We start from the raw sequence: 281,616 nt of genomic DNA on the forward strand, positions 1-281,616 counted from the left end.
ACAATAACAATGAGAGCGCGCCACTGTTGTGATGCAACTTGTATGGACATGTTTGCGTGCGAGTCGGCACGGGTTGCAGTGTTCCAAATAAGGAAAAAAAATGTTTTTGGGTGTTTTGGGCCCAAATGAATAAAACAATAACCTATGCATACATACATACATTATCATTATAGACTCTTATGCCTTTCAGCGTTCAGTCAGCAAGCCTCTGTGAATTTACTAAACGTCGCCACAATCCTCGATTTGCAACTAGTGTTGTGGCCTCATTTAGTTCTATACCTCTTATCTTTAAATCATTAGAAACCGAGTCTAACCATCGTCGTCTTGGCCTACCTCTACTTCTCTTACCCTCCATAGCAGAATCCATTATTCTGCTAGGTAACCTATCCTCCTCCATTCACCTCACATGACCCCACCACCGAAGCTGGTTTATGCGTACAGCTTCATCCATCGAGTTCATTCCTAAATTAGCCTTTATCTCCTCATTCCGAGTACCTTCCTGCCATTGTTCCCACCTGTTTGTACAGGCAATCATTCTCGCTACTTTCATGTCTGTTACTTCTAACTTATGAATAGGATATCCTGAGTCCACCCAGCTTTCGCTCCCATAAAGCAAAGTTGGTCTGAAAACAGACCGATGTAAAGATAGTTTCGTCTGGGAGCTGACTTCCTTCTTATAGAATACTGTTGATCACAACTGCGAGCTCACTGCGTTAGCTTTATGACACCTTGATTCAATCTCACTTACTATATTACCATCCTGGGAGAACACACAACCTAAATACTTGAAATTATCGACCTGTTCTAGCTTTGTATCACCAATATGACATTCAATTCTGTTGAATTTCTTACCTACTGATATTAATTTAGTCGTAATCTATAATCTTCATTTCCGTATTGACGAATTGCACAATTAAAAATAGGAGAGGATTTCCACCAATCAATACTTATTTATTGCATATATTAAACTACAGGACCGGTTTCGACCTCATATACGAGCTGAAGATGACCTCGTATATGAGGTCGAAACCGGTCCTGTAGTTTAATATATGCAATAAATAAGTATTGATTGGTGGAAATCCTCTCCTATTTTTAATTGATCAATTTAGTCTTCGAGAAGCTAATTTTCATACCATACTCATTGCACCTATCTTCAAGTTCCAAGATATTAGACTGCAGGCTTTCGGCACAATCTGCCAGTAAGACCAAGTCGTCAGCATAGGCCAGACTGCTTACTACATTTCCACCTAACTGAATCCCTCCCTGCCATTTTATACCTTTCAGCAGATGATCCATGTAAACTACAAACAGCAAAGGTGAAAGATTACAGCCTTGTCTAACCCCTGTAAGTACCCTGAACCAAGAACTCACTCTACCATCAATTCTCACTGAAGCCCAATTGTCAACATAAATGCCTTTGATTGCTTTTAATAATCTACCTTTTAATTCCATAGTCCCCCAATATGGCGAACATCTTTTCCCTCGGTACCCTGTCATTTGCTTTCTCTAGATCTACGAAACAAACACAACTGCCTATTCCTCTTGTAGCATTTTTCAATTACCTGGCGCATACTGAAAATCTGATCCTGACAGCCTCTCTGTGGTCTGAAACCACACTGGTTTTCATCCAACTTCCTCTCAACCACTGATCGCACCCTCCCTTCCAAGATGCCAGTGAATACTTTGCCTGGTATACTAATCAATGAGACACCTCGATAGTTGTTGCAATCCTTCCTGTTCCCTTGCTTATAGATAGGTGCAATTACTGCTTTTGCCCAATCTGAAGGTACGTTACCAACACTCCATGCTAATTTTACTACTCTATGAAGCCATTTCATCCCTGCCTTCCCACTATACTTCACCATTTCAGGTCTACTTTCATCTATTCCTGCTGCCTTATGACAATGGAGTTTATTTACCATCCTTTCCACTTCCTCAAGCATAATTTCACCAACATCATTTTCCTCCTCCCCATGAGCTTGGCTGTTCGCAACACCACCAGGATGATTTCTTTTTACATTGAGAAGATGTTCAAAATATTCCCTCCACCTCTCCAGTGATTCCCTGGGAACTATTATGAGTTCACCTGAATTACTCGAAACACTGTTCATTTCCTTTTTCCCTCCCTTCCTAAGATTCTTTATTACTGTCCAGAAACGTTTCCCTGCTGCCTGACCTAGCCTTTCCAGGTTATTACCAAAATCTTCCCATGACTTCTTTTTGGATTCAACAACTATTTGTTTCGCTCTGTTTCTTTCATCTACATACAAATCCTTGTCTGCCTCAGCCCTTGTTTGGAGCCATTTCTGATAAGCCTTCTTTTTACGTTTACAAGCTGCTCTCACTTCATCATTCCACCAAGATGTCGCCTTTTCCCATCTTTACACACAGTTGTTCCTAGGCATTCCCTTGCTGTTTCTGCTACAGCATCCCTGTATGCCACCCATTCACTTTCTATATCCTGAATCTGCTTACTGTCTACTGTTCGAAACTTCTCACTAATCATATCCATGTACTTCTGTCTAATTTCCTCGTCCTGGAGATTTTCCACCCTTATTCGTTTGCAGACAGATTTCACTTTCTCTACCCTAGGCCTAGAGATACTTAGTTCACTACAGATCAGATAGTGGTCTGTATCATCGAAAAATCCCCAGAAATCTTGTACATTCCTAACAGATTTCCTGAATTCGAAGTCTGTTAAGATATAGTCTATTATGGATCTGGTACCCCTAGCCTCCCATGTGTAGCGGTGAATAGCCTTATGCTTGAAGAATGTATTCGTAACAGCTAAACCTATACTAGCACAGAAGTCCAGCAAATGCTTCCCATTCCCATTAGCTTCCATATCTTCCCCACATTTACCAATCACCCTTTCGTATCCTTCAGTTCTATTCCCAACTCTTGCATTGAAATCGCCCATTAGCACTATTCTATCCTTGCAGTTGACCCTGACCATGATGTCACTCAATGCTTCATAAAACTTGTCAACTTCATCCTCATCTGCACCCTCACATGGTGAATACACGGGCACAATTCTAGTCCTAATTCCTCCAACTGACAAATTTACCCACATCATTCGCTCATTTATGTGCCTAACAGAAACTATGTTGCGTGCAATGGTATTACTGATAAAGAGATCTACCCCAGACTCTGCCCTTCCCTTTCTAACATCTGTCAAGTACACTTTATAATCTCCTATTTCTTCCTCATTATCTCCCCTTACCCGAAAATCACTTACTCCTAGCACATCCAGATGCATCCTCTTTGCTGACTCGGCCAGTTCTACTTTCTTTCTTCCATAAGCCCCATTAATATTGATAGCTCCCCATCGAATTCCATTTCGTTCACCAAGTTGTTTCCAAGGAGTTCCTCGCCTGTCAAATGGGAGTGGAACTCCGTTACTCCCATAGGTCTGAGGCTTGCTTAAAATATTCTGAGCTCGGTAAATTCACAAAGCAGAATGCTACCCTACTTGCACATAGTCCAAGTGAGGATCTCTCCTCTAACGGGTTATGGACCACCGGTGGATTGTATAGTCCTAGCCGTCTGAGGACAAGGAGGGCCAGGACTCAGAATATGTCCGAGATGCCCACTCCCATTCCATAGCAACTGGTATCCCGACTCTGAGGACCACTTACTAGGCCACTCACGAACTAGGACGTGACTACAGTAACCCACAAACATGAAACCTATGCATTGCAAAATTAAAACTTTGAAAAATAAGGGACACCCTAGTGAGCACTCTTCGTCTTTTTTTTCGGCGGGGGTCGAATATTGGAGAGTCCCAGGGCAAAAACTATGCACTTTTACTACTCTGTTTCCTAGGAATACACGATGAATTGGAAAATCTCATTCAATACACTGGCGGGAGAAGAAACTATCTAACTTAGAGGCAAATTCTTCCTCAAAGCCAGAGGAGAAAGCCCCTTTTCACTGCTAATTTGGAATAAAATGAATATAGATTTAATAAAAGTGAAGCGGAAGAAGCTTTTCTTAAGAAACAGCTCTTTTCAGGGTTGAATTTTGAATTATTTAGTGAATTGTGGTGCTATAATTTGGAGAAGGCCTAAATTGTAATTCTAGACCAGCTACTACTACTACTACTACTACTACTACTACTACTACTACTACTACTACTACTCATTCAAAACAGCCCGTCAGAGTAGGGATCGAATAGCTGGAATACTATGATGAACCAGTGTGTTACATACCAGCAGTATTAGGAAATGTATGAACCAGAGGAATGGAATGCTAAAGAGGAAAGTTTTCTAACTCCCCAGCTATATCCCACCAATATTCAGTCAGGATACTCGGTACACAGCAGTGATCCCATCTATCGGAGTTGAGTGGCAGCATAAGAGACAAAGAACATCACAACAAGCAATGGTCAATAAAATGTTATTGTTGATGAATGTTATGCGCTTTCGATATTGTAGGCCTTGATTGATAAATTTAATTTTTTATTCCGTGTTGATAGTCACCATAAGACATAAATGAAAGAAAAGTTCCACCTAATCAATACTATTTTATTATCACATGTAGGACCGGTTTCGACCTCTCAAAAGGTCATCCTCAGCTACACTAGAATTGCATTCACATATTATGCCTCATATTGAGAGCTAATGACATACTCTAGAATTCAATAATTTTAAAGTGGTTATACCCATGCATTAGTGGGACGTAAAACAAATAACATCATCATCTATACCCATGCTGAGAATTCACTATTATACAATTACAAAAATTAATTGCTCTTATTACACTCAATGTACATATGTAAGAAACTAATATGAGTTCGTCTTTTCTATAATGTGATGAGTATGTCGGAGTATTTTTTAAACATAGGCATTTGCCTAGTCAGTTGAATTGATTTCCAATCTTATGAATATTTAGTCCTGTGTGAAATGAACTTAGTTGAACAATTGTAAAATAATCAGTATTATAGTCATTTTAACAATAAATTACACTAAATGTAGAGATATACATGTTGATAGTTCAATAAAACCAAGTACCTAGCCAAAATAAAACATTAGTAAATGTAGATTTAACGTGCTAGACTGCACTGTTGATTGTCTAATGCGGCAGGTAATAGTGGTTCTTGCGTTGTACAGTTCGTGTTATATTAGAATAAGAAGAAGTTAGCACATAAACAAACACTTAAACACATTAAAACAATAAAAGTCACAATAATAATTAGCGGATATGGTTTAACTTAATTGCACTGTTGACTGTCTAAATCGGCAGATAATAGTAGTTCTTGCGTTGTTGCAGTGCATATTATGTTAGAATTATGTGAAATAACTCATAAGCAAAACTCTTAAACACATTAAAACATTAAAATCACTGTAATGTGCGTTGGATGTAAACTTCAGTTGACAGTCCAAATTAATAAGAGACAGACACTTTCTTATGTTGTTTGCAAGTTTTAAGCTTAAATTATTGTAACAATTGCCAATTTGTATTGAAATTTACTCAACCACTTTCCAATTTAGTATTTGTAACTTTTGGATAATCTATTTGTTTGACGTTGATTAATGTTCTAGAAATTGTTCACTTTTTGAATCCAAGGGCGTTAATGGTGGCTCTTTCCTTTCTTATGATGGCGAATATCTGCAAGTCGAAATGATTGAATTAGAAATTCTGATTGAAATAAATAAATAAATTAAATAAATAAATAAATAAATAAATAAAAGTTGAATACTAGTGTGAGTTCTATGAAAATTTACTTACTGCTATGGGGTGGTTGAGATGTTTGCTGTTTGGCTGTCTGTCGCGTATTGTACCTTGTATTTCTGATAATGTTGTCGGCTGTTGTGGAGGGGTTGGAGGGGTGTGTGGGGGAAGCCTTGTTGTGTGTATGGGCGGGGCCGGGCATGTTCGCTGTCTGCGCTATCCCAATTATAATATCAACGAACTAACTGAGAAAACCAACATTTTATTTAATAAAATTATCCCAATTGTAAAGAATGATTACATCAAATTAGTTAACAAACAGCGTCATACGCCAGCCATAGCGCAGACAGCTGACACGCCCGGCCCCGCCCATACACACAACAAGGCTTCCCCCACACACCCCTCCAACCCCTCCACAACAGCCGACAACATTATCAGAAATACAAGGTACAATACGCGACAGACAGCCAAACAGCAAACATCTCAACCACCCCATAGCTGTAAGTAAATTTTCATAGAACTCACACTAGTATTCAACTTTTATTCATTTATTTATTTCAATCAGAATTTCTAATTCAATCATTTCGACTTGCAGATATTCACCATCATAAGAAAGGAAAGAGCCACCATTAACGCCCTTGGATTCAAAAAGTGAACAATTTCTAGAACATTAATCAACGTCAAACAAATAATTATCCAAAAGTTACAAATACTAAATTGGAAAGTGGTTGAGTAAATTTCAATACAAATTGGCAATTGTTACAATAATTTAAGCTTAAAACTTGCAAACAACATAAGAAAGTGTCTGTCTCTTATTAATTTGGACTGTCAACTGAAGTTTACATCCAACGCACATTACAGTGATTTTAATGTTTTAATGTGTTTAAGAGTTTTGCTTATGAGTTATTTCACATAATTCTAACATAATACGCACTGCAACAAGGCAAGAACTACTATTATCTGCCGATTTAGACAGTCAACAGTGCAATTAAGTTAAACCATATCCACTAATTATTATTGTGACTTTTATTGTTTTAATGTGTTTAAGTGTTTGTTTATGTGCTAACTTCTTCTTATTCTAATATAACACGAACTGTACAACGCAAGAACCACTATTACCTGCCGCATTAGACAATCAACAGTGCAGTCTAGCACGTTAAATCTACATTTACTAATGTTTTATTTTGGCTAGGTACTTGGTTTTATTGAACTATCAACATGTATATCTCTACATTTAGTGTAATTTATTGTTAAAATGACTATAATACTGATTATTTTACAATTGTTCAACTAAGTTCATTTCACACAGGACTAAATATTCATAAGATTGGAAATCAATTCAACTGACTAGGCAAATGCCTATGTTTAAAAAATACTCCGACATACTCATCACATTATAGAAAAGACGAACTCATATTAGTTTCTTACATATGTACATTGAGTGTAATAAGAGCAATTAATTTTTGTAATTGTATAATAGTGAATTCTCAGCATGGGTATAGATGATGATGTTATTTGTTTTACGTCCCACTAATGCATGGGTATAACCACTTTAAAATTGTTGAATTCTAGAGTATGTCATTAGCTCTCAATATGAGGCATAATATGTGAATGCAATTCTAGTGTAGCTGAGGATGACCTTTTGAGAGGTCGAAACCGGTCCTACATGTGACAATAAAATAGTATTGATTAGGTGGAACTTTTCTTTCATTTATGTCTTATTGTAGGCCTTCACATTTAGTTTTCTTCCGACTCTGAAATACCACTCTTATCATAGTCGGTATGACAAAACGGAATAAAACAAAGAGGTAAGTGTGTATTTTTTCCGAAGGCAGGTCCGAACCTCCGCATTCCTAGAATGTCCTTCTTGGAACCTATTTCTGCCAGAAAGTACCTGCTTTTTTTTTTTTTTTAATATAACAAGCTGCTCTACGTCATACCGACACAGATAGGTCTTATGGCGACGATGGGATAGGAAAGGGCTAGGAGTGGGAAGGAAGCTGCTGTGGCCTTTATTAAGGTACAGCCCCAGCATTTGAAAATGGAAAACCACGGAAAGCCATCTTATGGGCTGCCGACAGTGGGGTTCAAACCCACTACCTCCCGAATGCTGGATACTGGCCACCCTTAAGCGACTGCAGCTATTGAGCTTGGTCCAGAAAATATCTATAGGACTACATAACCTACCATTTTTTTGGTAAAATTTGTATGACTGCCAACTATGCTTGCCATCATATTATCCTTAGTTGACATTTTTACTAGATTCAATTTCCTAGTATGTTTGTTCAATTTCTCCTTACTCCCACAACCATTTGTAACTCTATTTATTTCCAACCTGCATCTCCTTCTCAGTCTCTTTAGTTTTCTATTATAATATAGTGGGTCTTTATCATTCCTTACCACCTTTTAAGGTACATACATGTTTTCACATTCCTCAACAATTGCTTTAAACCCATTGCTCAGACTGTTCACACTTATATTTTTTACCAATCATAATTACTTTTTTTATACTTCCTCATGCCTGTCTTATCAACCATTTTCTACTGTCTAACAGTCTTACTTTCACAACCTTCCTTTCTGTCGCATTTATTTTTAACTATGGTGAAAACAGCTTTGTGTTCACCAATGAGAATAATTCAACTAGAACCTTATCCAACCCCACACTGTGAAAAAAATATAAGATCCACTAAGGAAATTGATGAAAGTAAGTCAGGGAAAGAAGTAGTATCAAACTTGTGTCTTAAACTGGTCATGGACTAACTGTCATGCAGCACATCTTCGTCAAATCAAATTAGTTTATGGCAATTAGGCCTACAGCACAATATGTAAATAGTGGAATTCTAGGTATTACGGACAAAATCATCTCCTGATACGTCCAAAATTATTTAGCAACTATCCACTGCAAAACAACCTGCCAAAGCTGTACTGGGTTGCCCTAAGATTGACTGGATAAGCAAACAAATCTGACATTAGAAAAAACAAAAACAACAACAGCTACTCTTACTGTTAGATATGTGAAGTATTAAGACATCATTAAGTCTCATGCTTGGCTTGAGGAATCAACATAAAAGTGGCCTCGTCTACAGTTGTTCATCTAATGTAAAAAATCACATCATCCTTATGCGTAATATCATCTCTCATCAGCCATCCAAAACTCAGCTCACTATCCAACATACTAATTGGTAATATCAGGACTCCACCAATAACTCTAATATTATATCCAGATCACAGATTCCTTACGGTTTACAATCCCTTACACTCATCCACGAATTTGCATCAAATCAATCAACAGAAAGATGATGCAAAGAACAACTTCTTGTAAACTGTGATATAATTTTGAAGATACAGCATCATAAATGATTTTCAAACAATAATTCAATTAGTATTTTGGGTTAATGTATCTATTTATTTAATATTTGATTCCCCTAGACAGGCAGCTATCCCTGAATGGAAACATTTATTTCATCTGTAATTTGTCATACTAGGCCTGTACCTGCAAATGGTGATTTACCATTTGGAGAGAGTTCCTGAGAATATTAGGGGCAATTTCTTCTACTTCCAACATACTAATTCCAAAATAAGTCACCACAAATTCAGATATAACTCCACAAGCACCAAACCTCCCAATTTCAACATGAGCCCCAAACAGCAACAGGATGTTGTATTTCTCCTCTTCCTGATAGATGAATGAATGCTGAAACAGTCAGGTAGGCCTACTATGCAATTTTTAAAAGATAGTGAAATAATCATAGTCTTGAGAATTTTGTACAGAACATGAAGGATAAAAATCAGGTAAAAGTGGAAGTAATGTCTTATGATCACCTCATCACACTGACAAGTTGCGACCCCTGAGGGAGAGACAAAGAGGAAGACCAATTAGGGAGCAATCTCAGCTGGAGTTTGCAAGTAGTACCATGGCCAAGTTTCCTTTCTGTTAATATAATATATACATTTGTGTGCTCACATATCCACTTGCTGACCTCCCTCAGTACTGCTTAACTTCCGAAGTCTCCTGAACTAGTTTTCAAAACATAAGAAACTCGAGCAGGTTAGGACGTTTATCATCATAAAACTGGTATGTACAAAGTTCAATTTAATACCAACAACCACAGCGTTATTCATGAGTCTAATAATTAAAACAAAATTTTGCAAATTACAACTTTTGATTGAACAATTATGCGAATAGTAAATGTCATCTTACCTTCATCGTGTAAATCCCACGAATCTCGGTAGTGTATCAGTCATTATTTTAGACCCACTGGTTTTATTTCACTATAACACTCTACGTAAATATTGAAGTGAAAAGCACCGCCGGCGAGATACGTCTTATTTCTTGACAACACATAAGAAATAACCATCATCTTACACTGTCCTAGCCGCCTAAAATTATGACAAACAAAGGCACATGTCTCCCCACAACAACATTCGCATATTTCTATGTTTTGACATTACCAAGGATAGCCAACATTAAAATAATATCTCTTCGTTTTCGTAGTAGGCTTGACTGAAGTTTGCAAAAGTGGAGACGACATTGAGAAGTTTCTCACCCTGAATATTTCTTAGTAAACAAATGTCACGAACTAAACACAACGCGCATCAAAATCATCCGCAATATCATCATCAGGATCATATTATTGAATTAATTTGCATATGTAAATACTGAATTATATTTATTTTTAAACGAAATTTTCATTTGGCATGCAAGTTCCCCACTTGCATGTTTTACGCTCCATACTAAACATCGCGCCAAATTTAAAATAACGTTTGTGAATAGCTTGTCAGTATGAGCGATCGGCAAAAACGTGATAAAATTAAAGGTAATGATAGGCGTTCTCAGAGACCCGGGGTCAGATCTCCTTTACCAGGTGTATATAGAAAGCCTAATGTTGTCGTAAATCCCATGAAAATCAGCAATCCGAGACAAAGAACGACTGAACCAAAATACATTCGAAGGCAGCAGCCCAGTACACTAGAAGCCCCAAGCAAACCTCAAAGAATTATACAAAGTTGTGATAAACATGAGAGAAAACGCCCGGTATATTACAGAGCACCACGACCTCCTGACCAAGAATATAAACAAGTTAAAAAAAAGAATATAACTGATAGTTCTGATAGTTACGTTTTAGACGATGAGAAACTCATCCAAGTGTATTCCCCATTATCTGATAAGCTAAAAATGTCTTCTAGTGAAGATGGACTTGTGGATGTGAACAATAAAATGGTAAATCCAAGAATGAAAACAAATATTAGTAAACTTCAGTCAGACAGATCATCAGGATCTACTACAGGTCCTAAAAGAAAAGAATATTTACCGAGTATACCCTATAAGGCACCCTCGTACTTTAGTGAAAGAAGGAAGACTTTTCCTGCAGCAAAATTTGATAAAACAACAAGATTAAATCGATCCAACAAAGAATCAAAGAACAATAGTGTAATAACTTCATACAGTTTGAAAGACAATCAAATTAGTGTCCATGAATCAGAAAAAGAGTCCAAAGAAATGCCATCGAAAGACATTAGCAATGATGTAGAAACCAAATTTGTCCATTCACAGTTACATGGAACATGTGGGAAATGTTTAAAATATTGTATGATAATTTCCAACATATTAATTCTGGTAAGCATCTCACTTATGTTCCAAATTAACCAATAACATATTCTGTTACTGCTGTCTAGATAGGAAACCAATTGAGGCGAGTCCACCTTTTCTTGCTGTTTAAGCATCTTCTTATTGTGCTGTTTCCTTAACAAAAGTTGGCAATCAGAATGTCATATAGGCTACATTCCTATCTTGGAGTTGTTCTAGATTTAGACCTGTCCTCTATAGTACATATAGAGAGCCAGGAAGTTCTTCTGTCACATTTTCCTCTACTTTCCTCAATCTTCCCTTGCACAATGCACAAGCGGAGGCAATTCATATCTTTCATGCATAATGATGTAACCAATATATGCTGTTTACCTGTTTGATCCTGCTTTGCATAGAACTTCTTGGTTAGTCATCTGTCTTGTCCAATACAATGGTAAATCCAAGAGTGAATAATAATGTTATTGTTTTTACATTCCACTAACTACTTAGACAGTTTTCAAAGACACCGAGATGCCACAATTTTGTCCTGTAGGAATTCTTTTACGCGCCAGTAAATCCAGCGACACAAGGCTGACATAACTGAGCACCTTCAAACACCACCGGACTGAGCCAGGATTGAACCTGCTAAGTTAGGGTCAGAAGGCCAGCACCTCAACTGCCTGAGCCTTTCAGCCTTTAAAATCCAAGAATGAAAACAACAAATCAGCATATGCCCATACACACGTATCTCAAAAGCTTCAAGTTATCCTTCATAGCTGCTTTGAAAGTTTATGATTCTTTCTGATTATATTAGACATGTTTGCGAAATTAATAACTGGTTCGATAGAAGGCAGTTCGGGTTTAGGAAAGGTTATTCCACTGAAGCTCAACTTGTAGGATTCCAGCAAGATATAGCAGATATCCTGGATTCAGGAGGTCAAATGGACTGTATCACGATTGACCTGTCTAAGGCATTTGATAGGGTGGATCATGGGAGACTACTGGCAAAAATGAGTGCAAATGGACTAGACAAAGGAGTGACTGAATGGGTTGCTATATTTCTAGAAAATAGATCTCAGAGAATTAGAGTAGGCGAAGCTTTATAATAATTAAGAGTGAATTCTTCAAAACAGTATTATTGGACCTTTATGTTTTCTTATATATATAAATGATATGTGTAAAGAAGTGGAATCAGAGATAAGGCTTTTTGCAGATGATCTTATTCTGTATAGAATAATAAATAAGTTACAAGACTGTGAGCAACTGCAAAATGACCCCGATAATGATGTGAGATGAACAGTACGCAATGATATGATGATAAACAGGGTTAAAAGTCAGGTTGTGAGTTCAGCTTTTATTACTGTGTTGATGGGGTAAAAGTTCCTTATGGGAATGATTGTAAGTACCGAGGAGTTAATATAAGGAAAGATCTTCATTTACCAGGTGAGTTGGCTGTGCGATTAGAGGCGCGCGGTTGTGAGCTTGCATCCGGGAGATAGTGGGTTCGAATCCCACTGTTGGCAGCCTTGAAGGTGGTTTTCCGTGGTTTCCCATTTTCACACCAGGCAAATACTGGGGCTGTACCTCAATTAAGGCCATGGCTGCTTCCTCCCAACTCCTAGGCCTTTCCTATCCCATCGTCACCATAAGACCTATCTGTGTCGGTGCGACGTAAAGCCGATAGAAAAAAAAATCTTCATTGGGGTAATCACATAAATGGGATTGTAAATAAAGGGTACATTTCTCTGTACATGGTTATGAGGGTGTTTAGGGGTTGTAGAAAGAATGTAAAGGACAGGGCATTTAAGTCTCTGGTATGACCCCAACTAGAGTATGGTTCCAGTGTATGGGATCCTCACCAGGATTACATGATTTAATGTCAATACTTTCATTTTGGTCCGTGTTGAATCGAAATTTACAATGTTGATTAAGGATAAAAGGTTTCCACCTGAGTATGAAGTGTTCTTTTAAAAAATGTTTCTTCTGTCTTTAGACACTTCCTAACTGATTTCTAGAACATTGTTCCTTTTTTTATGTGATTAGAATACCTAATCATTGTTCATATTAATGTGAAACAGTTCCTCATAATATGTAATCCTGAAATTTCTATAATACTATAATATACAGATTTTTTCTGTTAGAATGTCACAGTCTTTGTGTAGCTATTCTAAAACATCTCATTCTTGATATGTTTTAAGCATAAGCTCTGCATTTTAATGTTGTTCGAAAATTAATGTAAGGTTGAGACCGTGCGTTGATAGACGAGATCTTGAGAATTTCACTTACCAGGTGGATTTTAACAAGTTAATAGGGATCTTGAACCAACATGGACCTCTAACACGAAGTGGCCAAGTATAGTGTATGTGAGGAACTGGAATGCTATGGCTCAGCCAGCTAAAATGGAATAAAAATGTAATGTTTTTCCCCCTCCCTCCCCGTAATCGCCGCTACTCGTAAAATCACATTACATATCTCCCAGGCAAATATTTATTAGAAATTATTTTATATACAATAATCAAAGTGAAGATGTATGCTTATATTTAAGGTGGATGTTCTTTGCTGTTAAGATGTTTGATTAATTTTTACAATCTTGTTTTAGCGGACACCTCTCATAATGGACATTTTTTCCACGGAACCGACGGTGTCCGCAGAAGAGAGGTTCGACTGTAGTTCATTTTGTTTTCATTTTACTTAATATGTACTGGTAATGTAATAGTGATGTACAGTGTCAGTCACAGCACATACCACTCTGTAGTGTGGGAGTTAGGCTGCTCCTCACCATGAGTTAAAAGTGCAAAATTTGTGGAATCTGTAACTCGGTAGTTTTGACATGTACGTATACAATTGGTGATGCATTCCTTCTACTTTACGTCATGACCCACTGGACTGCATGCAGAAACTATCAAAGGGTAGAGAAAAGTCCACCTATTCAATACCAATCGATTAATGTCAGTACTAGTTTGGCATGGCGTTGGTGTAGATGTTGGGGTCCATGCCGAGTGCAAATAAACTATGAGGAGCATGGAGACATTCACTTCATACTGAATTCTAACAAAGATCATTTCATTGGATGGAAAAACCACTTATTCGAGTTGTGAATGCTCCCTTTAACACTTTATAAACTATTCTATTCCTTAAGGCATAATATGCAAATCAAATGGATCCACAACACATATAATTGATGAATTATCAGCTCCAAGATCAATTCAAGACTCAACAATACTTGTTTATTATAAGGTCATTGGCATAGTCCAACAACACCATTCCCAAGAGTTTTAATGTATTATTTTAATTCCAATTTAAAATGTGTAATCTGACATTTCATCACTGTTTTTGATTAAGACTTTACTTACCAATGAAGACACGATATCATTACCCTATTGGACTTCAGACATGTGTATAACAACATCAGTGTGGACAGGACTTATGTGTGTCCTTAACATTATGTAATACGAATTCATACATACCAATTGTAATATTTTATTGTTGATCATATATGTGTGTATGCATATGAAAAGGGACCATATGTCGGGTGTTGAGATAAAGTTACTGTCGTGTTCCATAATATGTAACTAATATCATGTAATTGAATTGCATGTCCGGCTCCATGGCTAAATGTTTAGCGTTCTGGCCTTTGGCCACAGGGGTCCCGGGTTCGATTCCTACTGCCTGACTTCAGTGACCTTCTGCAAGTCATCAAACCTCAAGGAATTAGCATCGATAGACAGATGTATCTCCATGAAAAAATTAGACCCTTCATATCAGAAGATAACGTCTTTCCCTGCTCCAATAACGCTGCCACCAACCACCTCGAGTGATAATCTTAACCATAACTGGTTAATTTCGCTGGCACGGGGGCTGGGTGTATGTGTCGTCTTCATCATCATTTCATCCTCATACGACGTGCAGGTCGCCTACGGAAGTCAAATCAAAAGACCTGCACCTGGTGAGCCAAAGTCCTCGGACACATTCTGGCACTAAAAGCCATACGCCATTTCATTTTTTCATTGAACTGAATGCCTCCAAAAGAAATTAAGGCCTTAAATTAGCATGTAATGTTACAACATTAGATTTCATAACTTTTCAGTAGAGCTGTTTAAAAATTTGGTTACTTTCTGACACAAATAACTTCTAAACTATTTGAAAGTTACGCTGACATTTACATTTTCATGTTCACCGGTATTCTGATATAGAATTTTTTTAACGAAAATCACCAACAGATATTATTTATTGTCTAATTTTTTTGTGGAGATCTGTCTATCGATGCTAAGTCTCTAAGGTTTTAAGACTTGCAGAAGGTCACTAAAGACAAACTAATTGCAACACTACTGCACTGTACATAAATTATCACATACCTTAATGATCGTTAATCACAGCCAGCATAAGACAGGAATATCAGTTATTCATGCTGAAGCCTGCATTTTGGGCATATTATATGCCCTATCACCATCTGGTCTTGATGTCCTGCCTCTCCACAGTAGCTGCAGGTGGGTTGAGATGTCTTCTTTGGGGAGAATTTTCTCAGAGTTGGTGGTTTTCTCTTCTCAGCTTTACTTGTTTTTTTAGGCGTTACACTTTTTGAAGATGATGGTGATGGTGTAATTATTGGCAGAGGAGGAGAAACAGTAGCCGGCTCCGTAAGATTTTCACTTGAGGTGGTTGGTGGTGGCGTTGTTGGAGCAGGGAAAGATGTTACAGCAGGACATAGTATATCTTTCTTATCTTCTGATATGAAGTGTCTAATTTTTTCATGGAGCTATATCTTTCTATCGATGCTAATTCCTTGAGGTTTGATAACTTGCAGAAGGTCACTGAAGTCAGGTGGTGGATCTTCTGGAAGGATGGTGTAGGGTACTTTGTCAGAAACTATGAATTTCTTTGTCAACACCACACTAGGGTGTTCTTTCATATACACAAAGTGATGTATCTGGGTTATTTGTGGAATGTTTTTCATTCCAGCACAGAACTTGTTTTGCCAGTCATAAGTAGGAATTGTTAAATTTCCAGATTCTGTGCCAATTACAGGAATAATAGAGCTAGAAACCTGACAATGTTTACGGGTGACATTAATTACATCTTCAATAACTTCACTTTCATTTTTCTGGAATTCTCTCTTGAAACAACCAGAATACAAATCGGGTTGAAATTTTGTGTGTCCCACTGGCAAAAATTGAAATTTTTCAACTGCTGTTCTTTCCTGTCATAAGTCTCAACATGAGGTATCTCATTAAGATGTTTTTATTTTGCCCAACACCGTTATCAGCATGGAATGCTAAATGCTCCTCACCTACTGAAGAATTTTCCAAGAAGTGATGTACAAGAGATAAGACAGTATTTACTCCTTTACCTGCAACACAAGCTTCTGGAATAATGTACAAAACAAATTTGTTAAGTGGTTCACACACTACACCAAAGAGACCCACTTTGTAGCCTGTAAAAAAGAAAATGAAAACTTGTTGCAGATCGTATGGTAAGTGCACCTGTTGGGCAAAATCAAAACTATAATGCATTGTGCCTATGTATGTGTTACAGCTATGTGGCCCAAGAGACAATGGAGTTTGCAGTTGTCTACAATTGTCTGTGGTGTTTTTATAAGCAGTCCACTCTGCTTGGACGTAATTAAGATGTTGTATAGCCTTCTCCATCAATTTCTTTTTTCCTCGTCATCCATAATTGACAGTTTTCCTATTACAGTTTAAATGCTTCTAAAAGTCCTACAAAGATCAGCCTTGGGTTTCTGAGCTACTATGTTACTGCAAAATGTATGCCAGATGGGATACCAGAACGAGAGTGATACAGGAATTCTCTCTAATGATTTACAACTGTCAGAGTATACTGTATGAATGTACTTCTTAGACATGCTGGTTGGGAGAAGCATGAGATCACTTCTTCGTTTTGTAGGGATCTGGCCTGGCATGATAAATGCGTTTTGTTCACTGAAATTATTCATAAAGTCGACTGCATGTTTACAATCATCAAAAGGAATAGATTTTATCTGAAAAGTCTTTAATACGTTTTGGTGAATTTTTAGGCTGCACCCGTTCTTTCTTGAATTGTTCCTTTAAATTTTTTAGCCTCTTAGAGCCACAAGCAAATACAAATTGAAAGAATGACTGGCACACCTCCTGCCCTCTGAAGTGATAAATTGTGTAAGTTTCTTTCCTGTCATAATTTTTTCTCTTAGTAGCTGTCGTCATTGGCTGGTTTCATTCTAATGCATTCATCGCACATTTCTCCACAGTATGAAATGCACTGAAAGACTGCATCGGTATCGGAAAACTTTGGAGCAGACAGGATGTTCATGAAACCTATTACCTTTATTAAAGGTGCCCAGCCAGGGTTTATTTATCATAAGATAAGATATCTGAGTCATCTTATCTTATGCTCGCGCAGCTATGAGCGCAAGTGAGTAAGTGTGTGGAGCCTCGCTTATGATGCGAAAAGTGGTCCCTTTCCTTAGTATTAAATAAACCTCATGTTTTAGCAGTGATTATTGTCAGAGGGCTTTTAAATTCATGCAGTGAATAGATGATGGTCTAAGCAATACATGTATTTGAGTGATCAGTCCACAGACTGGACTGATGTAGCTTTCCATGCCACCCTATCCTGTGCTAACCTTTTCATTTCTACATAACTACTGCATCCTACATCTGCTCGAATCTGCTTGTCATATTCATACCTTGGTCTGCCCCTACCATTCTTACCACCTACACTTCCTTCAAAAACCAACTGAACAAGTCCGTGTCCTATGATTCTATCTCTTCTTCTCGCCAAATTTAGCCAAATCGACCTCTTTTCACCAATTCGATTCAGTATCTCTTCATTCGTGATTCGATCTATCCACCTCACCTTCAGCATTCTTCTGTAACACCACATTTCAAAAGCTTCTATTCTCTTTCCTTCTGAGCTAGTTATCGTCCATGTTTCACTTCCATACAATGCCCCGCTCCACACGAAAGTCTTCAAAAACATCTTTCTAATTCCTATACCAATGTTAGAAGTGAGCAAATTTCTTTTCTTAAGAAAGCTCTTCCTTGTTTGTGCTAGTCTGCATTTTATGTCCTCCTTACTTCTGCCATCATTAGTTATTTTACTACCCAAGTAACAACATTCATCTACTTCCTTTAAGACTTCATTTCCTAATCTAATATTTCCTGCATCACCTGCGTTTGTTCGACTGCACACCGTTACTTTTGTTTTGGACTTATTTATTTTCATCTTGTACTCCTTACCCAAGACTTTGTCCATACCATTCAGCAGCTTCTCGAGATCTTCTGCAGTCTCAGATAAAATAACAATATCATCGTCAAATCTCAAGGTTTTTATTTCCTCATCAATTTCAGGTAAATCAATAAACTTCATTGTCCATATTGAACCAAGATTACAACATTTATTATAATTAGGGTTCACCTTATTCAATACATAAAAATTGATGCTTAGATATAATTACAACATATATTTCAATCAGAACTAGTTTCAATGCCCTTCTGCGTCATCATCAGCTGATATAAGTTTGTGGAAAAATCGACAATCATATAAGTTTATCTACTTCAAATTGATCACAATTTAAAACCATATTAACAAACTGAAACTGTGTTAAAATTATACTATATTTTCTACAACTGCTGTGCTTCATTGCGCTTCACATGGACGGTGATCTTTTGAGGTCCGCATTGAACTGGGAACGTTGTCCTTAATAACATCTCAAAGGACTTATGGCTCGTTTCCACCTCACTAGGATTGCTCCATTAAAGGAACACTGTAGTTTTTACTGATTCATTTCTTCTATGATTCTACGTCAAGTTTTAACAAGCGTGGTAAATTAAGCACAAAGTTACCTCAAGACTAGTTCTTTTTAAGTTGTTGTTCTTTTAAATCCATGTTATTTCATAGGTGAGCAAACCGGTTTGCATATGATTTTATCAGTTTATGGCTTAAGACTCGCAAGTCTTGGACTTGTAGAAAATATAGTATAATTTTAACACAGTTTCAATTTGTTAATATGGTTTTAAATTGTGATCAATTTGAAGTAGATAAACTTATATGATTGTAGATTTTTCCACAAACTTATAGCAGCTGATGATGACGCAGAAGGGCGTTGAAACTAGTTCTGATTGAAATATATATTGTAATTATATCTAAGCAACAATTTTATGTATTGAATAAGGTGGACCCTAATTATAATAAATGTTGTAATCAATTGCAGCTGCCTTGCTCCTATTTAGGTCACTCACCTCTTTGTCAAACTCTGACCTCAAAATTGGGTCTCCCATTTCATCAGCATCAACAGCCTCTCCTTGTTCCAGAACCAAATTATCTACATCTTTACTTTCATACAGCTGTTGGATATGTTCCTGCCATCTTTCTGCTTTGTCTTCTTTCCCTAGAAGTGGCTTTCCATCTGAGCTCTTAATATTCATACACCTAGATTTCCTTTCTCCAAAGGCTTCCTTGATTTTCCTGATGCAGCATCTACCTTTCCTAGGACCATGCAACCTTCGACATCCTTGTAATTCTCCTTCAGCCATTCTTCCTTAGCTACTTTGCACTTTCTCTCCACTTCATTCTTTAATCGCCTGTATACTTTTCTGCCTTCTTTATTTCTAGCATTCTTGTATTTTCGTCATTCATCTATCAGGTCTAGTATCTCCTGAGTTATCCACTGCTTCTTAGTTGATCTTTTCTTCCTTCCTTTCTTCAGCAGCCCTACTGACTTCATTTTTCATGACTATCCACTCTTCCTCTGTTGTGTTTCCTTCAGCCTTTTCATTTAGTTCTTGTGCAACATGTTCCTTGAAAAAATCCCTCACACTCTTTTCTTTCAACTTGTCTAGATCCCATCTTTTTGCATTCTTTTCTTTCTTCAATTTTCAGCTTCAGATGGCATTTCATGACCAACAAGTTGTGTCAGATCCACGTCTGCTCCTGGGAAAGTTTTGCAATCCAGCATTTTGTTTCTGAATCTCTGCCTAATCATAATGAAGTCTATTTGATACCTTCCAGTGTCTCCTGGTTTCGTCCACATATACAGCCATCGTTTGTGGTGTTTAAACCAAGTATTAGCAATGACTAAATTATGATTGGTACAGAATTCAACCAGCTGACTTCTTCTTTCGTTCCTTTGTCTCAATCCAAATTCTCCTACTGTATTACCTTCTCTTCCTTAGCCTACCACTGCATTCCAGTCGCCCATCACAATTAGATTCTCGTCCCCGTTTACATATTGTATTAAATCTTCTGTCTCTTCATATGTTCTATTGATTTCATCGTCATCCGCTGAACTAGTAGGCATATAGACCTGCACTATTGTGGTGGGCATTGGTCTGGTGTCTATCTTGACAACAATAATTCTTTCACTATGCTGGTCGTAGTAGCTTACCCGCTGCCCTATTTTCTTATTCATTATTAAACCAACTCCTGCATTTCTCCTGCTTGATTTTGTGTTGATAATTCGGTAGTCGCCTGACCAAAAATCCTGTTCTTCCTGCCAATGTACTTCACTTATACCAACTACATCTAACTTTAGTCTATCCATCTCCCTTTTCAGATTCTCTAATCTACCACAACGATTCAAACTTGTAACATTCCATGCTCCGACTCGCAGAATGTCAATATCCATCTTCCTGATGATCGCCCCTCTCATGTAGTCCCCACCCGGAGATCCGAATGAGGGACTAGTTTACCTCCAGAATATTTTACCCAGGAGAAAGCCATCATCAGTACATCATTCATACAGAGAGAGCTGCATGTCCTCGAGAGTTAGTTACGGCTGTAGTTTCCCGTTGCTTTCAGCTGTGTAGCAGTATCAACACAGCTAAGCCATGTTGAGTATTATTACAAGGCCATTTCAGTCAATGATCTAGACTGCCGCCCTTGCAACTTCCAAAAGTCTGCTACCCCCCTTTCGATGAACCATTCCTTAGTCTGGTCTCTAAACAGATACCGTGGCAAGGTCACATGGTTTGCAATACATAGGTATCTAAAAAGAAAATTCGACATTTTATTCCCTTGAGTGGATTTTTACAATTATTTTGTGAACTCTTGACCGAGTAGTGGTACCTTTTCTTATGCACGCACACGTATATGTATGCTATTTCCAATTCTTATCATGCTGAAGATGACCTAATATAGCAAGGTCAAAACTAGCACCAATATTAAATAAAGATAACACCATTATTAGTATTGAATAGGTGGAATTTCTCTACCCTTTGATAGCAATGAATTGTCAATACGGACCATAATGAAATTCATAACTTATGAGGCACCAGAAACACAAACACACAGCTCAACATCACACACCTCGCTATCGCTTCCACTGACGACATTCATTTTCACCACAGCAACGTACTTTATCAACAAAGTATCATCAGAAGTAAGGTCACCATCACCCGAGTCATTGTGATTGTTCTTCAAAGGAAAAGAAATACTCTCATCGGAGAACACAGCTTTCCGCCAAGACCAGTACTGTCAGTGCTAAAATTCATGACTTTCAAGTTGCTCAGAGGAAAGGAAGCAGTCGATATATCCATCAAAATGAAGAGGAAGGGAAGAAAATTTTACTTAGTTTACAATCTGTATGGCAGATGGCAGCATACTGCACGATGTGCATAAGTATGGTACTCCGCACTGTTGGGTTAATAATAATTCCCTTTAACCTTTTCCATCCCATGCCTAAGTTAACTCGGTATCAGCATGTCTCCTGCTGTCTGAAACACAAGTTAACTTGGACTTCAAGCAATGCACTCTTCTTCACTTCCGAGCTCAGTCTGATGCTGTAATTTCGTTGTTCGTCACATGCTCTGTTGAGACAAAGGACGATTCGTAAATTGTCTTACCGTACTTTGATGATAATTATGTGCCTTGTGTTTTTTCTTTCACAGCTGTCAATACACTTTTATCATTACAAAATAATTTGGACTTCATAATCACATGAAGGGAATGTATCATGCTCCCAAAATAAGTTTGAATAAATGAGAGTAATAATAAATAGAGTAATAAATAAGTTACAAGATTGTGAGCAACTGCAAAATGACCTCGATAATGTTGTGAGATGGACAGTATTCAATGGTATGATGATAAACAGGGTTAAAAGTCAGGTTGTGAGTTTCACAAGTAGGAAAAGTCCTCTCAGTTTTAATTACTGCATTGATGGGGTGAAAGTTCCTAATGAGGATCATTGTAAGTACCTAGATGTTAATATAAGGAAAGATCTTCACTGGTGAAATTACATAAGTGGGATTGTAAATAAAGGGTACAGATCTCTGCACATGATTATGAGAGTATATAAGGGTTGTAGAAAGGAGAGGGCATATAAGTCTCTGGGAAGACCCCAACTAGGGTAGGGTTCAGTATATGGGACTCTCACCAGGATTACTTGATTCAAGAACAGGAAAAAATTCAAAGAAAAGCAGCTCGATTTGTTCTGGGTGATTTCTGACAAAAGTGTAGCGTTACAAAAATATTGTAAAGTTTAGGCTGGGAAGACTTGGGAGAAAGGAGATGAGCTGCTCATCTATGTGGTATGTTTCAAGCTGTCAGTGATGAGTTGGCATGACCCATTAATAACCCATTGTGTTTATCTGTAACTCGTGTTGTACCTACAAGCTGCCGCAATTTCTCTTCAGGTGCATATATGGTGTAAGTAAATATGGTAGTTGGCACAAAAATAAAATGGATGTCATTTCTTGATAACTTGCTGTTTTTTCCAACATATGATTGTTTTAAGAGTTTTCTTTTCCAGATAGGCAGTATAATTGTTATCACTGTCGCATGTTTAAATCTTCACGACCAGTCGTTCTTGACACAGCTAATAGGAACAAACTTGTATACGAATGTGGTATACTTTCTGACAGCTGCAGCCTGTGCTACAGTGCTGCTGAGTCTTCTGGGATGTGTTGGATCAGCCAAGGAAGTTCGGTGCATCCTCATTGCTGTAAGTAACACTGTAGAACGCATGAGGCAACTTGAAGTATTAATGTTGTCAAGATTGATGTAAAAACTCCAGCCGAGACCAATGATGTGATCTTGTACATAAATGTATGGTTTTCTTTTTTTCATTTACTGAGCAACATTTACAGTAAATATATTATATATATGCCCCAGATTCTTATGTAATTATATATTCCAATCATTTACTTGTCTACAACTGAAAATGAAAACTGTTGGCGAATTGTGGTTCAGATATGGTTATACTTCTGCTTCATTTTATTTATTATTATTATTTATATTTTAGGGCCTTCATTGGACCACTCTAGCCAACTTTATACAAAGAATTTTTCAGTTTCCTGTCAGCCCAGTACTTCTTCATTCTCTCTGATCTTATCCTTCTTTCTTCATCAGAAATCATCCTTCCTATTGTCTGTTTGTTGATTCTGATTTGCAGTCTGGTTTGTTTGTCTGTGAGTTTCTTGATTTTGTCAGTTTTGTTTCTTAGGTCTTCCACTGTAATTTGTAGTTCATCCATATCTTCCTTGATTTCTGTAATCCACTTAATGTTGCACTTACTATTCCATCATTTTTCTATTATTCTCCTGATGATCCTGTTCTCTGGTGTCCTCATTAGATGTCCAAAAAATGAACTGTGTTTCTTCCTGATTGTGCTCGTTACTGGTTCTATTTCCTTGTAGACTGTTTCATTACAAGCTACTCTCCAGTGTTCATCTTTTTGGTATGATTTGTTGATGCATGTTCTAATGATTCTTCTATCTATCTTGAGTATTTTGTCTATTTGTGCAGTGTTAGTTGTTTCGAAGATGGTTTCGCTTGCGTATGTTATTTCTGGTTGAGTGTTTTGTAATGTTTTAATTTTGTTGCTATTGACAGGCCCTTTTTGTTGTAGGTGTTCTTGGTGACATTGTGCTCTGGTCAGTTTATTTATTCTGTTATGCCATGCTGGCTTTTCATTGAGGTTATATGTTATGATTTCTCCCAGATATTTAAATTTATCTACAATTTTGATTTCTTGGTTTCCTATGGCAATTTTGTTTATGAGTGGTGGGTCAGTAAACATGATTACTGTCTTTTCAAAAGATATTCCAAGACCAATTTTCTGTGCTATTTCCTGTAGTGATATAACTTGTTGTCTGGTTTCCTGAATATTGTTGGACAAGAGAGCAAGGTCATCGGCGAAACCTAGGCAATTTAAACTTATGTTGTCTTTGGGTCTTCCAATTCGGATGTTCTTTGGGTTACTCTTGTACCATTTCCTCATTATATATTCCAAGGAACAGTTGAACAGCAGTGGTGACAAGCAATCTCCTTGTCTTAAGCCTGTTTTTATGATGAATGGCTCAGAGAATTCCCCTCTGAACTTGACTTTTGATTTAGTGTTGTTTAAGGTGAGTTCAATCAATTTGATTAATTTTGGATGGAGCCCAAAATTTCTTAATATTTTCAACATTGAAGGTCTATGGATACAGTCGTAAGCTTTTTTAAAGTCCACGAAGGTTATTGCAAGAGGTTTGTTTTGCTTCTTGTAATATGCTATGGCTAATTTTAAAGTGATGATTTGTTCTGCACAGCTTCTTCAAGGTCTGAAACCTCCTTGATATTCACCTAATTCTTCCTCTAGTTGTTCTCTGATCCTCCTGTATAGGATCCTGGAGAAAATATTGTATGTGCAGTCTAAGAGAGAGATACCTCTGTAATTATCTGGATTGCTTGTATCTCCTTTTTGTGGAGTGGGTTGTTTATGGCTGTGGTCCAATGTTCAGGAACTTTTCTGTTATCCAGATTTTTGTTAGGGCCCATGTGTAAGGATGTTCGAACTGTATCACTGGCATATTTCCATACTTCTGCAAAAACTTGGTCTTCTCTGCATGCCTTATAATTTTTCAATTCTTTGAGTGCTGTTTCCACCTCTTGGATTGTTGGGGGGTTTATGATTTCAGGCGGGGTTTTGATGGGCGTGTCTGTATTAATTGCTAAAAGTTCCTGGGGTTCTTCGCAATTCCAAAGTTTAATGAATGCTTTTGCCATGATTTCGGCATTTTCCTTGTCATTATGTCATTATTTTCCATCCTCACTTTTCAGCATTAATGTGGGAGGGGCAAATTTTTGTACGGTACTTGTCTTCCAAACATTTTGTAAAAGTCTCTGGAATTGGTTTTGTGGTAGTTTTCTTCTATTGAGTTGATTAGATCTTTCTGTGATTGTTTCTTGGTTTGCCTGATAATTTGTGTGAACTTTTTCCTGATATTTTTGAGGTTAGTTGCACTTTCTTCTGTTTTGTTTGAAATTTTAACCATGCCTGATGTCTTTCTTCATGAATTTTGTCAGATTCTGAGGTCTTTTATGTGTGTTCAATGGGGCTAAATTTTCAGCTTGTTGTCTGAGAATTGGAACCAATTCTTCTAAGTTATCTGTCAGTTTTATGTTCTGTGTGACTTCTCTATATTTATCATTCCTAATTACTTGGTGTGGAAGGTTTTGTCCATAAATATGTGATCCAGCTGCCATTCCCCTTTCCTCCAATCAGGATGTTTCCAAGTTTTAAGTTTGTTGGGCCTCCTTTTGAAGTAGGTGGACTTTGAGATTAGTTTGTGTTCTCTGGAGAGTTCAACAAGTCTTTGACCATTCTTATTTGTATGTTTATGTGGAGTCCATTTCCCAATGATATCTCGGTATTTCTTTTCTCTTCCGAGTTGGGCATTGAAGTCCCCTAATAGGATCTTAATGTTGTTAATATTTATTCGGTTTACAGTGTGGTCAAAGAGATCCCAAAACTTTTCCACTTCTTCCCTAGTCTTTGTTAGAAAATTCTTTTCATTAGTAGGGCCATGGGCATTTATGATGCTATAAATTTTGTTGGATGCTTTTAAACTCAAAGTTGCAATTCTAGGTGAGATGGTCTGAAAATCGATTATCAAATCTATTATTTTCACATTGACTATAAACCCAGTTCCAAATTGGGGACATTGTTTCATAGCCCTTAGTCCAGGTTTCCCGTTGTAAATTCTGTAGCCTTGAGATTCAAATGTTTCTTCTGTAGTATTTCTCATCTCCTGGAGTCCTCCTACTAAAATTTTCTGTTTATCTAATTTGTCCGTCAAGTTCTTTAGTTTTCCTGCTTTAAGTATTTTATTTTAATTTTTTAGTCAAAGACAAAGACAGACACACCTCCGTATAGGCCATGAAGGCCCTTGGAGGAGTGGAAGGTAAAGGCTTCCACCCTTGTTAACCGCAGCACGTGATGGGGTAGAGTGGTCAGCTCTACACCCGGCCGCCTTTGCGCCCAGGAATTAACCTGGTACTCATTTTTGGTGTAGGCTGAGTGAACCTCAGGGCCATATGCACCTCCGGAAGTGGAAATCTCATTTCTTAAATTTTACGACTTCCTGGCGGGGATTCGAACCTACGTCCTTCCGGGCGAACTGAGAACGCCTTTACCGCCTCGGCCAGGCAGCTCCTAATTTTTTAGTCAACTTTAGTGAAGAAAAAAAAACCAGGCGTGTGGCCTCCGGAGAGGCTTGGTGCAGGTATTTTGATTAGACGCCCATAAGATGAGATGATGATTAAGACGGCACATACACCCAGTCTCCGTGCCACAAGAATTAACCAATTATGGTTAAAATTCCTGAACCTGCCGGGAATCGAACCCGGGACCCCTGTGACCAAAGGCCAGCATGCTAACCATTTAGCCATGGAGCCGGACACTACTTTAGTTAGGTCTATGGAGGTTTTTATTCTTTTTGTCAGTCCAGTAATGTTTCATCCTTTCTGAACAAAATTTTCTTTCTTCTTCTGGAATCACTCTTCCTATTCTCTGCTTGTTGATTTTCATCTGTAGTCTAATGTGCTTATCTTTCAATATCTTGAGTGTATTTGTTCTGTATTTTAAATCTTCTATTGTAATATGTAACTCTCTCATATCTTCTTTAAGTTCTGTGATCCATCTAATATTATTATTACTCTTACTCTTCCGTGATTTTTCTACTTATTCTGTTTTCTGGTGACCATATTAGATACCCTAAGAATGATATTTGTTTCTTTTTCATTGTGCTAGTCACAGGTTCTATTTCTTTATAAAGTGTTTTATTGGAAGCTACTCTCCAGACACTGTTTACTTGATAATTTTTATTTAAACAGGTTCTCACTATTCTCCTTTCTAACTTGAGTACTTTATCTCTTGCAACTGTGTTTGTTGTTTTGAATAATATTTCACATGCATATGTAATTTGTGGCTGGGTGGCTGTTTAGTAGTGTTTCAATTTGGTTGCTATTGTGAGACACTTTTTATTATATGTATTCTTGGTAACATGCTGTGCTGTAACCAGTTTATCTATTCTATTTTGCCATGCTGGTTTCTCGTTCAGATTAAACATGATTATTTCACTTAAATATTTAAATTTTTCTACAATTTTTATTTCTTGGTCTCCCAGCTTAATTTTGTTTGCAAGCAGAAGTTGAGTTAACATAGTTTCAATTTTTTCAAATGAAATTTTCAAACCAATATTTTGCTATTTCCCATAAAGATTTTATTTGTTATTTTGTTTCCTGAATATCATTGGCCAGAAGAGTTATATCATCAGCAAATCCTAGACAGTTCTAATGTATGTTATCCTTCTGAGTTCCAATTTTTATATTTTTCGAGTTGTTCCCTCATAACGTACTCTAGTGCACAGTTAAAAAGAAGAGGTGACAATCCGTCACCCTGTCTTAAAGCAGTTGTTACCAAGAATAGTTCAGCAAGTTCTCCTTTGAGCTTGATTTTAGAAATTGTATTAGTTAGAGTAAGTTCAATCAATTTGATTAGCTTTGGGTGAAGTCCGAAATGTCTTAAAATTTTTAATATGATGGTCTGTGGATGGAGTCGTAAGCTTTCTTGAAATCTATAAATGTAATTGAAAGGGACTTGTTTCATTTTCTGTAATATGCCATGCCTCCCAGTGATGACCTGGGAGGGAGGATCCCTGGCACTAGCGTGTGACATGGGGACCTGGGATAAGTATCCATGGGTACCTTGGCATTTTCCCATGGGGCCTGAAAGGGGATGGAGGGGTGCGTTTGAAACACCAGAAGGGTGAAACACACTTGGCAGACCGACCAAATTGGCAACCCGTTGCCTGAGTCGTGACAGGGCTAGTTTTTTAAGCGGTTAACGCCACAGACAAGTCACAAACACAGGACACCGGGCCGCCATGGCAAATTGCCATTACAGCGTACTTGGTGCTGGAACTCGCGATGTTGGTAACGTGTCAGTTGAGTTGACGTTGAGCCTGGACTTGGGGTCTCCACGCTGATAGTACTTGACTTGGCGGGGTTTGGTAGCAATGTAGAGTCTTGGTTTAGGCCTCTCACCGAGCTCAATAGCTGCAGTCGCTTAAGTGCGGCCTGTATCTAGTATTCGGGAGATAGTGGGTTCAAACCCCACTGTCGGCAGCCCTGAAGATGGTTTTCCATGGTTTCCCATTTTCACACCAGGCAAATGCTGGGGCTGTACCTTAATTAAGGCCACGGCTGCTTCCTTCCCACTCCCAGCCCTTTCCTGTCTCATCTTCGCCATAAGACCTACCTGTGTGACAGCTCAACAAAGTCCGCACATCTGTTTTGACTGCATTCACGGCCATTGTGGAATATCTGGAAACGAGAAAGCTGATCTTCTGGCAAAAGCAGTGATTACATCTAATTTGGAAATTACTTATGACAAAACGTTACCTAGCTACGCTAAAAGCATCATAAAGAAGCAACTAATCCATCAATGGAACAACATTTGGACTTCATCCACTAGACTTTGTTGAGCTGTCATTCTAATAGCTACAGCTATTGAATTCATATTATATTTGTTATTTATCGCATTCAACGCAGCTTGCGAGTCACTTAATAACCAAGATTTCTTGTTGTTAGATTTGCACCATTTGATCGCAGATTTGATTGTCCACAGTTCAGCCTGGAAAATAGAGCAAGTGGAAGAGAGTTTGTACTGGAATGAGGACACCTCACCGGGCGAGTTGGCCGTGCGGTTAAATGCGTGCAGCTGTGAGCTTGCATCCAGGAGATAGTGGGTTCGAATCCCACTGTCGGCAGCCCTGAAGATGGTTTTCCGTGTTTTCCCATTTTTCACACCAGGCAAATGCTGGGGCTGTACCTCAATTAAGGCCATGGCCGCTTCCTTCCAACTCCTAGGCCTTTCCTATTCCATTGTTGCCATAAGACCTATCTGTGTCGGTGCGACGTAAAGCCACTAGCAGAAAAAAAAAAAAAAGAGAGAGAGAATGCCTCAAAATCGTTTTCATGAACAACGAAGGAGTATCCAACTTTGTTCTGTTTATCTGTGCTTGGTATGCAAGATCCATCTGTGTAAATAAAGCAGTCATGGGTAATTGAAGAATTTTCATAAATTAAATTTTTGAAGAGACTTGGGTGATCAGACTGTAGAAAATGACAAGGTTGCTCTAGAGCGGTATTCAGAATGGGCATTGGTGATACTTAGTTTTTCTTTAAAAAAGTGAGTTCAGCTTTTGCTATCGCCATCAGAAATAGTGGCTCAGTCCCTGCAATAAGAAGAGCTGCATCAGTAGAGGAGGTGCGGTAAGCACAGGAAATACGAAGAGCAAATCCTCTTTGTATTAGCATTTTTTAATGCTGAGCCCATTTCTTCTCAAGTGTCATTCAAAAAGAGGAAGCACAATACAATATCAGAGGTACAAATGCAGTATCATAAATAATTCTTAGTACCTCTAAATTTAGTCCCCAAGAAGGTCTGCAGGCAATAGCTAAACGTTGCATAAACTTACTGCCTTTCTGTTGTAGTTTGTTGAAATGGGCCCTGAAGGTTAACTTCTTGTCAAGCACAACTTTCAGGTAAAGAATATGATTTTCCATACTGATATTTTGTCCATTCATTGTAATTTTAGGCTTTCTCAGTTTCCTTCTCCTTGTAACAAGCATGAGGATTAAATTGTAATTTATTATCACAACCCCAAGTAAATAAAATGTCAAGAGACAAATTTGCTCTTACTCCCAGGTCCTGCACATTGTCTGCTTTAATAAAAAAAAGGGCGTCATCAGCATAGGCCACAACTTTACAACCAACAGGAAGACGTAAAGTTAGAAGGTCATCGTATAGAATGTTCCAGAAACCAGGGCTACAACTAGATCCTTGTGGGCAACCCCTGTTCAGGAGCTTTGAAGAGACTGCTGATCTGACCTGAAGTTTAACTTTCCAAGTTTGAAAATAAGATTGTATTAATTTATATACATTTTTAGGACAGAGCTTCTTTTTCAACTGAGTCAGAACTTTTGGCCACCAGGCATTATCGAATGCACTGGAGCTATCCAGTGATATTAGGATAGCTACTTCATGCATGGAGAAAACAATCTCAGTCCATTCTACTACACTAAGAACAGCGTCTTCTGTCGATTTTTGTAAAGTAAATCCGTACTGGCATTGACTTAAATGATTGTTGCTATATAAGTGGTACATGACCTGATCAATTATTAATTTTTCAAAAATTTTCCCCAGAACTGGAAGAAGGCAAATAGGCCTAAAAGATTTGGCAGTAAGCCTTCTTGAAATAATGCCTTTAGGGATTATTTTAACAATTGCAATTTTTCAAGATGTGCGGAAGAGGCTGAACACCAGGCACTTATTAAAAAGGGTGACAAACAGGGAAGGAAAACACAAGTGGATATTTTTGATCATGTTTGCTGATAGCCCATCCCAACCTGGAGCTTTGCTGTCATTTTGTGAGAGTATTATTCGTTCAACTTCTCGGCGGATGAAAAGCACATCATCCCTTCTTACTAACCGTGTCGTAAAATAGCTATATAAATCGCAAAAAGCCGGTCTCAAAACTCGTGATGCACACTTTACGGAACACGATAGCATCTCACATCTTGTAAAAAACTAGCAGGGAGATAATACAACTCCGTTCCTGGATTCGCCTTTTAGCCAGACCTAAAAGTGTCGTTTACTGCCGTCTGTTGAGTTTATTGATTACTACTTGCTGTGATAACACTGGAACTCTCAACGTTTAATATATTAAATTCCGCTCACGGGCAATATATTAAATTCCGGTCTCTAAGAGTTAATCTTATTATCTGACTTTTTGGACTGAAGTCCCTTTAGCATCAACTGATCCAATTGCTTGTAGCATTTGTCTAATCCTCTGTACATGCCTCAGTTGCCTTGTGTGATAGCCACATAATGCGACTTACTGATGTTAATAATGTTTTTCTCTTCCTAGTATTTTGTTGCTCTGTGCATCCTGTTTGTGTGCATAATGGTGGGAGCTCTGAGTGGCTACCTTTTTCGAGGACATTTATACAACGCCATGGAGAAAAGTATGATGGCTTCAATTGAAGATTACTCGGACAATGAAAAGATGAAAGAAGCTTGGAATTTCATACAGAAATATGTAAGTATTTTATAAACTCAGTAAATCACATCATTATCATCATCAACTACAACTTTGTCTTTCAATTCCAACATGGAGGTGGGGGCAGTAGAATACATCCGCGATATCACCTGCCTGTCGTAAGAGTTGCAGAGAAATGGGCAAAGGGCTTTCAGCTTGGGAGTGTGGGTTGATGACCATGGGGCCCTTCGCTGAGTCCTGGCATTGCTTACACTTACTTTGGCCAGGATCCTCACTTCCTTCTATCCTACCTGACCTCCATATCACGTGACATGCTTGATTAGTTGTCTCCATTGCATCTGATCTTTTACTTCACGGCTTGATTCATACAGGGCCGATTGCAGAAATGATGACTAGTTTCAAGCCTTAGACAACGTCTACCGAAACAACATCTATAAATCAAACATGATCTTCCATTGCATAAACAATGTTTAGCCGATGTTTAACTGGACATCATTGAAAGTTTCAATATTGGTTTGAAAATGGAGATAGAAGTAACTTTCATGCAACTCTTTGCTCGTTGCAACCAATGAAATTCGTCGGTGAAGTCCCTTATGTTGACAGAGAGGTGACTGTTCACCTCGGCTGCTTGTGAAGGTCTGGCAGTCGTTATCAACACACGACATTATTGCGATTTATTCTACATCTAAGGTTTAGTTGAACTCCCCATATGGAATTCAAGTACAACAGTTTATGGCTTTGCTCACCACCAGGAGGAAAGTTGGACAAAATTCCACACATTCACGCCCTTTCTGGCGTAATTCAACTCAATTAACTTTCGTTTTTCAACCAACTATTCTGTGAATTCCTTTTACTTGACTTCCGTTTTTCAATAATATTGGAATGAAATTTTAACCAATGATTTTTATCTATCTATAAATCATTTAATCTGAAGGTTTAGAATGATTGAAGAACACAGCTATGAACTAATTATATTATTAAGATTGTAATGACTTTGATTACTTCACACATGGTCAAATTATAATTTTGACATCATATTTTCACATTATTCCCCTTTATATGATATAGATAATACTAATCATTCACTGAATAATTTTAATTGTGTACAATTTATTGACTAGTTTTATGGTTGATTCAGATTTTACCATTGTGAACTAGTGGATCTTAGTGAACAATTATATCATATGAAACCATTTAAGGGCCCTGACCTAACTTTGGGGTTATGTTTCTTCTGGCTGATGATGCTTACTATGTTTAAGAGAAACATGTCCCAATTTTTAGCATCTGTATAATGTTTGTATCCTAAATATAAGGACTGTGGCATATTGGACAGGTGGTATAATTCATCTGTTCGTAAACTTTGATATGTGGCATGTTCCGAGCTGTCAGTGGAAGGATGGCGGGGAATGACGTTAGTAGACGAATAAGCTTGAGTGCAGCTTTTAAAAGTAGGAAAGTCATAATACGAAGATAAAGTTGGAGTTCAAGGGAACAAATTGGGGCAAATATTAATTTGTAGGATGAGGAGTAAGGGACTGGAATACATGATCAATGAAAACGTTTGATAAATTTCCAAATCTTTGAAACTGTTTAAGAAAAGGCTAGGTAAAAAATTGGTAAGGAATCTGCCACCTGAGCAACAGCCCTAAATGCAGATCATTGATGACTGTTAGATCCCAGTTAACCCTCTACTGCATACTGTTGCCATTAGGCAACAAATAACTTTTCACCTGTGTAAATGGATAAATATTATAGACAGAGGTAGTTTTACGGCACACCTTCAACTGTACAGTCAATTAAACATCGTATTACCACAGGCTTCAGGAGTACCTCTGGCTCAACCTCAAAGACATTACCGACCTACGGTCGTGCAAGTATACTTGCACCTTGCAATACGTACCCATGGCCAGTAGGCAGTAATGTTCGGTCTTTGAATGTTAAAAGCTTAGCGTAAAATCGTGAAAAATCGTATATATATTCAACTATGGCAATCCACATCACATACGAGTGTTAAGCTATTAGGCCCAGTTAAGAATTGCTGGTATATCTAAAACACTGACCGTATGTTGAAAATTAAAGCTTGACATTTTCTTCACCAAAAGGAAACGAAAAATAATTCATGCAGTAGAGGGTAAATTGAGATCACCCACTACAATCACATTTCTTTATGCGTCGTACCCCACATAGCTGATTATCTTATGAAATAATTCTGCACCATTGTCACCCGTTCCCGGTCTGTACGCCCCAAAAACATCAAGTTGCCTATTATCTTTGGTGATGAGCCTCACACCTAGAATCTCATGTCTCTCATCCTTACCTTTTTCATAGGTTACAAATTCTTCTATCACACGTATGAATACTGCCTCTCCCTTCAGTTCTCTTCTGTTTCTATGATAGACAACCCAGTTCCAGGAGAAAATTTCCACTTTCATAATATCACTTTTTAGCCATGATTCAACTCCTATTACAATATCTTCTCCTTCTTTAGCATTTGTCCCGCCTGATGGCAGGGTCCACTTAGTTCAGTCTCGGGCCATGTCTGGATGGAGATTTACAGCCTTCAGATCATTGTGCACTGTATCGGCCGATCCTTGTCTTTGTTGTCCCTTGTACCTCTTTCCGTCAACTTCCAATATATTCGCTGACTGCCAATGTATCAACCTCAGCATGCAACGTATGCCCAGATTAGCATTTTCTTCTGGATCAGTGCAACGCAAAATGTTTTCTAATAATATCGTTTGAAATGTGATCTAGTCTAGAGACACCAGCTGTCCACCTACGTCGTAGTTGGCAATCTACAGTACCTCCATTGTATCTGGACAACACTCAATGCCATAGAGAGTGACAGAACAGATAACAGTCCGGTAGATCTTAGACTGCAGATGGTCCTTCATCTGAGAGTTGCAGGTGACACCTGTTGTCAATTGCCACTTCAGCCAGGCTGCATGTATCATTATGTTAACCTCATCAGTAAGTCGCCCATCATCAGAGATTGTGGAGAGAAAATACTGAAATTCCACTATTTGTGCTAGATCTTCACCGTCAACTTCCATTTTCTCGAGGATCTAATGTCGTGTACTCTGTCGTCTTCTTTTTTGTTGAGGCCCAGGCCATATTGTGCTAGTCCATTGTTTCACTCTTCTGTTTGGCGCTAGAGATCAAGCTTATTTTCTGCAGCCGACATGATATCATCAACATAGAGAAGTGTCCATGGTATTAACTTGTGCAGGTCTGATGTAACGGTGTCCATCACAAGAATGAACAGCAGAGCCTTGGTGGACTGCCACTGTGATGCGGAAGTCATTGGATGCTCCTGCGGCAGCTTGAACGTAGCTCCTTGGCTCTACAATATCTGGTAAATATATATCAGTTAAATTAATTCTTTTCCTTTACTTAAAATACTCCTACAGTTTAACACTAACAGCCGGCCCCACGGTGTAGGGGTAGCATGCATGCCTCTTATGCAGAGGCCCCGGGTTCGGTTCCCGGCCAGGTCAGGGATTTTTACCTGCATCTGAGGGCTGGTTCGAGGACCACTCAGCCTACGTGATTACAACTGAGGAGCTATCTGATGGTGAGATGGCGGCCCCAGTCTAGAAAGCCAAGAATAACGGCCGAGAGGATCCGTTGTGCTGACCACATGGCACCTTGTAATCTGCAGGCCTTTGGGCTGAACAGTGGTCGCTTGGTAGGCTATGGCCCTTTGGGGCTATATATTGATCTATATATTGGGTTGTCAGACATCCAAATTTTGTATGAACAGCTTGTATTTTAAGGGCAGTGTCCATGTCCATATTGTACTTTTCTTTAAATGTCAAAATGTCCATATTTTCTTGTTTGGATACATCAGGATGCAGGAAAGAAATCAAAAGATTACTTAGTTTCAATTTCAGTTACTAGATGGCATCAACTATATGCACTATAAAGCTGGTCATAATATTTCACAATATTTTTAACATCAAAGTTCATAATTCTTTCATTTTGTTCTACTTTGACAAATATTTAGATATTTTCTAGAACAGTATTCTAATAACTTTGCAAAGTGTTCATTATGCTCCTTGCCTTCACTTCGTTATGCAAACTACACCAAGCCAAAGTCTATTTATAATAATAGTCTGGTGTGTGTGTGTGTGTGTGTGCACGCGCGCGCGCGTGCGTGCATGTGCGTGTGCATGTGCGTGTGCATGTGCATGTGCATGTGAGTGAGTGAGTGAGTGAGTGAGTGAGTGAGTGAGTGAAAGCTTACAGTGTAATTAAAAGTTTTTTTATGTTGTTGGTTATTAAATTAGTTTAACAAGTTAACAAATTCTTTTTAAAATGTAGAAGAGGAAACGTGTCTTTTCAATTGAGTTAGAAAAGGAATATCAATTTCTAAAGAGAAATAATGAAAATGGGAATGAAGGTGAGGTTATGCGCTGTTTGAATTCACAATTTGCAATTATATCTGGTGGCTGTAGAGACATAAATAAGCACATGGGAACTCAGAAGCACTGCAAAGCTGTTACAGCTTCTACCTAGGTAGTGTAAGCAAGGCAGTGAATGTACTGTCTGGCTCCATGGCTAAATGGTTAGCGTGCTGGCCTTTGGTCACAGGGGTCCCGGGTTTGATTCCCGGCAGGGTCAGGAATTTTAACCTTAATTGGTTAATTTTTGCTGGCACGGGGGCTGGGTGTATGTGTCGTCTTCATCATCATTTCATCATCACCACCACCACCACCACCACCACCACCACCACCACCACCACGCGCAGGTCGCCTATGGCCGTCAAATCAAAAGACCTTGCATCTGGCAAATCAAACTTGTCCTCGGACACTCCCGGCACTAAAAGCCATACGCCATTTCATTTTTCAGTGAATGTATTTTTTAAGAACAAAGGTTAACAGTGAAAATTCGTGCCATAAACATTGACAAACTATTTGATAAAGTAGGAATTGTGAATCTTGTGCTTAAAGAAATGAAAGGAAATGTTGAAGATCCAAAACTTGAGGGTCTGTGGGTTGAACTTAAAAAAAAAAAAAAAGCATGAGGCTATGAAACATAATTAATTTAGAGAGAATTTTGGAATTTATTTACTGTCTTCCTGGTTCCGGTACTTCTGCTCCTGTAGAGAGAGTGTTTTCTTCGATGCAAAGTATTTGAACGCCTGAGAGAAATAGGTCCAAGTGAATAACGTAAGGCCTTGCTATAAATTAAGGTGAATTCAGAATACTCATGTGCAGATTTCTATGATTTTGTCAAAGAAAACTCTTCCTTTTTAAAGCAGAGAAATATGCTGATGATGTAAAAGTAAAACTTGAATCTCAGTTGATACCATGTGTTATAAAATAAGTTCATCAGATTAGTCTATCAATTTAAAATATATTATTATTGTTATGAAATTAGTTTTAAATTCACTGGTTGACTTTTCATGTATAGTGTTGTTACAATGTTAAGTAGGCAGTAATAATCCATTTTTATGAGATTAAAAAAAAAATTGCCTGAATTTGGAAAAATAAAAATATCCATATATTTAGGTTGAGAATTCTGGCAACCCTATCTATATATATATATATATTTTCTCAGGCGTCTGACATATGAGGGGGTACCAAAAAATAATTGGAATAACATTGCCGTGGACGAAGCTTGTGTAGTACGCATTTCTGCCGCTAGGCGTGTATAGCGCAACTCTTTGCCAGTCCAGTGCCGCCTGTGTTGTCGACCTGGCTTGTTCTGTTCATCTGCAGTGGTTATTTTTGCTAGCCCTGTTTTGTTCTTGTTTCGTTTTTTATGATGCCAAGTTTAAGTGAACAACGTGCAAACCTTTTGTTGGGAAGTTTTAAGAAGATTGCACAACAGTGTTCGTAAAAAAAGATCCGATTTCTGGCAGACAGGAGACTGGTTCATCCACCATGACAACGCACCTGCACATACACAGCCATCTCTGTTAGTTTTTGGCTAAAAATGGCATGGTTCCGCTGCCCCACGCCTAACCTGGCTCTGTGCGACTTTTTCTTATGGGAGACATGTATTAGTTTTAATGGAGAGCATTTTGAAGCGGATAAGGTTGTTTTATTTTTTAAAAATTGAAAATATATAGCTTTTCAAAAATAATTCAGTTTTTTCGGTACCCCCATGTAAGTAAGTGGAAGCAATGTCAGACTCAGCTAGCGGAACTGTGGTTACCAATGATCCCAAGTTGAGAGTTACCTTTTATGACAGGAAGGGGATACCATGGATGTTATTCTACAAACCCCACCCACAGGGGTTACGTGGTCGGGAACGGAGCTGGAATAAACAAGTGGCGGCAAAGGGGTTAAGGAATTTCCATTTCCCTATTTGAATAAATATTTTGAATTAGTTATGCTGAAAGTCCTGGGGGCTGGTTCGAGGTCCAGTCAGCCTATGTGATTAGAACTGAGGAGCTATCTGACGGTGAGATGGTGGCCCCGGTCTCTAAAGTACAGAATAATGGCCGAGAGGATATGTCGTGCTGACCACATGACCCCTCGTAATCTGCAGGCCTTCGGGCTGAGCAGCAGTTGCCGGGCAGGCCAAGGCCTTTTCAAGGGTGTTAAGTGCCGTTGGAGTTTGGTTTGGTTATGCTGAAAGTAATCAAAACGCAAATTTTTGCTTAGTCTTCAAGATAAAGTTGACTTGAAGAATAAAATAAAAATACGAATATTGTAAAGATGGTGGAGTTTTCGATTGAGAATCTCACTAGAAGGAAGAGCATTCATTCAGTACTCCGTATCAGTCTGTAGTTTCTGTTTGCTTGTTAGGTAGGCTGCTGCAAGCAAGGCTATACCGAGCTCAATGTTCGCGTAACTTAGCATGAAATATGGTAAGTGAACAATCTCGGCAGTGTCATTTCACAAACTTAAACCCTTCACGGCATGTAACACTCAAAGTGTTCAATTAATTTCCAAGTCAATACTTGAGGATTTAAACTATTTCCATGTGGAAGACTTAATATTCTTCATGTTAAGCACTTGTAATAATCTTATCTTGAGGACTTATTCATCTTGGAGACTTGTCAATTTCTCCCGGTTGAGGACTTGTAATAATCTTCGTGTGAAGGACCTATAAATATTTTCTACTACAACTGTTAGTGAATCACCAAGGTTATATTTGGTAATATTTCTGTGCTGTGATTCTGATTTATTTTGCAGTGTGGAAATCAAGCTCAGATTATTTTTCACACTGAATGCTTATTAACCCTTAATTAGTCGCTCACGGAGATTTCCTCCGGGCCGATTACATTTTGCACGGTACTGAACTTCTCAGTTGAACTGTTGGTCTCCGCACCCCTACACCTTTCTCCTTGTTCGTTTGGACTCATCCTGTCAGCATTTCCGCGCGATCGTGCATCCTGTGTGCGAGTGTGGGATCATTGTTGTGACGAGTGACATCGCCTGGACGTTTCCTCCGTGTGCAAATAAGCAAATTACCTTATATTTTAGTGCATATCATTTATTTTCTAGGTCGATGACTTTGTTGTTCTGTTCTTCTAAACGTATTTTAGAAAAATATTATTTCATATTTCATATGATGTGATTGTCTTAGGTAATATCATAAGACCATTCGTCACAGTTAAGGTCTACAATATTCTGATTTTAGATCAAACAAACTGTGTAAGAATAACCTACTAATACTTAAAAGGGTTTATTTTAATTATACCAAAGAATACTGCAAATGAACATGCCAAAACAACATCTCAAAGGACGAATTACGCGCATTTTTAACCCCGGAGGTTACCTCTGTGCACGACTAGTAACGTAATAATTTTCGTGCGACTAGACAATGTTTAATTGGTCAAGGCAACATTTGGAACTTTGCATTTATTTTGTTATGTCACATCGTTTAATATTAATTTCTGTAGCATCAACGGACTTATGTTTTTTTCTATGGCTAGTTACCTACTGACCTGACATTTGTTTATAAAATATGCTCACTTGGACACGAAACAAAATATTCAAGGCTGGCACACATCGGATAACACAGTTCCAAGGTTACAGAAAAGACCTTTTATAAGGAAATTAGCACCCAAAACTGAGAAGTTTAAACCTCAGAGATGTTGTATTGTGTGTTCGAAGCATGGTGAAAGAAAGACATCCGTATACTGCTGGCGAGAATGTCTCGAAGAGTGGTCCGAATTCTATTACACCAAACTAAATTACTGTTGGCCCCATGGTGTAGGGGTAGTCTGCCTTCCTCTCACCCTGAGGCCCCAGGTTCGATTCTCAGCCAGGTCAGGGATTTTTACCTGGATCTGAGGGCTGGTTTGAGGTACACTCAGCCTATGTGATTACAAATAAGGAGCTATCTGATGGTAAGATAGCAGATCCAGTCTAGAAAGCCAAGAATAACGGCTGCATTATCTGCATGTATATAGTTTTATCAAAAGGAATTCCAGATTTCGTCAATATCGGGCTACTCATATGCTTGTAGTAATGTTTTAAGTGAATCAATGTATTTCAGTAGTGTGAAGCTGATATCTCCTCTGGCTGCAGTGTAGTAAGCTCTCTAAATGACTGCGACTCTAAGGGGCTAAACAGTGAAACATTCATCGAGTGTACTTTGTACTTTGGTGGAACTGGGTGTGACAGCATATTGATTTGGATATAGTGCAATAAAATATGAGGACCACACCTCCTCAATTCTTTACTTGAGTTCAATGGGCATTATGACATGGCAAAATCAAATTTTCTTCTTAGTAAAACCAAAGATAAGAATGTGTAGAGCAATAAATTGATAATGATAATACTTTCCTTGAGTTAACATTTCTTTCAAATTTTTACAGACCTCCAACATTTTTTTCATTTTTTTGTTTTCAGTTGCAGTGCTGTGGTGTTCATTCAGTGAATGACTGGCCTGAGGAGGATATTCCAGGTTCATGCTGTCCTGGTGTCAACATGGTAATACAACTGGTTATATTATAAAGTAAAGGCTTGAAATATACTAGTTCTCAAATGTCTCTTTGTCTTCTCTTTCTGTTTCTCCCTTTTGCAACACTGATCTATGACTTGATTTGACTCTTGTTTGTTGTTCATTTCAATACTGCCTTTCCTGATCAAAAGTATTGTATACTATACAGTTCATTTTTGGGTCTGTATTGACAGGATATTACTTGGAAAAAATTATAGATATGATACGGGCTTTTGGGCTTATACCGTGTCAAGAAAACAGGGTGAAACACTTCAAGTTTTGCAGAGAACTTTATTCTGCATCTTCAGAATAAAATCTCCACTGTTCATGAGGAAATCTTCTACAGTAATGAGGGTTTGAATTTAAGAATGCTTTACCGTTGGAGCTGTAGTGGTGCGCTCATTCATCACCAGGTGGCTCGCTGTATGCTGTTACAGCGCTCCAATTGGAGCTAAGATTAAAATACAATTCTAGACTGGCTATTGAGAGTGTTCTTATTATACATTTAATATTTGTTTTCAATCTTCCTTGTAGAGTTTTTCTCTGTGGACAATGTCCTCTTCATGTACTAGCACCTTAAAATTAATGTATACATTTTAATCTAAAATATGTATGAAAACACACTTAGTTCGTCTTGTTAAAAACTGGACTTGAGTTTATGTAAAGTAGCACATGGTTTAATAAACAACCCTTCAATATTTGCTGAATGTACACCTGATGTTTTTGTTGTAGTCTTATTGCAAGCTGTAGGGAAGAGGGGACTTCTCAAGCTGTATTGTGAACCAACATGGACCTAATACTAGGTGCTAGTAAGTGAGAAGAACTTTTCCCACAGAGAAAAACTCTACAAGGAAGATTGAAAACAAATATTAAATGTATAATAAGAACACCCTCAATGGCCAGTCTAGAATTGTATTTTAATACTAACAATTTTTTACGGTTGAGGATGTCTTGTATAAAGTAAAGGGTGATAGACATAAAGCTGAAATTCACAGGTCAGTCAGTTTGACATTCATTGCATGTAAGCTTCGGTAAAACATTCTTTCTGATTATATTAGACATGTTTGCGAAATTAATAACTGGTTTAATAGAAGGCAGTTTGGGTTTAGGAAAGGTTATTCCAATGAAACTCAACTTGTAGGATTCCAGCAAGATACAGCAGATATCTTGGATTCTGGAGGTCAAATGGACTGTATTGTGATTTATCTATCTAAGGCATTTGATAGGGTGCATCATGAGAGGCTACTGGCAAAAATGAGTGCTATTGGACTAGAAAAAAGAATGACTGAATGGGTGCCTATATTTCTAAAAAATAGACAATGCTTTATCTGACCCTGTAATAATTGAGAGGGGTATTCCTCAAGGCAGTATTATTGGACCTTTATGTCTTCTTATATATATATAAATGATATGATTACGAAGTGGAATCAGAGATAAGGCCTTTTGCGGATGATGTTATTCTGTACAGAGTAATAAATAAGTTACAAGAGTGTGAGAAACTGCAAAATGACCTTGATAATGTTGTGATATGGACAGTAGGCAATGGTATAATGATAAACGGGGTTAAAAGTCAGGTTGTGAGTTTTACAAATAGAAAAAAATCCTCTCAGTTTTAATTACTGAGTTGATGGGGTGAAAGTTCCTAATGGGGATCACTGTAAGTATCTAGGTGTTAATATAAGGAAAGAATTTTGCTTTCTCTGCTAGTGGCTTTACATCCCACCGACACAGATTTGTCTTATGGCGACAATGGGATAGGAAAGGCCTAGGAGTTGGAAGGATGCGGCCGTAGCCTTAATTAAGGTACAGCCCCAGTGGACCAAAACCTAACATTAACATATTAAATATTTAATTAAAGAGTTTTTCACTAGTAAAGTGATGTGTATTGATTGGGTGGACCAAAACCTAACATTATTTCTTAGTTTTAACTGTATCAATACGGATCTATACGATGAAGTTCGTAAATTATGCTAAGTGGTATGTTCCGAGCTGTGAGTGGAGAGATGGCGTGGAATGACATTAATAGACGAATAAGTTTGAATGGTGTCTTTAAAGGTAGGAAAGATCACAATATGAAGATAAAGTTGGAATTCAAGAGGACAAATTGGGGCAAATACGGTATTCATTTATAGGAAGGAGAGTTAGGGATTGGGATAACTTACCAAGGGAGATGTTCAATAAATTTACAATTTCTTTGAAATCATTTAAGAAAAAGCTAGGAAAGCTACAGATAAGGAATCTGCCACCTGGGCGATGGCTCTAAATGCAGATCAGTATTGACTGATTGAACAATTTTTTCCATGTGATCAAAAGTATCCAGACAACCCTATGTAAGGCGCAATTGAACCCTAGATGCCACAAGAGGCAGATCCGCTAGTATAAAAGGAGGGGGGCGTGGAGTATTGTGTTTTCAGTAGAAAAGTAGTAACAGCAGAATGGGTTGTTTCGAGAGCTCAGTGACTTCGAACGTGAACTAGTCATTCGATGTCACCTCAGTAAGAAATCCGTAAGGGACATTTCACCCCTTCTAAAGTTGCCCATGTCGACTGTTGGTGATGTGATAGTGAAGTGGAAACGCAAAAAAACAGCTGCAGGTAAATCAAGACCACGCAGACCTCATTCAATGACAGACAGGGACTGTCGAGTATTATGGAGGGTGGTTGTAAAATATCACAAGAAATCAGCAGAAGGAATCACTCATGAGTTCCAAAGTGCTACCAGCAGTCCAGCCCGCACAATGACGTGCGTCGGGAGTTAAAAATAAAGGGGTACAATGGTCAAGCTGCTGTTCATAAGCCAAACATTTGTGTAGCCGATGCTAAGTGACGCTTGAAGTGGTGTGAAGAGCAATGCCACTGAACAGTGGATGTCTGGAAATGAGTGATTTAGAGTGATGTGGCAATCCGATGGAAAGGTCTGGGTTTGGCAAATGCCTGGAGAACTTTACCTGCAACAGTGAAGTATGAAGGTGGTGGTGTTATGGTATGGGGGTGTGTTTTTTTTTGTGGTTAGGGTGGTGGTCCCCTTACTGCGCTTAAGAAGCTTTAAATGCGGAGGATATGAACACATCTTAAACCATTGTGTTCTGCGTATACTAGAGGACCAGTTCGGAGACCATGATTGTTTGTATAGGCATGACAATGCAACCTGTCAAAATGCTGCATCTGTGAGGCAATGGTTTGTGGACAATAACATCCCTGAAATATACCGGCCTACCCAGAGTCCTGACTTGAACCCACTGGAACACCTTAGAGATGATTTAGAACGTCGACTTCCCTCCAGAATCCAACATCACTACCTTCTATGGTTTCAGCTCTTGAGGAAGAATAGGCTGGCATTCCTCCACAGACATTCAGACACCTCAGGACATCCTTGGAACAGCAGGAGTATATCGCTTGCTATGCGCTCAGCTGGGAAATTTCAACTGCTGTTCTGCAACTTTGGCGCTCCTGTGTTTCGTGGTCTGTCTGTCCTTTATACCCTTGATGGGGTGCGGTGAAATGTCAACAGCATAACTCCAATATAATTTGGTCCATTGTTGGAAACAATAAATAATAAATTTTCCACCTAACTCATTCTTAGTTGCTATCATTTCACCCCAATGAGCCAATTTGGGCTCATCAAGATCATTTCCAATAATGGACCAATTATATTGGAGTTATGAAATTACTCATTCAGGACAAATATTTCAAGTTCCCTGTGGGAATTGAAATCTATACGTCAGCAGCAATTTATTATTTCTCACTATGCTCTCTGATTGTGTGCCAGGTGCAAAGATTCATACATGGATTTCCAAACAAGAAATCATCTGGTTAATCCATCTTGTAGGTGTTCATCTCTGGGGACTTTTGCCTGAAACATGTTCCTTCTACTACTAACTTTTCCATGGCTTGTGTTATTCTTAAAATGTGGCTGAAGTATCTCAGGATTGATCTTCATTATGAGCCTGACCTTCACTCCAAGCTCCCAAGAACTACATTGTTGGTCTGATGTTCCGTCGAAGATATTCATAGAACTGGACAGCAGACTCACATTTCAAACACTTCTATTTTTTTATTATTTTTTTTTGTCAGATGACCGAACAGCCCATGTCCCAATGACACACGAGTTTTGTACTCTTTGTGATAGTCCTATCCTTCCATATCTTGGTGGCTTTATAGTCGCTGTGCAGGCCATTGTTAGGTGCCTCTATATCTCACCTGAACTGCTCCCTTTACTTGAGATCAAGTCTCCAAGGTAGACAAATGTCTCTACAATCTCAAATCCAGCTTCAAAATCAGCATTTCTTAGATGCCTATTATATACAAATGACCAGTATGCAGGTCAGACCATGAAAACACAGGAGATATAGAAGAATATCTTAAATTGTCCAGGTGACTGCTAACAGAGAGATATGATCCAGTGAGGTTCTTCGGGCAAATCTTAGCCTGGGATAAAGAAATGATATAAGGCATAGTCAATCGTACCTGCCTGGGGAGATGGATTACCTCGGATCCAGTACGAGTACATCAGTCACCTATAAAGAATACTGCAATATTTGAAACAATGGCAGCATATACACAAAGTATTCTTCTTCTTGTTCTTCTCAACCTGACTGTGGATGGGTAGCATGATTGTCTTCCAATGGCTTTCGTTCCTGTTTGAACTAGTCGTGTGGCCATCATCCTTTAATTTCATCTTACTCACACTCTTTCTTTTTTTCCTCTCCTACCCAGTTTCCTTCAAGCAAGGTGGTACACCGTGATGAATGATGTAGTAAGCAACTAATCCAACTTTAAACCTATTAAAAACTATTTAAAATAGCATATGCTTGAATCCACCTTGTCAATTCACTGTTATCACTGAAAACAATCTTTCCTTGATGGTTTCTTCTGCTCTCTGGAGGACTTTGCCATTAGTTACCGTAATGTGGGGGAAAAAGAGTAAAAGCAAAGTCATCTCCGTACAGGCCATGAAGGACCTTGGAGAGGTGGAAGGTAAAGGCTTCCACTATCCGTAACCTCAGCACTCGATGGGATAGTGGTTAGCTCTACGTCCGGCCACCTTTGCCCCCAGAAATGAACCTGGTACTCATTTTTGGTATAGGCTGAGTGAACCTCAGGGCCATGCGCACCTCCAGAAGTGGAAATCTTGTTTCTTAAATTTTACGACTTCCTGACGGGGATTCGAACCCACGTCATTTCGGGCGAACCGAGCACGCCTTTACCTCCTTGGCCAGGCAGCCCCTGTAATGTGGGGGGAATACCGATCAATTTTCCTGGTTTTTTAGTGTTACTTTCTCAGGAATTATAATTCTGAACTGCAAAAAATTAAATTATGTTTAATTATAACTTGCCATTATTTTGGCAATGAATTAAATTTTTTCAGCTTTCCATAAAATACGGTAGATAAAAAGTATGTTTTATGATTGATATTACCCTGTACCATGGTGTAACACCAATTTGTTTTGCATTCTAAACAGTATAACACCATTATTGAGGTTAAACCAATCTATATTTTAAGTAAAAAAATTACTGATGGCTTCAGATGGGATGCAACAGCAGAATTTACTTAATTAATAAATCAATTAATTAATTTAAGAACATAATTATAGTCTAATACAGAAAACATAATGAATAACCGTAATAATAAGTCAATGCATAACAATCTTAATTTCCTTATATCTAATGGAACAAAAATTAAACAAAAACAAGTTTTCAGATTATGGATATAAATAACTGACAATCACTATTAAGATGCTCTCTATTCGAGCTGAAGTCCTTTTGTATTTGTGAAGGAAAATCCTCCGAGATAGCAAGATATCTTAGTCAATTTCCTCACTATTTGCTCCTTTTCCACTTCTACAATATCAAGGTTGTCTGGAAACACAAAAGTGATCATGCCTCATAAAACTGACTTCATACTCCAATCCTCTGAGTTCATCTTCAGTTTTTCCTATAAAATATCAAACTGCCCTTTTAGATGGAAATCATTGAAAAATACAACTAAATTCATTTTATGCATCAAGAGCGATCCTATCACATTTTTAACATCACTTACCTTCTGAATGCAGCAGGTCTTGCTTTGCAAATGAAGTTATTCTTGTAACGTTAATAATACAGATTCCCGTCTTTCACTATTGGATTTCTTATTTTCATTAAACAATGATGAACGCACATGGTTGGTATTCATTGTTGACAGCGAGTAGTTTACCTTTGTAGAATGCCTATGCTTGGACTAGGTAAAAACCAGGGGTGTTCAGTAGAATTACATTTTTGAAAAATAACACAAACAATCGGTGTTTACATCACTGTATAGGTGTTACCCCAGTCCTTGCTGATCTGGGATATTTGTAAGGTATGACACCAAACCTACATTTCAAATGCATTTTCTTCTCTGCCTTCAGCACAGTTCAGGTTTCAAAATTGTTGATTCCAGTGCTCCAAACAAAGCTTTTAATGAAATGGTTTCTCACTGGTAGTGATGTGGCCTTGGATGTCAGTAGACTCCTCTTCTTATAGAAAGCCATTCTTCTTACATCTCTCTTCAAATTAAATGATGTTTCCGAAGTTCTTGAACTGATTTACCCAGGCCAGTCTTTCTCCTTCCACAAAGATATTGGAATTCTGGTTACTATCTCGTGTACATTTTATCATCTTGGTTTTTATCTTATTTATGTTCATGTTGTACATTTCCCTTAAAAGATCACTCATTTTATTTAACGAGGTCACAAGCTTTTTCTTGATCTTTGCTATCAGAACAATGTCACCAGCAAACACTGGGCTGAGTGGCTCAGACGGTTGAGGTGCTGGCCTTCTGAGCACAACTTGGTAGGTTCGAACCTGGCTCAGTCCAGTGGTATTTGCTCAGATATGCCAGCCTCATGTTGGTAGATTTACTGGCATGTAAAAGAACTCCTGTGGGACTAAATCCCAGCACCTTGGCATCTTCTAAAACTGTGTAAGTAGTTAGTGGGACATTAAAACCAATAACATTATTATTGACATAATACAGGCTTTTGGGCTTATATGGCTTATACAGCATGTCTACAATTACGGGCTTCTTCTTCTTCTTCTTCTTCTTCTATGTATGTATTAAATAGCAGAGCTGGTAGACCACATCCGTGCCAAACCTCTTTTATTTTTGCTTTTGTTTGGCCCTTTCTGATTAGTGCCGTCTGGTTCTTGAACTGTTCTTATATGATTTCCGTTCTCCGTTTTCCATGTTCAAAATATGATTGCACTCGGACATCCCAGGAACTACTATGGGTGGAACAGTTTATTATGACATCGCTTTCAAATGACATATTGGATGTAGCGGTGAAATCTAGCGGTTCCGTCTACATCCTATATAAACACCGTATTAAAAAAATCGCTTAGTACAATATATTGTATAAAACGATATATTTTTGTCACATTTTTGGATAAATGTTTTGACTGTAACGTCCAATGTTTACTGGCAGTCCCTTTGGAGTCTTATAACTGGTTTCAACTGTACTTGTTTGCATTGCAGTGCTTTGTCGTCACGTCCAGTAGTGCCCAGATATTCAGTCGGACCAGCACTACCCCTGAATGAACAATGAACATTCCATTCTGAATTTCTCTTATTGTTTTTCAATTCGTAGCAGTCACAAATTCTTCTCTGAAATTCAGCTTGTTCTGTCATTAAGGTGAGACTCATGTGATGACTGTACTTGGTCCACTGACATGCCTGTGGCTTGTCCTGCTGTCATCAGTCAACTAAAACAAACAAACAAACAAACAAACAAACAAACAAACAAACAAACAAACAAACAAACAAACAAACAAACAAACAAACACTAGTGCCACTTTGCCCAAGTGCAATAATATTTTGAATAAGTAAATCATAATCCAACTCAGAAAATGAACTCAACAGTAATTTACAGACCATGAAGCTATTTATCTATCTGTCTATCTATCTATCTATCTATCTATATATAAAATAAGAATTTTGTCTTTACATTGCTCAGAATTAAAAAATAATGTGTCCACAGTAACAAGGAAATGCACTTTTTAATTTTCTGTCATCTCCGAAATCAAGGAAATATGGCTGAAGAGAATTTAAAATGAAAATTGACATGTTAAGTCGAGGAATAAGGCACTACAATTTAGGTTATAAATAATTTTATTCACGCTGAGTGAAAAGGTAATTTAGGGGAAAGCCTAAAATTCACTACTAAAATATCTACCTAGGTATGTCATTAGTGATCCCATTGATAAATACTACATAACTGAAGTTATATAGAATTAAATTTCCGGTCATTTATGTCTTAAACATTTTTTTTTTGCTATTTGCTTCACGTTGCACCGACACAGGTGTCTTATGGCGACAATGGGGTAGGAAAGGCCTACGAATGGGAAGGAAGCGACCGTGGCCTTAATTAAGGTACAGCCCCATCATTTGCCTAGTGTGAAAATGGGAAACCACAGAAAACCATCTTCAAGGCTGCTGACAGTGGGGTTCGAACCCACTACCTCCCGATTACTGGATACTGGTATACTTTTTTAATGTACTGTCTATGATAACAGAGATATTCATGAATTTCTATTTTTGTTGCTAAGTCCATATCAGTGCCAAGCCACGAGAAAATGGGTGGGAACATCTGGCAGGTCCAGTCATGGCTGTGACCTCCATATCTCTCGATCTTGTGCCCTTTTCTTCATTTCTGCATAATCTTCCTTTCTTTTTCTAATGCTGTCTAATAACTGGTATCGTCTCCTTCCCCTTCCTCTTTTTCCTTTTATCATCCCTTGAATTGCTACTCGTAGTAAAGTGTTGTGGGAACAGAATTTAATGAAAATCAGTAGTTGGGGAATAAAGCACCACAGTCTAGACTATAAATAACTTTATTGACACTGGATGAAATAGTAGTTTAAGGGAAGGTGCCTAAAATGTAATTTTTAAATACCAATATTATTATGCAATTTAATAAAATCTTATTCACAACATGCACAAGACTTCATTTAGAATTTTGTATACAGTGTAGAATTTGGTAGTGAGGCACGGGTACACCAGCTAGTCTGAGATATGTCAGAAGCATTCCGACATACGAGAACAATAAGTTATTGTGATGTCCGAACATATGTGCAAAGGAATAAAGTTTCATTTTCAGTTCAAAACAGACAGTATATGCCTACTGAAGTCTCCTGGACTCACCTTAATTCTGTCTTTCTTTCTTTCTCTCCAGGTCCAACCATGTAATAAGAAGCAATCGTATGAACCAGGCTGCCTCGAGAAAAGTTACACCTATCTACAAAATAATGCATCTACGATTGCTGTAGCATATGTGATGATGATATTTGTTATAGTAAGTTTGAAATATTATCCTGATAGGATAAAACATAGAAATCTAGGAATAAGGATAGGAACAAAGACAAAGGGAAAACCTATAACAGATAGGAGGGAATACGTATAGAGAAACAGAAAGGAGAGATACGTACTGTCAAAAGTGTGGCATTCTACTGCAAGACAAGCTTGTTCTCCTGATCTCATCCCACTGGACATTTTTGAGTTGGGGTACTTGAAGAACTTGGTGTATACTCCCTGGCATGTTAGTCTATACTCTAAAGATACAACCTTACTCTTTCTCTCTTGTTAATACTGAAGGCAGACATTTTTAGTTATTTTCTAACTGTTAGGTTCAATTCAGTGTCGCCAACCACACAGTTTAGGGACCCTACTTGCCGATACGTCGTCTTACAGTTATTGTTAATCTCGCACGTTGGCAGTGTACAGTTACGGTTTATTTCGTGATTTGCAAGAATTATGTATTGCCACTGCCGTATTGTTAAAATCACTAGCGTGTTACATTTGTGGATATAATTAAACTGTATTCTTCTTTTTTCTGTGGGATTGTAAATCTATTTGAGTAATACCAGGTAAGAAGAATTGTGGCATGTTTGAATAATGCATTTAATAACGTAGTATATGTAAAATGATGAACGCTGAATTTTATTAATCACTGTCTTTTTTCGTCCAACCCTTACATATAGAATTTGATTACAATGACTAAGAAGCAAGAAAATTCTGCAAGAACTCGTCCAAAAAGGAAAACAACATTACCTCCTCTATAAAGATCAGTTCTGTTCAAATGGTGGGAAATTTCATTATCAACCTAACTTTGTCTTGTCACGACTTTGGTACGGTTTGCAGACTTAGCCTTTGTGTATTCTTATCGACTTTCGGTATATGCACATGTAATATATTTGCTCGTGTGTATTATTACAGCACGGTTTCTCTTCATTTCCACAAATAATAGCAAATTTCAAGAAGGGAGCTAAATTGTTTACACAAAGCAAACACCGAAGAGCACGGTTATTAGTAATGCGTATATTAAGATAAAGGCAAAAATATATAACATTCAATTGAGTGAGGGTGAGAGAGAGTGTGTGTATTTCTTGAATTCCTCATTAAGCTTGAAAACCGACTTAATTATGAATACCTGGATAATTTATTATCATTTACTTTGGTAAAGGAACCTCCATTATTGATACTTACATTGAAGTTAGTTTGTTGACAGTTATGTTTCGCAGTTTGAGTTTATAACTAGTCAAGTTGTAGCAGTGATGAGCCATTAAAAAAGAAAAAGAAAAGAGAATATGGTGGTGGTATTTCCTTTTAGTGTATGGCCAGCCTTAAGTGACGAGTACTATAGACGACTCCAGTTGAATCAGAGGAAGAGCTCATTACACAGATGTTTACGGTTGCTTACTGTCTACAGCACATGCCTAGCATCAGTGAACACCGAGCAAGCTGGCTGTGCAGTTAGGGTCGCATAGCTCTGAGCTTAAATTCAGGACATGGTGGATTGGACAGCTTTGAAGATCGTTTTCTGTAGTTTACCATTTTCACACCAGGCAAATGCTGGGGCTGTACCTTAATTAAGGCCATGGCTGCACTACTTTCCCAATCCTAGTCCTTTCCCATCCTTCTGTCGCCGAAAACCTTCGATGTGTTACTGTGACTTTAAACCATTAGCAAAATATTAAACAATGTCTTTGAACAAGTATGACAGACAAAGGCATGTTGTTGCAGAGCTTATGTTGGGGTAGGAGGCCACATTTTTGAACAGTTTGTGTAAAGGATTATAATTAAATTAAAATGTGATAGTTTAATTTGATACTTAACTGTAGAAAGGTGCAAAGTGGCAAATTTATGAACAGAAGTTATTACAGAGAAAAACCTGTCTGTAGTGCAGTGTTTTAATTATTTACTCTTCAAACATTTCAAATTTACAAATGAGAGTTTCTATCATACATTACTGGCAGTTTCTTGACAAAGTTTGAATGTTTTGGTGCTGAAGGAAATTCAAACTTAGATATTTATGAAAGGTGCGAAGTCCCATCAATTATTCTAGGTGCTGTGTTCTCAATCACTCTCCACAGAACGGCAAATAATATTCTTTATGCTCAATGGAGAAATTTTAGAACGCTGGAAGGAACATTTCTCTGTGCTTCTAAATTGTGTAGTCTCCGAAGACCGTAAAAGTAGTTAGTGGGACGTAAATCAAATAGCATTATTATTATTATTAATAAATTGTGTTTCCAATGTTGCTGAGAACTTTCTTCGTAATGTCCCTCAGCAGCCTCAACAACCATGGATGGCAGTTCCACCTACATACAGAGACTTCACCAAAGCAATCAACTAAAACCAAGAAAGGCTCCTGGTCCTGATAACATCCTCTGGAACTAATACAAAATGGAGGTATACCCCTGAAGACTAGACTTTTCACACTCATCCTCTTGATTTGGGAACTCGAGAAGTACCTGATGACTCGAAGAATGCTACCATCATCACTATCTTCAAGAAAGGCGATCGTAGTATATGTCGGAACTACCATGGTATATTGCTTTTGTCAATTGCAGGTAAAATTCTCGCAAGAATTCTATTAAACCGGCTCCGAGTTATCTCAGAGAGGATTTTGCCAGAGTCTCACAGTGGTATCCAAACCTCCAGAGGCACAACAGATATGATCTTCTGTGCTAGACAACTCCAGGAAAAATGCAGAGAACAACAGCAGCCTCTGTATTTAGTTTTCTATGATCTGAAAAAAAGCCTTTGGTTCAATACCAAGATCTGCTATGTGGAAAGTATTGAGACATTTTGGATGTCCTGAACGTTATGTGGAATTGGTTCAAGCTCTTCACGATGGCATGTCTGGACAGGTTCTTCATGGTAACTCAGTATCAGATTCGTTCCTAATCACTCATGAATTGAAACAAGGCTGTGTGCTTGCTCCTACACTCTTTGCACTGTACATGGTTTCCATGCTGCATGCATCATCTGCAAACAACTTAGACATGGAGATTAAATTTCGTTTTGATGGAGGCCTTTTCAATCTGGCAAGACGTAGCTCACAAAAATGCACTATGGTTACCCGGGTGACAGAACTGCAGTATACCGATGACATCGCATCTCCTGCTCTAAACACCTGTAGAACAAAAACAGTCAGTCAACTGCTTTAAAACCGCATGCGATTGCTTTGGACTTGCCATTAATGCAAAAAAAGAACGAAGGTACTTGCACAACCTGCCCCAGGATTAAGTCATCCTGAGTTCAGTATCTCCATCTTAGATACAATACTGGAACAGGTCGATCACTTTTCATGTCTTGGAAGCATCTTGCCTAAACGGTGTACCTGTGAACAAGATGTTGATACAAGAATTGGGGCTGCTCATGCAGCATTTGGACAGTTAATGCACAGAGTCTTCATGAATAACAACCTAAAACGGCATACCAAACTCATGGTGTACAAAGCTGTTGTCATTTCCACGCTGCTGTATGGCTGTGAAACTTGGATACTCTATTGCTGCGATATCAAAAATCTTAAGCGCTTCCACCAATAGAAAATTTGATTCATCTTGAATATTAACTGGGAGGACTATGTGACCAACATGGCAGTTCTCGACAAAGTGCAGCTAAATAGCATTGAGGCAACAATCATCGCTCATCAACTGAGATGGTTAGGCCATGTTCACCGCATGGGTGATACCAGGCTTTCCTGCCATATTCTTTATGGTGAACTTTGCTCCGGCAGTAGACCTCATGGAGCCCTTCTTAAGCATTTTAAGGACCAGCTGAAACACATCATGACGACAGCTGGTATAGATATACAGACATGGGAAGAATGTGCTGTGGATCGCTCACTACATCCACCGCTGTCAACTTGTTTGAAAGAAAAAAAAAATGCTGCAGACATCAAGAGGCCAAGTGACAAGCAAGAAAACTCCTTAAATTATAACCCCGCCCTCCTCTATCCATTCAGTGTGATTTGTGTAGGCGTATGTTTTATGCCAGGAGTGGTCTGTTTAGTCATAGTAAACACATCCATAAATTGAGTTGAACTGGTCAATGTATGCAGGAAGAAGTTATATATAGGCCCTACTTGGATCGAGTTACAGCCGACGATGTTTCTTTATGTTCATTCTTTTTCAGGTAAGGGATCATAGCTTTTAAATCCTCCGTTTTTTTCAACTGTAATTAAATTCATCAAGGAACAGATTAAAGATATTAGATTGAATGTTTCTTGTATGTTTCCCTTTTTTCCCTTTCTTGAGGATTTTCACCTTACGTAAACTTTCTATGTCGGTGTAACATTCTTTTAATGTTACACTTTCTACATCTGATGAATTGTATGTGATGGTGACAGTTTTTAAAATGTTCAAATTTTTCGTATATTATCTCATCTGCCACAGCTCTCCATCAAAATTACTTTGAAAGGTTTAATAACCTGTGCTTCCTTGACCTTTTTGCAAAAGTCACTGGGTACAAATGCCTTCGTCACTGACCTCCTCCTCTCTATCAAGCCAAACTTAGATTCACATGGAATATTTATGCACATACTTTATAATTTAAAGAGCAATTATTCACAAAGTAGGACAGAATGAAAGTCTATGCATACACTTATCATGCTAGAAAAAAAAAAAAAAAACCAACTGAATGGCAATTGCACCATTCTTAAGAAATCATCAGGCAACTTAGCACTAGTGCCATCTAGCAGCGGCATTTATAACCGCTTGGAATTCTCAGCGGACATAGTCCTTTTCACACGTAATCCTCCTCTGTATCCTGCACCTTTTAAAGCACTTATCACATTTTTCATGAATTTGGCACTTTGCACCTTTCTATGGTTAAGTATCCAATTCTCAGCCACATCAAAAAGTAGCTCAGTTATCAATTTCCACGGTATTGTTATTTAATAAAACATATTTGTTTTGAACTCTCCTATTATCCCTTGAAGTCTGAATATTGAATTTCATTATACCTGATATACAGAACAGGATTATTCTGAACGAGTTACCTGAAAATAACATTAAATAACTCCGTATACATAATTAACTTACATAGTTTATTTCCAGTGCATAAATTGACCTAACATCAAGATTTGTTTGCAATGTTTTACAGATTTTCAATATTGCTCCTTTTCTCACTCAGCAGATATCCCATCTGTATGAAGGTTCATCCCAGATGAGCATGTTCGCATCTACCTGAGCAAATGCAGCATTGATACGTTGAAGAAGCTCATAAAGATCTTACATTGTGGCAGTTTACTATACCACTAAGGAACATGATTGAACTTATTAAGAAAACTATCGTCATCTTCCATTCCGTTCATCACGCCCACACAAAACCTCGTACCTTTTCTGCTTGTCACAAGCGCACTGAACCTCTGACCCAGTTGCAAACTGTACACCTTACACTGCAGCCATCATCGTAAATTCTCCACACTGTAGTTTGTGGAACGGCCAGCTCCATATGTGTTGTAGGTGTAGACTTCTTTGAACTTCGTGCCTGTGCTCCTCTTGCAGTTTCCACAACATGGTCTGCTACACGAGGGCATCTCTATCTTCTCTCTTAGTGTGCCACACAACCTGTTTCCATGAATTGATCATACCATACCATGCTTTGATAGTTTTCACTTGTAGTGGAGCTTTCTGATATTCTGATCTGAAACGTATTTGTATGGTAATTTACGATTTCGTTTCATGAAACCACAGACAACACTGCGTGCGCTGCACACCGCTGTACACCTCAATCATAATTAATGATTTACATTCCGTACTCATATAGACAATATCTTAAGTAAATTGGGGTAGATGCTCCACCAATTCAACACTTCAATATAAAGGTAGAAATGTTTATTCCATATTGCTATACCAGTTTTGATACCTATGATACCATCTTCAGTAACAGTTGTGAGAAAATTTTAAAGAAAAATTAGCACATAAGAAAAAACAACTTAAAACAACCTAAATGTACAAAAAACATTAAACAGTCCAATTTATCCAAAAAGTGGATAAAAACTTAACACAATTATAGTTCGTACAAGAACATTTGTCGGCCACTCTTTGTTGCCGAGAATACGTTTTTCTCCTGCAGTTCTTATTAAAGTCTGTTACTCAATACACAACAATTGAGCAAGATTTAAAGATCTTACACTATGAACAGAAAGGTCCCTTACTTAATATACTAGAGAACATTTATATAGATATCGACCAATATAACAATCCCGTGTACAACTTAAATGAAATCAATGAAAAGAAAAATATATTATTGGAAACCTTCGTTCTGCTTATCTGTGAACAATTTATTAATAAAAACGAGTTTCACTACTGACATTCCAGAACAAGACCCGCCCTTCCTTCAGCACCCTCCTCCCGTAACTCACCTCGTCCCTCTCTCTCAATTCCCCCTACCCAACTGCATTGGCACAGATATACAGTAAGCCACACACAAGTTCAGTTGTCAATGTGACTTGAGACTGACAAGGTCATTTCCATTCAAGACGGCAACTTTTATTTACATGTAAGTTAATTGAGTTTTCTTTTCTTACATTATTTTTTAACTCTTTTTCATCCACTCATAATTCCTTTTCTCATTACAGATGTTACACATGTTTTAATCCATTGTATTGATGGTCTCACTAAACTGCTTAGCACATTGTTTTTCATTTTAACAATCAGCAAGTTTTATTTGTCAATCATGAACGACCCATCAGACGAGAGGACTTTGCACCTCAATATGTTTTTAATTCAATAATCATGATCACTGTCATTTATTCATCAAGATTTTTAATTTGTTTGTGTTATGTAATAATTGTTCTGCTACTGAAGATGGCCTTGAGAATAGGCTGAAACATGTACAGACTTTGTCCCATCTAACAGATGAGTTGATTTGTATTGATAAGGAGGATTTTATAAATACTTTTAATTTGTAAAGTGTGCTATCAATTGTACGCTGGATGTGACCAACCCATCTAAGCTGATGAGTGATGATGAAGGCTTCTATTATGTTCATGTGCACCATATCAAGAACTACCACATTGCTTATGCATGTAGTCATCCCATTTGATGTTCGTGATGGATTTAAGTTCCATCTGATGGAAGCATTCCAGTTTCTTTATGTCACGACGAGAAAATGTCCAGTTTTAACATCCATTAGGTAACAATTTAAAGCAGTGTTATGACTACAGCTCGGTACACCATTAGTTTGGTAACAAGAACATTAGATGTACAATATATGTGTGTTATGTAATGGAACCATAGAGTTGTAATACACTTGTTTAATGAAGTTCACAAATCCCATGCCGTGGAAAGTGTTGAGGTAACACTTAAAATAAATGTCACAATCACTATCAGCCATATTCAATCGTTTTTGTTATGTGGCCTTTTAAGCCCGAAGCAAGGTAGTTTTTCGTGAGGTCTCTCCATCTGTGACGGTCTTGAGCGATGTTCTGCCAATTGATCCCAGTAATCTTCCAGATGTCTTTATCCCATCTGTCCGGTGGTCTTCCCTTAGGTCTCAGATGATCTTTCGGACTCCACTCAAGCAAAAGCTTTGTCCACCTACCATCAGTTCTCCGAGCAACATGGCCTGCCCACTGCCATTTTAGGGTAAACACCCTTTCTAAAATGTCACTGACCTGATGTAATCTGCTCTCTTCCTGTCTTTCTTTGTGAAACCTAGCATAAACCATTCCATAGCTCTTTGGGTTGTTCTGAAGTTTTTGCTTAACAAACTTGCTCAATGTCCAGGTTTCACAACCGTAAGTCAGTATAGGGAGAACACTCTGGTCAAAGACTATCTTCTTTAGGTGGGTTGGCATGTTGGATTTGAAGATTGAAGAATTTCTTCCGTGAAAATAAATGTGTAACTCTAAAAGTGCCACATGTTATTTTACTGACTTAAAAAGGCTGAAGTGGTATACAATGATTTGAAAAATTTTTCTCGCACCTGTTACTGAAGATGGTATCACAGGTACTGAAACTGGTGTAACAATATGGAATAAATATTTCTACCTGTATATTGAAGTGTTGATTAGATGGAGCATCTACCCCATGATGACTGTGTCACGTTTCCCGCCAGGCGAGCGAGGAGAGTGCATGGATTTATTAAGCAACTATTTAAAATAGTTTGTGTTGGGTCCACGTTGTCAATACTTTTAATAATTGAAAATTATTTATTCATTCATACATGTTTCAGGAACATTACGCATTCCCTTCATCAGTGAAGTCCAATCAAAGAATAAAAACAATATAACACTATCTCTGGTTTAGCCCACAATTTAAAGCGGTATTGTATCCTATTTCACCATATCAATGAATAAGCAAACATTAGTGAAATATTAAAATTATCATTATATAAAATTTTAATATTTTGATGATGTTGAATGAGAACACCTGAATAAATTTAAGATCTTCAAGTTTTCTTCCTTAAATAATTAAATACTAGTTTATACAATGGGTTCTCATCTGTACTTCTTTCATTTAAACTTGATTCAAAGTAATTCTTTTGAGCAAGATAAATTTCTAAACTTTCTGAAACATTCATGAATTTTCACTTTTTGGCCAAATGTATGAATTCCATGTCATTAGAAATGTCTGTAAATTTATGATTCTTTTCAACCATATGCTCTCCCATTGCTGAATATCTTTTATGTTTGACTGCATTAACATGTTCTTTCTACCTTATAGCCAAACTTCTTCCAGACTGTCCTATGTATCGCTGCCTACATGTCAGGCATGTCAATTTGTAAATTCTTGACTTATTAAATATACTTTATTCTCAATTTTATCTGAATCAAAAATTATTTTATTAGTATGATTATCAGTTTTGTACACGACATTGATGTTCCTTTTTCTGAAAATTTTAACCGGTTGATAAGAGTGTTTATTTCGAAAAGTTAGAGCTACAAATTTCTTTTTCTCCTTTTGATCTTTAATTAATGTTGTTTTTGGTTCATTTTTCTTTTGATTTATCATTCTATTAATACATTTTCTGGAGTATCCTCAAAATATTATACACTGAAGTTTCTATGTTCTTCTGTAACCAGTTCCACTCTATTTTTGATGCTGTTTTGGCTAACATTAGATGCAACTCATATAACTCATTATTAAGTCTGGATTTTTTAAGAAAAAGAAATTTAATTTCATTCCTGAGCCATACTTGAGTAACCTTATTCTGTTTTTTTATCTCATTAGGATGTAAGCTTCCTCTTTTTTGCAAGGATATCAAATGTTTTGACACCAGTTTATAGTATAAACATTTTTGAGAAAACTATGTCTTTAGAGATTTTGGAAATTTTAATTTTTAAGTTCTTAAATCCGTTAAACAATTTGTAGTCTGATTGGCATACTCACTGTTGATTTAGACAAGTCAATACAGGATGAAATCAAAAACCTCTTATGGTTAAGTGCAGGGAGCGAAGTCTGTCGGCTAGGCCTAAAACTTGATGATATGGCCTGAGGTTTGACAAACATCTAAATAAATTTCGAAGAATAGTTTGGAAATTATTCACTGATACTTTCAGGTAACTAATTTAGGATAATCCTGTATATCAAGTTATGTACTTATCGTTATAATGAAACCCAACATTTTGTCATGTATTTCAAAACAGTTTAAGGTCTGGTTATAAGCATAATCTTAAGAATATACAAATCAAACTGTTGTAATGGCAGGCACTTCATGATTTCTTACAGGTGCTCGGAATGGTTATGTCATGCTCCCTCTGGAGAATGGTAGATGTTCGTAAACGTAGGTTTAAAGCTCTATCTTCTACATAATACCAATTATGTCTATGAATAAATATTCTGACGAAGACTTTGTTATTTCTCTATTCTGTATTTTATACTAACGGTACAGATGTTCACTGGACACAGCTACTGTTACATTCATTCCATGCAAAATTGGACGGCAAAGAAAAAGAAAGTGTGTTTCCAATATTTTGAAGTAATATCCTTGAAAAATAGATTGCAGTGCAATATCGGCTCTCCTCTTCAATGGTCTTCATTATATGAAATGCTGAATACAGTATGTGTATTTTCCCAACAGTCAACTTTTCAAAGAAAAAAAATTGCACTCGTTCATTTTGTCCACTACACGGAAAAACATAGAATCATGGGTTTGTTTTTGGGTTTAGAAGACGAGAGAGCGAGTACAGATTCTTTGGTTGTTCCCCTCTTAGTAGCCTCTTACATCATGCAGTGGGTAGAGATAATGAATCATTTGACTCCACCCACAGGAGAGATGAAGAGTTCCAATGGAACGCTATTAGTGCCTGATTAATTATCGGTCCGATATTTCTTCCCGACACGATTATTTCCGACCGTTATATTTACATCATTCTCGAACAATTTTTTGCTGAACTGACTGAAGAAGAAAACAGAGTATGGCTATTTCGAGCAGCATGGTGCTACAGCGATGGTTGCAGGAAGTGTTCAATGATGATCAGATCATCAGTAAAAGCCTACATCCCCCTCGTTTGCCTTCATTTAAGCATATGCGACTTTTATCTATGGGGATATCTCAAAGGAAAAGTTTTCACGAATAATTCTCGAACTGCAGAAGAATTAAAAATCTAAATTAGGCTCACTGTGCCTCCATCAGTGTCATGAACTGCAAAGTTTGTTTCGGAACCTCATTACAAGATGTGAAGCTTGCATCCCAGCTCAAGAGCACTTTTGACATCTTCTGTAAATACGGGTGAGTTCAGTTTCATTTACTAAGAGGGTCTCTCTTATAAACCCAGACCGAGCGCTACGGCAGCTGCTAAACCCAACTTACGTTGCACACAGTCGCCCTGCTTTTAGCGTGCATATGAAATCTTACCTTATTGAAGATGCTGGAAATGTCACCCTTCATAATGAGGGACTTCATAAACACCAACAGCGAGAGTTACGACTGTTCACAAGACCATTAAGATGAAACCAGGCCTCATCCAATAAGAACACAAACTGTGGATCGCATAAACAATCATTCAACAATGCCAAGATACCACTCACAATATCTCACTCTTGCGGCTGGATCAGCAGGTTTTAACCTTTTAAGTGCTGAGTTACCAGTTGACTGTTTGGTACCTCAGCGCTGAGTTCTTTCATTCGTATGTAAAAAATTTGTAGAAGCCTCAATTTTTAACTTATCAGTAGGGTGTTTAGCTTAAAATGTTTATAAATGTTGCTTGTTTATAAATCTAAATGCAAATGGAAAATCCTACACTTATGTTCATTATTATTTTGAGAGATAACAAAATTACACTTATGTGCCCATGCGTGCATTATCTTTATACAAAGTAAAGAGCCCAAAGTAATATTATTTCCTAAAATCTGTATATATAAGTTGACATTTTAAAATACTCTCCAAATGTGGAATGTGGTGATAGTTAAATGTTTTGTACTGGTTGTTTGTGATGCCGATTTGTTCAACTATCTGCACCAACTCCACTGGCACAAAAGTTTCTAAAAAATCAATGATTTTTGGGTTGTCATCAAATACTACTTGGCCCTCAGAGCCTTTCACAGTTACCTGAAACTCTGGTGAAGAAAAGTAATCCATCCTCCACGAAATTAGTGATAAAATAGCTTTTGTACTCACCGTGTTTTTCTTCTTTCGCTTAGAAGGAGACTATGTTTCTCTCTCACATACAATATTTTCGGCTCTCTCTCTATCACTCTCACTTTCAAAATTGCTTAACAATTCCTTAAAATGATTATCTCCATCATCACTTTCCGCTGTGGTTAATAACTGAAAGATTCTGTGATCCGAAATAACATCGCTGCAAGAGCAAAGAGATTGTTGATCCGCCATGTTTGTTTACATCACAGATGAACTCCACAGATGTCTACAAAAATCTCTGTAAGTTACTTCCCAAAGCTATAATCTCTGATCAGTTAATTCTACATAATGCCTAACAGATGGCAGAACATGTCACAGATCAAATTCGCACTCGAAAGTGAACCGGAAAACTCAAAAAAATTAAAATTCTCACGCAGTCTATAGACGGGCGTAGCACTGGTGGACCGGCCGCGTCAGCCCGTCTATAGGCGGGCATAGCAATCATCAGGTTAAACAAGGGACCCGTGTAAACCTGTATGGTTTGATGTGTAACAGCTTTGTAGCTCTGAGTGCAGAAGAAACCGAAACCCCTACTTGGTGTGCTAATTTTGTGAGTGATTTATTTGGTGAATATTCAAGACTGGCACCAATGTCATCTGGGTTTTACTCTGTTAAAACCGTTTGTGTGTGCGCATGTTTCTTATTGAGCACTGAGCCAGTACTTTCAGATTCACATTCGAACACACAGCACTTTCACAATATCCCCACTTTTCATCATATCTTCATTTGTGGAAATAGTCACACATGGTAGCTGGCTCCCCTGTAAGTGTGCCAAATCCGTACTCTGAATAATTAAAGCTAGATCGTCTGCAAACTGTATCTTCTTTGAAGTTGTTCTTGGCAGGTCATGGATGTAAAGATTGAATAGATTGGGAGATAATACTGACCATTGAGGTAAACCATTATTTAGAGATCTCCACCTGCTTCTTTCACTGTTCAGAAATACAGCAAGCGGGTGGTTGGATAACATGTTGTTTAGAAAACATGCTAGCTTCTGACAAGGGATGACTCGAACAAACTTAAGCAACAGTCCCTCTCTCAGACTGTGACATAGGCTGACGTAAGGTCGACAAAAGCTGCAGCAGTCTTCAGTGTTGCCGGTGTGATAGCCGCACAGGACGCCTCAGTGGTTTCTTGTAGCTCGTTCAGTGTAGCTGGCTTCTGTCGATAAATTTTTCAAGGTCCCCCATAGGTAGAAATCAAGAGATGTAAGGTCCGGAGACTGTGGTTGGTACTCAACAGCTCCTCTTTGACCTATCTATTGTCCAGGTAGATTTTCATCCCAGTAGGCTCTGACATATCTGTGGTAATGAGGTGGAGCGCCATCTTGTTGTAGGTAAAATCTTTCATTTCCAAACACCTCTGGCATGGCAGGTAAAATCGATGTTTGCAGCATATGAAGATACATCGCACCAGTTATGCTACCTTCAAAGAAGAATGGGCCAATCAAACTGTGTGATGAGAGACCACGCCACATATTAACACAGGGTAGATCAACATATTTGTCCATGTGAACGTGAGGATTTTCAGGAGCCCAGTACACGCAGATGTGGTGGTTTTCAGTACCGTTCAGTTTGAATTGTACCTCATCAGATCAGATAACCATCCCTGCAAACCGTTCATCCTCGCAAAGTATGCCTTCAAACTACTTGCAGTACTTCATCCTTCGATCTGGGTCGTCCTCATTCATAGTGTGCAGCTATCTTGGAATGTTTCCAGCCTTCAGAATTCGTTGTACCCTGCTTTCATGTGCAGTCTGATTCACAGATTTTTTAGGTGACCTAGTGAAATGTTGCAACACAGCAGCGCTGGAAGCTGGACTTCTTCATGTTTTTGTTCGGCCAGACCTTTCCTTATGGACATCCTGAACAGTACCGTTGGCTTCAAATTTATCCTGAATACGATAAATTGTTGTACATGTTGGTGGCTGAGTTCCGTACACATTACACCATTGCTGTTGTACCTCCATGTGTTTTCGTACTTCTAGTACCACTTCAATACGGCCTTGCGTTGCTCAAACGACAATCTTACTTCGTTCACTGCTGCAATGTCATCTGCTAGAAAACACGCGCCAAGTTTGTCATGCCTTCACGTGACCATCATCTGTTGAGAACACAATGGACTTCATTTACTTGATATAGTGTATTGAAAAGGTGGACCCCCTTGTCAATTTATTTCTTATGATTGCACTTCAATATAAAACAAAAATGAAATTTATAGCTCATAAAACACAATGGACTACGCTACTGTGCAAGAATTGCAACGATATGTCATTTTGTTCCACAGATATTAACTATCAAAGAGTGTCTACATTTTTCTGAACCCCTCTGTGTATTACTGACACAGTATAACAAATATAAAGGTTACACATTCTGGCATTGTATGCAGTGATAAGAACACTAATGAGTAGGCTAAGTACGGAAGCTGACGGCTACTGTAGGTGTACATTGTTATCACTCATAATTTATCAGACCCTACATTCAATATCCATATGACCAGTGCTTGTCTTTACCAACATTATGGTGATGGAAATAATTCCCTACAACATTACAGAGTTGAACCGTCAATACGGAAAATTAAATTTATAGTCTATAATCATAATTAGGTACTTACATATACGATGGTGCAATGTGTAATTGTGTCTAACTGTATGCAACAACTTTAAGACGATATCTGAAACGCAATGCAATTCGTGGTTGTGGGATTATTTTGAAGAGATGTCACACAGCTCATTCCTCTGTGTTGTTTGTTCAAAAGAAGTCAAATACTTTTAGGGTGATCCAGCACTTATAAACACATAATATCGCCGAAGGGGAATCGTCACAGAGAACACCTTCAGCCTGGTTTGCATCACAAGAAGCTACCCTGCAGACAATTGCGATGTATCCAGGTAGGTGTACATTCTACCTACAGTTATTAACAAATTATACAGGGTTATTCAGCTAAAATGTCCACCTCAAATAACTCTTGAACAGTTGAAGATACTGACATTCTGTTTTCACTGTTAGCTCCGTACTGACGGTTGAACTTCGTTCAAAATTATACACAATTTTGTAAGAAATGCAGTACTCTTGCAGGTTTTTGACAAAATGTATCGGAATAGACTTTTCTATATGAAAATGTTATTTCACGCAATAATTGCTGATGATCTACTACCAAGCTTCTGCTTGTAGTTACTGTGACGTCGCACAGACCGCAGCACAGGAGAATCTATCTCGAGATTCTCGCAAGAGTTTCGAGATCTACGATGTCAGTTTCGAGAGTCTCGAGTGAGAGCGTTGCCCATCACTAAGTTTAACACCAGTCGAGCCATGGCCCTGTTATTTCAATGGCTGGTCATCAGTTTGTATGCTGAGACTGAGAAGCGTAAGCGGCAAGACTGGAGGAAGAAGACCGCTCAGCTTGTGGGAGGCATGTACTTGCAAAATATATACCAGTCTCTGTGCTAATTATTTTTGCTTACATAACTGAATAGTGATGAGGGAAACCAATTTAAATTAACAGTGATTACGCTTGCAGGAAAATAATGGAAAGTGCTGCAGCGCTTGAGTTTTGAGTATAACCATCACATATGTGCTACAGGCATAAATAAAAAGGGCAGTTGCAGTGTGTCAAGATGATAGCCTTATCATTTCAGGGACCAAAATCAGGCCAGTATGCTGAAACTGAAGAAAAGAACTGTTAAATAATTTAGCTAGATTACAAAACAATGGCTATTCAGTTTAGCACAAAATGATACAGTTCAAGGTGGTGGAGATGCACGAAAGATCAACACAGCAATCTCACAGTCTTAAAATATTTCAAAGACCTCTCACACAACAAGACAACAGTCCAACAATATTAAAAAGCTTGTATACATTGGACAGCTTAACATTAATAACTTATACCACAGTTTGACAGCCCCTTTCAATTAGTAAACCAACATCTGAACACTCTAACAACAGAAGCACACCACCAACAAAGAATACTGTTCAACAGAAGAAGATAATCAATGACACTTCAGCAGTCCTCATTAAGTTGTTAATTAACTATTCAACATAGGTTCTCGAGGAGAATTACGACACGAAAGTAACGTCTTTCTGCGCTAGGCACACTATTAACACAGAATATTGCTCAACGGAAGAAGATGGTCTAATGACATTTCAACAGCCTCATTAATTTGGTCTCTTAATAAATTGTTCAACAAGTGCTCAAGTAGGACTACGACATAAATACGTCTTTCTGGGCTAGTTACAAACTAAAAAAAAATAGAACTTATTCGCTATCTTGCGAATAGGACTATATCAAGTACACATGCCAAGGTCCAATATTACAAAAAATGGCATAGTGTTGGAATGCCTTATTATTTTGTATATAATCATTTGCATTGTTCTATACTCACTTTCATCATTTTGTAACATATTTTTTAACTTTCATTCATATTCAACACTGACCATGGCTCAAGGCCATCAATATTGTTAATTTTCACTTGCACCTAAATCAAGTTACTCATATAATGACGGCTTTTTTAAGTGAAGTTTTTAAATGTATTCAATTTTGTAGTAGATTTTAGATCAATTTTAACCAGGTACTTGATACGGTTTGAGGTAATGATATGGCTGATGATGGCCCATAGGAAAGCGCAAAACATCCCAATTATCATTTTAATGAGGATTTAACTCTAACTTTAACATACTGATTTGTATTGAACAGGTGGAAGAGAAATAAATTTCTTACATTTATCACAAGATTACTTTCAATATGGATTTGCAATGATTTTCATTGCTTGTAACATATCTTCCAAGTCTTCCCAGCCTAAACTTTGCAACATTTTCATAATGCTACTTTTTTTAATGTCAAAAACTTCATTTTTGGTCTGTATTGAATCCAGATTTACATTAAGGAGTGAGGGTAATTGTTTCCACCTATTCAATACTACAACAGTGTGAAGTCGTTAATACATCACATATTTATTAGATTTCAACATAGGGACCAACGACCTGTACTACAATGGACCTCCACACCAAACACAAAAGTGTTTAATGTTTCAAAATTACATCAGCCAAATTTATTTTAATGTATGTCAATAACTAAAATGTATAATTGGCCAAGAAACACTGAATGCCCTTAATGTCTAAGCAGCTGTAAAATTTTAAGAGATTGATTTTAACCAAACTAGATGCTTAATCAGCATTTTGCAACAACTACAATGAATTGACAACATTTTAACTATTTAAATCCAAAAGATTGTACAGGATTAACAAATTATAATATATCGCATAAGAAGTATTCTAGTAATTTCAATGAAAAAGGTTTATGCTGTACAACTAATACACAAAATAGTTTAAGAATATGGTTCGATTTGACATCCATATTTTAAAATTATATTAATATAGATTTGTATAACCCCTTGTAACAATTTTTCCTTAGGCTGATGATGGCAAATACAGTTGCCGAAACCAGTCCCTATGTTGAAATCTAATAAATATATGATGTATTAACGACTTCACACTGTTGTAGTATTGAATAGGTGGAAACGATTACCCTCACTCCTTAATGTAACACTACTCTTTTGTCGGAAATCACCCAGAACAAATCGAGCTGCTTTTCTTTGGATATTTTCCAGTTCTTGCATCAAGTTATCCTGGTGAGGGTCCCATACACTGGAACCATACTCTAGTTGGGGTCTTACCAGAGACTTATATGCTCTCTCCTTTACATCCTTACTAAAACCCCTAAACACCCTCATAACCATGTGCAGAGATCTGTACCCTTTATTTAAAATCCCATTTATGTGATTAGCCCAATGAAGATCTTTCCTTACATTAAGATCTAGGTACTTACAATGATCCCCAAAAGGAACTTTCCCACCATCAATGCAGTAATTAAAGCTGAGAGAACTTTTCCTATATGTGAAAATGACAACCTGACTTTTAACCACGTTTATATCATACCATTGCCTACTGTCCATCTCACAACATTATCGAGATCATTAATTTATTACTCTATACAGAATAACATCATCTGCTGAAAGCCTTATCTCTGATTCACTTCTTTACACATATGTAAATATATATATAAGAAAACATAAAAGCCCAATTCTGTCTTTCCTATCATACTACTTCTTTTTTTTTTTTTGTTGCTATTTGCTTTACGCCGCACCGACACAGATATGTCTTACGGCGACGATGGGATAGGAAAGGCCTAGGAATTGGAAGGAAGCGGCCGTGACCTTAATTAAGGTACAGCCCCGGCATTTGCCTGGTGTGAAAATGGGAAACCACGGAAAACCATCTTCAGGGCTGCTGACAGTGGGACTCGAACCCACTATCTCCCGATTACTGGATACTGGCCGCACTTAAGCGACTGCAGCTATCGAGCTCGGTATCATACTTCTTAGGTATTTCATTTTGCTGGCTTGAATTCTACTCTCCTCCCAATTTGTCACTGTCCACGTCTCGGCCACATAAGTCAGTATGGGTACATAACACAGTTTATACATTACGTTCTTACACTTCCTTGGTACTTCCATATTCCAGACAAGGTTTCTTACACTCTGGTAGAATGCATTGCCCTGTTGCACCCTCACGCTAATCTCCATGTCCAGCCTTGTATTCTGCATTAATTCACTCACTAGGTATTTGAAACCGTCCACAATTTCAGAGTACTGACCACCAATTTTCACAATGGGTTTTCCTTGTCTCCTGATGTGGTTATATTCACTTCCCCAAGCTGTAGTGAACTGAAAGACTTGAACTAGGAAAATTTACTGCTAATTCTAAGACTCAAAGTGAATGAGAGATAACGACAAGGGAAATAACAAACACAGGGGTAGGACAGCCACATTCCTTAGCTATTCATAGTACCTCAAACATTGGAGGGTTAACTAAACTACAAGTTGAAATGTTAAAGACTGATCTCGACAGGCAAGATCCGTCATCTGAGTTGACAGATGTTGAAATGTGGCAGACCTGCCTCATCATCAAAGGTGAATGACTTAACATGCAAACATTTGACTTGTACCATGTTCCTTGCAAAGGTGCATCATTATGTCAACAATAATTCTTTCACAAATTTCTTTTATTCAACAAACAATTTTATTACAAATCATGGACAGAATTTTTTCCTCTGGAAAAAGGCTGTAGTCCAAAATATACCTCATCATCACACCTCAAGGCAGCTTTTGCTTAACTGAGTATACTCCTTAATATGGACGGAATCATATTTGTACTTTGCGTATAATATCACTTGTTACATGGTGTCTGTGTTAACCTGAAGGCCAATATACAATATAACAGTGCTCATACACTGATAAGACTAAGGCACAACACCAATATCTACAAACACTTGATTACATGTCACTACTAAGCTAAAACAAGGGTTGCATTATATGAGATGATATCCACTGATGGATATGAACATGTTAAGCACCCAGAAGGAAGTATTTAGTGGCATAAAACGTATGTTGTTGTTACTGTTCCTGGGAAAAAACCCACTAATAATAATAATAATAATAATAATAATAATAATAATAATAATAATAATAATAATAATAATAATAATAACAACAACAATAACAACAACAACAACAACAACAATAACAAACCGAGCAAGTGGCTGTACAGTTTGGGTCACGTAGCTGCCATATCCTTTCCACTTCCTAATAAAGCAAAGCCGCTCTAGCCTTGGACTTATGTTATATTGTCGCTATCTCATCCCATCTCATGCCAACTGCCGGGCTGAGTGGCTCAGATGGTTGAGGCGCTGGCCCTCTGACTCCAAATTGGCAGGTTCGATCCTGGCTCAGTGCGGTGATATTTGAAGGTGTTCAAATATGTCAGTCTTGTGTCGGTAGAATTACTGGCATGTAAAAGTAATCCTGCGGGACTAAATTCTGGCATCTCGGTGTCTCCGCAAACCGTAAAAAAGTAGTTAGTGGGACATTATTATTATCATCATCCCAACCCTCAAACCCTTTTAAGTTGCTTCCAGTCTGCTCAGTTATTGCCATATTTCCATTTAGAAAAATGTATTAGTTTGCAGAGTGAGAGAGAACAGTATAGAATTGGCAACATCTGTTTCTTGGTTGGGCGGCCCTCCTTCTATTGTATTCAAGTACCGACCACCTTCCGTGTACTCTCACATCAAAGCGCACCGACTGGAACCTCATGGCTAAAGTGACTTTAACAGCTTGCATTTGGGAGACAGTGGGTTCGGACCCCAATGTCGGCAGCCCTAAAAGTGGCTTTCCATGGTTTCCAATTTTTACACCTAAATTAAGGTCACGGTCACTTCCTTCCCACTCCTAGGTCTTTCCTATCCCATCATCACCATAAGACCTATCTGTGTCGGTGCGATGTAAAGAACTTGTAAAATAAAACCAAACCAAACCCCATGGAGCAACAGCCCCGAAGGGCCATGGCCTACCAAGCGACCGCTGCTCAGCCCGAAGGCCTGCAGGTTACAAGGTGTTGTGTGGTCAGCACGACAGACCCTCTCGGTTGTTGTTCTTGGCTTTCCAGACCGGTGTAAAATAAAATAAATTTAAAAATCTTAATTTAAAAAATCTTCTCATCTTTTCTAGGTCTAAGTATTTTTCTTTATGACTAAACATTCTGCTCATAAGGAAGGAGTTCCGGTTTGATGACAGTTTTGTAATGTTGGAATTTTGTGTTAAGTGGGAGTGATTTTTTACTGTAAATGCCTTTTGTTAATTGAAAAGCCAATTCTAATTTCTGAGCTCTGTATTTGTTTACGTCTTTATCACTCTACTGAATCTGCCGTACCCTGTGTTTAGGGATCTTGAAGCATTATTAATGTTTGTTACAAATTCTGTCTTCTCAAGAGAAATTTGTAGCCCTGCCTTTTCTGCTGTCGCTTTCATTATTATTTTACAATCTACTTTACGTTGAATCAACACAGATAGGTTTAATTACCGTACTATCATTATTATTCTTCTTTCCACGTTATGCCCTTCAAAGAGCGTGTCTGATCTTGTTTCTTGACCTGATGGTTTTCACCTTCTTATCCTCCCAAAATCTCTTCATGAATGCACTGTATTGCATCTTGCATTCAGTGGACCACTTCCTACTAGTTTTCTTTTTAGGTTTCTCCACAAATTTGACCCTGGCGACTATTGTACTAAAGGCTTCACGATCTTCTATGATGTCGTCCATAATATTAATTTCTTGGAGGTCTGCCTTAGTTGCTTCTAGCCAGTTTATTTTGACCTTCTTTGAGTTGATTACTTTAAATAATCTTTTGGTGAGCCGCCCATTCTATAGATATGTCCATAGAATTCCAGGCGTCTCTTGCGTACGGCATCAGAGAACCTGTCAGTTAATGAGTAGAGGTTCGTTGTTCTCCTCTTAATCCACATTCCATTTTCTCTTTTGGGACTGTAAATTTATTATCGTTATTACTAATATATAACCATACTTCCTAATAGGTGCTTAAAATTTTATGTCCATTATTGTACTGTACAAGACATATGAAGAAGCAGAAGACCACTTCCACCTGTAAGTAAAATATTTACATTAGTTTACAAAGTGTCAATAAGATTTAAAGGCATTTCATGGAAACTGTGTGACTTCTTGTAGAAATCAGAGCTGCAAAATGTAATTACAGTATTTACTTGCATATAAGACCCTCTCCCATTTTATTTTTTTGGTCAGGAAATGGAAAAAAATAATTTTTGCCTCACACATTAGACCTGAATTACAGGTAACTAACAATGCGTGTTTACTACAGAGTTCCTTTTACTATGCACTGTCCAGTATAATGGGAAATGATAAGGTTATTGCAAATTTCGATACGGTATTACATGGACGTTCTTGCATTAAATATCAGACTATAGGCTTTAAATGACAATATTGAGAAATATGGTATGAAAATCAGTTTGGAAAAGAGCAAAACAGTGGCGATGACAAGAGGAGAAAGAGAAGGAAAAGGAATCGTGAGTATCAGGGAACAAAACCTTCAAATATTTGGGAAGTGAAATAATGCAAGATGCACAGTCGGACAAGATCAGCAGAAGGGTACAAGTGGGAAATATGATCTACCAGAATGTAAGGAACCTCGTGTGGAACAGAGAAGTTCCTATGAAATGTAAAGAGATAATGTACAAGATGTACTATACCCATACATTAAAGTATCCACCAGGCACTTGAATTTTGACAGCAAGAAATGAGAGTAAAATTCAGGCCAGTGAGATGAAGTTCCTGAGGGAAGACAAGGAGAGACAGAATGAGAAATGCTGACGTCAGAAAAGAAATAGGGGTAGAAAAACTGAGTGATAGGATGGAGAAGAATAAATTGAGATGGTTTGGACATGTTATGAAGATGGAGGAGGGAAGGATACCAAAAAAGTGTTGGAGGCTAAGATAGAAGGAAAGAGGGCAAGAGGGATGGACTCTGTCAAAAACATTATAAGAAAAAGATGGCTGGACTGGAATACAATTACTGAAGAGGAGCAGTGGAAGGAGAGGCAACGGTGGACAAGTGCCATCAACACCCTGACCTGGCAGAAGCTGGACAAGGGGAAATGAAAAAGATGATGATGACTGCTCTACTCGCTATCAATGAGGAAGAGCTTACTATCCTGTTGGAATGTTACGGTAGAAAGTCAGACTCTTAGTCTGAAGACAAACCTGAACAAGACAAAGCTGCTGGTAGTTGACCATTCCAAGCATCTTCGGCTCATAGGTCTCTTGATGGATCTTGAAGTTGTACATGAATATACCGTATTTACGCGAATAATACCCGCAATTTTTTTTTTTTTTAAATTTGGGGCACGAAATTGGGATGCATTTTTTTGCTTCAAAGTTGGCATTTCTTTTTTTGAAAATAAGCCTACCTAAAGTTAGGGTGTGGGGATTATTCGGTATAATAATTTCGTGTGGCTATTACTAGCCGAGTGCAGCCCTTGTAAGGCAGACCCTCCGACGAGGGTGGGCGGCATCTGCCATGTGTAGGTAACTGCGTGTTATTGTGGTGGAGGATAGTGTTATGTGTGGTGTGTGAGTTGCAGGGATGTTGGAGACAGCACAAACACCCAGCCCCCGGGCCATTGGAATTAACCAATTAAGGTTAAAATCCCCGACCCGGCCGGGAATCGAACCCGGGACCCTCTGAACCGAAGGCCAGTACGCTGACCATTCAGCCAACGAGTCGGACGGGATTATTCGGTGGCGGGGATTATTCGCGTAAATACGGTATTTGTCCTAGGCTCAATTATCAAACAATGACAGCTCAGGTTCTTTGGCCACATAGTTTGAAGACTCAGCGCTTTGGAAAAGATGATCACTGAAGGGAAAGAAGCTGAACGAAGGCCCAGAGGACGTGCTCCATGGAGATGGGTAGATCAACTCAGGAGCCTAACTGTAGAGAAGTTGCAACAAGCAATTCACCACGCCCAGGACAAAAGTTCATGGAGACAGGTCGTCAAGGGCTAGCTACGTGATGTCACTATACCCTGACACAGGGTGATAAGGGTGGCTGTGAAAAGGAAATTACTATCAAAGGAAGAGAATATCAGCATATTGACACCTTTGAAATGAGGTGCACCGAGCGAGTTGGCCATGCGGTTAGGAGTGCACTGCTGTGAGTTTGCACTCAGGAGATAGTGGGTTCGAAACCCATCGTCGGAAGCCCTGAAGATTGTTTTCCGTGGTTTCAAAAAAAAACAAAAAAGATGATGCTGGTGAAGAATGCTAAGGATATCATGGACACAGATTGAACAAATGTGTCAATAAGGAATGAGTTAAGCATGAGAAGACCTCTTACTTTACTATGTTACCTGAAGATATTCCTGTTTTCACAAGGTGACAGGGGACATATACAGGGGAAGGGCGCGAACCGGAGAATCACGTATCTTACGTAAATTTTGCATACATGTTAAATGAGCCAAGAATATCACTATGGCCAAAACATTTCTTTCGGAAATTAACTCATGCGACCTACAGATAACGTTGAAGTTCCCATGTTTGAATTGGTGCGCTTTGCTACGCAGGACTGCGGTTTCGCACAGCGTTCACACGCCGAGGAAACGCGTACTGATCTTCTTTTCTATTCTGTTATTAATTGCGTAGCACATCGTGAAAAAAATGGAGAGCATTAAGAGAAAAAATTTAATTCCTGCATTGACTGTGGATCAATAATGGCAATAGGACAAGATTGTTATAGTGAAAATCAAGGTACGTTACACATGAAAGAAAGTTATTCCTTATAGCTTCTGCCACAATTATACTCGTGGTAGAAATGTTGAAAGCACAAAGCAGTTCTACACCAACCACACCTAATGAAGTGAGGATAAGGGCTTACTATCACATGTTCCATAGTTTCCTTCCAGCACAAAAATAACTTTGCCTATGTTGATTATCATTATACAAACCACCACTAGTCCCATACAACGACTATAAGTGTTTGTCAGCGTGGCATCAAGTCAGCTGTTGGACAGTGCGAGTTGCGGATAGGACATGGAGTAGTCGTTGGCTGCGTGGCTGAGTGAGCTAATTCAAACTTATGAACTTAAACACTTTCTGCAGGTCTCTCAAGTTAAGTTCCGAAAGAAGTATTTTGGTCACTGTGTTAAACTTGACTCATTTAACATGTGTGCAAAATTTCCCTTGTTAGAGAAGGATACAGGACACGGAACAATCAATGGTACAAGTTCAAGAGGAAGAGTATCAAGCAGATGGTTGATCAGGTGAAGGAGGTCACCTAGATGCCTTAAAGGAAGATCATACGACAGGCAGAAAATTGACAACAGGTTAGGTCCAGAACAAATTGGCACAACATGTGTAAGGTCACAATGCTATGTGAGAGAGAGGGAGAGATTGTGTGTGTGTTGTAGTAATAGTGCTAGTGGTTTTACGGCGCACTGGCCTTAATTATGGCACAGCCCCAGCCAGCATTTGCCTGGTGTGAAAATGGGAAACCACGGAAAACCATCTTTAGGGCTGCCGACAGTGGGATTCGAACCCATTATCTTCCGGATGCAAGCTCACAGCCACGCGCCTCTAACCGCATGGCCAACTCGCCTGGTAGTAGTAGTAGTTCTGCCATTACAACTATTGAAAAAATTGAGCCTTGACATTGTTGTATGTGTCTGCATAGAGTACACTGCTTGAGCATGGAGTGTCCCTGCACGAACAAAAACAGGTCAATGATGTATAACAAGACACCGTGAGGAAGTTGGAATCTTTGAAACTGTCTCCAGTGCAGAAACTGTACCTCATCATTGGGATAGCTTCACCATACAGAGTGCGTACAACATATGAGGACGTAATTATGCGCCTGCGATTTCGTGCTAATTAATCGCTGCACTTTTATCTTTTCAGAGCTTCAATGTCAGACTATATCGTCTTTACTGTCCATTATCTAATTGCCATTATCTAATTACACTCAAACTGGTGGCGAATCAATGCCACCTACACACAACAACGTGCTCCTTGTAAACTTTCTGGAGGGACATCCCAATTTGCAACAAATGGCTTCATTATCTAATTACATGTGATTATTGTGAAACACGTAAAGCACAGCAGTATTGAAACTGTTCAGTTTTTGAAAGTCTTCAGGTCATTTGTGTACAAAGTGTGGAAAGAGTTGGAAGCTCTGTAACTAAGCGCTAAGGCATTCACAGCATTTAGATGGTATGAGTCACCAAAGTTTGTTCAGCAGGTACAGAACTTTGTTAATGAGAACCCAGAATGTCCATGAGGGGCAATATCAGAGATCTCTAGGTGTTTGAGGAAACAATCTGCGCTGTGATGCATGTGGACATTCAATATGAGTTATGGTCGGAAAAGGCAGTTCATTAGGCATAGATATCAACGTCATCTTCAATACAGAACAATAATGAGAGTTATTACTTGTAAAGGCAGTTCATGTCGGTGTACACATCGAGCAGCAAAGGACATGTCATGACACCCCTTTCTTCTACATTTCGGGTGAATTCTGCTCCCTATATTTTGATACTGGAGACAGCTATGCAGCTCTGGGTGCTCACTGTATGCAATGGAAGTCTGCACGTGTTTCAGCAGGACTTGTTTAACAAGGACCTCTTCTGGAATGCACCACAGTTTATTGTACTACTTCAGCAAGACTTTGTCCCTGTGTACAAAGCTGTTATGATACAAGATTGCTAGCCGATCTACATGACTACATCACACCAAATATGTGGCCATTTAATTCAACAGATTTAATTAGATGATTAGTATGCAGCACTGTTGAATGGAAGACCAGTCAACATTCCCACAATGCGACTAATAACCTAAAAGCCGCCCTTACACAACAAATGTCCAACGTCAATTACAACCATGTGATTCATACATGTAGCACCGTATTTAGGCATGGGCCTTATGCGCCCGGGACCAGGCCGGCAGAAATGAAAAACTCTAACAGTTTGAAAATGAATTTTTAGAATGCGCACACTTTTGTAGTATTTTAATATTATAAATACATGGCTGGACCAAGTGAAAGAGGACATAGGAACAAGAGGAATCAGCTGGGATGTCGTCTTGAGAGAAGAGTGGTACATGGATAGACAGAAGTGGAGAGTGCTCGTAAACCACACCCAGGCAACTGGAGTGGAAAACTGATGATGATGATGATGAAATACCACCACAATGTTGAAACGCAGCCCCCTCGGTTCTGAGTACGGGTATCAAGATGACTTTAGGATACAACTTACTTAAACTGGTGGCGAATCAATGCCACCTAGACACTACAACGTGCTCCTTGTAAACTTTCTGGAGGGACATCCCAATTTGCAACAAATGGCTTCAATGACTGGAAGCATGGAAATCAGCAGTTAACAGAACATGAGAATTTCCACTCTCATCGTGATTATGTGTTATTGTTTAAAATATGGCGTAGTGAATTGTGCAGAGTTGATAGGTGTTTGCTCTCTCAGTTGTATTACCGTATAATTATTATCTAATGGTATTAAGATATTTTATCTTGGAGGCATTCTGCTGTATTCATTTTTTCATTTCATAAAAATAATAGTACTTGCAATTATGTCTTATCAAGTTTAAGGAAGGGGGGTGCAAAATTATTTGGGCCCAGAGGCATTGCAGTAGTTAAATTTGTGCTGAAGCCGTCCTTGCAGTTTAAATCAGTTCCATCAAATGAACCTGTACTCCAACCAAGCTTACATCAAAATATTTCATTATTCATGCTTCTTGTTACAGTAAATACTGAAAGAACGAAACACACCCCAGCCACTGACTAGAAAAAGTTGGTACTGAATGCCTTTGGAGTGATTTCGTTTTCTCAGGCATACTTTATTTGAACATCTGTGCATCTACTTTATCAGCTGTCGATAACTAAGACTTTGAAATCAGACAACTGTTGATTCAGAAAGACTGCTCTACTGAACAGAGTACGAGGGTCACTCAAATATGAAGGAGACTTCTTCAACTCTTCATTTGATTAATGTCTATCAAAAAGGTCATGGGATTATTTTTTTTTACATAGCCTCCACTGATGTCTACAACATTTTTTGACTGCACAGGTGGTTTTTGATTACTTCTTCCTAAAAAATAAAAAAACGGACAGGTATGTAGCCAACTGCGCACCAAGTCTTCATCTTTGGAAAATGTAATGTGGGGCCTAGTGTTATCGTGAAGAAGCGGGATTCTGAAGACAGAATTCTGTCCTGCACATATCAAAATCTCTCCTGATAATAATAATGTTACTAGCTTTATGTCCCAAATAACTACTTTTTACGGTTTTCAGAGATGCCGAGGTGCCAGAATTTAGTCTTGTAGGAGTTCTTTTACGTACAAAAGACTAGTGTTACAAAACTACTGCAATCTCGGGGCTGGGAAGACTTGAGAGTAAAGAGATGAGCTGTTTGACTCAGCGGTAGGTTACATGTTATAAATTTTATGATTTTGGTCCGTATTGAACAATATATTATTCCAATGAGTGAAAGAATTCCCTTGAGGGTCCACCTACTCAATACTTCATGTAATCTTATTGATTACATTTAGTATTAAAAAGCCAATTATGAAAGAGAGGAAGTAAGGGGGTGAGTTAAACAAACTTATCTCCCTAATTTATACCTGTTTTTCAAATTTGTACATTTTCTTCGTCTTAGTTATTCTTTCCTTTTTCTTCTTTCAGACTTTTAATAAGACCATACACCGCATCTTACAATTTGCCGTGATAAAATAAGGTCCAAATTATTCTCCAAAAACAGCCTTGATAAGTACCCTATTCTAATGAATTTCTAAATATCGTAAGTTATTACAAGAGACATGTGATAAACTACATACATATTGTCGGACCTGTCTTATATATGATATTTAAAAAAAAACTGCAACCACATTGTGTCATAACTTTTATAAGAGCCAGAACATTTCTTTTATAGCCTAAGAATCTTGTTAACAATTTTAACTTCAAACTTTTATTATGCGGCTGAAGATGCCTTAAATTTAAGGCAAAACATGTAACATAATTGGATTTTTTAATAAATGTATATGTAATCAATAAGATTATATGACGTATTGTATAGGTGGACCCTGAAGGGAATTCTTTTGCTCATTGGAATAAGCGGTAGGGTCCAAGCTGCCAGTAGAGAGGCGGCATGGAATGACATTAGTAGATGAATACGCTTCAGTGGAGCTTGTACTGGTATAGCTAGGAAAGATCATAATATGAAGATAGAATGGGAATTCTAACTAACATTACCAACTAATCCCATGGCACTACAGCCCTGAAGGGCCTTGGACTACCAAGCGACTGCTGGTCAGCTCGAAGGCCTGCAGATTACGGGGTGTCGTGTGGTCAGCACAACAAATCCTCTTGGCCGTTATTCTTGGCTCTCTAGACTGGAGAATGGGAATTCGAGAGGACAAATTGAGGCACTAGGGATTGGAATAATTTATTACAGGAAATGTTCGATAAATTTCCAAGTTCTTTGACATCATTTAAGAAAAGACTAGGTAAACAACTGATAGGGAACCTGCTACCTGGCTGACAGCCCTAAATACAAACAAAGGGCTGATTGATTGATTGATTGATTGATTGATGTTATTGGCTACAAACCCACCATGCCAGGATGGCTACACCACTATTCGCTTATAGTGTACACTTAGCGCTGCATTGCAACATTATCTAGTATGTTGCAAAATTTCGGGAGAGATTTCGACCTGTCCAGGTTAACATTTCCCTTGTGAGCCTGGACCACTTTACCATCTGAGCAACTCAACTTGGCCTTCACGAAAGTATTTGTGCCACTTATATACTTGAGACTCTGAAAGTACGTTCCTACTGAACTCTACTCACAATTTTTGCAAGATTTCTGCAGGTTCAAGATCTTCATGAACTAAAAACTGAATATTTATGTGTTGCAACTTCCGTTAACTCACTGAAATAATAACAAGGGACTGTAGAAGCAAGCGTTGATTGTCCAGCATGCCTAAAGAGTGAACTGTTGCCTCACTGACAACCACTGAGAGGATACTGTGCCTGTTTCAGAAGCTCATTCATATTTAATCCACCTTCGTATGTGAAATACAAGAGTATGTTAATACTGACTCTGAGACTCATGCCACTATTTAATATCCAAATGAGTTGGTATAAGAACTCTTCTGTTTACAAGAGATGGCAGGCAAAAGATAACATGACGACTATGGATGAACTGCCTTATGTCGGTTGTATATATGAGCAAGTGTATGCTCTTTTAAACAGAAATGGAAATGAAGACACTATGGGCTTCTGCTCCACAACAATATTAAGATGCACGCAAGCATGCACGCAAGCAAACATGCAGGAGGACATCTGCAAACTTGAGTCTTAGTGTTCTACCACCATATTCACACAACCTGGCTCCATTCAATTATAACAGTTGTTCGATTGAAACATCAAGCTCCATCTTCGGAGCAGTGGTAGAGTGTCAGGCTTGCAGGCTGGGATTCCCAAGATCATGAGCTCAATCCAGGTGGAGGTAGTCAGATTTTTGAAAGGTGGAAGATAGTCCATTAAGCGATTCATGTCGTACGCTGCCGGCATATAAAACATCTCTGGTGACACATTTAATCGTTTCACCTGACAAAAAATAAAAACTCACTCAACAGAGGTCCATTTCTCTACTGCCATCTGGAGAGTAAAATAAAACATTGAAAATGATGCCTGTCTGTTAGGTCATCAGCCCAGAGGCGGGTTGGATCCTCAAAAGGCCACATGAGAAAGTATAACGGATCATTTATATTGGTATTGTAATGTTGCTCTTACGGTTCCATAGTTTTTTCATAATTTTCCTTGTGAACCTGTTTTTTGGAGTCCTGACTACATGTTCAAAGAATGAGATTCATTTTTTCCTGATTGTGCTTATTACTGGTTCTGATTCTTCTTCTTTCAATCTTGAGGAATCTGTCTATTTCTGCAGTGTTAGTTGTTTTGAAAAAGGTTTCACTTGCACATGTAATAATAATAATAATAATAATAATAATAATAATAATAATAATAATAATAATAATAATAATAATAATAATAATACCAAGCTCGATAATAGCTGCAGTCACTCAAGTGTGGCCAGTATCCAGTATGCGGAAGATAGTGGGTTCGAACCCCATTTTCACACCAGCCAAATATTGGGGCCCGCTTCCTTCCTTCCCTCCCCACCTTTCCTATCTTATCGTCGCCATAAGACTATCTGTGTCGGTGCGACGTACTAAAAAAAAAAAAAAAAAAAGGAGCTGAAGCAACATTCATGTTTAATGGTCATGTCCAAACGAATAAAACGTGGCACGATTCAATTCTTGTGTAAAGGAGCTGCTTTGATTGGAAATTAAGCAGGCATGGACTCCAAAGTAATGTACGTTCACATGCTGCTAACGCAACAATGAACACTCAGTGCCGTTCTCACCGTGGTCTTAAGGATCACATGCTTAACAGCCAAGCTCTCTCCCCTTGTGATAGTCGCATCTTTGGTGCACTGATAAATGCCCTGAAGGATAAGCGTTTCACTGCCAATAAAGTGGTTCATGATTCTGTGAAACAATTGTTCAACAAGCAATCAACGTCTTTCATTGTAAAGTGTACAGAGAAACTTTCTCAGTGTACGGACAGCTGCATGAACGGTGTGTTGATTATCTCCATCATCAATATGCTGTCATTGTGATATAGTGCACATTGTCCAATACATATAGTGTTCATTTCTACATGCAAGTCTACGTTTCAACTGAACAATCATTACAAATTATCTTTAAAAAACAAGACGTAACTTATCTGCGGACAAAAATGTTCAGTATATGATGAACTCTAAACTGTTGCCTCCAGGTGTCTTCGAGTTAACTGCAAACAATGGTTTAGATTGCTGTGAATAGTCTATGAGCTACACAGCAAGTCTCAATCAATACTGACTGACCCAAGCAGAATGTTCTAAGCATTTCATTCTACGCAAGACATAGTCTTATAAATAAAATACTAAGAGTCTTACAAAGTTTTTGCACCCTTCATTATAAGACAGCACAGCTGTCAAAACCTTAAAGGAGAATAAAACTGGGATTTAAGACGAAAATCTTAATCTTCACCCGTAGGATGGAGATATGGTCTTGCGTCTTCTATCCGGACTATGTTCTTGATGTCTATGTTTTCCGAGCACATTGGGCATGGATCTCCCCCCTCCACAATGCTGTAATATAAACACACATCATGATATATGTAATACAAGTAAATGGTATTGTCATTATGGAATAAAAAGTAGTGCATATTCTGCTGCAGCATCATATACTAAATTGCCAACTGACTTAAGGAGCATTAAAAAACATTTCACTAAGAAGTCTGATTTTAGTTATTTTTTCTACAAAAATATATATAGAAATGTATGCCAACATTGCTGTGATCAACGTATATTATATTAAGAATATTAAACATTTTCAAAATAAATAAATAAATAAATAAATAAATAAATAAATAAATAAATAAATAAATAAAAGAAAGAAAGAAAGGTGGAGTAAGAAGAGGGCTATAGAGCAGTTTTTGGCTCTGCGATCCTAGCCATTGGAGAAAATAAGGGTGGAATAGTGCCTGGGGTAAGGAGACTGCCGTTATTCTAGTGACAGGGAAATTATTCTTTGCTTGATCGCAGAGCTGGGAACTGCACAGAATATTTGAGGTGTACTCACAGACGGAATTCAACTATGATGGCCGGAAAATCACAGTTTGGGCACGATGTCAGCTCTTCCTTCACAATATGACGACCCTGGAAGAAGAAGAATCACCAATAAAATTACAATAACTTAAGAAAAATATATAGTTTTAACCACCTAATCAATGACAGGACACTATAATCTGAAAAGATTATTTATGAAATAAAAGTGGACATGTTTGGGCTCTTGGAGCCATCATCAGCACATAAACACTACAAACACTTTATTATTATTATTAACCACATTGGACCACTTGAGTCTTCCATGTACACTTTTTCTTTAAAGGTTTTACTGTTTGATTCTTCTTTTCTGCCCAGTACTTCTTCATTCGTTCTGATCACAGTGTTCTTAATTAGTCTGAAATCTCTATAGGCTTCTGTGCATCATTTCAATTGAAAATTAGTGATTCTTAAGAAGAGTGGTAATTTTATTCTTGTTCTCTGCATCTGTAAATTCAAGACCAACTGTTTTGAGATCCTCTTGAATTTCTTTGATCCAATGCCCTCCTGTCATTTTTCTCAGATTTTTCATCACTAGTTGTCGTAAAATCCTATTTTCTCGTAATTGTAAGATGTGAAAGAAATAAGAGATTCTTTTCTTCTTCATCATGCTGGTAACTGGATCATTCTCTCGATAGACAGTTTCATTGGGAAGAATTCTCCAGACTCCTTCAATCTGGTACTTTTTATTTTACGCAAGTTCTAATAATTTTTCTTTCAGTTTTGAGGAGTTGATCAGTTCTTGTTTCATTTTAAATTTGGAATAAGGTTTTGCAAGCATAAGTGGCTTTGGGCAAAGTTACAGGTCTTTTTTTTTTTTTTTTTTTTGCTATTGGCTTTACGCCGCACCGACACAGATATGTCTTATGGCAACAATGGGGCAGGAAAGGGCTAGGACTGGGAAGGAAGCGGCCGTGGCCTTAATTAAGATACAGCCCCAGCATTTGCCTGGTGTGAAAATGGGAAACCATGGAAAACCATCTTCAGGGCTGCCGAGAGTGGGGTTCGAACCTACTATCTCCCGAATACTGGATACTGGCCGCACTTAAGCGACTGCAGCTATCGAGCTCGGTAAGTTACAGTTTTGCAGTGTTGGATCTTAGTGTCTATTGACAAGCATTTCTTGTTATAGGTTGACTAGGTTAGAAGTTGTGCTTTTTTCATTTTGTTGGTTCTATTTATCCATATTGCTTTCTCGCTTTAGTTGTGCATAACGATTTCTCCAACGTATTTAAATTGTAGGACTATGTTAATTTTTTGATCATTTATGATGGCTTCTTTATGTCAAGGGGTTTCATTGGCATTTTCTGAGATTTCTCAAAGGATATCTGTAATATTATTTTTAATGCAATTTTCTGGAGACTGGTGATCTGAGCATGGACTTATTCCATGTCAAGGGCTAACAGAGCTAAACCATCTGCAAACCCTAGGCAGTTTGTCCTTACTGAGGGTTTTGCTCTAATTTTGATTTGATTTTAGGTGGGTTTCCCTTTTTGCCGAATTTTCATTATGTAATCGAGAGCTACAATGAAAAGCAATTTACAAGAACATTAAAATACAGATGTGATGAATGATTTTAACATTAATACAACTGAGAGAAATATGTATGGAAGCATTAATGATATTTAACCTCTCAGCGTGAGACTACTTTCACTACCTGGCTACCCTGTGCTGCGGGAGGAGTAAAGCACCAAGCATACTATGAGCGCAGGCTTTTAGTTAATTGGGCGTAAATGATAAGCGGTCCAATGAGTTTTACCAAAATGTTCAGTTTGTTATTAGTGCATAAACACACAAACAGCATAATTTACTAGAAGTACCTAAGATCAGTGATGTGGAGGGATTTTCTGGCGCATTCAAATCGAACAAGAGATATGGCTGAACCAAATATAGGAGTAGCTTGTGCCCGTTTTTATTTTTATTTTTTATTTTTATAGAAATAACACCTCAGTACAGGTTTCTGTACTATGCTCATTAACATACACAATGCAAGAACTACATACATTTCCTCCACAGTAACCGGTACACATTCGTTTACCCTCGATCAGAACGGAAATAACATACCGTGTGATCACATGTGATGTTGAGCATAAATATCTGCCTATTCTACTATTATCTTTACCAAATCAACAGTAGAAAACAACTGAAAATTTTTCACATAGGATATAAGCAGCACTTCAGAATTATGAGACCCATAATCTGCTGTAAACATTTCCCTTTGCCCTCTGTAATTATTCATGTCTTCTCACACAAACCCACCATCAACAACATTGCAGCCGATATTTTCCTGTGTATCAATTCTATAATGATAGTCCTTGTTTAATGAAACTAAACTTTCTGTATCATCATACGATAAAACATCGTTAATTTTCAAATTCGCAATCACAAGAAAACATTTAGCTCCAAAGATGTCAACAACGGAACTTGTTGGTTTTCCAGACGCGATATATCATATTTAATCGATAAAAACTCGATAGATATACGCATCAAATGAAAGATTGATGCTTCGTCTATAGATATATCTTATTACATTTGTAATAGTTCAAGAAATATTCGTTAGATAAAAGCACAAAGCAGAAGCTGCTATGCACGTGCAATGTACGTCACTCCGCGACAGAGAGTGTTGAAGAGTCTGCGTGCAGTGTACGGCACTCCACGTTGAGCGGTTAAGAAAAATCAAAACAAAATATAAGAGTTCACTGATGAAAAGTTTGTAGAATCATTACAAGATGGCCAAATATATATTAGAAAGTTTAAAGACATCGATATAAGGATAACTTCACACTTGAAGGTTGTATGATGCTGCCAAGAAGAATGCAGATGGTAGGTGTAAAGTTGTTGTATCAAATGTGGCATCCTTTTGTCAAATAAATGTTGACTTCATCTCTTCCATCATATCATTTGCTTCTAGGTAAAATATTAAAAGGCTTAAAGATATTTCTCATAAAACAATAGTGGATCGATATTAAATGATTGGGTTGGAACTTGGTTGAAAGAAGTTGGGGAGGAGGAGGGGTAAATATTTGATAGGTAGGGGATACGAAATTGTTATGGATGGGATATTTTTGGTTTGAAGTTGTATTAGAAAAATAATTCTAGAAGGGTGTTAGCTGAGATTTCATTTAGATTAAGGGTTGGGTTTTGTTTTTGGTTAATGTCCATAATAAGATACAGCCTCAGCGTTTGCCTGGTGTGAAAATGGGAAAGCATCTTTAGGGCTGCAGACAGTGGGGTTCGAACCCACTATCTCCCGAATGCAAGTTGATAGCTACATGACTCAAACCACAAAGCCACTCACTCGGTAAATAAATAAATAAAATGAATAACTAAATATTAACGTATTCTGATACAGTGACGTGTTTTTAAGTGTCTAATGAACCAGTAAAACCAAGTAGCCAATTTTTATTTATTCCGTTGATGTTTGATGTATTTTCATTTGTCTACTGTGAATAAATAGATAAAATGAAAATCCACAGCCTGTTTCCAGTCTATAGACCGGGTCAGGAATTGAATGAATGAAGCTCCCATCTAGCGGCGAGGATAGGAATTGTGCTGGCTGCCGAAGCCTGTCGCACTCCTCTGGGGCAATGATTAATGACTGATAGATGAAATGAAATGAAATGATATGACAGGGAAAACCGGAATATCCCGAGAAAAACCTGTCCCACCTTTGCTTTGTCCAGCACAAATCTCACATGGAGTGACCAGGATTTGAACCACGGAAACCAGCGGTGAGGGGCCGGTGTGCTGCCGCCTGAGCCACAGAGGCTTTGAATAAATAGATAACATACACTATTTTCTAGTTCACCTTTATAAAATGGAAACTGCCTTTAGCGGAAGCTTTACCTGGCCCTTTTCAATTCCATGCGGTTCTTACTATACTTACAGTGGCGATGCAGAAGGGGAGAGTGTTTTTACACTGAGCACAGTTCAGTTCAGTCTCGATGACGGGCGCACTGCAGTATGGACAGGGCGTCTCCGGCTCGTCCTCAGTCATGCCATTATCTGGGAGACGGTTCGGCCTGCGGACCACAGTCTCTATTTTCTTGGCGTACTTTGGATCAATCTGCGACCGATACTCTGGCCGCATCAACATTGCGGCGTAGGTGAAAGCAGCCGTTCTCAGCCCAGCTCGAGAACATTCTATCACCGTCGAGGTCAGGATAGGAACAATATCTAGGGAATACGAGAGATTTATTTTTCTCAACAGCCAAATACAGTAAAACTTCAGTACAATGACTCTATACAATGAAATTCAACCTAATAACATTTAAAACTTATACTAGAGAGATAATCTGGGAATGCCTTGAAGGTATAGGTGTGCCAAACTTCCTGATCAATATAGTAAAGATGTTCTATCAAAAGTGCTCAAGCTGTGTCCAAGTAGGGGATATTGATTTGAAACCAAAAGAGGAGTCCAGCAGGGAAGTGCCTTCTTACCACTCCATTTCATCATCGTTATGTGGTCAAAGAACATTTCAAAGAGCCTAACACACTAATATTTGCAGATGGTGTTCTGATCATCATCATCATCATCATCATCATCATCACCACCACCACCATCATCATCATCATCATCATCATCATCATCATCATCATCATCATCATCATCATCATCAATGTCCCACTCCAGTTACCTGGGTGTGGTTATGATGTTCTGATCTGGGGAGAAAATGAAGCAGAAATACAGGAAGAATTAAATCTATGGAATGGCCAGTTTAAAGAATATGGACTAAACATCAGTAAAACAAAAACTGTTAAAATGACTACCAACAGGAAGGGCACAGATTTAAACATTTACTGGAGGGAACTCTATTGCAGTCTGTTTCTAACTTCAACTACCATAGAAGTACCACTTCAAAAGATAACACAGTAAACCAGGAAATACTTAATAGGACTCAGAAAGCTTCTCAATTTTATTTTCAAGTGAAAAATCTACTCTGGGATGATAAAATACCCCAGAAGGTAAAATTGACCATGTTTTATACCTACTTCATTCCAATTCTCACATATGGACTCGAAACATGTGAGCCCTTATTGACATGCTCATTTAATTAATCAGTTTTATCTGAATGGACAGAAAAACCAAACCAAAAACAAACCCCATGGCACTACAGCCCTTGGAGGGCCTTGGCCTACCAAGCGACCGCTGCTCAGCCCGAAGGCCTGCAGAGTATACTTCATTTTTATTGGTCTTGGTAACTGGCAAGGAACATCAACATTCATCAGTACAAGTCGCAATTTCTACAGGAAGCTTGGAGCCCAGGTCTATTTGCTCGCCAGCTATGTTTAGAAGGAGGGATTTCAATATGATGTACACAAAGCAGAACAAGGAAACAATGGAACTCCAACAGCCAGGACCAATGGAAAACATTTTGGAAGCCCTGCAAGAGGCTAGAGAAGCTAGCAAGATACGTCTGAAGTAAGCGTCAGGTACGCGATGTGTTGTACCAATGATATGATAGCGTCACAGTCATTTTGACTAGGCATTGGTCTATGTAAGTGATGGTCCTAATTGAGCATACAATGGCGCCTGAGAGGACAAATTGATAAAAGCAACTAGCAAGTGGCCTAGCTACTCTTTATTTGGCAAGATTCTGCACAGCTAACATCGTGAGAGGAAGTATTATTTACACGAGTACGGGTCAGGACTTATGTATCTTGATCGTGTGGGGACTTAAACTTTTGTTTAAGATGCTCAGTCTACATTTAATCTATTCAAGATTTTAAAATTTGGGAGAATGGCATTTATCTTTCCATTTCCGGAGGGAAAGAACAATTTCAGATAATAATTTCAATGCATAGTAGTCTGCTTGTTTAAGTAGATTTTTTCGAGGACATAAACTTCACAATTTCCAGTCCAGCATCTAAGTATAAATGCATGGGAAATATTTGACCTAATTACGGGTTTAGATAAGAAGAGTTGTCCCGTGGCTGAATGGGAACTGATTTTTCACGGTTAGTGGAAATTACCCCGGCGGTAGTATTCTGGCAGGTTAATCTTGACCCAGTTTTCTACACCGTGAATGAGGGGATGTTTTAGACAACCTCTAGAAGCAGAAGCAGCGACGAAGACTACGAGAACACATTTCGATGTCAGGATGGAGACCCAAGGACTGACCCAGTTCTATTCTGATGGCATCATGTTCGATATGGCTGGGTAACACAATGAGGAGCCAGCTGTATGCAGGCAGGCATGTAAAAGTCGACGAAATAGACGAGTATTAGATTTTCAATGTAATTACGTATGTGTGCATGTGGTTTAATGTACCAAAAGGGGTTAGGTTAGTTTTGATATTTAATTTCAGTAGATTTAGCTTTTGTTTGGAAGGACTACATCCTATTACAGTAAATGTTAGGAAGCTTGCAAATGTAAATATTATTGTAATGTAAATGTGGACCGATTGCATGAAGTCACAGCTTGCTTTCTTTTAATTTTATTCAGAGTTTTAGCTGAGTGGTTAACGTCATTCTTATTACGAGTCAATGTCTTGTTTTAGCCTCATATATTTTTGATTTGTTTTTCTTTGATATTTGAGACGCAGTGTACGTCTCGGGGCTTAAATGTAAATAAGGATTTAAATTAAAGTCAGGAAGGACTATATTAAAGTATTATTATTAATGGGAGCTGAAAGTAAACATGCTGTCACGTTTTCTGGGATTTATTGCATGATGTGTGAATGAGAATGTGTGAGATGGTGGAGTTTGGATCCACAAATTTTGGTAGCGTCATATTCATGATTATTTGAATGTCAAGATGAGTGTAAAGTAGTGAATGATTCAAGAGTTCCTTGAACGCAGTTTCATATCTCAAGTTCCGAATATTTAGAATCAATTTTCTGCAAATTTTATTATTATTATTATTAATAATGCGAGTTTCCTAAATCTCAGATGTTCAGACAAGATCGATTGTCTATGTGACATTTTCTTGGTTTCAAGTTATGGTATTATTACAGAGTTGGCCACTTTATCATCAAGTTTAGCTTTACGAGCGTGAGTGCTTTGATTTGTGACCAGCGCGGTTTTGTTTATTTTCATTCGAGCAAATGTTAGACAACGTCATTTATATTTGTATCAGTTTTGGCAACTTTAGGACATGTGATATTTGTTGTGATTATAAGTAAGAGGACGCGTTCCTCATTTGAAAGGCCTACATTTTCATGTTTGTGTGACTTGCCTCGGGTAGCAGCGTGTGTTAGGGTTGGACCTTGTGTGTTATGATATTTGCTGCATTATCTGGGGAGACTGAATCTCCGCTTTTGAGTCATTCCACCGTGTTGTTGGAGAGGGTGATATGTGTGTCTACCGAGGAGAGTTTTATTTTGATGCTGATGATGCTTGTTGTTTTAAGGGGCCTAACATCGAAGGTCATCGGCCCGAGTTTTATTTTAGCGGCCTATACTTCGTGATGATTTTATTGGTTTTTGTCCATGTCACTACAGTTGCTGCAGTAGACAAGATTTTTATATCACGACGTTTGTTTGGATTTTCCTTTATGATATAACTGCGCTGAAGAATATTTCAGGGACCAACATTGAATTATGTGTTGAAAGTTAAAGCCTACTATGGTATTTTTATGAATTTGTGTCATGTAATTTATTTCAGGAATCCACGTTAATCTGTGCGTGTCATTATAAAGTCCACCAGGGGATTGATTTTGTGCCACATAGTTTATTTCAGGAACCTACGTTGAATAGGAAACGTTGCTTAAAGTGTAGATTTTATTTCCTTATATTTTCCATCGAGACTTTGAGTGACTGAGCGTTGCATGAATGCAGCATGCTTTTCTTGGCACTTTGTCAATATATGAATTTTTTATCTAAACAGTGTTTTGTGGCTGAAGATGTTAATAATATACAAAACATGTACCACTTTTAACCAATAAGTTGCCTTAAGCTACTAATGTATCAACAAGGTGGAAATAAAAAAGTACTTAGTTGTGAATCTGTTAAAGTGCGATACGGACCACGAAGCTGATTTCATGTTCCGGAAGACGCATTGTACCATGACGCGGAGAATTTTTAATTCAAATTACACCGTAATATATTATTTTTAATAAAATGAAGGACAGTTTAAAATTAAAAGTCTGAATTGCAATACTGGGGCCGACGTTCTTCGAATTACGAATTATCCGTATTTCGAATTAAACAATTTAAATAACATGAAAAACCATACCTAGTGTTTCCAGGAACGAGAGATACTTCGAATTAGGCGGCATTTTGAATTAACCGATTTTGAATTATTGACGTTCTATTGTAGAAGCTTTAAATGACATTATTGAGAAATATAGTATGACAATCAGCGTGGAGAAGAGCAAAACAGTAGCAATGACAAGAGGAGAAAGAGAAGGAAAAGGAACTGTTATAATCAGGGGACAAAACCTTGAGGTTGTTGAATACCGTACTTCAAATATTTGAGAAGTGAAATAATGCAAGATGTACAGCCGGACAAGGAAATCAGCAGAAGGGAACAAGCGAGGAAATATGTTCTACCACAATGTAAGGAACTTGGTGTGGAACAGAGAAGTTCCTATGAAATGTTAAGAGATAATGTACAAGATGTACTATACCCATACATTAAAGTATGCATCAGAGACTTGGACTTTGACAGAAGGAAATGAGAGTAAAATTCAGGCCAGTGAGATGAAGTTCCTGAGGAGTATGGTAGGGAAGACAAGGAGAGACAGAATAAGAAATGTTGAGGTCAGAAAAGAGATAAGGGTAGAAAAACTGAGTGATAGGATGGAGAAGAACAAATTGAGATGGTTTGGACACATTATGAGGATGGAAGGTTACCAAAACAAGTGTTGGAGGCTAAGATAGAAGGAAAGAGGGCGAGAGGGAGGTCCAGAGAAAGATGAATGGACTCTGTCAAGGACAATATAAGAAAAAGAAGATTGAACTGGGATACAATTACTGAAGAGGAGTGGTGGAAGGAGAGGCAACAGTGGAGAAGTGCCAACAATCTGGCAGGAGCTGGACATGGGGAAATTAAAATGATGAAGACTGAATAAAACAATCAACTTAATCTGATATGAGCTAAGATCTCAGGATCTTATATTTTATTTAAATTAATTAAACCAACATAAACTTTAGAGCAATGTTAAATAATGACTATGCAGTGTTACTGAAATTTAGACACTATTATTAAGAAGGAATAACAGTCATATGAAAATAGGAAACCCCAAAAGAGATCAAGTAGATCAATTTTATAGCTCAGAAAATGTAATTGCTAACAAGAATAAGCACAATTCAAGAGTGAAAATGGAAAAGGGTGAAAGTGTCATAATGGTAAATGTTCTTTTTTTTTTTTTGCTTGGAATTGGCTGATGTGGTAAAGACTGGAAGTCTGGAAATGCACAATATGAACTTCCAAAAAGTGACTACATTTTCGAAACTTATCAATAAGATTTAATATGGCTTTAAAACATTCCATACTTACGTGAGGGAAACTTGGAGATGTTGTTGGCGACCCTGATGAGCATACGGGCTCCCAATATATGTTTCCCTCTCTTCACGTGAAGTCGCACAAGTATGTAGGAATGTAGCAACATCAAGTTGTTTTGCATCTCTGTAGGTATCTTGATGTTATTCCTCTGCAGCTCTTGATACATACCAAACAGCACATCATGTGCATTACGATAGTTCCCTGAATGACAGAAACAACCAAGTAAATTAACTAATACGCAAGATCTAGCAAACTTATCACTACGGTTTGGATATTTGTGATGTCATATTTTGTTTTCTGCCTTGATTTGCATGTTGAATTTAATTTTAATATAAAGTCGGTGATTTCCATCAGCAATAAGTGGTCTTTGTCATATAAATGCATATTTTGGTCTCATCTTAATATTAGGTCACATTTTGAACATTTTTAGTAAAATCACCATATTTTAGTCATTTTTGGTCAATTTGGTGGCTGCTCTAGCAGTGCATTTAAAATGGTATAGGAAAAGACAAAAATCTGTCACTTTAGCATTTTGCTTTAACATAAATAGGTGTCCTTTAACATTATTTAATATATCCTCACCCGAAAAATAAGTTCTTTATTCACAATGTGATGACCAATGTATAAGGGGGGGGGGGGGGGGGTCAAATATTCAAATATAAACAGGATTTTATTTTTCATTAAAATTAATTGATTGAAAAACACAAGGCAATTACAATTTTTTTTTTTTTTCCACATAGTTTCCTGCTTTGGAAATGCATGTGTTCCAGTGTATGGGCAGCTTTTTGATGACTTAATCATAAAAAGAACAGGCTCGTATCACCAGCCAGTTGCGCACGAAGTCTTCCTCACTCTCGTCATCTTCAAATCGTAGCCCTCCTATAGCTTCTTTAAGGGGTCCGAACAAATGGAAATCGCAGGGCGATAAGTCCAGGCTGTAAGAAGGATGATCAAGTGTAGTCCAGTGCATTTCCTGTAGCTTGGAGATAGAGATGCAGTATGGGGCCGCGCACTGTCCGAATCAGTTGGTCTCGCCTTTTGCGGCGATATGCAACCCTCGCCTTGTTCAACAGCTCGCAGTAGTAAGCAGCATTGATTGTGCATCGCTCATGCAAAAAATCAATCAGCAAAATGCCTCGCCGATCGAAAAAAACGGTAGCAAGAACCTTACCAGCCGACAGTCGAGCTTTCACTGGTGCTGCCTCTCCTTTCCTCCGCCACTCCTTACTGGCTTGTTTAGATTCGGGAGTGTAGTAGTGGTGGACCCATGTTTCCTCGCAGCAGACGATCCGACTCAAAAATGTGTCACTTCTTCCGCAAACTTTGCTGCAAGTCTCTGACAGACCTCCAAACGTCTCAACTTCAAGATTTTTGGTCAAAAGGTGAGGAACCCATCTGGAACACACCTTATGGAACTGTAGCTCGTTTGTGATGATTGCTTGACAGCTCCCATAACTGATTCCAACTTGTTCTGCAATTTCTGATACTCTCGCCCGTTGATCGTCGTGAATAATGTTAACCGTACAAATGTTTTCGTCTGTAATGCTGGTCCGAGGACGGCAATCTTGTTGTTGATTTTCCACACGTTCTTGTCCTTCCTTGAACTTTTTATGCCAGGCAAACACACGCGTTATTGACAATGTTTGATCACCGAACTGTGCAGTCAACCTCTGGCAAATTTCTGCCGCTGTAACTCCTTCACGAGCAAGAAATGTTATAATTATGCATTGCGCAGTGGAGGGGTGAACCTGTTGCTCCGACATCGTGAACGTCACTGACGAATTGGCGGGAAATATCTAACAGCACGCTTTCCCCACTCCTAACGGTCCCACCTAAGCATAGCAGAAGCGCGGGGCCAGTCCTACCAATTGTTGATGTTCAGAAACAAAAACCCTGTTTATATTTGATTGACCTTCATAACATACTTCTAGAAGTATAAGGGAAGACATCTGTAAAAGATGTATTTGATATCTACACAGAAACCATATTTCATAACGTAGTGAATAACACTCGTGCCTATCATTTGGAGGATTATAGTATAGCCGGAAGGAACATATTTGTAGAAACTGTATAGTACATCAACGTAAGGTCTTACAGAACTTACTTTAAGGGTAGGCCTAACGTACGCAGTTTCAGATAACAATCTTGTTGATAACTGAGCCAAGGGAAATAGACACATATTTAAACGTGTATTATAATAATTAATAATAACAACAACAACAACAATAACAATAATAATAAAAAATAATAATGATGCAAAAATTTGTCATATCAGATTTTGCAGTTGTGATTTTTTTAATTTAAAAAGGGCTTTAATTAGTCAATTTTTGGGTCTATTTAGTTATTTTTGAGTCATATTTTGCCATTATTATGGTGATATTCGATTGCATATTAGCTTTGCATTTTGCATTTTTAGGTCTTAAACATCCGAACCCTACTTGTCATTAATATCAATTTTACTGTCTCTATTAATGGATATCTACAAAAAGAAATGTCTAAAAATAAATGCAAAAATAAAACACTACAATACAGTTATAAAACCAGAATCTACATATGCAGCAGAAACACTTTTTCACCTGAATAAACAATCAAAGACTGACAGACTTCAGAAAATTGAAAGGAGGATTGGAAGAACCTGCATCAACAAAAAATACCAGAAAGATGGACAGTGGCGGATAATACCTAACAAAGTCGTGTACAAAGAGCTAGAACCCATTACAGATACTATGTGTAAGAGGAGACTGGGATTCTTTGGACATATCACGAGGTTGTAGGATTCGAGACTTCTGAAACAACTAGTACAACACAATCTCATCTCAAAAAATACCACACAACAGGATGTAAATGGATCAGAGAAGTAAGAGAGGATCTGAAGGAAATAGGCCTTAAAACAGAAGACACCACAAACAAGATAAAACTGAACACAAAACTCAAGAATACAAACCTCTGCTTTACCCTTACATGAAACAAACCAACACACGCATATTTTCAGCCAAGGTAAGGGCACGAAGATCGGAGCGTCTGAAGAAGCCCAAACAATTCCTTCAAAGAGACCTGAACGAAGGACTGACTAAAGTGATCCTATGCGGTCATAAAAGAAGAAGAAGAAGAAGAAGAAGAAGAAGAAGAAGAAGAAGAAGAAGAAGGAGTAGTGGTCTATCGAAGTGTATTTCAGTTATAAGTATCCTAAAACATGTTACTGATCTAAACTGGCACAGTTTGTAGCTCCTCTTATCTGAGTAAATACATCAACTTAAGTTATCTTTATTCTTATACATTAAAGTTGTCGATTAGTATCTTAAGGGGCAGAATGACAGGATATCAGCCACATGTGAGTAGGTAATTCACAAATCATATTTTGTCTCATTGTAAGTAAACTGTAGAAGTAAACATCAACTGGATTGTGCAAACATGTGTAAGGTTACGGTTTCTACAGGGAGAGTGGTGGTGATTATTGTTTTAAGAGGAAGTACAACTGGACAACCATCCTCTATTAACAGTAATCAGAGGGGAAAATGACACTTCCAAAAATGAAGGTATCAGCCAAAGAAAGACAAAGGCCACGAAGGGTGTGAAAATGAAAGACTCCCTAGGTCTCGAATGATCTAATACTCACAAGGTTATGAGATTAATAGATTATGATCTAACACTGTCGGGGTCGGAAGGACTCAGCTGAGGGCCCCATGGTCGCAACTCATACTATCAAGGGCCTCTTATGACAGGCAGGGAATACACAGGGTTTATATGTGGGGATACTTGGGAGTATTATTGTATTCTTTTATAACAGAGTTATGGCATTCTTTAAATGGGACACAGAATGTTACTTATAATGTAATGAGCTCATTGTATGGTTTACAACTCAGTTTTAATCACACATTTATATATTTTAATGGCTGCTATGGAATATTGAAACTTCAGGAGCAGGTGAAGCCTGCTTTACACGTGAGCTGCATATTCATATGTAGACTAGTGGTGAGTAACTCTGTCTCATTCTCCCTCCATGGATCAGTGGCAGAGTGCAGGCCTCTGGGTCCCAAGACAGCGGATACAAACCCGGCAGAGGTAGTCGGAATTTTGAAGGGCGGACAAAAGTCGATTCGACACTCCATGTCATATGATGTCGGCATGTAAAAGATCTCTAGTGACATATTTGTTATTTACCCAATAAAATTTGTGACATTATTAAGGAACTTGGACACTTGGCAAGTGATTTGAAATTCGCATCACAAAATGGATTTAAGCTACTGTGCATCGCAACGCCGCCTGTTGGCGTAGCTCATTAATAAAGCCTCATCCAGTTGGTGGTGCTCCTGGCGGCTGCCAGTCTGAACTGCAACAATGGAGCTAATAATACAGATGTTGATTCCCATAGGGAACTTAAAATATTTGTCCTGAATGAGTAAATTTATAATACCAATATAATGGTCCGTTATTGGACATTATAAACTGGAGACATCAATGTTCTAGAGTGGGTTAAAGAAGCAAGAGACAACGGCAATGCTGTAAATCAGCTTAAAAAGTGCGTGAAATTGCACAACTTTATGGTATTGCAGGGAAGGATTTTAAAGCAGTAGAGGTTGGTCAGAATGGTTTATGCGCCAAAATGGGCTAAGTTTGTAGAGAAGGACATCACTGTGCCAGTGGATTCCATACAATTATACCAAGAAAGTGATAGAATCTCAACGCTTTGTCGCAAGACTTTGGACACTGCAACGCTGCACAATCTTGAACTCCAAGCGGCACTGTGCTGTAATGTGATTAGTCAGCTACAGTAATGAAGGAAGGACCTGATTCAAAACTGTTTAAATTTCCAAATATCACTTTTTGTGTGAATAAAAGCACAGATTTAAATAACTATTCTGTATGCTATCGTTCCTTTTTCCACCTTTAAACCATGCCAACCGAATATCAATCATCATTACGTAGACTAACATATATTATGTGAAATTTTATCCTATTACACACTCCGCTATTTTTTAAAGTATAAAATTAGGAGGGGGGGGGGAGGAGGGGGTAAGGGATGTTATATGCAAGTGAATATGCATTGAAACTCTTTATCCATTCACATCTCTGCACAACCTAGGTCTTGCAAACTTCACTATATTACATTTAACAAGACGAGATATGATTTGTGAATCACTTGATGTGTATGAAATATGAATTCTATTTGGCACATAATTTATCCGATAAAAATCCTAAAGCTAAAATAATAGGTAAACGGTCAGTCTTACAAATAAAAGATGCATACATACAGGATTTAAAATTTAATATCCTATGCAAATAATGCCTTTGCTGGCGGGACCTAGTATTTACAGTGCACTATATCTTCTGGTTTGGGCTAGAGCAATTTTGTTACTTTCATAGATCTGTCTCTGTCTTATCCTCAGCTTTGACAATGTGAAAGTGACCGAGGTATGAGTGATGCTAGTAATATCATTCCTTATGCAGCCAATCCCTGCTATGAAAGTGTGTGAAAATGTTTCTCATAGTGTTGGTTGGTGCGAGCATTTCAGTGGGCCTGGCAGCTTCTGGCTCAGTGAGGCAAGCAACGGAAAACTACCTCGCTCCTTATTTTCCTAGTATGCCTCTTCATGTGACGCCTGGGTCACCTATAATGGCTGATGGCGGAGATGTTGAGGTATAAACCACCCTCCGGCCTGAGCACTCACCATACATACACATGCAAATATGTAAGCTAAGTTTTTGAGAATACAATAAGACAGGTCTGAAAACCCATTCCCATCCCAAATCAAATATGTCTAGAAAAATCCCTGTTTGACACCTTAAAAACAGCAAATAACAGACTGTCTACTTCACATTTCTGCTTCATGAGCAATTGTATAAGGAATGTTGTAGTTGTGTGCAAACACAAGTTGGCAGGACAAGTTGGTTCAAAATAACTAGTGGGCTGAGACAGGGAAGTGTTTACACCAATCCTGTTTACAATAGTAATGGATGACATCATGAGAACAGCATATGGAGGAAGAGAAATGAACATGATGTTATTTGCAGATGATATTGTGATTTGGGGAGAAGACGACAGGAAGGTTCAAGAACAGTTGAATGTGGTGAATGGGAAGATTGAAGAATGTGGATTGCAAATAAGTGTAAAAAAGAGTAAAACTCTTGTTATGACTAGAGGGGAGAAAGAAGGGAAAGGTCAGATTAGACTTGCAGACAAGCCCCTGGAAGTAGTGGAAACGTTTAAATACCTGGGGAGTGAATTAATGGAGAATGCTCGACTGAATGCTGAGATTAGTAAAAGGATTCAAGCTGGAAGTTGTTTCTATCATAGTGTAAGAAACATGTTATGGAACAAAGATGTGCCAAAGGAAGCAAAGGATACTATGTACAAGATGTATTACGTACCCATAACAACTTACGGAGCAGAAACTTGGACAATGACAAAGAAGGATGAGAGTCGAATACAGGCAGCCGAAATGAAATTCTTGAGGAGTATGATACAGAAGAATAGAAGAGACAAAATAAGGAATGAGAAAATCCGGGAAGAAATTGGAGTGGAAAAAATGAATGATAGAATAGAGAAGAGCCGACTAAGATGGTTTGGGCACATAAAGCAAATGAGCGACGAAAGAATGCCAAAAAAGCTGATGGAAATTCAAATCCAAGGAAGGAGAGGCCGTGGACGACCACGATTGAGATGGAAGGATACCATCCAACGCAGCATTATAGAAAGAAACCTGGACTGGGACACAGTGTTGGAGGAGGAGTGGTGGAAAGACCAAAGAAAGTGGAGAGGAACCATATTTGCCCCTACCCGGCTACAGCTGGATAAAGGGAAATGATGATGATGATGATGATGAGCAATAGAACATTTACTGTTTCAAACTGCTCACTTGGCTTTATAGGAACTATGTCCTCTGCATGCATGCTAAGAATATTCACAAAAAATCAATTTCATAATATGACTAGGATTTTGGTGCCCTAACTGTTTCCACCAAAAACTTATGACATATACAAACTGGTGAATATCACAAACTCTCATAACTTACCGTTGATCTGTTCCTCGTTGGCAATAATGATTGCAGTCTTTGCAGCTTCCCTGTATTGCTTGCGGGCCATATACAGACGAAACAAGTATTTGGCATCCTGGGAAAAAAGAAGTTACAAAATAGTAGAGGAAAGAGTGATCTTTCTAAATATTCCAAAAGTTTTTACAATCATTGCTTTCCCTAGCACTGAAAAAATTTAAAATCCCTTTAAATATCCTGCAATTTCTGGAGGGTAGCACATTCAAATATGGCCATCTCTAGCTGTTAAACATCGCTATTCATTCAAGTACCCCCGTAGAGCTTCTTTTAAGCAAATGCAAAGATGTAATTTGGTTTGGTGGTGATAATTTTTAGAAGTATATGCAAAAATATTTGAAATGTTAGAACTAAAATAAAATTATGGGGGGAAAAATCATTTTGAAAGTTAGTCTCATTTAGTGATGAAAGGCACTTAATATCTCTATGCTAAAAAAAGTTTTTTTTTTCTCTACGGACTTTTGTAACATCCCAGACCCATGTGAAAAAATATCAGAGATTATTACTTGTTAAAAAACTAATTTGTAATTGTAATTGAATAAAATATTTTTCAGGTAACTGTAATTAAGCCCAATTATTTTTGACATAATTATTTCTTATAAAATGGCTAGGGGTTATCTGAAAAACTGCCATCACAAAATCAGAAGTGTAACCTAGCAACCGTGCAGGCTTTGATGTAAAGTACGGATGGATGGTCAGACAATGTTACCTAGCAACCACTGATGGATGGCCATGAACTAGAGACATATTAATGTTTGTGTTGTTTGAGTCATCACTCCATAGACTGGTTTGATGCAGCTCTCCATGTCACCCTATCCTGTGCTAACCTCTTCATTTCTACATAACTATTGCATCCTACATCTGCTCTAATCTGCTTGTCATATTCATACCTTGGTCTACCCCTACCGTTCTTACCACCTACACTTCCTTCAAAAACCAACTGAACAAGTCCTGGGTGTCTTAAGATGTGTCCTATCATTCTATCTCTTCTTCTCGTCAAATTTAGCCAAATCGATCTCCTTTCACCAATTCGATTCAGTATCTCTTCATTCGTGATTCGATCTATCCATCTCACCTTCAGCACTCTTCTGTAACACCACATTTCAAAAGTTTCTATTCTCTTTCTTTCTGAGCTAGTTATCGTCCATGTTTCACTTCCATACAATACCACGCTCCACACGAAAGTCTTCAAAAACATCTTTCTAATTCCAATGTGATATTCCTATGGGGAAATATGACACCATTTTTTTCTTGTACATTTCCCATCATTGCTTATCACTAGAGCTAGGAATTTTATGTACAAAATTTGGCTGAAGAAGGTGCAAATTTAAAATGTAAATATTCATTACAAACTGTACCAATTACATGTAATAAATATCATTTTTGGTCCGTATTGATGATATTAGATTGAAATAATAACATTAAGTTATTTATTAGACCACCTAATCAATACAAAATCGTCTTGGATGATTTACATAAATTTGTTAGCTAATAGTGGGACATGTTTCGCCTTCCCTGAAGGCATCATCAGCCATAGTCTTAACCTTAAATTAAAAATAAGCGTCTAAATAACATGTAGTGATGAAATGAATTTTAAAATCTTGAAGAGATTTGAAGTAAAATAACATTAAAAATAACAATGATGGTTTGAAAATACAATGTGATGAGATACAATAGTGGAAATATTAGCAAAATTAACATTAGAAGGCTGCTAAAATAAGTACAATGGATAAAACAACAGATTGTTATACAACCAGTAGTAAGATTGCATAAAAGTAAAGTTGATAGTCATGGCGGTTATAATTAGACGATGGCGAAAAATCTTATATAATCAAAGTAAAGAGGAGAGAAAAAAGTCATAGTTAGTCGAGAGATCCGAAGTTCATCATGATCTTGAAGATAAAAGACGAAAGTCAGATGCATATGGTGAAGTTGTAGAACACGTTTAGGATATGAAGTTGATGAATAGAAGTTGAAGAACAGTTTCAAATAGGATCACTATGGACCATCTCAAAATTTGAAGTGATGTTCAAATGTTGTAAATTGTGAGTTTGTAGATATTCTAGTTGAAAAAGTATATACAAGTGGAATCATTTGACGGTGACAAAGATAGCTTGTAATATTATGAGTTAGAAGTATTTGCAACAGTAGACACGTAGCAAGAAGTCTACTGTTGCAAATACTTCTAACTCATAATATTACAAGCTATCTTTGTCACCGTCAAATGATTCCACTTGTATATACTTTTTCAACTAGAATATCTACAAACTCACAATTTACAACATTTGAACATCACTTCAAATTTTGAGATGGTCCATAGTGATCCTATTTGAAACTGTTCTTCAACTTCTATTCATCAACTTCATATCCTAAACGTGTTCTACAACTTCACCATATGCATCTGACTTTCGTCTTTTATCTTCAAGATCATGATGAACTTCGGATCTCTCGACTAACTATGACTTTTTTCTCTCCTCTTTACTTTGATTATATAAGATTTTTCGCCATTGTCTAATTATAACCGCCATGACTATCAACTTTACTTTTATGCAATCTTACTACTGGTTGTATAACAATCTGTTGTTTTATCCATTGTACTTATTTTAGCAGCCTTCTAATGTTAATTTTGCTAATATTTCCACTATTGTATCTCATCACATTGTATTTTCAAACCATCATTGTTATTTTTAATGTTATTTTACTTCAAATCTCTTCAAGATTTTAAAATTCATTTCATCACTACATGTTATTTAGACGCTTATTTTTAATTTAAGGTTAAGACTATGGCTGATGATGCCTTCAGGGAAGGCGAAACATGTCCCACTATTAGCTAACAAATTTATGTAAATCATCCAAGACGATTTTGTATTGATTAGGTGGTCTAATAAATAACTTAATGTTATTATTTCAAACTGTACCAATACCAATATGGACACAAATTCACATGTGTGTTAAGAAGGCTACTAAAAACAGTCCCAAAGAACAATTACTTGTTTAAAATTTGCTTTACGTTGCACCAACACTGATAGCCAAACAATACAACAGTTTAAATTTGTTCCCACTACAGCATCCAGTGATACCGAGTGATACTGATTGGTGGGATTGTTAATTAGTCAATTTGACTTCATCTTCTCCCTTTTCTTCCTGAACGAAAGCTTCTGCCTACTGGGAGTTCATTGAGTGTCAAACTAATCTGAAAGGTTTCACCTAACATGCCTGCACTGAAGCAAAATTAATGGGATACCACCCTGAAAACCATAAATTCTAAGAAGAGCATATAGAAAGTAGATTAGTCCATTTATAAAAGAGTCCATGGGAGAAAAGTTTACTTTGTTTACTTTGTTGGATTTTTATGGGAATAAAATGTGGCAAAGGAGCAAACACATGAGGTGGGAGAGAGTAATAAAAAGTGCTAACATTGAGTTAAGGTGCAAAAAGACGCAACCAAAACATAGTTAATCTTGTTGATTTAATGTTTTTCTTGTAGACAAGTCAATCTGAATATTTTAATACTTAACATTTCTTCTTCTTCCTTCGTTATGCCCATTCATAGAGCGCGTTTGAACTTGATAGTTGGTTTGATGGTTTGTGCCTTCTTATCCTCCCAAAATCTCTTCATGAATGCACTGTGTTGCATCTTGCGTTCTGTCGACCACTTCCTACCAGTTGTCTTTTTTGGTTTCTCCCTAAATTTATGATTAGCTACTTTGGTTCTAAAAGCTCCACGATTTTCCATGATGTCGTCTGTAATATTTATTTCTTGGAGGTCCGCCTTAGTTTCTTCTAGCCATTTTATTTTGACCTTCTTTGAGTTGATTACTTTGAATAATCTTTTAGTTAGTCTGTCGCTGTTCATTCTGTAGATATGGCCATAGAAATTAAGGCGCCTTTTCCGTACAGCATCAGTAAACCTGTCGGTGAAGGAGTAGAGGTCCGCTGTTTTCCTCTTAATCCACATTCCATTTTCTCTCGTAGGACCATAAATTTTCCTGAGAATTTTCCGCTCCTGCTTTTCAATTTCTGTAATTTTAGAGTGACCACCTAAGCATATGGTTTCTGAGGCATATAAAGCTTCGGGCAATACAACTGTCTTGTAGTGTCGTAATTTTGCATTACGCGATATGACTCTTTTGTTGGCTTTATGTTGCATCGACAATAGGTCTTATGGCGATGATGGAATAGGAAAGGGCCGGGAGTTGGAAGGAAGCGGCCGTGGCCTTAATTAACGTACAGCCCCAGCATTTGCCTGGTGTGAAAATGGGAAACCACCGAAAACCATCTTCAGGGCTGCCGACAGTGGGGTTCAAACTCACTATCTACCAAATACAAGCTTACAGCTGAGCACCTCTAACTGCATGGCCAACTCTTCCGGTGATTATTACTTATTATTATTATTATTATTGTTATTATTATTAATAAAATTCCCAGCTCTACTTATCATTTATCACACATCGTATTTTACACATTAAATGACTGAATACAGTACTACAACTGAAATCATTCACCAAATCCCCAATAAACATAGCATTACTAAACATATTTAAACCACAGACTTTCAGTTTCCTTTATTGGATTTTTAAGAGAATAAAATACAGCAAGGGAGCAAATACAAGAGGTGGGAGAGAGTGACTAAAGGTGCTGACACTGTGTTAAGGTGCAAAAAAAGTGCAGCCAAAAAATTTTTTCAATGAGTATGCATGTTGTCGGCTACTTCAATCACGCCACCCCTTTCATTGTTGTGGGTAATTTACAACTTCCTTTACAGGTAAGCTACGGAAGAAAGGACGAGGAAGAAGGACAGTATTTATTGTAATCCATACAAGTCCAGCCCCACGGTGTAGGAGGCAACGCGTCCGCCTGTCATCTGGTGGCCCCAGGTTCGATTCCCGGCCGAGTCAGGGGTTTTTAATTGTAAATGATTAATATCCCTGGCCTGGGGACTGGATGTCTGTGTCGCCCTTAATGTTCCTTTCCTCACATTCAACACTCCACACTTCCGCAATTCCACGCAGGTTCATATCATATGGTGCAAGTAGGGGCAAAAGATCTCTATAGGTCGATCATGAAAAATCCATTTAAAAAATCCATAGAAGCAAAAATACAGTACTATTTGGATGGTCAAATGTGAAAAAGGTTGATTTTATTACTATGTGTCTCTCTCAGGTGTGAGTAAGGTATACAAACGAAGTGGTCATAACTAGTCACTTAATTCAGGTCAGTTTATGAAATGCGCCTGCTGCTGACAAAAAGGTTCTTAATACAGACCTTACGGGAAAATGAATCGGTTATTGAGATGACTGCAAAGTGAAGGTGGCTGTATAAGCAGGTTTCACTGTATAATCTTTGGATATTGATGTAATTTTTGTTTTGTTTCATATGCTTTTGTTTCATGTGTATATGGAAGCAGAAATGTGTGCCAGAAGACTGGGGAAAGGGAATAATACCACCAGTCTTTAAGGAGGGGGACAAAAAAGTGTGTGATAACTATGGAGGAATCACACACTCTTATCACAAGTGGCAAAAGTACTGGAAAGGATATTAGAGAGGAGAATGAAAAGAAAGGATAGAAGGAGAGTTGAACGAGGAACAGTATGGCTTTAGAAGTGGAAAATCTATTATACAATGAATGGAAAAGAATTTGGAATAGGGAAAGGATCTGGTCGTGATATTCATAGATATGACAAAAGCATATAATAGTGTTAAGTGTGGGAACCCACAGTACAAAAGAGACTGGGTATACAAACTGTAGAAATGGTGCAAGCAATGTACAAAAACTGTGTCAACAGTGTACAGACTATGTTTGGAAAGACAGAATGATTTAGAAATGAAACTGGACTAAGACAGGGGAGTGTGCTGTTGCCTCTTTTGTTTATAATGGTTATGGACGAAGCTGTAAAGGAGACAAAGGAAGCATATGGAAATAGGGAGACAATTTTGCGGTCTGGGGAACAGACAGCAAAGAAGTACATGAACAACTTGATGAACTGAACAAGAACCCTGAAAACTATGGTATAAAAATTAGTGCAGAGAAGAGCAAGACCACGGTGATTTCAAGAGAAGAAAGACAAAGCCAAAACATTGTGAAAAATGGTGGTCAAAGCCTTGAAATTGTTGACAGTTTCAAATACTTAGGGAGTGAATTAAAGCAAAATACAATGCTCGACGTGGAGATTACCATGAGGGTCCAACAGGGCAATGCATTCTACCAGTGTGTAAGAAACCTTGTCTGGAATAAGGAGGTGTAAAGAGATAATGTACAAAACATATTATGCACTCATATTGACTTATGAGGCTGAAACCTGGACAAGGACAGGTTGGAAGAAGAGTAAAATTCAAGCCAGCAAAATGAAATACTTAAGAAGTATGATAGGAAAGACAAAGAAAGACAAATTGCAGAACAAAGATGTGAGAAAGGAGGTCGGAATGGAAAACCTAAATGACAGAATTGATTTGAGTAAAGTAAAATGGTTTGGATGTGTTAAGAGGATGGAGGGGGAAAGAATACCGAAATAGATGATGGAGATGAAGGTCGAGGGGAAGAGAGTGAGACGGAGACATAGAACAAGGTGGATCGATTCAATAAAGAGGAGTTTGAGAAGAAGGAACCTGGACTGGGCCAGAATGATGGAGGAGAGAGGAAGGTGGAGAAGTGCCATAACATGTAAGGTGCTAGATAAGCAGAAAAGAGGAGGATGATGTGCATATATAGGCTCTGGCCTCATAAGTATCTGGATCCAGTTCTTCTCAGCGCCCAAATAGATAATTTCTGCCAGGAAAATCAGTTACCACCAGTATTTACCAGATGCCCCACCAAGTTATACAAAAGATGTCCAACCAGACACTAATTAAACATTCCTTTCAAGTTTTAATTGGTGCTTAAGAATAAGAAACACTAAGAAAAACAACAACAGAAAACTCCCACCTTGAGCATACCATCAGTTTCTCCCAGGAGGAAATCGATCACTTGACTGGCTAAATGGTCATCGTTGGCAGCACCCACGACGTCGATAGCCAGTGAAATAGCTGTGGAATCCTCAGAGTTTGCCTTCAGCACCTTCATCAAGTGTTTCAGGGCCTGTCATGAGGAAGAGAACACAGTTATACAACAAACGTAAGCATCTTTTACACTTATTTAAACAGTTTTTATTGCTTAGCAATTTATGTATTAAACGTATGGCCCCATCATGAATTTAAGTATGGTTTCAGGTTCTGGAATGGGTTTTAGTCACACTTACAATCACTACAGAGGAGTTATCTGACTCAAATATAACCGAGATACCTCCTAAAATTATTATTAACGAATACATCGCAATTGGGAAATATCCTGGTGGCAATGATCACTTACAGTAGCGTGATAATAAACTTAAAACATAATTACACTACTACTACTTTCCTTGAAGCATTTCTATGCATACTGTCTGATTCAGTCCTTCATATTCTTTGCCCTGATGAAAGCCAATGAAACTGATCTGATGTGTTCTTTCACCCTGTGCTAATAAGCCTATCTGTCATACCAATATATGAGCAACGACAACCAGATTGAACTTCATAGATGCCAGGTGTTTCAAGAGGTGGTTTTACTCTGACTGGTTGAAACAGGGATTTGAGCTTCCAGTAACATGTTATATTGAATGTCGAAAATGGCCCTAATGGATAAGAGAGTTAATCCGTTCTATATATATATAAAAAAAAAAAAAAGCAAAAAACAATCAGATTCATGCACAATGGAATCCTCAAACCAAAACTTACATCAAACGAAGAGGAAACAGAATCGTAACGGGTGATCTCATCAGATCTTGAGAATATACGTGAGAGTATTTCTTAGGTAAATGAAAGATGATTTGCTAGAATTGGACACACGGTGCAACATGGAGGCTTGTTATGGGACATACTGGAGGGAGAAAAACAGAGAAGCCCACATGACACATTCACAGAACAACTGAAACAAAACATGAAAGCTCATATAATTGAATGGATACATGCAAAATCGGTCTAACCATCAAATTTGTGAAAATTGAGTTAGATGCAACCACCTACTGTTAATGATAGATAGATAGATAGATAAGAAATGGGTGAGCCCTGTTTTTGCAGAGCTCCACACGTAGGTCTATGAAGACCCTTTGTGCCCCTTGAACGGGTTTGCCTAGTCCAGACCTAGTGCTCCTATAAAGGATACTAGTGTCCGGATTTTGGCGTTCCTGATGTCCTCCAGGCTCACAAAATGTGAGCCCAGGTATCGATGTCTAGTGCTTGCAAAAGCCTCGCACTGACATAACACATGCGCGGAGGTCTCCTCCTCCTTGCCGCATCTTCTACTCATCGGATCCTGGGTGATTTTTCATGATGTGTAGGTGTCTCTGTAAGGTATTGTGGCCTGTTAACAGTCCAACTACCATTCTCATTCTGGTCCTATTCAAATTCATTAGGACCTTTTTATAGCTTTGACTAGGCCCTTTGATAAGTTCACGTGCCTGTCTTGCTATGGTTAACCTCTTCCAAATATCTAGGTGAGACTGGTTTATCCATTGGGATATTGCCAGTCTCACACTTCGGAGTGACACTCCCAGGAAGGGCTCTGGTCCTGTGAAGGAACCCATTGAGCCCTGTTTCGCTAGTTTGTCAGCTTCATTTCCACTGATTCCTGTGTGCCCAGGAACCCATAATAAGGTACCGGTAACTGAGCTAAACTCACACAGCTGATCTAACATCCTTTGGCATTCCCATACCAGTTTTGATGTTGTTTTAACTGCACATAGTGCTTTTAACGCTGCCTGGCTATCACTACATATAGTGATGTGTCTTCTGTACTGTTAATGATATAAACTACATTTACTGGAGTGGGACACCATCAGGGAATTACATATAAAGAAATTCAAGACTGTGAATTTCTTGTGATATCTAACTCATCTTGACAGAATTGCAAAATCGGACCAATATCATATGATGGCGAGGCAGGCATCAATCTTTGAAAATGAGACAAAGTCCCTCATAGTGCACTGGCACTGCCGGTGGCTCCAAGTAGCCTACGGAGTGGCCTCTACGGTATGCACTAACCATGCGTCTTGGTAGGTGTGCTATTTACCAACTGATGAGCCCCCAAATTAGCACTCTGGGGCGAAACGCTGGCATCCAGGAATGAGTTAGCTGAAAAATGTATAATGTCCAATAATGGAGCAACTATAATGGCATTATAAATTTACTCATTCGGGACAAATATTTCAGGTTTCCTATGAGAATCAACATGTATGTCAATTGTAAATGTGAGGTTTTTCAGGCGTTTGCTCTATTTTTCGTCTTAGGTCTGACACTAGACTCATCAGAGTGGGATGTGTCAGACCCTGCCCACTGATGCTGGGGTGTATACAGGTGAACTTATCAGAAGCCCCATATAAGAGGCACAGTCTGATAACTGCATATGGGAGATAAAACTCCACAAGGGAATTATTGCCCGTCTAGCAATTCCGAATGGACATGCTCTATTGCTGGAAAAATATCTAATTCCCTCCAAGGGAACTTAGAATTTCCAACTGTAAATGTGTGCGAAAGTTAATACTATCGCTGAAAAATGGTAAAAGCATTTTTTTGTTTTCATGTTCTAGCCCAGTATTTTGTACATTCACCTCCGCGGTCAAGTGTGTTTATTCATGCTCCATGAGTAGACTGATGAGCTGCGACATTCGGTGATCCAAGGTTCGAAACCCGGTGTTCACAGCGTGGTTTTACTCTGGGTTTTTCTGCATTCTCTCCAGACAAGTGATGGGATAGTACCTTACTTCTAGTTCCCTGGCACCTACGCCATGACTACAATCAGCTATCATTTCTTCAATGGTCTCGATTATGATTAAGTGGCTGCATCAGAACATAATTTGTCCCACCCCTGTTGTGATTAACAATAAAACAGCTAAAGTTGTTTGGCAATGAAAAAAAAAAATGTTAATTTTATCCACCATAATTTAATTTTTTCCACCAGTGAGAAAGTCTCTTTTCCTCCAATATAAGAAAATTATGGTTAGCCCGATTTTGCGTGCATCCATTCAATTGGGCAATTAAAGAAGATGGTCTTCTGTCATGCAAGCTGGAGAGCTATCCTCAGAGGATCTGGATGGTTGATATGCTATGGATGATAATGATTATTATTATTATTATTATTATTATTATTATTATTATTATTGATAAATTTGTTTAATTACACAGGGAGAAGCAACATGCCTTGTGGTAGTCCCCAGCATGGTAAAAGTATTTCCCAGCAAGCAGGCTGTTCTTCTCATTCTCAAAGTGGAGTGCCAAACTGCGGAAGTCGTCGGGTCGGGCTTCCACGTCCAATGTGCTGGAAAGGACTTCTCCATACAGTTCCATCTGGGCATGTGTCCGGGCCATTTGGAACGCCTCGTCGTGACACTGTGACATCACCAGAAAATGAATGGCTGAACGATAATCATTCTGGCGTTGGAAGTACCTGTAAAAAGGAAAAAAATCTATTTATCTCTGAAATAGGACTGACTAATTTACTTATCAACAAGTACACATCTGAGTGCCTTTTAACCAGTTGAAAACATTACATTAAAATGAAAGTAAGTAAACTCTGCACAGGCCATTAAGACCTTTGGAGAAGGAGAACCATAACACCGAGGAAGTGTCTGCCTGGTTTGGGTCACGTAGCTCTCAACCTGCATTCAGGAGATAGTGGGTTCAAACCCACTATCGGCAGCACTGAAGATTGTTTTTCGTGGTTTTCCATTTTCACACCAGGCAAATGCTGGGGCTGTACCTTAATTAAGGCCACGGCCACTTCCTTTGCACTCTGAGCTCTTTCCTACCCCATCATTGCCATACGAACTATCTGCGTCTTGTAAAAAAAAAAGAGGGCACCTAATGGGACGGACTGGTCAGCTCTATGCCTTGCTGTCTTTGTCCCCAGGAATTAACGTGGTACACATTTCTGATTAGGCTGAGTGAACCGCAGGGTCATATGACTCTCCACAAATGGAAGTCCTGTTTCTAAGTTTTTCGGCTTCCTGAAAGAGAATTGAACCAACATCATTCCATATGAACTGATTACACCTTTTCCACCTAGGCTAGGCACCTCTCAGCAAAATAATATTAATTTATTAATACTTGAGTTTAGTAAAATAGTCAATTAAAACTCTCAAATAGACAAAAGGATTTTAAATACTTCTCCGGAGAGGCCTGATGAGGATGGGGCCCTACCCATGATGCAATCTAACGTTAAAGAGGAACTAACTAATGAAGGCTGAAACCCCAGACCCGACCGGGAATTGAACCTCAGACTCTCTGAACCAAAGGCCAGCATGATAACTAGTTAGACATGGGGCCAAATACTAGAAAGGAAGCCCATGACTGAATTTTTTTTTTTTTAAACCAATCTTCTCAGGTGATATGAAAACTGTCTCATATCAGTATACTGTCAGTAGAAAGAACAATACAAAAGGAGGCAGGAGAGAAGAAAGAAAACCACACATACCCCTCTTCATACATAGTCTCTGCCCTAATATTCTCTACCGATCTATTTTTCCTCAGTAGTAGTAGTAGTAGTAGTAGTAGTAGTAGTAGTAGTAGTAGTAGTAGTAGTAGTATCTAATTTAATGTAAGTTTTTTGCTATTTGCTTTACGTCGCACCGACACAAATAGGTCTTATGGCGACCTTGGGATAGGGAAGGTCTAGGAGTGGGAAGGAAGTGGCTGTGGCCTTAATTAAGGTGTGAAAATGGGAAACCACGGAAAACCATCTTCAGGGCTGCCGACAGTGGGATTCGAACCCTCTATCTCCCGGATGCAAGCTCACAGTTGCGCGACTCTAATCGCACGGCCAACTTGCCTGGTTTTTAAAAATATAAGTAAAAGAAAGGAAAACTCTAAACACAGGGTTCTGCGAGATCTCCAAAGTTAAGCAACGTTGGGTGTGGTAGCCTGCTGTTGGCTAGAGGGACAGAAAATAATCGACCACCCTGCCTCAAACAAATAGCACCTCATGGTAGCGATGATGATGTACCCCCTGTGGATGGGGGACAGTAGAATAACACCTTGCCTGACATAAGAGGTGGCTAAAAGGGGCCCCAGGGGTTCTTAACTGGGGAGCGTGGGTTCTCGACCACAGGGCCCTTAGCCGAGTCCTGGCATTGCTTCCAATTGTGCCAGGCTTCTCACTTTTATCTATCCTATCCGACCTCCCTTGGTCAACTCTTGTTCTTTTCCAACCCCAACGGTATTAGGTTCGCGAATCCTGGGGAGTCTTGACGCTCTTTGTGGCCCTTGTCTTTCTTTCGTTGCTACCTTAATTTTTTGAAGTGTCGGATCTCTTCCATTTGTTTCACCTCGATTAGTGCTAACAGGGGATGGTTGCCTAGTTGTACTTCCTCTTAAAACAATAATCACCACCACTGATGATGATGCTGCCTTAACATATTGAGTCTTGGCCCATTCTTCACCCCTCTGTTCCAAACACACAGACATTTTTAGGACTACTTCAATTCATTCTATAAAAGTACCCTTTTCTGGTAAAAGATGTATCAGAATTCTCAAGAGAAAGTGTCAGAAATTTTTAAACAACATATGTAATCTTCATGCACTACAACTTATATTTACATATTTAAAACAGTTTTTAGACTTTAGATATGCCACCGCCCTCTTCAGTTAGTTTTTGTGTTTTGCTGTCGTGTCTATCACAGAATGGTGACCATGAAGCAGCCATGTTTTAGTGTACTTAGTTGTGGATCAAACACAGTTAGAGGGAGTCCAACAACTTATTTTTTTTTTTTGCTATTTGCTTTACGTCGCACCGACACAGATAGGTCTTATGGCGACGATGGGACAGGAAAGGTCTATGAGTGGGAAGGAAGCGGCCGTGGCCTTAATTAAGGTACAGCCCTAGCATTTGCCTGGTGTGAAAATGGGAAACCACGGAAAACCATCCTCAGGGCTGCCGACAGTGGGGTTCGAACCTACTATCTCCCGAATACTGGATACTGGCCGCACTTAAGCGACTGCAGCTATCGAGCTCGGTCCAACAACTTTTATGAACAACAGTGAGGTTAATGTTTCCACTGACATGGAAGACTTTTCTGAAGTTACAATGAGGTCCATCTGGCAAGACCCATTTAACAAGCACCAGAAGAAGTAACTAAAAAACCAAAGTCGATATGTAATATCTCGCACAATTCAACACGACCCACCACATAAAGGTTCCAGAATGTTGATCCAATGTGTTCAGCAAGAAAAAATAATCCTGCATTTTGTACAGGATTATTGTGAAGATATTAAATAATCATTACTATATTCTGAAGGAATGAGAATCAAGGCTAGTTTTTAAAGGTGAGAGTTAACAGTATGTATCAATGCTACTACTTATATTTTCTAAATTTATATGAAAAATATCAAATTATCCCAAGAAAAAAATCAGCTTAACAAGCATAATAAGAATTAATGATAATTCCTTCCACAACATTCTCAATGTCATTTTTAGATCAAATGACTAAACACAGGTGAATAGCAAGAGAACATATGGAAAATAATTGCTTACACTTCAATCAAGATGGCAAGAGGAGATCTTTCCGCATGATACAGTGCGTTTTGTATTTCCAAATAACTCTCTAACTAGTCGATAGCAATACTAATAAACAGAATCACAGAGAAAAGACCAGTTAACATATCCATGGCAACCCATGGCCCAGGTATAGGTCGGACATGTGCTTTAAAGCATTAAGTGAATTTCTTTAAGATATATCAAAAGTTTTATCATCAAAGAAAGAATACTAAATAAAAGAACTTTGACATGGCAATGAAAACACATACTTTGCAACCATCTTGGCCCCTTCAATGCTCTTGGTTTCTTTAACAATGTTCACTGCATCGTGAGGGTTTCTGAGGTGATCCAGGTTGATTCGTACCACGTTATCCCAGTCTCGAGCCAGCTCGTAAGCTTCTGCAGCCTCTTTGTACTTGCCGTCAGCTTCCTTAGCCTAAAACAGAAACACCTTTCATATTATTTTAAAACAATAAGTACTCCATATAATTTTTGATAGAAAGATCTCTTGGCCATTATCTCACGCTCAGTCATAGACCTAGAACATTCAATTCCTTCCCCGGACAAGGGCATGAAAAGTTACTGAAACTGGTATCCTGGGATAAAGCACTCATAAATGCTATCCAACTGTGCGAAGATTGATTCACAAAGTTCAGCACAGAATGCAAATACCTAATCAACAGCGCCTGGACCAAATTACCGTGAATTTGTTTGGATGGTATACCAGTGTGTTCTACTAGTCATGCCAGAAACAAATTTACTTTCTAGATTCATAATAAACTCTATTTATCAGTTTATTCACATTAGCATTGCCCACCCTGAGAGTTCCTGTATTTGGCCCTAATTTTGTAAAGTCCCTCGGGCTCACATATATTGACCTATTTGGACCCTTTTTCTCCCTTAGTCTTCATTGTGTACAACAATCTTTATTTCAAACATTTAAATTTTGTAGCAGCAAAAGCAAGAACTAAGTTTTTTGTGATATTGCTTCCATTTACTCATTCATTTCTTTTCAATTACCAAACACTGAACATACATCTGAAAATGAGTAGCTATGAAGTAGTTCAGACGAGAAAAAAAAAACCCCAAAATATTTATAGACAAGATATAGGCTTTTGGGCTTACGCCGTGTCAAGAAAATAAGGCGAAATTCTTTAAGTTTCGCAGAGAACTTTGCTTTGCGTCACCACCAGAAGAAAATCTCGACTGTTCACGAGAAAGGCTTCTCAAGAATGAGGCTTGAATTTAGACTTTATAAGAGGCTGACGTATTTGAGCACCTTCAAATACCACCAGACTGAGCCAGGATTGAACCAGCCATGTTGGGGTCGGAAGGCCAGCGCCTCAACCGTCTGACCCACTCAGCCCGACACCATCAGAATCAGTCTGAGAGGGAGTCACATAACATAACATAACATAACAGTACACACATATGAAAGTATGACATAGAGACAAGCTTGGAATGAAACATCTGGTGATGAGGAACGTATGAATTTGGAAAATATCAAAACGAAATAACAATAGTGAAGGGACAGGGAAGGGAACTACCTACGTAAATCCTTAATGGTTGGCAACTACGTATTACTTAATTGATAGCCGGTGTCCCTGTTGAAATTGTTAGGATTTCTACGTATTTCCACAGCTTCCAGTATAATCCTGGAGCTGTAGTGTCTAGTGTGGGTAAGAGCTCGAGCACTTTGGAACACGGCATCATGACCTAACGATAAAGGGTGCTCAGCTATTGCTGATTTGTCTGGCTGGTTGAGACAAATATTCGTTCATGTTGCTTGATACGAGTACCAATGGACCTACATTTGTCCTTGGTTTTACCCAGACTGTGAGCAATTTTAGTGACGGTGCCAAACACGGTTATTATATTGTGTTTGCGGAGGACTTTGGCAATTCAGTCTGTGGTGTTGTGAATGTAAGGCAGGTAGGCAGTTCCGTTCACTTCTTCCTTCTGTGAGCTTTGCTTGGTCATTTCTCTGGGATGCAGAGCTGTATGAAACTGAAGTCGCTGTAACCATTACCCTTGAACGTGACTTTGAGTGTGTCCATCTCCACCTGGATATCTGATGGCTCACAAATTCGTCTCAGCCTCTTGGTGAGTGTCGTGAGAATGCCTTGTTTTTATGCTGGATGATGGTGAGAATCTGCATGAAGATAGCGATTTGTGTGGGTAGACTTACGATAGACGGTATGTCCTAAGGAGTCATCTGGTTTCTTTCTTACTAGAACATCCAAGAAAGGAAGGCATCTGTCTGACTATCTCCATAGTGAATTTAATTTAAGGATGTTGCTGATTTAGGTATAAGGTATACATATAGCATACCTCCCAACTTTTTAGAATAATTCTTGGATTTCATCGTGTGTATTGCGCAATGGTCTCGATGAAAAAAGGACAGCATAAAAGGCAACCATATCTACAGTTACAAGGTGAATTGACAATTAAATTTTAAATCTTAAAGTAAGGAAACATATTCACATTTACAAGAAAATGTAACAAACACAGAACAAAATGCATAATAGTTTTCCTTACTATCGGTAACATGAACGGAAATTCTATTTTATAGATGTCTCTGAACACTTGGAGATAGCGTTTGTTATGTTTTGTGGTCATAATGTGAAGAGAAAATACCAGAAACTGTTACGACACAGCTCTCTGAAATATACTCAACTCATTAAAATTATGAACTAAGAATGAATACAAATACACTTAAATACACAAAACTACCACATACATAACAGATCAGTACGTTTCATACATTATTAACATATGACATCGACAGGGGGAAAATCACAGAACAGCAAGAAAATGCACATGGCCTACAACCCCAATGAAACTATGCACAGAAGCACGAACCACACAATAAGAAACTCTATCTTTCGTCCTGATTAACAGATTTGCTAGCGTGCGCTAGTCTCTCTTGCTTGTAGGATGATTGCTGTCCTGAATTCTCAGGATGCTTTAGTGACTGGGAAACAGGATACACAAAGGCGACGGACGATACACTCGCAAATTAAGCATCAAATAAATATGCTTGAAAATGAGGTTGCGGAAATTACACAAGCGCACAATAATTTACCCTAGGGGAAGAGTATTGACTGTACTGGAGGTTATATTGGTCAAAAATACGAAGTAAAAATAAATTGGAAAATGAGTTAAAAAAATGAAAAGTTTGCGGGTAAATCGGAAGGGTTAGCAGGTATGATATAGGTATAAGCCCAAAAGACTGTATCATGTCTATAAGTATGGGCCGGGGCCGCGAAAGCATCAATGGCAACATTAAAATATTTATGTACATATAATCCTAAGTGGGAAGATACATACAGTATTTGTTGAAACCAGTGAAAACTAATTCATACAAAGCAAGTTTTTCAATCTGCAAGCGTGAATTTAGCTTCACACATGGCATAAGTAATGATTGTGTGCAGCACGTTCAAACAACAGATAGGCCTATTTAATAAATTTAAGAGGTCCACAAATTAATTTATCATGATGTTTAACCACTTGATATCTAAGCTTTATTTCTGGTAAAATTTTGTAGTTATGCAAGTGAACTCTTTTCAGGCCATAACAGTAATGAGAAAGACACTAAAAATTCATGTTAAGATAATTGGTTTCTTGAACTCTCCAAATACAAATTTAAACACAAAAAGCATTGAGAGTAAAGCTGTTCCCGATTTAAATTTTGGTAAGGTATGTGCTTTGTATACCTTTACTGAGTGCATGCAGAATGATTTACATACTGTTCACAACTCCAAAAATAGTGTTTTCTAGTGAAATTTTGTCGGGTCCATAATCGCCTGTATTTTTTTCAAAAAGGTTGGCAACACTAATTCACATTCTCCCATCCTAGAGAAACAAAAGCCAGGTGAGTTGGCCATGTGGTTAGGGGCGCACAGTTGTGAGCTTGCATCAGGGAGACAGTGGGTTCGAATTCCACTGTCGGCAGCCCCGAAGGTGGTTTTCCGTGGTTTCCCTTAATTAAGGCCACGCCCGGTCCCTTCCCACTCCTAGGCCTTTAATATTCCATCATCACCTTAACACCTATCTGTGTCGGAGCAAAGTAAAGAAAAAAAAAAAAAAAAACACATAAAAATTGGGTAATCACAGAGAAGAAAGAGTTACAAATAATTCGTGAGAATCTAACATGGAGTTATGTGACCAGACTAACCTTGGCATACTGGAGATGTATCTTGGGAGATGTGATGTTGGGCAGGAGTTCTCCGACCTTAGCCCAGTTCTTGAGACGGATGTAGGTGGAGGCTGCCTTGTCGAAGTACTGTCCTTTCTCGTACAGCATGGCAGCATCACTCAGCTGCTACTCAAAGGAAACAACCAAATGTCAGCTAGAGTCTAGAGTATCACCTTTAAAGCAGAGGGAGGGAAAACAAAGAAAGAAAGAAAGAAAGAAAGAGGGACTGAAGGAAGACGAATTAATAGTATTTCTATACAGGGTGGTTGGAAGCAATGTAACCCAGGTGTATGAGCGTTATGATAAATAATCTGATATCTCGCGCCATTGTCATTTTATCAGCTGCTGAAGTCAGGTAATCAGATCGCTTCACTGGCTGGAGAGCACCATCAAACACAAACACACCGTGGGTTTCAGTCTGTGTCACCGTAGCGCACTTGCTGTCGGCTCGAAGGTCTGTATTCAAATAACTCCCTTGGCAAAGATCTACAGCCGATCTTAAGCCACATGCAGATTTAGCAACGTCAAATCGCAAAGTCCATTTGAATTTGCCCACGAAGCAATCTGATTGCCTGACTTCAGCAGCTGATAAAATGACAAGAACGCAAATATCAATTTTTTATTCCCAAATTATTTATAGGTACACTCGGTTCAGGTTGTTTCCGACCACCCTCTATAAGTAATGGAAAGGCACGTAAGTGACAAATCAAGTCCTACGCAGAACACAGGAACACGAAGAAGAACACATGACAAGATATACCGGCAGACAAATGAAAACGTAACAGGGGCCAGAGAATGAAATCAACAAGATTTATTTCATAAGTAATCTCCGAAGTTATACAAGCACATGTCCCACTGTTTCACTAAGCAGTGAATAACCTGCTCATAGAACTCCTTCTACTGATATTGGAACCAGTTGCGAACATTGTCCATGTCTGATAGCTTCTAAATTGATGTTTTGGCTGATTTTGGGCCTATCTGGTGGTTGTGTGCAGAAACATACACATCCAATCAATCCTAAGCTGCCACTGATATGGATTTGTATCAGTTGAGCGTGATCTAGACACCTAGTTGCCAAATATAGTGTGTTCATTCACCACGTCGTTAAGATATTTTGCTCGGCACGTACGGTATTCAGTATGGTTCACCAACTTCTGCGTTTTCTTCAGCAATTTGTGTTTTTCATATTATCTCTAGTCTTTATCTCTCCAGCCTAGATTACAGTTTAGCACAGCATAAGTTAGTGCAATGGCCTACAGTTATTTAGAGGTTCAATAGTTCAGTGTAGGTGTAGTTTAATTTACACCCGTATGTTGGTTAGTGTATCTAGTTCGTCTGTATAAACCATGTCTCAGTGTAGTTCAGGAAAGACAAGCGGCAAGAAACTGACTCTGAGATCAGCGTAACCCGCACAAACACCCATCCCCACAGTGTCCGCACAGGTAGCAACAAGACAAGAAATATAGGTTTAAAAAGAACAAACAAGTGGAAGCAAAATTATCCAAAGGTAAACCAACACAAAAGGTACTTACCACAAATAAGACAAGCGACCAGAGGCCATGGAAAGAAAAAAGATAACGATCACTGTATGGTTTCAAATACTACAATAATAACACGTCCAGGTTCTTTTGAAGTAAATAAATATATTTAATCAGAGAAGGAAATAATTTTAAGATAACTCTGGACTCAGAACATCAACAGGAAATTTTAAAAAAAATTAAACAGAGAAATAATATCAAAACACAACTAACCTACGGTTCGAACCGGCCTAGTTCATTGGGACCCAATATGAATTTCATAACCAGCCTATCTTCTTAGTTATAAAATACAAATAAATTATGCTTCAGTTTAATTACCTTAGATTGAGTTTAAAACCTTCAGCGTCATAAATTTAGTTACTTGCATAAAATTAATTAATTAAGTTAATCTTTCTTTACTTGTAAAATACACCAACCAAAGGAGATACTAGGCGAGGAGTTTGTATAAGGTTTCTAAACCTCGAGCGAAACGAAGAAAACCAAGAAAAACCCAAAAAACTAGGGAAAAGGAAAAAATCAAGAAAATCACAACACGCGGGCGAACAGTAATACCAACCAACGGGTCAAATCACATATAGCAAATCGGCCCCAAAATAAAGACAACGGGCTTAGCATATAACTTTTCAGACATCACCGGAGCATGAAAAATACAATTTTCATTTAAATCATCAATTAAAGCAAAAGCCCACAAACGGCCAGTACATTTTCATCACAAACATCGTAATATCCATCCCAATGGCAACAACAACAATACAAGTACAGACCCGAGGGAGAGGACCAATAATAATTAAGATCACAACAATGCAATCAACAAACCGCACGAAAAGTTAAAAAAAACGAATTTCAGAGGAAAATTAAAAGCCGAAAGAAAAGGGGGAAATAACAGGCAAAAGAAGAAAATTCCCACCGGAAAACCTTACGAAAACTGCCTCCCTTAGTATCTTTCACAAAGCAACAACGTCTCCTCTAACTCGAGCTCAAGACATCACCTCTTTCCTTTTTTAAAAGGAAAATGCCAAGAGTTTCCAGAACAAATATTACAATCTTTGTACCACATTTTTAAGAGTTTCCAATTTTGAACAATTCTAAATTTTGAAATACTATACCAAACACGGGAACCGGTATCTAATCACAACATGCCGCCGAAAAAGTTATTATTATTATTAAATTCAAGTTCTGGTAAATGTTCGACGTCGTATTTCTAGGAGAGGCATAGTATGTGTCACCAACTCTTCGATGAAATAGTAGCAAAATGTCATTAGAAGAAAGGTTTCAAACTTACAGTCTTCCGGGTGGCGTTGAAGAAGAACGCTGTTACTTACATTAGGCCGAAGTTCAAAGTAATTTAATTTAGTACCAATACAACATCTGCGATGCTCTAAGGGGTTGTCCAGAGTAGAAGAAATCCATTAATTGGGCAATGCGCCCCCAAATATCCACAGGATTAGCCTGGTACGATCTTGAAGTAGCACAACATAGCAGAGCTATGTACGCACGTCTGTTCGGCTTCCATGTTTACGGCAGACAACCTCTCTCTTGCACTCACAACGGTAAGCGGAAGTTGACTTCATTCCTTGCGCAGGAGAGCTGCGCAATAAGTTACGGTCCGCCCAGAACTTTAACAACTCCTGGCAGAGAGTATTAACAAATAGTGACTTACAGCCACGACATAATTTCAAGCTGCAGAGCATAATAAGGTTTCAAATAAATAGTAACTTATCCTCTGTCGTAGGAGAAGGAAGCAGTTCATTAATTTAAGTTACTATGAGGATTAAGTCCATATCTCGCAGGGAGATAAAGTGAAATAATTTCCACGGAGATAGACTCCAACTCGAAAATGTCAAACAAGGAGACAGTGTATTAATACTGTCTCAGCCTCCCGCCCAGAAACCACACGTACACTCGTACTTTATGTTACACATACTGCGGTGGTCCAGAAGTATACTAAATTTTGGTGAAGGAGTCCATATGAGTAAACGACACACCGAGATAAGTTCACTTCCATGCACTCCCTTAACACGATTGCATTATGCCTCAGGAACTCCAACATACCAATGTATATGCCTTCCAATTGTAGTTAGTACCTTTAAACCCAATGCTTGTTTAGTTCAGATATTACAAGAATAATAACTCTGTTGTACTACACCAGCCACATAACCAAAATGTTGTTTCATAGATCACATACAGTAGATAAATGCATTATGATTACGATGAACTCCCGGAATAATCTTCTTCAAAAGAAAATTAATTTGCAAGTTCTTGGGTATTTTCTGTTACCATAATTATATCACCTCTATACCAGAATATGTTCCAGTTAACGAAAGGAAAATTCCCAAACATCAATTTTAAACCTTGAGATAGTAATAGAGATATTCTCAATCTTAATATCAGTTTTATTTATAGAGTTCCCATTTACCTACTAAGAAATGCAATCTTCTTGTTTCAATACCAAGATTAAACGAAAATTACCACCCGAAAAGAAAGGAACGCAAGGGAGCAAGGAACAGGGAACAAGAAAGGATCATAAATTGGTGTATGCAGTACTACATGATACCCAAGATCCAAGTATTAGCTTTAATTTAAATTTTTAACTTGCGCTCGATTGAACTAGGGCCCGAGTATACCACAAAATACCCCAAATAATGCATAACACAAGCAGAACCAAGGTAACCAGAACTAAACCCAACAAGTAGAACAGAACAGAGGCTGACCTTCAACACAGCAAGCTCGCAAAATTCCAAAGGTCACAACTACACCAGAAAAGATGCAAATGAATATCCAACAAATGAGGCTCAACATTCCATATACACCATGCATAACCAAGATGAACAAGAACAAGGAGAGGGAACCAATACACAGTCAATTAGCAAGGTTTCAGGTAAGCGAAAATAGGATATAAAATATGGAAAAATCCAAGGCTAAAAAGGTAAACAAATTCATAGCAAGGGAAGAGTAGGCAGGATCGGTTGGAGACCTCTTAAAGATCTTTTAGATGGAGGGTACGCGTTTCAGTTTGTCATCAACAACAGACCAACCAACAAACACCAAGCTACCAAAACTTACAGATCAAAATTAAGTACAACACAGGACCATAATTAGCTCCATGGAAGCAACGGGACAGAAATAGGGACAGGAGAAACTCAGGAGGGAACAAAATCTGGAATCAGGTAACTAACCTACTGCATGGAAACATAATCACAATTCATTCCACAAAGGGACACCCAATCAAATTAAAAGGAAATTTAAAACCTCAGATCAGAAGACCCCAAAAGGAAAATAACGAGCACTGACCAACACAGCGTACACTACCGGTTACCCAATAGGGTCTCAGCATTACCTGGTCTAAAAATATGTGACTTTCCGATCACACTGTCGCTCTACAGCCAACAGGTGCCTCCCCCTATCTCCCAGGGGAGCAGGCAAATAAAACATAAGTGGCGGAATACGAGGCAAGTCCATGGAAAATGCTCACAGAAGCATGAAGAAGGCAGTTCTCAACTAATAGACCCCATAATCTATTAGCAGGAAGATTCCAGTACCGACTAAGAGAATCCTAATCCGTCCCATACCAGAGTAGCAAACTCAAAGCACGGTAAGATGATCAACACCAATGTCAACAGACACCAAAAAACCACTGAGAGAAGAACACCATAGAGTGGCAGATAAAATTTAAAATGAGCATTACAGAAGAACCAAAAACAGATACGATGACATCAGATCAACCAGAAATGCATGGAGACAGGAAATGAAGAAACCATGAAACACGAAACCAGCAAGTTACAACAAGGCAAGATAGTTCCAAACGAGAAATAAATCCATGTGACGGGTTATTCCCAAATCTACAAAGGCACAAGGTAAAACATCAAGGCAACACATCGCCCATACCTGACATGCCATAACCACAATTACACACACTACAATAATAATAGTAAAACCATAATGACTACCCCAAGCCACGTGTTAGCCCTAAAAGGGATAAAAGGAATACACCATCCTCAACAACATGCTCAGTAATCAATATGCAAATCCCAAAATCAAACTTACGGTACCGTACACTTTCCTCCAAACACAGGATCACGACCAAACCATTACAGGCTAAAAGGAACTCAATCCTCAGGTGTTATGACCCTACTGCATCACTCAACTCCAAAACAATAAGTAGATAAGGTAAAGGGTTTCACAGAACTCACAACTCGAAATGGAACTAGGCAAATAAGGATAGGTTAAATGAATTTCGCAGAAGAAATATACCTAGACACATGATAACTTCAACAGGGTATCAAGTCAGGTATGCCGAGAACTACCAAATACAAGAACCTCCATATATCATCAAAAATTTACATCATGATGACAACAAGGTCACAAATTTCAGACAGAACGGGCTAGATTAATAATTCCACCATAGACAATTCACCAGCAGGAACACTTGAGGCAGGCCGCACGGCACAAATACTTCCAACCAGGTAACAAATACAACCGATAATAGGGTACAAAACACAATGAAACAGAGAACCACATGCAATCAATAGTTGGAAAAGGGTAAACAAGCAAAGACACTAAAATGTCCAGGCACGTGGCCAACAAGTCACCAACCCAATCACCGATTAACAGAGTTCAACTATAGCCCATAACTACCCAATAACAGATGACATAAGGTAACATGCCTCCGTCCACCACCTAACGACACACCAAACGGACACCAACAGCAAGACAAGGTAAAAATGGAAACCACTCATGCAAAAAGCACAGCCAAGTCTCGCACCTAGCACAGATCAGCAATCGCACAGGAAACAATGGAAACACATCACCACCGACTGGTTAAATAAAACATAAATGATGACTTCCAAGTAGATATAAGGCTCTACACTTTAGTCAAGTTCCCCACCGGACTAATGGTAACCAAACAAGATTAGGAAACATTTACCAGACCAAGTAAAGGTAAAGATTTTCGAGTTAACAACCGGCCCAAAATAAAGAAACATCACAGGCAGGATTAATTTCAAAGTTCAACAATCATCAAGAATTAAGTACTCGAAAGAAACAGGTACAGGCATGCACACAATCCCATTTAGGCCAAAATAGGTACCAAGGCATAATTTCAATCGCACAGAGCAAATATGAGTAACGCATACATGCCAACCACATAAACCAGGAAAGGTTTTAAACGGGTTCATAGGCACTAACGATGGGAGGATACGATGAAATGCCAAACAGTTCAGCAGTAAATCACACCCATACTGACCAGGCACAAGGTAGACATGCCAATAGTTTAAGTACATGCAAGGTTCGCACGCTGTTAGCAACGCAGTAGGTAAAATCAACAACGATAGTTTCTCGCAGAATGATTTTAGCACAGTCGAAGCATCATGTCAGGAAAAATAATTAAAATAATAGCAAACCTGGGAAGCAATATAAAACGTCAGGACAGATAATGTAATAAGTTCCCAGAGTACAGGCCAACGATCATAATCCAGTAAAACAAATAACGTCACACGCAACATATCCGAGCAAAACCAATAACTCGATTAAACACAATTAAAACCACAGATTAAATCATTTTCGCAGGTAGACCATGAAAATACTGAACAAATAACCACCAAGAAAATCACAGAGTACACGGCAAACTGTGGTACACTCGTAGCCCAAAGCCAATCGATTCGTGCTCAAGTGTCGGTCATTTCACAATTTTTAAGATAAATGATAATAAATTCAGATTTTAGAGTAGTTGATAAACTTCAAACTCACCAATTTACGAAGAAACAAAGAAGGGAATGATACAAGGCACCTGAAAGCAGTAAGGCAGGCAGGCGGGAAACACACGAACAGCAGCAGGTAGAGCAATACCAACATCACGTACACAATCCAAGAAGGTAGCACACAGCTCGACAGGGAACCGGACAAAACACCCCGAAGATATTAACATGAAACAAATTTTTGTACAGTTAAACAAGATGAATGCATTTCCTTTACATTTTTTATAGATATCTTAACATGCCTTTCATTACCCAGACACACCTTTTAAAACCATACAGTGACAACGTTAAGGGGATGCCAAGAGGGTCAGCTACGAGCCGACGAAACACAATAACACAAGGGACAACAAACAGGCGAGCAGTTCTGAAGGAACAGCTCGCATACCGCACAGAGCGAAGTGAAAACAAATGACAACCACGCTCTGCTACCACTGACTAACCCGCACAAACACCCATCCCCACAGTGTCCGCACAGGTAGCAACAAGACAAGAAATATAGGTTTAAAAAGAACAAACAAGTGGAAGCAAAATTATCCAAAGGTAAACCAACACAAAAGGTACTTACCACAAATAAGACAAGCGACCAGAGGCCATGGAAAGAAAAAAGATAACGATCACTGTATGGTTTCAAATACTACAATAATAACACGTCCAGGTTCTTTTGAAGTAAATAAATATATTTAATCAGAGAAGGAAATAATTTTAAGATAACTCTGGACTCAGAACATCAACAGGAAATTTTAAAAAAAATTAAACAGAGAAATAATATCAAAACACAACTAACCTACGGTTCGAACCGGCCTAGTTCATTGGGACCCAATATGAATTTCATAACCAGCCTATCTTCTTAGTTATAAAATACAAATAAATTATGCTTCAGTTTAATTACCTTAGATTGAGTTTAAAACCTTCAGCGTCATAAATTTAGTTACTTGCATAAAATTAATTAATTAAGTTAATCTTTCTTTACTTGTAAAATACACCAACCAAAGGAGATACTAGGCGAGGAGTTTGTATAAGGTTTCTAAACCTCGAGCGAAACGAAGAAAACCAAGAAAAACCCAAAAAACTAGGGAAAAGGAAAAAATCAAGAAAATCACAACACGCGGGCGAACAGTAATACCAACCAACGGGTCAAATCACATATAGCAAATCGGCCCCAAAATAAAGACAACGGGCTTAGCATATAACTTTTCAGACATCACCGGAGCATGAAAAATACAATTTTCATTTAAATCATCAATTAAAGCAAAAGCCCACAAACGGCCAGTACATTTTCATCACAAACATCGTAATATCCATCCCAATGGCAACAACAACAATACAAGTACAGACCCGAGGGAGAGGACCAATAATAATTAAGATCACAACAATGCAATCAACAAACCGCACGAAAAGTTAAAAAAAACGAATTTCAGAGGAAAATTAAAAGCCGAAAGAAAAGGGGGAAATAACAGGCAAAAGAAGAAAATTCCCACCGGAAAACCTTACGAAAACTGCCTCCCTTAGTATCTTTCACAAAGCAACAACGTCTCCTCTAACTCGAGCTCAAGACATCACCTCTTTCCTTTTTTAAAAGGAAAATGCCAAGAGTTTCCAGAACAAATATTACAATCTTTGTACCACATTTTTAAGAGTTTCCAATTTTGAACAATTCTAAATTTTGAAATACTATACCAAACACGGGAACCGGTATCTAATCACAACATGCCGCCGAAAAAGTTATTATTATTATTAAATTCAAGTTCTGGTAAATGTTCGACGTCGTATTTCTAGGAGAGGCATAGTATGTGTCACCAACTCTTCGATGAAATAGTAGCAAAATGTCATTAGAAGAAAGGTTTCAAACTTACAGTCTTCCGGGTGGCGTTGAAGAAGAACGCTGTTACTTACATTAGGCCGAAGTTCAAAGTAATTTAATTTAGTACCAATACAACATCTGCGATGCTCTAAGGGGTTGTCCAGAGTAGAAGAAATCCATTAATTGGGCAATGCGCCCCCAAATATCCACAGGATTAGCCTGGTACGATCTTGAAGTAGCACAACATAGCAGAGCTATGTACGCACGTCTGTTCGGCTTCCATGTTTACGGCAGACAACCTCTCTCTTGCACTCACAACGGTAAGCGGAAGTTGACTTCATTCCTTGCGCAGGAGAGCTGCGCAATAAGTTACGGTCCGCCCAGAACTTTAACAACTCCTGGCAGAGAGTATTAACAAATAGTGACTTACAGCCACGACATAATTTCAAGCTGCAGAGCATAATAAGGTTTCAAATAAATAGTAACTTATCCTCTGTCGTAGGAGAAGGAAGCAGTTCATTAATTTAAGTTACTATGAGGATTAAGTCCATATCTCGCAGGGAGATAAAGTGAAATAATTTCCACGGAGATAGACTCCAACTCGAAAATGTCAAACAAGGAGACAGTGTATTAATACTGTCTCAAGCGAAGGATTTACTTTGTAGGCCATAACCTCCTTGCCTGCCTGCTGTCATTTCTTGATGGATACAGTACTTCTGCATCCATCTCTTGGCACAGGCCAGAGTAAAGTGTAGCTTGCACCGAAGTCCCAGTCAACATCCATGGCTGTGACAATATGGAAGCTGCTGGGGTATGGGTAGTGCTGAGTAATGACATTCAGAGTATGACTAGTACATCTGAGTGTTATAAAAGGTGCTGCTCACAGGGTCAGTCGTGCTGCAATAGTACTTTCTGACCCAGTGAGGAAAGCAATGGCAAACTACCTCACTCCTCATCTTGCCTAGTACGCCTCATTTTGGTGCGGCCATTGGTTTTTGGGGTTTACTTAAAACCGCATAACCATTGGTGGTGCTATTTGAGGATCCAACCCTCCTGCCTGTGCCAGCCATTACCTGACAGTAATTTGCTACTTCCTCATTTTATTTTATTCTTAATAATGCTTTCTCGTTTTAGTGTCGGATGCTGTTAGTAAGTGCATAATGCCTCTTTGAAGGTTTTGTGAATTTATTTTTGTAAGCTGTGGTGGGATAGAGAACTGGAACTGGATGTTGTGCGTTGCAAGAAGTTAGAGTTTGGAAATGTAAAAGTTTTTTTTTAAATTTAACATATCTGAAGGATTTTATTTTGTTTATAATATTTTGAGAAATGAAGAATTAAGAACTCTGGACTTTGCTGGAATATTTGTTTATGTAGCTGAAATATGTGTGTAATAATTTTTCTTCTAGGCAAATGGCAAGAAATGTTGAACTGTATGAACATTGCGAGATGCAAGAAGTATTTTGATTCAAAAATTATGTAACTAGTAAAATGTAATTTAAGAAAACCTCAAGATTGGATTGTTAACATTGCAAGAGTGATAGTGATTTGTATATCATGATGTAATTTGGTAACATTTAAAAAATGTAAAGGGGCTTTAATTTGGAACAGCCTATATCGCACGCGCGGTTAGGGATGTTGAAATAAGTGATGTAATTTATCTAGCGTCTGTAGACAGGAAATGAGCATATATGGTCATGCGAATGTATTGGCAAACGAGAATCTAGTGGAAATTGTTTCTTATTGGTTGATTGTAATCGGGCCATATCCGGTCTTCTTGCCGGCTTTGGAAAAATGATGCGTGTGCTCGGCGTCATTTTCCATCCGACCGCCCTAGCGAGCATTCGCGCTCGAGGGCTACCCTCCGAGGTAAGTGTTATTGCAGTGCTATTTTCATGTTATCAATGTTTTCTGATTTCGTTCGATTTAATTTAACTCCTTTGCGTTTTGGTGTTTTCTTGCTTTATGTAATTTTCAAAGTTTAATATTCAACGTGTCTGAGTTTGCCCTAGATTCTCAATCTCGTAATTTAAAGTTTTTCTCCTGTCTTTTAATCAACTATCCTTTCATTTCTGTTTTGGTTTCGTAATTATTCCGTTAGTCAAATGTGTAAAGTATCTGCCGCTCTGTTATGTAACTTAGTCTCTTGTAATTTTTTTAATTTGTTATTTTTAATAGAATTGAGCTAGAGGGTGTTTCATGTAAGTCTTTTCTCCCCCATAACGTTATATGTTCCATAGACCTCGTAGGGCTTCCAGCAGCTTCCACATCCTGTCTTAGTTGTCATTTTAGGCCTGCAAGTGTTTTCTATATTTGCTTTAATTTTGCGTATTTAAAAGATACTCGTCACGCTTCTATGCTTTGATGTCAATACACCGCCACTGCGTTATTTACAACAATTCCCTTAATCATATTATTAAGTATTATATTATTTACTACCGGTATTACTATTTTATTATTATTATTTTTATGTGTAACCGTAATTGTCCCGAATACGGTTACAATTTTCATGTGTGATTCATTACCTTTTCTGAGTATGGTATTATATTTTACGAGGCCTACGTGCTGCGGTCGTATTGTGTCAGCTGTTCTTGTAGCAGTAGAGCACTGGCAACATAGGCAAAGCAATGCTCCTGTGTTCTGCAAACTGCTAATTTAGAAGTAAAGCCGTGCGGAGTGTAATTGTCCAAGTAGAATCACCTACCCTTTAATGCCTTTTTTCAACGGATAAAGATATGGAATTTGCATGGTGACAAATCAAGGTTATATGGCAGATGGTTCACTCAAAAAGGCATTGAAGGTATCGCACTTCTACTCGGACAATAAAGTCATGGAATATGTTTGCGAATGGTTCCGATCTCAGCCAAAGGAGTTCTACGACCAGGGTATTCACTGCTTGGTGAAACAGTGGGACAAGTGCTTGTATAATTTTGGAGATTACTTTTGAAATAAACTGTGGTAATTTCATTGTTGACATAATACCTTTCCAACTAATCTGCTGGAAGGGAAAATCACGGGAAAGAAAGTCCGAGGACGACCAAGGAAAAAGTTCCTTCAAGACTTGGCACAGAATCTTCATTATGGTTCCTACAATGAAATGAGATGAGGACCTGAGGACAGAGAACAATGGTTGCACAGACAAGGCACTGTTCCCTGTTCAGTTTTTATTTGATCTGCCCATATACAACAGCCGGACAGTGTGGGAGGAGAGACAAAGACAAAGAGGAGACAAGGACAAACATGAAAACAAAAGAACAAGAACAACCTTCACATCTTCATTTATTCAATTTCATTTCCCTGTGCCCAGCTCCTGCCAGGTCGTGGTGTTTACGGCACTTCTTCACAGTTGCTTCTCCTTCCACCACTCCTCTTCAGTAATTGTATTTCATTCCAGACTTCTTTTTCTTCTGATCTTGACAAAGTCTATCCATCTTGCTCTGGGACTCCCTCTTGGCCTCTTTCCATCTATCTTAGCCTATAATACTTGTTTTGCTATCTTACCTCCTCTATCCTTATAACACGTCTCCATCCTGTCACTCAGTTTTTCTACCCCAATTTCTTTTCTTTTCTCTCCTTGTCTTCCCTACCATACTCCTCAGGAACTTCATCTCACTGGCCTGAATTTTACTCTCATTTCTTGCTGTCAAAGTCCAAGTCTCTGATGCATACATCAATACAGTAAAACCTCATTAATTCGAAGTCGTTGGGACGCAAAAAAAGGACTACGAATTACGTGATTTTGAATTAACCGCCAATACGTACTTCAGAAATGTCAACCCTTGTGGCATCACAATATATTCTAAGACCCGTTACTGCATACAATTAACATTGATTCACAGCTTAAAGCTCTCAAATGCCATGGAAAACAACTATTTCCAAAATGTATCCAACAAGGTGCATTTCCAGTATTCAAATAATGCACTTAGATAACTCACCGGCAAACATAACCTCACGCAATTAAATCAAAAGAAAGAAAACATGATTCAAAGACGAGGAAAACTCTATACTGGCTCCCCTGTTGCAAGTGCTTTATTAATTGGATTACTGTACTGTATGCATTTTAGATGCCTTGTGCTTGCACAAAAGTACCCGATGCCCTTAAAACATGGCGGCTTATCGAACATTACAACAACAGTACAGTGACTATACTTGTACGATTTCCAGCCATGGCACTTCTAAGATCCATTAATGCGTGCAAACACCTTGATTCTCAGTTTAAACTTTTCAAATGCTATGGAAAACACTATTTCAGAAATTTATCCAACAATATGCATTTACATTATTCAAATAATGCACTTGTATAAAACAATGGCACAAACATAACCTCACGCAATGAAAGGAAGAAAAACACGATTCAAAGACAAGGAAAAATTATGCTGGCTCCCCTGTGCAAATGCTTTATCTTTTGGATTACTGTACTGTCTGCAATTTTAGATGCCTTGTACTGGCGAGACATGGAAAGTGCCCGATGCCCTTAAAATGTGGCTTTTCGAACTTTCCTATGACAGGGAAAGGAAGTCTTTCGCTTCTGTGTGCAATGCATAGCAAAACAGTACATTTCCCGGCTGGCAATTCTCTCCTTTAAAACCATAAGCCCATATGGACTCAGCATTAAAAAAAAAAAAAAAAAAAAAACAATGCAGTTTCATCGGCATTGACAATATTGTTTGGTGCGTACGAATTGATTATAGGCTATAAGCCATGCTTTTTCACCAACTGTCGGCATCGCCAGTGTTCGCGGATTCTACCTCTCTGCACACTTCCTGCTAGGCCTACGTGATATTGTGGTGTTCCTTAAAATGCCGAATACAAAAAATTACGATTCCGCTCGAACATAGCAGATATGAAGCACACTGTAGACTCGCGGAAGTAGGTGAAAGAGCCCAAAGTTACCCCTGCATGTTCCGGAAGACGTGTTCTTTCATGACGCGGAGAAATTTTGAATTTAAATTACTCTGTAAAGTACTATTTTTTTCAAAATGTAAAGGCAGTTTTGAATTAAAAGTCTGAATTTCGGTAATGGGACCGACATTGTTCTTTGAATTACGAATTATCCGTATTTCGAATTAAACGATTTAAATAACATGCAAAACCATACCTCATGTTTCCGGGAATGAGAGCCGTTTTGAATTAGGCGAGATTATGAATTAACCGATTTCGAATTATCGAGGTTCTACTGTATAAGGGAATAGTACAACTTGTACATTATCTCTTTGCATTTCATAAGAACTTCTCTGTTCCACAACAAGATCCTTACATGCTGGTAGAATGTATTTCCCGCTTGTACCCTTCTGCTGATCTCATTACCCAACCTTGCATTTTGCATTACAGTAGAAGTCCGCTATAGCGAGTACGGTATATAACGAGAACCCCGTTATAACGACAAGTTTTGTATGTCCCTTCAAACGTCCTACATTAAACTGTGTATTATCCTTTGGTTACAGGGAGAGCCTTATCACTGACGCATCTGTTATTACGAGCGATTTTTCCGTTACTGATATTTATGCACCCCATCGATTAAGTTGTGTGCGATCGATCACCTTCAGCATCGTTTCCTCGCTATGTCCACTAGCGAGCTCTCTCGTAGACATTCAAAGGCGATAATACCAATATATATATATTGGTATTATAAATTTACTCATTCGGAACAAATATTACAGATTCCCTATGGGAATCAACATCTGTATTATCTGATGGCCAAGCAGGCATCAATTTTTAGTAGTGAGGCAGAGTGTCTCATAGTGCATTGGCACTGCCGGTGGCTACAATTGGCCTACGCAGTGGCCTCCATGGTATGCACTAGCCATGTGTCTTGGTAGGTGTGCTGGGTACCAACTGATGAGCCCAGCCTAGCACACGAGGGCAAAACACTAGCAACCAGGAATGAGTTAGCTGGAAAATTTATAATGTCCAATAACGGACCATTTATATTGGTATTATAAATTTACTCATTTGGAACAAATATTACAGATTCCCTATGGGAATCAACATCTGTATTATTCAAAGGCGATGTCGGAGTCTACTAGTAATACCCGTCAACTCCTGTTCCATAAAGAAAATTCAAAATGAAAGATTACACGTTTTCGTAATACAGTGATACAAGTACGGTTAGAAGGAAACTGAAATGTTTGCCACGAAGCCTCTGGAGTTGTAGCGTATTTCTCCGAATCCAAGATGACGTATATTTCTCAGAATCCTGTGTAAAAAATTAAGGGTCATCTTGCATTCGCAGCCTAACAGTTATGTACATCACTGGCAACTATTGCTTCTTTTCGCATCCGCGCGCGCACTCAAAACTCGCTGACAATAAACAACGGCCTCTTTATTATACATCACATGCTGCGGCAACCGGTTGTACAATGCCTCTGTGTAACGTCACTGCATCTCGGGAAAGAATGAAAAGGGAATGACGTTCTATTAGCCTCTACAAAAATGTTTCTAAAATCTGCAGAATCGCAGCAAACATGCGAGTCTTCGAATTCTTAGAATGGTTACGGCTCAGTGGCAGAGTTATAATGCGTCTACAGTACCTAATGCTTAGTAAAATTTTTTATAGACAGCAGGGATATTTTCGTGATGGATTGTCATATTGTAAGGATACGCGGAACGGGTATTGCCGGCAAATTTTCAACGGGTTCTCGTCGATATTATGATGTCAATTTTCAGTTAATGTTTGTTAAACACTCGGAAATGTAGAATAATCATGGAGCCTCAAGTAAATAAGGCATAGGCCTAACTAAAGCTATTATTCGGCGTTAGCGTGAAGATGAAGAGAGCTAAAAAATGCGTACTATACAAAAAATGCATTCAGTGGCCCGCAACAAGGATGCTTCAATGAAGTCGAAGATGAAATTGTGAGGTATGTGCTCAAAAAACGCAAGGGCGGAATGGCCATACCCCGGCGCAGTAAAGTGGTTCGTTGACCTTCAACGCCCGCGATTAGGCCTATACATCGCTAGCCGCTGGGGTTGGCCGAATCCGGCAAGCAAGATGTGCGTGAAGCGGCCAGTTGTATCTGACGCTGAGTAAAAGTAACAGTTTTGTAGACAGCAAGAATATTTTCCTGATGGGTCGTTGCATTGTAGAGACGCGTGGAATAGATATTGCCGGCAAATTTTCAGTGGGTTCTCTTCGATAATACGATGCCAATTTTAAGTTTATGGTTATTAAACCCGGGGAAATAAAGAATAATTATGAAGCCACAAAAAATATGGCATTACTGGAGCCAGTGTTCGGCGTTGGAGGGAAGACAAAGATTTTATAAAATACTTTTTAAGCCTGATTTAAATTTTTTGAAGGAAAAAGTGGGAGTCGTATTGCTTTCAGGGTTGTCCTAGATGAAATTAAACATACACTTTCACGTAGTGTCGGATTTTGAAAAATAACAACTAAGTAAGTCGTAGTGTGGGTATCATTCACGAAAATGCAAGTTTTGAACAAACCGATTGCCATTTCATACCGATTTTAATGTGTATAGGAGTTTTCCCGACTTTTACAAAAAATCGGATATAACGACAGTCCGCTATAACGAGTACATTTTTCGCTGTTATGAATTCTCGCTATAGTGGACTTTTACTGTACTTTACTTCTCAAATATCTGAAGTATTGAACAACCTCAAGGCTTTGTCCCCAGATACCAACGATTCCTTTTCTTTCTCCTATTGTCATCACCACTGTTTTGTTCTTCTTCACACTGATTTTATAACATCTTCATACACTGCTATTTTCGAATTGGTGGGCTCTCTCCCTCCCTGTCAATCCCAGTTGTCCTGCATCCATCTCTTCTCAGCTCCAACGAGCTTGTTTCTGCTTCCCAACTTCATCAGGAGGATGGAGCTCAACACCCACTGAGGGTCCATCTTGACATATCCTCAGCCTTGATGCAGGAACTGTAGGATATGAAGAATGCTGCATGAACACAAGAAAAGGGAACTGACGAATGATCAATTACTGCACTTCAAAGATTTAAAAACATTTTTATAGGCACATTTGCAAATTTGTCTCTTAACTCTTCCTTAGAATCCAGCACGACTCTGTAGGATTAACGTAATGGCAGCCAATGATATGGAGTTGTTCCGACCTCAGGTGAGATCAAACCTCCTCTACTAACACTGTGCCACTGAAGCTGGCATATGAATTTTTATCATCCTTCCTAACATCTTGTCATTAATGTATATTGTGTCCACCCCAACTGATTTCTCATTTACCTTAATACCTTCCAGGATATCCGCACACTCCTTCTTCAGCTGGCGACTGCTGTTTGGTTCCGCTGCTATCGACACTCCTCGCCGTATATCACCACAGCGGATGGCAGTGCGTGCCACTCCTGCCCGACACTGGATGTGGTGGGACTCCAGGTCGACAGCGGCAGGTGCCTCCAAGAGGCCACGCTCGTAGTGACCAAGAGCTTCAGAAAAATTCCCTCTGATGGCAAAAACAAACACTGTTAAACCCAAGAATTATTTCTCTTCAAAAATTAGATTACTCAATTTGAACAGCCTACGAGTTAACAATCTCTCCTGCTAAAACATGCACTCTTCCATATTAATACATTTGCTGTCACTACTTCATGAATGAATGTACATTCCTATGAGTCATTCAGTTTTTAACAGACAGTCAGTATAAAATTTACTTTACAAAATCTAAACCATTAACAAAATAAATGCTATCCACCTGAAGCATTTTTTTTTTTTTTTGCTAGGCTTTCAAGGGCCAATGACAATGAAGGCAGTATTTTAGAGCCGAGTGATATGCGATGCTTAAAAGCGTAAAGAGAGATTGTTCTTTTTACTTACTATTTTCATACTTCTGTTCAACAGATCGGATGTAAGGCTTTTCGTCTTAGTTCTGACACTAGACTCATCAGGGTGGGATGTGTCAGACCCTACCCACTGATGCTGGGGTGTATGCAGGTGAACTTTTTTTTTTTTTTTAATGTGTTTCATTCCCTGCCCAAAGAGCGGGGCAGGCCCCTAGACAGTAACGCTGTCTCCCAGGCCAGAGATGTGATGAGAACTGTGAGGAGCGTTGAATGAAGGAGATGGGAAGAACGATGTGCAGAATTTAGTGAGGAGGAAATACGAGGTATCTCGGTTACGTAGATGGGGATTGTAGGGGATGTGCACTAGGAGTGGGGTTTAAATGAGTTTGCCAGGGTGGTAGGGAGAGATGCAGTGATGTTGCAAGGGAGGTGGTGAGGTTTTACCTTAGGATTTTACATGCATGTTGATTTACAATCTTACGATTTAATGTACAATACAGTGATACAAGCATATATGACGGTTAAAGTGTTGTTTAAACTCTAGGAAAGGTGTGCGGAGTAATGTGGAGTGCAAGGATATGGAATAGTGAGGAGAAGTTCATGAGTGAGGTAAACTTATCAGAAGCCCATTATAAGAGGCACAGTTTGATAACTGCATACGGGAGTTAAATCTCCACAATGGAATTATTGCCCACCTAGCAATTCCGAATGGAAATTCTAAGTTCCCATGGAGGGAATTAGATATTTTTCCACCAACAGAGCATGTCAAAAAACAGATCAGATGTAAGGCTAGGCGGGCAATAATTCCATGGTGGAGATTTAACTCCCGTATGCAGTTATCAGACTGTGCCCCTTATAATGGGCTTCTGATAAGTTCACCTGCATACACCCCAGCGTCAGTGGGTAGGGTCTGACACATCCCACTCTGATGAGTCTAGTGTCAGACCTAAGATGAAACACTGGTTGATAGGGCAAATGCCTGAAAAGCCTTACATCTGATCTGTTTTTTGACATGCTCTATTGGTGGAAAAATATCTAATTCCCTCCATGGGAACTTAGAATTTCCATTCTGTTCAACAGGTTAAATTAGAAACCACATAGCTGTAAAAACATCTACTGGTACAAATAGGGTTGGGCACTATGTCCCTGTTTTGGCACACTGCGCTGCTGCACAGTTATTTTCTCTTGTTCCGGAGCGCTGAGGGATAGCTGTTTCAAAACATTCTCAAGCAAGACCGCGACAGTGACTTGATATCCTGTCAAAAGCGCCATTAAACACTGCCTCTACCTACTAGCTGACTGTCAATACTGGCAGTGTGCCACCATATGCTGAAGTGTTCTGTCATATCCTCTTTGTTCTGTGAGTAGCGTTGCACCGGCCACTGGTATATGCGAATCATTTAAAATGTTCTGTTTTGTTTTCAACTGTACTGTAAGAGTGTCTTCATTGAAGCCTAGTAACATATTGTATTCCGTACAAAAGATGGTAAACTTTGCAGAATGTCATTCCAGAGTTTTGCTGGTGATATTTGTAGACACATCCACTGACGACGTAATTGTGACAGGTGTATTTCAGACTGAATGAAATTTTTAAAATCCTAAATGCAACATTTAATCATGAGTTTTTTGGGTGCGTATTTCAGACTACTTTTTTATGTGCGATGAAGCTTTATCCTGACCCTAACTGCTTGCAATACAGGCCGATACATTTTTAAACACCTATACTATCACTGTAACCGTGAAATTTGTATTTCATACTGACTGCAAAATCTTATTTTAAAAACAGCCTTTAAACGCTGGCCATAACAACACACAGCACGTTTGGTACAGGCACTTTCCTGCTGACGCGGAGCATGCCATGTTGCCTCACGAAGTTATCTCTTCCGTGCAGTTACAGTTCCATGTGTCGTGTGCTGGCATAGTGTACCGAAACACGCCATCTCAAGCTCGTAATATTTCGGAATAGTTGACTGTTCTGGTCTGTCCAACCCTAGTAACAAACTGTTTTCCAAACACTTCTTTTATCTTTTTGAGAAACACATAAATTTGTTAACTTTAACAAAATCGTTCCATGTCCCTTTTTTTCTTTGCTAGAGATGGATCAGGCTCAGACACTCTCCACCATTTTACTGCATACTAGTTGGTACCTGATTGCAAAACAACTGAACCACACACACTGAAATTTTGACAGTTACCCTGCCACAATGAGTGGGTAGCCAAGTTCAAACAGCAACAGATGAAAGTTAGCACAGCAAATGTTGCTCTGAAAATAAGTAGGAAAGATACTGGCTGCCAGATAAAGTCAGAAGGCGAAAACATCCAATGTGTACAGGTATTCAAATACCTAGGCAGCAAGATTTCCAGCACGGGTACTGCAGATAAAGAAATAGTAAACAGAGTGGCTAACAGTTCCAATTTTTACAACTTCATAAGACATTTACTTTGGGATAACAAGGTGCCCATGTGGACCAAGATGACTCTGTATAAGTCACATTTTGGGCCTATTTTCACATACAGTCTAGAAACATGTACACTGAAAGAAAGAGAAGTGAGTAAACTGCAAGCATGTGAAATGAAGATTTTTACAAACTACCCTCCAAAAACCACACAAGGGCCATTTAAAGAACGACATCAGAATGGAACTGGACACGATAAGAGAGAAGCTAGGGACTTTGAGACTAACATGACATGAACATATAATGATATACAGTAGATAATCATTCCCATAGGGAACCTGAAATATTTGTCCTGAATAAGTAAATTCATAATTCCAATATAATTGGTCCATGATTAGAAATTATAACTTTTCCAGCTAACTCATTCTTGGTTGTCAGCGTTTCGCCTCAGTGTGCCAATTTGGGTTCAACAATTGGTGACCAGCACACCTACCAAAACGCATGGCTAGTGCATACCATGGAGGCCACTGCTTAGGCTACTTGGAGCCACCAGCAGCACCAAACGGAAAACTGGATGGAAACCAGTTGGAAAATTTATAATGTCCAATACCGGACCAATTATATTGGAATAATGGACATGTAATGCAAACACCACGTGCATACCTAGAAAGAACGGTTGACGGAAGCCAGCCATTGGGAAGACCCAGGAATAATGTTATTGCTTTTATGTCCCACCAACTACTTTGAAGCTCTTTTTCGGAGATGCTTAAGTGCTGGAATTTATTCATGGAGGAGTTCTTTTACATGCCAGAAAATCTACCGACACAAGGCTGACGTAGTGTATTTGAGCACCTTTAAATACCACCAGCGCCTCAACCATCTGAGCCACTCAGCTCGGCGGACCTAGGAAGAGATGACTACACTAGTGAGAGATGTGGAAAAAAGAGGAGGGACTTGGTAGTAGGTGGTGAGAGAGAAGGCATTTCTGGACAGAAGAGGATGGTAAAGACTCGTTCAACATCAGCCTACCTGGCATGCTGGAGGGGTTCTATGATGATGATGACTGCAGGCAACATATAGTTAAGAGAAATGCAACACATTATGAATGGGCTAATGCCATCAAGCATATATTGAAGACACATTTACGAGCCTGAGTTTACGGCAGGAAAGGAACGGGAGGTACGACATAAGATACCAATCACATTGCCGTTCTTTTGTAAATTCTCTGCAACAGAACACTGAACTGAACCAAAGTAGGGATGAGGATAACATCTGGATGAGCAACTTACACTATATTACTCTGCTAATGCATATGAACTCACGTGAACTCGAGCTGCTGGGCGTACTCGCGGGCGATGTAGGGAATCTGGTCGGGAGCGAGTTTGCTGGCAAGTTGTAAGGCCTGATCCCACTGCAAGAGGTCGCGGCGCATATTAAGAGCGGCCACCGGCTGACTGGACAGCAAGTACCATTCCTAGCATTAAAAGAAAAAAAAAACCCAACATTATACAAATACGTACTACACAATAAATGTACAGAACAAGGGCTATCTCAATAATGAAAATAGACTGAAGATCTACAGCAGCAAAGGAAGAAGTTAACTAACACTAAAGAGAACAAATTATTTATGTTATGACCCAAACACGCACTGCGTGATAACGATGGTTATTTTCAATGATGAACAGAAGTTAACCTCTTAGCATAAAAGCCCGAGTATACTCAGGATTCTAAAACAGGAACTTTTCAGCGGCTTATATTTCATTATTAAGTTTGCAAAATTTACTTTCATTGTTACCACTGTCATTGTTTTTCAATAAAGAGTCCATTTTAACAATATAAAATTAGATAAAAAAAGAATCACGATTTTATAAATAATTGCTGTGTTAAGAGGTTAAGTATCAAAGGAATATTCACTAAACTCCGGGCCACCTTTTAAGCAGACTAAAGCAGAAATGAGGGTGCAGGTCAGGGAGAGACACGGGTGAGGTGGGGTTGCACCTATGGTGTTGTCACATGGTAGGAGAGGGGGAAGGGGGCGTGAGGGTTTCATGCCCTCTGTTAACACTAGTTATGGCAATGCTATCGCCAATGTACAGCTGCCATACTTACTCAGTAGATGTCTTGACCACATGCATGCAGTTACCATCATAGTGCGTTTAAAACAGCAATGAGAGAATTTTATCAGTGTGCTTTGCTATCAAAAAACTGTGTATGTGTGTACTGTGTGCTAATTATTAATTCTTCAAGCCTCTTGTACGTTTTTTGGTTTATTCTTACTCTTTCTTGTTATTGTGTATTATTGCAAGAAGGAATGCATGAAGTTACTTCAGAACAATGGCGCAATTATATAGAACACGTAAAACAGATGGAGAATCACATATCGGACACTGATGGCCTCATAAATCTTCTTCACAACAAAATTGTGATCAACCTCAATGATGACAGCTCCAGCTCCAATGACGATACTTCGTGTGCTGACCAAACCAGACTTGGGTGTGCAATCACTCGATGCAGATTAATTCCTTCTGCACAAGGTAAGCTGACGCTTAAATATGCTGCATAATGATATAAACATATTTTATGTCAGTCTAATAATCAGATGAGGACGACAATGATGATAGTAATAATAATAATAATAATAATAATAATAATAATAATAATAACAACAACAACAACATTCTTCAGCTTATCCCAACTGTTTCTGGGGTCACTGGACCCACCTGGGCTCATTCTTGGTTTCGGTCGGGGGTTTAAGAGTGGATGCCCTTCCTAACTCCACGTGATTCTTGAGAAGAAAATCACGACCCAGAATTGACTGGGATTTGAACACAGCCTTTCAGACCCCGCACAATCAGATAATAATAATAATAATAATAATAATAATAATAATATATTTGAAGATATCCAGGAGCGTGTCCCACTTAAGAAAAAACTCCAAGAACATCAGAGTTTCCTACCAAAGCCGAAGATGAAAACTGGAAAGGCATGGACGGAAGAACGAAAGGAGCAACACCGTATACGAATGAAGGAGTACTGGACCAACATTAAAGCTCAAGGGAAACAGTTGAAATGACGTGGTCCTCAGTTGGCCGAAACGAAACAAGAATAATAATAATAATAATAATAATAATAATATTTTTTTTATTTAGTGAAATCTTGGTGGACAAAGCGGAGGTGGGACATGTTTTCGCCTGGACCCCCCATTTCCCCTGTCAGTTTCAAATTTCATTCCATTACGGGAACTTCATTACTTCTTTCGCCCGTGAGTAGTGTGACAGACCTCTCCAGCCAGTGCAATTCAAATACTTGGAATTAAGTGGGGCATCATTCTATTCCTGTCCGACTCGTTCGCTGAATGGTCAGCGTACTGGCCTTCGGTTCCGAGGGTCCCGGGTTCGATTCCCGGCCGGGTCGGGGAATTTAACCTTCATTGGTTAATTCCAATAGCCTGGGGGCTGGGAGTTTGTGCTGTCCCCAACATCCCTGCAACTCACACACCACACATAACACTATCCTCCACCACAATAACACGCAGTTACCTACACATGGCAGATGCTGCCCACCCTCATCGGAGGGTCTGCCTTACAAAGGCTGCACTCGGCTAGAAATAGCAACACAATATTATTATTATTCTATTCCTGGCCCAGTCTTTGACTGGAATCAGGGACATCTTTTGGATAATAATAGTGATTGATAAACAATAAAATAATGTGGGCCTAATATATATTATGATAATAATAATTCAATGAATGTAATATTTATTGTGTACATCAAAAGAATTTGTCTGCAATGCTTTAAGCAGGAAATTGTAGTTAATATGTACTTTAATTTAGTACATTGAATGTTTTAAGAAAGTGGCGTTATGGTACAACACTAACTCCACCACTGTCCGGTCCCAAGTCCGGAATGGGAAAGGAGGGTTAGCTAGCTTGCCAACTAACTGTAAAAACTGCTAACAACGAGTGTCGAGCGGCGGTAAATAACTCAAACCCCCCCATAGGAGCCAACGGCTTAGGGCGGATGAGCAACTCCAGAAAGCGGAAATGAAGTTCCACCATACTATGGTTCAGAAAACCAAGAAAGACAAGATCCAGAATGAAGAGATTATGGAAGAAGTAGGAATATATGGTTCATTCCACATGAAGATGATGCCAGCAAACAGAACTGCAAAGAAGGAATTTGACAGAAAATTAAATGGAAGACGACCCATGGGTAGGCCACAAAAGAAGTGGATAGATCTAGCCAAGAACGACATAGTGCAGAAAGGTCATGATTGGGACGAGTTAATGGAAGAGAGTGGTCCAAGGACAAGATGAGAAGGAGGGGACTCCTTTACCACATCCAGGTAACTGGAGATGGTTCAAGATGATGCAGAACAAAACAGAGACATGCCGACTGCAGAGATTTTACTAATTAACTACCAATAATTAGCTGACGTTAGAAAGGAGACGAGTAACAATACAACAATTTCAAGGTAAATGTACATTTTAAAATTCAAATTTAAAATATGCACCAACAAGCATCAGTCAAATTGAGTGTGAACAGACTCTTTCAGGAAAAAGCATAGCATGAATGCATTCCTTTAAATGCATAAAAAAAGAATATGCATTTGTATGCACTAAGAAGCATCAGTCAAATTTATTGTCTGTGAAGATGTGACAGCAGAGTTTAATAGTGTAAAAAAAGAATATGCATTTCTAGTTTATAAAAGATGTACCTGAGCTTTCTCAAAGTTCTTGAGAAACATGGACACATGGCCAGCAAGTAGCCTCTGATCCTCAATGTCATGGATGGACTGCAAGGACCACACCATGCCAACATCTCCTATGTGACGGTACACACGAATGGCTGCAAATACAGGTATTGTCTTTTATAACATATAAATAATGGCAATGGAAAAGAATAGCTAGGAGAAAGAGCACGGAGAATGGAAATGGCCTTTAAACTGTACCATGATAACTACAGGTCCAGATCGAGCTCCTTCAAGGCAAAACTAAGGCACTACTACATAGGAATCAGACCAGAATGCCCCTACGCTGCAGACACACTAGCCAAAACAGACAATCCCACAATACTGAGAAAAAGGAAAGGAAGTTTCTCAGGAAAATTCTAGAACCCAAGAAAGTTTCAGAGGGTTTTACATTTCATCTGAGATCCAATACGGAGCTGTTTGAGAAAATAGAGAAGGTTACCACCACAATCAGAAAGAGGAGGCTGACCTATTACGGACACCTAAAGTGAATGAACCCAGATAGATGGGCGTATAAAAAACAGACTCTTCAGGAAAAATTGAAAACTCATCCTTGTTGGTTCAAAAAACTGTCCAAAGATCTAAAGTAAGAAGGCATAAATCTCAATGAAATTGAAGACAACCTTCTTCAGGAAGAAAATTGCAGAATTAAGGGAGAATCCAGAGAGAAATCCTAATAAACCATGCAACATCTCCTGGAAGAGCGACAGAAGATCAGCTAAGAATGAAAAACCTTTAGCTACAATGTACAGAACCCTCTGACAGAAGAATGTCATGTAGCTTGTGTAGCAGTAGCCCATGGCTGGCTGTCATCATCATCATAGAACCCTCGAGCATGCCGGGTAGGGTGGTGTCGAACGAGTTTTTGCCATCGTTGTCTGTCCAGAAATCTCTTCTCTCTCACCACCGACTCCCAATTCCCCCCCTTCTTCTCTCCACATCATCTCTCAGTTGGTGTAGCCATCTCTTCCTAGGTCTTCCCAATGGCCTTCTTCCTTCAACCCTTCTTTCAAGATATGCACATGGTGTTCTTGTGCCAGGCATTCGCTTTACATGACCATACCATTCTAGTCTCGAAGTCGTTAGCTTTTCTTCTATCGAGTCCACTTCCAGTTTCATTCTGATTTCATCATTCTTTACATGGTCCTTGCGTGTCTTTTGGAGGGTAGTTCATAGAAACTTCATTTCCCATGCCTGCAGTTTCCTACTTTTTGTTTCTTTCAGTGTACATGTTTCTAGACTGTATGTATGAGTTATATGAAGTCAGCCTGCTATACCAAAGATGATGTCTTACAAGGTTGTAGAAGTTGGAACTGCTAAGCACTCTGTTTACTATTTCTTTATCTGCAGTAACCCTGCTGGAAATCATACTCCTGAGGTATTTGAATACCTGTACACACTGATGGTGTTCACCTTCATGCTTTATAGGCCAGCCAGTATCTTTCCTACTCATTTTCAGTGCAACAGTTTTTGTACTAACTTTCATCTGATACTGTTTGAACAAGGTTACTCCAGCCTAGTTCGTACCTCTACCCCTGTCTCTCCCTAGATGGCTACATCATCAGCAAAAACCAATGAGTGTAGTTCTCCATTTTGTTCTGTATCAATGTAATAATAATATAAGCAAGCAGTGACTTAAACCAATAATATCCCCCCCCCCCCCCAAAAAAAAACCCACAACCCTCTCAGGCTAGATACCAGAAGGAAATGTCAGTTGATAATGATTCTCTATAAGCTTGTTAATAACGACATAGATAATATGGAACTATCTGGTCAACTTCTATTACATGAACCTAGAATACCAGGAGGAAAATTTAGAAACTTGTTTTTCTTGCCAAGAGTTAATACAAACAAACATTTAAATTCACCTCTATATAGAATGATGTAACTGTATAATAAATAACATAACGTAATTAATTAAGTTAGACAAGGCTCTAGAATGCAATACACTCTGTTGAAAGTTACTTCGGATAAAGGTTCTTAATGCTGATTCAGATTAACACACAGAAGTTGAATTAAGGCCGACACTTCACAAATGTTGCATTCTGTTGATACACTTGACCATAACAGGTATTATGTTTGATCCTGTATTGACTTGTCTGAATCTATTACAGAATTATTTAAAATAGTTTTACTTGAGTCCGCCTTGTCAATACACCTTATAATGATAGAAAACTATTTATTTTACCATACATGTTTCGGGAAAAACATCCATTCCCTTCATCAGTTATGTCAGTTCAAAGAATAAAACAATATAACACTATCTTTTGTTTTTTATAATTTAAAGAAGTATTGTGTCCTAATTCACCATACCAATGAATAAAGAAACTAATGAAATATTACGAAAGCGATCATTACATAAAATTTTGTAGAAATGAATGAGAATACCTATATAAATTTAAATTCTTCAAGTTTTTATTCTTTTTTCTTCCTTTATCAGAAACGACTCCAATCATCCAGGTCAACATAAAAAGGCAACATTTTACAGTTTAATTAATGGAGCTATGAACATACCTATGTCTAGGAAGAATTATAATAGAGAGATAAATATAATCCACCAAATTGCTCGTAGCAATGGATATTACAGAAAATTCCAGAAAAGGAACATCAATGTTACATACAAAACTGATAATAATACTCATAAGATAATTTTCAATTCAGATAAGATAGAGAATAAATGTATATTTACTGAGCTTGATAGCTGCAGTCACTTAAGTGTGGCCAGTATCAAGGCCAACTAGATATACAGGCCATAAGGCTCCCCCTCCACTTCGGGCGCTACGTCACACTAGTCGCCAGCCGCTTCACTTCTCGCCAGTGACTTATAAGCTGATCTGAACTTCGCAGCAGTGAGGCTATCGATGGTGTTGAATGATTTAAACGTGTGTGAACATTGTGAATTATGGCCACGTCGTGTTGTATACCTGGTTGTAGAATAAACTACAGTTCAAAACAGCCTAATATTTCAGTGTTTAAATTTCCTACTGGCGTGTTTCGGAAACAAAAGTGGATCATAGCTATCCATCGAACCGAATTCATCCCTTCAGCATGCTCAGTTGTGTGCATAAAACACTTTGACGAAGTTTCGTAATTAGGGACGATTCCGTTAAAAGACCTGATGAGTCTCTTTTAACTGCAAAACCTAACCATTTAAAACTCTCAAACGATGCTATTCCTAAGTTTTAAAATGTGCCTGCCTATCTGTATAAAAAAATCTTCCAACAACGAGCAATCCTATTCAAAGACAAGAAGAAATTGAAAAACGGGAAGAGGAAGGAAAGAAAGAAAGCTGAGGAAGAATATGACGGGATCAAGGACTTCGACGACGTTCAGGGTAATTTCAGTATTAAACGCAAATTAGATTTGGACAAAGTTTCCGTCAACTTTAACAGCCAAAGTCTGTATTTTCAAAATGTATGTGACTGAGGAAAATATTCCGAAAATTGGTACTTCCTTAACATTAAACGAGGCTCTTGATTTTAAATCCATTAAACATGATATTTTCATGAGTTATAACCCTGATATACGTGCATTAGGTGATGGGGGCAAGATATTAAAATGGTCAAATTAGAAAAGTATTTATAACTTCCTGTTTAGACCTGCTCGTACCTCAAAAGTGACTGTCCACGATAAAATAGAATCTGTACACAAAATAATGGATGAAATTGAAAGTGAAGTTAATGAGTGTATCATTACTGATAAATTATATTTTTTTAAGTAACAGTTAAATATAGCCTTTGCAAAGAAAGTATCTTACTCCTGTATTCTAATAACATGGTTCACTTCAATATTTTTCGCATTTCCTGGGGCGTAAAAGAAGATAAGACAGTCAACGTTTCTTACAATGCCCCACTTGGTTATTCAGTCTTTTACTGCAAAACTAGGCACGGGAAATTCGGGTATTGATGATTCACATTGGAATTACTTGAAAAAAGAAACTAAAATTGTTAAAGGAGCATGACATATTTTGTAACTTGTTGAATGGAGTCTACATAAAACGTGAGCTGAACTATAAAGGAGGAAAGGTTTTATTTTTGTTTTTGCTAGTGGCTTTACGTCGCACCGACACAGATAGGTCTTATGGCGACGATGGGATAGGAGAGGCATAACAGCTGGAGGGAAGCGGCCGTGGCCTTAATTAAGGTACAGCCCCAGCATTTGCCTGGTGTGAAAATGGGGAAACTACGGAAAACCTTCTTCAGGGCTGCCGACAGTGGGATTCGAACCCACTATCTCCCGATGCACGTTCACAGCCGCACGGCCAGATCGCCCGCTAGGAGGAAAGGTAGAGGGAGTTGCTTTTAGTAGTAAAAGCGGAGAAAATAACACTACATTAGCTACAACTGCACAAACTTTTATGTTGTCATCCAGTCTTTAAAAAAATAAAGACGTTGATTTGTTTCCATGTAAGAACCTAATATGACATTTCTTAGAAGAACTAACTTTGCAAGTCTTTAAAGTATTAACAGATAGTCCTATAGCTTATAAGGTAGCATGCATAATTTCTAATAATAACAGGAATATGTTTGAAAAGCTGTGCAAAAGCAATTTACAAACCACTTTTCAAAATCCATTTGACGAAACACACACACACACACACAAAATTGTTTGATACTGGTCATTTATTTAAAATCTTAATAAATAACTGGCTTAATCAAGCTGACAACTTATCCTGACTTTGACAACTCTGAGTCAGACAAAAAAATGTCTGAGTCTATCTAGTGCGGCTTTGGCTTGCTCCTGCCCTGTATAAAAAGGTGTCGTACCAGACTCTTTTAGAGCTACAAAATGTAAACCTGTATACTAATGTTTTTACATGAGGATTCTCAGAGAAAAATTCTGACTTCGCTTGTCAACAATGTTCTGGAAAACGAAAATGTTTAAACATGCTGTGATTAAATAAATAGTTTTAAACATTTCGTTGACAGATGTATATACATCTTTTGTAATATATTATTGAATAACAATAGAAACGTTACTGTAGATAAACTCATCGCTGAGAAGAAGAAATCCTCAGGAAAATAAAAATGTACAAACTGAAACCTTAGGAATTCTTAGGTAAGTTTTAAGTTGCAGCTTAATTTCTAAGAAAGGTTTCAGACTTTTGTTGTGAATTGCCATCATGCATTTTCCTAGTAACATTAAAACTTTTTGTATACGTATTATGCGTTCTAATCTTTTAAAGATACCGTGTTGAGTTACAAGTGACAGATGTCATCATAATTTTACATAAAGAAATGTACATGTACTGCCCTTCCAGTTTTCTCCCCGCATAAAACTCGTGTAGTATACAAGCCTAAGTAAAGCCACAATTGAAGGAGTGTTCAATTTTATCGTTAAGGTTGAATAAATGAACAATATCATGGTGAAAGTGAGAGCGGGCCCTACACTGCCATGATGAACGCCAGCCACTAGCGTGACGTCACGGTCCGAGCCTTGTGGCCTGTCTATCTAGTGCGGCCTTGCCAGTATCCAGTATTCGGGAGATAGTAGGTTCGAATCCGACTGTCGGCAGCCCTGAAAATGGTTTTCAGTGGTTTCCCATTTTCACACCAGGCAAATGCTGGGGCTGTACCTTAATTAAGGCCACGGCCGCTTCCTTTCCACTCCTAACCCTTCCCTATCCCGTCGTCGCCATAAGACCTACCTGTGTCGGTGCGACGTAAAGCAACTAGCAAAAAAAAAAAAAAAAAAAAAAGAAGTATATTTAATAAATGATGCCAAACATGTAAACAACAATACATAGGACAGTCTGGAAGAAGTTTGGCTACAAGGTAGAAAGAACATGTTAATGCAGTCAAACATAAAAGATATTCGGCAATGGGAAAAACATATGGTTGAAAAGAATCATAAATTTACAGACATTTCTAATGACATGGAATTAATATATTCAGCCCAAAAGGGAAAATTCATGAATGTTTTGGAAAATTTATAAATTTACCTTGAAAAAAAAAAAAAAAGAATCAAGTTTAAATGAGAGAAATACAGAAGATTACCCATTGTATAAACCAGCATTTGATCATTTAAGGAACAAAAAGAAGAAAAAAAGAAGAAAAACTTGAAGATCTTACATTTATATAGGTATCCTCATTCAGTTCAACACAATTTTATGTAATGATCATTTTCATAATATTTCATTAGTTTCTTTATTCACTGATATGGTGAATTAGGACACAATACTTCTTTAAATTGTAAAAAACAAAAGATAGTGTTATATTGTTTTATTCTTTGAACTGACATAAATGATGAAGGGAATGGATGATTTTCCCAAAACATGCATGGTAAAATAAATAGTTTTCTATCATTATAAGGTGTATTGACTAGGCAGACTCGAGTAAAACTATTTTAAATAATCCTGTAATAGTGTTACATTCTGTTAAAAATGTTCAATTGAGACGGCGTCAAGTTGTATTCACAAACACATTAAGAATAATTAAACTATGTACATCAACACGTAATCAATGTATGTAAGTGCGATGCATGCTGTTAAAAAATTGCTTCTGCTTAAAGGTCTTGAATACTGATGATTTGTTGCACACGAGTGAGTTGACCGTGTGGTTAGGGTCACACAGCCGCGAGCTCGCATTTGTGCAGACATCGGGCTCGAACCCCATTGTTGGCGGCCCTGAAGATGATTTTCTGTAGTTTCCCATTAAGGCTGTTGCAGCAAAAGATCAACCTCACGGTCCGCACTGAACTGCGAAATCCTACCACCTTCTAGAATTCAATTTATTCAGACCTTTATGCACAAAAAATCATCAGCATTCAAGACCTTTAAACAAAAGCAACTTTTTTAACAGCATGCATCGCACTTACGTGCATTGATTACGTGTTTATGTATATAGTTTAATTATTTTTAATGTCTTGAACTTGAAGTCGGCTCAATTGAACTCTTAACAGAATGCAACACTTGTAAAGTGTCAGCCTTTGTTCAACTTCTATGTATTAATCAGCATTAAGAACCTTTATCCGAAGCAACTTTTAACAGAGTGTATTACATTCTAGAGCCTTGCCTAGATGCATGTGTGGGTATGTACATAGTTTAATCATTTTTAATGTTATTGTCACTACATTAAGTCTTGAATCACTTGAACTTTTAACAGAATGCATTTGAGTAACCAGTCTTAATTTTAATTCCCATGGGTTACACACATTTTAATGACATCGTGTCTGTACACTCTTTCAGTTTATTCAATGTTAACTGTGTGATTTGTGTTATAGCTGATGATGGCCTACAGTTAGGTTGAAACTAGTCCCAAAAGGAGATGTAATGTGACATATTGCACAACTTCGTATTGAAAAGGTGGACCCATAAATAAAATATTCAACTATTGCTGTGATCACAGTTCAATACGGATCAATTATCACAAAATGTATATCTCCTTTTAGCACATCAAAGTTGAAATTTTTTAAAACTATTCACTATCGAATAGTCTTGCACGTTTAGTCTAGTTGAAGTCACAATATCAGCATGTTTGAGACACCTACCAAACTCAATATCAAGATTTCTCATTGCAGCCTCAGCAAGCAAGCTCCAGGATTCGTTCCTATTCAGTACCTGGCAAGTCTTCCAAGCCTCACTGAATCTGAAAGCAAATAATAAAGATAACACATTTTAAAAATCTGATACACACATCACAAAAGGTATGAACATGGAATGATACATATTAGCAACACTAGTATCTTTCATCTTCAGCAGGTTATGACACTGGATGTCTTTACATTTGATCCCCACATTTTGCAGAACTCTTTCCGTATCAGTGGAACAGGCCCCCTCGGTTTCGTTCTCCCAAAAGTAGGTGAAGATCTGGATGGACACCATTCCTATGTTCATTCATGTCACGTGTCCATAAAGGCAATCACGTCAGTTAGCTTTTATTTACATTTTTTATAAGTTACTGTAGGTTGCACCGACACAGAGAGGTTTTATGGCAATGCTGGGATAGGGAAGGGCTAGGATTGGGAAGGAAGCGGCCGTGGCCTTAATTAACGTACAGCCGGGCTGAGTGGCTCAGACGGTTGAAGCGTTGGCCTTCTGACCCCAACTTGGCAGGTTCGATCCTGGCTCAGTCTGGTGGTATTTGAAAGTGCTCAAATACGTCAGCCTTATGTCGGTAGATTTACTGGCATGTAAAAGAACTCCTGCAGGACTAAATTCCAGCACCTCGGCGTCTCCAAACACCGTAAAAGTAGTTAGTGGGACGTAAATCAGATAACATAAATATATATATATATAATTAAGATACAGCCTTAATGGGAAATGACAGAAAACCATCTTCAGGGTCACCAACAATGGGATTCGAACCCAATAGCTGCCCAAATGCAAGCTCACGGCTGTGTGACCCTAACCGCACAGCCAACTCACTCCGTACAAGTCTTGTTGTCACTACCATCTCCTTGAGGACATGAAAAAGACTGAATCAGTTCATTGAGTCATAGGCCTTATCGAAATTAAACAAAGGCAATACAAGTGGTTTAACACAAAGAGATCTGATTTCTACTGCTCTCCCCACTTCTGTGGAGTCGCAGGAGCGAACTGTGTCACATGGTCATTTGGCCCTGTTTTATGGTTGGATGCCCTTCCCGACGCCGATCCCATATGGAGGGATGAAATCACTATTATTTCTATGGTGGTTGGTAGTGTGGTGAGTTGTCTGAATATGAAGAGGAAACTGTTGGGACGAATACAAACACCCAGTCCCCGAGCCCCAAGAATTAATCAGAAGCAATTAAAATCCCCACACCGGCCTGGAATTGAACCCGGGACCCTCTGAACCGAAAGCCTCAGCGCTGACCATTCAGCCAAGGAGTTGGCTGATTTTAATGATACTCTTTAGTGAAAAGGTCTGTTCACTGCCAGAGCAGGTCTCACAAAAGCCAGCTTGAATTTCACCAATCTCTGGATCAACAACAGGTTCAATGCAGAATTTTCTAGGCAACTGTAGTTATTGACATCTGCTTTATTGCCTTTCTAGGCAAAGGATGTATAAGAGCTGACTGGTACTTCTGACTCCTATACATCATGAAAGAGTTCTTCCATTGTGGTAACATATTTGGGACCAGTCATTTTCAGGAGTTTGGCAACTATGGAATCCTTGCCTGATGTCTTGTTGTTGGGGAGAAATTCAATGATTTGGGTGATTTCTTCTCAATCAGAAGGAAGAGAATCAGATGAAATGAAGGATGGACCAGAAACTGTGATATTTGAAGCTGGAAGAGGGCAGTTGAGTAAGGAGTCAAAATATAGAGCTAATAGTTCATAATATTGTATAGATTATTAAAAAATGATTGCCATTCTCATTCTGGAAACGTGTAAAGGGACTTGGTAGTCAGTAAGTCTAGATTCAAAAGTATGGTAAAAATTGCAAGTGTTGTTTTTGCTGAAGGTTTCTTTAATTGGCTCAAGATGAGCACGTTTTGTTTTATGAATCACTTTAGCAGTCAGCTTCCGCTGGATGAGGAAGTTTTCCAGTCTCATTCTTTCATCTGTTCATCGATACGACCATCTCTGGGCCACATTTACACACACTGCCAGCCCTTCTGCCACGCAGAATTAACTCCTTCTCTTTGCACTCTCGCTCAAGATCCTTAAGCCTTGCGCTTCCCCTTTCTCTTTCTTCAGCCGAGATGTTCCGCAGCTAGGCCAGTGGCTTTTCGCATGAACCCCTCACTCCCACAACCTTTTCCCTAAATGTTGATCTGTCCTGTATCTCTCCTTCCTCGACATCCACTTCTGTTAGGTCTTTGTGCATCTGCATAAGCCACCCAGGATATTTTTAGACTTTTCTTGTAGAAGGAGTATTTTGTTAATTCATCCTTTTAATGTGTCCATAAAAGGTGAGTTTTCTTTTTCTCATCTTCAATGTATTTTTTTTCGGTGGTTTTAACGGTTCCTGGTTTGCTCAACTGGAAAGTATGTTGGTCATTTTACAACTTCTTTAGACCCAATATTTTTCGAAGGAACTTGGTTTCTTTTTTCCTAGGTCTGAGTCCACCACCCTTGTCAGAATTTCTGCTACATAAAGGCATTACATTCCGACCACCGTGCAGTAATGTCTTAATTTGGCTTGAATGGTGCTGGACTTGAACTTGTATGTGTCATGACATAGTCGGAAGGTCAGCTCCGTCCTCCTCACGCTCTCTTACAATGCCTCCTTTTCATTTCCTTTGGAAGTGAGAGTTTTTCACAGGTATTTAAATTTATGAACACTGCATTTTAATACGACAAAAAATACCTCAACCGATGTGTCACTCCGCCTGTGTCAAGGGCATTTTATACCTACTGCCAGGGTTTCTTGAGGCTGCCCCTAACATGGGGAACAGATGCCTTTTGCAGCCGCTCCTAACATGGAGTACAGACTCTGCAAGGTGGTTTTCAGTGGCATTTCCTCCAACTGAGAGACCCCCCCCCCCCCCAAAGGAGCTCCTCCACACAAAGCCGTTGGCACCTTCAGGGTGTTAGGTTATTTCCTGCGGCCCAACACTCGGTGTAGAGATGCTGGCTGCACGGTCTACTCTATTACTGTGGCAGGACGAAACCTGGCCAGACCAGTATGGATGAAATGGTGCCAAGTTACTGGAGTCCTGTGTGATAAGAAAATTCCAATGCATCTAAAACAGGGCTTTCCAATTTGTAGGGGCACAAGGGCCAGAACCATTATGAAATAATATGCATAGTTCAATTGAAATGAGGGTTTGATAATTTTAATTGCTTAAAACATTATTTTAAAATATATTGCATAAAAGAGTGAAGTTCGGAGCCGGGATGAGTGGCCGAGACGGTTGAGGCACTGGGATTCTGGCTCAGTCCGCTGGTATTTGGCGATGTTCAAATACGTCAGCCTCATGTAGGTAGATTTACTGGAACGTAAAATAAACCCTACGGGACAAAATTTCGACACCTTGGCGTTTCCAAAAATCATCAAAAGTAGTCAGTGGGACGCAAAAATAATAGCATTATTATTTGAAAACTGGATTTTAAATTTTAGAAAATTAAAAATAATCTATTGAGAACAAGTGAATACTTGAAAAGAGGAACTAGTATTAAAGAATAATTAGTTCTGACTTCGGTCTATAAGGTGTATAAAAATTAATACGTTTTTGAACGAGCTATGAAATATTTTTTGTGACTTTTCTTCACATTATTCCTTACAGTGCTCTCACGGGCCGCAAAAATGGCTTTGAGGGCTGCCATTTGGAAACCCCTGATCTACAATCTAAAGTCTACTGCACAGTGATCAGACCGGTGGCCCTTTATGGATTTGAATGCTGGCCTACAACATCAAAGCCTAAACAGGCACTTCATGCAATGGAAATGAAGATGCTTCGGTGGTCCAATGGCTTGACTCGACTAGACCATATCAGGAACGATGCTGTGTGAAAGAAATTCAAGATTGCCCCAATCACAGAGCAAAAGCGTGAATCACGTCTGCGATGGTATGCGCATGTACTCCGTAGCAGTGAAACCTCAGTTGACAAGACTGCCCTTCAACTGAACATGGAGGGTCGCTGACCTTGAGGGTGAGCTTAAACACGCTGGCTGGATAGTGTGAGAGATGACATGCGGCTCACCAAACTCAGCCCTCGGGATGCTATGGATCGAATAAAGTGGAGGAAACATTGCAAAAAGGCAGACCCCCACATAAATGGGAAAATGCAAAGAAGATGATGATTGAAACTGAACATGATGGATGACCCCAAACTGAGTTCCAATCCTGTTCATGTCATCTGCTTTATCCAAGTATAAGAATGCTGTTTTTTGAAAGGAAATTCTTAACCCTGTTTTGGGCACAACATTGTGTAGTACAGAGGAACCTCGATTCTCTGTTTTTGGCGGGACCACGGAAAAAAAATGTACAACACGGGAAAACGGAAAATCCGGGAACGAATGAACCATCAACAATTTGGCTAAACATCACATAAATGAAATATGTATACTTATAATCTTACAAACACCCCCAAACCAAACTCTAGCCCCCATGGGCCTTCCGCCTACCAATCGACCGCCCTCGGTCCGAAGGCCTGCAGATTAAGAGGTGACGCATGTTCAGTGTGACAAATACTCTTGGCCGTTATTCCTGTCTCTCTAGACCAGGGTCGCCATCTCACCATTAAATAGCTCCTCAATTAAAGAATGAGTGAACCTGGAACCAGCCCTGATATCCAGGTAAAAAAGCCTGACCTGGCCAGTAATCGAACCCGGGACCTCCGGGTGAGAGGCAGGCAAGTTAGACCACGGGGCCGGCTTCAAACATTAATTACTGGTACGCAACTTAAAAATCTCGAAACTTTACATTCAGTTTTACCGGGGAAACTTCATCAGTTTCCTCTGAAAACTTCTTTCAGTTCAGCAATTTTGATCAGCCAAATTCTTCGAAAAATCTAATACTCGTAACGCCAAGCCAAACAACAGTCGACCACCAATAGTTTTTATTTCTCTAATCTAATAAAATAAAAGCACATTAGATACCACATTATGGCAAAATCCCTTTTTTTATCTTCCATTGTAATTTGGTCACCGGTATACTGTTCATAGTCAGTTTACGGAAATCTTGTACCGCGTAAATTAGGCCTACATTGACTTTTAAAGGTTATGTTGACCTCGAGAATATGGTTTCGAATGTATCAATCCTCAAGTTCTCGAATGCATTATATTCGATTCTGCCCGTCACAAATCACAATCAAATTGGAATGAGAAAAAATATCATTAACACTGCCGAAATTATGATTATTCGCGACCTTGAGCTCAGCTGGAAAGCGCGCTCGCTGTATAAGTACGAGTGCGAAATTATACAAAGTTATAAATGTAACGTGCGCAAATAAAACGGCTGCAGTTTTTATAATGTTTTAACACAAAAACGAGAAATTCTCAGTCTTATATTAGGACAACAACAGTAATAGGCAATCCCAACATCTGTTCTGGTCTCGATAACATACAGTCGTATACGATAATACTAAATTTGTGTTACTTAGGAAGGAGCAGTTTCGATTCCTGTCAGAAAGCCCAGTGACTGCTCAATGCCCTGAGGGGAATGCCGAAAACTTGTTCCGTGATACACTCAAAAAAATAAGAAGATAAACATCTAACTCTGGACATAATGTAGACGTTTTGAAAGTACGAACATTTGATGAAACTTGTTCCACCTTCATGTAGAGCTGTCGAAATGCGCTGTCTCCTTCCAATTCTTGTGAACATTCTCTACTTTCGGATTTCCGAGAATTCTCTTAAGCAATACCACCCGAATGCGATGCTAAGATGGTCCCTTATGCAAGTTCATCGCCGGTCGCTTTTCCAGTACAGTACTTTCTCAAATTAGCGCAATGACTGGACGTTAACACCAAGATTCGTAAGTATGCCGTAGCCGTCCTTTCGTGAGATACAGTTTCTTGAAAAACGCATGATCGAGGATTTAGCATTGATGGGACTGAAATTTCTGGATGGTTGATCCGGGAAATCATTTCTCCAAAGAACGGATAATTCAGAATTTTTACAACGTGATTTAATTAGGATGCTCGCGGGACCACGTAATTTGAACGAATAATACGGGAAAACTTAGTTTCCAGGAACGTATAATCGAGGTTCTACTGCACTTGAACTTGCTTCTTGACTGTGTGCGGGTGTCTGTTATCAGAACGACATAATCCGCAAAGGCTAGACAGTCCAACATCTTTACCCCAGTCTGAGTTTCATTTTCAGTCATTCTAGATCTCCATTCCCTGATGACCAGTGATTATTATTATTTAGGAAGGCTCAGCTTGTGCTGGTAACATAATGGGCTGACTCAACCTAACCAAGAGTCCCCCTCCTGATTATGAAACTACACAGATATCTATAAATATTTACAACAGAAATGATTACAACATATATACACAAATGATGTCTCTAAACACTCTTCTCATCTACCCTTTTTGGGAATTGTTCTTCAGTATCACTGGAACTGCAGCCTGGATCTTCATGCTGTTTGGTTTGACTTAGAGGCAAAGTCATCCGTAGAAACTTTCTCACAATGTGGCAGACGCTCAGGAGGGTGGTTTTCTGTAGTTCAACACAGGTGTGGTGATGCAGGTTTAATGCGGACAGAGAGCTGTGCAAACTTTTCAAAATAACACCAGTACATGATATTACTATTGGAACTCAGATGACTGATTCTACTTTCCATAAGTGTTGTATTTCTAATGCCCATTCTGTGTATTTTGATATCTTTATGGCTATGGTTGTTTGCAAATTGGAGGTGTTTGGAAAAGCGATTTCTATAGGGGGATGCAGATTTTTCTGTTTTATCGAATGGAATAATATCTGGCTGAGCGTGACATCAGTCATGCCGTTTCGGTTGTATGACAAGTTTTCGAGGGGGGGGTAGATTTGTATTTCCAATATGCAGTTGATGACTGAAGAAATTCACTTACAGAAAATTTCTGGTGAATGATTAGCTACCTGATCATGCCAGTACTTATAATCAATGTATTTCTTATATTTCTATTGCCAGTTCTGTGTATTTTGATATATTTTTGGCTATGGTTGTTTGCAAATTGGAGGTGTTTGGAAAAGTGATTTCTATAGGGGATGCAGATCTATCGAATGGAATAATATCTGGCTGAGCGTGACATCAGTCATGCCGTTTCGGTTGTATGACGAGTTTTCGAGAGGGAGGGGTAGGTGTGTATTTCCAATATGCAGTTGATGACTGAAGAAATTCACTTTTAGAAAGTTTTTGGTGAATGATTAGCTACCTGATCATATCAGTACTCATAATCAATGTTGGCTAAGTGTGGGTAGGCAGAGATAATGTTTTGTATGTTCTCTATATTTCTGGAACAGCGGCGGCAGTTGTCTGAAATCGTTCTGTTTCTGGGAAAAGACCAGAGTAGGTCAGCCAAGTGTGCGATGCAGGGTTGTCGATATGAGGCTGGTCCAGTTCGTGGGGTGGGGTGGGGTTTATTCAGTGAAGAGGTTTTTGCTTCTTTGTAGGTGGGGTAGATATAGGCATTTCCGATGATGATAGATTGAGAGGTGTATACTTTATTTCAGCTCAGGAGTGGAAATATTCTCGCAGATTTTACACCTGATTATTATTTTACTTTTTTTGATTTGTTATGCCCACCTAAGGAGCGCACGTGAACTTATTTAGCACAACGTTTCTTCTTGTCTTCCAAAATCTCTTCATCCTTTCGCTGTGCTTCTTTTGCATTCTTCCATCCATCCTTGTCTTTTAGGTTGATCAGCAAATTTGTGTTTGTTTACGAGATTTCTGAATTATTTCTGTCTTGCAAGATTTCTTCATTTATGCCAATTTCCTGAAGATCTTTGTTTATTTCTGTATGCCAGTAGTTGTGATTTTAAAGAGATACCATGAGATTTAGTATTTTCTTTGTTAGCCTATTGTTATCCATCCTGATCAGGTGATCATAGAATTTTAATCTTCTTTTTCAAATGGTATCTGTGATTTTTTCCGTTACTTGATAGAGTTCCTGTGATGTCCTTTTCATTTTCCTGAGAATTTTCCTCTCTTGTTTTTCAATGTTTTCTGCTTGTAATCTGCCACCAATTATCAGAGTTTTTGATGCATAAAGGGCTCCTGGTTTGACAGCTGTGATGGAGTGTCATAATTTTGTGCTTTGGAATATAGATTTTTTGTTGTATCTGCTACAGAGAATTGTGTATGCTTTTTGTAATTTCATAATTCTTTCCTTATTTGCTTGCTGATTTATCCCGTTTGGTTGTATAATCTGGCTTAGGTATTTGAATTTATTTACTTGGGAAATTTTCCCATATCTAGTGATTAGAGGATGGCTGTTAAATCCTGATTTTGTACCTTCCATATACTTTGTCTTTTCATATGAAATTTGCAGACCTGGTCTTGCCACTATTTCATTAAGTTTTTCTACGGACTGGAGTGCTTCTTGTTTGTTGTTGGAGAAGATTGCCAACGCATCTCCAAAGGCGAGGCAATCAAGGTGAATTTTGTTTCTGAGAAGTCTATCAATATTGATCCCTTTAGTTTCATTTTTCCATTCTCAAAAGACTTTTTCCACAACTAGATTGAATAGAAGTGGCGATAGTCCATCGCCTTGTCTGACCCCTGTTGTAATTTCGAATGGCTCTGAAAATTCTCCTAAAAATTTAACTTGAAGATGGTTTTCTGTGGTTTCCCATTTTCACACCAGGCAAATGCTGGGGCTGTACCTTAGTTAAGGCCACGGCCACTTCCTTCCAATTCCTAGAACTTTCCTCTCCCGTTGTCGCCGAAAGACCTATCTGAGTCGGTGCGACGTAAAAAAACTTTTGCTGTTGTGCCTGTTAGAGTTTGCTTGATCAATTCCCTTGTTTTTCTGTAGACTTGAAATTCCTCAAGTACGTTGTATAGAGTGTGTCGGTCTATTGAATCATAAGCTTTTTTGAAGTCAACAAAGGTAATTGTTGTTTGTTTTGTTTTACGAATTTGTAAAATAGTTTTTTAAGTTTAAGAGTTGTTCTGGGCATGATCTTCCTTTTCGAAACCCTGCCTGATATTCTCCAATGAGGTGGTCGGTTTGTTTTTCAAATCTATTCAATAGGGCTTTAGAGATTATTATTATTATTATTATTATTATTATTATTATTATTATTATTATTATTATTTTTACAAGCGAATGGACCACTAAGGATCACGCTATTACTTCATTTCTTTCTCTTCATGCGAAGTTTTCTCTGTGTCCAATACTCCTTCATGCGTTCGCTGGCCTGCTTCCGTTGTTCATCTGTCCAGCTCTTCTGGTCTTCTTAGTTCTTCCTGCGGCTTGAACACCTTCCAAATTCTTCAGTGTGTTCCTAAACGTATTCCTTTCTAACAGCTGGCCTTCCAAGATGCTTAACCTTTCCATATCCCTCTTTGTTTCATTAATCCATGCTGTAGTGGTCTTTTTTCTCCAGAATTCATCAAATATCTGTTTGGTAAGTCTGTTTGCATTCATTCTGTACAGATGTCCAAGAATCGCCAGCCCACTTTTCTTCATGGTCTCTGAGATTCTTTCCACCTTCTGGTAAACTTCTTTGTTCCTCCGAAGTTTCCATCCACTTTCAGTTTGGACAGCTCCCATAATTTTTCTGAGGATTCTTCTTTCCAGGACCTCTAGCTTCTCCAGCTTATAGTTCATGGACAGGCATTCATTGGCATACAGGCATTCTGTTTTGACCACGGTGTTGTAATGTTTTAATTTGGAATTCCAGGATAAGCAATTCTTATTGTAGATGTTTTTTGTCAAGCCATATGCTTTTTCCATTATTATAATAATAATTATTATTGTTATTGAAAAGACAACATTAAGATTCTCAGCAACTCACACGTGAGACTACAAATCAAAATTAATAAAAGGGCAAAAGGTAGAGTGTTCTCAACTGAAGAAAGGCTGCTGGCATATGAGAGGAAGAAGAAATACTGGAAGCATAGAAAAGCTAAATTTCTTTGTATAATTGACTGTAGTGGTCCTATGTTGGCCATAAAATGGTACAATACAACACAACTGAAAAGTACTCACCTCCTTAAGGTCACCTGCTTGTTGAGTGCCTGCTCCAGACTCCCCAGGTGGGTGTCATGACCGCTGGAGCCAGACACCTCGTGCGTGGTCAGTGACAGAGGCATTAGTTTTCCGCTTGGAGTGTGAAGAACTACTTGGCCACCATAAAGTAACAGGGGGATCTGACCACCAGGCAGCTTGGTAGTGCCCACCAACTCTATCTTGGTACCTACAAACGAAAAAGAAACAAGAAGTTAACATCGAGACCTTCAACAAACCTGAGTGTGAGCTCATGTGATGAGAGTGACAGCGAGGGGTAGATGGGAAAGGGTAAAGTGACGGAATGCTCCAATTATCAACTAATTAGACTTCTGTGCCACAGGATGAAAATATCTGAATGGATTATTGATGCCAGGCTTCACAATACAGTGAAATGCCAGTGTAACGAACTCAAGGGGTTATCATAATTATTTTTGTATACTGTAGTGAAATTTCGTTAAACAGAAAACTATAATTTGATATAAACTTCATAATGATCTGTACCGGCAGTTGTTATACATTAAATGAGGTCAAATGGGTCCACCGATTCAATACATAAATATTACTGACAAATATACCTATATTCGGAAAAATGGTTTATATTCTCATTGAAGACATTAATTAATGACACAGGCTTCAACCATACTTGGGTCATCTTCAGCCATCACAAAGTCAAAATTGGCACAATTGAAACACTGAAACATACAAAACATCTAAAACAGATAACATTTTAAAAACGAGTGGTGAAAAATATCTTGAAGACTGACAACAATGTCCGTGAGTCATAATATGATGTACGGGAGAAAATGTTTGTTAAATTAAATTAAATTAATGACACTGTATCGTTCGTGCTGCTCATTACGGCATCAATTAATGGTAAGAGTTTAATCATACTTGGGTCGTGTTCAGCCATTACATAATGCGTCACTCCGACACTGGTGGGACCGAGCTCGATAGCTGCAGTCGCTTAATTGCGGCCAGTATCCAGTATTCGGGAGATAGTAGGTTCGAACCCCACGGTCTATGCACGTTATATGGTTGTTATTGTTGTTGCTGTGGAGATTGTGTACCGATATGTTTGGAGTCACCACCAACAGCTCTAAAATCAAACCCTAAATCGCTGTATATATAAATCTTACTGGACTACATCAACAGTTGAATTGCACAGTACTCAATTTTCAAATTTTAATGACAAGAGTTCTTATAACATACCAATACAAAGTATATCAGCCATAGAACATTCTCGATGATCACCTAATACATCTTAATCAACACAAGAACTACAAGAGGATTGAAGAATGAATGCAACGCAACATGAACTCAAATTTTAATAGACGTTTTTAAAATATACCATGTTTTAATGTGTTTAATGTGCTATATTTTTTAGTGTCTTACGATTTGGCCTATATATTTTAATGTGTTTATGTACTCATGTCCATGCTCAATCAATAGGTTTTAGTTTATTATAACCATCACCACTTTTAATCAGAGATATTTTAACGCAACATACTGCAATATATTTTACTTCCATTTTTCATTAGACATCCGGATGCTCTAACGTAACATCTTTGTAATTTTGTCTAATGACTGTAAATTTGTGTGCTAGCTGATGATGGCCAAGATAGGCCAAAACCGGTACTAGTGCAATAATTCATTCACAATAAATGTATTGATCGGTGGACCATTTTTCTTGTCTATTACAATAAACAAGAGTATCTGATAGACTGGTAATAAACAGTGAGGGCACCTGAGGCTTTTACCTCAAATATCTTCCAACTAGTTGGTGGCATTTTTCACCTGGGGGAATAATAATAAAGGGTACATTAAAGGACATGAAATACGTGTCCCCTCTTTTAATAAGCACCGAAGCAACAATGTCAAGCTGGAAAAGGAAATATATTTCTTTTTGTTGCACAACGATTTGGCCTCAGGCAGCTGCATTCAGCAGTGCAATTATTTACACAGTCAGACATGTGGCACTGGCGAAAAGAAGCTTTGAAGTGTGCACATACGGAACGCTGAAGACACGGTGAGGGTGATGTATCAGAGATAATTTCTGCGTTCTCTCTCCCCGGAGACATCAGCACGAGATACAAGTCATACGTAGCCCTTGTCTTCTCGACTTTTAGGCTACTAACTCTCAATTGGAAGCTGTATTCCAGATATTCAGTCTTCTTGATGTTCCTTTCTAGCCTGAATCTTCCCATTCTGCAGCCACGTTCGCTCTTGGAATCATTCACTTCAATAATTCACCAAGAATTTTTAGGCAACTAACTCTCAATTGGAAGCTGTATTCCAGATATTCTGTCTTCTTGACGTTCCTTTCTAGCCTGAATTTTTCCATTCTGCAGCCACGTTCGCTCTTGGAATCATTCACTTCAATAATTCACCAAGAAGAAGAAGAAGATGATAATAATAATAATAATAATAATAATAATAATAATAATAATAATAATAATTGTACCGGGAGGTACACCTCAACTCCGCTCATTCAAAATAAGCGCTTTAATGAACTCCTCTATCGACCACTCCGAAGATTCAGTGGGACAATAAAGGATATCCACGAGGCCAGTGATGAAGCTGTGAGTTGGCTAACAAAACTGGACATTCAGCTTTAGCAGCAATGCAGATATTGATGAGCTCAAATGTATAAATATTATTTGTTTATTACGTACTTGTTCTGTGTGTACAGATGAAACTGTTTTTCATGTAATTGTACATATTTGTAAATAACCAAATTGTAACAATGTATCCTCATGCCATACGGAAAAAAAAATGACCAAAAGGTGAAACTGATACTACATGAACTTGGAACTTTAATCAGAAGATGTCACTACTGAAATATTAAGTAATTGTGTTATTGTGAAGTTTCCTAAGCTGATTGAATTTCTCCTTGTTTTGTTTTGCTATACATGAAGAAGTTTAGACATTTTTCCACAGATGTCACTACCAAAAAACTCTGATCATGCACTCCGGTGCAATGTGGAAGAACTTATAACTTAAAGAAGTTTCGTATTCCTAGGTTTTCTATAACTCAATCTATGTTCATTTATTTTTGGATTGGCAACACTTCTTTTTCTTTTCGCCAGCTTTGAATCTTACCAATCATAAATTTTTGTAATTAATTTTCAACCAATCCTGCATTTCTTGTTCACTTTGAATTTGCCAATAAAAACTGAGAGGGTGTGGCCGGATTAGTCCTGAATTCTTTCGAACCTTCCCTGAGGGTATATAAACTGCGGCTTGATCCTTGTCAATTGATCGCAGTCTTTCTAAGCGTGTGTGTTAAGGCAGGAGGCCTCTTTCTTAGGCCGGCAGAACATCTACAAGGTAATGGCCACGTAAATTCTATCTTTCTTGTTGTCTCCGCAAATTTATCTGAGGGGAAGGTCCATATCTTTAACTATGTAACAAAGTTTTCTAAAATGTAAATCTTCTTTCGGCTAATGTAAATTTCATAAAGTCTTTAACTGTAAATTGGGGATAGAGAGTGAGTTACCCTCTCGAGCTCCCCTTCATCTTGGTTTGAGGTGACCACGATTTAGTAACTGTTTTTCCTGTAATGTTTTAAAGTTATTTCCATATGAGCCACCTCAGTAGTTTGGGAATAGCCCCTGTTTCATCGGCCGAGAGCCCAGTAGGTTTTAATTTTTCATTATCTGGGAGCGCGTGTATGCCTCCATTCAGTTTGTGTTCAGGCCGTTTATTTAACCTGTTCTTTTTTTTTTCGCAAAGGCCCTGTAGGTTGGGTACTAGATACCCCTGTGTAAAACTATTTCAATTTGTAAGTTGTGCCTTGAGAGGCCAGAGATTGTAAGATTTTGATTTGATGGTGCCTTGAGTAGGCTGGAAGAAACTGAGAGCCTGTTAGCTCTTTTCACAGTTTTGTAATAGTGAAGGGTGCCTCGGGAAGGCTTGACATTGTAATTTAGGGAGCAAGTGCTCTTGAATTAGGGGATTTCTGCCCTTGACTACATTATTCCTCATTTTGAATTGTAAACTTGAGCCGGTAGCTCAGAAATTGTAAAACTAGGGGCTTGAAGCCCAAAATTGTTAAAGTTCTGGAACTGTTAGACAGAACCGAAAAGACATGCCTCGCGATATCAGTAAGACGAAACTAAAATGTGGAGAGTATGAGACGTGGGCTGCCAACAGTATGTTGTGTGTGAAGTGGAAAGATAAAAAAGATGTTTGCTTTCTCACCACTAAACACAAATCAGCTGACATGACAGGGACAGGCAAACTAACACGAAAGAGAGGACAAACCCCGAGGGAAGAAGTGATAAAGCCCAAGTGTGGCCTTGAATACCAGAAGGGGATGGGTGGTGTTGACCTTCAGGATCAGGTTACAGCTCTGTTCCCCGTCATGCGACGCACAGTGAAAGGGTATAGGAAAATATTCTTTTAGGCTACCTCCTAGATATGTGCATTTTCAATTCCTTCACTGTGTATCACAAGATCGCTGCTAGCAGAAAGACGAGCTACACGGACTTCCGAACTAGCATTGCAGAGCAGCTACTACGGACTGTTTAGTTACCGGAGTACTCGGTTCGAGGTCGACCTTCAGCGACCACCACCCCAACCACATTACAAGCTAAATCATGGGCCCACTTTCCCATGCGTATTCCCCCTACAGAGAAGAAATCAAAAGTCACAAGAAGGTGTGTTGTGTGCTACAGCCGGGATAAAAGAAGCGAAAGTTGCTGGCAGTGCAAAAAGCGTGGCATAGCTCTTCACTTAGAAGATTGTTTTGAGGTGTACCACACCCAGCAGACTGGTAAGTTTATTACTTCGTTATCATGCATGCAAATTTTCAGAAAGGAATATTTACTGGTTGGTTTTGTATGATTTTCTAAATAACAGTGTGATGATGACGGCCGTAGAGCGGTATTTAAATGTGATTTCTTAGTGAACTCCTATGGTATTTAAATGTGAGGCGAATGGGTTAATGAGCCTCTTCCACTTCTTCCTGTCCATATACAACTTGTCATGGAAAACATCATCCATTGTCCATCCTCTGGGAACTAGATCAACCTTGATATGTCCATCCATCGGATTTTAGGTCTTCCTGCAGGTCTTTTCCCCTCCACCTGTCTTTCCAAATTTATTCTGGCTGTTCTTGTAGGCTCCATCCTCATCACACGCCCGTACCACCGTAGTCTGGATGTGCCGATTCTTTCTAATAGGGATGTCTTTATTCCGGCTTCTTTCCTCACCTCCTCATTTCTTAACTTGTCCATCTTGGTCTTCTGGTTGGTGGATCTAAGAAATTTCATCTCTGATGCTTGCAGTCTTGATGAATCTCTTTTTTGAAAGGGTGCACGTTTCAGTACCATAGGTCAATATTGGTATGAAATAGCTGTTAAATATGATCAGTTTGGCCGGTTTCGGAATCATGTCATCCCATAAAAGTGTTCTTACTTGTTGATAGAACTCTGTAATATTCATATATTGGATATGTTCCACTATCATTCTGATACACATGGAGGTTTCTGGAGGCTTACCATGATGTTTTATTATCCAGATACGCGTGGAAGCTTCAAGAATTAAGTGGACTACTTCATTATGGGTATCTGTATTGTAATCGAATGTACTGAGTTTAGTCTACACGGGAGTACTCCAATCGACTGGCCAGTAGATAGATTATTCTTTGAATGTTTGGGTGTGTTCCATTCAGGATGTTGCAAGAACACTTCCAGAAGTTGGAGATTTCTAAAGATATATATATCGACCTGACAGCTGGGAGTTAGTCTTGCCTTGTGATGGTGAAGTGAATGATTAGTATGGGGACTTGTTGATATCTGCACTAGTCAGAATCGACTGTGAATTGCTTCACTGTGCTTTTTTTAAAAATAGTGTTGCAGTGTTGTTAATTTAATATTTGAAGGGGTTAAAGTCAAAGTGGTGTAAGTCAATTTTCGGTAGAAGTTGACTTAGGCACAGAAAGGCGATGTAGAAATAAAAAACTGTTCATAGAAAAAGTGGAGTAAGTCAGAGCTTCACTCATTTCGTCGTTAGATGGCAGCACAAGTTAGACTGGTAATGGATCATCTGTTTTGCTGATAACTGAAGTGGTGTGAGTCAGACTTACACCAGTGTGGTTGTAATTGTTCCGCGATGTTCATCGAGTGTTGAATGCATGCGTGAATACTCAAAGAAACGATGGATTCTGAAATAAGTTTAAGTGATCCGTTGGATGAGCTGGAGTCCAGTGATGAATGGGAGCGTGAACAAGGAGAAAACACATCAGAAACAGATGATGGTAAGTACTATTCACCTTCTAACCTCTCAGTTACTCACCTACTAACCTATTTTGTTGCAACGTTTTTAGCAAGTACTTACATTAGATTATGCCTTAGGTCCTTTTGGTCTACTATTCCCTGAATAATACACCTTTGTAATCGGTTCGGAAAAAAAGAAAGGAAAAATGGAGAAAAATGCATGAAGAGTGATGTTTTTAGTGAATTTTCTGTGATTATTGAAAATGGTCGTGTTGAGTATCGTTTTTCACGTAATTTTGAATGCTGAATCGAAGCTTCCCCTGCAGTTTTTTATTTCGGTAGTAAGTGTAACAAGATGTTTGTTGTTTCAGAATCAGAAGGAGATGCAGAGGTAGACGGCGGACGCCAGCGCAACCATTCCAGCGAATTTCCTACTGCTGGAACTTCTGAGAATCGAGAAAACGCTCACCCGAGAACGAGGAGAAGACAAAAACACGAAAGTAAAGCTCAAAAGCGAAAGCGAGCACGAAATTCAGGGCTCCCGTACGTGTCCTCTAGAGGAAAAGAAGTGGCCGGTAAGCTGTATCAGAACTTTGATTGTAAATGTAAAAAAAAGTGTGTGGAGAACGTACCTGAAGTGGCGAGGCGAGAAATTTTCGACACCTTTTGGAAGCTAAGCAGTTTTTCTGAACAAAACGTATTTTTATGTGGTTTGATTGTGCAACAGAAACCTAATGTAAGACGCCCACGAAATTAAACGACAAATGCAAAGTCTGTTTCAAACAGCTTCAGATTCCAAGTCAGAGGCAATAGCGTTACTGTGTGCAAGCGTTTTTTCTTACAAACACTCCAAGTTTCGGATGGGCGAATGACAAGGGCAATACAAAAAGTACGAGAGGGTCAACAACCAGGAAGTGATGGCCGAGGACGCCATCCCCCCAAAAATAAAACACCGGAGGCTGCCATGAATGGTGTGCGTGACCACATAGCATCTTTCCCATCGTATCAATCGCACTACAGTAGATCAGAGAACCCTAACAGGAAATACCTTCCTCCTGACATGAATGTACGTACAATGTATGAACTGTACAAAGAAAAGTGCACGGAAAAAGGTGATATTCCTGTTTCTGAAGCCATCTACCGTCGAACCTTTAGCAATGAGTTCAACTTGCATTTCCACCGGCCTCTTAAAGATACGTGCACCAGATGCGATGTGCTTGACAAGAAGATTGAAGTGTGTGAAGATGAAGACGAATCTACAAAGCTGAAGGCTGAAAAAGAATTACACCTCAGAAATGCCGAAAAGGTGAGAGAGGCTAGAGATCGGGACAAAGTGAAAGCACGGGAAGACGAATCTTTCTATGGTCTGACATTCGACCTCGAAAAGGCTTTGCCATTTCCTGTTTTGACGACGTCCGTAGCTTACTATAAGCGGAATATGTATTGTTATAACCTTGGCTGCCATGAACTTGGAACAGGTTTAGGCTTCATGTTCTGCTGGGATGAAACGATCGCTTCTCGTGGGTCTCAAGAGATTGGTTCCTGTATCGTCAAACATCTTGCAGCAAGAGCGTCATCTGCTAGGCACATAGTGTTGTACAGTGACGCATGCACGGGCCAAAACCGTAATATTAAGTTTTCCTTGTACCTCATGAAGTACATACAGGGCCCTCAAAGCAATGCAGAAATTATCGATCACAAATTTATGGTAAGTGGCCACTCTTTTCTACCCAACGACGCTGAATTTGGATCAATTGAATCATACGCAAAGAACAAGTCCATTTATACTGCAGACGACTGGTACAGTATCATAATGAAGTGCCGAAGGAACAATCCATTCATGGTGACGAAAATGAGCCGAGAGGATTTCAAATCTGTTGCAAAGTTGGAAAGTTGTATCACGCGACGAAAGAAAAATGAGAACAACATTGCTGTTAATTGGTTGAAAATTCAATGGATACGAATTTTGAAAGATCAACCTTACACTCTCTTCTACAAAGAAACTGTGAATGAGGATATCCCATTTTCTAAACTAAATCTAAAGGCAGCAAAGCCCGGTAGGCGACATTCTCTGGCCAACGTTTCTCAAGATGTTTTGTACCCAAGGGGAAGGCCTGTTACCGAGGCTAAAAAGAAAGATATGCTTGATCTTCTGCCATACATTCCACCAGTGAAACATGAATTCTTCGTTTCCCTGCGAACCACTATTGAAGAAGGTGAGGAGCTTGTAGATGTTGGACCTCTGGAAATTGTGGAAACCACATATCCTGATGAAATAGACTGAATCCGTATTGCCATGTTAAAAACATTAAGACTCCATTCGTGATAAAAAATTAAATTGTTTGTATTATTCTTATACTTTGTGTAATGTTCAATAAAAATGTGTTTGAGAAGTGCAAGTCAACTTTACATCATTTTGTTGATGTCCATAGTGGTGTAAGTCTTTGGTTTTAGGTCATACAGTGGTGTATGTCACAGGCTTTGGTAAGGCACAGTGGTGCAAGTGACTTTGGTTAGTGCGTGAGGTACAACTTTTGAGCAAAAAAAATTTCAAATCAAGCCTAATCCCTAAGTTTGGACCTACGTAGTACCTCTAAAACAATACCATCACAAAAACTTGTCTACTGAATTAACTACAATACCTTTCGCATTATGCTCATTTCCTAAAAACGATGATAAAGTGACTTACACCACTATACCTTTAACCCCTTCATTTAATGGCGTGTGGCCTCCGGAGAGGCCTAGTGCAGGTCTTTGGAGTTGATGCCGTATAGGTGACCAGCGTGTCTGTGAGGATAGGGCCCTACCTAGGATGATTTCTAATGGTTAAGACAACATATACACAAAGCCCCTGAGCCATCAGAAATAACCAATTAAGGTTAAAATCCCTGACCGAGCTGGGAATCAAATCCGGGACCCCTGCAACCAAAGGCCAGCACGCTAACCATTTAACCATGGAGACAGACGCAGTGTTGTTTATAATCGTCTATAATTGTGTAGTCGTTAAGCAAACTGAGTGTGAATTGTGTGTTGTTAAGGAATAGACTCGGTGACATAAAGTGGTTTTCTGATCACGAAGTGAACGTATCTTGTGTAATATTTATTTACTCCCAGTGAGATCGCATAGAGAATGATAAGGTTACCCGAAAGGAATCAGGATACCAGTAAAATTTATGTATTGCAATACAAATGGTGTCTTAGTATTGAAAGAGAACCTTTCTGGGTTGATAAAAATACATTTTCTGTCAGTGTTGCAAGAAGGTTGAATCTCTTACAGAATTTCTCAAAAGTCTTAGGAATTGTTGCCCTTGCTCTGATTAGCAGGCCTATCACTTCTTTGTTCCGAAGTCCATATTTTCAGCAGTGGAATGGGATGGTCCAATCATATGTCCTCTTCTTCTTTTTATCATTGACCTCACTAGGTTCATTGGCATGGAATTCAAACCGCACGATTGGATCAACGATATACCCGTCATTTTGGTCTCTGAAGGGTATCATGTCTATCTTGCGGGTCTAGTGTCATACCAATATAGTTGGTCAGTTACTGGACATTATAAATTTTCCACTGATTGTACCCAGGAAACTGGAACTGTACAATGATGATGATGATGATGACAGTTTTCTACAGTTTTCGACTGAACAGATTTTGAAGTTATACAAATTTCTTATTTACAGGGAAATCATATGTTACACATACTAGCATTTTATAAAATATAATTAAAATGCATAAAACATAATAACTGAACGTTTTACAAGGGTTAGGTTAGGTGTAATATAGCGTATATATGACTATCTTCTCATTGGGGGGAAGTCTTTGTTCTAGCATAGAATCAATTTTATTATGAACTTAGGTTATGCAAAACTTGTCTTAGAATTCTTTCCTCTGCCTGATTGCAATCTCACTTGGAGTAAATAAATATTACACAAGATACGTTCACTTCTTGATCAGAAAACCACTTTATGTCACCGAGTCTATTCCTTAACAACCCACAATTCTCACTCAGTTTGCTAAAGGACTAGCAAGTTTCTACACCAGATAAGAAATCTGCCTCCAGTATCGTTCGACAACTAGTGATACAATTACATAAACTTACCTTCAACAGAATCCTTTACGTAAATGTAGGTGAAGATTTGCGAGTCATCAAACACAACAAAAACATTGCGATCCATAATCTGAGTGTCCCACAAGGCTCCAGCACACTTGGTAGAAAAATCTGGTATTTTCAGAAGTTGATCACTGGCCTATAATGGAGAAATACACAATATTAAAAATAGGTAATTTTCTATGTTTACATGCCAAGTTCATCACTGCAACTATTTTGCATAAATCTAAAAAAACTACAAAAAAGAGAGGCCTCTTGAAAATTTAGCAAACCTTCTTCCGGTGCATTATCTGTTTTGGATTTTCCGTATCATTCTAGTGATTTCAGGCTTGCTGGTTGTTTTTCAGAACATTTCTATCAGAAAATATCGATCCACCCAGCTTTGATGAAGTTAATCACGTCATTAAAGAACTGAAAAATTATTAAGCTTGTGGTGAAGACCAAACATTTGCCAAGTTGTGGAAAAATGCAGCGGAATCAATTAGAGAATCTCTTCACCAATGCTTGATTAAAATTTAGAATGATGAAAAATTACCGGACCATTGGACAACTGCAGTAATCCACCCTTTACACAAAGAAGGAGATAGAACAAATCCTGATAACTATAGAGGAATATCACTCCTGGATTGTACTTACAAAATATTCTCGAGAATAATTTACAATCGGTGCAAATATCAACTGGAAAAAGAATTAGGGGAGTACCAGGGAGGATTTTGACCATGGAGTAGTTGTCCAGATCAAATTATAACACTAAAATTATTAATGGCCATCTACAAAAGAAGACGGAAACAAATGATTATCACTTTCATAGACTTTCGGAAAGCTTATGATTGCATCCATTATTAAAAATATTACGAAATTTTGGATTACATCTTAAATTAGTTAAAATGATAAGCTTAATGTTAACAAGTTGAAGTTTAGAGGAGAATTATCCGAAGTATTCACTATCAGAACAGGACTAAGACAAGGAGATGTACTGTCACCACTTTCGTTTAATTGTACTCTGGAATACTTGATGAGAGAATGGTATAAAGACAATAACAAAAATATAAAAATTAGATACACTAAAGATGAAATTAACCTAAATTGCTTAGGATTTGCAGATGATCTGGCACTACTAGCTAATAACCTTAATGAAGCTCGGAGTCAAATCACAAGTCTCCAAACTATTGCTGGAAAAATAGGATTATCAATTTCATTTGAAAAAACTAAAATAACGGCAATAGATCCCCTTTTAATAAGCAGTGTTCTGATATGTGGGTAAGAAATAAAAATTGTAAAACAGTTTAAATACCTTGGAGAAACTATAACATACAATTTAAATGAAAACATTTCTTGGACAGAGAGAACAAATAAATTATCCCGAGCTCAAAAAGTAACCAGAAATACAAACAACAAGAAATGTTTGTCAATAAATACAAAACTGAAACATTATAAGACTGTAGTCCAACCTGAAGTAACTTATGGAAGTGAAACATTATTTAAACTAAACCAAAAGAATAACATAGACAAAATTTTAAAAATAGAAATAAGAATAGTAAGAACATGTATTAATAAGAAGTACCAAAAAGAAGGCGAATGGCGCATCATTCCAAATGCAGCAGTATATCAGGGAATAGAACCTATAACGGATTTCATGAGAAAGAAGAGAATATCATTCTTTGGTCATGTGTTGAGAACACCTCAAGACAGGTTAATAAGCAGAATTTTGGAAAAGCTTTGGAAACAAGAGCAACAACCTGTCTGGATAAAAGAAATAGAAGAAGACATGAACTAATTAGACTTAACACTGGAGGATTTAAAGAATAAATCAAACAAAGTAATTAAATTGAAGAATAGTAAAATTAGATTCCTACCAGAATGGGATAAAAGAGAAATAACTAAAAGGGTATATTCAGAAGAAGAAGGACAACGAAGATCAGACAGAATGAAGAAATACTGGAAGAACAGAAAGGAATAAATCATAAAACGTCATAGAAGACCAGACAGAAATTGAGTACAGTGGTCCAATGCGGCCGTAAAAGCACAATAATAATAAAAATAAAAGATATTCAGTTCCGGTCTCTGAGTTCCTCAACCAGGTGATCAGCTGGCGTCATTTGAGGTATTCCATATTTTTTTTTTACTGTTCATGATATGTTCAAAGCATTCCACCTTTGTTTACCTGATGTTGTTAAGTAGCTCTTCTTCATTATTCTTTCAACTCAACTTGTTATATTCTAACAGCTATTAATTAATTCACATTTCTATGGCTCCCATCTTCTTTTTAGATGCTTTGGTCAATATCAAACCTAATAACTCTGAAAATATTACTAGTATTAAAAACAGTTTTATTGATTTGAAATGACAGAAAAGAAATTATTGCCAATAATAGCTGTTTTCACTTGAAGAAAAATGGTGATTTATCTCTGTTACTGGCATCTCTACAAGCCTTCTAACTATTCTGTCATAAAAATGTAGAAGGGAAATTATACTGTTAAACATAATATATATAACCAATATCAATTTGTGTGCAGTAAATTATAATTACTGGTAATTAAACAGTAAACCTGTATCAACTTATCTAAAAACTAGGGCACAAAAGGTGTGGGAGTAGCACTTTATCCTCAAATATTTGGTTCAACAATTAGATTCTATGTATCTACAACACAGAAATAATTGAGTCAGACAGGTATTTTATAGCAGTCTCTCCAGGGCAGTAAATAACCTGACTCTCTTTGAAGCCAACAGGTGGTGGTGCTTACTGTTTTAATAGGGAATACAACTGGGCAACCATCCTCTATTAACACTAATCAGAGGGAAAAATTGGAAGGGGTGGAACACTTTGAAAAGAGAAGCTATCAGCCACAAAAGACGAGATAAAGAAGAACTCCTTATGCCTCGACAGCTAATACCATCTGAGTCAGCAAAGAACAAGAGTTGGCCAAGGGAGGTTGGACAGGATAGAGTCTGGTGCAAATAAGTGGAAGCAATGATAGGACTCAGCTGAGGGACACCGTGGTCGCCAACCCACTCTTCCAAGTTAAGAGCCCCTGGTGCTTAGGCAGAAGATACCGTTAAATTGGGTGCTAGACTGCCAGAGGAAAAGCCACTGAAATTCAGCAGGCAGTGTCTGTTCTCCAAGTCAGGGGCAGCCTAATTCAAATTTGGCAGTTTCTCCATTTCCTCATTTGAACCTGCTCCTACATCTTCTCTGATCTGTCTAGAGTATTACAGTCTACGACTTTTCTTCTTGCCTTGAATCATTCCTTCCATGAAATCAACTACAAAACTACTGAGCTTGAAGAGATAGCCAATTGACAGTTCTCTTATTTCGTTTACTATTGGTAGTAGGGATCTTTTATCATGTATTCTTCTAAGAACTTCATCTGTGAGCTTTGCTGTCAATGAGATCTTTCTGATCCTCCTCCAGTACTACATCTCACATACCTCCAAATTTCTCTTAAGCATGAATCAATAGCCGACATTTCTGAACCACACGAGGTCACACTTCAGACATAGCATAGACATAGACCAAGATAGGAGGACCAATTGGTATGATATGAAAACGGGACTTTTGGAGGGATGCGTTATGTCCCTCATACTCTTCAATACAGTCATGAATGAAATCCACAAGAGTATGAAACAGAAGAAGGAAAAAAAAACCCACAGCATATGTCCTACTGCTTACAGATGAACCGAGCTTGATAGCTGCAGTCGCTTAAGTGAGGCCAGTATCCAGTATTCGGGAGATAGTAGGTTCGAACGGGGCTGTACCTTAATTAAGGCCACGGCCGCTTCCTTCCCACTCCCAGCCCTTTCCTGTCCCATCGTCGCCATAAGACGTATCTGTGTGGGTGCGATGTAAAGCAACTAGTAGCTTACAGATGACATTGTGATGTTGAAAGAAAGTGAAATGGAATTACATGATCAAGTTAATATATGGAATTACGTGATAGAAGACTGAATTTAAGCTAATAAAAGCAAAGCAAAAAAGCAAAGTCATTTCCATACAGGCCACGAAAGCCAGTGGAAGTGTGGAACCTTGGCACATGGTGGGGTAGAGTGGGTTAGCTATACACCCAGCTGCCTTTGCCTGTAGGACTTAACCTGGTACTTATTTTTGGTGTAGGCTGAGTGAAGCTCAGGGCCATGTACACCTCCGGAAGTGGAAGGCTTGTTTCTTAAATTTATCGACTTTCTCAGGGGGAATTGAACCCACATCCTTCTGGGTGAAGTGAGCACACCTTTATCGCCTCCTATGATAAGGGAGATATATGAGTATGTTAATACTGTGGTACTGAAAAGGAATGTTACTGAGCTCGGTAGATGCCGTCGCTTAAGCGCAGCCAGTATCCACTATTCAGGAGATAGTAGGTTCAAACCCCACTGTCGGCAGCCCTGAAGATGGTTTTCCGTGGTTTCTCATTTTCACACCAGGAAAATGCTGGGGCTGTACCTTAATTAAGTCTAGGGCCACTTCCTTCCCACTCCTATTCCATCATCGCCATAAGACCTATCTGTTTCGGTGTGACGTAAAACAACTTGGAAAGCAAAAAGAATGTTGTTGATGTTTCTGGTATGAATGGTTTAAACAGCATTGTGCTGCTGCATAACGAAGGCCCGACAGCTGAAAAAGTATAATCTTCGGGAGACACCTTTTGTGTGTGGAGGGTTGTCATCATTATTGTGTGTTCCCTCAGTAGCTGGTAGTATGATCTGTTGTAACTGAATTAAATTGAAAACACAAATAAAAACACCCAGCACCCAAATAAAAAAATTTAAAAAAACTGACCAAACATGGCAAAAATCCCCAGTCCAGCTAGTAACAAAACCTGGGGCTCTCATAAGAAATAAACTGACAAGAGGGTCCACCTTTTCAATACAATATATCAAGTAAGTGATATTACACCAGTCTTGGGACTAATTTCAGCCACTTAGTGGCATCTTCAGAAAAAACAAACAAAAAAAATAAATAAATAAAATAAACAGATCATGTGATAACTAAAACATATCTATAACAGACAATGTTTCAGGAATAATTATAACATTAAAATACCGTACATATAACAACAATAATTATGGTTATGATCTTCTTGTCATAATACGATGTCTTTAAGTGGACTTAGGACCTCAGGCAAAGAAGTAAATCTGGAAATGATAGCCAGAATTAGGAATGAATAAACAAACAGAACAGAAATTAAAAAGGAGAAAATTTATTTATGAGACTCACCTCTAATGTCTGATGTAGAACAAACACTGTCTTGCTGAAGGAAGCAGGCAATGTAAACAAAGGAGTAGATAGGGTGAGGAGGGGAGGGAAAGGGAAGGGAAGGGGAAGGAGGCGAGGGGTGAGAGGCAAGGGGGAGGGAGGGGAGAAGTAGAGAATGTGTGTCTTAAGGTGGGGCTGCAGGATGAGGAAAGAAAGACTGCTGCTGAGAGGAGAATTTAAAAGATTATAAAAGAAAGATTTAATTTTATCTGAGACATGATTACAAAAGATAGGAATTAAAAGGTCAAATAAAATGTTTGATTTCTCTAAAATTGCATTTGGATTGAAGTTAGGGTTGAAAAACTGTTCCAGACAGATAAAACAATTTTCCATAATACTGAGCAACATTCCTGCAACATTGTCTTTGTCTTTTATACATATGTTTAACTTTTATTTGGCTGAAGATGTCCACTAAGTGGCTGAAACTAGTCCCAAGACTGATGTAATATCACTTCCTTGATATATTATATTGAAAAAGTCGACCCTCTTTTCAATTTATTTCTTATAATTGCATTTCAATACGGAACAAAAGTGAAATTTATAGCTTATAATTATAACCTGGAGCTCCCTGAAATGAAAATCACTACACTGAACAATCAGCTAAGGAGTCTGACTAGAGTTCCTAAACAAAACTGTGTACTGAAATTTGAAGAATACCGATTCAGATTACTGCACTCACTGGAGTGTATATGTAGCCCTCGCTCTTGTCATCCACGATCACCAGTCGACTGCCGGAGAGGTCGGGATATAGGTCTCGTAACCCGATCTCGTGACGGAAGTCCGTCACCAACTTCCAGTCTTCGATGTAGAAGTAATGGATGTGTCCCATCTGTAAAATATACATACAGAAACCTATTTTTTTTAATGAGTTAAATCAATAAAGAGAAAAATTATAGAAGCACTAGTACATAAGCCTGTCTTCGACAGTCGAAATGACCATCTATACAGTAATTGGAAATTCTAAATGGACTATTAATATATCTTATGAATAAAAGTTAGTGTCCGACTCGTTGGCTGAATGGTCAGCGTACTGGCCTTCGGTTCAGAGGGTCCCGGGTTCGATTCCCGGCCGGGTCGGGGATTTTAATCGCTTCTGATTAATTCTTCTGGCTCGGGGACTGGGTGTATATGTCCGTCCCAACACTCTCCTCATCATATTCAGACAACACACTACACTACCAACCACCACAGAAACACGCAATAGTGCTTACATCCCTCCATAGAGGGTTGGCGTCAGGAAGGGCATCCGGCCGTAAAACAGGGCCAAATCCACATGTGCGACGTAGTTCGCACCCGCGACCCCACAGGTGTGGGAAAAAGCGGCAGGAAAAGAAGAAGAAGAAGAAGATGAATAAAAGTTAGTCTTTCCAGGTTTTATACAGCATTCGAATGGAATCAAAACAGGTATTGTAGTATTTTTAGTGCAGTTGTAGCTTGGAGTTGTTCTTTGATGTGTATGGATCTGCGTACTCTTGAGAAAGCTACATACAACTGCCCAAAATGAATCACCATCACCAGTGTCAGATGCCCTCACTCCATACGAGCAATGCAGAGAGGTTTGGAATTTAATCCATCCTTTTGTACATATACATTTTTTGGAACATTAAAATATAAATTAAAATATAACGATGTTTATATATCATGATAAGAGATATGCAAGAACTCTCTTAAAGGAAGATCACACTGAGAAAATATAATTTTCTAAAGAGATTTTCTCACACAAGTATTTTTATATTTTGATGTTCCAAAAAATGAGTATGTACTGATGATGGCCCAAGGGGTCAAAACATGCCTACATTTTAGATAATAATGTATTCATTTTACAATTTGCTTTACGTCGCACCAACACATATAGGTCTTATGGCAATGATGGGATAAGAAAGGCCTAGGATTAGGAGTGTAATAATTTTAAAGTTTGTTAACATCCATACTACATGATGACAAGGGTCTTCAGAATATGATGGAAAAATATTTTGAAAAACTTTATAATAAGCAAATTATCTCTTGCAAACATTATAATAACGACTGCTCGGGGAAAAAAGGAAATAAGAAAATGGAAATAATAGATGGAGAAATAGAAGAGAACCCGATAACATGGTTGGAACTTGAAAGGGCAGTGAAACCAATGACCAAAGGTAAAGCAAGTGGAAAAGACAAATTTAATGCTGATATGAATAAGGCAGCAGGAAGCATTGGATTACAGTGGCTATACCGAAACCTCAATGCAATATGGAAGGATGAATGGATACCTGAAGATTGGCAACAAGGAAGCATTGTACCATTCTTCAAAAAAGGAAATAGGAAGAAATGTGAAAATTATAGAAGTACAAGCCTATTATCACATGGGCTAAAAGTAATGGAGAAAGTCATACACAAAAGACTGAGGGATATAATAGAAACACAGTTAGAGGAAGAACAATATAACTTTAGACTGAATAGATCAACAATAGACTTGATGTTTACAGTGCGAACGATAATGGAAAAACATCTGGAAAGGAACAAGGAAATCATCTTCGTATTTTTGGATTTGGAAAAAGCTTATGATACAGTTAAGAGAAAACATGTATGGGAATGCCTACTGAAAAGGAATGTACCAAAATCATCAATTAACAAGATAAAAATGTTTTATCATGAGAGTAAAAGCAGTGTACATGTGGGGAGTGGTGACTCTAAAACATTTTATATAAAAAAGGGTCTCAAGCAAGGAAGTGCTCTGTCGCAATTATTGTTTATTATATTGATGGATGAAATCATAAAACGTGTAAAACTGAGTATCAGAAGTGATGAACTGAATGCTTTGGTATCTGTAGATGATGTGGTGATCTGGGGAAAGGGAGAAATGGAAGTACAAAGGAGACTGGACATTTGGAATGAAAATCTGAAGGAGTTTGGAATGGTAATTAGTAAAACGAAAACTGTAGTCATGCACTGTGGAAAAGAGAGAAAGATAAACCAAGTGAACATAGACAGAGAACGGTTAGAGAATGTAGAACAGTTTACATATCTGGGTAGCATTATTAATGGAAGTAATGAAATCAACCCTGAAATTAATAACAGACTAAGTAAAGGTACAACATTTTATCATCAAGTCAGAGACTTTTATGGGCTGACAAAGTACCCAAGAGAAAGAAATTAACATTATATAAAAATGTATTTCATATCAATTGTAAGATACAGACTAGAAACACTAGTAACTAATAAGATGATGATGATAATAATAATAATAATAATAATAATAATAATAATAATAATGTTATTTGTTTTACGTCCCACTAACTACTCTTTTACGGTTTTCGGAGACGCCGAGGTGCCGGAATTTAGTCCCACAGGAGTTCTTTTACGTGCCAGTAAATCTGACACGAGGCTGATGTATTTGAGCACCTTCAAATACCACCGGACTGAGCCAAGATCGAACCTGCCAACTTGGGGCCAGAAGGCCAGCGCCTTAACCGTCTGAGCCACTCAGCCCGGCTAATTAATAAGAGACAAGATAGTAAGATCCAAGCAGTAGAAATGAAATTTTTAAGAACATCAGTTAAAAAGCCAAGAAGAGATAGAACCCAAAATATTAAAATCAGAGAAGAGCTAAGTATAGAACCGTTAGTACAGAAGATACAGAAAGAAAGACTGAGATGGTTCGGACATGTAAAAAGAATGGGAAAGGAACGGGTAGCAAGAAGGGAATTGGAAAAATAAGTTACGGAAAGAGTCCCGTTGGAAGACCGAGAAGAAGGTGGATGGATCAGATTTGGAAGGACATTAGAGAAGCTGGATTGGATGTGGCGGAAGTAATGGAACAAGAAATGTGAAGGACAGGAGTGGAGGAGGCTTGTAAACCACAACCGGGCTACTGGAGTGGGACATTGATGATGATGTTAACATTGTGTGCTGAACAAAGTGGATTAAATCCAATTTTTAACTAAACTGAAGAGCAACAGTTTCTTAGACCATGCATATGTTGATTATGCAGTTTCTATCTTGGATATCTTTCGAGTCATTAAAATTAAGATGCAACACTAGAACAGTTATCAAATGAACACATCTGAAAGAGCCATGATAGTTAAGAAGTCAAGTCTTCATGACCTGACACTGAGGTTAGCTTGTTCGAGTTCCGCCGTGGATAAAACTGTCACCATCAAAATGTCGGTCGACAGGGTAGATTGCATGCCAAAAGCCTGGGTTGAATATTTTCCACACCTCTCCACAGTGCTCATCAGGAGTTAGGGCATATGATGCTGTTGATGGTGATTCTTCCGTTGGATGGAAACGATAAGCACTGAACAGAACCTCTGGTGTTATTCGACAGGAGTAGGCTGTGGGTTTCACCAACTCCTTACCTCCTCGTCATCGTCGTCACCATCATCATTATCATCACACTACAAAACACATAACATGCAGTTATAAGGCGTGATCAAAAAGTTTCCGCTTGAGGGCGTTACTGCAGTGGACATGCAATGTAGCACAACTTTGATGCGGGAATATAAACACGGACACGTAGGCAAAGGGATTAGTGTGGCAGTCACGTAATGCTGAGGTGCATGCGTTAAATGCGGCCACGTGAACTACGGCAACATTATTACAAAATGCGTTCAAACAGGACTAATGTGTTGTTATTCTCTTCTTGGCTGCCGAAGGATAAATAACGGTGAACATCCATCGGAGAAGGAAGCCTGTGCATGTCTGTCGAAAACCACCGTTGTGGAAAAGTGCACCAAGTTTCGTGCAGGTCGCGTTTCGACACAAGATGCTGGTCGATCAAGGAGGCCAACCTCAACCATTACGGACAACAAGCGGGAGGTGGATGAGGCCGATAATACTGATCTCTCCCCATATGATTAACATGCCTTCGGTCCCCTCAAAAAGGCCTTGAAGGATTGACACTTCCTGTTGGACGAGGATGTTGCAGCAGGCGGTTACAGACTTCTTCACGGAGCAGGACACGGTGTTTTACCAAACGGGGATTTTCAACCTGGTTTGTGGGATAGATGGGTGCCTTGATGCTCATGGTGATTCTGTCTGATTGGCATCCCTATTCAGGACTGTACGGCCGTCGAACAGAAACTTTTTGATCACCCCTTTTATATATCTAGTCTTTTCCTATTACTTAATTTGAGACTTGTTTGCTCCTTTTATTTATATGTGCTGGTTTATTAATCTATAATCTGAAGGATTCCCAAGACATTCAATTTATAGGAAACTAGCTGATGAACCCGTGCTTCGCTACGGGATTCTCATAAAGGCTGACTTTGTGGTTTTCCTAACTGAAGTCATCATACGTCATTACAAAAATGTCAGTAGGAATGTAGCAATTAAAAGCAATGTTATTATATAAAATATTCGATCAAATGAAAATCCGCACATTTTCTCACTTTTAACGAACACTACTACGGTGCCGATCTAACAGCCCAAAGTTCCAGAGCTGGAATGACCATACCACAGATAGCCGTGAACACTCCTCTGCCCTTATTCCGTTAAATATGTACACTGCTCATTCCAGTCAGTACCTCAGAATAGAAAATGAATAGCTCAAATGCTATGATGAACCAATGTGTTACGTACCAGTAGTATCAGAAAATTTATGAACCTGAGGAATGGCATGCTAAAGGAGAAATCTAACTCCCCAGATACTTCTGCCAATATTCAGGCAGGCTGTTACACTCGGTACGACCAGGCGAGTTGGCCATGTGGTTAGGGATGCAAAGCTGTGAGCCTGCATCCGGGATATAGAGGATCGACCCTACTGTCGGTAGACCTGAAGATGGTATTCCACGGTTTCCCATTTTTTCACCAGAAAAAATCTGGGGCTGTACCTTCACACTCCTGGACCTTTCCTATCCCATCGTCGCCATAAGACCTATTTGTGTCGGTGCAACATAAAACAAATTTTTAAAAAATACTCGGTACGCAGCAGTAGTCCTATTATTTAGAGATGAGTGGCAACAGAAGACATAAAGCATATCACAACAAACAATGGTCAATGTAATGTTATTGTTGATCAATTTTATGAGTTTTTTATATTGTAGGCCCTCACATTTAGTTTTCTTTCAACTCTTCGATGCGTCTTATAAAATTATGTATAGCGTAGACTGTAGTTCCTTATTCTCTGACTTTACATACCGATTTTCATTCAAATCTGTTTACCCATTTTCTCGTGACTTGGCGCTGATATGGACTTAGTAACAAAAATCCAAATTCATGAATATCTCTGTGATGATAGCCGGTACGGTAAAAATTTTTACCGAGCTCGATAGCTGCAGTCACTTAAGTGTGGCCAGTATCCAGTATTCGGGAGATAGTGGGTTCAAACCCCACTGTCGGCAGCCCTGAAGATGGTTTTCCGTGGTTTCCCATTTTCACACCAGGCGAATGCTGGTGCTGTACCTCAATTAAGGCCATGGCCGGTTCCTTCCTAGTTCTAGTCCTTTGCTGTCCCATCGTCACTATGAGACATATCTGTGTCGGTGCGACGTAAAGCCAATAGCAAAAAAATAATTTATAAGACATAAATGATCGGAAATTTAATCCCGTATAACTTTCATCGATACGACTATTAATATCAAATATTTGAGAATTAAACTTCAGTCCTTCCCCTTAACTACCATTTCACTCAGCGTGAATAAAATTATTTGTGGCCTAGATTATAGCGACTTATTCCATGACTTCTCATACCGATTTTAATTAAGAAAGGGCCACTAATAACATAAATATTTGAGAATAAAATTTTAAGCCTTCCTTTAAGTACCATTATACTTAGCGTGAATAGAATTATTTATAGTCTCGATTGTGGCGACTTATTGCCCGACTTTGGCTACCGATTTGCATTAACATATGACCACTAATAACAAATATTTGAGAATGAAATTTTAGGCCTTCCCCTAAACTACCATTTCACTCAGCGTGAGTACAATTATTTATAGCCTATATTGTATTGACTTATTCCCCGACTTTGTTTTACAGATTTTCATTAAGATACGACCACTAATAATGTAAATATTTGAGAATTAAATTTTAGGCCTTCCCCTAAACTACCATTGCACTCAGCGTGAATAAAATTATTTATATCCTAGATTGTAGCGACTTATTTTCTGACTTTCCATACCAATTTTTATTAAGATAGGACCACTAATAACATAAATATTTGAAAATTAAATTTTATGCCTTCCCCTAAACTACCATTTCCGTCCGCATGAAAAAATTATTTATGGCCTAGATTGTAGCGACTTAATCCCCGGCTTTGCATACCAATTTTCATTAATTTCTCTTTAGCCGTTTTCTAGTGATGCGTGTACATACATACATACATACATACATACACACATACATACATACAGACAGACATTACGGAAAAGTAAAAAGTGCATTTTCTTGTTACTGTGGACATGACCGATACAGAAATACCATTCTTTTCAAATTCTGAGCAATGTACAGACAAAACTCTTATTTTATATATATAGATATTTGCAGCCAAATACCATTAACAGCGATCACTGACACAAGTAAATGTAGCCGACTATTCTGGGGAAAAGCAACTCAAGATATAGGCTGGTAATATGGCAGGTGAACTATCAGTTACAGAAGAGAATTAGAGATACTTACATCAGTACCATATATCAAGAAGTCTGTTGTCAGTGCATGACAAGTTATATTTAATTCCAGTGTGTTCTGGTCAGGAAATAGCTTTATTTCACGGTCTTCGTTATCACCATTGGCAGGTTCAATCTGCAAAGAGAAGAAAATGCAACATTTTGTATAATAATAATAATGACAACAATAAGAAGTTGACACTCTTTCTACTACTATCAGTCTTAACCTTCTTAGAGCCGATCTCTGACAATGTGCTGGTGGTAACTATGTCGGTGGAAAATAGCCTAATGTACAGAAATAAAGAGAAGTAAAAACAGCTTTCTCAATTTTTAAGCCATAATATTAACACGCTGTCAGCAAATGAATGTTCCTTTTATATGACAAGTGAAGAAAGAACAACACAACAGGTTACAAACTTGAAGAAAGTTCACAGCAGTGCAGCACACACATTAACACATTAGCTGCCATGGGGGACAGACTGGACCAGCCATATAGGTATTTATTAAAAGCTACGCCGGTCCAACAACAGCCATTTGCTAGGTCACGTGAAATTTAATTCTTATACTAACTGCATGCATACTAGTGCGGGTAAATTAACCATGGTATCCCAAGAGACTCTTTGGTAATACAATGATGTCATCCAATTTTGTCCGCTACACCGCACAGAACACTTACAAAATGACGCAATATGTGACGATTTTACGTAGTAGTACCAAGGTGAAATTGATCATTCAAACAAATTATTTGGCACTGAAATGTATTTCAGTAGCGAGATGTGCTGATGGATGGTGGACGGAGCTGTTGCCTGTGTAGCTGGGCGGGAGCCATGTTCGGAGGCCGAACTCAGTGGTGGCGGGCTACGATGTTCAGTTTCGGGTCTGCAGCCAGCCAGCTTCCTGGTTGCATCATTTTCACAGACACTAACACAGAACAGACTTTGACGTAGTGAAAGTAAGTAAACGTACGGTATGTGGCTTGAAGTTCTCGCACCAAATCTCCTCAAAAGGCTAAACAATTGCAAGTGCCCGATCGGGACGGCACCTGTGAGCCCCTGAATTTAACATTTTAACCTCGTTTATGGTTTATTACCAGTACACATGCACTGAAAAAAAAAATTAACAAAAGATTTTGATTGTTACTCTAAATTTATGTATAATAATGCAAGCAGATGCTAAGAACAAGAATAAAATTAAAACCATGAAAACCCTTCTTAATTCTTTCCTGCATTTAGTGCCCGTCTGTTCACCTTGCCTTCCGGTCCTTAGAGTCCGAAAGCGCCCGGCTGCATTATCTGCACACGCCTGCGATCTATGCAACATTTTTGTCAGTTTTTCAGCAGTGAAGTGTTTATAAAGCATTTATGAACATGCAGAACAATCTACAAGGCTTAGGAAATAAAAGAAAAGCGATAATCTGTCTTGACATTGCCTAGGCAACTGTCTTGAACATCCACAAGTGCGGGTCAGCTGTTTCGTTCGTAAACATGGCTGCATTGAATACTGCGGATATTGAAACTGAGCTGAATACAGGCGATGAAAGTGACACAGAATCGTTGAGTAGGGGTGGAGGTGAATTTTTAGTCAGTGAATAACATATCAACAAAGATAATTTTAGTGACAACAGTGATACAATTGAATGCAGATATCAAGAAATCGGACCTGATGGCGATGCCGCGAATATTCAGGCAACAGAAATATTTTGTTTCATTACTCCAAATGATTATTGTCTGTAGTCTAGTGTGTTTGTCTTTAAATGTGTTGAGTGTATTTGTTTTGTATTTTAAATCTTCTATTGTAATATGCAACTCTCTCATGTCTTCTTTAAGTTCTGTGATCCATCTAATATCATTCCTACTCTTACTCTTCCATAATTTTTCTATTATTTTTCTACTGATTCTATTTTCTGGTTGCCCTAAGAATGATATTCATTTCTTTTTCATTGTGCCAGTCACAGGTTCTATTTCTTTATAAACTGTTTCATTGGAAGCTAGTCTCCAGATTCCGTTTACTTGATAATTTTCAATTAAACAGGTTCTCACTATTCTCCTTTCTAACTTGAATAATCTATCTACTGCAACTGTGTTTTTTTTTTTTTTTTTTCTTTTTTTGAATGTTTCACATGCATATGTAATTTGTGGCTGGGTGACTGTCTTGTAGTGTTTCAATTAGGTTGCTATTGAGAGACACTTTCATTATATGTATTCTTGGTAACATGCTGTGTTCTAACCAGTTTATCTATTCTATTTTTCCATGCTGGTTTCTCGTTCAGGTTATATATGATTATTTCACCTAGATATTTAAATTTTTATTTCTCGGTCTCCTAGCTTAATTTTGTTTGGAAGCAGAAGTTGATTATGCATAATCTCTATTTTTTCAGATGAAATTCACAAACCAATATTTTGAGCTATTTTCTGTAAAGATTTTATTTGTTGTTTTGTTTTCTGAATATCATTGGTCAGAAGAGCTAGATCATCAGCAAATACTAGACAACTGAAATGTATATTATCCTTCTGGGTTCCAATTTTTATATTTTTCGAGTTGTTCTTGTACCATTCCCTCGTAACGCATTCTAGTGTAAAGTTAAAAAGAAGAGGTGAGAATCCGTCACCCTGTCTTAAACAAGTTGTAACAAGAATGGTTCAGAAAGTTCTCTTCTGAACTTAATTTTAAATATTGTATTAGTTTCTAAGTTCAGTCAATTTGATTAGCTATGGGTGAAGTCCGAAATGTCTTAAATTTTTTTAATAATGATGGTCTGTGGATGGAGTCGTAAGCTTTCTTGAAATCTACAAACGTTACTGAAAGGGGCTTGTTTCGTTTTCTGAAATATACCATGACTAGCTTCAAAATCATTATTTGTTCAGAGCAGCTTCAACAAGGTCTGAAGCCTCCCTGGTATTCACCTAACTCTTGATCAAGTTGTTCTTTAATCTGATTATATAGTATCTTAGAGAAAATCTTATACATGCAGTCAAAGATGGAATACCTCTATAGTTGTATGGTTCATAATAGTAAAAAAAAATTATTTTAACATCAATTTCTTATTCTCTTACCATATGTAGCTGAATCTTGCCCTCGTACAGAGCCGATGCGTAGTCTGTGTTCAGCCGAAGACTGGTGATGGTCCCAAGATACTCACGGTCTCTCAGCAGTACTGGCTGGCCGTTGGCAGGATTCTGACGAGTTAGGTCATAGTACCAGGCATGATTGTTCATACCAGCTGCACAGTGATATGGACCAAGGGCTAGAAAGCTTGGCTCTACAATCAGTTCCAGGATCATACTAGGAGGTGGCTTGTTCTACAACAAGACATAAACAAAAAATGAAATAGGAAGAATATAAACACATGACAAAGAGAAGAATAACAAGGAAAATACAAACTGTTCTCATAACAGGATTGTATCTTGAAGAAAAATCTGGGATCTCTGGGGACGGTGTTTGAAGGACAATTAGCTTATGAAAAGCCATGTCTCCACCAACAATCATGCTCAGTTGGAAAGCCAGCATTTATAGCCATAGACTGACAATGTAATTTCCAATACAGCAGACTTTTTCGCATGTCTATCTTATCCCACGCCTCCTGACAGGCTTTTCAGAGGCCACTGATAGTGTGTGGACGTCTATTTCCTAAGGCCATTTATAGGAGTCCAAATGCACAGAAGTCAATGGGTGACTTCACTGGAATTTCAGTAAAAGGGAATGCATGGATTCCAATTTCCATCTCCATTCTCTCAAAGAACAGACGAGTCGAATGAGAGGTGTGGCTGGATGCTTAATCTTGATGTACCCACACCTGATTTTTCACACCAACATACAGTGCTGGGATATCTGTGTTGTAAATGGGTGTTAAAAAACCTTTTGCTGATAGTATGCACAGTTCACCTTCACATTATTAGTGACACAGCAAATGGTTAAATTGCCATTTAAGAAGTATCCAGCGATGATCATGAAACTCCTTGGAAAACCTTCCTGGCATTCTTTATACAATATTCGATCATTCATTTTTTTAATTTGTATTTTTTTGTCTCTAGGGTGGTAGCCGTGTTGAAACACCGGATCCCGTGAGATCTCCGAAGTTAAGCAACATTGGGCGTGGTCAGGAGTTGGATGGGTTGCCACGCGCTGTTGGTGGGGGGGTAAGGGAATGGAGGAGCGGAAAGGAACTGGCCACCCTACCGCATGTAAACTCCGGCTCAGGAACACCTCTGCTGAGGTTCGGACCTGCCTTCGGGCAGAATAACCCTTACCTGCCCTTACCTAGGGTGGTAGTAAATCGAGCGGGGTTTCTTACAGTCATTAAGGTACGCATATGCTTTATCTAATGTCCCCACATTTTTCCATCTGTCCCCTACCAGACAGCCCTCATACAGCTTTCTTGCGTTAGTGCGACGTTCTGAATTGCGATAAGGCAACAGCTTGTGAATTCGGCACTTATGTCACTTTTATAATTAAGGCCCTTGTTGATTATGGTATTAACTGTTGAAACAGACATCCCCAACTTACATGCAATAGTCCTTTGTTGGGCAGGTTACTACCTGAGACAAGGGCCTTCACTTTCCTCACCACTTCTGGTGTACGGCTGCTGGCTGGTCATGGATTTGCCTGTTTTTTCCCCCTCTGGAATTAAGCCCACTCGGCCTTTGCCTTTTTTTATTCAATACAGCACTGATTCCGCTCCTTGATATCAAGAAATCAGGCTTCTTGCACATTCCTTAGATTGAAGAATAGCTACCTTTAGGATCGGAAAGGGCTGTTATCTAGCCCTCCAAGTAAGGGTCAGTCCACATCAGCATCGTTGCAGCTAATGACACGAAATTCTACCCACACGTTCTCAATTCTGACGTGAATCATCACTCTCAGTTTGACGTGCTCATGTTGATAACAGCGCCATCAGCGGCCTTCTAACTCGTCATCAGAGATCCTGAACGACCTTCTGTAAAATATGTTGAACACTTTGATAGTTCTGAAACCCCTATTATGGTTCAGTGGGAGTGTATCAACCTCTGCATGCCAATATCACAGGTTGAAATCCAGCAGAGGAAGTCGCTTTTTAAAGGGCAGTAAAAAATCCATTTAGTACTCCACGCTGTATAATGGCACCATATAAGATATCTCTGGTGACACATTGGATGTTTGCCTCAAATATTGAATTAAAATACTCAACCAATAATCACCAAATAGAGATGGCAGAGTAAGATGGAAAACCAACAGTGACACTCAGGCAGCCGAAAGGGTGTTGAATCAAAATGCTTGCACATGCTAAAAGAGGGCATTATAATACCCTATTTACGCGAATAATCCCCGCACCCTAACTTTAGGGAGGCTCATTTTGAAAAAAAAAAAAAAAAGCCAACATCGACGCAAAAAAAGTATTCCAATTTCATGCCTCAAATTTTTTTAAAAATGTGCGGGTATTATTCGCCCGTATTTACGCGAATAATACCCGCCACCGAATAATCCCGCACCCTAAATTTAGAAAGGCTGATTTTGAAAAAAAAAAATGCCAACATTGACGCAAATAAAGTATCCCAATTTCGTGCCTCAAATTTTTTTTAAAAATGTGCGGGTATTATTCACGTAAATACGGTATTATTACTACTATTATTGTTATTATTATTTCCATTTTATAGCCTTCATTGGACCACTTCAGTCAGTTTTATAAAAAGGGTGTTTTAGTTTTCTACCAGCCCACTATTTCTTCATTTTCTTGGATCTTAACTTCCTTGCTTTGTCTGAAATCATCCGTCTTATTGTTCGTCATTTGAGCTTGGTTTGTAGTCTAATTTGTTTGTCTGTGAGTATCTTGATTTTGTCTGTTTTGTGTTTTAAATCTTCTGTTGTAATTTGTAGTTCCCTCATATCCTCCTTGATTTCTGTAATCCATATAATGTTGCACTTACCATTCCATAATTTTTCTATAATTCTCTTGTTTGAACCTGTTTTCTAGTGTCCTGAGTAGATGTCCAAAATATTATTATTATCCTTTATTTCACAACTTTTACAGTTGGTAATATGGCTTGTATTTCAATACGTTAATTATACGAAACAGAACTTCATCATAATTTACATGAATTTATAATACATGCAACGAGAAATTTACAAAAAAATTTCAGTATCTCTTCATTATTTTCTTCTCTAGACAGATTTCAATCTCTTCTATTTACAGTACATATTCAGAGGCAAAAGAGAAGGAAAAGGAATTGTTAGCATCAGGGAACAAAACCTTGAGGTTGTTGAATACTTAAAATGTTTGGGAAGTGAAATAATGCAAAGTTGGACAGCAGAAGGGTACAAGCAGGAAATATAATCTACCAGAATGTGAGGAACCTGGTGTGGAACAGAAGAGTTCCTATGAAATGTAAAGAGATAATGTACACAATGTACTACACCCCTATATTTTTTTTTTTTTTTTACTGTTTGCTTTATGTCACACCGAGACAGATAGGTCTTATGGTGACGACGGGATAGGAAAGGGCTAGGACTGGGAAGGAAGCGGCCGTGGTCTTAATTAAGGTGCCTGGTGTGAAAATGGGAAACTATTTCCAGGGCTGCCAATAGTGGGGTTCGAACCCACTATCTCCCGGATGCAAGCTCACAGCTGTGCGCCCCTAACCGTACGGCCAACTTGCCCGGTACACCCCTATATTAACATATGCATCAGGGACTTGGACTTTGACAGAAAAAAATGAGAGTAAAATTCAGGCCAGTGAGATGAAGTTCCTGAGGGAAGACAAGGAGAGACAGAGTAAGAAATGTTGAGGTAAAAAAAGAGATGGGGGTAAAAACTAAGTGATAGGGTGGAGAGGAATAAATCGAGATCGTCCGGACATGTTATGAGGATGGAGGAGGGAAGGATGCCAAAACAAGTGTTGGAGGCTAAGATAGAAGGAAAGAGGGCGAGAGGGCGAGAGGGAAGCCCAAGGCAAGATGGACGGACTCTGTCAAGAACAGTATATGAAAAGGGAAAAAAAGAAAAAGAAAAAAAAGAAACATACATACATACATACATACATACATACATACATTATCATTATAGATTGTTATGCCTTTCAGCGTTCAGTCTGCAAGCCTCTGAGAATTTACTAAACGTTGCCACAATCCTCGATTTGCAACTAGTGTTGTGGCCTCATTTAGTTCTATACCTCTTATCTTTAAATCGTTAGAAACCGAGTCTAACCATCGTCGTCTTGGTCTCCCTCTACTTCTCTTACCCTCCATAACAGAGTCCATTATTCTCCTAGGTAACCTATCCTCCTCCATTCGCCTCACATGACCCCACCACCGAAGCCGGTTTATGCGTACAGCTTCATCCATCGAGTTCATTCCTAAATTAGCCTTTATCTCATCATTCCGAGTACCCTCCTGCCATTGTTCCCACCTGTTTGTACCAGCAATCATTCTTGCTACTTTCATGTCTGTTACTTCTAACTTATGAATAAGATATCTTGAGTCCACCCAGCTTTCGCTCCCGTAAAGCAAAGTTGGTCTGAAAACAGACCGATGTAAAGATAGTTTCGTCTGGGAGCTGACTTCCTTCTTACAGAATATTGCTGATCGCAACTGCGAGCTCACTGCATTAGCTTTACTACACCTTGATTCAATCTCACTTACTATATTACCATCCTGGAAGAACACACAACCTAAATACCTGAAATTATCGACCTGTTCTAGCTTTGTATCACCAATCTGGCATTCAATTCTGTTGAATTTCTTACCTACTAACATCAATTTAGTCTTCGAGAGGCTAATTTTCATACCATACTCATTGCACCTATTTTCAAGTTCCAAGATATTAGACTGCAGGCTTTCGGCACAGTCTGCCATTAAGACCAAGTCGTCAGCATAGGCCAAACTGCTTACTACATTTCCACCTAACTGAATCCCTCCCTGCCATTTTATACCTTTCAGCATATGATCCATGTAAACTACGAACAGCAAAGGTGAAAGATTACAGCCTTGTCTAACTCCGGTAAGTACCCTGAACCAAGAACTCATTCTACCATCAATTCTCACTGAAGCCCAATTGTCAACATAAATGCCTTTGATTGATTTTAATAATCTACCTTTAATTCCATAGTCCCCCAGTAAAAGAAAGGAAAAAAAAAAAAAACTAGACTGGAATACAATCAATGAAGAGTGGTGGAAGGAGAGGCAACAGTGGAGAAGTGCCATCAACACCCGACCTGGCAGGAGCTGGACAAGGGGAAATGAAAATGATGATGACGAACAATATATAACAGAATAATTTGAACTTCTAGTGTTCTACTGCTCGTTTGTAGTCATGTAACACCAGGGCTTACTACTCGGTTGCTGTGGAGTGCCATACGGGTTCGTGACAACATGCGGAATCGAATGCTCGCATGTGATTACACCCTAATCCAGACACCACTTGCGCATGACACTACATGGCAGTCAAGCTAAACATTTAAACTCTGATGTAACTGACGCAATTATGCTAACAATAAACAGTTTTACAATACTTATACAGTAGGAGTCCGCTATTGCGAGTACGGCATATAGCGAGAACTCTGTTTTTCTGTCCCTTGAAAATTCCTATATTAAACTATTATCCTTCAGTTACAGCGAGAACCCTATCACTAATATAATGGTCCGTTATTGGACATTATAAATTTTCCAGCTAACTCATTCTTGGTTGCCTGCGTTTCGCCCCTATGTGCTAAGTTGGGCTCATCAGTCAGTACTTAGCACACCCACCAAGACGCAAGGCTAGTGCATACCGTGGAGGCCATTGCATAGCCTACTTGAAGCCACCAGCAGTGCCAATGCACTATGAGAGACTGTCTCTTTTCCAAAATTGATGCCTGCCTGGCCATTTCATGTTCCCTATGGGAATCAACATCTGTATCAACACTATCACTGACACATTTGTTATTACGAGCAATTTAGCATGTGTTATTTTTTCTGTTATAGATATTTATGCACTCCAGCGATTATATTAAATGCGATCGATCATCTTTGGTATAGTTTTTGGGCTATGTGCATTAGCAAACTCTCTTGTCGACATTTGAACTCGAAGGGAATGTCACAGTCGATCACTAACATTCATCGACTGAGAGTTCGGTAAACACAATATGAAAATGAAAGAGAGCATGTTTCTGTATTTTAAATGCGTGAATAATGTGGCCAATAACAGTTGTTAACTGTTAGAAATAAAGGCTGAAGTAAATGATTGCTTAACTTACATGCTATGTACTGAAATTAAGTAAGAATGTGATACACATCAAAATACAGCGCAGAGTGGATGACTGATTTCAGAGATAAGGTTATTCAGTGAAATTTTATTGGGATGTTTCTGCACGGAACTAGGAAAGAGAATGTGTTAAGTGAGAAAATGTACTACTGAGTACATGAAACAGGACTATCAAACAGGGATATGTAAACCTTGGTATGTTTTTGCCTTTTTCCGATATGCGTGCGTTTTACAACGTGTAAAAGTGCAGGTACAGTGAAAGATATAGGCTATCTGAGTATTAAAACAATGCAGACCGGTCCCGAGAAAACTCGTGTTTGCCTGGCCGAGCGTTGCGGACCGGCCCCGAGTTATCTCGTGTTAGCAGCAGACTGAAGTTTAGTGCTATCTTTTGAGAAATACCAGAACTATTTGGAGGTCAAGGGTGAGAGAATTATGTTATGTATGGTTCTACACAATTGATAGTCACATTTCTTTTTGATTATTCTTCATATCATAGCTTTCCTTTGCATTTCCTGACAACATATTTACAAAGTTTAAAGAGGCATGCAATCTGCGAGATGACAGCACCCAGGGATTGCATGATTCGTGAATTATGTTCTGATACAGGCTCCGAATGTCCAAGTGATACTGAATATTTAGAGTTCAATGACGAAATATCTTCTAACGGAAATGTTTCAAGTGATGAGGAGGATACAGTATAGCCTTATCTTCAAGGTGTGAAACTCACGTGGCGCAAAACGAGTCTGATAATTGTGTTACAGGTGTAAATATTCTAAATATTGTAAATAATGTAGTGTTTTTTGACAACTGGGTTATGGACAACAGTGAACCTAGGCTAGAAGATTTTGAAGGTGCTCCTGGTACACAGGTATGGTCTAATGAACCTGGAAACATAGGCCAAACAGCAGGACTTATGTTTGGTGAGGATGTTTTTCAGTATGTAGCTGAGCAGAAAAACTTATACTACGAAGAGAAATCAAATTCTCATAATGTATCCCCTAAAACACTAAAGTGGATTAATGTCACTAGCAGGGAAATTAAAAAAAAAAATGCTTTGTGTATATTGATAGAGTAGGTGCCGAAATTGTGTCTAAAAGATTACTGGCCAACCAATCCCCTAACAGAAACCCCTATATTTCCGAAAACTATGAGCAAAATAGATTTCAACAAATACTTACCTGCATTTCAACGACTATTCAGGAAGGCCACCAGAAAAATACACAGTAGGCCTACTCCTTCAAAGGTTAGTGAAGTTCTGACAGTTTATTTGAATGCATACACTCCAGTTTGGAGGAAGTTAAAAAGTGGCCGGGAGGGCTGTGCACTTGGGTGAAGGCCACTCGGCCTGCAATGTGTTAAAAGGTGTGAAAAATACGAAAGAAAAATACTAAAACCTTTCCCACTGGGGCTTATTAAATAACAGTGTGTAAAACACTTGAACCACTTGTACTGGGGCCCATAAAAGTGTAAAGAGGATTATTTGCAGATTACACACATTCTCTGTAAAACAAATGTCAGCTGAAGCCTTACATTTCGGACCAGTGGGTTATTAAACATTGTTTTCTAGTCACACTCTTCCACCATGAATTATCTGAAGATTAATCTCGGTCATGTGCGAGAGGATTACTTTGACAGTCATTTTGAATGCGACAACACTTCAATCGACTCGAGTCAAAACTCAAAGGTGCGAGTTTCAATATACGCACCACCATTTAAAGATGCTTGTCCACTTCCTAGATTTTAATTTTGTCTTCATTAGTGACATCACGATTTTTCTAGTCTATAACTGGGCTACACAAATATGCACCACACTAGTCAACTTCACACGATTATGTTCCTAATCCGTACGTAGGCTATCACACGAAAAATATTCGCTACCCTTCACTGTATCACTCAACACAGAATAAATTTCTAACTTTTGAATAGAATGCGAAATACAAGCACAAAGAATCTTTCTGGGTTATTCAGCAATATCAATGAAAATCGGAGAGCAAAACTGAACCTTCCAGAGGCTAACAGCTTGCTTCCTGGAGGTATTTTTACCCTGTAAAGTTAAAGAATTCAAGGCCAAGTCTCGTTTTCTTGCAACTTTCTCCGACCCGCCTCCTGTTGCGAGGGCTCTAATCTGTGTTGGAAATCACGTTCCTTTCACAAGGATGACAAAGAACATTTTCAGTGCTAGGAAATATGTGATTGTACTAAGCGGTAATAGTGAAAATTTGTGATGTGATAAACTGAAGTATTTTTATATAGATTTAATATGGAGTGAATAGGGACTGCGAATTTACAACATTCTAGGAGAGGATGCTGTGAAAGTGCTACATTCAATATGTCAGCAAATATGGAAAACCCAGCAGTGGCCAAAAGATTGGAAAAACTCAGTGTTCATCCCAATTCCAAAGAAGGGCAGCGCTAAAGAATGTTCAAACTACCGAACAATCGCACTTATATCGCATGCTAGTAAGGTTATGCTCAAGATCCTGCAAAATAGGCTTCGGCAGTATGTAGATCGAGAACCTCCTGAAGAACAAGCCGGTTTCCGCAAAGGCAGAGGAACCAGAGATCAAATTGCTAATATTCGCTGGATTATGGAAAAAGCAAGAGAATTCCAGAAAGACCTATACTTATGCTTTATTGACTATGCTCAAGCCTTTGACTGTGTCGACCACAATAAATTGTGGCAAGTACTCAAGACTATGGGAGTACCAGATCATCTTATTTGCCTTATGAGAAATCTCTACTCTGATCAGGAAGCTACGGTGAGAACCCTATATGGAACAACTGAATGGGTCAAGATTGAGAAAGGTGTACGTCAAGGCTGCATATTGTCACCTTACTTATTCAACTTATATGCAGAGTATGTGATGAGGAATGCCAAATTAGATGAAACAGAAACTGGAGCTAAAATTGGTGGGATACATATAAATAACCTTAGATATGCTGATGACACCACCCTGTTGGCAGAAAGTGAAGAACAACTTAAGTATCTACTAATGAAGGTGAAAGAAGAAAGTGCAAAAGCTGGACTAAGGTTGAATGTCAAGAAAACAAAGATCATGGCAACTAAACCTATCACCTCCTGGCATATAAATGGTGAAACAATGGAGGTTGTTCGTAGTTTCATCTACTTGGGCTCCAAAATAACTGCTGATGGCGATTGCAGCCATGAAATTAAGAGACGCTTGCTCCTTGGGAGGAAGGCAATGGCCAACCTTGATAACGTTTTCAAGAGTAGAGACGTAACTTTAAGAATGAAGATTCGTATAGTGAAGGCTATGGTCTTCCCAGTAGCAATGTACGGAAGCGAAACCTGGACAGTAAGAAAGGCTGAGCGCCGAAGAATAGATGCATTTGAACTATGGTGTTGGAGAAAACTCCTTAGAGTTCCGTGGACTGCGAAGAGATCTAATAAGTCCATATTACAGGAAATCAACCCAGGCTGTTCACTGGAAGGTCAAATACTCAGGCAAAAACTAAAGTACTTCGGTCATATCATGAGAAAACATGATTCACTGGAAAAGACCTTAATGCTGGGGAAGACTGATGGTAACAGGAGAAGAGGGCGACAACGGATGAGGTGGATTGATGACATCAAGGAAGCCACGGCTCTCAATTTAGAAAGACTTCGGAAAATTGTATACGACAGGAAGAAATGGCGCACTTTGGTCTATGGGGTCACGGAGAGTCGAAAGCGACTAAACGACTAACAACAACAACAACAAGTGAGCAATCGTCTTAATGAGGAAATCCACTAACAAGGTTTCATTGTATTTTCTCGTGTCTGGCTGAACTTCGGAAAGGATATTTCCATGTAAATTTACAACAAAAAGTTTATCATTGCTCTACTGATGCTTGAAATATGTACGAACTCAAGTTTTGAACATAATGATTGCCATTTCATACCGATTTTAATGTGTGTGGGGTTCCTCCCCCACAACATTTATGAAAAATCGGATATGACGTTAATCCACTATAACGAGTAAAGTTTCACCGCTATGAATTCTTGTTATAACGGACTTCTGTACAAGTCATATTTCATTCCCATCCTTACATATTCTCCGTAAACCTGCACACTAACATCAAAGGATTGTAGTAGGATTCAAGCCTGTGAAATGAAATTTCTTATAACTGCCCTCCAAAAGACACGACTTGATCATGTGAAAAATGATTTGATCCGATCTAACCTGGGTCTAAACGCACCGATGGAGGAAAGACTTAGGTCATCCAGACTTAAATGGTTTGGGCATGTTAAATGAATGAATAACACAAGGTTACCATATGCTTATTTGGAAAAGAGAATAACAGGCAGAAGACCAGGTGGAAGACCAAGAAGATGGATGGGCCAACTGAGGAAAGATGTGGAGAGAAGAGGATGGAATTGGGAATCTGTCATGGACAACAAAATCTTTTTGAATAGGCAACTTTGGAAGACGCCCATTTTCAAACACCCCACCCGGCTCGCTGGATGGGCAACCCGATGATGATGATGATGATGATGAAGTAATGTTAGATAATGCTGTTTGAATTTAAAAAAACAACTAACATGTTTACCACAGAAGCCATTGGATTGATACTACTACAATTTTTCAGAATGAAATTGAACACACACGTTCACGCTGTCTCGGAATTAGAAAAAATACTAATGAGTAACATATAATTTTACAAAATTTATTCCACCTACTCAATACTGTACAATAATTGCAATGTCTATAAATACATTACAATATGTTATCAAGGGACTAGTTTCAACTCTATGTGGGTCATCATCAGCCGAAATAAGATATACTTTTGATTTGCCGATGTCCTAAAACAAAGTTACATTGTGAAAATAAAAATTAAAAGAGCGAACTGTGTATGTGGTGCGGTAATATACATAGAAAATGGTGGAGTGGATGAAATGTTGATTAGATAAAATTATGTTGTACTGATCAATGGCAAATAAAATTTCAGGTTTACATATGTTGGAATTAGACTGTAAGAATAGTATCACAATGATTTTCTACAATGATGATTAAAATATTGCCCTTTTTTTAGTGAATACTTTAAAATAGCACATTAAAAATGTAAGATGCCAGTCTGAATACAAAGTCCAGATGCTTCTACTGAGTGCATCTTCACATAGAAAATTGAATGTTGAACATTGGTGCAGAGGGTGTCTGTCTTGCTTAAGGCCCAATATTTCTGATACAGAAAATAAATGTAGGCAAAAAAAAACCATGTGACTTCTTATAATATAATGGATTCTTCCTGTGATATGAGGAGAATTCCCAATCTAAGTTGGAACCAATAGAACCTAATGATGAAAAAATAGAATTAACGCAATATTTTTTAAAGAAAGGAATGACGAAAAACGAAGAAAAGGAATGAGTACTTGCCTTGCACGCAATGTGAAGGACTTGACTTCCTTGAGCACACCAAAATTAACAACAAATTCGATAATATCCTCTTCTGGGCCAGGTATGTTGATGATGTTCTAGCAATTATAAATGAAAAATCAACTGACGCTCCCACCACCCTTCAAGGGCTAAACAGCATCGACTCCCATATCAAATTCACTTTGGAATCAGGAACAGATCAAATGATCAACTTTCTAGATCTAACCATCATAAGACATCCAGATTCTTTAACCTATAAAATTTATAGAAAACGTACCCAATCCGCAGTTACTATTCGTCAAGTTTCAACTCGCCCCCAACCTCATAAAAGAGCAACATATAATAGCCTAGTTCACCAAGCATTCAACATACCCATGGCCAAGAAAGATCTTTTCATTGAATTGAATACTATTCGCAGTATAGCAAAATTAAGTGGTTTCGGTAGCCACTTCATAGAAGGTATAATCAATAAACATAAATTTTGTCCTAAAACAATACTTAAGAAAGAACTACCGAAATACGAATCCTTTCCCACTTTTACTTTTAATAACGAAATTCATAGGATCACTAATATTTTCAAGAGAAAAGGCATAAAAATAGCATTCAAAAACAATAATAACAGTAGACACGTTCTACATAAGACATCACATATCAACAAGATCAACAGGTACGCAAAATCAAGTGTTTACACGCTCAAATGTAACTCATGCACTAATATTTCTTACGTAGGGCAAACCACAAGAGGTTTTAATATAAGATATTCCGAACACATAATGCAGTCAAATATAATAAATTTTCGGCTATCAGCCAACATATGGTCAATTACAATCATAAAATCATGAATATTGAACAAGACATGGACATTCTCGAAATAGCTAACAAGGGCCCTCTGCTTAATATAATCGAGAACTTCTTTTATATACACCTGGACCAGTATTTTAATGATAACTATAACCTTAACGAAATAACGGAAAAGTCCAATATTTTATTTGATTTATTCATTACTTATTTCAGGAAAAACAATATAGCGGATCAAAAATATTTCTTTAATTAAAGGTCCTTTGTCGATACAATCACCATCATTCCTCCACCCTTCGGCCCTGCTTTAAGCCACTTCCCAACACCCCGCCCCTCCCTTCGCACGTCACCCGCTCCACTGGGTTGCTCCTCCCTTCACCAGCTTTCCTCCCCTCCTATTCCTTGTCATTCACATTACTCTAGTTGCACACTACCGGCCAAGTCGTTCACACTGCGTGCAAGGTGAGTACTCAATGTTTTTTTCTTTGTTTTTCGCCATTCCTTTCTTTAAAAAATCTCGCGTTAATTCTATTTTTTCATCATCAGGTTTTACTGGTTCCAACTTGGATTGGGAATTCTCCTCATATCACAGGAAGAATCCATTATATTATGAGAAGTTGCATGGTTTTGCCTACATTTATTTTCTGTATCAGAAATATTGGGCCTTAAGCAAGACAGACACGCTCTGCGCCAATGTTCAACATTCAATTTTCTACGTGAAGATGCACGTGAAATATAGAACTCAACAGAAGCATCTGGACTTTGTATTCAGACCAGCATCTTACAGTACACTTTTAATGTCCTACTTTAGAGTATTCACTAATAAAGGGGCATTGTAAAAAATCGTTGTGATACTATTCTTACAGTCTAATTGCAAAATATGTAAACCTGAAATTTTATTTGTCATTGATCAGTACAACATAATTTTATCTATCAACATTTCATCCACTCCACCATTTTATATGTATATTACCGCACCACATACACAGTTCACTTTTTTAATTTTTATTTTCACAATGTAATTTTGTTTTAGGACATCGGCAAATCAAAAGTGATCTTATTTAGGCTGATGATGACCCACATAGAGTTGAAACTAGTCCCTTGATAACATATTGTAATGTATTTATAGACATTGCAATTATTGTACAGTATTGAGTAGGTGGAATAAAATTTGTAAAATCTGGGCGAGTTGGCTGTGTGGTTAGAGGCGTGTGGCTGTGAGTTTGAATCAGGGAGATAGTGAGTTCAAATCCCACTGTCAGCAGCCCTGAAGATGGTTTTCCATGGTTTCCCATTTTCACACCAGGCAAATGCTGGGGCTGTACCTTAATTAAGGCTGCAACCGCTTCCTTCCAACTCCTACGCCTTTCCTATCCCATCGTCGCCATGAGATCTATCTGTGTCGGTGCGACGTAAAACCACTAGAGAGAGAGGAAAAAAAAGTAAAATTATATGCAATCTTAATTCAATACGGAACCAATAATGAAATTCATAACCTTGAATACTAACGGGTAGCCCATAGTATGGAAATCTATGAAAACTCAAGTTTTAAACAAAATGATTGCCGTTTCATACCAATTTTAATGAGTGTGGGTTCCTCCCCCACTGCATTTATGAAAAATCAGATATAACATCAATCCGCTATAGCGAGAAATTAGTAACAGTTCTCGATTTATTGTTAATCCGTGTGCTTTCAAATGTTCATTCTAGGTGTTCAGCCTCTCTTGGACTTCCTTCTCTGTATTTCCCCAAATTACTACATCATCTGCAAATGCAAATGCAGTGATGTCCATATTGTTCTTCTGCTTAATTTCTTTCATGACTTCATCCATGACAGTGATAAAAAGTAAGGGTGAAAGAGTACTCCTTTAGTGGTTTGGAACCAATCAGAATTACCGTTTCCTATCTGTACGCAACTGCAGCAGTCTTCGTAAAGCAATTTAACTTTCTGGATAAGCCCTTTGGGTACATTTTTCTTTCTTAAGCATTCCCATATAGTCTTCATTGGAACACTATCAAATGCTTTTTCGAGATCCAAAAACACCAGTGTTAAGTCTTTGCCCGTCTCCCAATGCTTTTCTAACAGTATTCTAAGTGCAAATATGAGATCGGTAGTTGATCGGTGTTCTCTGAATCCATATTGTTCTTCCTGAAGTTGTGGTTCTATTATTTTCCTTAGCCTTTTTTCAAGTATTTTCTCAAATATTTTCAAACCATGAGACAATAAAGTGATCCCTCTATAATTGCTACATTTCTTCCGGCTTCCGTTTTTGAAGAGAGGTATTATCATTCCCTTTTTACAATCATCTCGGACTTTCCCATCCTTCCATATTGCATTAATTACTCTATGAAGCCACTGTATTCCTACCGCACCAGTTGCTTTGATCATATCTGCACTGACTTCATCAAATCCTGTTGATCTTTCTTTGGGTATACTATTAAGGGCCGTCACTACTTCCTTCCATGTTGGCGGACTCTCTTGGTCAGGCTCATCATTGCAGCTTAAACTGACCTGCGTGGTTACATCATTGGAGTCTCTCCCAGTACTGTTGTATAAATTATCAAAATAGGATTTCATGATCTTCCTTATTTCTGTCTCTTCTCTAAATATGTTACCATCTGGTTCCTCTATTGCTGTTATGTATTCATTGTCTCTTCTTATATTCGAATTGTTCGGTAAAGTAGTTTAGAATTAGCTTTGCTGTCTTGCTCTAGTTTATCTGTGAAATCAGTCCAAGCTTTCTGTTTTTCTTCAGCCACAATTTTCTTTACTCGTAGCTTCTGATCTCTGTATTTCTGCTGCAGTTTGTTTACACTAGATTCATTCCTTTGACTTCCTTTTTGCATTTCTTTGTCTCTGGCTTTCCTGGTTTCATTTTTCACATTCACAGCAATCTTTACCCGATCATTCCACCAAGAAGTTTCTTTTGCCTTCATTTTGCTATTAGTTTTACCACAAACTTCGACTCCAGCTCCGACAATGCTTTCTTTGAATCTAGTCCACTTGAAGTTGCCTTCTTGTAATGCATCTGATGGTAATTTATTGGTCACTTTTTTTGTGTATTCAACTTGTTTCTCTGCCTTCTTTAGCTCCCATGTCTTGATTTTTGGTTTCCTGTATTTCTGAGGTCTATAAATTTCAATGTGCTTTATTGTTGCGAGGAGAAGTCTGTGGTCACTGTCCAGGCTTTCACTTGGTATAACTCTGACATCACATATCGTCTTTCCTGCTTCATTGTCTGATATAAAATAATCTATCAGAGTTTTAGTATCTCCATTCCAACTGTATCTTGTTAGTTTATGACTTAGCTGCTTCTGAAACCAACTGTTGTTTATTCTCAAGCCATTCCTTACACATAGATCTAGAAGACTTTCTTCTTCTGGGTTCCTGTCTCCATAACCATATGGACCTAGTACATTTTCATATCCAAGCCTGTCTGATCCAACTTGAGCATTTAGATCTCCCATTACTATGATATTTTCCTCTCTTTCTATAGCTTCTTCTAAATCAGTTCGGAATTGTTCTTTTTCCTCTTTGTTATAGCCAGTCTGTGGGGCATACACCTGGACTACTGTCAGCCCACATTTGTTAACAGAGATGTTCAACTTAATAATTCTTTCATTAACATATATTACCTCACTGATGACATCAATGTCCTCTCTTAATATAAAATCTACACCATTTTTTGCTTCTGTTTTGTTACCATTCCATCAATGTGTTAAAAATGTCAAATGACTAGTAATTGAAAAAAATCAAGAACAGTATCAAATTATTTCTTAAATACATAAATTCTTCATTTTCAGTTTTGAAAGCAAACATACCACAATCATACCTTCCTTGGGATAACCTCAATTCTAAACTCTGATACTTAACCTACCTTGTTCTCTATATCAAATGCAAACAGTGTCATCTCGGTCAGACTGGTGAGGACAGCTATCTGAGAACCTTGTACGGATGAAACCATTGGGAGCCTAGAGAGAAACACATGCACCGAGCCACTTCTCCCTGTTATTGCAAGGAGTTGTCCATCCTCACTCCACGCAAGACGCTCAACGCTGGATTCTTCTTCCAAGGTGAGTACGCCAGAAGTTTCCTGCAGGTTGGCCATGTCGTGAATTTTCACCCTGCCCACCAGAGAGGTAATAATGAGATTTCAATCCATCCAATCAAGACTTATAACAAGCGGAAAAAATCAAAATAGTGGGAAACATTTGACTAGATCGCTCCGGAAACTGAACATGCACATTCACAAGTTAAAAGAAAGTATAAAATGGTTCAACCTTTCAATACTATTAAAATAAGAAATGTAAGTTTACATTCCTATTTAATTAAAATTGGTACCGGTTTCGACCAGTATGTTTGGTCATCATCAGCCGATCACAAATAAGTGTAAAACAATGCACAGATAAATAAATTGCTAAGTATAAAGAATTCTGAAGATTGCTGATAGTGAAGCACTAAAATCTTTAGGGAGTACTGTGTGTTGAAAAATAGTCAATCACATGCACTATAACACAATGTTATGAAAAAAAGTCTAAAATCAAATACGTATTTATCAGCTGCAGTTTATAAGGCATTGTATAACTTTAAGGATCAGCACTGCGTGTCAATCATGAAGAAGTCATGGGTCAAGAACGTTAGTAAGACATAAGCGTAAGAGAGCAATGTATGGAAAGAGGTTCAAAATCAAATACGTATCCAAATATAGTACGGTTCTGAGCAAATTCTGAAGAGTTCAATCGCAGTTTATGAGGCATTGTATAATTTTAGGGAATAACACTGCCCATCGATAGATCCAAAAATGATGATGAAGTTGCCAATCAAATCCTCAAATGTACTATGTAGCAAGTTCCTGAAGAGAAGATTGGCACTGTGCTTCCAAAAGTTTTTGGATCTATCGACAAGCAGTGCTATTTCCTAGAATTTGCTCCGTGCTATATTTAGATACGTATTTGGTTCTGGACCTCTTCCCATACAGTGCTCTCTTACGCTTATGTCTTACTAACATTCTTGATCCATGACGTCTTCATGATTGACACACAGTGCTGATCCTTAAAATTATACAATGCCTTATAAACTGCAGCTGATAAATACGTATTTCATTTTAGACTTTTTTCATAACATTGTGTTACAGTGTTTCATAAACTGCATGTGATTGACTATTTTTCAACACACAGTACTCCCTAGAAATTTTAGTGCTTCACTATCAGCAACCTACAGAATTCTTTATACTTCGCAATTTATTTAACTGTGCATTGTTTTACACTTATTTGTGATCGGCTGATGATGACCAAAAATACTGGTCGAAACCAGTACCAATTTTAATTAAAAAGGAATGTAAACTTAAATTTCTTATTTTAATAGTATTGAAAGGTTGAACCATTTTATACTTTAACATATTAGTGAACTCACTTCAATATGGAGCAATATGAAATTTTTATCCATTCACAACTATCGGATTTAAAAACTAACAAGTAAGCCGCAGTATGAAAATCATCCATGAAAAACGTAAGTTTTGAACTAACTGAAGTTTTTAATTCTTTAAGAAAAATCTTTTATCAAAATATCGGAAACAACATCCGTTACAGTAAATACATTTCAAGCCATTATGAATTCTTGCTATAATGGACTTTTACTGTATTAATACACTGATCAGCCAGAACGTTATGACCACCTATCTAATAGTCAGTATGTCCACCTTTGGCACGGATAACAGCGGCGACGTGTCTTGGCATGAAAGCAATCAGGCCCTGGTAAGTTGCTGGAGGGAGTTGGCACCACATCTGCACACACAAGTCACCGCAAATTTCCAGGCAGTGGGGCGATGAGCCCTGACACTACGTTCAATCACATCCCAGATGTGTTCGATCGGGTTAAGATCTATCGAGTTGGGAGGCCAGCATGTCAATTGCAACTCGCCACCATGTTCCTCGAACCACTCCATCACACTCCTGGCCTTATGACATGGCGCACTGAAAAATGCCACTGCCGTTGGGAACCATGATCATCGTGAAGCGGTGTATGTGGTCTGCAACCGGTGTACAATACTTCTCGGCTGTCATGGTGCCTTGCACGAGCTACACTGGACCTATGGATGCTCACGTGAATGTTTCCCAGAGCATAAAAGATCCGCTGCCAGCTAGTCTCCGCCCCGCAATACAGGTATCAAGGAGTTGTTCCCCTGGAAAACGACAGATTTGCACCCTCCCATCGGCATGATGAAGAAGGTATCGGGATTCATCAGACCATGCAATGCTCTGCCACTACGCCAACGTCCAGTGACGATGGTCAGGTGCCCATTTCAGTCATAGTTGCTGATGTAATGGTGTAAACATTGACAAATGCATCGGTCTTCGGCTGTGGAGGTTCATCCTTAGGAGTGCTCGGTACATTGTGTGTTCAGACAGACTTGTACTCTGCCCTGCATTTGAGTCAGATGTTAATTCCACCACAGTTCGCTGCCTGTCCTGTTTTACCAGTCTGCTCAGCCTACGATGTCCGACATCTGTAATGAGGGCTGGCCGCCCAATCCCTCAACATTTGGATGTGGTTTCACCTTGGTTTTGCCACTTGTTGAAGACACTCACCACAGCACTCCTCAAACACCTGATAACTCAGTTTCTGTAATGCTCGAGCCGAGCCTCTGGGCCATCACAATCTGCCCTCAATCAAACTCGGATAGATCGCACACCTCCCCCATTCTACACACGGACACCATGCTCACTGACACTACATGCATCGTGCATGTGTCTGACTAGCAGTCATTCCTCGTCAGCTGATGCTGCTATCGCCTGGACGGCTTTATATCGAAAGTAGGTAGGTGGTCATAATGTTCTGGCTGATCAGTGTACTTAACAAAAAAAACCCTTTTTTTTTCTTTTCAAAATTTCATTTCTTTAGGTTAGGGTGAGAGGATTATTCAATGGCAGAAATTATTTGCATATATACAGTGTGTACTGTAATTTGGTCAAGAGATCACAAAGATAAGTTTGGCCACCGATATGCTGACATTACTGCTGTATGCCTCAATAGGTTACAGTCAAGACATCCTCTACACCAGAAACTTCGATCTGGTTCAACATAGGTTGCATGACTGGAAACTGTTTGTTCCTCCAGCATTTCACGATATGTCATCAACCACAATCACAGACCCAGGTTTCAAGCATCCATGTGGGAAATGGTCAAGATTAAATCATATCAGGACCAACTCTGGTGTATGTGTAGACTCTTTGTTCAAATGGAACAAGATAAGAGGCGAATAGGGCAAGAATTAGAAAACTAGATTTGGCTTACAGGTTAACCCAGAAGAGATACAACAAAAGAGCAATATCTTACAAGGCAAAACTCAGACACTACAGCACAGTGATAGTCAGAGGATCTCTACGCTTCAGAGAGCCTGACAATGAATAAAAAAGGTGAGCTTCAAGATCTCGAAAAAAAGGAGAGGAGAATCTTAAGAAAAATTTTAGGACCACAGAAAAATGCTGATGGGGAGTTGAGGAATAGAAAAAATGATGACCTCTATAAATACATCGCAAAAATCACTGTCATCATGCAAAAGCGAAGGCTAAAATTCTATGGGCATCCAGAAAGAATGGATGAGAAACGGCTAACTAAGAAAATATTCAAGTACATCACTGGACTGAAAGCTTCGATAAAGTGGGTGGAAGAGGTAAAAAGAGATGCAATAGAAGGTGGACTTACAATGGATATGGTTCACAACAGAAAAGAATTTAGAAGCCAAGTGACAGCATCAAATCATTCCAGGAGAAAGCACCAAAATGTAGATCCAAACTGGTCATATCTGAGGAAGAAAGGAAGATCAGAAGTGAAAGGATGAAGAGGTTCTGGGAGAAGAAGCCTTCAGTTCAATGCGGTCCATAGGCGGCTTAATTCAGAAACAAGAAGAAGGAACCAGATAACCCCTCCGCAGAGTGATTGCAGGTCTGACTGACTGACTGACAGACAGACAGACAGACAGACAGACAGATGGTGAAGCATATCACAGAGCAATGTGCCACTCGAGCCTATAGAGGAGAAAATTCTGATTTTATCTTCCTGACTTCTGAATTTTTTTCTTCTTGTTTGGTATATTTGGGTCTTTTAGATATGATTACATACCATACACCTAATAATAATGTTACCACATTGATAATGGTATGCTTTTAGACATGACAGTGGGATGGGTTCCTTATAGGACTATGTGACATAACTGCTTTTTCATTTATTTATATAATTGGGCCAATGAATGTACGATTTTTAACATGAAACTGAACGTTCTTATGGTTCGCATTCCATGTAAAACTCAAGGTCATGTGGCTATGATCATGATATCAATTGTCACTTAAAACAAGAAGCTTGCATGCTTCGCTTACTCTTATTGTCATTAGTGCAAGTCCATCGGTTTCAGTCTGTTTCTAGAATGCCAACCACTGGAGAGGAGATGAAACAGTCGTCCACACAATAATAACAATAATTATTATTATTAACAAATACATCACAAATGAGAAATATCCCGGTGGCAATGGTTACTTACAGTAGTGTAATAATGAAATAAAGTTAACATAATTACCCAACAAACAAACAAACAAACAAACAAACTAACAAGAGTACAAAAAGAAATCCCATGGAAAGAAAATATTACAAGATATACTACTAGTTTAATGTTCTAAATTCAGCATCATCATGTACAAATTTTCACACAACTTAAGTATTTCCAGTATCTATGTCTTGACTATAGCCTGAAAGTTATCTATTCAAACTATCTCCAGCTCTTGCTTGAACCAACAGGTAATTTTCCACATTAGAACAACGTTTATCATCCTCTAGCCCAGGAGAATGAATGTGCGGTCAACATCATAGAGCTTCATTTTACCTTACACACAATTCTTTATTACAGAAACTGACCCCCATCAGGCTTACCATAAGACACAGTATACTTAAACAATTGTATTAATATCAAATGTCAAAGTTTCTAGAAGGAAACCATAATTTAATTTCATCAACTGCAAATGTTAAGAACATTTAAGCTCTTTAGGCATTTTCAAACGTGAAATTACCAGTGTTTCGCCGCAGTGTGCCAATGGGCTTATCAGTTGGATTGCTACCCCTGGCGGCTAGTCCGCTGTTGACAAACCACTGAAAGCCTCTCTTATGTAGGACAGTGCAGCGACATTGCGCATGTGCCTCCACTTGTATAAATACCTGTCTTTGGCCTTCATATAATAATTTAGAAAAAGTTTCCTAGAAGGAAACCATAATTTAGGAGCCTTAGGCCTTTATTATCAAAAATAAGGTTCCCAGAAGGAAACCATAATTTAGAAACCTTATTTTTAATACAAGTGGAGGCACATGCTTCCCCCTAGTGCACTGCCAATGCATTATCCTGCTTAAGAGGCTTGTAGTGGTGTCTCAACGGCGCACTAGTCGCCAGTGTCTTGGAAAGGTGTAGCAATCCAACTTATGAGCCCACTGCTACACTGGGGCGAAACGCTGGTAATTTCACGATTAGAAGAGCCTAATTGGTTTTAAATATATTACTGACAAAGATAGTTTCTCAGGATCACCTCCCCAGCAAGGAAGCTCTCCTTCAATTGAAATTCCTTCCGGATATCAATCATCAATGTTGATAGAATTCCTCTTGCAACCATCGATAAACAGTGCTAGATTTCTAAAAACACTGGTTCTTGATGAGGACGCTGACAAGATAAGCCAACTGTTTCCTGAGGTTCATGTCTAGTGGCCGTTGTTCACTAGTACTGGTTGTATTGTTGGGTCAAAAAGAGAACACAGATGACTTTGTTTGTCAATAAGTTACTCTTGAAGCTAAGCAATGAACTTTCTCATAAACCTCTCAACCTTCATAATGGAAAACATAGGCTATATAGCCTTGTATTGTATGACACACATTTGTAAGTAATGAACCAAATGAAGGCCAAGGAAATGTACAATTTTTTGTTGTTGTTGTTGCTAGTTGCTTTACGTCGCACCGACACAGATAGGTCTTATGGCGACGATGGGACAGGAAAGGGCTAGGAGTGGGAAGGGAGCGGCCGTGGCCTTAATTAAGGTACAGCCCCAGCATTTGCCTGCTGTGAAAATGGGAAACCATGGAAAACCATGGGGTTTGAACCTACTATCTCCCGAATACTGGATACTGGCCGCACTTAAGCGACTGCAGCTATCGAGCTCGGTACCAATATTTCAGTCTCAACACAGGCATGCCTGATGGAGTTGTCCCCTTCACTCCTAACAATTAAATCTGTACTTTATTTGGGACAGCATACTAAATGGGAGCATCTGAATGGGAATTTAGAGTACAAAAGCTCCTTAGAAAAAATGTTTAAGGCAAAAGAATCTGAATTACAATTTGCTTTACACTGCGCCAACACAGATAGGTCTTAAGGCAATGAAGGAATAGGAAAGGCGTAGGAGTGGGAAAGGAAGCGGCCACGGCCTTAATTAAGGTACAGCCCCAGCATTTGCCTGGTGTGAAAATCGGAACCGCGGAAAACCATCTTCAGGGCTGCCAACAGTGAGGGTTGAACCCACTATCACCCGGATGCAAGCTCACAACATGGTCAACTAGCCTGGTGAATCTGAACTTAAGTCTAACTAAATTTTTCTTACCATAACAATAATACTTTTGATCATTTGAAGTGACTCACATGTTGTCCCCACAAGAAGCCACTTTCCCAAGCTTAGTACAAATAGCAATGTCGCTAAGATTGTCACGATGATTCTTCACTTGAAACAGCTCTTGTCCCACCTCTTTGATGTGTGTAGAAATTGCCACAAAGTAGCCAGCACTGAAACCCAGCAATATGTAGCCATCTCCAAACCTAAAAAATGGAAAATAAGAACTATACAATGGCAAGGTACCAGGCAGTTATTAACAGTCACACCATCACTGTCAACCTATTACAAAGAAAAAAAGAGCAGAAAGGTACATTTAACCCTTTGAGCGCCGCGTGCTATTACGGTTTTCCTACCGCTGAGCGCCAATGCCAGTTCCCGTTTTTTGCAAGCTTTTGTTTGATCACTCACAGTTCAGCTGTTATTGTAGGTAGAAACTTGAAATTTTTGTTATTATTTCACTAATATGATTGCCTATACAAATAAAGCTTTACTCAGTTCATTTATGACCATTAGTAAATATCTGGTGGCCAAAACCCAAAAATATTAATTAAAAATAAAACAAAACAAAAGTTTAACAATCAATTTTAGGTAGAATAAATTTTTTTTTTATACAGTACATCATGAACACATTTATTGAATAGTACAACCTACTATGAAGCTATATTGAAGATTTCATTACTTTTGTATCTAAAATAAATCTGTAGTAAAAGTAATTCGTTTACTTATCCAAATGAGACAAAAATACAAGTCTAATAACACTCGTTTGGTTTATATGTCAATACTAATGAGATACGGTACAAACTTCTTTTACATAACATACTACAAATAATAATAACAACAACAACAGGTGGTGGTGGTGATTATTGTTTTAAGAGGAAGTACAACTAGGCAACCATCCTCTGTATAACACTAATCAGAGAGAAAAATGGAAGGGATCCGACACTTCAAAAAATGAAGGTATAGGCCAAAGAAAGACAAGGGCCACGAAGGGCGTGAATATGGAAGACTCCCTAGCCCTCGCAAACCTAATAACGTCGGGGTTGGAAAAGAACAAGAGTTGACCAAGGGAGGTCGGATAGGGCAGATGAAATTGAGGAGCCTGGCACAAGTAAGTGGAAGCAATGCCAGGACCCACCTAAGGGCCCCGTGGTCGCCAACCCACGCTCAAAAGTTCAGAGCCCCTGGGGCCCCTTTTAGTCGCCTCTTACGACAGGCAGGGGATACCGTGGGTGTTATTCTACAGCCCCCACTCACAGCGGGACAACAACAACAACAACATAATAATAATAATAATAATAATAATAATAATAATAAAAATTCCCAAGACCTCTTTTTTTTTTGCTAGTTGTTTTACGTCGCACCGACACAGGTAGGTCTTACGGCGACGATGGGACAGGAAAGGGCTAGGAGTGGGAAGGAAGCGGCCGTGGCCTTAATTAAGGTACAGCCCCAGCATTTGCCTGGTGTGAAAATGGGAAACCACGGAAAACCATTTTCAGGGCTGCCGACAGTGGGGCTCGAACCTACTATCTCCCGAATACTGGATACTGGCCGCACTTAAGCGACTGCACCAAGACCTCTCAAACACGCTTATGTTTTGTCAAGGACAGTGGATATATAATCATTTTCACAGCAATAAATGAACAAGTAAAAGATCAAGAGCAACTTGACACAGAGCGGACAGCAAGACTGCCAGTGTTGTTGCCACGCCAAGTAAAGCGCGCTAATAAATATGCCTGCTGATTGGACTGATATACTGAAACAATGGCTTCGAAAATAAAAGAGGCTGTTTATTGCAAAAATAGTGTCTTTAACTAACTATATTGGGAAAGTCTGAAAGGAAATGACTGTCACTTTTAATAATAAAAAGTAAATACTGAACGTCCCTTTGAAAGGCGTTGGCATTTTTCATATGGAAACCAAACAGGCTTTCAAAAGGACATTGGCGCTTAGGGGGATAAAAACACACAGAGCTACATATCACACTAAAATCTTTTAACAGTACACAGACAATATAGGAAGCAGTGGAAATATACAAAAATTGCTATAGTTTTAACACTCTCGCAACCAAGCGCACAGATTTTATGGGCCACCTTCGTCCTAAAAATCGTCAAGCCCACAGTTTCTTTGGAGTCACTCATTTAAACAAATGTTCTTTTGTTAAGCGGTGTTTCTACAGGTCTGGACAGTGCCTCATACTGTTAGTAATCTTGCTGAGCAGGAGAAGACACTCCAGAAGACATATTTTCAAGGCTACGCCTTTCTCATGTCAGTGTTATTGCGCCACTTCATGCGTGGAAATGGAAGCTCGCCAAAGTTTATAGCGGAATGATATTGAGGATGTTTTGCTAATATAGATGATGAATTGGATGACTAAGAATATGAGGAAATAGAGGCAGGTATATTTGAAGGCATGTATTTGAAAAATACTACACAATAAGCACGGTATAAAATAATAATGAGCATTTATGAAACAATACAATTTCCTCCACTGTTTCACAGTTATGTATCCAAGCGGGTTATACTGAATGCTCTGATCACTCAAATCAGCTCCAGGGTTATGCATAGTTAGTGGTTTGGATACTTTCTTCTACAACCAAGAAGTGTGCTGCTAGGATACGCCATGTTTACAGCGCAAGAAGTAAGAAATCAAGTGGTAAACCTTCTCGTAAAAGAGACATGCCCCAAGTGTGAGCAGTGCGGTGTTGCATTGTGTACAGAGCCAGGCTTCAAAATATATCACACAAAGAAACAATATGATTCCGTGTTGTAATGTACCTAAAACTAATAATAATGGTGTAGTATATGGTACAAATTCAATCCATAGTAATAATAAGTGTGCAGGCCCCACAGTGTAGGGATAGCGTGCCTCTTATCCGAAAGTTCCGGGTTCAATTCCCGGCCAGGTCATGGATTTTTTACCTGGATTTGATGACTATTTTGAGGTCCACTCAGCCTACGTGATTACAATTGAGGAGCTATCTGACGGTGAGATGGCAGCCCCTGTCTAGAAAGGCAAGAATAACAGCCAAGAGAATTCGTCATGCTCACCACATGGCATCTCGTAATCTGCAGACCTTTGGCCTGAGCAGCGGCCGCTTAGTAGGCCATGACCCTTCGGGGCTGTTGCGCCATGGGTTTCATGATAATAAGTTATATGGTACAATTTTACGAACAGTGAACCTTTGTTGGACTTTTTTTAGTGACATTTATGTGGTTGAAAAATTTCCTGTAAAATTTGAGATTTATTGGAAATAATTATTGCGTTTTTGCAGAAGTATTAACCTTCAAAAGTTTGTAGCATAATTACAACACAAAATAAATTTAAATATCGCAGAAAATGTCTGGTTTCCAGGGACATGTACAGAAGACTGTCTGGTAGTAAGAGTGTTAACAGAGACACTGGTTATCAATTATCCAAAACCTAGTTGCCAGCTGTTACTGATTTGGGTAGGTAGGTCTCTTCTCTGCCCCTCATTGTCTCTATTTCAGTTTTTTTCAAATTTGTCCTCTCCTAACTAATGGATGGTTCAATCAAGGTGATGTTCAGGAATTCCAAGAGCTATAATCTAAAAGAGTAGTTTATTTTTGGGCTTGTGAGCTTCTGTTTCCAGTCATTCGACAGGGTCGGGGATGTAATTAATAAAGCCCCAATCTAGTGGCGAGGATAGGAATTGTGCCAACTGCGGAAGCCTGTCGCACTCTTCTGGGGCAATGATTAATGACCGAAAGATGAAAGGAAATGATATTGGGGAATGTTGTCAGAATGCATGATAACAGGGAAATCCAGAGTACCCAGAAAAAAACTGTCCTGCCTCCACTTTGTCCAGCACAAATCTCACATGCAGTGACAGGGATTTCGAACCACGGAACACAGCAGTGAGAAGCCAGCGTGCTGCCACCTAAGTCACGGAGTCTCTTGCTTCCTTGAATCAACCCTACAATTCCTTTTGAAAAGCATCAACAAAGTAAAGAAGTAGGGTAGTTTGGCTTTTAAATGAATATTAAACTTTCTTCAGCTTACCCAGTTTTTCCGAGGTTGCTGGAGCCACCCAGATTCATTCTGGTTTTGACTGGAAGTTTAAAGATGGATGTCCTTCCTGACGTCATATGATATTTGAGATGAAAATCTTCAACACAGTATCAACCGGAATTCGAACCCCAGCCTTCCGGGTAGAAAGCCAGCAGGTGAGTTAATCATGCATCCTGGCCTTCACAAAATTCATAGTACCATATCTGCTCGCATATAACTCACCACCGCGTATATCTTGCACCCCATTTTTACCATCTGAAATTGCAGGGAAAAAATCCCCACACATATCTCGCATTAATTTCTGATGTTGTCATAAAGACATACGGTACATACACAAAATAAAGTTTGGGTATTCCATGGACATGCCTACATCAAATATCAGGACTGTAACAATTGCTGTTACGGTACTCTGTAGATGATAGTATACTTAAAGAAGAAGCTGCATTTCTTTCTACCTGCAGAACCCTTGAGGCTAGCTGTTGTAACAAATATACCTAATTTGCAAACCCCCACCCCAAGGCCGCATTCCTAGCCAGTCAGTCCCACTTGGCCATCCTTCTCACTCTTCCATCTTTGTCAATATGCTTATCACTAGCTGTCCAGCAGAGCTGATCATGTGAACTGGGAGTGTTTCCCTGCCCAGGCAGTCTAGTGATTACGGTGGATGGGCGGGCGGGCGGGCGGATTGGATGGATTGGATGGATGGACGGACAGATACAGCTCTTGTCCACGACTGGGTCCGTATGGTGTGGGGAGCATGGCCAGCACGGTAATCAGTAAACATAATTTCCAATACTGTTACCACCCTGAACAGAAATATAGTCCAACCTGTCTTCCGCAGACACCGTCAGTTCTGTGGAAAAATGTCTGTTATGAGAAGTGTCCACTGAAACAAAGTTATCAAAGTTAATAGAATATTTTAATGGCAAAGAACATCCACCTAAAAAAGATGCTTAATTCTATGGTATTACTGTCTCAACAGTTAAGAGTATGCACGTCCCTTCCTTCTCAAGTTTAACTGAATTACTTGACCTTATCTTAAAGAAATTGGGGTATATGTTCCACCTAATCAACACTTCAATATCAGCGACAATCTGAGTTATGAATAGAATGATGCAAGATGAGCTGGAAAATCCCCTGGTAAGTTGTGAGTAAACAGTCACTGGTAGATTTCTTAGGCAACAAATCATCAGAATGTACCTATGATGACCATAACAAAAGGTCTGGAAAGAGACCTGTACACAAGAATGAACTTAACGGCTACTACAACATTATTATGTACATCTCTTTCTCGCTTTTCCTTGAACTCCAAATAGTATAAATATTCAAAAGAATGTCTGCAGAATGGTTTTGAAAGAAAGGGTGACATAGCCCGGTTTACAAAAGTATTGTGGAACATGTAAAGTGTCTGGTTAAGACAAGAGAGTAAGACAATGACTATGTCTGCTGTCAGGGGTTTGAGATTTCTGTGTAGTGAGGTGTCAGCTGAAGAAAGGTAGTGGTTTTTCTTTTTTTGCTAGTGGCTTCACGTCACACCAACACAGATAGGTCTTATGGCGATGATGGGATAGGAAAGGCCTAGGAGTTCAAAGGAAGCGGCCGTGGCCTTAATTGAGGTAAAGCCCCAGCATTTGCCTGGTGTGAAAATGGGAAACCACGGAAAACCATCCTCAGGGTTTCGAACCCACTATCTCCCAGATGCAAGCTCGCAGCCGCGCGCCCCTAACCGCATGGCCAACTTGCCCGGTAAAGGTATTGTTAGGTTTGATTTTTTTTGCTATTTGTTTTATGTCGCACTGACACAGATAGTTCTTATGGCGACGATGGGATAGCAAAGGTCTACGAATGGGAAGGAAGCGGCCGTGGCCTTAATTAAGGTACAGCCCCAGCATTTCACTGGTGTGAAAATGGGAAACCACGGAAAACCATCTTCAGGGCTGCCGTCAGTGGGGTTCGAACCCACTATCCCCCGGATGCAAGCTCACAGCTGTGCGCTCCTTACCGCACGGCTAACTCGCCTGGTAGTGTTAGGTTTATGGTCCATCCAATCAATACACTTCACTTCACAATGAAAACTATTTAATATTAAAATATATTAAACCTACTTTGGTCTGTAAAGTGATGTGTATTGATTGGGTGGACCATAAACCTAACATTAGTTCTTAATTTAAACTGTATCAATACGGATCTATACGATGAAGTTTGTACATTGTAACAATGAAGAAAGGTGTCCGTTAGAGCAGGTTCGACTGTACCAATGAAAAGGTGTCACATTTCACACACCTAGAATGCTGGCTAACACAAGACTGAGATCCAGATGTTGAAATCAAAACCTTAATCGACAGTGCAAGAAGAGTGTTTCTGAAATGAATACATTTTGTGCGGAACCACGACCTCGAATTTGAAACTCCTTGGCATAATTCCAATATAATTGGCCCGTTATTGCATAGTATATACTTTCCAGCTTCATTGCTACTATTTCGCCTCAGTGTGTGAATTTGAGCTCATCAGTTGGTAAGTAGCACACCTACCAAGACACATGGCGAGTGCATGTAGTAGAGGCCACTGCGCAGGCTACTTAAGAGTCTCAGGCCGTGCCAATGCACTACGAGATACTTGGTCTCTTTTACAAAAATTCATGCCTACTAGGACATCAGATGATGACAACTGAAATCTATATCACTCCTTGGCATATCGTGAAGTTTACGTGTTACCAACATACCTGCCAACTTTACAAAACCAAAAATCAGGAGATTTTGATATGAAAATCATATAAAATCAGGAGATACAATTGGTCAAAACTGCTTATTCTACATGTATTGTGGAATACAGGAGTACTATGGTATATATTATAATACTTATTTTTTAAAAACCCGACTGCTGCTATACAAGGCTACAAGGCTAAAAGTTACACATCTCTACTCGCTCACAGGAAGCATGTGAGTCTCTGATAGGCCCTCTGAAAATAGTATGAACTCATGCTCCACATGTGTGAATTAGTCATGCACTTAGATGCCATTACTTGGCAAACGCATAGATTAATATATTGAATCATGCACCCGCGCAATTATGGGAGGCACAATGCTATCTTCTTTTCAAGTAATAAATTAAAATTTGCCAGAATTGTCTCCAAATGGCTCCTAAAATCTCTAGAAATGTCACTAGTCGCTATCTTTGAAATTATGTCACTAAATTACTAAAACAGACTCCAAATCTAGCGACTAGTCTCTAGAATCAACTAGACTGATGTGAACGAACACAAACATAGCACAGGAGAATGAGAGACTTAAAATCGATATATGCGTCGCGATATATAGGTTTCAATAAACATAGCACATTCGCACGCATTTCTCGTATTAATAAACACCTATATTTCATTTGAAACCGGTCAATGAGCAAAGGACTTCCGGCCACTGGCGTACAATGCTGAAATGGTGGGATTTGAAAACAAATGAAGTTCACAAAAAATAAGCTAAAATCGGGAGGCAGGAAAAACTGTTGAAAATCGGAACTCTCCGACCTAAATTGTGAAAGAATTGATTATTTTCACCATGTTGGTCCGTATTGATATTCAAATCTCTATAGAACACTTTCCAGCCTTGTCAATACTTTACATATTTACATTAAATATAATAAAATATAATAAAATATGCAAAGTATTGACAAGGCAGGAAAGTGTTGTATAGAGATCTAAATTGGGAAAGTCGGCAGGTATGTACCAATGTTGCTTTACACTGTCGAAGGATGGACAATAAAGGTTTCGCCAATGAACCGACTGCAGGCCTTTGAAACGTGGATGTATCACACAATGTTGAAGATTCCATGGGCAGATCATGTCGCCAACGAGGTGGTACCCCATCATATCAGGAAGTCACCCAAAATCTTAATTCTTGCAAAATCAGCTTATTTCAGTCACATTTTTTGAAATGACAACTGATCAAAGAGATGGTAGTGGGAGTGATTATTGTTTTAATAGGAAGTATAACTGGGCAAATATCTTCTGTTAACACTAATCTGAGGGGGGAAAAAATGGAACGGGCCCGACACTTCAAAAAATGAAGGTATCAGTTAAAGAAAGTCCAGGGCTACGAAGGGCGTGAAAACGAAAGATTCCCCAGGCCTCGCAACTTAATACCGTCAGGGTCGGAAAAGAACAAGAGTTGACCAAGGGAGGTCGGATAAGATAGATGAAGGTGAGGAAACTGGCACAAGTACGTGGAAGCAATACCACGACTTAGCTAAGGGCTTCATGGATGCAACTGACATTCGCAAGTTAACAGTCCTTGGGGCCCCTTATAGTTTACCCTTAAAACAGGCAGCGGATACCGTGGATGTAATTCTACCACCCCCACCCACAGGGAGGAACTAATCATAGAAGATAAGGCAGAAGGGAAATATGGGCGCTACGGAGAAGATTATCCCAGGTGCAGAATCTCCAACAGTAGTTAAAATTCCATGATACAGCAAGTCTGATACAGAACACACAAAACAGGAAAACTTACTCCATGATCGTTATCAACCTCCTGTGGAAACACAGCACAAGAAGAAGAGATTCAAAAGAAAACCATGTCTAAAATTATAATTGTCATCGTCTTCTTTCCCATCATGACATGAAAGGCCAACACATGATGCATTCAAGGTCAGTAATTCAATTATTCACCTTGCCTCTTTACTGATTTACCTTTGCACAGAAAAGTAACTGCAACTTACCACTTATAAGCGACAACAGTCCCGTAACGGTGCTGGAAGGCTAACTCTACAGGGTTATCAGGATCCTGGAGGTTATACAGGAACAAAGTTTTCTTCCCAACCAGCATACTCACCTGAAGAAAGATATTATCCTAGTACAATTACATGTTCCATTCTGGAGAACAGCAGGAAAAATACAGGTCAATTACACAAAGTGTTAACAGAATCAGGTAAAAGTAGCATAGTTGGTGGTTAGGAACTTACATCAGATCAAATCCCAGTTGGAATTCAAGAGGGCTTAAAATGCAAGAGACCTTATGTCAATAGATTTACTGGTAAGTTAAAAGCAAAAGAAAGTCATATTTAACCACACTGGGCAATTAATCCTTAAAGAAGATAACAATCAGTCACTGTCGGGCTGAGTGGCTCAGACGGTTGAGGCGTTAGCCTTCTGACCCTAACTTGGCAGGTTCGATCCTGGCTCAGTCTGGTGGTATTTGAAGGTGATTAAATATGACAGCCTTGTGTTGGTAGATTTACTGGCACGTAAAAATATTCCTGTGGGACAAAATTCTGGCACCTTGGTGTTTCCGAAAACCGTAAAAGTAGCTAGTGGGACGTAAAGCCAATAACATTATTATTATAATTAATCAGTCACTCAATGCCCTTTATTACAAAATACAAGTTTTGGGCTATTTAAGGGCTTTGTCAAGTTCTCTCGGTGCCTCTGGATCCGAGAGGGTGGGTTCTAACCTGGCAGATGCAGTCAGATTTTTGAAGATCAGAAAAAGGCCCATCTGTTACTCCATGTCGTATGATGGTGGCGTGTAAAGGTGATTGATTATTCTTGATGTTCTAACATTAAGTCTGAAATTAGGCTTAAATGAGGTGGAACTTCTCTCAAAATATAAAAGTTGAATTGCCAGGTTGGTCTAATTGATGGCTCCGTGTGTTATATGGATAAGTTCCCTCGCCTGTTTGTTCCTGGCCTGGCCGACCAGTGTACGGCCTTGTGTTGGACTTGTCAGCTAAGTATTGGACTATCATCCAGTCTTTTTAACTGAGCATTTACAGGGTCTAAAAGAAAACTACTATTATGATACAAAAGACAATGCAACCAATTTTAAACCTTGAACTCTCATTTTAAATTTATGGACTCTGAAGTTCAAACATTATGTCCTTTTAATAAAAAATATGCTTTTTGATTTGAGTATAAGCAAGTTTACTGAAGTGTATATTTTTAATTGTGGCATTTGACTTGAGTTCTTAGAGTATAACTCAAGAAGTTCAGACATGTTATAACTTATACCAATTTATTACAAATTCAAGTGTATCTTTGCTATATTTTTGCTCTTTGGCTGAAGATGTCTCCTACAGAGAGACAAAACATGTCCCTTTGATGCTGTTCCGAAAAGGAATAAAATTTTTAAGTACTGTAAAGGTGGAATTTACCCTCAAAAAATCCGTAACACTTGATAAGAGACCCATTGTATATGGACTTTGTCTTGAAGATGTGTTTAGCATTAAGAAATAAAATAAAAATAAAACTCAAACTAGATATTCTATTTTGAGAATAGCTATCACGCGATATGTATTCTATGACAAAAATTGTGGCTGTAACCCCCACACAGAACCGTTCAAATATTTTTGAGGTTCCCATCAAAAATGTAGGATTGAAAGCACAAAGAAAGCTCAAACTCTGCATCTGCAGGAAAATACTAATTTGAAGCAGATATAGGTAGGTGCAGACAATACCAGATTCAGTCGAGTCCCCTCCCCAAGGGTGCCAGACCATCTCGGTAATAAACTTGGACTGAACTGGAGAAACAGTGTCATATGTAGGTCTTGGATTTTAGTCAAAAACCTATTTTGTTCCTGAAGAGATAAAAATTTAGTTTTATTTACACGTTTCATGTATTTATAAGGTTAAAAATGGTGGTCCTATAATGCCTAAAAATGCCCAAATTGAAATTACAACCTATGTTTGCCTATATTCCGATTATTTATTCCCTAAATCGATTAAAATTCTTTTTATTCCGAGAAACTAATATATTTGCTGACTCATTTTCAGTATCTTGAACAGTATATTCTTTAAATAGTTTGCAAAGAACATTTTAAAAGTGAGAAGGTGTAAACCATACTCTCGGGAATTCCTTAAGAATCTCCTGCAGTAAATATGCCAGTAGCTTGCATGTCACGAAGTGCGAGATAGTGTCCACTAAACTCCCAGAAACAAAACTCTTCATTTCATTCTGTGAAAACATTTCAGTATTTCTATTTGTTCAGTCCACGCATTACACCAAAAAGGTCGGGTTCCAAGTCGTCTTTAATTAAACAGCGGTTACAGGAGATTCCCCATTTCACATTGGACTGCAAAATTATGTTCTGTGACATTTGCAACAAGGAGGTGAGTGAAAGATGTTTTATATTAATAATAATAATAATAATAATAATAATAATAATAATAATAATAATAATAATAATAATAATGTCATTTGCTTTACGTCTCACCAACTACTTTTACAGTCTTCGGAGACGCCGAGGTGCCGGAATTTAGTCCCGCAGGAGTTCTTTTACGTGCCAGTAAATCTACTGACATGAGGCTGTCGTATTTGAGCACCTTAAATACCACCGGACTGAGCCAGGATCGAACCTGCCAAGTTGGGGTTAGAAGGCCAGTGCCTTAACCGTCTGAGCCACTCAGCCCGGCATGTTTTATATTTCCCCCTAACGAATTATTATCAATTTAACAAAATAAACATGGTATTTTAATTGATAAATGCTAATTAAAAAGCATAAAACTGGAGCTGCCTAAAATATATTTTTAGAACCTACATTTTAAAATATCTGAGAGCCTATTTTAGGCACCTATTAGCACCTGAAAAACCAAGGTCTAGTCATGCGATACAATAATCTGACAGTTTGGGGAACTTGCCTATCCTTTTCTATTTACTGTATACCAAAAAGATATATCTAGACAGAACAATGCATGATCACCATCACAAACTCACCGTATTCTCCCCGCTAGGCCGCTCGTCTAGCTTCATCTGAGAAAACTGGACATCGCTCGGATCAAAACGCACCGAGATGATCCGAAGTGTGTCCCCCTCAATGTTACTGACAGAAACTGTACGATCTTCCGAGCCTAGAGCAAGCAAATTTTCTGTGCTCCAGGCACCACAGCTGATCCGTTTACTATGCTTTCCCAGTATTGGAACTCGTCTGCAGGAGAGAGATTAGAATTACCAACCCTCTTTTATAAATTATACATTCAGCATTGCAAGGCAAACACAACAAGTGAAAGGGAAAAAAAATGTCAAATTTCCCAATGGGAAAACCTGATGATCGTAAATAAGCTCATCGGACAAAAAGTTAGTCGCCCTTGTGCGCACGCACAGATGAATCGTTAAGCCTGTACAGATGGCGCATCGAACGAGTCCCGTGCTCAACAGCACGCACACTGCCTCTACGTGAGAATGAGACAGCAGCGATCAGTGAGACATTGATGTTTCAAGCGGACAGTGTATGTCAACACGGGTAAATGTAAGGATGTGACAGAGTGACAAAATGGAGAAGTCATGCTTGGCCGTGCCCATGGCCATACTGTGCATGAAGTTGCTGGATTTGTTTGTGTTTCGCAGCAGACTGTTGAACGTGTCTACTACATGAGGCTACAAAACAGGACGTCAGAATTGTCGTCAGAAAAAGATCCTGACCGAGAGGAACTGGAGATGTGCTTCACGGCTTGGAAACAAGATCGCTTCCGAACCTGACAGCAATTCCTGCAGTCAGTCAATGAAGGTCGATCCCAACCTGTTAGCAAGAGAACATTGTGACGGGAAATGTATGCAATGAACATTTCGAGTCGGTCACCTCACAAGAGGCCACTGCTCACACAGGCACGTAAAGCTGCGTGTCTTCAATGGGCTAGAAATCATCGAACGTGGACAGTAGCTCACTGGCGGAATGTATTTTGGTCTGGTGAATCACGTTTTTGCCTGTATTCCAATTACGCACGTTGTCGAGTGCACCGACGGCCAAACGAAGCATTTAATCCGGGATGTGTGCCAGGTCAGGTTCAAGCCGGAGGTGGGTCTGTGATATTTTTGATGTGTTTTTCACATCATGGATTGGGTAAGCATCATCATTTAAAGTTAAAAATTTCATAATTGATCCGTATTGAACTGAGAATCACAATATAGGTGGAACATCTCTCTTTTTAGCATCATGGATTGGGCCCACTGACTGAGGTGACCACTAACATGAACCAGCGCGTTTATTTAACGTTGATGATGATCAGGTGTTGCCTTTCAGTCAATATCTGCATGATGAGCATGCTATTGATACCCCAATTTTTCAAGATGACAAGAGCAAAGTTCGTCGAGCTGGGCGCATGTGACTGGTTTTATGAGTACTCCCCCACCCTATTATATCTTGACTGGCCTGCAAAATCACCTGACTTCAAACCCATTGAAAATCAGTGAGACATGTTTGAACAATGGTAAAAAGCCAACATCAGCATCCCCGCAATTTGGTGGAACTGCACGATCAAATCCTCAGCGAGTGGCTCAACCTGGATACGACCTATCTGCCGTAACCTTGTGGACTCACTTCCTAACCGAATCCGGCCGGTTATCAAGTCCAGGGGCAAAGTTACAAGGTATTAAATGATGCTTGTAATGATTTCTCCAAGGGTGACTGATTTTTTTGTCCGGTGAGTTTATATCTTTTATGTTTACAATTCAATTAAAGAAAGAGTTCCACCTATTCAATACACATTTATTATAGTACTAACAGGTTAAAACACCATGGTACCAGTTTTGACTTTTCTTGGAAGTCATTTTCAGCCACAAGTCTTAAAAACTGACATGACAATGACACAATGAGATACAATGAAGAATAATAAAATGTGGTAATGTTTTAAAATTTAAACGTAAATACATTTTCTTAGTTTATAGTTAATGTTAAGATTATACAAGTCTATTTAAAATGTCCTCAAAAATTCTATATTAAAACTTGAAGATAACATATGTAGTTTGCCATAAGAAAATAAAACTGTCTAAGGATGCGTTACATGGTAGCTTATCATATAATGTGAAGCTACTTGTATTCTTGAAGGTGCCAAATACTTAATAGTAGGCTGGGGAACATCTTACTGTGATAAATCGAAGTACATGAGTCCAATCCAAGTATATTTTCAATATGGACCACAATAAAGCACAAAAGGTATCTGTAAGTAAAATAAAAAAGGCAATTATCTATGTGTGCAAGCCGCGGGGAAGCAAATTAAGTGATATGAAACTCATGCCCATTTAATATGTGATCTAGCATGTGTATCCTTATGAAGCACAAACTACAATAACGAGGTTGATGATGGACGTGGATAGAAGGAGATTAGGGGAAGAGAAGTGGGAGAGGTAAGGCGTGGTTACACTATGGCAGAGCTGACAGGTGAGGACAGGTACGAGTACGGAGAGGAAGTTATGTAAATGTATCCTGATGAAAAAGGTCTCTGTTTTAATTTGATTTCCATCTGTCATAAAACGGTAAGTTGTAATCAAATAAGATATTAGATCTCTTGGATATCTCACTGAGATTAAAAATGGGATTGTAATACTGCTCCAAATGTATAGGTAAGGTAAGGGTCATTCTGCCCGAAGGCAGGTCCGAACCTCCGCAGAGGTGTTCCTGAGCCGTAGTTTACGTGCAGTAGGGTGGCCAGTTCCTTTCTGCTCCTCCATTCCCTTACCCCCCACCAACAGCACGTGGCAACCCATCCAACTCGTGACCACGCCCAATGTTGCTTTACTTCGGAGATCTCACGGGATCCGGTGTTTCAACACTGCTACGGCCATTGGCTCCAAATGTATAGGATAATTTTTATTATATTTATATCAAAACTATCTTAATATGAATTTGATATGATGTACAATAAAGTGAAATTAACTATTATAAAAAAAATAGAATGATTACCCAGATATTTTACATTCTGAAACGGCATATTTAATGTAATAGTCAGAGCAGTTAAGGGACATGAAGTTCTCAATGTACATGTTTTAGAGGAGGACCAGGGGCTCTCAACCTGGGAGCATGGGTTGGACATCACGGTTCCTCTAGCTGAGTCTGGCACTACTTCCTCATGTCAGGCTCCTCAATTTCATCTTTCCTATCAAACTTCCCTTGGTCAACTCTTGTTCTCTTCCGACCCCGATGGTATTAGGGTTGCGAGGCCTAGCGAGACTTTTATTCACACGCCCTTTCTGACCTTCCCTTTTATTTGGCCGATACCGGTACCTTCATTCTTTGAAGTGTCGGACCTCTTCCATTTTCTTTCTGATTAGTGTTGATTAGTTGATTAATATGATTAGTGCCATACTACCAGAAACAGGCAACAGTATGCAGATAATAATCAACATATTATCAGAAAATCTAGGCAAATGGAACCTCAAAATTAATGCGAGGATATTAGAACAGGAAAAAAAAAGAAAGACTAGAGGCAACTGAAATGTGGATCTGGAGGAGAATTCAGAGGATAAGTTGGAACTGAAATGAAAAGCAATAAGGAAGTCCTTTGAGATATATGAGGAAAAAAAGTCTGGTAAATGAAATCGAAAAACAGAAAATACAATTTATTGGTCACATCCTGCACCATGAAGAGTTCTTCTGTAACATCACTGAAGGAAGAATTGTAGGGAAAATACAAAGAGGACAACCCAGAGTGTCTTATTTCAAGAACCTGAACTGCGAGACCTACAATGAGTTGAAAAGACTGGCTCAAGACAGACATCCATGGCTGTGGCGATAAGGCTTTTTTGTTTGTTTGCTATTTTGCTTTACGTCGCACGGACACAGATAGGTCTTATGGCGACGATGGGATAGGACAGAACTACGAATGGGAAGGAAGCGGCCATGGCCTTAATTAAGGTACAGCCCCAGCATTTGCCTGGTGTGAAAATGGGAAACCACGGAAAACCATCTTCAGGGCTGCCGACAGTGGGATTCGAACCCACTATCTCCTGGATGCAAGCTCACAGCTGCGCGCTCCTAACCGCATGGCCAACTCACCAGGTGCAACAATGCTCAGCATTTAGAATATGATAATAATGATGATAACAGAGAATGATTACCCAGTTGAACCACCATTACCGCTGCAGCTACCCAAGCCACCACCACCATTTTCCCTGCAGTGCTGTAGCAAGAGTACTTACAGAGGTGTTAGACAGGACTGTGCGGACATGACAAACAGGTGGGAAGACCATTTCCATAATCTTACTGTCCATAAAACACTAACAAACAGACCCTACTTTATAGCAGGGACCATTATCATGCACATAGACTTGTTGATCATCTTTGAACTGATGTTCAATCATCGACAACACACAGCCAGTCAAAATATTCTTCTGCTATTAATGTACTTTGTCGGAATACAGGAAGACTAAGTGCCTTTAATGAGAAGCACCTCCATGTTGTCACCCTTGGGTACTGTAAAATCTGGTATGTATCATTTGCCTGGCATTCACCACATTCCAACCCTCACATCTGTCTATCACAAGGTATAGCGTAATTATCATTCCAGATCACACATCTCCAGTACTTCATGACCACTGGTGGCACTCTATAAGCCACCAAATTAGAAAATAGCTTTCACCAGCAAAATGTGTATTTGTGGGCGGATGCCAGAGCTTTGAGCCCATGGTGCCAGCTCCACAATAATTGGCACAGTTGAATTCACAGGTGATGGTATCACACAATATCATGTGATATTCACATACCACCTTCTTCAATTCTGTCGTATCACTGTAGCTGAGCCTTCTGTATCCACTTCATTATCACATCCTCGACAGCCAACTCGGCCAACTTGAGGAGGGCGGAAATGGCCCAGGCTGGTTACGATCATTCCACGTATGAAGTCGCTAAGCTTCCCTGTTCCACCCATTCTGTAGGTACCTCACAGCACCAAACAACATCGAGCCTTTCACCTCCTTTTATAGCAGCAGTTGTAGTGATATTTGTTAGTACCATATCATAAATAGGCCATTATTACGATGGGGTCGCCACTCCCAAAGACATTTTATACCTACTGCCAGGTGTTATTCTAGGCCACTCCACTGGAGTACAGACGTCTTCTGTAGCCGCTCCTCTGGAGTACAGACGCTACAAGTTTTTCTCTTCCGCCACCGATGCCGTACCGAAGTCCACCTTCGCTGCCACTGATGCCGTTGGCGTCTTCACCCATGCCCTAGACTTGGGCCCTCCACATTTGTGACCCCTGGAGAGAGGGTGTCCCAGTATTTTAAAGCCCGCAGGAACTGGGCTGGCTGTTGGTCCGCAGGTTGTATTGGGTATTTCAACCAGCCCTATTGAATTGTAGGGTCCCCCTATCTGCCACCAGGGGACGCGCCCTCCAGGAGTTAACAGGCTCCCCCAAGGAAACATGGAAAGACAGAGAGAGAAATGAAGATGTTAGGAAGGAAGTTGGGATAAGAAAGCTAAATGAGGGGGTTCAAAAGAATAAACTAAAGTAGTTTGGACATGTGAAGAGGATGGAGGAGAATAGAATTCCGAGACAGATGCTGAAGGAAAAGTGCGAGGGCAAGAGAGCAAGAGGAAGACCTAGAACAATGTGGACTGAATAAGTGAAGAGTGGCATAAGAAGACTAAATTTAGACTGGGACAAGATCGTGGAAGAGGAATGGTGGAAGGAAAAAGGAAGATGGAGAAGTGCCATAAATACCCCGACCCGGCAGAAGCTGGATAAGGGGAAATGATGATGATGAGTTGTAGTGATATCTAGAATCTAGTTTACATGTACAGAGGGGTATCCTCATACTTTTGATCAGATAAGCCAAACCAAACTCCACGGCACTTAACACCCTTGAAAAGGCCTTGGCCTGCCCAGCGACCGCTGCTCAGCCCTAAGGCCTACAGATTACGAGGGGTCGTGTGGTCAGCACGACACATCCTCTCGGCTGTTATTCTGGGCTTTCGAGACTGGGGCCACCATCTCAATGTCAGACCTCAGGTCGAGAGAAAAATCCCTGACCTGGCCGGGAATCGAACCCGGGGCCTACGGACGAGAGGCAGGCATGCTACCCCTACACCACGGGGGCCGGCACTTTTGATCAGACAGCATATCTTTATTCAATGCAAATTTGAACTGTTCATGTGTTACTTCAGTCGTTCAGTTTCAAAAGCAGATAAGTCACAAACACAACATTTTTTAGAAGACATATAAAACACTCTAACTCTACTACACGAAAGAAGTAAAAAATTGAAACTCTGGCAAGATTTTTGCACAAGATAAGTGCATACATACCTCAAGTATAAACAATCATTAGTTTATAGTTTTGTAAATAATTGGGAATTTAATTTGGATATATCTAGTTTAGAAGCAAGCTGCAAAGATGTATCCTGTTTTGAAACTATATATTGGGTTGATGCATAAGTCTGTGCGGTATTCTTTTGGGTTGGCAACAATGCGGCGTGAAGGGATTGCTTATCATTATTCCATTGTTTTAACGGAGTTTGGAGCTCGTGTATTGTGAAACACTAGTGATTTTGAACGAAAAGTCTCTATTACCTGAAATTTCTTCATGTAATTTTTTCGATTTCTCAAAGCAAAAGTTTCCTACCTAGAAGAAAAAAATATTCTGTAATTAGAATTTTGTTTGACATTAACTGTGCACAGTACATCTTCCCGGCCGACCTCGGTATGTTTACATAGCGGCTTACCTGTTCATCACCGGTGTGTTGACCATGGGCAGTTGACTAGGCGTAACTGTTCTTCAATTGTAAATGTTTTCACAGCAAGAACTGCTGTTGAAAACTATGTGACAGGTAAAAAAAAAAAAAAAAAAGGTGTTAACGGAGATTTTTATATTGCTCTGCTGTATGTATTCTGTTTTCGAGTTGCTATAATAAGTGTTGTACTGTAATTAAAATGATTATGTACTTTGAATTTGTTTTTATATGGTTAAATAACAATAGATAAATGATTCAATTATGTGCTATACATGCTCAAAAAGAGAAATTCTCCATAGCTCAAAATTTCGATAACTCGAAATAAAATGTATCTCCCTAGATGATTTGAGATATCGGGATTCGACTGTATTTAAATGTGCAACATTTAAAGAAGATAAACGATATATTGATTCACAACTTACTTGGCAGTGTTGTGGTTGTATATAGCCAAATTCCCTCGAGCTGTGCCAACGGCTAGATGAGGACCAGATTTGGCCCATATTATGCAACTCATAGGGTCTCTCAATCCGGTATCTATCTGACTTTTCTTTCCCGTATTGGCATCCCAAAGTGTAAGATGGGGAGAACTGGCAGCAATAATAGCCAACATATCTCCATCTGAGTCCCATCCGAAACCAGTACACACACTGAAAGAAATAAGCAGTACATTAGTAATCTCTTTAATAAGCACTCCATATTGTGCAATCAACAAATCAATTGATCGATAAACTAATCAATCAATAAATACATAAATAAATCCATCAATACTGGTCTGCCTTTAGGGCAGTCAACCAGGTGGCAGATTCCCTATCAATTGTTTATCTATGGGTAGTCTTCTCTTAAAAGATTTCAAAGAAGTTGGAAACTATGCTGGAATTTAAAAGATCTCTGGTGACACATTTGGTGTGTATCCTAAAAGATTAATTATAGATTCAGCAATGGGTTGCCTAATAAGAGTTCTGGTTATTCTTTCATCTGGTAGAGTTAAACAATATGTTGAAATTGACATCAAGTAATCTAAATGGCAACAAAACAATTATTGTTTTTGTTTTTATATTGTTTCAGACTCCTAAGACCTGCCTCTGTGGATCAGTTGGTAGAGTGTCGGCCTCCGGATCCCAAGATAGCGGGTTCAAACCCGGCAGAGGTAGACGGATTTTTGAAGGGCGGAAAAAAGTCCATTAGACACTCCATGTCGTACGATGTCGGCATGTAAAAGATCTCTGGTGACACATTTGGTGTTTACCCGACAAAATTCATTAAATCTCAGCCATAGACGCCCAAGAGAGTTTCGGTTTACTCGGTCTGCCATCTAGTGGGCCTAGAGTAAAACGGAACGTCGAAATTGACGAGCAGACAACCAGATGGCGTCAAATTGAAATGTCTGCATACGGTACCTGAGGCCATACGATTTTTATTAATATTATTATTATTATTATTATTATTATTATTAGACTCCTAAGACCATGATTAACACTCCTCAGCCTTTCTAGCTTCCCAGTATCCCTTTTTCTCAGTTGAGACGCAATACTTCACTGTTCAGACCACTTTGTGCCGTGTCGTCTTCTCGCCCTATCCAGAAGATCCTCTGTCTCGTCTACCCAAGCCTGCAAATTACTTCTCTCTTGAACAAGTGTCTCAGAGGTACTGGCCAGATCCTCTTTCAATGTAGTTGCCCATGGAGCAGTACACTTCCAAGTTATGAGAAGATCAAGAATTCTGCGAGATATTCTCGTGTTAGACATTTGAAATAGATGGCCGTAAAACATAAGATGGCACTTCCTCATAACAAGCGAAAGCTTTTCAAATTCATAATACAGTTCAGGATTTGACCTCAGGGGCGATATTCACGCTTAAAAATGTTGATGTAAGACAAGGATCCGCCATAGGAATTTCCTCCTTTCCATTTGTATTTTCTCTATCTCAACGTGATGAGCTGGGGCCAAGCACTCAGCGGTATGTAAGGTACGGTGAGCAGCTATCCTGTTTATAACCAAATTGTCTCTTTTTTTTTTAACTGTTATTCCATAGCTCCTGTCAAACCCTAACGGGATGCTAAATCGTCCCACTTTGTCCCTTTTTTTAAGTAATTAATAATGAGTGAATAATAACTAATATATCAATGTTAGGGGTGCGCCGCTGTGAGCTTGCATCCGGGAGATAGTGGGTTTGAACCCTACTGTCGGCAGCCCTGAAAATGGTTTTCCTTGGTTTCCCATTTTCACACCAGGCAAAAGCTGGAGCTGTACCTTAATTAAGGCCACAGCTTCCCACTCCTAGGCCTTTCCTACCCCTTCGTCGCCAAAAAAAAAATCAATGTTTATAATACACATAGCCTAAATCCTACATTTTGGAAGATGTAATTTCTGAAACACTGTTAAAATATTTAAAATAATGCCAAAACTCAACCATACATTTCAGTTTTATAATTCAAGTGGGAAATAACTTGTACAAATATGCAATATTCTGATCAGGTACCATACTGTTGAATTTTAATCACGTGTCACATTTTGTCCCTGTTTTGAGCGAAGAAAAAGTTGACATGACTTATTTTCTTTAAATTTGCTGCTTCGACAATCCAATCTCCTCCGTACCTCTTGCTCTGTCTGTCCCCAGATGGCAACATTGTTGCAGTAAGACCAAATACATTCATATTCATAGCATCTGCTGCTTTAGTTTCTTTAATAATGATATCCAGGAGTGTGATGAAGAGTAGTCAGGAGAGAGGAATGCCTCTTACTCCTTTCTTTGTTCAAAACCATTCTAATATATTACTGGTTTTACATTCTACTAACTACTTCTAGGGTTATCGGAGACACCAAGGTGCTGGTAAATGTACTGACAGAGAGCTGATGTATTTAAACACTTCCAAATACCACCAGACTGAGCCAGGATAGAAACTGCCAAGTAGGGCTCAGAAAGCCAGCACCTTAGCCATCTGATCGGTCACAGCAGCGATTATTGGCTGGTGGGGGGTCGCCCCCACTTTATGGAGGAAAAATAAAATGTTTATTCCATTTTAGCCACTTAAAATTGGAATTGCTTTTTAAAGAAAAGCAATTATACAGACCCTGTTGTCTATTACTTAATTCTTTCCTTTAATTTCTTTATACCCTTAGCGATCCTGTGTTATGCATCCCTGCACATTTACTACAATTCTGAAGGATAATGGTCCCTCTCCCTAAACCGGGGTAATATAACGAGATGTGTGTTTATGGGCTAGAAGACAGCAGGAATCGTGAGTGCCACTATTAATTCATAATACGTACCTCGAATGAACCCATAAAACGAGTACAGATACGACAAACACGTACTTTAAAACAGAAGGTGGATGCACAGACCGGGAGCATGCTACTGTATAGGCTGGGAAGTGGGCGCCGTAGGTCAAATGTCGCAATAGCTCACATGGCAAGCGGGCGGGGAGATATGTGATACTGGACAGTGCTCGAGGTAGGAGATTTGAATCCCACGTAAGAATTATTTTTAAACAGTCAGTTGCCTGGGATGTGGTAAGGTTGCATACTCGATAGCTTCCAAGGACTAATTTGTTTATTTGACCCTGTAAAAGACCGTATGTATCGTTACATTGGGTATGGTGCTGTGTTGGACGAGGATGAGGAGATGATGGTCTGTGGCCAGTTAGCTATGTCGTACATGTTTCAAGCTTCATAGACCACAGGTAGGGCAAAGTATGCCCCACTGGAACGATAACAACATGCGATGGCAGGTAAGTATGTAGCTGCGCAAACTCCCCTCCTTCGAAGCAATTCACAACACAAAGTTTATTCACTGCCTCGAGACACATTCCAGCGACGAGTATGTGGATATGTTACTTATCTATGGAGAAGCTATACAGAATGCATATCAGGCACAACGCCTGTACCAAGAACGCTATCCGGATAGACGATGGGCATGACATTTCAGAGTGTGGAAAGACACCTGCGGGATACTGCATCCCTGGGAAGGACACGACCTATTCGAGATCATCCCGAGACGTCTGCTGACAATGAAGAGGTCATGTTTGACGCTATGCGGCGTAACCTTCATACTAGCACACGGGCCACTGTACAGGAGATGAACATCAGCCGAGCGTATGTTATGCAAACATTGCATACCCACTGGTTTCACCCGTACCATCTGCACTTACACCAGGAGTTCCATGGTCATGATGATTCCCATGCCATTCTGTCAATAGATTCTACAGCATGGGGACACTTATCTGCTTTTCTAGCAACTCTCTTATTTACAGACGAAGCACAATTCCACAACAATGGAACCGTTAATCATCATAATATGCATTACTGGAGTGTGGATAATCCCCACTGGGTGCGAAAGACAGCTTTTCAGTTAGAGTGGTGCGTGAATATATGATGAGGAATCATGGGTGATCACCTCATCGGTCCCCATTTCTTTGAGGGCCATCTGACTAACCAACGCTATCTGCGGTTTCTCCAAGATGAACTACAACCGTTTTTAGAACAGGTGCCACTCCTTGACCGCTGCAGTATGTGGTTTCAACATGACAGAGCTCCACAGAATGAGGCGGTGGGTGTCCGGAACCATCTCCATGCGACGTAACCTGATCACCGACGCATGCCAATCCTTTTCACCAGAGACGTTGGAACGGGCCAGACGGTCCTTACAACATCACGCGCAGCTCTGTATTGACCACGGGGGTGCTGCGTTAAACAAGGTGGATAAATGAAATCCTGTCACATGTTTCCTAGCCTCTATCAACCCAACTTCATACCAATGGCCATTTTCAGGGCCAAATAAACAAATCAGTCTGTGAAAAATACCAATATTAAGTATACAACCTGGCTTGAAAAAAATACTTGCATGGGACGTGAACCTTCTAACCCTCCAGCACTGTCCACTATCACATATCTCCCCGCCCACCTGCCATGAGCTACTGCAACACTTGACCTATTGCACCACCTTCCCAGCCTACAGTACCGTGCTCCTGGGCTGTGCACCTACCACCTGTTTTAACGTACGTGTTCTGGGTATCTGTACTCGTTTTACGAGTTCATTCGAGGTACCTATAATGAATTAATTGTGGCGCTCACGATTCCTGCTGTCTTCTAGCCCATAAACACACATCTTGCTATATTACCCCGGTTTAGGGAGAGGGACTGATGTCTTTCAGAACTGTAGTAAATGTGAAGGGATGCATAAAACTGGATCGCAAGGGGCTGGTGGACCACCCGGTATATTAGAAAAATATACTTAGCGTATATACATACAAAATATCATTCAACGCAGCTAACCAATTCATCAGTCTGGCACCGCGGTGTAGGGGGCAACGCATCCGCCTGTCACCCGGCGTCCCCGGGTTTGATTCCCGACCGGGTCAGGGGTTTTTAATTGTAAATGATTAATATCTCTGGTTGGGGACTGGGTGTTCGTGTCGTCCTTAATGTTCCTTTCTTCACATTCAACACTCTACACTTCCGCAATCCAATTACATACAGGTTCATATCATATGGTGCAAGTAGGGGCAGAAGATCTCTATAGGTTGACACGCCGAACAAATAGCATTTTAAAAAAATTATTTGTACAGCACCACAGCAAGTAGTGGAGACCAGTGTAGCAACATGTAGAAATGCAATTAGTATCTGATGGCACAAAACCTTAGTTGTGCACCCCCGTGTAAAACCTATTACAGGTATTACAGCAGTTAAGTTGGTAAACTGTCAACCTTCACCTCTCTGCCAAAATTTACTCAGACAGTATAAAAAAACCTAACATCTAATAGCTTTTATTTTTTCAGTTTTGTTGTCTCCCCCCACCCCACTATATTTCCCAGACCCTCAGTACTGTACATTTGTTGTCTATACATTTTGTGCCCCCCACCCCACTTCTAATTCCCAATCACTGCTACTGTCTGAGCCAATCAGCCTGGCCAAAACCATCCTGCCGGGCTGAGTGGCTCAGACGGTTAAGGCGCTGGCCTTCTAACCCCAACTTGGCAGGTTCGATCCTGGCTCAGTCCGGTGGTATTTGTAGGTGCTCAAATACGACAGCCCCATGTCGGTAGATTTACTGGCACGTAAAAGAACTCCTGCGGGACTAAATTCCGGCACCTCGGCGTCTCCGAAGACCTTAAAAAGTAGTTAGTGGGACATAAAGCAAATAACATTATTATTATTATTATTATTATTAAAACCATTCTGATCTGCCATTTTCCACATGCACTCCTCATTAACCTCCATTATTCCAAATCCACTTGTTGTGATCCCTCAATGAGCTTGTCTTTCCTCCCAAGTCATGAAGACTTTATATTCACTCAAAAGCTTGTTCAAGTGATATCTTCAGTCGTGATGTAAGAAGTGTATAAGAAAAGAACGAAGAAAATAACCCACATAAACATGAAGGATGGAACAGGTGAAAAGAAGAAAGGTTTCACAGGTGTATGTTTCTATCTTCACTCTTAACTCCCTATCTTGTATTTATATTCCTAAAAATAAAAGAGAGAAGACAAACACTTAGGAAATTAAATTAATTGAAATTCAATAGTTTCAAAATATAGTAGAAATTTGCTGGATATTTCATATACTATCCTGAACATTTGGTTAATTTTCTTTCACTATTTTCCTTTATATTTCAATTATTCTCTACTTTTATGTTCTTCCTAACTGACAATTTAATATTATACAGCTTCAAATCAGTCCCTTCTTTAAAACAGGGAGGAAGATCTTATATTCTCTTTCGGATATGGTGGCAGTGGTGATTATTGCCTTAACGGGAAGTACAAGATAATACTGATCAGAAATGAAAAATGAGGAAGCCCGATTTTTTGAAGAATGATATCATTAAAAGAATGTACAAGAATACGAACTAAATAAAATGTAACCCAACATTCTATAGTGTTCAGTATTCGCAATAAAGATACTAGTATATAAATAGGGAACTCACCCTTGCAATCTGATCCGTTCAACCTTCTTGCCATGACGGTTGTAAATCGCAACAAACTGATCAATTCCAGTGGTGGCGAGGTATGTGCCACTTCCTCGCTGCCAGCTTATGTATACATCTCCGTTTCCATGTGGACATTCCAATTTAAAAACACACTAGAAAAAACATTAAACATTTTCTCAATGCTTATCAACCAAATAGAAATCAACATGGCAACTTATGCCTTGAAGAACGAATAATAATAATATCAAATATCCCATCAAAGTGCTAAATAATCGTCCGTCATTTCGAAAGATAACTCATTCAAATTAAGAATACGTGCACGTAATGTAAATTAGACTACAACTAACCTTTTCACTTCCCATTCTAAGTCTTCAAAGTAACTTTAGTTCCAGTTGTTTGAATTATGTTAAAATGTTGAATTCATTATTGTTATAAGCATTATTCTTATGAAATGGAAACAATAAAAGGAATTAAATAAGACATTCTCCGTCACACAATATATAAACAAATATTTTGTTGTCATAGGTTAGCCAACTGTCAGACATGAAAAATATTTCCATTGGCACCTAATTGGCACCAAAAATCAGACCCAGAGCCATCTACAGTTAAAGCATATGGTAAGCTTGGCAACGCTGTATCTATCTGTCAAGCTAGGAAAGGGGGAGAATCCGATTTTGAATGACTTCAACCATATTCACTACATTTAGACCAAAACGATGATTATGATAAATCCACACTCTTCGTAAAATGGTACTAACAAACATACACATCAGTAAATGCATTCATTGAAGTTAGAAATACACATTTTACATGAATAAAAATAAAACACTTTAAGAGCAGTACCGGGTACTCACTAGCTCAATTATTTTAGAGCGTTGATAACTTCCTCCACTTAGTGTTTTTATCCTTACTGCAGACATAACTCGTGTTCTTCATCTGGTTTCAGCACTTATTTAACACGACATTGGAAAATGTAGACAATAAACAATTTATCGCACCATTATTGTCACACCCACACTGACGGCGTTCAAACCAGAACTGTTGATTGTCATCTCTTCCTAAAGCAGGTCAGGATAGAGAGAACAGAAATTCTTTATAATTTTCACAATCCAGGTAGTCTTCGTATACCACTGTTCTGTAGACACACACAACACAATGTGATGGCACCACAAACCCACCTCTGTAGTTCTTCAAAATAGGGATCATGTTTCATTACCCAGCAGGAGACCTAAACAAGCGTCACAGCTTATCCTTCTGGATATTGTCCTTAGTGAAGGAGAGGACAACCACCTGCTAAACACCGTTAAGTTTAAGCTTTCTTCACACCCATTCTGCACTTTTTACTTATCACCCCACGTTTCTCACACAACCTCATTTTTCCATTACAGATTAGAGCTTCATTGACGGTTTCCGCTAGATCACTTACAGCTTACTATTCATCTGTCTTCTGCCTAACACAGCTTCTCAATTTTATATCGCGGTCCTTCCGACCCTTTATAATAAGGCAAGACACCAGCCAACATTATGAAACAATAAACAAGAAAGGGACCGCTAGATTTAGAAGATTTTGAGAATGCTGTTATTTCTAAAGCTTTAAATTTCATTGGTGTTTTTTCCTTGTCACAGGCTTTTCGCCTGCACGTCACATCAGGCTTGGTTTCTCAAAATGTTTGCTCCCGCTCCCTTCCTGACCAATTTAATGTGATGGGTTTCTACAAGGATGATTTTCGACAGTGATTTCAACCTGTCTGTTATTGTTACCAAACAACATTTTGTAAACTATGAGGTCCACAACCTCACCATGTGCTACTATTGTTCATTTCCGTCTGCACCATTTGTTTTTTCATTCCTTTGTTTTCTTAGATTAACACAGTTTTTAGTTTCAATTATTATTTTAAATTAACACCTTTTCACTGAATTTTGCCGCAGTGAGTTGTTTTTGCTCTGCATATTGATGTAAATATTGTATATTTATGATAATTTTGTTTCCGTCTAGGCTCTCTTTTGTTTATTTTTTCATTTGCTCCTTCATTATGTTTTTTAGCATTTTTTCAACTTACATTATGTAAATTATTTCAAATCTCCCTTCATTTTTCACTGAAGATGGCTCAAACGAGCCGAAACATGTTTGAATTTGTTTACTCCGTCTAATGACGGCATATTTATTGTATTGAATTAGGAGGATACTTTCATTTTTCACCTTTGTAAAGTGAAAATAATATTCCTCGTCAGTCCTACCACCCCTCGAAACCTCCTATACCCCCCACAGCTCTCCGTTTATTGCAACTAGCTCAGGACTACTTTACTGCATATACTCGAACCAATCACCCTACTACGCTTAAACAACACCGCCGAGCTTTACGCCACGCGCGCTCCTATATTAAAGCTATTAAACGTAAAATGTGGATGGACAAGTGTACTGAGCTAGCTGATTATCACGACCCTCGACGTTTTTGGACGACTTTTCGACAACTAACTAAAACTACCAACCCTCTTCCTCGCTACCCTATTACACATCACCCCAATCATCCACAAACTGACCATGACAAGGCTAATCTTTTCGCTGACTATTATCAAACTATGTTTTCCCCCTTTCACGCTCCTAATTTCCATCATAACGAATCCACCATCATTGCTTACTCTGATCCTAACATCCCTGAATTTCAACCTTCATTCCTTCATTTTTCTAATGTTGATTATACTCATCCATTAAATGCTCCCATTACACCCAATTATATCCAGCTTTTCCTGAAACATCGGAAAAACGCCTCCCCTGGCTCAGATACAATCTCATATCGTCATATTCAAGAAGCCCCTCCTATTCTTTTTGATCTTCTTAGCATTAATTACACCTACATTTTCTATACTGGCGCGTACCCCGATCATTGGGGTAACGCCAATCTTCTCTTATTCCTAAAACCCCATAAACTCCCATCTGGCATTCGGTCTTAACGCCCAATCTCCTTACTCCCTGTCCTCAGCAAGATCCTAGAAGGGATTCTGAGTAGGAGACTCTCCTCCTATCTCGACTCTCTAGGTCTTATTCCATCCTCTCAAGCCGGTTTTCGTTCCCATCATTCCACTCAAGATCACCTCTTTCACATCTCTCCTTCTCTCAATGCCAATCTTCGCCCCCGTAAAACTGCCGCTTTAGTTTGATTCGATGTGAATAAGGCTTTTGATTCAGTCTGGCATGCTGGGTTGCTTTTTAAGTTACACCATCTTCCCATTCCTATCACTATCATTCGATTTATTTTCAACTATCTTCAACATCGATCAGCACAGATCCTCATCCGTGGTATCCGTTCCTATTCCTTTCGTATGACTGCGGGCATAGCCCAAGGTTCCCCCTTTCAACACTTTTATATATTTTATATACTTATGATATCCCACATCCCGACCCCCCTTTAAGACTCTATCAATATGCCGATGATCTGGCTATCCTTGCACCTACACCTACTACTGTTACTCTTACCCGTTATTTACAGACCTACCTCTCCCTTCTTGAATCCTGGTTCGACGCCTGGCATATTGCTGTTAATCCCACCAAGACCCAATTTATTGTGTTTCGGAAAAAATTCCGCCTCACTAAACCCCGTCACCGACTTCTTTTAACGTTGTATAATACTCCACTAACAGAAACTAATACCATAATCTACCTTGGTATTCAATTCCAGAACAACCTTCATTGGAAACATCATTTAACACAAGTCTACAAACGTGCCCTTCAACGCTTCCGAGCCCTACGTATTCTTACTGGTAAAACGTGGGGACTCCGTCCTTCCCAAATCCTCACAGGTTATAAATCTTTTATCCGACCTGTCGTAACATCCAGTTCATTGACCTGGCTCACAGCTGACAGACAACAATACGTGACCTTGCTTAAACTTCACAGACATGCTATGCGTCTTGCATACCATTCCCCTTTGACACCCCTTCTGCTGACTTCCAACCTTTTTATTCCTTCCCCACAATCCTTACTCAAATCCATGATCTTCGTCTCAAATACTTACAATCTGCCCTACCATCAATTATTCTGCGATTAAAGAAGCCCTCAACCTTTCTCCTCTTGCCACCGCTATCCTTAATAATGACCGCTCTCCTGCTCTCTCTTACCTTTTCCACACCCATACCACGTAACTTCCCCCTCTGTCCCACTGCCTATTTATTCTCACTTTTCTTTTACTGGATATTATGATGCTCCTCGCTGCAGTGGTACCGGCCTCCAATATCTGTGTCTGAGTGCTTTACGACACTACTAGTGTCATCTCTATCCGTGTTCATTTTCCATCATTCTGTGTTTTTCGCGTCCTCGTTGTTTCACTAGTGTTCGTTCATTTTCTTCTGCTTCCATCATAGTGTTTTTCGTATCGTACGTCAAGCTGAACTGAAGACATTTCTCTCTCAGTACGATGTGTTGTGTGTTTATATTTTGTGTACCAACCGAAATCAATGAAAAATAGGCTGACATGGAAGAAATCACATACTATTTCCTTGTTATATACTTGTGTATGTTTTACATTTTCTCTGTTTCAATCTGTATTTGACTATGTTTTGTTTTCAGTATGTACGAGACATACTTCAATGTATGTGTTCCAAAATTCTACTTTTATGTACTCACTCACCGGCCAAAGAGCTACATGTTTAGCTGGTGGCCCGCCTGCCACTTACCGGGCAGGAATGAAATAACTATTTGAATAAAGATTAAAGAATAAGGGGGCTGAGAGCTCTGGTTTCCCTGGGAAAACGCTCGTCTTTCATCAACATCTCTATATAGGAGGACTTAACTTCCAAGATATCCCCATACATTTGATTGGCCAGGGTGACGCTACAACTATAACTCCGCACCTCGCCGAGCCAATTCAGCATAACGGCTGGCACCAAGTTGGAAGTCGGCCCCCCAAACGACAATGTATACCTGCCTTATTCCCGGTGTTGATCCCGCCCTTTCTGAAAAGACATTCTCACCGATCTTCGCACAGCCGGCGTCCCAGCACATGATGTTCTACGGCTCTTGGATGACTCCACTTCCTTACCGTCAACGCAGATTCTGGTCTATCTACGCAGCGAGGCCGAAATGCTAAGCCTCCAAGCCGTCGGCGCGACTCTACACCACAGATTCTACGAAGTGGTACATATTACTTCGTACATCCTCGATCAGCTCTTCGCACACCCATCTTCTCTTCCAACAGTCAAAGAATCTCAGCCGCCATCGCCTTCCCTCTCCACTTACCCCACAACTACTTCGACCACCACCACGACTATTACCACGTCCGCCTATACCTCATCCCGTATTCCCGTTACTACTACCACAACTCACCCTTCGTCCATCATGTCATCATCCCTCATAATTTCCTCGACTTCCGCACAACTTAGTCCCCAGCAACTCCCTACCACCTCCTTGGATTCGACCGCCGCAGCACCGCCATCGCCATCACCATCTTCACAAGAAAACACCGTAACAGCCGCCGTCACACCTTCATCGCCCCAGCAGCCTCCACCGTCATTCCATGCCATGTCAAGTTGTGTCCTCCGTGGCATCGAACCTGCCATCTCCGAAAAGGACATATTACGCGAACTTCAAGCAGCAGGCGTCCCCGCCCGTCACGCGTTTCGAATTCACAACGCCCACGGACACCGGCGCCCGTATCTACAGTCATCACTACAGAGTGGAGCCTTCTCGTTCTCCACCCCCAACTGTTCGCTCTCAACGCAACACTTCCTACCGTCGCCCCTCTCGCAAGCTTCTCTCCCCCTCCCTCCCATTGCTGTTTAAACATCACACCCTCCTTCTACGCAGCCATCTGCCGAGGGACATACCGTCACTTCTCCGGAGAACGTGGTACGCCTACCTCAGCACTCACCACCATCTATCTACAGCTGCGTCATCCGAGTGATCGATCCCAGCATATCGCCTGCCGTTCTTGCCCATGACCTTCGCCAGGCAGACATCCCTGTACAGCGCGCCTTCCGCATCTATAACTCAGACGGACCTACCTTCCTGGTGCGGAATCAACTACCCACTTCCGACGCCGTCCAGCGCCTCATCGCTTCCGGAATTCACATCTATGGTCGCCATCATCGTGTGGAACCTACGCATTCTCCCCCACAAACCCTGCACCGTCCTAACACACCTCGCCGCCGTCCCCGGCCTGACCCTCCTCCTATTTCACCTCGTCCACATTATCGATCACCTACTGTCCCACCCCTGCCACCCCACTCCACCCACACTCCACCAACCCCTGATCTACTCCGCCTCCTTCTTACTTCCCTTACCAACTTCTCCTCATTCTACAATACCTTCGCCTTACACCTTTTCCCTGGCCCACTCTCATAAATCATTAGGCTATATCTCTGCTCTGTATCATTCATATTGCATCTCTGTATTTTAATTTAATGGAAACAATAAAAAACCCATCATAATACTAAATCCCCCTTAGCCACGAGGCCTTTCCTTTTCTATCCAGCATTCTTCACATCGCCTTTCCCCAACTCCCAATTTCCACACATCTCCTCCTTCTCGCCCAAGTTCTCGGCCAGAGGGAGGGAGTAAACCTTCAGGTGGCCCGCCCCACCCCTTCAGGGTGGGGAATGAATACTTTTCGCACGCACAGGAGGGCTCGGGGATCCTTCGCCGTCAGACTGTTTTCAACACTTCAAGCAGCCACGGAGGTTTATTACCGCTTGAAAATTGTGGACTAGCCAGGTGGACGAAAGCAAATCAGTGAGGTCTCACTTCGGGACGTGCTTCATCGCGCTGCAGGTGCATCAGATTGTATTCCAGTGTCGAACCACATTCTCCGGCCTTCTTTCCATCTCTCTCGGGACTTGCGTTAACAACCATGTACCCATACTCGCCATATTTCCTGCCAGTACCACGGCTACTACAAGCACCACAACTACCTCCATTGCCACCTTCGGACAATTCGCCGCAGACACCGCCGCCGTTGCTTTTCACACTGCACTAATGTCCAGCCATGAAGCCCGCTTTCTACCTGGGACATCCCTACACCTCCCGAACACCATCTACGAGAGTGGTCACTCGACCAGCCCACGGAGAGGAACGAGCACCACGTCGCAGGGCAGTGGATTCAGCACCAGCGCCAGCACAGCATTTGCCCACAGCAGACGATATATCTCCTCCTATGGATACCGGAGTACAGTACCCTCCACAATCTACCATTGCTTCCACCCCCACTACCACCACCAGCTCCCATATTCCTCCATTTCCGGCACTAGACGACCCATTACCCACCTCCGTTTTCTCCAGCCAACCCCCTCTGGAACGCATGCATTTCTCCTCTCCAATCCTTCCTCAGAACTTCAGTCACCCCAAGCCATTTTCTCCACGCTTCTCAACTATAACCTGCGCCGAGAAGACGTCGCCGATATCCTGAAGGCATCAAAAGGAATAATCATCAAAATCAATGGAGACACTACAGCTAATCAACTCGCCAATCAAATCGGAGCAACCCCCTTCGGATCAAACGCCTCTCTTCAACCCCTCCCACCACCACCCATGCAACCCCCAATTCATCCACCTTGTTATAATCAGCTAAGCTGTGTCATCCGTGGTGTGGATCCTTCACTCGCAGAGGACACGATTGTCGCCGAGCTCAATGCGGAGGGAATACCAGCTCTGAGGGACTTCCGCATCAGGAATGCGGCGGGGCCAACATTCATGGTGCCGATCATCCTACCAGCATCTGCCGACGTGGACAGACTACTTGCCAGTGGTGTCTCAATCCATCGTCATCATCACAAAGTCGAGCCGTCCCGCGCTCCACCTCCACAGTCTCTGAGATGTGAAAAATGCCTTTGTTATAATCAACACCCAACTACACAGTGCAAAACAAATCATCCCATCTGCGGGCATTGCACCCAACACCACTTCACCAACAAGTGCCACAACACACTCAAATCCCCCGGTGTCACACCTGCGGTGGAAACCAAGCATTTTATTCTCGCCGATGTCGAGGCCGTCCCGCACCTCTCCCAAATCACCCTGAATTAATAGCCCCCGTTCGCACTATCGACCCACCAACCACGCCAACTCGTTCACTATTTCCCCATCCTACAATTGAAGATCTGATCAGATTTGTAACAATTGCATCGCTCAATATCCACCTATACAATAGATCGCTTGTTGTCAACCATCTCCAGGCTCCAGCAAATCAGACGCTCAATTTACACTTCCTCACAACACATTCCGGTTTAAATACCCATTTCACCTTTACTCCTTTAGAAACTCTTGTATACTCTTTTCATGGTATTTTCCGCCTCAGATCCATATCCAGTAACATTGCCATGAACTAAGGACAACCACATCAAGCATAACATAGGGGTGTAAGTGCACTCAGAATCACGCAATTACCTATCCTGTATATGTATACATAACCTGATATTTGTCATGTATATCAGGCGTAGGATTGAAAAAAGCTACCTATGAAACAATATACTGCTGTTGAAAGTCTTCACCTACTTTTATATATTTAATTATTTTCCTTGTCTAAACAATATTGTAATCAATTATGAAATTCAATAAAACTTAGCCCACTGGCCATAAATTCCCCTTCCATCTCCTTCATTTCTCACATCCTTTACCCAACTCCATTTTCCCGCACATCTCCCCAACTCGCCCGCATCTCTTGGCCAGAGAGAGGGCGTAACCCTGTAGGTGGCCCGCCCCACTCCTTCATGATGGGGAATGAAAACTCTCTCAGACAGACAGGGGGGCTCCGACTCACACTACTCTTGGGGAGCGGACGCATACTCTCCGTCACAGCACCTTCAAATCTTTTGCTCGGCCGGGTGGTCTTCATCTATACTCACTACCCAGACGATCTCAAGACAAACACATAGGCTGGCACCTAGTTGGAGGTCAGCCTTCCCAACACCACCATGCACACCTGTCTTCTCAGCGGTGTTGATCTGCTCTCACCGATACTGACATCTATCACGAACTCCGCTCAACCGGCGCCCACATTTACGATGCCTGCAGGCTGTTGGACGCCGCTACTGGATTACGGTCATCAGCGGTTCTTCTTTATCTCCCCAGAGTGGACGATGTGACCCGTCTCATCGACACAGGCGTTACTATCCATCAACGCTTTTACCAAGTGGAGCCTACTCCTCCGTACATCATCGCCCAACTCAACACAGATCTTGCTACCCTGCTCGCCTAAGTTGATTCTCCACCCAGGACACCGCAAGTAGAGTCACTGCCCCCCTTTCCCACTTCCCCCACGACTACCAGTACCACTACCACCACCATTACGACTTCAGTCTCCACCCCTTACAATACTCCCCCCACTACTGTAACAACCTGCCATCCTACGTCAATAATGATATCATCCCTTCCTCTTACTTCACTTCCCGCACAATATGTCCCCAGCAACCTCCTACGAACGTCTTGGACTCCCACGCAGCTCCGCCACCGCCACCATCTCCACACGCTAACACCGCAGCAACCGCCGAGTCTCTATCATCGCCAACGCAGCTACCACCATCATCCAGAGCTATGCCTAGCTGTGTATTTCGCGGCATCGACCCTAAAATCTCAGCACGGGAAATACTCCGGGAACTTCAGCAGCTGGTGCCCCCGCCCGCCATGCGTCCAGGATCCAAAACGCCTCCGGTCCTACATACCTGGTCAGACTAAACCTTCCAACTGCCAACGACGTACACCATCTTATTCAAAACGAAGCAACTATCTACCGCCATCGGTATAAAGTGGAACCCTCTCGTTCACCGCCCCTACCACTTCGCCATTCACTTCCAAACACGTCTCGTCGCCCCCGGTCAGCCCCTCCTCCCTTTGAACCACGTCAACCGGTCTGTCCGTCCCTCCCTCAACAAGTTTCTTCGCTACAACCCTTCCGACGTTCGAACTCCTTCGTCTCCTCACTACCTCCCTTTGTAATCTCACCGCTACCCTCCAAATTCTAACCTTTTATTTCCACCCAAGCACACCACTCTAACCTCCACACCTCGCACATAGCCCATCTGTCTTTGTAAATCTGACACTAAAGCACTCGATAACCGACACGTCCTTTATTCTCATCTCCATTACTTTCTCACACCGCATTTTACCCATCTCCCTCTTTTCTCACTTCTTCTCAACCCCGTCATCTCTCCTGGCCAGAGAGAGGGCGACACCTCTAGGTGGCCCGCCCCACCCCTTCAGGGTGGGGAATGAAAACTTGCAAAAAAAAAAAAAAAAAAAGGGGGCTTTAACACAGTTCAACACCCACACCTAACATGCACTCGGAAGAGGCTCCAAGTAGCACTACGAACTCTCCAGCCATGGCTAACGGAATGGCGTATCAAGGTCAATGTTGACAAATGCCAAGCCGTGCTGTTCACTAGGAAGAACAGACGCACAAGCAGACCAGCCACCATAAAATCGCTAAAGCTTTACAATCACGATATAACACGGCATGACAAAGCCAAATACCTAGGAGTAGTGCTAGACCGAAAGCTCACCATGCTACACCACTTTAGAGATATCCAAAGGAAAGCTCACATTAGACTCAGCCAACTATACCCTATACTGAACAAAAAGTCCAGTATAAACACAAACGTAGCCATAAATATGTATAAGGCCTTAATTAGGCCAATAATCATGTACGCAGCCCCAGCGTGGGGGTTCACTTCAAAGACAAACCTAGATAAGCTAGAACGAATACAAAATAAATGCATTCGAGCAGCGGCCAGACTCCCTTTCGACACACCAATACGCCAACTACGCGATATTGCTAAAGTCAGCTCGATTAGGCGCCACATACGTAAACAAACACTAAGAATGTATACAAAGTCATGGGGTAATAACAAGGTAACTAGAATATAAGGTAGGCTACTCCGGTGGTTGAAGCTTCCATTGGCTGGAGCGCTCTGACGTCACGCGGTATGAACTATAGCGAGTAAGGTACACAGTCGCAGTACAGCAAGCCTGTGAGTTCTCGTGCCTGTGAAATATCATCTCAATTTTTCATCAAATAATAGTCTGGTTTAGTCCGATTCGATAAGTAACGGCACTTCCTACGGATTTAAAAACGTGAAAATGCGTTAAATTTCGTCACATGCTGAGCAGGTAGAACATCAACTATCAAATACATGACATATACCGGTAATACGATAAGAAATTAAATATTGCCATGCAACTCAAAATAATTAATTTATTTCCTGATGAAGTAAATACTTATATCAAATGGCATAGGAAAATATACATCATATCGACATCTTTATGGAATTATATTAAATTATTAAAACGCACGTGTCAGGAGACTTAATTACTTGATGAACCAGCCCAAAGCTTAGCCGTCTTATTGGCATATTTTCTCAGTGCTAGCTCCTTACTCTTTGCATTAAAATGCCATATCCTAATAAATGTCCTGGTCCTTACGTATATTTTGTCATGGAATACTGGAAATTTTGACTTAATAATAGAAATAAGAGTTTTCACGTTTTTGCATCTGGATACAGTCTTACCGTGAAACACACCAAATGAAATTTCGAACTGGGCTATATTTTTTAACCACTCATGACTGGGATGTGTGAGGCCACCTTTTGAAATAACCGAGATCCAGTAACAGGTCTCTTCTCGCAAGACATTTTTGTCTCTTTCTTCGTATTTACTGTATATCGGATCACGCATACTGTATTATTTCACGAGCTTCGAAATATATTCAGAAATATAAGTTATTAGCACATAATAATGTTAATGTTATTGGATTTTACGTCCCACTAACTATGTTTTTGAGCACCTTCACCACCGGAATGAGACAGGATCGAACTTGCCAAGTTGGGCTAAGAAGGCCAGCGATCTACCATTTGAGTTGCTACTCAGCCCGGCTATTAGCACATAACAATAATTATAGAAAATATTATTTTCATTCAGTCATTTATATCTGACACCTTTTACCGTACGAGCTGTAATAATGGAGATATTCAAGAGTTTATTACAAAGTGTTTCAATAACCTAGCATTGCTGACGAGGAAATATTGTTATGCCATCACAGTAGCAAACTAACTGGCTATGATGGTTGTTGTTATTGTATTTATAATATGCGAAATAATAATGTTATTTGTGTTACTTCTCACTAACAACATTTACGGTTTTCTAAGACTCGAGGTGCCGTAATTTTGTAGCACGGGAGTTCTTTTACGCGCCAACAATTTATAGCGCCACGCACGTTTCAATAATATGTTGACTACATTTCAGCGGCGGTGGGCTCCCAGGAGCACATGAGCACGTGAACACCCAGTTGTAACGCATATTCACGCATTCATGGATACCGATAATTCAAAATTGTTTCCTTTTCCGACCTGATTTCGTCAATCGATCGAAAGCATTCGACTTACATCGAAGCTCCGTTACACACTGACAGCTGTTCGTTTCGACTGACTATGCCAAGGAGCACACTGGAGATTTGGTACGAACCTTAAGACTATACGCATGCGCATGGAGATGACGTCATGGTTTATGCACAGATATATCCATAAGCGAGGAGCACGAAAGGAATGTTCCTTTCCGTCTACAACCACCCTCAAACCAGAGATAGTATTACAGTTGACCACAAGGGTCCGCCACCTCCCCTGTTACAGTTGGCCACAGATCCCAGAAGTTACTATTGCATTACATCGCCGAAAGATTTCGCTAGTACTTAATTCTGAAGAGGTTTTCGTAATCACGGGATCAGAAAGCCAGAGCCTCAGCCTAGCCAAAGCCTGAGCGACTCAGCCCGGCGGTCGTAATTTTACTTTTCTTGTACACTCACAGATTAGTCTCGGGGAAATGCATCCTCGGTTATAAGGGTTCTACCATATTATGAGTAGAGAAGCAACCGTACAAGGAACTTTTAGTGAAATTATTTAAGTAAGTGACTTTGCACTTATTTCCATTCTACTTTGGTATATTTCAGAAGTAAACACAAATTTTGTTGTGAACCCCGCAAAAATTTGGTCACGAGCCGCCGCTACTGCATTTTAATCAGTACAGTGGTTCTACTTCAGATACTGACAACACGAACACTGTTCACGTAGTGAACCACTATAAAATTATTATGTATCCGTGATCCGATATACAGTAAATACGTAGAAAGAGACAAAAATGTCGGTCGGTCGGTCGGTCACTTGCTTTCCTGGCTTACGCTGCGTGAACCATCAACGATAGACCCCAAGTGTAAGCGTACGAAATGTAGAGCATAGAATCCTCTACAAAAATTCTATTCTTTATTCAAATAGTTATTTCATTCCTGCCCGGTAAGGGGCAGGCGGGCCACCAGCTAAACATGTAGCTCTTTGGCCGGTGAGTGAGTACATAAAAGTAGAATTTTGAAACACATACATAGAAGTATGTCTCGTACATACTGAAAACAAAACATAATCAAATACAGATTGAAGCAGAGAAAATAAAAAACATAAACAAGTATATAACAAGGAAATATTATGTGATTTCTTCCATGTCAGTCTATTTTTCATTGATGTCGATTGGCACACAAAGTATAAACGCACAACACATCGTACTGAGAGAGAAATGTCTTCAGTTCATCTTGACGTACGATACGAAAAACACTATGGTGGAAGCAGAAAGAAATGGACGTACACTAGTGGAACAATGAGGACGCGAAAAACACAGAATGATTGAAAATGAACACGGATAGAGATGACACTGGTAGTGTCGTAAAGCACTCAGACACAGATATTGGAGGCCGGTACCACTGCCGCGAGGAGCATCGTAATATCCAGTAAAAGAAAAATTAGAATAAAAAGGCAGTGGGACAGGGGGGGAAGTTACGTGATAGGGGTGGGGAAAAGGTAAGAGATAGCAGGAGAGCGGTCATTATTAAGGATAGCGGTGGCAAGAGGAGAAAGGTTGAGGGCTTCTTTAATCGCAGAGTGATTGATGGCTAGGGCAGATTGTAAGTATTTGAGACGAAGATCATGGACATGAGTAAGGATGGTGGGGAAAGAATAAAGAGGTTGGAAGTCAGCAGAAGGGGTGTCAAAGGGGAGATGGTATGCAATACGCATAGCATGTCTGTCAAGTTTAAGCAAGGTCACGTATTGTTGTTTGTCAGCTGTGAGCCAGGTCAAGGAACTGTATGTTACGACAGGGCGAATAAAAGATTTATAAACTGTGAGGATTTGGGAAGGACGGAGGCCCCACGTTTTACCAGTGAGAATACGAAGGGCTCGGAAGCGTTGAAGGGCACGTTTGTATACTTGTGTTAAATGATGTTTCCAATGAAGGTTGTTCTGGAATTGAATACCAAGGTAGAGTAGGGTATTAGTTTCTGTTAGTGGAGTATTATACAACGTTAAAAGAAGTCGGTGACGGGGTCTAGTGAGGCGGGATTTTTTCCGAAATACAATAAATTGGGTCTTGGTGGGATTAACAGCAATATGCCAGACGTCGAACCAGGATTCTAGAACGGAGAGGTAGGTCTGTAAATAACGGGTAAGAGTAAAAGTAGTAGGTGTAAGTGCAAGGATAGCCAGATCATCGGCATATTGATAGAGTCTTAAAGGGGGGTCGGGATGTGGGATATCATAAGTATATAAAATATATAAAAGTGGGGAAAGTGGGGAACCTTGGGCTACGCCCGCAGTCATACGAAAGGAATAGGAACGGGTACCACGGATGAGGATCTGTGCTGATCGATGTTGAAGATAGTTGAAAATAAATCGAATAATAGTGATAGGAATGGGAAGATGTCGTAACTTAAAAAGCAACCCAGCATGCCAGACTGAATCAAAAGCCTTATTCACATCGAGGCAAACTAAAGCGGCAGTTTTACGGGGGCGAAGATAGACATTGAGAGAAGAGGATATGTGAAAGAGGTGATCGTGAGTGGAATGATGGGATCGAAAACCGGCTTGAGAGGATGGAATAAGACCTAGAGAGTCGAGATAGGAGGAAAGTCTCCTACTCAGAATCCCTTCTAGGATCTTGCTGAGGACAGGGAGTAAGGAGATTGGGCGATAAGACCGAATGTCAGATGGGAGTTTATGGGGTTTTAGGAATAGGAGAAGATTGGCGTTACCCCAATGATCGGGGTACGCGCCTGTATAAAGAATGTAGGTGTAAATAATGCTAAGAAGATAAAAAAGAATAGGAGGGGCTTCTTGAATATGACGATAGGAGATGGTATCGGAGCCAGGGGAGGTGTTTTTCCGATGTTTCAGGAAAAGCCGGATATCAGTGGGTGTAATGGGAGCATTTAATGGATGAGTATAATCAACATGAGAAAAATGGAGGAATGAAGGTTGAAGTTCAGGGAGGTTAGGATCAGAGTAAGCAATGATGGTAGGTTCGTGAGGATGATGGAAATTAGGGGCGTGGGAGGGGGAAAACACAGTTTGATAATAGTCAGCGAAAAGATTAGCCTTGTCTTGGTCAGTTTGTGGATGAGTGGGGGGATGTGTAATAGGGTAGCGAGGAAGGGGGTTGGTAGTTTTGGTTAGTTTTCGAAAAGTCGTCCAAAAACGTCGAGGGTCGTGATAATCAGCTAGCTCAGTACACTTGTCCATCCACATTTTACGTTTAATAGCTTTAATATATGAGCGCGCGTGGCGTAAAGTTCGGCGGTGTTGTTGGAGCGTAGTAGGGTCCTTGGTTCGAGTATATGCAGTAAAGTAGTCATGAGCTAGCTGCAATAGGCGGAGAGCTGTGGGGGGTATAGGAGGTTTCGAGGGGTGGTAGGAATGACGAGGAATATGAAGAGAATCTGCGGTAAGGATAGCTCGCTCTATTTTAGAAATTAGGGCGAATAGAGTGGGAATATTAGTAGGCGGTACAGCATCACTGAGTAAGTTAGTGAGAGTAGTGCGATAAGTATTCCAATTAGTGTGATTGAAACGACGAGTAGGGGGAGGGCGAGGAGGGGGTAAGGTCTGACGGGGAAGAACACCAGGAAAGGTGAGAAGGGCTGGGGCGTGATCGCTACCTATAGAAACGAGCTGCTGGATGGTGATAGATGTGGCAAGGGAGGGAGAAAGAAGGAGGACATCAGGGGTGGAATTATTAGCTGGGAGGGTGTGGAAAGGAAAATGGAAGCGCATGCCCCGGAGAGACGTACATAAATTAGTGAACTCGGAGATTTGAGTAGGGGTATATGAAGTAACATTAAGGTCTGCAACTATAATATATTCAGAAAATGTAGCGTCTATGTATTTAATAAAATCAGAGGGAATGAAAGGTTTAGACGGTATGTAGATAGTAGCTACCGTAATGGTTTTCTGAGGAGTAATTACTTCGAGTATTAGATATTCAGAGAAATTAGTAGGGAAGTGAAAGTAGTGCTGAATAACAGTAAAATCCCGTCTGACGCCGATAGCCACGCCACCACGGCCTTGAGTCGGACGATCAGCGCGATAGAAAGTAAACCGGGGAAATTGAGGCATTTGGGCCGGCGTCAGAAATGTCTCATTCAGAACAAAAATATCCGGGGCATACAATGAAAGGGAGGTGTCCAGCAGCGGCCGATTGGACTTAAGAGATCTTATGTTGGCATAGTAAAGCTTCAATACGCTAACGCATAAAGTGAACAGTACTTAGGGGAAAAAATGCAAAATGCATTTTATTCCCCGAGTACGCCACGTCGACATGAGTGTTCAAAACCAATCGAGCCGCTAGCTGGATCTGATTTAGGATGTGTGGGCGATGGAAGGGGAGGACGTTCTGTAACACCATCGTAATAAAACGAATGATGTTCTCAGAACTCGGAGGGAGGAGGAAGGAGGAAGAGGCAGGGGTAGGTAGGTCTTGAGATTGAACAGGGACAACGGTTTCAGGATGATCAGGTTCAGGAGCAGGTTTGGAACGACATTTATAACTGAAAGCAGGATGATTTTGATTACAATTAACACATTTTGGATTCGACTTATTGGGACAAGCATGAGTAGGATGCTCCTCACGTGAACAGATGGCACATACCTCCGGATGAACACATGGTGTCCCTGGGGCGTGGTCGAACCTCTGGCACGTCCCGCAGCTGATCTTCTGAGGTGGCGATGTTCTGGAGGGTTCCACCCGATGGCGCCGGGCGTAGATCATGGCGCCGTCACGGAGCAGGGCGTCGAGCGTCGAGACGTCGCGTGATAGAATGCGAACCAAGGAAGTGGGTACTTGAGCGTTCCGAATACGGATGACTCGGTAGATGTGGTGACCCTCGAGTTGGAGTTGAGCAGCCACCTCATCGTCGGTGTAGTCTCGGTCGACTCCATAAGCAACCACAGATAGAATTGTTGCTGGTCGGGTGGGCGGTGCAGGACGTTGTGTTGGACGCTGTGTGGTGACATTAGTGGCCCGTGCATGTGTCCCCAGTTGATGAGCTCCGATGTTATTCATGAAGTGATGGTAAAATGGTTGGCAGGTTTTAAGATTATAACCATCTCTCGACCGTTGGATTTCAAGTTTATAATCCTGAAGATTGGGCGTAAATTTTGCAATTAGTTGATAGATGCACCTGACGTTGGCCTTGGTGATGTCCAGATTTGTAAGCTTTATCAGATAGAAAGGCGGTTGAACAGTTGGCTGGAGCGTTGGAGTAACAATACTGCGCTGGCGAATATTAGGTGGTATTGCTGGGTTTTGCGCCGCCTGAGCATAACTACGTACATGTGCAGGCATGTACGTTGCAGGTTGGTCCAACAGGTTGGGCAGTTGGTGGGCGGTCGAAGGTCCAGGGCCCAGCAAATGAATCCCAAGGTCCGTTCCAGAAGATTCCAGACGAGCATGAGATCCCGGTGAGGTTTCGACAGAGCCTGGAGAACGTTGTATCAGGGATTGTGTCGGACAAATTCTTTTCCTTTCTCCATCAGGACTTCCAGAACCAGATTCCGATAAACGACGAGGTTGTTTGGTTTGAGTAGTTTCCATGTCCTTTGGTGGCGACCTGGGTGAACGTGATCGCGTTGGTGATGGCGGCGGTGAAGGAGTCATCGCGTAACTTCCAGAAACTTCTTGATATGTAGACGTAAGACTGTCGACGTGTAGAGATTCCGGTCCGATCATATACTGTAGACTGAGGTGTATCTACAAAAAAGTCCGCGATGGCACATACCTATTTCCAACCGGCTGCCCTCTAGAAGCGATTGTATGCTACAGTCCGCGGTAAAAAATATAACTCATTAAAATTAAATAAATATTTCGATATTATCCTCGAGTTCCTCATCAAAATAAATTGTTTGACCTCCTTCAGTATTTTATAAGGATACAATAACCTTGTCAGGGCATTATTTGCATGAATGGATCAGAAGTTATGACCATTTTAGACTGTAGTTGTAATACGTGTCAGCAGGACGGGCGAGCGCTGTATCATATCACATGACGTCACGCAGAAGGCGGCCAGGAGAGAAACAAGTGAGCGCGATGCGGGAAGAGACCCCTCTGGGGTAATAAGATCAACCCGCTAATAAGCGGGATCGGACGCTACGACGGCGATCTTTACAAAAAGTACCCACACCAAAACACATTCTGTTCAGCCACAGGGTTTGGGGGGCGATGGGCCGATACCTGGCTCCTCCCCAAGCTGACACCTAGACAACACCTAAACCAAATACTGTATTTGGGAGTAGTGACAGCGAGGAGACAAATGAGTAATAAATATTCCCTCGTTTCAACCTAGTTAGCAGCACTGAGTACTACTCAAGAACATCCTTTCCGAGAAGGCCGCGAGCGAGGAAACAAACGACGATCGTTACGCGTGTGGCTGTATTTTTATTCGTATATAACAAATTTAGGAGCAAATTGCCTTAAAAACTCTCCTAACCTATTCGTTTGCAAGTCAGGATTAAGAGAAACATAAAAGTATACCCATAACCAACCAAAAAATCCTGCCCTATAAAGGGTTAAAAATTTGAATTTTCCGCCAGTGAATTCAATCGGTGGACTACCGGAGGTCTCTGGAGGGCGAGCGAAAGCTCCTATCGTTCCCAGCTCTAAGCTACTCTCCAGCCCTGGGTGATCCCAGTGATCTCAAGCCCACAATAGGATTGGCTCCAGCCCTGGGTGATCCCAAGCGCACTATAGGATGGGAAGGTTCTGCATTTCATAGTAAAAGAGTTCCCTTTTCAGGAACTTCCAAAAATTGACTTGAATTTATCAAGCCTAAGGTAATGGCCACTTAAAATACTATCTTTCCAACCGAAATTTATGTCATAGTATTTGCCGTAATATAAGGAGTAGTGACAGCAGGGAGACAAATGAATAATAAATATTCCCTCATTTCAACCTTATCTTTCATTTTTGTATAATGAAGGATTTTTTCTCCACCATAACATATAGTCAGTTAGCTCGACAGACATTATATAAAATCACAGATGCCTATAATCTAGTACAGTACAAACTTCATCATAATGCGTCACCAAGCGCAGCACAATATAAGTGCAAGACCAATAGTGTTTCCTCACGAAACTAGGAGCCTAAAAACGGCCGCTTCGCCGCTTCTAACCGTCCAGACCAATGGTTTTGTCCACGGCAAGAATCCTAACCATCCAGACCAATGGTCTTGTCCACGGCAAGAATCTTCACCACCAGCTATCGAAATTAGCATAGTTCCTAGTTTCATATGTTGGCAGCACTGAGTACAACTCAAGAACATCCTTTTCGAGAAGGCCGCGAGCAACGAGCTGGCCGTGAGCGAGGAAACAAACGACGGTCGTAACGCGTCTGCCCCCCCCCCCCCCCCCCCCGGCCGGCCAACGGCGGGACTATTCTGCCGTCCTTCCAATACGTATGTTGTTAGGAGACTTAATATAAAAGGTAAATTGATCTTGTGGTACTTGACTGCACTTGAACACCGTCCTCTTTTATCATAATTTAACATAACTGAAGTTATTTCATTCCCGCCGCTTATCACGCGGTGGACGGGCCATCAGCCGAACTCTCTTTCATCACGCATTGTTCCTGTATTTATGCTTTCAGAGCTTTCTTTTTTACTGGAGAGAGGCATCGCAAGTATAGTGTAGTATCTGAAAATGTTTATATATAACATTGACGAGTACAGCGGAATGAGCTTTTTTGCCAAATAGCTACGATTTCAACATGCTCCGCTCGCTACAGTGATTCTCTCGTGGACGGTAGCGCCAATGCTACCTCCAGTGTATTATTTACTAACTCTATGGTGAGAATGGCCTGATTTCCAGCGTTGTGTCAGTGCCGTGTTAACTCGATTATAGAAAAAATTCGATTCTGTTTGATGATCACTGAGTAAACTGACTATATATAATGGTGAAAAAAATATTCTGCTATACAAAAACAGGAAATATGAGGTTAAGTTGTATATATCAGTCGTACATATTTGCAATCCCGGTATTACTACATACAACATTATAGCAAATACCGCGACATAAATCTTGACGTTTTCACAGTGTAGGCATCAGTTGGTACAACGATTTTAATTAATCGTTGAATTTTTGGAAGTTCCTCTATTGGGCTCATCTAGAGGAACTAGTACATAATCTAAACAAAATTGTTATATGATAATAATGTAGTAGGCGGTAGATTTGTGATGAGTTTAACCGATGTTTTAGAATATATGAGGAACAGGCGTATCTGCGACTCTTGTCGGTGATTCTGTCATAGGTAGCACGAGCATATGATTATCGTTACGGTCACTCTTTAGTCGCGGGTGGCCAAGTATGGAAATACTATACTTTAGTTGATATGATGTTATATCATCGGGCAGTATTTTTTCGGAAGATTCGGGAAAATAGTATTCACCTTTATAATTTATTGTAAGGTTTTAATCATGCAAAGGGAATTTGTTGTTAACATTATGTGCAACAAATTAACAAACGGAATCTAATTACCCATGTCGTGTCCGGGATACCAGTTGCTTACAGTACTTAAATGTAGGTTTAAGAATAAAATTACTAACTTTTATGACGAGTGTTAATCATACAATATAATGTACAAGCACAACATACAACAGGGGCTGATAGTCAAACCTAAGTGCAATGAAGATTGAAGAAAATGGAACTGAAAAACTAAGGCATATTATATTCATAGTTTCTTCGCTAAACAGATATAAGAAATTGATGAAATTAATACAAAGATTCCTCCCATATATATTTATCATCATCATCATCACGAAGTTGGTTCATTCCTCCTCATTTGGGAAGGCTGAACTAAGCAGTGCTTAGGCCATTAGAAAAGAAATATGTAGAAAATGAAACACATTAGAGAAAAGTATGTGTGGTACATACATAGAGGACCGAATTGTAGCGTTTGGCGCAGGGGGCTGCGACCCTAGAAGGGGACCCACAGGGCAAATCCACACCGCACCCACCAGAGCAAACCCCTACTGGCTCCATATTTATTGAGGGATCGGTTGGTGTATCTCGGACGCGCAATATTGAAAAGGAACAAGTTACAGCGAATTACAAAAGTATTTACAAGTAGTTAGTTGGAATGGGACAATAGGTAGTAGAGAGTGGTGGTAATATTAGTGACGGATGTGGCAAGGAGATGGAGAAGTTCCAGTATCGGGAAGGGCGGTATGGAAGTTGGTTGTGGGGAAGCGAAAGTATGGACAGCTTGCGGAGGAGGGGTGGGTGACCGGGCTGATTGGAGAGGAGGAGGAGAGACATTGGGAGGAGAGCGGCCAGAATGAGGCAGGGATCGCGAGTATTCAACACGATGGTGCCGACGACGGAGACGAACCCCAGAGGTAACCAACTTATGGACGTCGTCATCACAGGGGAGCTGTAGACGGACCATGGGTATTGCATATACAGCATACACGTTGGGCCGGAACGCCTGCCGATTGGAGGTCGTTCATGATGTCTTGCTCTGTGATGGCGGGGTCAACGCCGCGGACCACACAACTTGGTGATGGAAGTTGTTGTTGGGTTGTCGTCATGTCAGCTGCTTGTTCTGCGGAGGCTGACTGAGCCGTGTTGGTGGCATCCGTGAAGTTGGCAGTCTGCTGCTGGAGGCTAGGTAGTGTGGCAGAAAGGGAGCTGGAGGGGGTAGACAGAATAGGAGAAGAGTGGCTAGGCATAGTAAGGACGATCAAAGTATTCAAGGAAGGGGAGCTAGAAGTAGTGATGGTGGGAATAGTGGTAGTGGTGTGGGTAGACGTAATGGGGGTGGGGGACGGTGAGGACTGCTGTGACATGCGAGATGAACGAGGTTTAACAGTGAGAGGGGGGTCAGGAAGGTAGTGCAGGTCGTGTAAGAGACTCTCGGGAGTAGGGATCACAATAGAGTAAATTAATGTATTATTTGGGTCCACCTTTTCAATACAAAATGTAAATAGTTTAATTCACATAAATGATTAGGGACTAGTTTCGACCTAGTACTAGGTCATCATCAGCCTAAAGCAAAATTAAAACACAAATACCAAAGAAATTAAACAATGTAAAGACACGTAAGGTCTCGTAAAAGTACATACCATGTGAGATACTGTGCAGCACTATCTTAAAAATTAACTCTGAAAGAGATTCATAATAAGTCCAGTGCATACTAAAAAGATGTTATAGATAGGAACTCAAGGTTTTTAAAATCGCCCATCGATTTGGTAGTACTGTACATATCCCCGATTAAGTGGTGTGACAAATGCATTAAAACCCTTGTTTTCAACTATTTGAAAAGGCTGAAGGTCATTTATTACCATTTGAGCAAGTAGTTCATCCAGTTCCTTTTTTTTTTTTTTTTTTTTTTTTAGAGAAGGTCACTTTTCTTGGTATGTACCATGCAGTTGAACTTTGACATAACTGTGGCTGAACCTGACAGACTTCTTGCACTTCTGTCAAAGCTGTGCTGGTTGATGGAGTGTGAGTAGCGACTGCTGGGCTCAATGACAGTTGCTGAATAAAAATAATGAAAAATAGATTACCCATTCCATGCCATTATTGGTGTGTAATTAGCCTCATTTAATTTAATGTAACATAATGAATATAATATAATTACCTCTTCCTGTCTTACAGTACTGGTACTGGACCTGTTGGCTTCTGTTGTTCTATACAGATAAAATATAGCTGGTTGTCTTCTTTGTATATGTTTTGTTAAATTAGAAACCGATGTTTGGTAAGACAGTTTCTGGCTGCAGATATCACAGTTGGCATATTCACTGTCAATAGCCAAGAAAAAACTCCACACAGGACTATTACGTTGTCTCTTACTAAACATATTTATGTATTAATCTATTTATTATTATTATTAATCTACCTATCTAGTGGTTAGTGTGATTAGCTGCCACCCCCGGAGGCCCGGGTTCGATTCCCGGCTCTGCCACGAAATTTGAAAAGTGGTACGAGGGATGGAACGGGGTCCACTCAGCCTCGGGAGGTCAACTGAATAGAGGTGGGTTTGATTTCTACCTCAGCCATCCTGGAAGTGGTTTTCTGTGGTTTCCCAATTCTCCTCCAGGCAAATACCGGGATGGTACCTAACTTAAGGCCACGGCCGCTTTCTTCCCTCTTCCTTGTCTATCCCTTCTAATCTTCCCATCCCCTGCAATGCCCCTGTTCAGCATAGCAGATGCGGCCGCCTCGGTGAGGTACAGGTCATTCTCCCCAGTTGTATCCCCCGACCCAATGCTCCAGGACACTGCCCTTGAGGCGGTAGAGGTGGGACCCCGGTATAAGTCCAGGATCTGCCGGCACTGGCCTTGTTCCCTATCTATCTATGTATTATTATATTTATCTATTATAAAGAATTAATTAAATTATTCACTATATGACGCACTTGTGAGTAAAATAGCACTTATTTACTGAGAGACCAACTACATAAAACAGGAATGGAAATAGTGATTCCCTTGATCTGTGAGGCAACTGCTGGGTTTTCCCTGCTGTTACAATTTTCTTTTTAACTCAATGTGAAATAAATTTAACATTAATGAAGAGTTATTTAATAGAGTATCTATTCTATAAATATATTTATAAACCATAGGTTTCAGTACTTAATAAAAGCAATCGAACATACATACCCTAATCTCATTTAAAAATGCCGCCTTGTTTTCTGTGTTTAAAAAGTACAATCACACTATCTCTCGGGTAAACCTCTGAAAAAGAAGTTAACTTTACTCAAGTAGTTGGTGGTTATAACCTAGGTAGCGCTGGTAGACCTGTGAACGTGATTCAAGTCACAAGTACAAGACGTAAACGATATTTCGTAAACGATATTTCGTAAACGATATTTTGTCACAGAGACTTCTGTCACAGCGTATCTTATATATCGGTGACAAAGTAGCAGTCTTTGATTTATTGACCATCTCTACTAGAGGCCACTGTATTTGGTGACACGTTGCCGGTCCAGTGATAAACAGGTCCAACCACAGATGGAGCTGAGGTGCATGGCATAGCACGCAGAGCGCGGTGACACGCTACCGGTCCAGTGACAACCGATACAAGCACAAATGGAGCTGAGGAACATAGCATAGTAGGCTTACGTAGTCAGCGGATGCACAATTGGCTCTGTTCTTCGATTGTCATGATCACGCCTGTCTTATCTGATTCGATAATGGCACACTGAAGGTAGGTTGAAAGTATCGAAAATATTTTTTATCTTCAATTAATAAATACATACATAATAATGTTATTTGTTTTACGTCCCAATGAATACATTTACGGTTTTCGGAGATGCTGAGGTGCCAGAATTTTGTTCTGCAGGAGTTCTTTAACTTGCCAGTAAATCTACTAATAATAATGTTATTTGGTTTACGTCCCACTAACTACTATTACGATTTTCAGAGACACCGAGGTGCCGAAATTTAGTCCCGCATGAGTTCCTTTACATGCCTATAAATCTACCGATATGATGCTGATGCATTTGGGCACCTTCAAATACCACCGGACTGAGCCAGGATCGAATCTGCCAAGTTGGGGTGAGAAGGCCAGCGCTATACTGACCAAGCTACTCCGCCCGGCACAATTTTATTTCAAGAAGTAAATTACAAGTAGACTTTTGGAAAAAGTAACGATTACAAGTATTTTTAAAAAATGTAATTGTTCCAAGTAATTCGATTACTTTCACCCAGTTACTTCTCCACTAGGAAAATGATAACATTTTGTGTGCAATTCTTCCCTAAGATTCTGACATGTGAATGACCTATAATGTTGTTTAGAAAATGCTGATGATCATTTTGAAATATCTGACGTTTTAAAAAGTATTCAGTGTTGTGAATTTAAAATGTTCATTGATCATATTCGCCAGATTAAGTGATTAGTTATAGTATTAAAAGTGACGTTTGACTATATTATAACTATGTTAAGAAAAACAGTCATCAATAATATTCACAATACTAAATTATTATTATTATTATTATTATTATTATTATTATTATTATTATTATTATTATTATTATTATTATTATTATTATTATTATTATTATTATTTGTGAAAACATTTTAATGCTGAAGTAGATTACTGTGGATTTCTTTCATTTACATGAAATATTGAACACCATACCGGTATGTCTCCGTCCTGTTCTTGTCACAACCTCCCTAATGGTACGGGACAGTTTGCGAATAGCAGTAACAACACTTCCCGGTACAGCAAACTGCGAGTCGCACCCAATGCAACACTGTCACAGCAGTGGACCGGTACAGGATGCTGCGAGTCGCCGCGCATGACCGTCACAGTTTGGTCACAGTAGCAGACAGCAGTGGACTGGTAGCAGCAATCTGCAAGTCTCAGCGCAAGACTGTCACAGTGGCAGTGGACCGGTAGCAGCAAACTGCGAGTCGCTTCGCAACACTGTCACAGTAGCAGTGGACCGGTAGCAGCAAACTGCGAGTCGCTTTGCAACACTGTCACAGTAGCAGTGGACCGGTAGAGAAGAGGCTCCTGGAGCAGGTTGTCACTGCTCCATTCGGAGAATAGGTGTCGCATACCGGTATGCCACTACCGACACACCTCTACCCTTTATGACGCCACGGCCAATTCGTTTTCGACACGAACATCAAAACCCTGGATCCACTATGGTTCGAAACTTCTGGGCAGAGATGAGCTCTGTCACAAACAGGCACCCTTTGGTCGAGGGTGGCCAGTATGGAAGTAACGTAGAACCCCTTATCCGTAATAAAGGGGGCAGGGCCACCTCGGTTGACGTTTTTTCTCGGATGGCACATGGTAAATATTTTCGGAGGTTAAATGTCGAAATAAAAATGCATCAACTCTATTAAACGAAGGTGCATACATTAAAATGTATACATAACGTCACTCATTATACACTGACTGACAGAGCAAATGCAACACCAAGAAGGAGTGGTCAGAACTTTATGCCAATTGCAGGGTAGACTGACGTCACTGAGGTATGCTCATGATGTGAAATGCGCCGCTGTGCTGCGCACGTAGCGAACGATAAATGGGACACGGCGTTGGCGAATGGCCCACTTCGTACCGTGATTTCTCAGCCGACAGTCATTGTAGAACGTGTTGTTGTGTGCCACAGGACACGTGTATAGCTAAGAATGCCAGGCCGCCATCAACGGAGGCATTTCCAGCAGACAGACGACTTTACGAGGGGTATGGTGATCGGGCTGAGAAGGGCAGGTTGGTCGCTTCGTCAAATCGCAGCCGATACCCATAGGGATGTGTCCACGGTGCAGCGCCTGTGGCGAAGATGGTTGGCGCAGGGACATGTGGCACGTGCGAGGGGTCCAGGCGCAGCCCGAGTGACGTCAGCACGCGAGGATCGGCGCATCCGCCGCCAAGCGGTGGCAGCCCCGCACGCCACGTCAACCGCCATTCTTTAGCATGTGCAAGACACCCTGGCTGTTCCAATATCGACCAGAACAATTTCCCGTCGATTGGTTGAAGGAGGCCTCCCGGCGTCCGCTCAGAAGACTACCATTGACTCCACAGCATAGACGTGCACGCCTGGCATGGTGCCGGGCTAGAGCGACTTGGATGAGGGAATGGCGGAACGTCGTGTTCTCCGATGAGTCACGCTTCTGTTCTGTCAGTGATAGTCACCGCAGACGAGTGTGGCGTCGGCGTGGAGAAAGGTCAAATCCGGCAGTAACTGTGGAGCGCCCTACCTCTAGACAACGCGGCATCATGGTTTGGGGTGCTATTGCGTATGATTCCATGTCACCTCTAGTGCGTATTCAAGGCACGTTAAATGCCCACCGCTACGTGCAGCATGTGCTGCGGCCGGTGGCACTCCCGTACCTTCAGGGGCTGCCCAATGCTCTGTTTCAGCAGGATAATGCCCGCCCACACACTGCTCGCATCTCCCAACAGGCTCTACGAGGTGTACAGATGCTTCCGTGGCCAGCATACTCTCCGGATCTCTCACCAATCGAACACGTGTGGGATCTCATTGGAAAAGGCCTAGGAATTGGAAGGAAGCGGCCGTGGCCTTAATTAAGTTACAGCCCCGGCATTTGCCTGGTGTGAAAATGGAAAACCATGGAAAATCATCTTCAGGGCTGCCGACAGTGGGGCTCGAACCCACTATCTCCCGATTACTGGATACTGGCCGCACTTAAGAAAATACAATTTTGCCAGAGCATTTCGGTTAAGCCAGGTTCCAGTTAAGCAAAGTTCTACTGTACATGTACATGATGTGATGACATTGTCTGGTAGAATTTTTTGGTGGAACATTCATTAAGAAATCAGAAATGGGAAAATGAATATTCACCTTTATGACTTGAAAATTTTAATACTACATAACGAAATGTTTCTGTGTTGTGTCTTCTGTGATACCAATTATTTACATACAACAGGGACTGGTACACAACCTGGAGATTCGTAACACAAAAAATAACCTTAGTTATGTGCAGTTCCTATACTACAAGTGCAATGAATATTGAAGAAAGTGGAACAATGTAACTGAAGCAGAGGCGAGTGAATATAAAAGCATTATACGGTATTTATCTTATGGCTTTTTGTGGCAGGGGTGTCCGAGGAAATGTTAGGCTCACCTGGTGCAGGTCTTTCTACTTTCTATTTGACGCCCATGGGAGACCTGCATGCCTGAATGTGGGATGATAACAAGCGGCAAGGAGAGGATGAAACCTGGTATTTTCTTTTCTTCTAACACATCTTAGTCTTAAAAGAACTTTAGGAAGGACTTCTGTCCATATTGCCACACTGTACGAATGTACTAGGAAACTGAATCTAGCAAAGAAGTCAGCTAAGGACAACATCATATCAAGCTTAATTGGCAGTCATACAAATTTTAGTGAAAATGGAAGGGTATGTATAGGTACTTTAAGACAAAAACAGGTTCCAAGAAGGACATTCCAGGAATCATTAATGAACAAGCGGAATGTGTATACGAGGATCTTCAGAAGACAGAAGTGTTCAGTTAGCAGTATGTAAAGACCGTTGCATACATATACATACATACATACATACATACATACATTATCATTAAAGACTGTTATGCCTTTCAGTGTTCAGTCTGCAAGCCTCTGTGAATTTACTAAACATTGCCACAATCCTCTATTTGCAACTAGTGCTGTGGCCTCATTTAGTTCCATACCTCTTATCTTTAAATCGTTAGTAAGGTTATTGATCCCAAGGACTGGGTTTACTAGCTGGGTCCCGCAATCAGAAACGAATCAGTCATTTGTACAAAACACATGAGTCATAGAAAGTAAGTTTTGAGAAAAAAAACGTCCATACTTTATGTTAGCTCTATAAAATGTGTACAGGGGAACCATAACTCAGCGTATTTTACTACAAAAACTCTAATTATCTCATTTCATATCATCGTAAAATGTTCTTTAAATACTTTGGAGTCCCATTGTTTAACAAGCACCAAATATAACAATTAATCTAGTTTGCTAATATAAATCCCGCCTAGTCAAGTCTTACGGTCTGATACCGTAGTTAGTTCAAAATGACTGCACACGGCAGCTGAGGCCACATGATCATCATCGTCATTTATTTCCGCACTTACAGTCATGAGCTCCCACAATATTGAGGCGGGCTTGAAGCCACCTCACCCCGTTAGATCAACTTGTAACAGTTACCCTTACACATACTACAGAATACACAATGCATATACAGAATGCATATACAGAATGCATATCTTAGATTTGTTGTGTTGTCTCCTGTTCGCGAGAAAAAAAATAGTTTCCATGACTTATGACTCGACCCTTATATATGCAACAACCCCATATAACCAGTACAGGTAAATCGGGTAATTCAAGAAAGCAGAGAGAAGAATGGAAAAGTGCACAAGACAGTATCGTCAGACCCCGCAACTTAGGAAGGCCACAAGACTGGAGATGAGATTGGAAGAGAAGTAGAGGTGAATAGCTTTGATTTAATTAAAGGAAGGAATAAAGGATGAAACTAAAGAATTATAGTAGGAACAAGCGACTTAACAGCCTTGATGTTACAACCCAGAGGAAGGACATCGTTCATGTACTTGGGTCACTTATCACAACAGACGACAACTGACATAGAAGAAAGTAGAGGGAAATGTGACTTGAGAAGCCTAGGCTTCTGGCTGAGAAGAGTTGTGCAGCGATGTAGAGCAGCAGACCTCACGTGAAGCCTGTCAGCTCCACTAAATCGAAGACAGAAAGAAAAAAGTATGAACTACTTTACTGTGGAATATTGACGGACTAGCCAGTGTCGCAAAAGTGCTTCTGGATAGTTTTTTCGAAGAATACAATATAGTGATAATGATAGAGATTCTATTAACCTCAGAGTGAGAAGAAAGTAAAGCCTACGCATTAAATGTTTTAGCACAGCAAGGACCTACAGGAAGACCTAGCACCTTTCAAGTCATGTTTATTACAGACAAGGCTCTATTGGCAAGATCAAAATTATGCAGTCATGTGTGTACGGAAGCTGGGATAAAAGTCATTGCAACTATTTTTTTTCTTGCAAATATGTTAGCGGATCACCAACGCTATTTGTCGTGTGGAAGCTATGCAGGCATAGTGTGTATTCACAATAACAGATGGCTCTGTGATTGCTGGTAGTAGCACAGAGAGTACTGTGAAATCAGTCGTGCGAGATGGAAGTAACCCATGTTGAGCAGCACGCATACATCAAAATAGTTGTTCTCCGGGGGGCGAAATGTGAGAGAATGGCATAGTGAATTGGTGGAAGCCCTTGGAAAAAATGCCTAACCATACTGTACAATAGCATAGTGGGTAGGAAAGTTTCAGTAAGGACATGTGGCAACTGGTGATCAGCAGTGCTCAGGGTGACCTGTCAGTTTGTGCCACTTGTTTCATGTGGAAGAACAGTGAGGGCAGAGTATTACAGGGGCTTCCTGGTGCAACTGGTATGACTTGGCGTTCAGGAGAAATTTCCGGATCTTTTGGACAGTGCAATCATACCGCACGACAATGCAAAATCACATATAGCAGAGTGTGTATGGTGGCAACTGCGACGCTAGGTGTGGGAAGAATTGGAGCACTCGTTGTAATCTCCTGATCTTTCGCCCTGTGACGTTGCCAATGCTGTGCAACAACAGATGATCCAATTCACACATGGTGCAGCAAATGGTATCCCAGATGGTATTCAGTGCCTTCCACATCATTGAAAATGCATGGTAAACATTGCCTTTAGAACCAGTTTTGTTATATCAACTGTATGTGTGCTGTGCTGTGCAGAAATGTAGGAGGTGTGCTTGGCTGTAATTATTTTGCACCATGAAACTGGTATTGTCCTGTACACTACCTTAATAAATATGTGAGGCACAATGTTTGCATGTTCTTCACTGTCCACACAGGTAGTTCTCATCTCGTCCTTTCACCTGTATGTGTCGCATTTTCCAACCGGGCTGGTATCCGCAAGGAAGAAAATGGTTGCAATGATTTTTGCCCCAACCCTCATATTTTCAACCAGACCTTAACGGCTGAGAAGTAATAGAGGAAATAATGATAGCTTTGGAGAAGACAATGCAAAGTGACACACTGATACTAGCAAGGGATATGAACTGCCGCATTGATAGACCACGTTACAAATTAACTGCAGTCTTGAAATCTCTGGAAGAGGAAGGGTTAACTATTGTGAATAACATGGATCAGATGACATTCATCTGCCACAATGGAGCGAGTTCCATATATGTTGTGTTCACAAACAGACAAGATATCAAAGTGGTCAGACAGAATATAATTGAGGAAGCAGTACGGAAACACCTGCCGGTAACGACAAAAAATACTGTGCAAAAGTAAGATCAATGCCACAGGATGAAAGGCGGTGAAGTAGGGAGATAAAGGGAAATATTCGTGAACAGGTAAGGGAAACTGTAAAGACAAAATATCAGACAGACAGCATATTTAAGAAAATATCTAGGAAAATTAATCCAGCTCTAAGAAAAGAAATGGACATCACACCTTTCAAAGAGTTAACAAAAACAGGAAACACTGATGGGGTAAAAGCAAAATTAGTACAAATCATAAAGAAGGTGTCAACACCTATCTGTGTATCAACACACAAAGCAAAACCATGGTTTAATAAAAAGTGCCGTTAGGCTCGAAATTTAGTACTGGACGAACTACATTTTTTGCAACAAAATCATTCTGAGCCCAACTTATTGAACTATATAAGCAAGAGAAGAAAATACACGGATACCACAAAAGAAGCAAAAAAATCTTTGAAAGAAGATGAGGAAAGAAGTTGAAGAGACAGAATGGAATCCATACAATGCACTGAACCCCAGACAACACAGGTTCCCACATAACGTGCTGATGGAGACATGCAGAGATCATCTGTCCTCAGTGCTTCAAGCATGAGTAATTCACCCAGCCGCATGACCCGATGTAATCCCCGACAAGATACAGTTTCTGGAGAAGGAAGTGATGACAGCAATCAACAGAGAACAACAAGACTAGTGGTCCCAATCAAGTATACAATGAACATCTAAAGGCAGTCTCCAAGCTGAACTCTGGCATAGTAAATCTCCTCAAAGAATGTTTGCGTCAAGGAATTGTATCCAAAACCTGGAGGAGATCAATGGTGAAAATACTTTGTAAAGGGAAAGAAGTGCTATTTGCTTTACGTCGCACCGACACAGATATGTCTAACGACGACGATGGGATAGGAAAGGCCTAGGAATTGGAAGGAAGCGGCCGTGGCCTTAATTAAGGTACAGCCCCGGCATTTGCCTGGTGTGAAAATGGGAAACCACGGAAAACCACCTTCAGGGCTGCCAACAGTGGGGCTCGAACCCACTATCTCCCGATTACTGGATACTGGCCTCACTTAAGCGACTGCAGCTATCGAGCTCGGTAGGGAAAGAAGTAGCCAGGAGAATACTGAAAAGTAAACTGATCAAACTTCTTACCAAGCTAGTATCTTAGACTGGCAGAAGTAACAGAAGAACATATTCCAGAAGAACATTTTTGGTTCAGAAGGGGCAGATCCACAACACAAGCCTTCCATTGTCTACAGTCAGATATAGAAGTTGCTCAGTCATCGCCAGGTGAGAAAATACACACACAGTCTTCCTAGATTATACACAGGCCTTCGACATTATTAACAGAGAAATTCTAGTTAGCCAGGCTATATGGAACATACTCAGCAGGAACTATGTATCAATCTGCGACAACTTAACAAGATCCAACCCCATACAACAGATGATAGGATTCCTTCGAGGGAACCTACTGAGCCTCATTCTATTTACTGTGGCTGCAGAAGATGTCAGAACAATACCAAAATTGTAAAGCTTTACATGTATACAGATGACATGGTGTTGGCTTCAAGCAGCCAAAATGATCTCCAGTGAACCTTCAATAGTGACTGAATGGGCAGAAAGAAACTAATTGCATCTGCTAAGACAGTGATGGTGACTTTTAGAAATAGAGGTAAAGATGGAGTTATTCCCTTAAAGGCAGACCCCCTTCCTCTTGCCTGTCTCACACGTCAGGTACTTAGGGGTCACGTTACAGACGCCAGAGATCGTCTCCATGACCCATGTCCAACAGAGAGCGATGGCTGCTGTAAGAGCAATGAGTGACATAAGGCATATAACTGGAAACAGAAATCACCCTCTTTCCCCTACAAGTTGCTCTGGTGGTCTCATTTGGGTAGAAAACATGTTGTGTTCACAAACAGGCAAGGTATCAAAGTGGTCAGACAAAATATAATTGAGGAAGCAGTACAGAAACACCTGCCAGTAAAGACAAAAAATATTGTGCAAAAGATAACATCACTGCCACAGGATGAAAGGCGGTGAAGTAGGGAGATAAAGGGAAATATTCATGAACAGGTAAGCAACACTGTAAAGACAAAATATCAGACAGACAGCATATTTAAGAAAATATCTAGGAAAATTAATCCAGCATTTGAAATCGAGGCATTTTGCAAAGCTAGAGAAGCATACGATGGGATAAATTGATCCACCTATTCAATATATATATATATACACACACAATGCCAAATATAACAAAATTTTCACGAATCTGTTATATTCTCACCTAAACTGATTTTCGGTACTAGTTTCGACCCTTACGGTCATCTTGAGCTGTGTATAGTCAATTGATATATTAAAAACATGAAACAGAGCACATCTAAAAAAAAAGAAGAAACACACTTAACAAATCCTTGATGAATGTAGGCCTATCTTGGAGATGGTGTCAAGTCCATCAGTCGTAAAATAGTGCATACAAAGACTCTCTCTTTAACGTTAGTGGCACAGTGACGGTTGTGGAAAACACTCTTGTCCTTGATTTAATGCATGTAACTTGTAGAGCCTTAAACGATATAAGGTATGTATGTATATGTATGTTTAGTCCTCAGCCCGAAGGCTGGTTGGATCCTCAACAGCTCCGCCATCAGCTGTCATAGATGGCCTAGGCATCACTGAAGAGGTGTACTAGGGAAATGAGGAGTGAGGTAGTTTCCCGTTGCTTTCCTCACTGTGCCAGAAGTTGCTATTAGATATCAGTCTGCCAAGCCCACTGAAATGCACGCACCAACCGACCCTATGAGCAATATTTTCACACCATTCATAGCAGGGACTGGCTGCAGAAGGAATGGCATTACTAGCATCGCTCATACCTCAGTCACTTTCATTTTGTCAAAGCCAAGGATAAGACAGAGACAGATCAATGAAAGTAACAAGATTGCTCTAGCCCATACCAGAAGACATAGTGCACTGTAAACACTAGGTCCCGCCAGCAGAGGCATCGATATAAGGTACACCAGGGTAAGTGGAACCGCATATTTATATAGTTGACATTCTATTTGCAAGTGTACATTGATTTGCCATTCAATTTTATTAACATGCTCTAAGTTCAGATGAATTATAATGCAGACATATTTTAATGGTTTCCATTCTGGAACGCAGAACATAAATCTTGGTCAGCATTTACACTTGCCCCGATGATTGGGGAAAGTGGAACCCAAGGCCTGTTAATTTATCATATATCACACAAATATCATTGGGGTAAGTGGAAATAATTCAATGTGACATACAATACTAATAGAAATGCAATTTTTCCTTAATTTTCATACATTTCATAATTTTAACCAACATTTAAGAATCAAATGAGATATCGAATTTGAATGAGCCTCGCTTCTCAAATGCTGGAGGTGGTAGATATTGAAAAATTTCCTCAGGTTGAATTATACTCTTGTCCTCAAAGGTGGGCAAATGAAATGTTGATCTTGAGCAAATTCTTCAAGCAAATTTCACTTCCAGACTCCTTTTCCGTCAGCTTTCCAACATAAATTTTGTAAGAATCCAATCACTCACCTGTGCTGTTGATAAATCTCTCTGTGTTACATTTGTGAAGTTATGTTCTTCATCCATTTCTTTGATCTCGTCTTCCAGTTCAAAATCGTCCAAGTCATTTGTGCATTCCTCAGCATTACCTTCATCACTACGTTCCTCATGATTCACTGCTGTCTTTTTGGGTTTTTTCACTTGCTTTTCAGATTTTATCCTTTCACTTTCTTTCAGCTTTAGAAATCCCTCCTCAGAAGTGATAACTTCGGCCCCTCCACAGATTCTTTTTCTTCCATGAGTGACTATTGCTGCTTATTTTACTTGCTCTAGAAGCAAATCTTCAAATGAGACCCTTTGTGTGTTTGATGTTGATGCTGGGGAAGCAATATCAATTGAATCAGATGTTGATGGCCGAGCTGGGGGAGTTTCTTCATTAGATACTGATAATGGCAGAGCTTGGGGAATTTCTTCACATGACACTTCTGATGGCAAAGATGGAAGAGCTTCTGCAAGGGTCATTGTTGATGACTGATGAGTTACATTGCTTTGACCTTGTTGCAAACCTAACCATCCCCTATAGGCTAGTAACTTTCTACGGCAGGGCCTCTCAAACGCCCAAACTCTCACGCGTGCAGAGCGAGGTGCATAGGCTCTGTGCACTGTGCATCGGTACGCTTCGCCTCAGTGGCCTCCACGGTATGCACTAGCCAGCGTATTGGTAGGTGTGCTAGGTACCAACTGATGAGCCCACCCTATCACACGAGGGCGAAACGCTGGCAACCAAGAATGAGCTAGCTGGAAAATTTATAATGTCCAATAACGGACCATTTATATTGGTATTATAAATTTGCTCATTCAGGACAAATATTTCAGATTCCCTATGGGAATCAACATCTATATCATCTGATGGCCAAGCAGGCATCAATTTTTAGTGATGAGACAAAGTCTCTTAGTGCATTGGCACTGCCGGTGGCTCCAGTTAGCCTACGCAGTGGCCTCCACGGTATGCACTAGCCAGCGTATTGGTAGGTGTGCTAGGTACCAACTGATGAGCCCACCCTATCACACGAGGGCGAAACGCTGGCAACCAAGAATGAGCTAGCTGGAAAATTTATAATGTCCAATAACGGACCATTTATATTGGTATTATAAATTTGCTCATTCAGGACAAATATTTCAGATTCCCTATGGGAATCAACATCTATATCATCTGATGGCCAAGCAGGCATCAATTTTTAGTGATGAGACAAAGTCTCTTAGTGCATTGGCACTGCCGGTGGCTCCAGTTAGCCTACGCAGTGGCCTCCACGGTATGCACTAGCCAGCGTATTGGTAGGTGTGCTAGGTACCAACTGATGAGCCCACCCTATCACACGAGGGCGAAACGCTGGCAACCAAGAATGAGCTAGCTGGAAAATTTATAATGTCCAATAACGGACCATTTATATTGGTATTATAAATTTGCTCATTCAGGACAAATATTTCAGATTCCCTATGGGAATCAACATCTATATCACGCTTCGCCTCAACTCGGCTTGACTCGGATGGTGTAGTGTGCTGAGAGCGACGAAGCGTTTGGTGGTAGACGACGTGTTTATCAGTGAAATAGACAAGCGCACGACAACATACATAATAATGGAGCAACCTGTTTCGAAGAAAGCAAAGACTTCCGAAAGTCCATTTCAATTGAACTGGGAACTTTCGTATTTTTTTTTTGTTTTTGTTTGTTTGTCGTGACGATAACGCCAAATGCTTAATCTGTGGAACGATAATTACGTGCGTAAGAAAATCGTCTATTGAAAGACACTACAACAGACTACATTCGGAAAATTATTGTGAAATCATAGGAGACGTCAGAGAGAAAGAATTAAGGAAGTTGAAACAGCTTGAAGAAGAGCATTCTATATCCACAAATGCGGTTTGTTCCAGTACTGTAGCATTTTCATTTTGGTCACGGGTTCAGCATTTTTTAAAAATTATGTTTACATTCCTCTCAAACATGTATGTGTATTTCTAATTCACTTTTTAAATTTTTTTAATAACACTGGTAACCTTGTCCCATACAACTGTGCGTCTCCACTCACCACACGTAAACATTTCGCAGTGGGGGAGAAACAGCAGTGAAGGTGAGGAACGCAGAGACAGGCCGAACGGGGAGACAGGTGTAGGGAGTGAGGAGTGGGGGGTCTGCACTCTGGTCAACCAAGCGAAGTCATCTTTTGCACCGTGCACAGTGCATGCACCACGCGCATGCACCCTGAGAGGCCCTGTTCTACGGGGATTAGTGCACTGCAATATGGAAATACCCGTCTTTTCAAATCCACTCCGTAGAACAGAAGGATCTTTTTTTTTTCTTTTTGCGTCGCACCGACACAGATAGGTCTTATGGTGACGATGGGACAGGAAAGGGCTGGGAGTGGGAAGGAAGCGGCCGTGGCCTTAATTAAGGTACAGCCTGGTGTGAAAATGGGAAACCACGGAAAACCATTTTCAGGGCTGCCGACAGTGGGGTTCGAACCTACTATCTGCCGAATACTGGATACTGGCCGCACTTAAGCAACTGCAGCTATCGAGCTCGGTGAATAGTAGGATCTAGTTCTGACCAAATTCTTGATATGATGGATGCAAAGGTTGATTTTGGTAACTTATAACCATTTTTTTTTTGTTGCCATTTTACGAGTTCTTTGTCCCACTTTAATTTCAAGGGCCTGAATACTCTTAAGTCCATTGGCTGGAGAACATGGCTTGTGTATAGTGGTAAGTTGAATATCACTACATTCTCTTTGAACAATGAGATACCAAGGTGTGAATCATGGCCATCATAGATCAAAATTACTGGTCTTTCAGAGGGAATATTCTTTAAGAAATTGTTCTCAAAGAAGTTCTTGAATGTTTTAGTTTCCATCCATCCATTTTTCATAGCTGCATAAGTCATGCCAGGATACTCTTCTTCTTTTGCAATCCATGAGTCCCATACATTCTTCCCCTTGAATACAATTAGTGGTGGCAGTTTCCATCCAGCAGCGTTTCCTCCCATTAACACTGCGATATTTTTTTACCTGGGACCACTTGTTACTCTATGGGCAGCAGCTCCCTTTTCTCCTACGACCTGGATTCTATTCGGGTCCAAACAAAAACTGGTTTCATCAGTGTTATAAATCTGCTGCGAGAGAAGAACGCCATCGGTGACTTCTTTCAGGAGTTTAAAATAAGTTGAAATGACAAAAGGGTCCATACTTCTTTTTCTAGCTACTTCTACACTTTGAGGTTTCTTCTGGCTCAAATTAAATGTCTTCTTGAACCTGTTGAAGTAATTCATTCTTGAACGGGGTCACAATATTATTTTCATTTACGTAGCGTCCTATGGTATCTAAAAGTTCTCTTTTTGAGAGACCAAAACCCCACTTCTCCATTGTTTTGATACCATCAGCAATTATCTTCTCTTCTTCATAAGGGACAGCAGCAGGTCTACCCATAGTCACACTTTTAACACCTCTTTGTCCTCTGACATGTTTAAATAATGTTGGTTTAGGTATTTTGTATGTTTTTGCAGCCCTGTATAATGTTAATTGTCCACTTCTAACTAAGTTCACAGCAATCTTCAAATTGTCCTTGCAGTATGATGGAGGTAGAGTTTTACGAACATATGTATGCACCCTTTCTGGAACAAATGGTTTGATTACTAACTTGATGAGGGAAGTGGAACCTAATGGCCCAGTGACAATTTAATCTGGGGCAAGAGGAACCTATATTGATTTCACTCATAGTAACCAAATTTCATCTGCCACACTATCACAGCATGTTAAGATATTATTTAACTCATACTTACTTATTTAACCTTAACCAAATATCTACACTTCTTGCCATAGCAATTGTAAAACCATATGTCGCACCAAAGAGAATGTGTAAGAGGCGACTCTCAAGGTTATTTTTCACTTCTGCACATAACGGCTGCCGCATGTTAGTGCCTCTGGCGGTCGTAGGGTAAACTAAAATTACCGGGCGGACGATTTAAATCATTTAGCGCGACAGGCCCCCAGGTTCTAGTCCTCCCTCCACTCTTAAAAATATTCATTTCTTTTCTTTCATATCTTTTTTCTTTCCTTTCCTTCTCTTACCTTTTTCTGAAATACTTCATAATGAACGATACACCTGGAGGTTGGCCTGTGCTTTATTATTATTATTATTATTATTATTATTATTATTATTATTATTATTATTATTTATTTTTTCTTTTTGTTTTTCTCTTGCTGGAGAAAAGAAGCTTACCAGCCTGTGCTGCTTATTATAATTTTATTTTTACTAATTCACAAAGCCATGAAGGAAGGGCTGCTTTTTTCTGCTGAGGAAAAAAATAAGCTAATTTACAAAGGGAGGGAGGGAGGGAGGAAGTGACCAGAAGGTGAGTGAGATTGGCAATCCTTATCGCTGATTAAGAACTACGACAGAAATAGACACTAACATCACTTCGTACTTTGGTCCCCTTTAACACACTCTAAGCCAAACTCAACAGTCAATAGTATTAAGATATGCCACTTATGCAGGAAATGAAATATAAATACAATGTAAGAAAGAAAGCCATACACAGGAACCAAAATGATTAAAGGAAACTCATATGGTAAGGAGGCAGTTTGTAGGATTCAAAGGTAAATTGAAATTAAACATGATCTTTTGATTTATGGAACTATATTCTACCTACTATCCACAGTATTACAGGTCATGAGTGTCCATACCCGGGGGCAAGATGGGGGATGCCCCCCCCCCCCTAGCTCTCAGGGAAAGGAAAAAATCTAATATAGTCAGCTGTTTTTATTTCAAGAAAATGGTTTAAAAATTGGTATTACGTAGAAGTGGTAGGGGATACCGTGTGTGGTATTCTAGCATGGAATACAAGTCGACATTCATCTTCCAAAATATTAAAAATACTACATACCCCCAGGTCTAGCCCCTCTCTACAAACTATCCTATGGGCGCCCATGTTACAGGTATAAAAATTGTGTAGAAATTTCCACAAATTTTTTGGGATCATAGTATATCATAATTTCATTAAGTTACATTCAGTAGTGTTAATCAGGCAGAAAACAATACAATACAACACAAAATCATTCATTTATGAAAGAAAAACTGGAACTGACAAGTTACAACATCATAAATACTTTCCTCTCTTTTTGCAGTCTAACGTTGCACTGACACGTCAAAAGCTTTTGGCAACACCATTTGTATTATCTCAAGAAACTTACTATATGATACATCTTTGTGTCTGTCAAATGAGGCAAGTAGGGCCACACACTGAGGAATATTGAGATTTGTACTTCTTTTGTATCTGCTAGAGGATAGCAAGTCTCTGGCAGAGTAGTGTTTGAAGAAACCAAGACATGATAGCACATACTCCGTTCCTACATATTGCATCAAACCACAGCATATCATTTATCAATCATCTGCATGTAGATGATAAACAATGTCAAGCTACAAAATTGTATGCATTCCTTGTATTTACAGTACTTAAAAATGTTCTAATTCATGTGACAGTAAGATATATCTAAATTTCTCTGCTACATGGAAAAGGATAGAATCATGAATATGTTTATGGGCTTAAAAGGCAAGACAGCGATTACAGATTCCGTGATTGTTCCCCTTTTACAACATGCAGTAAGTAAAAGTAATGCTTCCTTTCAGTCCATCCTCAGGGGAGGAGTTTCAATAAATTGAAAGAAATATGTAGCATCAGGATCTACGTACAACAATATGGTACCTGATCCAGCACAAAACAATCCCATGCCACACCACAAGATAGCTCAACCTATTAAGATCTACGTTCAAGGAATTGGTTGCTAATTTATGTACAGTATTATGAACAATATGCTGCTACCTTCCGCGACATTACTGTGTGCAAGGGGCTTTCCTGTGACCTTGACAAAATGCCAGTCAAAGGCAGTGGAAACTCACTTCAAATACAGTGCCATTTGTACCTACTGTATATCGAAGGCAGAAATCTGTGTCAGTGGTTGCAGAGTAGACTGATCCGTGGTCCGACAGCATTGCACTCCGACCGGCCAACCGAGCGGAGGAGGGGTGGCCATGACTCTACCGTGGCTCTACACCTCTCCATTTGGACACAGAGAAAGGGGCTGTTCCCCTAACACTGGCTGTCCTGAGAATGGTTTTCGTTTTGCGTGGAATAAGGCGAATGAAGGGACAGTTCCTAGTTTATGTCATGGCTACCAAACGTCTCACCTTCACCATAAATCTCCTTGCCTAAGATGATGATGATGCTTGTTGTTTAAAGGGGCTTAACATCTAGGTCATGGCCCCTAATGGTACGAAATGAGACAAAATATAATAATTTAAAAGTCCAAAATCATCCACTGACCAGGATTCAAAACACAATGATGAAAAACGAACGGATGGATATGAATTTAGAACAATCAGTAGATCCGACCTGCAATGCCTTACATTCCCAGAAACTAGCGTTTAAGCAATAGCATTACTGACCAACGGACTGCTTCTAAAGCACAATTCTGAATCAGTGATGCTTGTAGTCTAAAGGGGTCCAAAAACAAGGTCATCAGCCCCTCAAAATGGTACTTATCGCTAGGAAAGTAGAACCATTGTATTTTTCATGTTGCGATACTAATCAAAAGTAGTGTAGACTCGCGGTATTCCACACATTATGGTACTACTCACAGGTAATGTAATGCGCACATGTAACACACACCTATGGCGTTTCTCACATTGCGGCACCATTTAAAGGCAACGCGAACCTATGGTGTTCCTCACCTTGGTGTACCAATCACAGGGACTCGTACTATCCGGTGGTGTTAATTTTTCGTCATCTCTGACACAAGAAAATGGCTGAACAGAATTCAAAGAAAGCTGGTACCGGTATTTTATGTCAGGGAATATGCTACTACAATGTAGGCTATAAATAATTTTATTCACCCTGGATGATTGGTCCTATCGAAAAGAACTACATAACAAAAGTTATAAAGAATGCTATTTCCGATCATTTATGTCTTATTTAGTTTAATCATACCGACTGTCATAAGAGTGGTGGTGGTGGTGATTATTATTTCAAGAGGAAGTACAACTAGGCAGCCATCCATTATATATTAGTAATCGGAGAGAAGAAATGGAAGGGGGCCGACACTCTGAAAAAATGTAGGTATCGGCCTAGGAAAGACCAGGACCACAAAGGGCGTGAAAATAAGACTCTCTAGGCCTTCATACGTAAAACAGTCGGGTTCAGAAAAGAAAAGGTGGTGACCGAGGTAGATGGGATTTTGATAGATGAAAGTGAGGAGCCTGGCACAAGTAAGCAGAAGCAATGCCAGGATTCACCTAAGGGCTCCGTGGACACCTACCCAAGCTGAAAGCCCCCATGGGACCCTTTTTAGTCGCCTCTTACATCAGGCAGGGAATGCCGTGGGTGTTATTCTACTGCACCCACCCACAGGGGGACAACTATGATAAGGAAATTTTGTACAATTGTTACCATCACATCAAATGAATTAGTTACCAACATCACAAAATTCACAAATACTAATTTAGTTACTTGGACAGTGAATACATACCAGTACATACTTCCGTAGAGGAAGATGTGCATACAAATTGCAAATAAGAGGGGAGAGAGCATAACATATTTCCTGTGTTCTGATGAGAAATTTTTTCCAAAATACATAAATTTCAGTGAAAACTCCTTTGGTAGAAATGGATGCTTAACCAAAACTAACACTTCTTTACAAAATTCATCCACAGAATATCACATGACACTTCCACTTCAGTATTTGATCATTACCACACAATTCTACAGAAATTATGAGCTCATATAAAGGAACAGGCTATGAGGACAGTAAACCACATGTTTGAAAGGTTCATTGTTCTGAAAAATAACGCCACAGTTTTTCACTTCCCATTCAGCAGATATGCTTAATCCTGTACTTAATCTCCTTACAATAATATTACTCATAATAATAATAAATGTCCCATGAAGTTTAAATAAATTGTTCGATTATACGACGACTCTACAGCAGAAATTTATAAAAGTCATTATGAATGCAATTAAGACAAATGGAGCCTGAAACATGCAGATTTTTGGCATATTTTGAATTAGAACACTGAGCATGAACTGAACATACTTGTTTTCCACCTTTATGAACAATTATAATCATGTTATGGGCTTCATAATGATTTTTTTTGGTTATGAGTTTTATATAGCAATGATTCATGGCAACAATGGAATGGGTCTCAGAAGGAAGAACTGTGGCCTTAGTATATCTGCCTGCCTATTGCGAGAAGGGAAACATCTTCAAGACTGCCGTCAGTGGGACTCGAACACACCACTGCCCGAGCGCAATCTCACAGATATGTGACCACACTGTGCAGCCTACTTGCTGGGTGTTTTGTAATACAAAATTAAATACTTTAATACCCAATCATTAGGATTTTACAAATTTAACCCATACACAGTGTTCTCCCTAGGGCCTTTCACAGACCGCCTGGCTATCATAACCTAAATATCTGCTGGTTACATAATATTTCAAGTTGCTTTGTGTCGCACACCAACCCAGATAGGTCTTATGGCGACAATGGGATAGGAAAGTGCCAGGAGTGGAAAGAAAGCGGCCATGGCCTTTAATTAAGGTACAGCCCCAGCATTTACCTGCTGTGAAAATGGGAAAACACATCAACCATCTTCAGTGCTGCCGACAGTGGGGTTCAAACCCACTATTTCCTGAATACAAGCTCACGGCTGCGCGCTCCTAACTCACTTGGTTTACGTAATATCAATACATATTTCAGTCATTGAACATCTACAACCTGTTTTCCAGTCAGTGACCGGGTCAGGGATGGAATGAATGAGGCCCCATCTTGCAGCGAGGATATGAATTGTGCCGACTGCTGAAGCCTGTCACACTCCTCTGGGGCAATGATTAATGACTGACAGATGAAATGACAATGGAGAGTGGTGCTGGAATGAAAGATGACAGGGAAAACCAGAGTACCCGGAGAAAGACCTGTCCCGTCTCTGCTTTGTACAGCACAAATCTCAGATGGAGTGACCGGATTTGAACCAAACTTATAAATAATAATTTGAACCAAGGAACCCAACAGTGAGAGGCCACTGCGCTGCCACCTGAGCTACAGAGGCTACAAATATTTCAGTCATTATGTGTTCCAAATTAAAATGTAAACACTGTAAAACTGTTTATTTAAATGAAAAATCTTCATTATTGTCAGCATAATTGCGCGAGTTATATCGGAGTTCAGCTTATCATCTTGTGTCGTGTGCAAGCAGTGTCTGGATTAGCGTGGATTCGCATGCAAGCACTCGATTCCGCGGGACGTAACAAACCCGTCTGGCTCTTCATAGCAACTGAGTGATTATGAATGAGCAGTAGAACACTAGAGCTTCAAACTACCTTGTTACGTCTGCTTCGTGATAAAACTAAAATAGTTCATTTTTGCATTTAATGTTTACCTGTCTAATATTATTGTTAGTAGCCTGAGGGGAATAAGCTGAAATTTCATCACATTTATTTTTTACATAGTATTTCTTGGCTACTCATTCCTGCTATTTGTGGGACCCTGGTAGCAACATACTTGCCATAATTTCCAAGCCAGTTTTCTGCAAAGCATAAATGACATCCCTTATCAAAACTTTCAAGTTTCTCAGTGGGTACAGTGGTTCTGCAGAAAAAGTAAACAACATGTTGCTTCCATTTTCTGAGGAGACCTGTAACCATGAACACCAAGGTATGATCAGCAAATCTGATGGTACGTCCTAGGTGTCCATAGTCTTTGTACCCACCAATTTAATCCAAAGTCACGTTGTAATGAAGTCTAGCAGACAAAGAAACTTTATTAAAAATGAGGGACCAAACTTTCTGATCACTTAGCCTACTCACAGTTCTTACTCGAGATTCTAACACTTTGAAGAAAGCCGTGCCAATGCCTGTAGGAAATGAAAAGTAATTAAGCATTTTGGTAAGGGTTCAACAGTATCACTATTGGCTGTAGTAGTAGAAACAGCAATACTACAAGTGGTAGTAACAGTGGTAGAAGTAGCAGCAGTACCGCTAACATGAGGAGTAGAGGCAGTGGGAGCAGCAGCAGCAGAACTTGTAGCAGCTGAAGGACCTGACCGAGGACCATACTCATGTCGAGGCACATCTATATGGGAAAAAAAAAAAAACTAAGTAAGATAAGAATTTTTTTTTTAATCCCCTACTACAGTGAATGCAGGGTACTGATTTTCAAATCTCATTACATCATCATTCATTCATAAATATCTACGGTTATTATGATCCTCCTACAGTTCTTAAGGTAGGAATACCAGGAATAAAATTACGTTGAGCACACTGTCCACCTAAATTCGTTAAGCACTTGACTGTATTGAGGGATATTAAAGGACTAATTTTGCTCTGTTCATGTTTGGTTGAAATTAATGAAGAAAATCTAACTATTATTGCAAAATTGATATTCACTGACTCCAAAAGTAGATCCCTACATGCTGAGAGGAACATGGACAAAAATATAAAAAGGTGCATTCAAATGTTCAGAATTTCAGCTACACTCTGCCTCTAAGAGATGTACAAATTTCAACTTACTAGGTAAGGCAAGACTAGGTATGACGGGCATTACAGTAACTTTCATTATGAGAAGCGAGGTTCAACCTTGCCTGCCACTGATGAATTTACCATAATTTCCTCCGGAGAGCAATTTGAAATGAACCATAGAAAAATTTGATATGTCATGGTACTGTGAACATTAATAATATTAATAATAATAATAATTACTTACTTCTATCTGGGACAGTATCTTTGATAGAAGTCCTAGATAGCTGGAGCGGCGAAAATGTCTCGAACACATAGTGTGGTTCCTCAGCTGCTTTGAAGAAAGCTGCCGCAACTTTCGGATTCAAACAATGTCCAGCCACTCTTTGAAAATATCACGTCTAGGAACAGGGAATGGTGAAATAAGATAAGATTCCCTGCTTTGCTATCGGTGTATATCCCACAAATTTGGCACTTTCCATGCATGGTCTGAGGCATAAAAAGAAATAGAAGAAAATAATTAAGAGCACTGACAACAGTTTATATTTTTACTGCTAAATTCAATACCATCAAAACGATAATGGCTTATTAGAAACAATATAATATTAGGTAGATCAAATGAATTTAATAAATGAATTAAGAATTCATTACAGAAAAAAGGCCATAACATGACATATATAAGTATGATACACATGTTATTGTTATTAATAACAACCACCATGCAAAAAAACTTTTTAAAAATATATTTTTGGGAACAGAAACCGCTATCAATCATCAACTTAATAACTAGTACGGGAACCTTTTCTTGAGCCCCAATTCCTATTCAGCACTATTGGCCTAGGGTCTTACACTAGTGCTGAATAGGAATTGGGGCTCAAGAAAAGGTTCGCATACTATACATAACCTCCTGTGGCCTAGGGTCCTTTTAAGAGAGCACTGTTTAAAAATAGAATCAAATATCCTGCAAAAAATATTTTAAACAATAAACTGAATATAACAATAGCAGGGTTGGGGGCTATTTTTGAATTTGATTTTCAAAAAGATTATTGCTTTATCGACTTTAAGTCACTTGGGTTTAATAATAAGAATTTTGGCTATACGCTATAGGATTCCCTTAGGAATGGGAGTTTTAAAAAAAATACCGATATATCGATATTTCGATATATTGAAAACTTATTTTCGATAATCGATATTTATTGCACATAATATATCGGTATATTCAAGCTATATCGATATATCGTAACCCAAGAGTACAAGAGTAACTACAATATCATCACCAGACCTCAATGCATATATATCAATATTGGTATTCTGCCTGTGCATGCGACCGATTGGTTGAGTTTATCTTGCTACTGGAATTCGCGGTTTAATTATCCATCAACGGCTGCTAATTTCAGATGAGCACTAGCCTGCACGGTTGCTAGGGTTATACTATGGCTGGTCCCTGGGTCGACAGCTCTGCACTCCGACCGACCGACCAGAGGAGCTCTGCCATGGCTCTACGCTTAGGGATGGCAAAAAATTTTTAAATACCGATATATTGATATTGCGATATATTGAAAACATATTTTCGATAATCGATATTTATAGCACATAATATATCGGTATATTCAAACGATATCGATATATCGTTAATGATAACCTACCTAAGCAACACCACGTAGGTGGTGTTGACCTAAGAGTCCAAGACCAACAAAATATCATCAGACCTCAATGCATATATATCAATATTGGTATTCTGCCTGTGCACGCGACTGGTTGGTTGAGTTTATCTTGCTACTGGAATTCGTGGTTTAATTATCCATGGAATATATCCATCAACGGCTGCTAATTTCAGATGAGCACCAGCCTGCACGGTGCTAGGGTTATACTTCAGAAACGCAAATTTTCATTGACCCTCAGTCACAAGATATACTTATGTCAATAGGCGCCAGCAGTCAAGGCATAGACCCTGAATAATTAGCATTTTGAAAGAACTAAGTACACCTGTGAAAGAGAGAGAAAAAAATAGTGTCAGTAATGCTTGATGAAGTCCTTATAAACATCGTAAATTAGTAGGAATGGCCGAAAATAGTTAAGAATATGATGCAGAATCTACCGTGCAAGTATTTATGTCTTTATCATTGCATTCTGGGAATAAATATATCATTGGTCTTTTTTTCTGGTGAATAACAATAACTCAGACACTTAAAGTGTTAGAATTCATGGCTGAATTAGGTTTTGATGTTTTGTACTTTACTGCTGATACCATTTTACATAAAATATTTTGGTCATTATATTTGATTCCCTGAATTATCTTGTTTTTCTTGGAACTGTCGTAGTCCCCGTTTTATACGAACTTCAATATAATTTCAAATCCTTGTGTAGGATAATATCGGCATGTCGATATCGAAGGAAATATCGATATTTTAGTACGGTATATCGGAACGTCCCTAGATGTTATCGTTACCTACGAGATAAGTAAAGACCTCCGCATGCACGGTCTCTTCAAGTACTAAATTGACAGAGTAGCAGCAGTTCAAATGGCGCCGCTGGATGTCAGGTTTTCCCTCTATTCCTCAGCACGATTCCAATTGGCATTACGAAAATAACTTGCAGATAAAAGCACATTACAAACATAAAACATTGCGTATTGAGTGGGAAAGTGATATTTCTATGACGTTTAATGAAGAAAAATAAATGTAACACCCAGTAATTCAAGATGAGGTAGTATGATTGCACCGGAAAGTTCACGTCCTAATAAAAATGAAAATACTCCATAGCATATTTTAAAACACTGCAGTATTCACATAGCGTACGTCGATGAATGCAGAGTGGGTCTCGGTCCGCAAGTGACCACGGCTGGCCCGTGGTCCCACAGTTCTGCACTCCGACCGGCCAACCGAACAGAGGAGGGGTACCACGGCTCTACCGTGGCTCTTTACCTCTGTATTCGGAAGACGGGACAGGGCAGGACCTCACGGCTGGTCCCCACTGTCGACTGCCCTCAGAATGGTTTTTCATTCTCCTGCACTAAGGCGAATGCCGGAACAATTCCTAGTATAGGCCACGGCCACCAACCCCCTCACCTTCTCCGAGCATCTCCTTCAACGTGACAAATCTCCCAGCCTGAGAGACGGCGTCACCGTCTAAGAGGCCCGCCTCCTCCTTCAAGTGAGGAATGAGAACATTTTAGTAGTAGTACATAGCCTAGTCTTGCCATGCAAATATGGATACTCTGAAGAAAGTGTTGGCATTGATTGCGGCTAGGTTTAGTAGAAATGCTAAAGCATGTGCTTTCAAAATGTTTACTACATAGGCCCTACTACAGACTTCGAGAAAGGTTGCCACATGCTATTCTTCTTGTCCCCCGACATGATATAATTTTGACCCATTTTTCTCGTAGTTCTACATTTGCTCGTGGAAAGAAATGCCACTACCTTTCTGAAGTTTACTTTGGCAGAATGGTACACAGCAATAAACCATTATTTATCACGCGCATTAAACATCTTGTGAATATAATGTTTACAAAAAAAACCTCTCTCGGCTCTTGCATATTTAACAATATGCACAAAACATTTTCTTAATGTAAATCCTCAGCTTGTTTAGTCATTTGACCGGGTCAGGAATGGAACGAATAAGGCCTCATGCGCTACTACCATT

At 39.4% G+C, this 281,616-nt stretch overlaps 1 protein-coding gene across 1 annotated transcript; it reads right to left on the reverse strand.

Moving 5' to 3' along the window:
• Positions 1-80,625: 80,625 nt before the first annotated feature.
• Oseg6 (intraflagellar transport protein Oseg6) lies at positions 80,626-233,267 on the reverse strand. The gene is made up of 25 exons (XM_067156768.2): positions 233,168-233,267; positions 232,818-232,972; positions 226,322-226,546; positions 219,170-219,380; positions 216,180-216,292; positions 207,466-207,639; positions 200,676-200,922; positions 184,464-184,709; positions 181,424-181,546; positions 174,507-174,656; positions 168,568-168,715; positions 158,235-158,442; positions 148,209-148,306; positions 140,688-140,818; positions 137,293-137,444; positions 133,021-133,237; positions 115,704-115,850; positions 111,796-111,962; positions 108,196-108,442; positions 104,909-105,061; positions 97,951-98,047; positions 90,932-91,138; positions 85,377-85,666; positions 81,468-81,544; positions 80,626-80,974 (listed from the first exon to the last, which is right to left on the reverse strand). Exons 1-25 carry the CDS (start codon positions 233,180-233,182, stop codon positions 80,863-80,865), a joined length of 4,110 nt encoding a protein of 1,369 aa, XP_067012869.2. The 5' UTR covers positions 233,183-233,267; the 3' UTR covers positions 80,626-80,862.
• Between the last annotated feature and the right edge of the window lie 48,349 nt (positions 233,268-281,616).

The sequence above is a fragment of the Anabrus simplex genome, chromosome 12, assembly GCF_040414725.1.
Source record: "Anabrus simplex isolate iqAnaSimp1 chromosome 12, ASM4041472v1, whole genome shotgun sequence".
Classification (NCBI taxonomy): domain Eukaryota; kingdom Metazoa; phylum Arthropoda; class Insecta; order Orthoptera; family Tettigoniidae; genus Anabrus; species Anabrus simplex.

Coding starts and splice junctions, on each gene's coding strand:
- Oseg6 (XM_067156768.2), bottom strand. Junction 219,381..226,321: donor TACAACCACAACACTGCCAA/GTAAGTTGTGAA, acceptor TCTCTCCTGCAG/ACGAGTTCCAATACTGGGAA. Junction 184,710..200,675: donor CATTTGATATAGAGAACAAG/GTAGGTTAAGTA, acceptor GTCTTGTTGTAG/AACAAGCCACCTCCTAGTAT.